The sequence below is a fragment of the Suncus etruscus genome, chromosome 1 (assembly GCF_024139225.1).
Source record: "Suncus etruscus isolate mSunEtr1 chromosome 1, mSunEtr1.pri.cur, whole genome shotgun sequence".
Classification (NCBI taxonomy): Eukaryota; Metazoa; Chordata; class Mammalia; order Eulipotyphla; family Soricidae; genus Suncus; species Suncus etruscus.
This window is the reverse complement of record NC_064848.1, coordinates 12,870,694-13,154,356: the sequence shown is the minus strand read 5'-3', so window position 1 is coordinate 13,154,356 and position 283,663 is coordinate 12,870,694. Positions and strand designations below refer to the sequence as shown.

Genomic DNA, 283,663 nt, shown 5'->3' with positions numbered 1-283,663 from the left:
GATGAGATGTCAACAGGATCAGAACTCTAGGTAACAATGTAGTCGCCACAAGAGTGCCACTCACTTTTTTTGGGAATGGCATTCTGGAATTTGGCAGTGCACAGACTGTGACAGACACAGGAGCTGTTTATTGCTATTGTTGTTTTGTTTTGAGGCCATATCTGATGGTCCTCAGAACTTAGTCCTGACTCTAAGCTTAGGAATCACTTCTGACCAAGCCCAGGGGACCATACTAAGGATTGAACCTGGGTCAGTTATATACAGGGTAGGTGCCAACGTCAGTTCAAATATTCAACACCCTGGGGCCGGAGAGATAGCATGGAGGTAAGGCACTTGCCTTGCATGCAGAAAGTTGGTGGTTTGAATCCGGCATCCCATATGGTCCCCCGAGCCTACCAGGAGCAATTTCTGAGCGTAGAGCCAGGAGGAACCCCTGAGCACTGCCGGGTGTGACTCAAAAACCAAAAGAACAAATAAACAAACAAAAAAACCCAAATATTCAACACCCTTTATTGTCCCCTAAATACTTCAGGAGTGATCCCTGAGGATAGAGCCAGGATTGAAGCCCTGAATACCACTGGGTTTGACCTCAAACCAAAACAAACCAGAAACCCAAAAAAATTGTCCTCCAGAGTTTACTTTCTACCTGCTTCCACACCTTTTTTTTTTTTTTTTTTTTTTTTTGGTTTTTGGGCCACACCCGGCGTTGCTCAGGGATGACTCCTGGCTGTCTGCTCAGAAATAGCTCCTGGCAGGCACAGAGGACCATATGGGACACCGGGATTCGAACCAACCACCTTTGGTCCTGGATCGGCTGCTTGCAAGGCAAACGCCACTGTGCTATCTCTCCGGGCCCCTGCTTCCACACCTTTTACCAAACTTTCTCACCTATGTATAGGGGCTGATATCTTAAATAGTAAATTAATCAAAATATAATTTAGACATGTAGAAATACATATTAATTATTGAGTCCTGGATGGTGATGGATGGATGGTGAGGCCTTTCTCTGCCAGCCCGGGCCACGTGCCTGCATCCCCTTCTAGTTGGCAGGTGTGCGTGTTGAGGATGGCTGTGTGGAAATGACCCACAGCAGTCAGATTTCAGGAGACATCAGCTTTATTCATAATTTTCATAGTTAAGCTAACCTTTTTTTATTTTTGGGGTCACACCTGGCAGTGTCAGGGGCTACTCCTGGCTCTACACTCAGAAATCGCCCCTGGCAGGCTCAGGGGACCATATAATATAGGATGCCAAGATTTGAATCACGTCCTTCTGCATTCTGCATTCAAGGCATACGCCCTATCGCTGTTCTATCTCTTCGGCCCCAATTAAACTAACCTTTTAAGCAGCCTATTTCAGTCACCCAGCATCTCAACCTCTTTCCTATTCCTCTCTGCTGCCTATTCCTCTTCTGCTGCTTCTCGGCCAATCCCCCTTGACACCCCTGAGGCAACTCTTTTGTTCCTTTCCATAGGCCCCTCCTAGATGTGGGCAGGTTTGACCAGGTAAAATTAGCATTTTGCCCTGTGAGGAGGTGATGAGAGACACAACTGCTAAACTTAAAAGTTGAAAGGATGTGAATCCTAGTATCCAGTAAAAATTGTGTGTTGGGCCCCAGTAAAACTCTTATTGTCAGGCTTATGATGGAAGTTTGTTAAGAACTCTAGAAATAGAATATTATATCTTTATTCTCTGGAGTTGGGGGGGGGGTTTGGGGCCATACCTGGTTGAGCTCAGGGCTTCTCCAGGCTCAGAAACCAGGGATCATTTGTGGTAGGGCTTGAGGAACCAAATATGACGTCAGGAAATGAACCCAGTTCATCTGCATGCAAGGCAAGTACCTTAACCTGCTGTACTAGTGCTCCATAATATTTTTGTTTGTTTGTTTTTGGGCCACACTTGCATGCTTTGGTGTTACTCCTGGCTCTGCACTCAGAAATTACTCCTGGTGAGCATGGGGGCGGGAGGGGGGGACTATGGGATACCAGAGATTGAACCTAGGTCAGCCATGTGCAAGGCAAACACACTATCCATTATACTATTTCTCTGACCTCTCTGTAATATTAAAAGATTTTTGTTTTTGATTTTGGCCACACCTGGCAGCACTTCAGAAGTTATCCCTGTCTCTGCATTCAGAAATTGCCCCGACAGGCTTGGGGGAACCAGATGGGATGCCAAGGATTGAACCTGGGTCCATCCTAGGTTGGCTGCATGCAAGGCAAAGACCCTACCACTATGCTATCACTCCAGCCCCAAATTTTAAAAATTAAAGAGGGCCCAGAGATAGCATGGAGGTAGGACATTTGCCTTGCATGCAGAAGGAGGGTGGTTCGAATCCAGGCATCCCATATGGTCCCCTGAGCCTGCCAGGAGCGATTTCTGAGTGTAGAGCCAGGAATAACCCCTGAGTGCTGCTGGGTGTGACCCAAAAACAAAAACAAAAATTTAAGTAAGAGATTGGAAAGAGATGTCAGAGAGAAAACAGTTACTCCTGGTTCTAATGTTTTGTTTTGTTTTTTTTTTGGTTTTTGGGTCACACCCGGCAGCACTCAGGGGTTACTCCTGGCTCTATGCTCAGAAATTGCCCCTGGCAGGCATGGGGGACCATATGGGATGCCAGGATTTGAAACAACATCCTTCTGCATGAAAGGCAAATGCCTTACCTCCATGCTATCTCTCCGGCCCCAGTTCTAATGTTCTATGCTCTTCTTCCCCTTGTCCTCTTCCTACCTTAGACCAAAATGCACATTGACACATTTTACAGTTTTACTAGCAAATACACATGCTATTCTGTATTCTAATTCCTTTTCTAAACATAATGTGTCAGCATAGCCTCATATTGTTCAGATGGCTTGCAGTAGATATTTTAAATTACTGTGTAAAAAATCTGTTAAGATGATTAAACCCTTTTTCTTTCTTGAACATTAGAAGTCTTAAGTCCCTGCAGAAGGAAATGAATGATAGGAGTCTCTTTTACATAGTCACATTTTCCGTCTGCTAGAACCTGAATTTGTGTGTCTACTGAAGATGCATAAAATAGAATTCAGTGTTTGGGTTGGAGAGCTATTTGAGCTGGCAGGGCACTTGCCTTGCACACAGTCAACGTGGATTCAATCCCTGGCACCACATAGAGTGCCCTGAGTTCCACCAGAGTGATCCCTGAGTTCAGAGTTAGTTGCAAATCTTGAGTACCACTGTATATGGCACTGCCTCTCTCCCCCCGCCCCCCCCCCCCCACCCAATAAAAAGGAGAGAGAAAGTACTGTTTTTGCATCTCTGGCACGAATGGGCATTTCTGAATAGTCCTCGAGTTTTTAATGAGCAGTGAAGGGAGAAGAGCAGCAGACCAGGCAATGCCCTGCCATGTGCTGTTACAATGGTCCATGTCTGTGGCAGAGTCAGGCCCTGCGCTGTGTGGTAACCAATTTTTCTTCTCTTCAGAGCCTGTGGACAAAGTGGCAGCCCTGAGGGAGTTCCGGGTGCTGCACACTGCCCTGCATAGCAGCTCTTCCTACCGGGAGGCGGTGAGTGTGCCTAGGCCCTGCCTGAGGCTTGTGCCAGGCCTGGCGGAGAGGGTGTGAACACTGGCTGGTGAGAGGTGTCGAGTGGGAGCTGGAACTCTGTTGCCATGACTACCTAGGAGTTCCTTGGGGAGTTTTTGCCATGTTTGTGGGTCTCTGTAGAGACTTGTTTCCCCCCCCCCCAAAGGGGCTTTCTCAGCAAGGTGTTGAAGGTTCCCTCCGATCCTAACCATCCGACCTCTCTGGATATTGACCTCATGGAAGGACTGTGGCCATAGTCCTGGTGTCCACACAACTGCTTCACAGGGTCCATCTGAAGTGTTGGTCCATCTGCCAACCCTGACACCCTTTATCTGGATTTCCTCATTAGGGAAATGTGCTGATGTCTTTCTACAGGAGAGTTGAGGGAACACTAAAAAGCTGCGACCTCCTCAATACATATGAATATGAAAGGATAATTGTTTGGAGGTTGAAAAGCACTTTTGGGACCTAGAGAATTTTTTATTCTTGACCTTGTAAAGAAAGTCTTTATTTTGGTGTATTAGAACTGTAGTTGGAGAATAGAATCACGAGAGTAAAGGGTTACTGTCATCTTGCTTCTTTTCCTATTCATTTTCCTTCCAATAAGCTATAATTTCAGTGAAAAAAAAAAAGTTCATCTGTTTCCTGGGGCTATTGTTCCATTTTGGTGGTGTCTTTGCAGGCCTGTAGCAGGAGGAAGTGCTTCAGCAGCCTCTGGGGATCTGCAGGATGTATTGAGCTGATTGGAATGCAGCCCCCTCCGCTTATTTCTCCCACAGGTCTTTAAGATGCTCAGTAATAAGGAATCTCTGGATCAGATCATTGTGGCCACCCCTGGCCTCAGCAGTGATCCCATTGCTCTGGGTGAGTGCAAGCCTGAATGAGAGTCATAGTTGGAGGGAAACCAGGGGAAGGTAGTGGCCCAAAGGAGACTTTGGCTGTGTTTTAAAAAATCACTGGTTTTGTGGGAGCAAGTGTTAATGAAGACATGCCCATTTACATAGTGCTGCTAGTGCCAAAAAGAAAGCAAGACCTCAGCAGCACCCTAAATAAGAGCCTGAGGATTCCCGGAGAGGATGCATTTGGGGCGAACTTCCTGAATATCCCTGATGCCTGCTGCAAGCCCTGAGAGATGGGGGATGAAGCTGATATATCGGCGCACAGTGTGCTGTGGGATGGAGAATGCCGTGCCCTCCCCTTCTCTCTCTAGGTGGCCTTGCTGCCCCAAGTCCCCTTTGAACTGTTTGCTTCAGAACCTCAAATTTCTTTTGGATCTCACTGGGTTTCTATACCCTGAGGTGAGCCCTATCTTCCTGCAGGGGTCCTCCAGGACAAGGATCTCTTCTCTGTTTTTGCTGACCCTAACATGCTGGATACGTACGTACTCCCTCCTTACTAAGGCATCTACATACCCTTCCTGTCCTCGAACCTGAAACCCATGTGTACCCTGATTCTGTGCCTGATCCCTACCTGTTAGAATGTGAGCAGAAGGTGCAGGGGCCTCTGGGGGAGAGGCAAGGCCAAAGGTATGACCTCGTGGAGATGTTGAGTTGGCAGCTCTGCCAAGGCAGTTTAGATCTCTTTAGTCAGAACTAGGGAGGCTTTGAAAGTTGTTTTTGTTTTTTGTTTGTTTGTTTGTTTGTTTTTTGGTTTTTGGGCCACACCCAGTAACGCTCAGGGGTTACTCCTGGCAATGCGCTCAGAAGTTGCTCCTGGCTTGGGGGACCATATGGGACACCGGGGGATCGAACCGCGGTCCGTCCAAGGCTAGTGCAGGCAAGGCAGGCACCTTACCTTTAGCGCCACCGCCCGGCCCCTGTTTTTGGTTTTTATTTAAGCCATACCTCATAGTTCTGGAAACTGCTCCCTGCTCATTGTTCAAAGTGCCATACAGTGCTAGGGATCATCCCTTGAAGGATTTTAAGCTGGTGGAAGGAGTAGCTGCATAGATCCCTAAAATGTGAGCGCTGGAAGGGCAAAAGAAGGCAGAAGGGCAAACTGCCGACCCAGGATTGACTGAGGTTCAAATCTCGGCATCCCATATGGTCGTCCGTCCCCCGTCTCCCCCCCCCCCCCCGCCAGCCTGCCAGGAGCGATTTCTGAGCACAGGGCTAGGAGTAAACCCTGAGTGCTGTCAGGTGTGACCCCCCCACCCCCACCCAGAAGAAAAATCAAGAAGGCAAGCTCATTTTGCTAGTGAGCACAGCAATGTCCTGTCAGATTGCCAGTCAACTGGACACTGACTGCTGTGTTCCCTGCCTGACCAGGAGCGTAAGGTATGAAAATCTAGGGGCAGATTGGTGGGAGTACAAAGCTGGGCGCAGAGAGGTGTGAAGACAGGGAGTTAAGGACACCACAACCCCTGGATTGCATAAGGAGCATCCTGCATTGCTGTGAACCAGAGATGTTCTTAATCATCTGGGATTTTCTTTCCTCCGCCTAGGTTAGTGCCTGCCCACCCGGCCCTGGTCAACGCCATTATCTTGGTTCTACACTCAGTGGCTGGCAGCACGCCGCTGCCTGGGGCTGACTCCTCTGCCCGGAGCATGCCCTCGAGCTCATACCGGGACATGCCAGGTGAGTGCCCAGGAGTGTGTGTTGGCCGCTTCAGGCCATGGCAGGCCCAAGCCCAGAGATTTGCTTTACTCAGCAGCTATGTATAGCTCTCGCAGGGGGTGTTCCTTGGTTTGAATCAGAGTGCATCTGTCCTATAATTTTCCAAGGAAGGAGAGGAAAGTAGGAATCGAATGTCTGGAGCTGCGCCTGTGCCTTTCTGTTCTTGCTGAAATCTGTTCTCCTCCTCCAGGTGGCTTCCTGTTTGACGGGCTCTCTGATGATGAGGACGACTTCCACCCTGTAAGTGGCCTGGCTGCTGGCCATGTGAGGGCACATGGCCTACCTGAGCTGGGAGCTGCTCATTGGCTTCTGGGTGGCCAAGTGGTATGGCACATGGCTCTCTGCTGGCCACTTGGGAACTCCCCTTCTCACTCCCCAGTTCTGGAGGAGGGGTGGGTTTCACTTGGGAATTTTCTAGTGCCACTTCCCTGATTCTGGCTGCCCACCTTTTCAGAGCGCCAGGTCCACACCTTCTAGCAGTGCACACAGCTCTCGCCCAGCCTCTCTCGGATACAGCGGAGCTGCAGGACCCCGGCCCATCACCCAGAGCGAGCTGGCCACAGCTCTGGCCCTGGCTAGTACCCCAGAAAGCAGCTCTCACACACCAACTCCTGGCACCCAGGTATGGAGAAGGGACTGGGAAGGGGGCGAGTTCATTTAGGCCAGCCTCCCTGGAGAGGGCTTGCCTGGGCTGACCTGGACCCTGAACAAGGGCTGCTGTGCTTTAATCTGAATTGAACCTGCAGTTCCAGTGGTCCCCCCTTGCAGTTCAGACAAGAGGCCCTTGCCTGCCTGTCAGGCTGAGAGCTCCACAGTCCAGTGCAGCACTATCATGGCCACTCAGTAAACCTCTAGGACCTAATGTTCCTTTACTCATCCCCACTAGAGTGGATGAACATCTGGAGATGGTTATTCCCACTGCCATGGTCACGCCTCCTGGCACTGGATGCTGGGCAGCACCAGGGGATTAGACCCTTTTTTTAGGAGTGAAAGAAAATGGCATCTTTCTGCCCTCCTAGAGCTCTCCAGTGTCTTAGTGTCTCTCTCATGCTCCCAGTTGTACCAGCAGGAACTTGCTGGGAGATTGAAATGACTCTGAGGGAGGCACTGACCACATGTCTGTCTGTAGGGTCATTCCTCAGGAACCTCACCGATGTCATCTAGTGTCCAGTCAGGGACACCTATTACCAATGATCTCTTCAGCCAAGCTCTTCAGCATGCCCTGCAAGCCTCTGGGCAGCCCAGTCTTCAGGTAGGCCTTCCCATTGTTGGGGTATTCTGAGCTCCCTGGGTACAGAGCTTTCTTCTGCTTTGTAGAGCACCTTTATTTTGGCATGGTTCCCTCTTGGGAAAACCTCTAAGAACACCAGGTTCCTTCATGAGAACACCAGGTCCTGGCAGTGTGATAGGAGCTTGTGCCCACAAAGGTCACTCTCAGGGCTTCTATTTCTATGCCTATGACCATGGCCTGACTCCACTGGCTGACTCCACTGGCATGGCGAATTTTTCTGGGATCATTCGTTGATTCATCTATGAGTGGTAACCGAGCATTGAGCAGGCACATTCCAGTCGTGGGTCAGCCTGCTGGCGTATATTGAGTTGATCCTCATCTGGTCTCCAGGCAGTGAAAGAAAATGTCATCTTCCACTCTCTGAGGCAAAAGCTTGGAGTGAGGATCTCAGTCAGATAAAGCTTTTAGAGGATGGAGTGGCTGAGCTGATTGTCAAAGAGTGAATTAGAAGTTAACCAGGTAGGGAGGAGGTGTTTGAAATTGCTTTGTCCAGACTGAGGCAACTACCTGTTTGCACAAATGTGGAGAATCCATGTGGTGTACTAAAGACTACAAGGCCATGGGCCAGAGTGATAGCACAGAGGATTTGGCCCTTGCCTTGTATGTGTCTGACTAGGGTTTGATTCCTGGTCCCTGTGAGCCCCACCAGCAGTGATCCCTGAGTACAGAGCCAAGAGTAACATCTGTGAGCACAGCTGGGTGTGGGCCTTCTATCTCTGCCCCAAATAGACTACCAAGCTAGAAAGCTGTGTTCTATAGTTGTTGCTGCTGCTACTGTTTTGGTTCACACCCAGCAATGCTCAAGGGTTACTCCTAGCTCTGCACTCAGGAATCACTCCTGGAAGTGCTTAGGGGACTAGGGGGACCATATGGAGTACTGGGGATAGAATCCAGGTCAACCACATGCAAGGCAAGAGTCCTACCTGCTGTACTATCTTTCCAGCCCCCAGAAGACAGTGTTATGTAGAAAACTCACAGATTAGGGCTGTAGAGAAAGTACAGTGGGTAGGGTGCTTGCCTGGCATACAGTTAACCCAGTTTGATCTCTGACATTGCATGTGGTCCCCTGAGCAGAGTCAGTAGTAAACCCTGATCATAACCATATGTGACCCCAAATTCCACCCCAAATAGGAAAATCCTGAGATTAAGTAGAGTTGAATCCTGAGATTAGTTAGAGAAATGGAGAATAAGGACTTGGGTGTGAGGCCTTAAGAATTGAGCAAAAAGATGATACTCCATCTTGCAGTCACCAGGGTGGGGAGGAACTGAAGAGACCTGGGGTTTGTGGGCAGGTCACTCAAGCACCAGTGCTGACTGCTGGCTCCATGCACTAACCTTCCCAATGTCCATTTTATTGCCCATGAGCCTGAGGCTGAGCCAGCTTATACCTAGAGGACATTAAGCTCTTAGTAGTGCAGATAGGGCTCAAACCTATGTGGTTTTCTTTGCCCTGAGTGGCCAGAGTTGGAAGGATGAGAGCAGTAGACAAGGTCTCTCTTCTTTCCATTCATTCATCTTCCCCATACTAGTCACATTACTCTCAGCTGGGATGCTGTCAGTGGCTCTACCCGGCCTGGAAAAGAAAAAGTTTAAAATGGTTTGTGTGGTTTAAAAAAAAAACCCTTCTTGTCCTTGCCCATGTCTTCCTCTCTGAATAATTTCTTCCTCGCCATGTTCTTTGAGCTCTTCCGTGAAAATATCATTTTCTCTAAGTTGTACTTTTCATGAGCGAGAGGTACTAGTGAGGCTGTGAAAGTAAAGAAAATGAGGGTAACTGTCTTTAATCAGTTACATCAGGAAGGCTGATATGTCTCAAAGACAAAGTTCCAGGAGCTAGAGGTTGGAGATTGGTGCTGAAGATAATGCACTTGTCTTCCATGTGACTGCATCAACTACAGCCTTAGTTCAAGTTCCTGGCACCACTCAGGGTCACTTGTGAGCAGAGAGTCAGGAGTAGCTTCCTGAGAATTGCTAGATTTTTTTTTTTTTTTTTTAGTTTTTGGGTCACACCCGGCGGTGCTCAGGGGTTACTCCTGGCTGTCTGCTCAGAAATAGCTCCTGGCAGGCACGGGGGACCATATGGGACACCGGGATTCGAACCAACCACCTTTGGTCCTGGATCGGCTGCTTGCAAGGCAAACGCCACTGTGCTATCTCTCCAGGCCCGAGAATTGCTAGATTTGGCCCAAAGATTTGGCACTATCCTCAAAGAAAAGAAAAATCAAAAAAACAATTTAATAAAGAGTAATGAATTTTTAGTTTCAGTTTTTAGTTTTAGTTTTCAGTTTGTGAAAGTGAAAATGTCTATTTAGCAAGTCAGACCTCTGAACAGGTTTGTCTAAAGGCAAACCAGGAAGAAAATCTGCTGTGCCAAAGGGCAGAATCTCTCCTTTCCTTAGTCTTCCAACTAGGAGCAATAGTTTCATCAAGAACTGAACAAAGGGTAGAAAGAATCTATTCATGGAAAAGCAAGTCCAGATGTCCCTTTGAGTCAGGTCATGCCTTCCAGTTCCATATCCAGAATGTATCCTGCAGATGCTACTCGAGTGTAGGGAGTGATGCCTGGTGGTTGGGAATATGGTGGGAGTGACAGAAGATTGGAAACAGCCTACTGATAGAATGTTTCAGTTTATACGGTTTGTCCCAAACCAAACTAGAGCAAAACAAAAAGGCCCAAAGCAATAGTATATCAGGCAGGGTGTTTACCTTGTATGCAGCCTATCTGGGTTGGATTCTGTCCTTCTGTATAGTCCCCCAAACCCCACCAGGAATAATGCCTTTGTACAGAGCTAGGAATAAGACCTGAGCACCTCTAGGTATAGTCCAAATTAAACAGCCCCCACACAAAATAACAGTGTGTATATATATATATACACACACACACACATATACACACACACACACACACACACACACACACACACACACACACAGATTGGTATTTTTACATAGTAATAAACCTTTATATATTGCTTTAGAGACCGGGATACATTGAATATGTTCAGAACCAAGAGGGGGCAGATGTTGGAGAGGTTTATAAGAAAAGGGTTGTGGGACTGGAGAGATAGTATAGCCATTGAGGCAATACCTTGCACACAGCTACCCAAGTGTAATCTTTATTTTTTTTTGGTTCTTGGGTCACACCCAGCGGCGCTCAGGGGTAACTCCTGGCTCTACGCTCAGAAATCGATCCTGGCAGGCTCCGGGGACCATATGGGATGCCGGGATTCAAACCACCGACTCTCTGTACGCAAGACAAACACCTTACCTTCGTGCTATCTCTCCGGTCCCCCGAGTTTAATCTTCAGTATCCCATATGGTCCCTTGAGCACCACCAGGAGTGATTCTGAGTACAGTAAGTACTAAGTATCACCAGGTGTGGCCCCAAGCCCCTCCCTCCCAAAAACAGTAAAGCTGGTAATCTATTCACCAAAACTATTCCCCTCAAGTCTAGTCCCCTCCCTCATCATTTACCTAGAAGCACAGCATTCTGTGGAAGTTTGCAACAGCAGCTTTGCCACAGGAATTCCCATCTTACTTCTGAGCATGGCTTTCGAGGACTCTGGCTAACAGCTCCTTCTTGTCTTTCCACAGAGCCAGTGGCAGCCCCAGCTACAGCAGCTGCGTGACATGGGTATCCATGATGACGAGCTGAGCTTGCGGGCCCTGCAGGCCACTGGGGGGGACATCCAGGCGGCACTGGAGCTCATCTTTGCTGGAGGTGCCCCATGAACCCTCTGTGCCTCCTGAGTCTCCTGCAAACTGCCAAGTGATTACTTCCTTGGAATCTGGGGTCCCTTCCTGCTCCCATCTCTCTTCTCCCCAATACACCTATGGTCCACCCTCTGCTTGTTCTGTCCTTGACTTTGCTGGTGGAGGCAGTGAGCAGGGCAGCATGTATGGAGCAGGCAAAACTGGCACCTGGGTTTTGGCTAGAGATTTTGAGATCTCTTGTAGGGTGCTGCATGATGCTCGCACTCATGGAGAGACGTGGCCAGTGAGAGGTGCCTGCTCCTCGGGTGCTTTGGTTGTAGCATCCTCTGAATGTGCTCAACAGCAGGTTCCCAGGGGCTGTTGGACTGTGGCTGGGAAAGGCTAATGCAGCCAAGACAGCCAGAGCCCCTGCAGTGGCCATCTCCCAACAGGGAGGGGCGGCTTGTCTGCTTCATCATTCCCACTCACTTCCGGGAAATTCCCTGGCCTCGTCCCACCAGACATTCTTGGATGCGCACTGTGTAAGCCATGCCAAGAATCAGGACCCTCTTCTGTGTCCTGGAGACATAAATACAAGTGGAGTTAAGTAACAATATGAAAAGAGGGGGCTCAGCTTTCAGACTGAGGAGAGGGCATCAACCCCCAAGCTGCTGCTCCATCTGCCTGAGTTCCCTCCCTCCAGCACAGTGGTTCCCACCATGGTGTAGACATGTCCTCATTAAGCAAGTGGTTTTCGTGTGTTTTGACTACTTTGTCAAAAGAAGGCTGCCCTCACCCTCATCACAGGAAAGGTGCTTTGAGGCCTTCCCTGCCCTGTTCCTTCGGCAGAAACTCAGGCCTTGACTTTTACCAGTTTGGTCATTCATGTGGCTTCTACTTGGCCTGTCCTGGCCCAGAATGTTCTACAGATCTTCAGGTAGTCCAGGACCAGAGACTGAGGACAAAGGGTAGGACACTTGTCTTGCACACACCCTACCAGGGTTTGATCACCGGAAATGAGCCCTGAGCACTGCATTTGACCCAGCACTGCATTTGACCCAAAGACAAAACAGCAAACTGCCTTTTCCCTGGGTCTCCAGGTCCTGAGGGATGACTTAGTGGGATAGAGCACAAGGCTTTGCATGCAGCCCTTGCTTTAATCCTCAGCAGTTTATGGTCCCCAGAACAGTGCCAGGAAGTGACCCCAAAGCCCTACTGGGTGAGGCCCTCAAAAAACAAATTTAACTGACTCCCTACGTGTGAGCCTCTTGACCTGAGGGCTACCCAGCACCTGCCTGTTCACATTTCTCAGTGGCAATGGCTCAAGGGAGTAGCTGTCATCCTTTTAATCTGGTTTTGGTTCCTGGCATAGCCTGATGGATTATCAGTGATACTCTGGTGAACATTGAACTCTCGGGGATCCACCATTCTGTCCAAAGTGAAGTTTTCACATACCCCTCTCGGGTAGTAGATTAAGAACTCGCCAAGCTGCTTGCTGCTTAGGCCTCCCATGCTTAGTGGTCTCTCGGTTTCCTCTGGTTTTGTGGGGAGGACAGGAAATACTGTCTTTGAACACCACCCATGTATCATTTGCGGTGGACCCAAGGCCAGGTCCTCCACCACTGACTGACCTTGGAATGGAATGGGGCTGATTCAGCCCTTCTAAAACTGGCTTCTGTTCCAATTGCACTAACACCCTGTCCCCTGTGTCTGCCTTCAAAGTCTCTGGAGGTCCTAACTCCCCCGGTCCCATTAAGCTGTGGAACATTTGTATAACCCAGCCTCATCTCTGGAACTGACCCCCAAATACCAATCACTTTGTTTCCCAGAGTCATGCCATCCCACGCTCTCCCTTTCCCATCTTTGTCAACTCTTCCTTTAGAGTCTTGGTAACTTGGCATGGCTTCCTTTGGTCATGACTTCAGGAATAATGAGTAAGTGGCATCCTGAACCTGGGGTTTTCCAGGGGTCAAGCTCATACCCCTTGTTCACCCTTTCACCCTCAGTAAATGACCTTTCGGTGTCTGCTGTGCCAGCCACTCACTGCCTCCTTACTCTCAGAGCCTTTGGTAAGAAACAACCCCACCAAAGCTTGCTGAGAGCCAGGCCAGGTAGGGCTCAAAGAGTGGGGAAGCTGGCTGTGGTTAGGGTAGAGGTGGGGAAGAAGTGCTGAGAGAAAGATCTAAGTTGAGGCATGGGGAGATATAGCTGAGTGGGCTGGTAGTAGGGAGACCTTGACTCACTTGGTATAGAGTAAAGCAATTTGGGGAAAGGAGAAGATGAAGAAGCTGCTTTATGGAACTGGCATGGGGAGAAGACCGAGAGAGGAGATAAGGGATCAGCATTTAAATTACTTCTTGCGAAGTGAACCCGAGGTTCAGAGAAGTGAGGTAGGGAAGGAGCCAGAGTGATAGCACAGTGGTAGGGTGTTTGCCTTGCATGCCACCGACCCGAGATGAACTGGGTTTGATTCCCAGCATCCCATTTGGTCCTCAGGAGCAATTACTTAAAGCAGAGCCAGGAATAATCCCTGAGCATCTCGGCCAGGTGTGGCCTAAAAACAAATAATAAAAAAAAACGAGGTAGTGAGGATGGAGAAGTGGTGCAGTGGTTAGGGCACTTTCCTTGCACACAGCTGATCCAGATTCAGTCCCTAACATCCCTGTGTATTTGCCCGAACCAGCAATATCAACAACCCCCAAAAATAAAAGTGAGGTCATTGGGTCAGATCTCATGGTGAGGCCAGGCACAGCTTGGTCTTAGAAATCCTCCCTCTCCCTGTGCATATCCCAGTGAAGAGGAGCAGGAATGGTGTGAGTTCCAGCAGACCATGGTGATGCTTCTTATGGGGGCAAACAGCGCCCAGCACCCGCAGGGAGCAGGAGAGTTGGTGAAGGCAGCAAGGGACCAGATTCCTGTGTGAGATCCATCATGACAGCTGCGTGGAGGCTGGATTTGTGGGAAGTGAGATTGGGAGGAGGGCACCGGCTTGGAGTTTTGCTGCCTGCACATGGGACCTGGGAGGGGCCCTCACTAGAACTGCACTAGAGGTTGGGTGAAGGAGGATATGAGACACGTGAAGGACAGTCCAGATCTGGGGGCTGCAGAGGAGGTCCAGACCCAGGAGCCCAGCAGGATGTGAGTGGGCAGTAGTGGGACAGCAAATGAAGGCACTGGGGTTGACATCTGGCATCCAACAACCGCCTTGGACGTTGAACTGGCCACATTGTCAGGGGACAGACTGAAGGAATGTCTGAGAGGGTTTTGGAAAACTAAGGGAGATTTTGGGTTTGCTCTTCCTAAGCTGGAGATAACCACCAAACAGGGACACCACTAAGGATTTGGGTACTTGGATAGGGCTAATGGCCAGGGTATGAGAATGGAAACTGCTGCCTAGGGAATTAAAGTTGGAGCAGGAGATTGAGAGAGAGTATGTGGAAAAATCCTGAAACCAGGAGGAATGACCTTTTGCAGCCCGGGCCGTGGTGACCTTCATGGATTTATAGTAGAAACAGCTCTGAAGGATCGAGACCTGGACAAATGTTTATGGGGTGGGAGGTTAGGGCACTCTGCAGAGCCCAGCTGGAGAGGGGAGGGGCTACTGGGGAGATAGATGGACAGAGATCCAGTATCTAGGCATGGTTCAGCAGAGGTGAAGTTGGAAATGATCACAAGAACTTTTCTAGGAAGCTAAGGGGTGGGAAAAAAAAGAGGAAGAGACCCCAAAATAGAACATGTAAATATGCAGAGATGGGTGAGTTTTCTGAACAGATCCCTTCTCCTGATATAACTCAGATTTGGCTGGGCTGGTATGGGCTGGGCTGGCACAGCTTGCTGGGCACATGGGCCCAGGTTCTGCTCTTCGCCTCAACCCCATCTGGCCTGGGCCCCACACCAAGCTCAGAGGCTTGCCCTGAGGTGGCCTTTTGTTACCTCTGCCACGGGCCTTGGCAGTAAATGTCTGAAAAGGTGTTCGGGGGCCAGTTACTGAGGCTTGCATCTTGCTTTCTCCATCCTCTCCAAGCCTTCTTTGGCCCTAGACTAGGGTGAGGTCAGCTTGGCACTGGTGGCCCCTAGTCCTCTCAGAGCTCTGCAGAGACTGGTAGAGAATTGAGCTTTCTCGGCTAGAAAGGGCTGCAGAGCCACTCTCCTGGGCTCTGGCAAAACTAGCCAACAGAAGCACAGTGCAGCCTTGCTCATTTATCAGCTCCTCTCCGTGCCAGCCATCAAGCTAGGCTCTTGCACACACCATCTTGGCTGTTCAGGTTATCCACCTTGAAAAATAGACACTAACCCCAGTCCTGGAGGAAGACTCTAGGACATGGCAGGGAAATAGGCTGTTCTCTATGCTGGTTTTAACCAGCATGATTCCTTTCATCAACAGCTCTGTGGGACTGGAAGCCACTTTTAGAGGGCATGGGAGACAGACTGCCACTTGTCCTTCCCTAGAAGTGCAGCTTGAGTTCTGGAGGGGAGTCAGACTTGTGAGTTATTCTGGCCAAAGATGAGCACTTTTTTCCCCCATATACCCCTACCTTTGAGGAGCCTCAGCAGTGCCCTGTTGGACATTTCCCTTTAATGACAGCCATAGATATGAACAATATATATCTGAGATTTTCCTCCTGGTCCACAATTGAAACTCTCCATCTTCCTCATTCCAGTGTCCTGAAAAAACCGCTTAAGAGGAGTGGGGATTGGCTTCAAGAGGGTCTTGGGCTGAACTGTGGGATTTAACCTCGTGTCTTAGCTCAATGGAGCTGTCTAGGAAGGAACTTGAGTGAGAGTGAGGGGGACATATTTTCAGCTCTTACTGCTCTGCCTGCCTTCAGCCAACTGCCAACCCCAGGAGGTTTCAGCAGAAGTTTCGGTAAGGGAATGACTGAGAATCTAATCCACCATCAGCCTGGATTTCTGACAGACCAAGCAAAGCCCCAAGAGTTGGAACTGGAGTTATTTACTCTGGCAAGAAAATCATATTTAGAAGGGTGTGACAAGTGACTCTGTGTTTTGGAGCACAGAGGTAAGATCCTTGTGTGAAAGTCTCCCCACTTGGGGAGGGGGGGGCTTTATAATTAGTATCTGTTTTAATTCATTTTATTTACTTAATTTTGGTTTGGGAGTCACACAGTAGTGTGATCAGGAATCCCGGTGTAACTTAAAGGGACCATATAGGGTGCCAAGGATTGAATTCAGTCAACTGCATGCAAGGCAAGCACCCTACTGGCTGCACCCACTGTACTATCCAGCCCTTCATTTGCACGTGTTTCAGAAGCTGTTGTGAGAGACTTCAGGATGGGGTGAATGATCTTAGAGTTACTTCTGATCCTTCAAATGGTACTTATTGGGGCACTGTATCCATATAGAGCATGAATTGTTTGTCTTCCCTCACTCGTGTACTGTCATCACAAATCCAACAAACTAGAGCTGAGAGGGTTCCATAATGGCTTTGCAGAAGCTTTTGTTTCTATTTATTTGTAATTGTAGGTGTACTTTATTGAGGTTTTCTTTTGGGGGGTGCCACATCTGGTGGTACTCAGATGTTATTCCTGGTTCTTCCCTCAAAGATCACTCCTGCTAGTGCTCAGGGGGCCATATGGGGTGCTGGGAATCGAACCCAGGTTGGCTGTGTGCAAGGCAAATGCCTTATTCAGCCACCATGCCTCCAGCTCCTTCATTGAGGAGTTTTGCCTTCCTGTCCAGAAACAATTGATCTGGAACTTCAAAGATCATTTTGGAAGCATTTTATTTCAGGGACTGGGGGAGAGCTCAAGTGGTAAAACATATGCTGAGCATATGTGAGCCCCCTTGCCTCCTTCTGATGGTGAACTGCTGGATGTGACTTGGTAACTGCAAGTATTCTGGGATACTGCTCCAAATCACCAGGCCCACACTACTCGACTGGGCATTGTTGAGTAGAGGGCAGGTAACCATGATCCCTGCACTCACATAACCCCCAATCTGGATGGCCCCTATAAAAATCCAAGCATTTTATTTCAATCTGAACCAAAGGGGAATGTGGACTATAGAATGGCAGGGTGGCTTTTACCTCTGGTCTCCAGAGGAGACTAGGAGGGCATTATTGTTTTAGGGCTAGGAAGACCATCTTTCGCTAAGACGCCGCTCATTTCTAAACGACCGCCAGATGGCGCTCTCGTTACAAACCCAGCGCGGAATCCAGGGGCTGTTTAGGACTGTGATGGTGTCTATATCTTTTCCATCACCAGCCCATCACTGGATCTCTCTCTCCCGTGTAGATTTTCACTTTTGGATGTGGCTTGCTTAACACATCTTTTTGTTTTGTTTTGGGGCCACACCAGGAAATGCTCAGGGGTTACTCTTGGCTCTGCGCCCAGAAATTGCTCCTGGCAGGCTCGGGGAACCATATAGGATGCCAGGAATCAAGCCCGGGTCCATCTCAGGTCTGCCGCATGCAAGACAAATGCCTTACTGCTGTGCTATCTCTCTGGTCCCATTGACTCAAATCTTTATTAAATTAAAGTGCAGATTTTATCTAGAAAGCAGATATGGGAGACATAGGAGGGGGTTGCCGGGAAGGACTGCCCCTGACTAAGAAGAGTGGTGGCATTTCTGAGAAATTCTCCATTCAGGGTGGGCTCAGTATAGCTGTTAAACTGCAGGGTGACTGAGTGGACCCCAAAGAAAGAGACAGGCATGGTGAAATGGGGAGCAGAGCCGAAATCCTCTGAGAGATCCTGCTGTTGAGGCACACATTTCTACTGGGCCTTCTCAGACACAGCCCTCCCAAAGCCAAGTCAGCCTTGGTGCCTGTGGTAGGGAGAGGAAAAGACCAGAAGCTAGAACTCCCAGCCATAACCTCTAATCCCTAGGCCTTTTTTCTTTTTTTGGTTTGTGGACCACACCTGGCAGTGTTCAGGAGTTACTCCTTCTTGGTAGCCTTTGGGGACCATATTGGATGCTGAGGATTGAACCCAGGTCATTCCAGGATCGGTTTCATGCAAGCAAATGTCCTTTCTATGTGCTGTCACTCTGGCCCCACCCTAAACCCTTTATCACTTGGTCTCAAACCTTTCCCTCTGAATCATTCACCAAAACTTGGGACAGGAGAGCTCTACATAGGGCCCATGGACCTACCTGCTGTACTCACTGTAGTTTCTCCAGCCCTATGAGTCATTCACCAAAACTTTTTTTTTTTTTTGGTTTTTGGGTCACACCTGGTAGCACTCGGGTTACTCCTAGCTCTGAGCTCAGAAATCGCTCCTGGCAGGCATGGGGGACCATCTGGGATGCCGGATTCAAACTCCAGCCCCATTCATCAAGATGTTTTGTGTGTTTGTTTTGGGTCACACCTGGTGATGCCCAGGGGCTAGTACTCAGGACTTGTGGGGTGCAGAGGATGGAACCCTAGTCAGCTGCATGAAGACAAGTGCCTTCCCCACTGTCTTACTGCTCCAGCTCCACACCACAACTTTTCAACTGAGACCTTTGACAAAAAGTCCAATGCTCAAATTTCACTTGAAACATGAAGTGAAAATCAGTCACTTTGGGTGTACTTTCCCAAGGCCTCCAGGGACTGAAGTCGAGTGGGGGCCTGCTTCTCTCCGCTGCCCTCCCACCTGTCCCACCCCCAGTCCATTCAGGCCCCTCTTCACTCTTCTCAGGACCTGCCTGGGCTCCGGGCCCTGCCTTGCGTGGTGGGGTCACGGCTACACAGTGGGAGCTGCTGTTGTCAGGAGCCAGAAGGCCTGGGTGATCGCCAAGGCCTGAGGCCTCAGAGCAGGTGTAGGGCCCAGCATGAAGGGGCTGTTGTCCCAGAGGGTCCTCCTCTAACCTCCCCAGGCCTCTTGTGAGGAGCAGGTCAAGCCTGTGAAGGCAGAGTGGGAGTGCAGGAATGTTCTCTGTTGCACAGTAGGGCTTGTTTAGAGTCATTTCTTTGATTTTGACACTGGGCCAAAGATCAATATTAAGCAAGGACATCTGCCCTGAGATAAGGACAGCTTAGCCTCAGTTTGCTTTCTAAGCCTAATCCTTAATCTTATAGCAGCAGTCTGTCCATTCTTCCCTGTCCTTTCCCTTAAATAAGTCCCTTCCTGGGGCAGAGCAGTTGAGGACAAGAACTGCCAGCTTCCAGCCTACCGGCGTGTTGCCAATCAACTTTTTCTCAACTTGTCCCTGCTGATCCTGGTTCAATTTGCACCAAATTTCATGGCTATGGTCCCACCTGGGACTTTTCTGAACTGGACTGTGCCCCACCCTCAGGAAATGACCCTTCATATATTCCTAGATATGAGTGAGACCCCTGCCTCATTTTTTTCTTCCAGCTTCCTTACTCCAATTTTCTTATATGTGGGGCCAGCGGGAGGGATGGACAGGACTATGCCTCCCTCTTAGACCTGCTGGCACTGGCATCCACAAGCTGTTGTTCTCCTGGTTGGCTATGCGTGGGGGACTGTGCCCTGCTCTTGGTCCAACTCAAGCAACGCTTAGAGTCTACTTGACTTGATTTTTCTGTGCTGCCCCCAAAGTGAGCCTCTGCTCCCCGCACCTTCGGTACTGCTCCCCTCTGTGCCTCATTTTCTCTGCTCTCCTGCTGGAGACCCCATATGTAACTCCCCAGCATCCGTTGCCCCATTTAAATCTCCTATCTCAGTGACCTGGGAGATGGGTCCAGCCCTGGTGATTGGACCCTGTGTTCTTCAGTTCTTCTTGTCAGGCCCTTTCCTTGCTCTGTCCTCAATTCCCCTTTATAAAATAGGAGACCTCTTGGGGGCTATAGAGATAGTATAGAAGTTAAGGCACTTGACTTACACATGGATGATCCCAGTTTGAGTCCTGGCACCACATGATCACCTGTACATTGCCAAGTGTGACCCTCCCCCTAAATTGAAAAAAAAAAAAAACTCAACAGAGGGTTGTGTGTGTTTTCTCTGCAGGAGAGGAAATGAATATAGAATTGGGAGGATGGAGGGCTGGTGACTATGGAGAACCCTGCAGGGGTTACTGGGGTGGCCTAAAATGAGAGTTCTCAGTTCTTAAAAGTGGGAAAGGTAACTCTTAATGGGCCTTCTGTATGGGGGTACACACAGGGTGGGGTCACAGCCAGCCCAAAAGATGAGACCCTGGGTTAGAGAATGTCCATCTTGGAAGCTGGCAGGACACAGGCTAAAGGGTGCCTGCTACGCTGCCCCAGGTCTGTTCTGAGAACTTTCAGATCTCATGAAGCCCTTGGGCTAAATTTGTCAGTTTGCTGTGCAAGGACTTTGCTCTGGAAGTACTTGGCTTGTGCTTGTTTTTATCCTATGGGTAAGGTTCATCGGGGTTCTGGACAAAGGAGCAGACAGCTGGAAACCTGAAATTGTAAAGCAAACTTCTCAGAAGCCATGTTCATTAGCTGTGCCGCAGGGCCAGCTTAATCCTGGCCTGACGGCGTCCATAGGCTGCACAAAGTACAGTTGGGAAGTGGTTGAAGGTTGTGTCCCAGAGCTTTACCTACATTCACATCCTGCCTCCTGTCTGTGCCTGGTGCAGGTACTTCCGAGCCCGGACTGGGACTGTGTGTTTCCTATCACTGTGCCCTCCAGTTAGCTCCCTAGCAGGAGTGGAACCCAGCTGGAGAGGTCAGAGGGAGGGCGATCGGGTCATGGGTGGCCGGCATGACCTCTCCCAGGCAGGCACCTTTATGGGCAGAGTGCCCCTAAAGTAGTGAGCCTTGAGCCAGCAGACAGATCCCTCTCCGGTGCTTGGGGAAGGGGCGTTCTGAATGACAAGCCCTCTACTCACATGGAAATGAGTTTGGATTTTTCTGAGCATACACCAGCTGGCTGGGAGGAGGCGGCCCAGAAGGCTGCTGGCTGGGGAAAGGATTGGAAAGGGAGAAGGGGAGGGAAGAAGGGAGCGAGGCCAAGATGAAAAATTCCCTGTATTCTTCTTACAGCATGAGCAAAATCATGGGGCGCCGCGTCTTCCCCCCTAGGCACCCTCGCCCCTGCATGGAACCCCTTCCCGGGAAAAGCGCAAGTGCCCTTGCTTGGAGACGTGGAGACTCCGGGAAGCCGGGGCGCATTCGGGATTGCTGGAACCCCTTGCAATCTCGGTGGGCACCACTTAGCAGAGCCATTAGCCCCGGAGCTTAGGCCTGTCCTGCCCCGGGAGAGGTGTTTCCAGGGGGGGCTGCAGCGGGAGGGAGAGAGGCTGAGTCCCGGAGAGGACGCTCGTCTGGTGCGTCTCTGGTGCGTCTCCCCGCGGAGTTGCGGCACAGGGGGGCGGTGGCGGGTCCCCCCAGCCCGGAGGCCCGCACTGCGCCCCTCGGGTGCCGGCGGGAGGCTGGAGAGGCTGCGGGGCGGGGGCGGGGCGGGGTGGGGTCAGGCTTCTGGCTCCTCCTTCTCGCGCGGGGAATCTCTCAGAGCCTGCCGTGGGGCGCTGGCTCTCAGTCTCGGCTGCTCGCCGCTGTCGCTCGCTCCCTGGCCCGCGGGATGACACCGCCTCCGCCCGGATGCGCCGCCCTCGGCGCCCGGCGCGCCCGCGCCTGCGACCCGCCGCCGGCTCGCTCGGAGCTCCCGCAGAGCCGCCGGTTGCAGCTGCGGCTGCAGCCGCTGCTCTTGCTCTGGCTCGGGGCGGCCGCCTCCGCGCAAGGCCACCCCAAGAGCGGACCCCGCATCTCCACCGTCTGGAGAGGTAGGCGGCGCGCGCGCGGCCGGCGGGGCGCGGGGATCCGCGGTGGCTGCTGCTGCTGCTGCTTCTGCTGCTGCGGAGTGTGTGCACAGGTCTGCGGGACCCCCCCCCCACGCGTGGGACCCCCCCACGCATGCCCATGGCACGCGGGAGCAAGCAGCCGGCTGGCTGGCTGGCTTTGGCGCTGCAGCGCGCGGGGCTTGGAGAGATGACATGGATCCCCAGCTAAGTCTCTCCAAGTCTGCCCGCAGCTTTGGGGGTGTCCCCGCTGTCTGTCGGCCCCGCAAGCTGCTTGCGGTGCTCCTAGCCCCCGCGCGCGCCGGGCCTCTGCGTCCCACCCCAGGACCCCGAGCCCGATCCCTCCTCCGAATTTGCGGGGGGCGCGCGCGGGGCCGGAGAAGGGGCGCGCGGAGCTGTCATCGCCGCCGCCGCCGCTGCCGCTGCTGCTGCTCTCGGGCTGCGGGAACAAAGACCCCGCCGCCTGCCCCCGCCCCGAACGCGGGCTAGGGAAGAAGAGGGGTGGGTCGAGCTGGGGACACGGTGGGCGCAGCTAGATGTCTTGGGGGGGGGACCCGGGTGCAGGCTGCCTCTGCAGTGCCGGGACCGGCCGCTGCCCCCTTGTCCGTCCGTCCACACGTGGCGGTTGTCACCAGGGACCGGCGCTCCCGTAGAGGGCAGGGGGTGTGGTGCGGCCCAACGTTGGGACCCCGAGTGGCGAGGCTAGGGTGGGCTTTCGGGTTGGGGCGCCTCACTTTAGACCCCCCCAAGCCCAGCGAGTAGAAGGTTGCTGGTTGCGTTGCGGGCGATCGTTCTGCTTCGAGGCGCTCCGCTCCCTTCTCCTCCCCAGCGCGCACGCCAGGGCCTCCCCGTCCCCCCACCCCAGGCCGACTTGGGCTCCGTCTCCAAATTGCTCTCTGCTGCGGGCTCCCCCTTGCTGTGGCCGGCTAGTGGACTGACTCCCAGCGCGGGTGGCAGGCCGGGGGCTGGTCCCTCCAGGAGTCCTTTGATGCCCGGGGCGGTTTGCAGGGACTGCAGAGCCCGAGCTTTATCTGGGGCAGGTATTCTTAGCCCAGAGAGGGGGAGAACCCACATAATCTATGGGCTGCTGGAACTGCGCTGCTGCAGGAATATGACTCGCCCAAGGTCACTCTAGATCCTACGAACTTGCAAAGCCTGGCTGGTGTGGCAGAGGGGCTGCCCGGTTCTGGGCATGGGGAAGGGAGAAAGATTTTTGTTTTTTGTTTTTTTGTTTTCAACCCCAAGGAAGATCTTTGAGATGCAGCTGTCCGCTTAGCCTGAGTTCTAGGAGGAAGTGGAGCGGCTGCAGGCCCTCTGGAGTTGGCTTGGTGGCACTGCCCGGCCTTGGGTCCTACTGGTTCAGGCCAGGCTCTCTCTCTCTCTCTCTCTGCCTTCCCAGCCCCCACTCTTGGGCAGCATGGCCTCCGTCATGTGCCATGTGCTCGGAAGGGATCAGTGGCCACTTCTGCATGGTTGCATCGGCCTACACCAGGACCCTTGCCTCTGGCCCATTTTGCCCCACTGCTAAAGACCTTTCTGCAGATCTGCTTAATGGACACCTACTTCTTAGCACTTAGTATACCTTCTAGAACACTTAGTCCCCACCCTGAGGCTGTTGAAAACTGCTTTCTGTTCTCTTATTCCACTTTGAAAGCTCCCAGTCCTACTCCACACGGTATGTAGCTTTGCCCACTGCTGGCCCATGGACATCAGTCCCAGCTGGAATCTTCCAGCCCAAGGGCAGGTGGGGGTGGGAGACTGTATTAGCCATGCCAGGTGTCCCCCTGGCCATCCACTGTCTCCCAGGACCACCAGCTGGTGATAGTGCTCCTGCCCACCAGCTGCCTCCTGTCTCCTATGAGGGGACACATGGCAGTCGGGCGCGCCAAGCCCAGGAATGGGACAAGACAGGAGCCTTTCAGGCCTGCTGTGGGCTGAGGGGACATGGGTGCTGACCTCTGGCAAGGGTAGATGGAGGCCTATATATATAGTAGACCCCCTCCTCACCTACCCCCCTCCCACTTTACTCCTGGAGATGAGTTTTTAAGTTTCAAGGCAGAACAAATTAGGGGACTTTCCTCCATTCAGCATTTTCTGTCACTGGCTGAATCCTGAAGCCTCTGGGAAAGCAGATCAGGGCTCTGGGCAGGTCTGCACAGGACAGGGAGAAAAAGCTTGGCAACCTTTGGGAAGGATCTGGCTTGGAGAAAGGGTCCCACCATGCCTGACCTCCTTTGCACCTCCAGATTTTGCCAGCATTATTGCTGACCAGGGGACCCAGGCTAGGTGACCCCCCCTTGCAAAAAAAAAAGGTGGCAGACATAATTGAGGATGAGAGTCTGGTGGGTCTGTGATTCTTCCTGTAGGAGATGAGCCAACAGAGTTGCTCCGATAGCCCTGGGTCAGTGGAGAACCTCCACCTGCCCAGGTCCACCTCAATAACAGGATGTTATTGTTGACATTGTTTATTGCTGGAGGAGCCAGGGAGGCTGCCACCACCTCTAGGGATGAGGTCACAGCTGGGGCTCCCGAAGCATCAGCATTTCCAGTGGAAATCCTTACCCCCCTGGGGGTTGATGTACTCATCACCCTCTAGGGGAGCGCTCCTTGTGAGGAGGGGGGTGGCTCCCCAGGGGGATGAGGGGCTTCCCTCAGCTGGGAGAGGTAGGAAGAGGCTCCATGATGTCACCTGGAGCAAGGTGGCCCCCTTTGGCCCTGGGGGTACAGACTCGGAGCCTTGAGAGAGGAGGACGTGTGGGAAGAGAGGGCAATGGGGAGCCTGCGTCTGCGCCCATCTTGGCCTATCCGTGGGGTGTGCATCGGCCTCTTTTTGAGCCTCACATTTCTCATGCATGCAGAGTGAATGGCAGAACAAGCTCAAATTCATAGGCTGACCCCGGGGAATTCCTGCTCTCTGGATGGGAAGGGGCAGGAAGGTGAATGGAAATTTGGGAAGTCAGGGGAAATCCTCCAGCCACCTGATCCGGCCTATTTTTCCCCTCTCGTGAGTCAAAGCCTCGAGATTGGCTGGAGGAAGTGGCTCAGGGGCTCCTGGTCTCAAAGGCAGATAGTAATGCAGCCTACATTCACCCGGGCTGCCCTTGTGTTGGTCTCAGATCTGAGCTTGGGGGATCTAGGGATAAGTAACTAGTATATGAGACTGTACCGTACAGAGCCTGCAGTGCAGATGGGGGAGACAGGAAGGTGATCCTACACAATACAGAACAAGGTACAGTAGAAACTTTTTACCCAGTTGGCCCACCTGGAAAGAGGTGACAGAGATTGTAGGGAATAGGATCCAGTTTGTGGGGGCTCCTGGTGGGATAAATTTTAGACGTCAAATCTTTCAACAAGGTCTAGGGCAAGGAGAGAGGAACCGTCTGGGAGAGATTCTCTCAGGAAGGAACCTGAGCTTGGGAGTTCAAGGCAGGTATCCTGCTGTTGGCATCTGAGCTAGCCCAGGAGGAGAGGAAAGAGCAGGAAGTCAGCAGGACAGGCCAAGACCAGGCCCTTCTGCTTCCTGATTGGGTTGGGGAGGGCAGGCCAGACTCTTTCTGCGGTGGGGTCATAGGGACTTCTGGAGAGGCATGGATAGGGCTCCCTGCTTTAAGGAGGGCTAAGCCAGTCACCTGTCAGGTCAGAAACAGGCATGTGTGGGGTGGAATGTGCTGTGGCAGGAATGTGTCCTTGATCGGGCAGCAGGGCCCCAGATCCTTCCTTTTGGCCTCAGTAAGGCTTTCTGCTGTCAAAGCACTGACCACACTCTCCCACCTAATGCCAGTCCTGCTTTCCACCCTCCCCAACCTGGCTTCATATTTTGTCTGTCCTAGAAGTTGCCTGTCTGTGAGGCAGGGCAGGACCAAGGCCTCGTCCCCTCCACAGAGGTCCAGGAGAGATGACTGCATCTTGTCCCCATGCTGCTCTGGTGGCACAGGCCAGTTCTCCCCATTCTTTATTCCTATCCAGAGGCCCACTGCCCTAGACCACTCTTCCTGCACCTCCCTCTCTTTCTGCCTTTTTTATGGCTTTCCTCAAGTCACCTTCTTTGTTCCTTCCAGCCCACACAGCCCTCTCTGTGGGCCAGAGTTCAGGACATTGGCAAATTCATGTCAGAGACCAGCTGGGCCATGCCAGTGGCCCACAGGTTTCAAAGGCCAGAGGTGGCAGGTGCCCACGTTGGCCCAGGAACAGGGCCTTCTGGTTTGGCACCTTTTCTGGCTGGCACTTGACTCTCTGCTCACAGTTGCCCTGCAGATCCCAGGCCCGGGGAACCCCGAGTCTCTCCTCCATGACCTCTGCTCCAGTGCTATCTGTTCCTGGGAGCTTCAACGACCATGATCCTCCTCCCATGCACCTGTGGGCTGGCTCCTGGCACAAGCTCCCCATACCTCCAGTCAGGCTGATTTGTGTCCTGATTTAGGGTAATTTGGTTTTAGCCAGTCTCTGCAGCCTGGGTTTAGGCCAACCCCCTTGTGCCTCCTGAATCCTACTGTTTCTATGAGATTGGGGCTCTGTGCCAGCACCCCTCAGATCTTTCAGGTACAGGCAGCTGGGCCTTTCTTCACCCTCCACCATGCCAAGGCTTGTAGTTAGCTCTTCTGGGGAGAAAGAAAAAAAAAACCTCGTTTGTTTTTGGGGAACCTGGAAGTGCCAGGAAGCCAGGGATAGGAAGGATGCTTCCTATGACATAGGGATCACATTTGAGAAGGTCAGAAAGGACTTCTAGGTTCTGTCAAGGGCAGCGACAACACATGAAAACAGGAAAGGACAGTGTAGTGGTGGTACAACCAGAGAAAGCTTCCCGGAGGAGGTGGAAGAATCTGATTACAGTGAAGGACAGGGTCCGCACAGAGTCTATCACATCAGTTTTGACTTCTGGGCCCAGGTGGCAGAGGCTGGTCAACACAGTGAGGGAGGAAGGTCACCGTCTATGCTCAGGGCTTGGCTCAGCATTCCTTATGGAGAGAGGCAGTCTGGCCCTCACTATCCTGACTGCTGCACTTTTCACAGCGCAGGTGAAATCCTACCAGACCAGCGGTGCCATCTGAAAATCGAGTCGGTTTGTGCCAGATGGCGTGCAGTGCAAGGTCAGAGGGAGGAGGGAGCAGTGAGAGCCAGAGCTGTCTGGAGGGTTTCCTGGAACAGGAGGACTGAGGCGGATTGAGCAGGACGGCCTAGCCCATGTGCACGGAGAGGAGAGTGGGAGCCAGGCACAGCGCGGGCAGAGATGAGGGCGGCTGGGTGATAAGCAGTGATAAGCAGAGCAGCCCTGGCCTTGCCTGTTGCAGGGAATGGGCAGCGGGGAGCCCAGGCAAGGGCCTTGAGCTGAGGGCTCCAGCGGAGGCCAGTGTTAGTGGCAGTGCTAGTGCATGGGGGCTGCTGGACAAATGGGCTCATCCGGACCTCAGTGTGGTCTTCACCAGATCGCTTGGCATTTTCTGTTCCTAGAGCCTTATCTTCCCATGTGCCACGCTGTTGGGCTCTCCCTGTCCTGTGGAGACCGGAGTAATGATACACTGGGCAAGGCATTTGCCTTGGATGCAGCTGACCTGGGTTCAATCTCCAGCACCCCATAGGTTTCCCCAAGCACTGCTAGGAGTGATTCCTGAGTAGGGAGTAAGCCCTGAACACTACCAGATATGGCCCTTAAGCAAAAACAAATAAGCATTGGACAGGGTCAGCAGCACAGATTCCAGAGTCTACTAAACTGCTGAGTGACCCCACCCCCACCCCGGGCCAGATACCCCACTTTTCTGGACCTTTCTGCCCTCATCCCTGAAGTGAAGGCAGTGGGAGCCCCTTTCTCATTCAGCTCCATGACTTCATACAGCTGAAACTCTAGAACAGTGCCCCTAGGAAATGCTGTGTGTGTGTGTGGTTATGTGTGAACAGTTAGCATCAGTGTCCATTTGCTACTCCTCTAGCAGCCTCTGATTTCTGCTGACAAACACCTGCTGCCTCCCCCTTTCTCACTGGCCATGAACCCACCAACGCTCTTCCTGCTTACCCAGACTAAGCCTGAACTCAGCCTCTCAGACCCTTCTGCTTCTCCACATTGTTCCATGCTGAGACTGTCTCACCACCCTCTGTGCCATCTCTCTTGCAGGCTTTGAGCCCCTGTTTCTCTCTGAAGTAGGGAGAGCCTCTCACGGGGGCTCCTGGAACTTGCTGGATGGGGAAATAAGCAGAAGGTGGACTGAGGTGCTGATCATCCTGGGCTTAACCTCATTAACCTAAACCTGGGTCCTAAACTATCTTCCGCAGTGTCCTGGAAGGCCTTGGTTTTCCTGTGTGAAAAATGCAGACCATGTCCTATGTGTGGCTTTGCAGGGTGGAGGCAGAGATGTCAGAGGCTGTATCTGCTTCTGCTGCCTCTAATTCTTCATCTCACAGCCTTTACCCAAAATGTAACCACAATGGGCTTGGCTAGTTGTGCTAAGAATCATTCACAGTGGGTCCTAAAACCATAGTTGCATACTTTCTCAACTTCCACAGAATAGGAAACTGGCCCTGGCTGTGGCCACAGCCAACTTTGAGGTTGCCGAAGGGAATGCCAGCTTCTAACTGGCACGGCTAACTTTGTTAGTAGGGCTGCCCTCCACCCCCATCCTGGCATCCCAGCCTGGCTCTGCCAGGCAGCCGTCTAGACTCAAATTTGGTGGTTCACCAGTAGCAAACAGCCCCACCTGAGCCCAGCCCATGTCACGGAATGAATGGCATTGTGCATCTAAGCTCCCCAGCTGTGTCAGAGAGAGGGATGGTGAAAGAGAGGAAGGGAGGGACATCAGGGAGACATAGTTCTTTTGCCCTGCCACAGCAGGAGGTTTCTCTCCACTGTTTGGCTCTGATGCAGTCTGAGGTTTGCCATTAGAGCTTTGATTGCTGGAGGTCCAACCCCCTCTGGAAGGCAGGAGGTAGGTGATGTGTTTCAGTTCCTGGGTTCTTACCACCACCTGGTGGGCTGGGAAGGAGGATGAGAGCAAGATTGCGCAGGAATGTGGAGAGACTCAGCTTCAGTGCCCTCCTCAGAAAGTGAAGGTGGGGCTATGCTTTTGACGGCTGGAGCTGGCTGAGAGGGTACTAGGAACCCCCCAGGGTGGCCAGGGCAGTACTTCCCTTGCTGTGTGCATTTTTGGACTAATGGCATAATTTCTCTGGTCTTTGTGCCCTCTTGGCTCAGATATCTGGGGAATGTGAGTCCCAAAGGGTGCAGAGGCTCATTCCTGGGCCCCCACAGGCCTTCCTTCCTCTTTGCCAGGTGTGTGTGTGTGTGGGCAGAGTGGGGTGCAATTAGCACTTAGGCAAAGAGGCCTGAGCAATAATATAGTGGCTAGGGCATTTGCCTTGCCTTTGGCTGACTTGGGTTTGATTTCAGTATCCCCTATGGTCCCCTCCACAGCCAGGTGTGGCCCAAAAACTAAAAAGAGAAACCAGACTAAACAAGCAAATAACAATAGGAGAGGCTCTGCAGATGGGGCTGGTCCTGGTAGTGGCGCCTGGGAGGCCTGACTCAGGCATTCCTTTTGGTGCTCACATTCCTGCCACATTCCCCTCTAAGGGAGCACTCAGAGGTCAAATTCCCAGGTCAGTGGGTCAAGGAAAAATGCTGTCCTGCCCAGACCAGACCCTGGTGGCTCCCCTTAGGAACAGCAACACTCCCCATTCTGTACTCTGCCTCTGTCATAGGTCCCGAGAATCTGGAGACCAGGCAGTGAAACCCCTATCGCATGATGTGGGGGTGATGGTCAGTTTGGAGCCCCACAGAAATCAACTTGATCCTGCCAGTGGCTGCTGGTTGTGCTATGGGGGCTCAAGAGGGACAGTCCCAAGAGGGACTGTCTAGCTGAAGGCACTCACCCACCCCCAACTATCCTCCCCACTGTTCTCTTCAGTGAGCCTGGGCTGATCTATGAGGATGGCATTATGAGGCAGAAAGGCCTCAGATCTGGGGTCCCAGGGTACCTGGCTGGGGTAAGAAGCAGCCTGATTGTTTTATTTGCTCTCTCTTCCAAAAGAAAAGGATAGGTTGAGGCTCTTTGAGGAGTGTGTGTGTGTGTGTGTGTGTGTGTGTGTGTGTGTGTGTGTGTGTTTATGAGGGGTACACCCAGGTCTCCTCTGGTGCTCGCCCTTGTTCGCCCCATGTGTCCCTAGCCCCCTCCCTTGCCTGAACCCCTGGTTATTCTGGGAGCTTTTAGCTACCACTTAGTCAGCCACTAATGCGTCAGGCCAGGAGTGAGGGGGGAGCCAGTGCCAGACACACTTCTTTTAGACATTCAGGATAGGAAGTGGAGGGGCTGGCCAGGTGGAGGGTGTGCAGGCGGTGGGGGAGCTCTCCATCCTGTCCTGACCCTGTGCTTAGCAGCTGAGGTAGACCTGACCTTGGACTTACCCCCAAACCCACTGTTTGTCCTAGCCCCATAGCACACGGGCCTCTCCCACCTTCCTCATTCTTGCACGGAGTCTCAGGGTTCCCGTTTCTGCTCCACGGTTTCCTCTGCTAGAAATTCTCTTCCTGCCTGTGCTGACCTCTGGGGCTTTGATCTGCCTCCTTGGACTTTGAATGCCTAAGGGAGCTGAAGGATGTATTGTGGGACGTGGGGCCTGGGGCAGGCAGGGCAGGAGAGGCACCTGCTTCTTGGCCTTTCTCATCCCCTGCACAGGGAGTGGGAGCTGCAGGCCCCCACCCCCCCACCTGTCCAGCTCCATGGGTGCCTGTCCAGCGGGGCCCAGTTCCTGGTCGGGAAGGGCTTATGATGCCTTCACTTCCAGGCAGTCCTCCTGCCCCGAGCCCCCAGGCCCCGCTCCTGGCCCTGAACAAAGCTTCCTTTCATGTATTCATTGGGCTGCTGTGCTCAGACACTTCCCAGGCACAATCAGGCCCTTTGAAGGCCTGAGGGGGTGCAGGAGCCAGGCTGGGGCAGGGGCAGAGAGTGGGCCAAGGCCTGGTCCTGGGGCCAAGCTGGTGCCATCCCTCCATGTGCATCCCCAAGCACAGAGCTGGAGGGGCAGGAGCCTGGGGGGTCATGGGAGGTGATGTCCGGACTCCTGTTTGTTCTGCAGAATGGGGCGAGGCAGTGGTGGAGGGAATGGGGTACATGGTGGCCCTGGCACCATGGCCTGCCACATTACCCCAGTACCTGCTGCCTGACCCTCTTTTGCATCCTCAGGGCTCTGCGAACTCCAGAGCCATATCTGGATGGTGGGACCATTGAGCCCAAGGAGGCTGCTTTTGGGAGGTTGTATGGTCCTCTGGCTGGACCGCCCCCACACTGGATCCCCTAATGGTTCTTGGGGGGTCCTTCCCTCTCGTGCTGGTGCTGGCAAGGTGGAGGCCCCCCTGAGATCTGGCCGGTAGTTCCTATGTCTCTGCTGGGCTAAGTAGCAACTGAGGTTTGCAGTTCCACCTGAGGGGCCACTTCTTTTAGCCTTTAGGGGTGGGCTGGTTGTGATCACTAGCACCCCTCTGGACCCCAGCCCCTGACCACAGACAGGAGAAGATTTCACCTTCTTGGAAACCATATGCCTTGCAGGATTCTTCTTTTTTTTTTTTTTTTTTGGTTTTGGGTCACACCCAGCAGTGCTCAGGGGTTACTCCCAGCTCTATGCTCAGAAATCGCTCCTGGCAGGCTCAGGAGACCATATGGGATGCCGGGATTCGAACCACCGACCCTCTGCATGCAAGGCAAATGCCTTACCTCCATGCTATCTCTCCGGCTGGAAGAATTCTTTTTTATCAGGGGTGGGGCCTTTCTAGCAGTACCCAGGGACCCGAGAGTCACTCCCACTGATGTGGTTCTGCTCGGGCCTGGTGGTGCTGGGTGAACAGTGCGTGATACTAGAGATGAACCCAATTGTCTTAAGGGCATGCAGCCCAGTTCCTGAGCTGACTCCCCAGATATAGGGGCATGTGTACTTAGGAGAGAGCACGAGGGAGAGCACGAGGCTGTGGGTGGCCTTGCCCTGCTGAATAGCCTTGCAGAGATGAGAGGCGTGACCCACAGGGCAGCCTGAGGGGCTGAGGCAGCTCCCAGGCCCTGGCCCATATCTTCTGCCTGCCTGAGCTGCTGATGCTGTGTGGTTAGGACTAAATCTACTGTGGCCAGAGATCCAGGGTGCGGCCCAGGCTGGTTGGAAGTGGGGTGATGGAAAGTGGGAGGTAGGTTGGTCCTAACCCTGTAATTTAGACCTGGACCAGGACAGCCTCAGCCATGTCACCGGAGATGAGACAGCTTCTTCCTGGAGATGTGGCTGCAGACTTTCCTTTTTGGGCAGAACTGTCAGGGTCAGCCCTTCTGCTTAAAGGGCCTTGCCAAATAGCAGGGTGCAGAACTGACTGCATTGCAGGGTGAGAGAGGGCTGGGTGGGAGGTCTGGTCCTGCCCTGAATGAGAGTCTCGGGGCTGCAGTCCAACAGGGTGGGTTCCGCTTCAGGACTTGCTCTCGGACCTCTATCTTCCCAGCTGTGAAATGGGAGGGAGGGGACACCAAAACTTGCCAGCTCTGATCTAAACTGATGTGCTCATATGGGAGAGGCTAGTGAAGGAGGGAATGAGGTTCTGAGCAGAAAGATTTTTGTTTTTGTTTTCTTTGGGGGTCACACCCAAGCCTCCAATGAATGGTCTTACTCCTGGCTCTCTGCTCACCCCAGGATCACTCCAGGCAGAGTTCAAGGGACCTTTTGTGATGCCAGAGATCAAAGTAGGGTTGGCTGTGTGCAAGGCAAGGAAGTACTTGACACCTTGGACTATCTCTCCAGCCCCAAATTTTTAACCACTCTTTAATTATTTGGTTTTTTTTTTTGTTTTTTGTTTTGTTTTTTTGGGACCACACCTGTTTGACGCTCAGGGATTAAGCGCTCAGAAATTGCTCCTGGCTTGGGGGGACCATATGGGACACAGGGATTGAACCGTGGTCCTTCCTTGGCTAGCGCTTGCAAGGCAGACACCTTACCTCACCACCTTGCCAGCCCCAAGCAAGTTAAGGCAATCGTTCTTTTTTGGGGGGGTCACACCCCACAGCACTCAGGGGTTACTCCTGGCTCTATGCTCAGAAATCGCCCCTGGCAGGCACGAGGGACCACATGGGATGCCGGGATTTGAACCACCATCCTTCTGCATGGAAGGCAAACATTTAACCACTCTTTAAATGAGGGTGCTCAGAAACATGCTATGTTCAGGGATGGAGGCAGCTGTGTGCTGGGGCGTGAGTGTGACCCTCAAATTGTACTTTATAGGAAAGGAGCCCCTTTCATTCTACTGCTTAAGTTCTTAAGTCCAGCCACCTCCCACCCTATAGGGGTCTGATCCTCGGAGATCCACTCCCCTTCTGCCCAGGACTCAGTGTCTCTTTAACTGCTTCTTCCTCAGGTCATGCCGGGCAGGACCAGGTGGACTTTGGCCAGGATGAACGCCACACGGTGCTTTTCCATGAACCAGGCAGCCCATCCGTGTGGGTGGGTGGCCGTGGTAAGGTCTACCACTTCAATTTTCCTGAGGGCCAGAATGCGTCCCTGCACACGGTGAGCCTGGTCCCCTCAGCTGTCATCTAGGACCCTCCCTGCCGCTTCTACTTCCGCCCCTTTGGCCTTGGGAATCCTGGGGAGGGAGCTGGCATTTCTTTCTTTCTTTTTTCGTTTTGGTTTTTGGGCCACATCCGTTGACATTCAGAGCTTATTCCTGGCTCTGTGCTCAGAAATCATTCCTGGCAGGCTTAGGGGACCATGTGGGATGTTGGGGATCGAATCTGGGTTGGCCATGTGCAAGGCAAACACCCTTCCTGCTGTGCTATCATTCTGGTCCCTGGCATCTCTTTCTTAAGCAGCTTCCCCCTCATTGGATCCATTCCCTCTGGGCAGCACAGATGGCATGAGGGAGGAGTGGAGCAGGGAGAGCCTGGAGCACATACCTGGCCTGTAGGTCAGGCCTTAAGGGGTAGCCCAGGTCCTTGTCTCTAGCCTATATGGCCTGATCCAGCAGTCTGTGTGGCTTGGCGTGAATCATTTGTTCCATCCTCAGAGCTGATGTCTCATCTGTGAGATCCACAGCTCTGAAAGGCCCATAGGAGGGTTCTCGCTCCTCACTGGCCAGTAATGGACTCACACTCGTTTCCCCCCTTCTCCTGGCAGATAAACATCAGCCCCACCAAAGGGTCCTGCCTAGACAAGCCGGTGAGTGGGTTTGTGATGTTGAGCCCCTGGAAAAGGGAGGAAGACCACCAGAGTCTGAGGAAGGCCTGGCCCTACTGAGGACCAATCTGGTGTGGGGTGGAGATTTGGTGGATAGAGGTGGCTGTGCCCATCTGGTCTCTCCTTGGGGGCTGCTCCCCGGGCCAAGACTTGATTGCCAAGGCCACCCCCCCACCCCGCTACTCCCTGCAGTATTGTGACAACTACATCACGCTCCTGGAGAGGCAGAGCGAGGGGCTACTGGTGTGTGGGACCAATGCCCGGCGCCCCAGTTGCTGGACACTGGTAAGAAGACAGGGGGGAGCCTCAGGCCTGGTGGGTGGGGTGTGGAGTTCCCTGCTGGGAGGCAGTGGCTGTGGAAATGTGGCTCCCTGATCCTCGATCTCCACCAGGTCAATGACTCTGTGAAGCTGCTTGGAGAGCGGCGAGGCTTTGCCCCCTTCAGCCCGGATGAGAACTCCCTGGTTTTGTTTGATGGTATGAGTAGGAGGACTGGGGCTGAGGGAGGGGGCGAAGGCCTGGCAGGTTGCAGGGGGACTTACTCCAGGCCCCTTCCACATGCCAGGGCAAGAGGTGTACTCCACCATCAGGAAGCAGGAGTACAATGGCAAAATCCCGCGCTTCCGACGCATCCAGGGCGAGATCGAGCTGTACACCAGTGACACGGTCATGCAGAGTGAGTGTCTGGAGCACTGCTAGGAATGACCCTTGAGTGACTTGAACACCACTGGGTGTTACTCAAAAATAAACAACCCCCCAAGGAGGATGGAGGGCAGAGAGTGGGGAGCAGCTGAGCCTATGTTCTAGGGGTGGGATGAGTGCTGCTCACATAAGAGGGAAACAGAGGAAGCCCCAGGCTGTCAGGGTGCCCCACGAGCCAGAGTGAGTCCCTAAGCTGAGCTCATGTGGGGGCCGCACCCCTCCCTTCTCATTAGGGTTCTGCCAATTAGGCTGCAGTGACATCAGAGATCCCCAGAGATCCCCAGTCCCTAGACACGATGAGGTCATTGCTCCTGGGCCGATGACATCTTTGTGGGAGAGATGGGCAAAACAGATGCAGTTTGTGAGAGCAGAGTCTGGGCCCCTGGAGTTTGGAGCTGGTTTTATTCGGGGGGCTGCTTTAGCTGATTTACTGTGTGGCGTCAGAGTGCAGGTTGGGGTGGCTCCCCCATGTGTGGGAGTCCCCTTAGCTTGACCCACCACACTTGCCTGTGTCTTGGGCAGACCCACAGTTCATCAAGGCCACCCTTGTGCACCAGGACGAAGCATACGATGACAAAATCTACTACTTCTTCCGGGAGGACAACCCCGACAAGAACCCTGAGGCCCCCCTCAACGTGTCCCGTGTGGCACAGCTGTGCAGGGTGAGGGGGATGGATTGTGTACACATGTGCAAGTGCAGGTGTGTGCTTGTAAAATAAAGATATAAATCCACATGCTCGCTTCCGCAGCACATATACTAAAAATTGGAAAGATACACAGAAGATTAGCATGGCCCCTGGGTAAGAATGACACGCAAATTCGTGTATTTTCATATTTTTTATTTAAAAAAAATATATATATATAAATCTACAAGTAGGGTGAGCTCGCCCCAGGCACCGTGATTTTAACCCATTAGGTGGATGCGAAGCAGAGTAGCGGTGGAGAAATAATACCAAACCAGTGAGTTAAAGTTTCATTGGAGTTAGTCTGCTTTTTCCTCTTGGTTTTTCTTCCTCATGGCCTCTTTGCCATTTTCTGCTCTCTCAAGCTCAAACCCAGATTCCTTTCTTTATTCAAACCCACTCCCAATCCCAGGTGGGGGAAGGTCTAGTCAGATACAAAAGCAACTATTCAGAGGGTTTTTAACATCTCAAAAGAAAAGGTTAGAAGAAAAAAAAAGTTGAGGGAATACCTTTGTGTAGGGCTGTTAATATCACTTTACATCCCCACCTTTTCTGTTTAAAAAGAAAACAAAAAAGAAAAAAAATGGGAAAAGTTACAAAACTTTTGTTCTACTTTTATCGGCCAGAGGCTGGAACCTCAGATCAGAACTCAAAGTATCAAAGTTTAAATTGTATACATCATTCTCAATACAATCAGCCTTTTCCATATCTTATACATATCTCAAAATTTTTTCCTAGACTTCGCTGAACTTAAACATTAGAACCTTTCTGCAGATACACTTAATTTGAAATTTCTTGAACACTCTTACACCAAACAGTATAATATGAGTTTAGAACATCTGAGTTCCTTTCCATAAACTTCTCTGAACAAAATCACAAGAACGTTTCTGCAGATAGATATACAGTTTGAAAATAATTTTGCGGGAGGTAGTTATAGCACAGCGATAGGGTGTTTGTTTTGGATTCAGCCGATCCAGGATGAATGGTAGTTCGAATTCCGGCGTCCCATATGGTCCCCCAGGCCAGGAGTAATTTCTGAGAGCATAGCCAGTAGTAACCCCTGAGCATCACCAGGACCAAAAACCCAAACCCACCCCCCCAAAAAAAACTTGGCTAAAACATTTTTATTATGAGCACTGTTAAGAGTCTATAGTATCAAAGTTCCTTTGCCATCTACTTCTGTGGACAAAGACATTATAACATTTTTGCAGACATAATTTGAGAATAAGTTGCTACATAATAATGTATAATACAACAGCCTAGTAGTTGGGAAACATTCACTAGGATAGCTGAGAACTTTTATTGTTTTTTTTTTTTTTATGGGTTTTTTTTTGGCCATGTCCAGATACACTCAGGGGATATTCCTGGTAGGCTTGGGGACTATATGGGATGCCGGAGATCAAACCTGGATCCGTCCTGGGTCAGCCATGAGCAAGCAATTACCTACCACTCTGCTATTGCTCCAGATCCCCAGCTGAGAACTTTTGAAACTCTTAACATTATGCATTTCCCTGGAATTGTGCAAACTAAGAACAAAACAATAAGATTCATACAGATAAAACACATTTTAACCAGCAATATCCAGGCAGTCTCACCCAACACATGGATACTTATATTTTTATTTTACATGTGTACATGCACAGTTTGTGTAAGTCTATGTGAGTGTGAAGGCCTCTGTACATGCTCAGACACGTATGTAAGTGTATACATTGAGCCACACACGGATGTAGGTATGTATATACACATGCTACACACGTGTGGGCGTGCACATGGGTGTACATGTGGAGGTTCCTCAGTTGTGTGAGTGAGTGTGGGGGCACGTGGGTGTGGTGCCGCCGAGGTTGCATTCATGAATGTGGAGTGAATGTTGTATAACTGTAGAGTCTGACAGGGTGCCTTCAGAGTGATCTACCTGTGAAGGTGGTAGAATGTGTGGACACCATATGAACTGTGTGCGTGTGTGTGTGTGCGTGTGTGCGTGTGTGCGCACGCATATACACACATGGGACCGCGGAGTGTCTCGCAGGGGTCCTCAAACTTTTTAAACAGGGGGCCAGTTCACTGTCCTTCAGACCATTGGAGGGTCTGACTATAGTAAAAACAAAACTTATGAACGAATTCTTATGCACACTGCATATATCTTAATTTGCAATGAAGAAACAAAACAGATACAAATACAATATGTGGCCCGAGGGCCATAGTTTGAGGACCACTGCAAGCCTATGTTTGCTCTGTGGAGTGGCCCTCCTCCCACTGTGGTAACCTTGGGCACACTGCCTCCTCCCCAGCCAAGCTGGCCCTTCCCAGTATGACCCTCCCCACCACCTTTCCGGGAAACTGAGTGCTGGTTCTCTTGGTATGGGCACATCTTGGCTAGTACTGAAGAGCCCTCTCTTTCTTTCTTTGCCCTTCCAGGGGGACCAGGGCGGCGAGAGCTCGCTGTCTGTTTCCAAGTGGAACACTTTCCTGAAGGCCATGCTGGTATGCAGCGATGCAGCCACCAACAAGAACTTCAACCGATTGCAGGACGTCTTCCTGCTTCCTGGCCCCAGCGGCCAGTGGAGGGACACTCTGGTCTACGGTGTCTTCTCTAACCCCTGGTGTGTGAGCCCCAGCCTCGGGCAGAGGTTCTAAAGGGGGTAATGATGTGCTGGATGCTCAGCCCAGCTTAACCACTGCCTCTCAGGGCTGCATGCAGATGCCCCACCTTCTGTGAGCTCAGCTGGGCCCTGGGAGAGGCTGTGGTGGCCCTAGGGTGCTATCACACCCGCCTCCCCAGGTGATTCACACCTCTTAATCACTCCCATTGATTGAAAACAAGGCAGGCAAAAGTGTCGGGTGTGTAGGGAGAGGAGGGGGACTGTGCTAGGACCCTGCTCTATGTTTCTTTCCAGGATAGGTCTTGGGAAGGGCTGAAGGGCAGGTTCGGGGCTCTGAGTTCTGCAGTGGGGACCCAGAGACACACCCAATGATTAGCTTCCTGGTGTGGGCTGGCAAACCCCTGAATGGAATGTTTTGGGATAAAGACAGATTGAGGTTTTATTTATTTAGTTTTTTGGACCACACCTAGTGGTCACATCAGGATTCACTGGCTCTGCACTCAGGAATCACTCCTGGTGGGCTCAGGAAACCAGATGGGATGCCATGGATTGGATCTGTGTGGGCTGTGTGCAAGGCAAACATTCCCTGATGTACTAAATGGCTTTACCTCCAATTAATTTTTTTAATTAAAAAGGGGTTGGGGGCCAGAGAGATAGCATGGAGGTAGGGCGCTTGTCTTGCATACAGAAGAACGGTGGTTCAAATTCTGTCATCCCATATGATCCCCCGAGCCTGCCAGGAGTGATTTCTGAGCATAGAGCCAGGAGTAACCCCTGAGCACTGATGGGTATGACCAAAAAAAAAAAAAAAAAAAAGGAGGGGGGTTGGTGGCCACACCTAGTGATGCTCAAGGAGTACTCCTGGTGGGGCAAAGTGGACTCTGTGTAATGTTGTGGATCAAAATGAGGGTCAAAGTGTACAAGGCAAGATTCTCAGCCCCTTCGCTCTGTTCCACAGATTGTGGTTTTTAGACAGCAGTGGAGGGGCCCAGGAGTGGCTCAGGACTCAGGAGAGGTGTATGTCTTAGATGCATGAGGACCCGAGTTTGGTCCTTTTGGCACTACAGGGTTTGGGCTTCTGATCAGAGTGATGGGGTCCCTGAGCATGGCTGGAAAAGAATAGATCCTTCAGATGGAAATCAGGGTGAACTCCCAAACAGGCAAGTGCAGCTGGTGGCTGTGTCTGGCTGATGCCTATCTGGGCTAATCTGGGGGTCCTGGGCCCTGTACTGAGGTGTTCTGTGTCCCTACAGGAACTATTCTGCTGTCTGTGTGTATTCACTGGAGGACATTGACCGCATCTTTCGCACCTCCTCTCTCAAGGGCTATCATGCCAGCCTTCCCAATCCTAGGCCTGGCAAGGTGAGCAGAGCCATCTGGGACACAGCAACTCCCCTATGCCTCGACCACCCCACCCCCAAGAACCCGGTCCCTTCAGCACCTTGCCCCTCAGTGCCCTCCCTACCCACAGTACCTCAGCTACCTCTACCCCCACTGAATGGGACCTGTTCTCCTTGTCCAGTGTCTCCCTCATCGGCAGCCGATACCCACCGAGACCTTTCAGGTGGCTGACAGTAACCCTGAGGTGGCCCAGAGAGTGGAGCCCATAGGGCCCCTGAAGACTCCTGTGTTCCACTCCAAGCACCATTACCAGAAAGTGGTAGTGCACCGAATGCAGGCCAGCCATGGGCAGACTTTCCATGTGCTCTACCTGACTACAGGTGAGGCTTGGTTTATCTTGTTAAAGTGCATGTAAGGTGCAGGACAAGTAGTACAACAGGTAGAGATTCTTGCCTTGCACATAGTTGACACAGGTTTGGTCCCTGGCATGTGACATGTGAACACCACCAGAGCACTGAGCCAGGAGTAAGGTTTGAGCACAGTCAGTTGTGCCCCAACACCCACCCCCACATAGATTTATGTGAGAGACTAGAGTGAGAGTTCAATGGACTAAGCATGTGCTTTGTATGTAAGAAGCTGGGTTTTAGTCCTAGTACTAGTGGTCTCCTAAGACTGTCAGAAACACATTTGGTCCACAAGCACAGAGCTGGGAATAGCCTCTAAGCATTGCTGGGTGTGCCTAACATCCCAAGAAGAAAAAGTATGTGTGAGAAGCAGAATTAACACAATAAGAAATCAGGTCAGGGCTGGAGAGATAGTACAGTGATTGGACACTTACCTTGTACACAGCAGCTGACCCAGGTTTAATCCCTGACATTGTACATGGTCCCCAGAGCACTGCCAGGAGTGATTCCTGAGTGCAGAGCCAGGAGTAACAGCTGAGCATTCCTGATGTGACTCAAAAAACAAAACAAACAAACAAACAAAAAGAAATCAGGCTGGATCTTTATACTTGGGAGGAGAACTGGGTGACAAATCATTGTCAGAGATTTGTCAGTGTGACTGTGAAGAGGCAGTTCTTAAAGGCTTACTGGAGGTGAAGAGGCTAAGGGAAGTGGAAAAAGGCATGCAACCTGGGCTGGGCAAAGACCCGGCACTGGGATGCAGAGGCAGAAATGGGGGTGAGTCTGGAAAAGCCAGGTGCAGCTTTGGTGCATTAGTCTTCTTCCATGAAGATGGTGGGAAGAGATGTGGAGAGTTGGAAGCAAAGACTGGCAGAATGCAGAATGCTTCTAGGTCTGGGATTGTTTGGGGTAAGGAAGTGTGGGTGCTTGGGTGTGGAGAGTTGAATGAGTGTCCAGGGCTAACAGACTCAGTACTAGCAGCGTCCTGGGGCACTTCATCCTCTGTAGGCTTCTTTACTGGAAGAACAAAAAGCTGAAGCTGGTAGATGGCCTGGGTGAGAGAACCCTGGCTGGTGTTGAGTTTATGGTGACTTCCTTTTTCCAGGCTATGGATCCTTAGATTCAGTCTGGAGAGGAAAGTTGTGGGCATCAGGCCTTCTCTGAGATGACTGATACTGCTGTCTGGAAGGGCAGTGTCTTTCTAGGTATAATAGAACCTCAGATCCCCATCAGAGGGGCACAAGAGCCTCATAGGACTGCCCTGGGGCTTTCTAGGCCCTGATGTCTTTGTTGGGTATCTGGAAGCCACTAGAGGTAGAAGTGGAATTTCCCTTCAGGCAGCTCATGACTTCTGGGACCTGAGATCCCACTTCTCTTTTCCATTCAATCTGGGCTTGCTCAGTTCTTATAGGGGCTGCTCTCACTGTCTTCTGTAGAAGGTGTTGGGAAGAGGTAGAGGAGTATATCCACCATTGGGGACCAGGGGGCAGGAACTCAGTTCTGGGAGTTTGGGACTCTCTAGGAACTGAGTAACCATAGAGTGCTGGTCCCAGGTGTCCCATAGCCGAATGGGTGGAGCAGAGGAGGCAAAATTATCAAAGCCCTGTGCCTATATATGAGATTGTGAATGTGAGAGTGTGTGTGAGAGTGGGTGACTGTGTGTGAATATGATTATGTGACTTTGTGTGGCAGTGTTTGTGTAAGTATGTATGTGTGAGAGTGTGTGTGCAAGAGAGAGAGGAAATGACCAGGTGGGATCCCGTCAGATCACAGGCATGCTGGGATGCTCTAAGCCTGCTGTGCAGGGAGCTGCCCCAGATAGATGGCCCTTCTGTCATCTTATAGATTTTGGGGGGCAAATGATGCCTAGGGAAATTGGGAGGGGTGGTGGGAGCTATTCTAAAAACTGGGACAGCAGTGAAGTGGTTTCAGGAGGACCCAGCAGTTGTGAGTGGAGATTGTGGGGTGACCTGGGGGATCTTTGGAATCGAATATTTTACAAGAATCTCAAAAAGTCCCCCTGACGAATGTGGAAGCCTGAATGGATTCTGGAACAAAAAAGGGTGTGTGTGGAAATCCCATGCTGTAGGGTGGGAACTAGAGGTCCGGGAAGGTGACCAGCAAGGCGGCCATTGTCTGGCCTGCTGGCTGGTGCTTACATAAGCAAGTCCGGAGCATCTGCAGAACTGGGTGAAGGGAACACGTGCTCTTAGTCCCATCGGGGCAACTTTTCTGTAAATCTAAAATTATTCCAGAAGAGAAAGTTTATTTAAAGAAAAGGTCCCCTGAGTGCTGGAGAGAGGGGGAATCACGGCAGAGGCTCAGAGGTGCATTCTGACGGCTTGTGGGCTCCACTTACTCACTGTGTGTCCTTGAGCTACTTGCTTAGTCTCTTTGGCCTGCTGTCCTTACCAGCACAACGTGGGGGCTGCCTCAGTGCTGTTGTTCCAGGTTTCCTACTCTATCTCCCCAGCTTTACACTCTAGGAACCCCAGGGCTTCCAATCTCCACCACTGACCATCTCCTCATCCTACTCACCATGTTGTCCTTTGTCTCCTGCCTTCTGAACCTCTGCTCTTTGTCCTCAGACAGGGGCACCATCCACAAGGTTGTGGAGTCCAGAGACGGTGAACGCAGCCTCGTCTTCAACATCATGGAGATCCAGCCTTTCCGCCGTGAGGCTGCCATCCAGGGTATTTCCCTGGATGCTGAGCGGGTGAGGTGCCCTTTACTCCCTGGGGGGCTGCTTGGGTCAGCTGACACCTGAGCCCCTGTCACATAAGCCCCCTTTTCTGGGGGCTGAGGACATGGGGCTGGGGTTGGACCGAGGACCTGACTGAGCCCTGCTCCCCTCCAGCTGAAGCTGTACGTGAGTTCTCAGTGGGAGGTGAGCCAGGTACCCCTGGACCTATGTGAGGGGTACGGCAATGGCTGCCATAGCTGTCTCATGGCCCGAGACCCCTACTGCGGCTGGGACCAGGATCACTGTGTCTCCATCTACAAAGCCCAAGGGTAGGTGGGCTGGGAGTGGGTGGGCTATCGGATACTCTGGGTTCTGAGTCAGTCTGGGTGGGCATGAGTTCAGGGCCAGGGCTAGACAGTGACCTTCTGCCTGCTGAGCCCTTTCCCTGCCTCCACTCAGGTCGGTGCTACAGTCCATCAGTCCAGATGAGCCACACAAGGAATGCCCCGACTCTAAGCCAGGTGCCTGTGAGGGTGGGATGGCCCTGTTTTGGGGGGACAGATGTCTGGGGGATACATAGGAGAATACATGGTCCTGGGGCCTCTGGGGAAAAAGGCCCAAAGGGTCTTGCAGAGCTGGGGAATGGGGAAGGTGAAGGGGCTGGGGAGAGCAGAAAAGGCCAGTCCCACTCAATCTCTTTCACATACCTGCCTGCCTTCCGAGTTCCTCCCTTCATCTCCCCACTCATCACCATCTCACTGTCCCTACGCAGAAGAGGCCCCGGTGCAGAAGGTCTCCCTGGCCCAGAACACCCGCTACTACTTGAGCTGCCCGATCGAGTCCCACCATGCCACCTACTCATGGCGCCACGAGGAGAATGTGGAGCAGAACTGTGAGCCCGGCCACCAGAGCCCCAACTGCATCCTGTTCATCGAGAACCTCACGGCGCGCCAATACGGCCACTATCGCTGCGAGGCCTTGGAGGGCTCGTACCTGCGTGAGACACAGCACTGGGAGCTGGTGCCCTATGACCGCAGTGGCACTGCCCAGCACCTGCAGGGCCATGCCTGCCTGCTGGCCACTTCTCTTTGGCTGGGGGTTCTGCCCACACTGGCTCTAAGCCTGCTCCTTCACTAGGGCTTTCCGCAGCTGGGGCCACTACAGGCTCCTGCGAGTCTCACACCCAGTGCCCAGAGCCCTTCTTGAATCACCTCGCATCTTCCAGGGATTGGGGATTGGGGCAGCTACCTGACCTGAGGGGGGAGCACCAGGCCAGGGGATGGCTAGCCGCGGGCGGCTGCACTCTGCCAGCTCGGAATGCTTGGGGACCGGAGAATGAAGTGAAGGGGGAGGGATGGGGTCAGGTCCTGAGCGTCAGAGACTTTCTCAAAAATTCCTCACACTTGACTATAGGCTATGATGCTCCCAGCCCAAGAGCCAGTGAGCCAGAGTGGGATTCGCAGAGGCCATCCTAAGGCTTCTCGCCTCTGGACTTTGGGGCTGAGACCTGAGTCCCTCTGGTCTCCTGGGGCTCTCGTATTCTCTCCCCATCACGGCTGGGGGTGCTTAGTGTTCCCACAGGCCCTGGGCAAGGAAGCACTTCACCAGCCCTGGGTTCTGCTAGGCAGCCACCTTGCATGTTTATTGAAGGATGTTTGCTTTCCGGACAGGACGGAAAAAGCTCTATTTTTATGTTAGGCTTATTTCATGTATAGCTACTTCCGACTGCATCTGTATGAAAATACCAAAACTACATGCGGGGGTAGGGTGGGGGGGCGGGGTAGGGGGGGTGGTTGGGGGAGGGTAATGGTCCCAGTCTGAGGCTCCCGGGGATGGGCTAAGACTCCAGAGACGGTCATGGGTTCGAGGAGAGTGGCATGAGCTGGCTCTGCCCTAGGAGCCCAGTCTCATAGGAGCACGGTCCTCAGCCCCCATAGTGTGGGGGCCATGGGGGAGGTTAGGGGTGGGAGAGACAGGGGAGAATGAAGGAGGAAACAGCCCCAGGTTCACTGTTCTTTTAGAAGGAGGAGCCGGGTCCTTAGGGAGAGGTTTCAGGACTCAGCCCCTGGCATTGGGGGTTGGAGGGCAGGGGGGGGGGGTCCCTCCCTCCCTGCCCCTCAGCCCCCTTCCCCAGGGGCTGTGCTTCCATGCTCCTAGCCTCCCCTCTTCAGCTCAGGACACGTTATAACTTAGGCGAAACTGTGAATTCCGGTGGGGACAGCCAGTGCAGCCCTGCCCGACCCTGTCCACGGATTTCAGCAGAGAGCCGGGCCCTTCTCCAGCCGTGATGGCCAGCCCAGGCTGGGGCTGGGGCCAGCGGCCTTCCAGCTTCGGCCCTGCATCTCTTCTCAATGCACTTTAATAATGTAACATATTACTAATAAACAGCTATTTATTTATCTGGGACTACTCCTTGCCTGAGGGGATCTCCTGGCTGACAGGGCGAGGTGGGGCTTCCACTTTCTCTGCTGTGACCCCCCCCCCCCATGTGCTCTTTGTCCTCTCCTTCCAGCTCAGAAAATGCTCACTGGACTTCATTTACTAGAGGTAGCAGTGGGCTCTGGATCCATAGTTCTGAGCTAGAGCCCCAGGTTCCTCCCCGCCTCACATGGAGCTGGCCTGTCCGCATTTCTTTCCCCTCCCCTGGGACACTGTCCCAGCCTTGCTAGAAACAGCCATCAACTCCTGCCTGCACCCCGACAAAGCTCATCCCCACTGGGAGAACCCTGTGACCACTGGGGTGTGTGGAAGAGACCGGGGGAAGTGCTGTCTGAGATTCAGAGCCTAGGCGTCCATCACCCATTGCAACCCTAGACTGACCTTCCGGATCTCGGCTTTCTTGTCCTCTCAGCTAAGAGGAAGGTTTTGGTTGACTTTGCCTGTAACAGGGCAGGGCAGACACAGAGCTTCCCCCTGAAGCTCTGTCAGTGAGGTGTTAGGCCACTTCTCTGGGCCTCAGCAAGTTCCTATTTCCTGTGGGGGGGGGTGCCTTTTGGAGGGCGTTTGAAGGACAGAGCCCACTCCTTTGTCTCTGTGAAGGCCCCTGGGGGAGGCCATAGAGTGGGAACTGGTATGCATTGAAGCATGAAATGAGCCCATGTAAATCCCATGTAAATGAGCTGCAAGGCTGGGTGCTTCCTGGCACAAGGCTCTCTTGTCCCCCCAGCTTTGGGTACATGAGACTTGGGAGGGTCTACCTGATATTAAGGGGCCAATATGGGCTTCTTGGGGGAGAGACTGCACAGAGGACTCTGGCCTCTGCCCTGTGCAGACCCCCACAACATGAGATGAGAAGTAGAAGAGGGACAAGACTGACAGACTAAAGCCTGGCTCTTGAGGTGGGCCGGCAGGAACCTTACACTGTTCTGTCTCCCTCTGCGCTCAGGCTCAGACGTCTAAAGGGCAAGTAGGGTCAGCTCTGAGGGTTCACAAACTGTGCTCCTTCCCCCAGCTCCTGGGGCTGGCAGCTGCCTTGTGATCTCAAACAGCGCCTCCACCTGCACCAGGGCCAGACTGATGCAGAACTCACTGCCTTTGAGAGAAATGCTGAGTCTTCCCTAGGATGTGGGGTTGTCCCAGACAAGGTTTCAGAATGACTTTGACTTGGGCCAGAAAGAGAGAATACTGCATGCAGTACAGGGGGCAGGGCAGCGAGAACAACAATGGCTAATACAGCAGGTGGGCCACTCACCTTGCAGAGAGACCCTGACTTCATAGGCCTCCTCCCCAGGCCTCTGAGCTGTGGAAGTGGGGCAGGACTAGACGTGTGGCTCAGCAGTAGGGCACTTGGCTTTGCCAATCTGAGGTTCTGGGTCTCATCCCAGAATCATCTGAAATAAAAAAGTTGTGTTTTTATTTTTTTTTTAGCCACACTCGGTGATGCATAGGACTTACTTCATGGTTCTGTGCTCAGGGATCACTCCTGAAGATTTCAGGGGACATAAGGACTTTGGAGATTGAATCTGGGTTTGCTGCATACAAGGCAAACACCTTATCTGCTGTCCTGTCTCTTGGGCCCAAAGCCAAGTTTTTAAAAGCTCAGGAGAGGCAGGGATGGAAGAGGTAAAGCTTTGAGGGGTGTGTGTGTGTGTGTGTGTGTGTGTGTGTGTGTGTGTGTGTGTGTGTGTGTGAGAGAGAGAGAGAGAGAGAGAGAGAGAGAGAGAGAGAGAGAGAGAGAGAGAGAGAGAGAGAGAGAGAGAGCATGGGATTGGATCATAACTCTGTATGATGAAGGTCCAGTGAGCCTTTGAGGTTGAGCAGCAGACCAGAGAAGTCACAAGTATACATGCAGGAACAGTGTGTGTGCTGATGAAGACCCGAGGACAGCAGAAGCACAGAGAAAACGGTCTGAGAAGTCACATTCACCACCTCTCATCTTGGTGAATGAATGAAGGTGGATGGGGTCTCTCCTGAAGTGAGACAGGAAGCACTTTTTCAGTGTTGGCTCTGAAGGCCCCATGCCTTGCCCAGGACTTCATCCTGCAGTTCTAGGGAGCTACCGATGACTTGAACAGGATGGGGAGTTGATGAAGATAATGATAAAGACATTTGGAGACTGAGATCCAGTTTTCCTCCTCTATTCCTGCCTGCCTCTCTGAATTCACTTTTCTCCCATCCATAGATGCCTTCATAGCACAATTACTTGTATATGTGTGTTTGTGTGTGTATGTTTCTGGACTTTACCTGGCAACGCTCAAGGCTTACTCCTTCCTATATACTCAGAGATTACTTCTGGTCAGGGCTCACATGGAGAGATCCCAGTAGGCTGCATGCAAGTCAGGTGCCTTTCCCACTGTCCTATTTATCCATCCATGGTTCAATGTTAACTTCTCATTGTCTGAAAGAGCTGGTGGTGAGCTGAGCTGACCAAGAGATCTGACGAACTAAACAGGCATAGAAAAACTTCTTTCTGTTAATATTAGTTAGCTTTGAGAGGAAGAGGCCTAGAGGGTTAAAAAAAATACCCACAATTCAAACCCCACAAAAACCATATCCTCAGGTTCATCAGAGGTCACAAAACACCAGAGGACCATACACAGGAGGCCCTGTTAGCCTGCCTGTGTGCAGACTGGAGCTATGCCAGCACTGCTGAATCCACCTGGAATATAGTCCCAGAAGTCAAGCTAGCAATATTTTCAGGTTGGGTAAAATGCTTGAATGAATGCTGGAAAGCCTTAGGTAGGTAGCCATAAAGTATGTGTTTGGGGGTAGGACCTTGAGTATGTAGCAGACACACTGGCCTGCAACTTACCCAGCTCAGGGACTTAGCTCTGCCCCCAGCAGCTGATCAATTCTCTGGAGATCACTTAAGAATTGTCCTCAAGGGCCCGGAGAGATAGCACAGCGGTTTGCAATGCAAGCAGCTGATCCAGGACCAAAGGTGGCTGGTTCAAATCCCCGTGTCCCATATGGTCCCCCGTGCCTGCCAGGAGCTATTTCTGAGCAGACAGCCAGGAGTAACCCCTGAGCAACGCTGGGTGTGGCCCAAAAACCAAAAAAAAAATTGTCCTCAAGAACTGCACTCACCTAGGACCACACAACCCTTGAAATGTGGCTAGTGAAAACTGAGATAATTTGTCAATTCTCAGCAATAACCGTTTAGATTTCAAAGATAAAGGAGCAACCGTTTATCTTCTTAACAATTGTTAAATTGTTATTGATGGTGTGCGAAGGAAAATGTTTCTGAGATAATGGGCTATGAAACAATTCTCACCTAGTTCTTTTAATTTTGAATGCAGCTACTAGGAAATTGAAAGTGGTCTTTGACTTATATTATATTCCTGCTGGACAGCTCTGTTCAGTGAGGGCAGGGAATAGTCAGTACTGTTCACAGCTAAATCTCCAGTGTCGATAACAGTACCTGAGGGCCAGAGCAATCGTACAGCAGGAATGGCACTTGCTATGAAAACAGCCACTCTAAATCTGATCCCCAGTATCACATATGGTCCCCTGAGTACTGCCAGGAGTAATTTCTGTGTGCAAAGTCAGGAGTAAACCCTGAACATTAACACATGTGACTCCAAAACATAACAAACAAACAAAAAAATGAAAGAAAAGAATGGTGGGCAGGGGCATGGCAGCTGAAAAGAATACTGGCTAGTAAGGCACATGCCTTGCATGCTGCTGATCTAGGTTCATTCTCCAGCACCCTAAATAGTGCCCTGAACCCTGCTAGGAGTGATCTTTGTGGCCCTGACCCCTCATGCAGATACTAGGAACTAGAAAGGGATCTAGGGGAGGGAGGTCTAGGGGGGATGTGCCACTCCACTAAAGGTCCCTCAAAAGCAGATTTTGAGTTCCTTGTGTTGAGGAAACAGGGCAAAAGATATGGAAATCACCTCCCTGGCAGGTCATTTGCCTGTATAGGTAGCCGGCCTATTTCCCGTAACATTTCCTGGCCCCAACCCTGTCTCTCCAAGGAACAAAGAAGTTCTAGAGAGACCTTGACTTCCAGGTTAACTGGAGCCACCGGTCTTTCCCCAGGGATCCAGGGCTGATGCCCTGAGCATCCCTGCTTCTCCATCCAGCAGAAGACTAAAAATAGTCTGAAGTTGCAATCTCCCCTACAGCTGCCTGAGCCAACCACACTCAGCCCAGGCCTGCCAGCTTCTCCACAGACTAGACTGTCTGGATGATACCGACCCCAGCCACAGACCCCATCTTGTTGGCCCTGGGGGACCTGCGCTCAGCGCTCTTGTTGTCAGTCTACTGCTCTGTCCTTCCAACAAAACTGGCCCAGACAGACTTCCTGGCTGATCAAATCCCATGAGCCCATTCTCTCAGAGCCTTTAGCTGAATGCTGCAGAATCTGAGGGGGGTCAGAACATGGAATGAGCATGATGATAGGAAAGGGAGAGGGTTGCGATTCAAGAGATGGGGTCAAGCACAGGTTGGGGTCTTCAAAGTTTCCATCTCTCCCATTTCACATGCATATATATATATATTCACATTCCTGTGAATGGCTGTGCTCTTCTGCCATGTAGGCTCAAGATCCCAGGGGGAGCTCTCAGTGCCTTGGGCAGTAGGGGGGGACAGATCTCTGGAAGCCCTAGTGACCCCCCCAGGACAGAGCTTCCAGGCTTCTTGCTGTTCTTTAAGGTTGTGGGGGACAGGCAGGACTCCCCACTGAAGCCCAGAGAGAGGGGCTCCTCCAAGCTTCATTTATGACACTCCTGGCAGAGCTGGTTGGAACCCTCTGGACCTCACTGCCCAGCAGGCACAATCCTAGGCCTGAGGTTGGTGGAACACTACAAGATGTACTTCCTTGCCTGTGTCTATGTGAACATTTGGGTCTTTCTGGGCAGTGAGAATGAGTATGCATTGCTCTGAACTGAGTGAGGTTGCTGTGCAGAAAGAGGGTTGCTACGGAAGTCATGGTCTCTTGCTTTTGTTTGAAGAAATGCTGAGTTCATGGGGTGTTCTTCCCTCACTAGTGTCAGAAAGATTATTACCAAAGTCCCATGTGTCATGTCCGGCAGAGCCTGGTCACAGTAGGGAGTGGGGGTGGGGGACAGAATGCAGTGTCCATATGGGAATAATTGTCCCCCAGAAGGAAAGTAGGGTGGTGAGTCAGGGATAAAGAGAAGAAACTTCCTGTCCATAACCACCTGGCCCCACAGAGTCTGGCATAGAAGCCAGGACTCATTGTCACTCCCTACTCATGGTTATAATCCCTCCCCCAGAAAGTAAACATGTGCATGATGAGATGCTTCTTGGTCAAAGTGAAGATGTTGGGAGAAGAGTTTTAAAAGTGCACATGGGAGCATTCCTCGAGGAGTCCATGATTTGTGCTGAAATGTCAGATGGTTTGGGAACATTTACTCTCCTTTTCTTGCCACAAGAGCCCACAAATCTCTGGATCACTTCTGCAGACTGAGGGAGATTGGATTGATTTCTCAGCTTGAGAAATGACAGCTCTCTGTGTGTGTGTGTGTGTGTGTGTGTGTGTGCGTGCACACACGTGTGTACTTATATTTACACACACGGTAGTTGAGGATGAGAGGGACTGTTTCTGTCCTCACCCTGATACATTCCTTTCTGAACTCCATGTCTCCTCTGGCAACCCTCTCCCATCAGGCAGAAGAGGCAGAGCAACATTATCATGAAGGCACAGCCCTTGCCTGGGTAGTTTGTGTTGAATTGTGGGGTTCTTTGCTCTGAGTCTTGTGATGTTTGGTCTCAGCCTTTCCCTGGTTCTCCTCTGCCTCTCCACCTCCTTCTGGATTCTCTCCTTGTCTGTTCTCTAGTGCTTAATTCCAAGGAGCAAGCCTGAGGCAGATCCATAGGCACCACTACCTCTAACAGAACTCACAGGCAGGCATGTTGTCTGTGCACATGGCCTCATGCAGGACCCTCCCTCCTCAGGTCTTATCTCATACTTAGAGATACTCTTTATTATGGGTGGGAATCTACACCTTGCAGTGCTGAAAGGCCATCTCCACAGTGTTCAGGGTCCATACAGTGCTGAAGCATGCACAGCATGTGGGGGGCCTTTAAGCCATCTCCCAGGCCCCAAAGCTTTTGTTATTTATTACGGAAGTTGTACTCAATGGAGACTGCACAGAACAACTCCTAGAGTGTTCAGGCACCATGTGGTGCTAAAGATTGAATTCAAGGCATGACACACATCAGGCATGTTCTCCACCCCTGGGTCCCCCTCCCTGGCCCTCAGAGAATGTGGTTTTGTGAAGTCACAGGCTCAGGACAAATGCACATGTACACTGAAAACTGAGAGGCTGAAAATCTGGGCTGGGTCCTCACTGGTATCTGGGAAATGTTTTGGGGGTTATTGGGCCAACTGGAGCTGCAGAGAGTGGGGTGAGTGTGGAGGTGAGTGAGGAAGGTGAAGAAAGAAGCAGCCAGGGAGCAGTCAGGAGGCACTGATCTTGCTCAGGTCCCTCCAGCTCCCAATTCCTGCTTGTGTCCCCTCCCTGAATTTCTGCTGAGAGGCCCTATGACCCACCTGGGAAGTGGAACAGAGGACAATTGAGCCACAGGAAGCTACAGGGTGAGGTGGCTGTGGGAGGAAACCCTGAGAGGGTTGGTGACCGCATGTCCCTGGGTGGAACTGAGGGTCCTGGTGACGAAGGTCTTTATTCCTGTCCCTGCAGAACAATAGGCTTTACAGGGCCTGCCAGGTACTTGCGCTTCCTGGGCGGACCAAGGTTTTCCTGGAATGTCCAATCTTCCTGGTCTCCCAGGCTCAGGGTGAGTTAATGGAAGTGGAGGGAAGAGAATATGTGTTTGTGTGTGTGTGTGTGTGTGTGTGTGTGTGTGTGTGTGTGTGTGTATGTGTTTGTGTATGTGCAGTGGGTGCGCAGGCAGGAAGTCTCTGGAGACATGCCCTGCCCTGGCATCTGGTTCAGGCTGTCCCCTGCCTTTGTCTCTGTCTCTCTCTCTGTCTCTCTCTGTCTCTCTTTCTGTCTCTCTCTGTCTCTCTGTCTCTCTCTGTCTCTCTCTGTCTCTCTGTCTCTCTGTCTCTCTCTCTCTTTCTCTCTCTCTCTCTCTCTCTCTCTCTCTCTCTCTCTCTCTCTCTCACACACACGCACACACACACACACACACACAGGAGTGTGAGGTCTGCTGTCTGCTTAGAAACTCATTCACGGGGCCGGGTGGTGGCGCTGGAGGTAAGGTGCCTGCCTTGCCTGCGCTAGCCTAGGATGGACCGCGGTTCGATCCCCCGGCGTCCCATATGGTCCCCCAAGAAGCCAGGAGCAACTTCTGAGCGCATAGCCAGGAGTAACCCCTGAGCGTCACAGGGTGTGGCCCCCCAAAAAAACCAAAAAAAAAAAAAAAAAAAAGAAACTCATTCACTAAACCTCTAATAGATGCAGGCTCAAGGGCTGGGACAAACCCAGCTAGAGTTTGGAGGAATTCTTTTTGCATGGTTTCACTCTCTAAGCCACCCTCTAAGCCAGAGATGAGGCACTGGCAGGCATCACCTGGCTGGCCTGCAGTGGGCCTGTGTGTGATAGTGATGTTAGAATCAGAGATGATGACAATGAAACACAAGCCCAGGACTGACCTAGAAGATTTACATGAGTTTTCCTAGATCATGTTTTTTTTTTACCAACCCTATCAAGATGACTTCGTCATTATTTGCATTTTACAGTTTAAGGAAATGAGTTTCTGAGAAGAGAAACTATTGTCCAACATTTCAGAGAAAAAAAAAAAAATATATATATATAAAAAGCATTGTATTCTCTGAGAAAGAGTTGGAGGGATAAGTCTGAGGGTTACAGCACATGCTTTGCATGAGGGACCCCCAAGTCTGACCCTTAGCACTGCATAACATCCTAAGGACTGATCTGGGAGTAGCCGTGTGTGACCCAATGCCTGAAAGTAAGGAGGGTTTTGGGGAGGCCTGGTTCAGTTGTTAAGGCATTTGCCTTGGTCTTGAATTTTTTTTTTTTTTCATTTTAGGCCATCCCGACTGTATACAAGTTTCATTCTTGGTAGGGTTTGGCAGTGGGAACTATACTTTAACCCCTGTACTATATCTCTCTGGCCCTAAGACCTTAAGTTTAATTCCTGAGTGCCGCCCATATGCACCAAGTAACTCCTGGCATGTGTGTTGTTTGTGATCCCCATGGCACAACAGGGCTTTCTGGCCACAAAGCCAGACGGTGTGAGCGCCACCTCTGAAGTGTGTGGCCTCCAGTAAGTGCTGGACCTCGATAGATGTGGAAGCACTGTGGCCGGGAACACAGTCCCAGCAAGCATGGGGGTGAGCACTAATGTGACCCCCCACACCCAGAACATATTCTTAGGCATCATAGCTGATGGAGTGCAAGTTCTGGTGAGTTCCACAGCCTGATGTGTGAGCCCCAAATGCAATAACAATAGCAGCAGAGGGAAAGGAAGGACGGAAACGAATGTTGGGGGCTGGCTCATCCGCGCTCTCTCGTTCATTCCTCTTGTAGTTATTTATTTACCACCTCTTCACCAGGCTTTAGGGACTAGAGAAACAGAGCCAAGCAGGCAGATGGGGGTTTACTCCAGCAAAGGGAGAAAAGCTCTTCTCATATCCTCAACTAGGACCTGAAACTTAGACTTTAGGGGAGGATGGTGACTTCTTCTCAGGGCGGGCCCTGCCATCCCTCCCTGAGACACTAAAGCCGGCCGGCCAGGATAATATGGAGGAGGAAGGGTTCTGGCTGGAAGTGGACCACCAGCAAGTGTGGGAGCCAGTTCCCATCAGCACCATGTCAGGATGCAGCTGTTGTGGGGGTGGGGTAGCCCACATCCTGCCCCATAACCATGAGCAAGCACTCAGTTGTGAACATCATGGAGGCCTGAGTCAGTGAGATGGGACCAAGTATGGAATCCCATGTGCCTTGGATTCCCAAGGCACAGACAACTCAACTCTGGAGCTTCCCCATCATTCCCAGTCTACTTCAAGAAGAGTAAGGGCCAAGCCTGCCTCCTCATCATTGGGAGTCCAGATGTTGGGTCCAGGAGAGGCTTCTTCCAGCCATAGCTGTGAGCCTGCCGGGCTGCTTGCCTGGGGGTGGAACTTACTCAGGGCTGAGACTGGAGCTGTTTCCTAGACACAAACACACAAGCTGACCATCTTGCCTAACAGGTTTCACCTTCTAGCTCAGCTCCTGGGAGGCCATTTGTCTTTTTTATTGGGGTAAAATTTACCCCTTTTTATTGGGGTAAAATTTACCCCTTTTTATTGGGGTAAAATTGCCATTCAATAGGATAAAAATCCAGGGTGTGTTTGGAGAGTATGGGGGGAATACAGATATAGCACAGGTGTTAGTACACCTGACACAGCTCCATCCTTGGTCCCTAACTTTGGCTCAGATGTCCCCGCAGACACTTGGGGTGATCCTGGTGACTGTTAGCACTGCAGTATTCCATCCTTGCTTTTGTTTGAGCCATACCCAGCAATGCTTAGGGCTTATTCCTGTTTCTGCATCCAGGGATCACTTCTGGTGGGACTCAGGGGACCAAGTGGGGTACCAGGGATTGAACCCCGGGTTGGCTGTGTTCAAGGCAAGTGTCTTATGTGCAATATATATACTATCGCTTTGGCCCCAATATCTATCCTTGTGTCCTCATATTCAGTCATGTAGGCTGGTTGGCTGAGTAATGCTGGGAGTGACCCTTGACCCCCTAAGCACTGCTGGGTAGTGCCCCTAAAAATAGTGTGAAATCGAGTATAACGAGCACCACTGTCTGCTTTGAGCATCCATGGGGGCATTGTAGGCTCTGTTTCTATCCACAACCGCACTCTCCTCAGGAGACTGGCCTGCCTTCCAGCCATCCCCAAGGCGTCTAAACACTCTTTTTTGTTTTTTGTTTTTTGTTTTTGGGCCACACCCGGCGTTGCTCAGGGGTTAATCCTGGCTGTCTGCTCAAAAATAGCTCCTGGCAGGCATGGGGGACCATATGGGACACCGGGATTCGAACCAACCACCTTTGGTCCTGGATCAACTGCTTGCAAGGCAAACGCCGCTGTGCTATCTCTCCAGGCCCCTAAACACACTTAGCACTGGCTTTCTCTCCTAAGATGTCTGCAGCATCTGCACTGTGTTTCTCTGAGAATCACTAGCACTCTTGACTTTCACTGTTTCTGACCCTCTCTCACTCCATGCCTTGTCTCTCACTTCTCCCTTCAACCATGAGCAGTGCCACAGACATGAGCAGACGTCAGAGTGGACAGACGACTTCTGGATTTTTGTTCTGGTGAGTCTATTTAGCTAAACAGGGTCAGGCTTCTGTTTCCCACAGAGGTTTCCCACAGAGGGGGGTGTCATCCCAAATCTACCACATGGCTAGCAGACGTCAGAGTGGACAGACGATTTTGGTTCTACCTGGGAGCAGAAGAGCAGAAGCCTGTGATGAGTCCGTTTAGCTACACCACAGAGGTGGTGTCATCCCAAATTGACCACATGGCTAGTTCCGCACCCCCCACATCCTCAGCCCACATCAGGCCCAGTCCCCTGCTCTCACATTCCTCCCACTGAAGCTACTAGCATCTAGGGATTTCCAAGCCTGCATCTGGACCAGAAGCTGAGGAACAGTATTTAGGGGACAGAGCCATGGGACTGAGAGCTGGACCTGTGAAGGAAGAGAGTTGGGGTAGCTGAGAGGGATAGTAAGAGGGATCCAGAGCACAGAGGGCCCTACCTGCATCTGGAAACTGCTCCCCCCCCCACCCCTGACTGGAGCGACTTGCTAAGAGCACACTTTAAGGGTGTAGGTGTGAGACTAGAATCTCCCTCTCAGAGCCTAACTGGGAGGAGGGGGTCATTAACTCTCTGAACCGAGAAGGCTGGAGGCAGCCACAGGGGGCAGTGAAAGAGACACCCAGGTCTGAACAGGCCAAGCTTCAGAGTTTCCCAGGTTGAGAGCTCCCCCCAGGCAGTGTGTAGGGTGAGAGGTGAGCAGCCAAGCTCCCTGGGGCCTGCTCTGACTGGTTTCTCCTCTGTGCAGTTTCACTTCTGCCTAGCTGTCCCCTGAGACTCAGGAGTTGAGGTGATCTAGCCCATCTAGATCCCTCCTCCCCCTGGTCTGAAGTCTCCCCTCAACCTTCTCCCTTTGAGTCTTCCTCTGCAGCTTGTAGCAGGTACAAGACACCCAAAGCCTGTCTCAGATGGGAAATGTGTGCTCAATGAAGTAATTTTTAATGAGGTGAAGTGAGGCCCACCCCCTCACTCACACACTCTGTGACTCACAGGCCCTGGAGGTTCCCCAGGAAATTCAGGTGCTGTGGCACAGTCAGGATGGAGACTCCCTAACCTTCTACTAACCTTCCACCAGTCAACCTGCTCCGGGTCCTGACAGAGGCTGTGGTGATCACTGAGGTTGGGTTAACCAACGTTGATCCAAAATCCCAAATTGGAGGTTGGAAGTCTCCCCAGGTGGGCCCCTTCCTACAACCTCTTTTCCTCCTTCTGGGCATTAGCCTGTAAGACAGTGGCTTTTCCTAGAACCTGAGTGGGGAAGTACACACAACACACACACACACACACACACACACACACACACACACACACACACACACACACACACGCAATGCAAAACCTCACTTCCCCATCTGGGGCAATTTTTGATCTTAAGCAAATGATCTCAGAGGGCCTCAGGTGTTCTGAGGGGGCCTGGCTTTTCCTTGGGGCTGTTCAGGGGCTGCTTGGACCCGCTATGATGCTGGGGGAAACCAGGGAGATTTTAGATGGACAGACACAGGTGGTAGAAGAATGATCTAGAAGAGAAACTGCAAGCGTTTGCGGTATAGGTTGCAGTGGGATGGATATGTGAAGTTTCAGAAAGGAGTTTCAGAAAGGACCCCCAGGATTCAGCTGAGGAGGGAGAGTATCTGTGAAGACAGTAGTGGGCAGAGGCGGGGATCACCCACATCACCCATGTCTATACTGGGGGGGGGGGGCTCCTGGATAAGCTGGCAAGACCCTCACCCACTTCAGGGTGTCTGGCTCAGCTGCCTCTGTGAGGGGAGTTGGGGGGCTGATTCCCTCATGGTCTAAACTTATCTTCTTGGGCTGCTCTTGCTCTGATGTCTCAAGGTCCCACCACCCCTTATCGTGCACTCTGAACATCAGAACCTGGTTGGGATCTGCTCATCAGTTCCCACTCCAGCTTTATCACCAAGGGTAGCAGGGTGTGGTGCTGGTGACTGAGGATGAGAGGTCAGTGACAGGAGAGGAGACCCATGTGGGGGAAACTGAGAAGGGCATTACACCCAACCTCAGTGACAGAGCCAAGATTTCAAGGGAATCTGGGGTTGGCCTCTAGGACCCTGCCCAGCTGGAGCTCCACTGACCACAGAGTCTGGACTCAAAGAGGCCCAATTCTTTTTTTTTTTTTTTTTTGGTTTTTGGGTCACACCTGGCAGCGCTCAGGGGTTCCTCCTGGCTCTAGGCTCAAAAATAGACCCTGGCAGGCTAGGGGACCATATGGGATGCTGGGATTCGAACCACAGACATGTGGCATGCAAGGCAAACGCCTTACCTTTATGCTATCTCTCCGGCCCCAAAGAGGTCCAATGCTTAGGGAGATTAAAGTGAGTATAGAGCACCCAGACCTGGGTCCCGATCCTGTTTCTGTCTGGGAGAATGTGAAACACAGTATGAAAAAGAAAATATCTACGAGTGGATGAATGTCAAAGTGAAATTCAATGAAGCGCAGGTAAATGGCAGGAGTAACTATGACTTAAAGCATCACAAAGGCCCAATGCGGTTGTTGACATGATGTGATTTCTGCCCAGTGCTCTGAATGTCAAAGTGAAATTGATGAAGCAGGGTTAGCGGTGGAGAAATAATACCAAGCCAGTCAAAAGATTCATTGGCGTTAGCCTGCTTTTACTTCACGGCCTCTCTCTGCCATGAACTGCCTATCTGCCATTTGCTCTCACTCTGCCATGTGCTCATTCTGCCATTCTGCTCTCTCTCCAAAACCCAAAGCCACACTCCTTTATTCAACCAGCTCCCAATCTCAGTTGGGGGAAGGTCAAGTCAAACACAAAAGCAATTATCCAGTGGGCTTTTCACATCTCAAAGGAAGAGGCTAAGGAAAAAGGAAGTTGGGGGAAACTTTTGTTTTTAGGCTTCAAAGCCACCCTTGGACACAGCCTTTCTTCAACAATGCTTGTGTTTTAAGAGCCTATAAAACTGCACCAGACTGGGGCCCAGTGGTGGTGCAGTGATAGGGTGTTTATCTGCCTTGCACGTGGCTGACCTAGGATGGACCACTGTTCAATCTCCTGGAGTCCCATATGGTCCCTCAAGCCAGGAGCGATTTCTGAGTGCATAGCCAGGAGTAATCCCTGAGCATCACAGGGTGTGACCCCCCCCCCCAAAAAAAAAAAAAACTGCACCAGAGAGGCACAGAAATGTGATTTGGTGGAGCACATGACTCCATGCATGAAACTTGGCATGGATCCCTGAATACTACAGTAGCTAAATACTACAGAAACCTGTACTTCTGTTCCCATCCCAAAGCTACTTCCTTCTCCCAGACTCTCTCTCGTTTCTGTTTTGTTTTGCTTTGGGGGAGCTACATCCAGAAACACTCAGAGTTTACTCCTGGCTCTGCTCAGGGTCACTCAGGGATATGTAATGCTGGGAATTAAACCTGGGTCCTCCACATGCAAAGAAAATAAATACTTTAACAACACCCATGTGATCTCTCAGCCACTTCATTGCTTCTTGTTGGGGTGGTTCTTGACACTAGCCTCCCCCTGCCCCTCGCCACATTTTAACCACCATTCTGAGAGGTCGTAATTCAGCTCTGAACTCAGGAGTTAAGCTGGCCAGGTTTCTTTGGCTTCATCAAGACCCACGGTGTGACTTTGATCTGCTTCTTTAACCTCTCTGTGTTCCATCCCATATGTGTAAAATGGGAAGGAAGGTGATAGAGCATCCTTCCTGGGGGCTGGCACACGGGGAGAATTTGCACTGTGACAACAGACATTAAGCATGTATAAATGAGGTCATTGCTTTGCAGGCTCTGCTCACCAGACAAAGCAGATCAGCTTCTGCTGAAAACTAAACGGGACTCCTGGAATTTCCTTTTCTTCTTGCAGCCCAGGGGCTCTCCTGCGCAGGGCTCCTTTTTATTGGCCAGACACTATCCTTTTGTTTCAGACTCACTAACCCACCCGCAGCAGTCATGCTGTTTCCACTCTCCACTGACTTGTACTTGCTTTTTTGAGTCAATAAAAACCCCATAGCTTTTTGGTACATTCATACTCAGATTCCCGTGTTCCTGTGCCCAGCTGCGTAGGACTCCACCGTAGACTTTCCTCCTGCCTGCCAGCCCCACACTGATTTGTATTTGCAGCATGTATGTGGGAGGAGACCACACCTGGCAGTGTTTGGGGGACCAGGGATGAAGCCTGGCATTCCCATGTGCAAAGCCATGGAGCTTCTCACAGCTCCACAGCCTAAGACAGAGGCTGTCTTAACCCTCCGTGTCCCACTGCCATGCTCAGGGTTGACACCTGCTCTCTGCGAGCAGATACCCTGTAGGCTTTGGTATCTTCGTTTCCTTTTAACTACAAATAAACCAATTCAAATAATAGTGAATTGGGGGATCCTGGAGGGGCTCCGGTGTTGGTAAGGCATGGAGGGAAGTGAAGAAGCAGCAGACCTAGGTGGGGCATGATGGGTACACATAAGCAATCCAAGTGTCTGCTGCATGGATGGCCTTTGAGACGCACACACTTAATGTGCTCGGGAGAGAGGAAGGAACGGCTGCTGATGAATGAGATAGGGCAAGTTTGAGGGAAGTGACAAGCAATGAGGGCCTCAGGGAGGACAGCCTGCCGGTGGTATACCCTGCAGGAGCTGGAATGACCCACTCACTGAGCATTGTCTTTTGAAAACATGTGCAGGTGCAGTGGCTTCTGGCCTTACCCGACTCTCCTCGAGAACCCCTGAGAGAAAGGCCCTTGAAGGGCTAATTCTATTGGAGGGGGCGTGGTGAAGGAAGCCACATCCTGACCTAGGGCCATGAGGTTATAGATTCAGGTACAAGCTGTGAGGCCTCCGCCATGCTCACCCCCAGTCAACCACAGGATCTACAAAGTGCTAACCTGCTCCAGGATCCTAATCAGGCAGGATGGGGTGTCAAAAGCAGGGTTCAAGCAAGCTTAGGACAGACCTCACCCCATTTCATCACCTTAGGGACACACCTGGACTCACCTTTGAGTCTAGTCACCAGAACCAGAGACTGATCTGGGCAAATTCTCTGAGGAAACACTTCTCAAGAAACCACTTCTTCTTTTCTGAAATTCAGAACTAACTTTGTCAACTTGAGGGAAAGGAACTGAGCTCAGTTGCTAAAGCTCTCCTTTTTATCTCCATCTTTTTATCTACCCCACTCACACACGTTTGCACACAGACACACACACACCAGGCCTGGAGCAGGTTCCAATCACCTGATGGGATCCTTGTAAGAGGAGCTGATGTTGCCTCACAGGGATTTCCTCAAGCTTCACAGTGCAGTGAGATTTAGAGGTCACCAAAACCAGGCAGAAACCATGTGGGTACTGGGCAGGAACCTGCCTCCACCGCACACGGAAGTCCCTAGACTTTCCCCATCCACCCTGACCTCACGGTGTCTCCAGCCCCCTGAGACGCTAGTGCTTGAGCATGGGGGTTCATGCATAGTGGCTGGATTTCCTGTCATAATTTACAGGAGTTTCCCCCCCACTAACACCGCAATACTAACTGCCATGCGCTTTTCTCTCTGCTCCAGTGCAAATCATTTAGGCTCAGAGATGACTCTGGTAAGGCCTTGGAATCATTGTTTCTTTTTACCTGCGAATCAAATCAAATCAAATAACATTGCACGGGGCCGGAGAGATAGCATGGAGGTAAGGCGTTTACCTTTCATGCAGAAGGTCATCGGTTCGAATCCCGGTGTCTTATATGGTCCCCCGTGCCTGCCAGGAGCAATTTCTGAATACGGAGCCAGGAAAAACTCTGAGCACTGCCGGGTGTGACCCAAAAAAACCACACACACACACACACACACACACACACACACACACACACACACACACACACACACACACACACACAAATAATATTGCACCCAAAGGGCCCTGCTGACCGGGGGAGATGTTTCTCTAGCCTGGCTCATTGAAAGGGCTCTATAAGTTCTCCTTTCTCCCAGGACCCCCTGACTCTGCTGGCTTCCCCTGGGCAAGGTCAGCACAGAAGCTGCTTTAGGACACTGTTCTGCTTCAGATAACTGATGGTATCAGCCTGAGAGTTTGGGGATCAGCCCCTTCCCACTCATAAGTGTGGGGAGGAGATTGAGATTTGGAGGGAGACAGAGAAACAGCTGAGGTACTCAGGGCCCTGCGGAGCATTCTGAGAAGGTTCATCAGCATTGCTAGGACCGCTATAGGCTCAGAAAGAGCCACACACAGAGAGGCCTACATCCCACATGGCTGCATATTGGAAAGTTTTTCATCAAGTGAACAAACAGCTCAATAGAATATGTTCCTGCCTCTTGCCCTGACAAATATATTGAGAATACCCTGGAGACTGGACCATACTTGTTGGTTGCCTGGCACCAGAGTTCTGAGCATCAGAGCTGACCCACAGTCAGCATCATATGAAGGCACTCTCCTTGCCCAGGTACTCTACTTGCCCCATCCACCCGTTGATCAGCAGCCGCTCTGGCTTGTCTGACCCTGAAGTATACATCTTGTGCAGCCTTTCTCTGGCAGACAGATGGGGGTATGTGTGAATGCCCCATCCATGCCCATGCAGCAAACCTGGGACCTAGGCCTGTGTGCAGTTTGTTCTGGGTCCTGCTCAGGAGAGTCTGTAATGGTGGGTTTCTCTTGGGTTGGAGGTCCAGGGTGCTCCTTGCTTGTTGGAGCTACTTTTTTAATTTTTGGCTAATTTTTTCTTCTTTTCCTTTTTCTGGAGGTGGGTTGGGGTATCACACTTGCCTGACTCAGTATTTACTCTTCCGCTCTGCACTCAGGAATCACTCCATGTGTAACTGGCAATAGTATGTGGTGTCAGGGATCAAATCCTGATGGACTGTGCGCAAGGTAAGCACTCTACCCCTGTACTGTCTTCCAGATCTGCAGTCTTTTTTTTCTTTGTGGTCCTGGGAGCCCTTTTTGCCTGTATCTGAGTTTGAGGCTTTACTTGGGCCACTCTGAGGACCTGGCTACAAAAACTGTCTCACAGGCTTGTACCTGCTTCCCTGCTGCACTGAGGCATTCGGGGGGCAGGAGACATTGGCTACCTTGGGGTGCTGAGAACACCACCTGGAGGTTCCTGCCTACTTTTGGGGTTAGGGGACTGCCTGTTGCCCCCTGCCTCCACGTCTATGAGGTTTATGTCTGGCTCTGCAATGGCTCTGTGCCCTGTCCTTGTCCTGTATAGCTTGTGCCAGAAAAGTGGGCCAGACTCTGCTTTGGCCACCGTTCTTGCTCACTCAGCTGAACACCCACAGCTCCCCCGAGGCACCTGCTCTTCCCAGCTCCATAGCTCCTTTGCTTTATAGAGTCAGGCTGGGCCTTACTGCCCACCTCCATCTTCAGGTCTCCTGCTGCTTGCTTGGGCTCTGGGCAGCATTGTAAATGCCTTCCCATGGTGATACCTCCAGGCCAGCAGGGTCTTTCATGGGTGCTGGTCATTCTGACCACATGCTTGTATCCTCTTCCCAGTCTGAAGTGGGGTGATGGTCTGGCCCCCAGAGCCCCTCCCTGTCTGGAGCAGAAGCTTGAGGACCCTGGAAAGGCTGTCTCTGCTCCTACAGACCCTGAGAGTTGCTGGAGGGAGGCAGCCCTGGCCTCTCAGCTGAGCCTCAGACAGGGCAGCATCTCCCACTAGGCCTCCCTGACTCTGCTCAGCCACTGCCTGTAGATGCTGCATCAGCATCTGGGAGCCCCAGCCGCTGTCCAGCAGCTGACCTGCTCCCCAGTAAGAGGGTCTCCCTGCTGCCAGCTGGCCCAGCAGCCAGTGAGAATGAGCAGGGGGTGACCCTGGCTGTCCCTACATATGGGGTTCATCCCTGCCGCACTCAGGGGTCTGTGGCACCTGCCCAGTTGAAGTGCCTCTCACCACAGGGCTTCAATCTGAGAGGGGCTTCATAGAGTCCTTCCCCTCCTGCATGCCTTGGTATACTTGGGGGCCCGCCCTTCTCCTTCCTTCTCTTCTTTCCTTCCTTCCTTGCCCCTCCCTCCCTTCCTTGCCCCTCCCTTCCTTCCTTCTTCCCTCCCTCTCTCTCTCTTTCTTTCTTTCTTTCTTTCTTTCTTTCTTTCTTTCTTTCTTTCTTTCTTTCTTTCTTTCTTTCTTTCTTTCTTTCTTTCTTTCTTTCTTTCTTTCTTTCTTTCTTTCTTTCTTTCTTTCTTTCTTTCTTTCTTTCTTTCTCTCTCTCTCTCTCTCTCTCTCTCTCTCTCTTTCTTTCTTTCTTTCTTTGTTTTTTTTTTTTGTTTTTTTTGTGCCACACCCATTTGACGCTCAGGGGTTACTCCTGGCTATGTGCTCAGAAATCGCCCCTGGCTTGGGGGGACCATATGGGACGCCGGGGGATCGAACCGCGGTCCTTCCTTGGCTAGCGCTTGCAAGGCAGACACCTTACCTCCAGCGCCACCTACCCGGCCCCTCTTTTTCTTTCTTTCTTTCTTTCTTTCTTTCTTTCTTTCTTTCTTTCTTTCTTTCTTTCTTTCTTTCTTTCTTTCTTTCTTTCTTTCTTTCTTTCTTTCTTTCTTTCTTTCTTTCTTTCTTTCTTTCTTTCTTTCTTTCTTCTCTTTCTTTCTTTCTTTCTTTCTTTCTTTCTTTCTTTCTCTCTTTCTCTCTCTCTTTCTTTCTTTCTTTCTTTCTTTTGTTTTTTTTGTGCCACACCCGTTTGACGCTCAGGGGTTACTCCTGGCTATGTGCTCAGAAATCGCCCCTGGCTTGGGGGGACCATATGGGACGCCGGGGGATCGAACCGCGGTCCTTTCTTGGCTAGCGCTTGCAAGGCAGACACCTTACCTCCAGCGCCACCTACCCGGCCCCTCTTTTTCTTTCTTTCTTTCTTTCTTTCTTTCTTTCTTTCTTTCTTTCTTTCTTTCTTTCTTTCTTTCTTTCTTTCTTTCTTTCTTTCTTTCTTTCTTTCTTTCTTCTTTCTTTCTTTCTTTCTTTCTTCTTTCTTTCTTTCTTTCTTTCTTTCTTTCTTTCTTTCTTTCTTCCTTCCTTCCTTCCTTCCTTCCTTCCTTCCTTCCTTCCTTCCTTCCTTCCTTCCTTCCTTCCTTCCTTCCTTCCTTCCTTCCTTCCTTCCTTCCTTCCTTCCTTCCTTCCTTCCTTCCTTCCTTCCTTCCTTCCTTCCTTTTCCTTCTTTCTTAAATTTTGGGCCACACCCTGCTGTGCTCAAAACTTACTCCTGGCCTTGTGCTCAGGCATCCCTCCTGGTGGTTTTGGAGTAGGGGTAATTTATGCGGCACCTGGAATGGAACTTGGAGTTGACTGCATGGAAGGCAAGCACCCTTCCAGCTGTATAAGGAGCCCTCTCTGAGCCATCCTAGTGGAGGGTAACCTGGGCGACATGGCCTCCCATCTGGAGTGTTCCTGCACCCACTGGCTGTCAGCTGGGTCTTGAGTAGGGTTTCCTCTGCACTCACTTCCTCCCCTCCACCACACCTTTCTAACCAGCTCCCCACCTGCTCCGCTGTCCTGCCCACTTGGCTGCCACAGGAGCAAATGAGGTGAAGAGAAACTCTGCAAGAATAAAGGTGGTATTATTATTAGCAGGAGTCATATTTGACTTGCTAATTAATTCCTAAAAATAGTCTCTTTATTATAGCTCGGGGAGAACCCTAAGTGGAAGCTGCGTTCTGGATTCTTGGTAAGACTTTTGACAAGCCTGCTGTGTGTCCTGGGACTGGGCCTGGACCCTCTCTGGGTGGCTGATTCTAGCTTGAGCCAGACAGTCTCAGGACCTGGGCTCTGAGTCAGAAACAGTTGCAAGGTGCCAGCTCAGAAGTTGATCTCATCACCTGAATCTGGTTTCCTCTGAATCATTTGGTCAGAGCCTGGGTGGCCAGAGCATAGTCTTGGCACCTGTTTGCAAGGAATTTTTCAGAGCTCTTAAGTCTCTCTTAGAATCTAGGATTCCTAAAATCCTCCCACACCCCAACCATGAGGAGGGTCTGAGAATGATATATGAGAAGAATCACTGAGAGGAACAGGGTCTGTGGGCTAGGGTGATGGGGCTATAAATTCACCAGGGGACATCCCTGGAAAATGGACTCAATGCTCCTGGTTGGTGGGGGCCTACTTATGTGCTCAGGGATGTGCCACCACCATGTGCAGAAGGCAAACTAGATCGAGTTCCCATGAATGGAAGGAGGCATACATGCATCTCTAATCCTGTAATTGAACCTTACAAAAATCTGGGGCCGGAGAGATAGCATGGAGGTAAGGCATTTGCCTTGAATGCAGAAGGCCCGGTTGTCTGAATCCCAGCATCCCATATGGTCCCCTGAGCTTGCTAGGAGCTATTTCTGAGCGTAGAGCCAGGAGGATCCCCTGAGCACTGTTGGGTGTGACCCAAAACCAATACGTGTGTGTGTGTGTGTGTGTGTGTGTGTGTGTGTGTGTGTAGGGATCTCTAATGAGCCTTGCTGAGAAAGGTGCACAGGGCCCATGTCATGAGGAATCGACTGACTTGGAAAATTGGGGAAGACTTTGGAAGTTTGACTGACTTGGAAAATTGGGGAAGAGGTGACATGAGTTGCCACTTGAGGGATAAGCAGGCACTAGAAGTGTCGGGGAAAGAAGAGAATTGCAGGCAGAGAGGACAGAGGTGCAAAAGCAGGTAAACTGGTGAGTAGAAAGGGTGACTGGGCAGACATGAGAGCCCAGGAGGCCTGCCCTTAATGTCCAAGTGTGGAAAGTTGGTATTTGGAGACTCACAAAGGGGAATCTTCCTGTCCCGCCAGAGCAGGTGGTGGCTGAACCAGAAGATGCGGGTGGAGTCTTTATTCTGAAACACTAGAGTGCAGGAAGGGCCAGGCTCTGACTGCAGGCTGAGACAGCAGAAGGGGGGTGGGGTAGCTGACAGGTCCCTGATTCATAAACATCTCCATGGAACAGCACAGGTGGATGGATAGTTCTCCCTCCCATACTTCCTTGACTGGCTTCTGGGTTGACAGGAAGTGCCCTTTGCCTTCCATGAGTCAAGACTCTTTAGTCTGAACCCCAGGAAGGTCTTCTCACCTCTCTGGCTCCAGGGGGCTCCTGCCTGATGAGGAGAAGTGACCTCATGGGGGCTATCCTGGAGCCGGCTTGGACATGACTGATTCTGGAATTGCTTGAGAGTAAGAGGTGCTGGTCCTACTCAAAAATTCCTTATTTGGGGCCAGATTGATTGATAGTACAGCATGTACATAGGGCTCTTGCCTTGCTCATAGTCAATAACTTGGGCTCAATCTCCTGAGCACTGCCAGGTGTGGCCCTCCAGACAAAAATAACTTGCTATGGGCTCAGAAAGAAAGCTCAATGGGTTGAGCATGTGCTTTGCACATTTGAGGCTCGGATTCATTTCCTGGCATGGCACAGTCCTCTGAGCACTGAGCTGGGAGTAGCTTCTTATTTATTGAGCATTAAAGCACATACTTTATTTCAGTTTTTTAAGAAAACCTGAGTACAGTCATTCTTCAAGGATGAGCGAGCTGTGTTGTTTATGCGTGTGGCGGTGGAGGGGACAAATGTGCTTAGCCTAGCAGTAAGCAAGAAACACAGGAAAGGGCTCTCTTAGAGGCATTCACAGCCTTTCTCCAGGGGCTCTTTGCAGCACCTCCTTCAGGACTAGACCTCCTTACGTCAAAAAATGATTCCAAGGCCCTTCAGGTTTTCGTCATGTATCTCAGCATGGTTGCTCTGTACTCCAGACTCATGATTGTGTCTCTGTGTGCAGAAATGTCTCAGATCTGGGAGCAGGGACAGTTCTGAAATACCACCAGTTCCCTTATGTGGAGGTGGAGATGGGGGAGGTAGACCATTCAGCCTGAAGTTCTCACAGCCCAAAGCTGCCATCTTGATGCTGATGCTGATTGGGGTGGGGGGTTCTGGATTACTTATGAGAAATGGGGAGAAGAGGCAGCCCCCAGAGAGAATCTGCAACTTTCTTTCCATCTACTTCCCCCACCTGCTACCTGGGAAGTGGCTGGGAAGACCTTGGAATGTGGGCTTTGCTCTGGCAACGAAAGTCAAGTCTGTCCTAGACCTTGCCCAGGTCTTTCGGTCCATCACCTTCTATCACAGAAAAGAATATCAGGAGGAGATAAATGAGCAGCGAAGTAGAAACAGGTTTTATTCCAAGGGACTGAGGAAGGGAAGGGAGAGGATGAAAAAGAGTAACTCACTCAAGGGAGACTAAGGGCTTCTCCAAAAGCAAGAGAACCCCGGTACACAACCCAGAATGAAAGGAGGAAAGTCCACATCTCAAGATGCAGGTAACATGTGCATGCAGTTTCCATGTAATATGGGCCCAAGGAGCACATGTTCTGGGCATAGCTTTTTATCATAGCCAGGAGTAGACCAACTTCATCCCTACAAAAAGAAGAATCATTGATTGCTTATTCTTAGTATCTCAGTGCTCTCCGTAGCAGTATTCTCTGTACCAACCAACACCTCTGGTGGGTACATGACATCTGGGAAGAAGGGGACGCTGGAGGGAACCCTTGGATAGAAATCCTTAGAGGTTAGGAGAAGAGGGCTGTGGTCTTTCTGGCCTGGGCTCCTTCACCCAAATCCTCAAATCCTGACCTTCAGTCCCTAAGGCTGGGTCCCAGGGCTTCTGCATGAGGGCATGGCGGGGTGAGCATAGGTAGGTAGGGTCCCCAATAGACTGGAAATCTCCCTGTCTTGTGCTCCCTGTCCTGGGCAAGCTCTCCTTCCATCACCAAGCAGGAATGAGGCCGTAGTAGGACCTCCAGCTGCCTGCCCATAGCCGGCTGATCGGCCCCCATACCTGAAGTAGGATTTGAGGATAGAGCCATGTTGCCTTCCCAGTGCACACAAATACGCAGTCCATAGGAAGTGGTCAGCTTTCTCAATAGGACACAGGTGGGAGGCAGACTCCTGTTCCAGGAAGAGTCCAGCTGACTTGTTCCCAGATAGCCTCTGAGGATGGAGGCGTTCAGTGTGAACCCTGGGGAGGAATGACACCCGTACAGTTCTCTGAGTCCAGAGGTCCAGTCTGCGTGTCACCTGTTCATTCCCCTCTGCCCTCCTGCCTCCCCTGCTCCAGCTTGCTCAGACCCAAGTATGGCCCCCAATAGATGCCCCTGCCGCCCTGGCCCTGTCACTCTCGGGGTAGCACCTCCCCCTGCTGGTCGTCAGGGAGAAGGGCAGCTTGGCTCAGAGCACCCTGAAACGAGGATCAGCCCTGCAACAGGTTGATGACCTTAAGGAAGTTTTTCTACCTGTGTGGGCCTCAGTTTACCCATATGTATATTGCACACAGAGACTTGGGGAACGAGGATCAGCCCTGCAACAGGTTGATGACTGTTGTGTATGTAAATATTTTGGGGGATTACTATGTTACTCACCCTAAACTGATTGGTGATTGTGCCCTACCCTAGGGTGTGACCTGGCATTCTGCCCCCACCCTAGGGTAGGACCTGATTCTGCTTCCACCATTGGTTGGTATCTGATCCCACCATTGGGTGGTACCTGACTCTGGGGGAAAGGCCGAGGCTTTTTTGCTGGAACTGAAGCTGAGTCTTTGGACTTCAGTCTTGTCCACCGAATAAAGCGAATATTTCCACGAGCCTGACTGCGAGCTGTTTACCCGCTGTTTCACCTCAGAACCGTCGGCTAGACAGGGTGGCAGACGCGTGCTCCGAGCTGGAAGAGAAAGGCCTCATCCTCCATCCCACCATCAGTCAACCTCTTCAGGGGCTGACTTGCAACAGATGACCTTAAGGAAGTTTTTCTACCTGTGTGGGCCTCAGTTTACCCATATGTATATTGCACACAGAGACTCGAGGAGGCCTCCCCAGACATCAGCTTGAGAGTCTCAATTCAGCCTCCCTTCCCTCTCTGCTCTGAAGTGTCTGCTCTAGAGGCAAATACATCCCCAAGTGACTCCTCCTCCCAAATCCTCCTCACTGGCACCCCCACCACTCTTAGGACTGGTGTTCAGGTTTGGCAGGGAACTCCACAGAATGCCGGCATCAAACCCAGGTTGACTGTGTGCAATGCAAGCACCCTCTTCTCTATGGCTTTAGCCCAGTCTCTCTGAGGAAAAGCTTTCTCTTAAAAGGTGCCAGCCCCCTGGGCCGGAGAGACAGCATGGAGGTAGGGAGTTTGCCTTGCGTGCAGAAGGATGGTGGTTCGAATCCCGGCACTCCATATGGTCCCCCGTGCTTGTCAGGAGCAATTTCTGAGTGTAGAGCCAGGAGGAACCCCTGAGTACTGCCGGGTGTGACCCCCCCCCCCAAAAAAAAGGTGCCAGTCCCCAAGTCTTCTTTCTTTTTTTTTTCTTTTTTTGGTTTTTGGGCCACACCCGGCGGTGCTCAGGGGTTACTCCTGGCTGTCTGCTCAGACATAGCTCCTGGCAGGCACAGGGGACCATATGGGACACCGGGATTCGAACCAACCACCTTTGGTCCTGGTTTGGCTGCTTGCAAGGCAAATGCCGCTGTGCTATCTCTCTGGGCCCTCAAGTCTTCTTTCTATCTGGAGTCCTTCTGGGGCATGTGTGTGAGGCAGGGTAGGATGGGTGGGATTGAGACAGAGCAGCTACAGGTCCAGGGAGCAGACTGAGGTGCTAGTAGGGGATTGGGTACTGGGGCCACTCTGCTTCCTGAGCCCCTTCAGCCTTCTCTCACCTGGGCTCTGAATGGAGAGTTCGTCCTCCAGGTTTTAAGATGCTCTTGTTGGGATGTTTCCACGCACTCATACCCACTCCAAAGCTGAACTCTGAACCAGGATTTCCTGTTGGCCCAGCACCCCTGGGGGTTACCCCACAACATCCCTATAGTTGACAAGCTGGCTCTGGGGAAGGGGCTCCTGAGAGGCTTCCTGAGGCAGCTTGACTGGGTAATTAGGTGAAGCTGCAGGCTGTTCTGAAATGACTGTAATTAGAGTTACTTGCTGCCACAAAGCCAGGACTTTCTGGATCACCTTGGGGAAGAAGAGGAGGGGTTAGGGGAAGGGATGGAAGAACTGGACTGGGGGTCAGGTGTTTGCTCCCTCCACAGGCTGTGGGGCTCTGGACCCCCATAGGCAGAGAGATGTTTGTTGGACAAAGTTGCCAGCATGGATCCACCACAGAAGAATCTGCTGGTGCCCCATTTCCTCTCAGGTAGGCACACCTACCTCCATCTGTGGGGACTCTCATCCCCTTCAGTCACTGGAAGCCTTCCCAGAATTCCTGGGTAGGGCCTTGCCTCCTGAGATATTCCATGCCCCCTCCTCTCCATGATCCATCCTGCAGGTTCCTGGAGGGTAGGAACCCCATTTTGGTCCTACTGGGAGGCTGACTGGCAGGTTCTAGCATTCTGGAGCTTGTGGTTCTATTTTCAGGTTCTATTTTCTTACCCTGACTGACAAAAATGTATATATTTTTTTGTTTTGGGGCCACACTCGGCAGTACTCAGTGGTTACTCCTGGTTCTGCACTCAACAGTTACTCCTGGAGGACTTGGACCATATGGGATGCCAAGGATCAAACCTAGGTCAGCCACATTTAAGGCAAATGCCCTACCTGCTGTACTATTGTTCTGGCCCCAGACTCCAAAAAGGTATTATTAATGAAGAAATGGCATCCATTGACAATAAAGTACTTACTGTTAGGGGCCAGAGCAATAAATAGTACAGCAGCTTAGGGGCTTGAGTGATAGCACAGTGGTAGGGTGTTTGCCTTGCACGTGACCGATCTAGGATGGACCTTGGTTCAATCCCCCAGCATCCCAAATGGTCCCCCGAGCCAGGAGTGTTTTCTGAGTGCATATCCAGGAGTAACTCCTGAACATCACAGGGTATGGCCCAAAAAGAAAAAAAAAAGTACAGCAGTTTAAGATTCTTGCTTTGCATGTAGCTGCCCTGGGTTCAATCCATGGTACCTGTCAGGTTTTCTGAGCACTGCTAGGAGAGATTCCTGAGAGCAGGGATAGGAGTAACCCCTGAGCACCGCCAGGTGTGGCATCCAGTAAAAGAACTTGTTAAGTGGGGCTGGAGTGATAGTAGAGCAGGTAGGATATTTTTTCTTATAGGCAGCCCACCCAGGTTTGATCTCAGTATCACATGTAATCTCTGGATCCCCCACTAGGAGAGACCCTTGCGTGCAGGAGTAAGCTCTGACCAACACTGGGCTGGGCAGGGTATGGCTCTCTCTATCCCCAAAAGGTGGGTCATGTTACAAAGGCCTCAGTTTCCCCTATAGGATTGTGGCTCAACTCCCCCCCCCCCACACACATCTTGTTTCATTCCTGGCACCATTCAAGAAACAAGAGCCGCAAACTTAATAAAACTCTGCCTTGCTCCTGACAATTTTCCTGTTTCCAGGGACTCTTGAGGTTATCTACATGGTGTATTTAGTGGTTGGAGAGACCATGGGGGTGCTGACCTGCTTCATGTTTAGGAACATTGCTTTGATGGTTTGGAACCTGCCCTGTTGGAAAGGGAAAAGGGGCCAGAAACATAGTTGAAAGGGCAATGTACACTTTGCATGCTAGAGCCCCGGATCCAGTCCCCACCACCACATGGCTCCCTGCACACTGAGCTGGGAATAGCTCCCAAGCATCCCCAGGTGTGGTCTCAAACCAAAAAACCAAACTGGAAATGGGCAGACACCACATTTCCAGTCCTGCACTCTCAGGAGCCAGCACTTAAATACTTTCAGCTCTCCCCTGAACTCATATCCGACCCTCTGGCCCTCACAGCAGGCCTTGGCACACAGCAGTGCCCAGAAGAAGGAGCCAAAGAGGAGTAAGAGAATGCAGGACCTGGGGTAGGCAGGTGTGGGCGGGCTTGGCAGGGCACATGGGGAAGCTGGGCCCTGAGGAAGTCCTGGCCTTCCGCTCCCAAACGGTCTTTGGCAGTTCGCCCCCTTCCTGCACACCTCCCAGCTTGACCACACAGTGGGTATAATGGTGCCAGAAGGGCCAGGGGACTGTGCTGGCTTATAAGAGGATACCAGAAGTCCCTCCAGCCTAAGAACTTTGGATAAGAATTAGCCTTTCCAGATTTTTTCTAAAAGGTCTCATTGGGTAGTTGACCCTTTGGAGTTCCAGAGGGGAAGGGGTGAGGAAAGAAGAGGGCAAGGGTAAAGAGGAAGAAAAGGCATATGTATGTGCATGCTCTTTCTCATTCTCTCTCTCTCTCTGCTCCTTCTGCAGACCACAGACTAAGTACCCAGTAACTCCAAGCTCACCTGGCCCAGAGCTTCCTGGAGCTCTTTTACAAGAGGTCTCAGCAGGGGGCAATTTTACCTCTGCCCCCATCCTGGAGCACTTCTGGCAAGGTCTAGACTCTAGAGACATTATTTTCTCACCCCCAGCAATGTTGAGACCACTCCTGTTGTTGCTATGGCGAATCAGCCTTGGGGGTCGACTGTGTGAAGCGCCTTAACCTTTGTACTCTCTCTCCAACCTTGGGGATGTTTTCTTTAGACCAGGGATGTAGTTAAACAACTTAAAAGACACAACAGGTCCCCACAGGAAAGAATGATCCAGGCCCAAACAGCCCAAGTGCCGAGCTTGAGAAAATCTTGTCTGTGCTTAGGCACACACACACACACACACACACACACACACACACACACACACACGCGCGCGCGCGCACACACACACACACACACACACACACACACACATGTGCAGTTTTAAGCAGTGCTTTTGTGCCACCCAATGCTGAGCCTCTCCGTTCTACACTGATTGACACATGAGGAAGGGACAAAGCCAGGGTGGGTGAAACCTGTTCAAGGTCACCTAGCAGGATCCCTTGGCCAGTGCCAAGGGCTAGGGCCCACACACAGCATCTTGATAAATGGCTGTTAACTTGGGAAGGAAACCAAGAAAGGATAGCTCTGGCCGGAAACACTTTCTGGGTTTTGTCTTGACCAGGATGTTCAGACCCCAGTCTGCTGGCAGTTGTCCCCACTACTGAGTCTCTTCTGACTATAAAGAAGTGAATTGAGACTGGTTGGTGGTGGGCTGGAGAGACTGCTGGAGGCCAGGGAAAGGCATGTGGAAGGAATGACAGAGATTTTGGGCCTGGTAACTGCTGTTGGAACTGACCATGGAGAGCTCATGGGGTTAAGTCTGTGGGGATCTCAGTTCCCTCATCCACTCTCCATCCTCCCACCCTATTCACAGGAAGCAGAAAATGCAGTGGGAAATGGGCAGGCTTCACAGTTTATACCTTGAGTTTACTCCTCACTGGTTGTGTGATCATAGGTATGTTACTCTACCTATCTGTTTGGAATGAGCTTAATAAAACCGTGCTGACCTTGTTGAGTTAGTGGGAGGACTCAATGAGGTCACTTTTTAATTTGCCCTGGAAGGATGCCTAGTCTGGAGTAAACACTCAGTAAATCAGAACTATAATTGGTATTATTTTTGGTTTTGTTTGTTTGGGGTTACACCTGGCAATGCTCAGGGCAGATTCCTGCCTCTGCACTCAGGGATCATTCCTGGTTGGCTCAGAGGGTCATCTGGGGAGTCTAAGATGGAACCTAGGTCCTCTGAGTGCAAGGCAAGTGCCCTACCTCACTGCATTGTAGGATTGCTCCTGCACTACGAAATTGTTTTTATTGGGCTCTACAAGCCTTTGGTTGGTGACTAGACATGTCTGCTTTCTCTCTCTCTGCTGCCCTCCAGTGGACTTTAGCTTCACTGTTCTGTCCTGTTCTGAGAACAAGTAAACTTGGTGTCATTTCTTTAGATCTCAAAGGAAGTTAGTTAGCCCTTTAAAGAATTGTGTGACTCAGTCCTTCTGGGTTTACAGTTAAGATTTGGGTGGGTGTATAATCATAAAAATTAAGAATGAAAGCTATTTTAAGGGTGAGTGTTAAATTTAAGGTAATTGATATCCTAATTTTTATTCTCAATTTCTTTCATGATTTTTATTATTTTCTTTAATTTTATCATTTTATTTATAGACTTCCTGTAATAGCCCTTTTGTCCTGACTTTAGAAAAATATTTTTCTCCATCATATCTTTATATACAGAGAAGGGGACAGAAACTCCCAATAAAGTGGTGAGTGCAGTTAGAGAGATAACTACATTGAAAACTATCATGACAATGTTAATGAGTGAGAGAAGTAGAATGCTTATCTAGAATTCAGGCAGTGAGTGGGGGAGGAGAAAGATGGAGGGCATTAGTCTTGGGAATGTTGCACTGGTGAAGCGAGTTGTTCTTTCCTATAACTGAAACCTAACTACAAATATGTTTGTAATCATGGTGCTTAAATAAGATATTATTATGAAACAAAATAAAGTAATTGAGGGCATAAAATAAATGATTAGAAAACTATGTAATTCAGCATTGAGACTAAAATTGGCTAAATAAGCACTTAATAACTGTAGTCATTAATTATCAGATATAAAATTGTATCAGACAAGATACAATAAAAATTATGCAGCCAAAGGCCTAACAATTTAGAAATTGTATTTTTTTTTTGTTTGTTTTTGGGCCACACCTGACGGTGCTCAGGGGTTACTACTGGCTGTCTGCTCAGAAACAGCTCCTGGCAGGCACGGGTGACCATATGGGACACCGGGATTCGAACCAACCACCTTTGGTCCTGGATCGGCTGCTTGCAAGGCAAACGCCACTGTGCTATCTCTCCGGGCCCTAGAAATTGTATTTTTAAAAAATTTATTGACCTATATGTGTTCAATATTCTTGGTCCATATAAAAATTTATATCTAAATATTTAGGATTTCTTCCAGAGAAACTACAAATAAGTAAATTTAGACATTATTTGGTGTTTGTTTCCCCTGAGTCTAAAATATATATCTTTATTCTTATATTTTATGCCAAATGGTATGTAAACTGATAAACTTTATATTATATAATTAAATAATAGACATACGGCTTAATAATGCTTCTCAAGTAATCTCAAGTAAATATATTATTTTTATCTAAATTATATTTTAAATTAAAGTCTGAACAATAAGTGTCTGCATAAGATGACTAGTTATATTTTGTTCTTTAATTGGTAATACTTTGATATAGGGAGATAAGAATAAAAAGCATTAATATATTGTTGTAATTACTCTTTTGTTTTGGGTTTTTGAACACACCTAGTGGTGTTAAGTGCTTTGCTTCTGACTCTTCATTCAGGGTTCACTCCTAGCAGAGCTCAGAAAACTGTATGTGGTGCCAGGGACTGAACCCAGGTTGGCTGTGTACAACGGAAGCCATCTACCCACAGTAGTGTCCTAATTAATCTTTTTTTTTTTTTTTTTTTTTTTTTTTTTTGGTTTTTGGGCCACACCCGGTAACGCTCAGGGGTTACTCCTGGCTATGCGCTCAGAAGTCGCTCCTGGCTTGGGGGACCATATGGGACGCCGGGGGATCGAACCGCGGTCCGTCTCCTAGGCTAGCGCAGGTAAGGCAGGCACCTTACCTCCAGCGCCACCGCCCGGCCCTCCTAATTAATCTTAATTGACTGGTTTACTACTTCTCTCTGACTTGGATATTACTATATTTACATCATCTTTTTCAAAATTTCTTTTTTTTGGGGGGTTGGGTCACACCCTATGACACTCAAGGTTTACTCCTGGCTATGCGCTCAGAAATCGCTTTTGGCTTGGGGGACCATAAGGGACGCTAGGGGATCGAACCACAGTCAGTCCTAGGTTAGCGAGTGCAAGGCAGATGTCCTAACACTTGTGCCACTGCACTGGCCCTTTCATAGATTTCTTGTCTTCAAACTTTTATCTTGTTCATATAAAAACTATAAAAAATATTTTTCTGAAGCTAGAGAGACTAGAAACAAATCCAATATGGGGGAATTAAATATATATATATAAATTATATATATATAAATATATATATAAATATATATAATTAAATATATAAATATATGACTGGATAAACTTCTTTGTTTTGAAATTCAGATGCCTTTATATATATATCAATATATGATTTTCTGTAATATTGAGATAAGAGATAGAATGTGTTTAGTATTTACTCAGTTTGGACATGTGAAATAGGCAATGAATATGATTTTTACTACTGTTTATTATAGAAGAATAAACTCATATGCCACTTATTTTAAGTGTTCTAGAGAGCCCTAAAGCTGGAAATATCATTTTCTTCTATTATTATCCAGAGTACACTTTATTTGTTCCTGTTCATTTATATGGGGAATGTAGTTTGTTTATTATGAATTCAAATTTTATTCTTATATGAAATAAAATTTCAAGAGATAAAAAAAAAAAAAAGAATTGTGTGACTAAAAAAAAAAAAAAAAAAAAAAAAAAGGGGCCGGAGAGATAGCATGGAGGTAAGGCATTTGCCTTTCATGCAGGAGGTCATCGGTTCGAATCCCGGCGTCCCATATGGTCCCCCGTGCCTGCCAGGAGCAATTTCTGAGCGTGGAGCCAGGAATAACCCCTGAGCACTGCCGGGTGTGACCCAAAAACCACAAAAAAAAAAGAAAAAAAAAAAAAGAATTGTGTGACTGAATCTGGCATAGAGTCAAAGAGCTCACTTCTTTCTCCCCTGCAAATAGAACTCGTCAGTGGGTTGGTATTTGCATACTGGTAGGCTTGAAGTGGGTCCTTTCTGTAAAGCAGTGCTTCTCAATTATTTTCTGTCATACCCCCCTAGGAAGAAGAAAACATTTTTTCGCACTACTGTAGATAGTATCTTTATTAAAAAATCTTTAACCTGAAAAACAAAAATATATAAAGTAATTTGAGCTGATTTTTTAATCAGAGATGATGTCTCAATTAATGGCTACAATGAGCATGTTTTACAATGCATAGCTTTTCGAAGAGGGGCTTGAAGCAAGACACAGCAACTCTCAGCTCCAGAAACATAAACACGGGGCTTAGCTTGTTATAACAGTGTTTGCCGAGGTCAAACGCGCCCCCCTTTATGGAGCCTCGCGCCCCCCCAGGGGTGCGCCCCATTATTTGAGAAGCACTGCTGTAAAGCAAAGCCAGGGAGGGCTCTGGCTGGAGCTATATAGCACAGTGGGTAGGGCGTTTGCCTTACATGTGGCCTAATTGGGTTGATCCCCTGCATCTCATATGGTCCCCTGAGCCTGCCAGGAGTGATTTCTGAGAGCAGAGCTAGGAATAACCTCTGAGCACCGCCAAGTATGGCTCAAAAGCAAGCAAGCAAACAAGGCAGGGAGACATTAATACTGGACATGAATACTAACTGACCATTCTCAGTGTGCAGAGGTGGGATGACTTCTAACCTCAGCTCACTTCTGTGCATAATACCCCACTTACCCACCTAACACCCCACCCAGGGGATGGTCTGTTAGTTTCTTCAAATGCACTTTCCCTTTATGTACTACAGTGGGATGGAAGGAACAGAGAAATAGCACAGGCGCCTGTGCTATTTTGCTCAGAGCTCCATCTCTGGTGCCCACCACAGGCTTTGGCACACAGCAGCCAGGAACATTTTCCACCTCAGTTCTCCCAGCAATCACAATCTGTGGGGGAAGGACAGCCTAGAAAGGGGTGGTGAGTGAGGGGAGGGGGGGTCCTGTTCTAAAAGCGCTGACAGCGCAAAACTAAGCATGATGTCATCGAGGACTCTGGGAAGAAGATTTTTCTTTTTTTTTTATTTTTAAAGAGAAAGATAGGAAGGTAGACGGATGGGGCCTTGTTGTTGCTGGAAGGGAGTGCTTTGCAGGGACTTGCGGGAAGGCTAACGGGTCCAGAAACCGGCTGTTTTGGAGTCCTCGAGTGGGGAAACTGAGTTCTAGACGAGTCAAGGCTCAGAGCCTAAATTTTGGTTTTTTTCTTAGCATCCCAGAGCCTGGGATGGCATGGCTGGTGCCTGCCTGGTGGGCCCAGACTCCAGTCCAGGTTTCTTTTCTGCTTTGTTTGTTTTAGGGCCGAGGGCTTGGTTACTCCTGGCTCTGCGCTCAAAAAGTCGCTCCTGGCAAGCTCAAGGGGACCTTATGGGATGCCGGGATTCGAACTGGGTGTTGTCCTGGATTGGCCGCTTGGCAAGGCAATCGCTTTATCGCAGTGCTGTCAGGAGGATCAGGTTTGAGTTGCAGAACCTGCCTGGGTCCCGACGACTTCCAGCCTCGCCCCTTCGCTTGCAACCAATCAGAAAGCCTCAGTAACCAGCAGGTCCAATGTCGGGGAGCCTCTGGGCCCGATCCCCGCCCCTACGCGAGGCCGGGGACGCGCTCAGGGCCTCGGCCCCGCGCCGCTGGTCTGGAGCTGGGGTTTGCAGCTGCATGCCTGTGTTTAGCTGGAGGTTCCGGGCCAAGCACGTATAGCTGGGCGGTGCCCGCTTCTGGGGTCCCTCTGTTTGCAAGGTGGCACCCTCTTCTCGTGGTGCAGGGGGGCGCTGGGTCTGGGGTCAGCTGGATTCTGCATCGCCTTCTCCTTCGGGCTCTTTCTTCATCTGAAAAAAAATGTTTTTTTGGGGGGGGTTTGGATTTGGGTTGCCAGCTTCTGTCCGCTTTCCAGACCTCTTGGACAGACTAGCAAAATCACGCAGACAGGACAGATTCATTTAAAGCTGGAATGAATGCCTGTCCTGTCCTGCCCTGGTCCCCGGTGATTGCCAGCGCCCCTTGCAAGGTCTCGAACCGGCGTCTGAGAGTCCCAGCCCGAAGCTGGATTTGTGGGCTCTGCCGCCACCTAGTGTCTCCAGGTCTAAATTCGCAGGTGATGACGGGCGCCGGCTGGCCTGGGCTCCTACTTACCCTATGCCAGGGCTGGGCGGGCTGCTGATGCTGCGACGAGAAGCGGATGGGCCATGGAGCTCGTCGCCTCTGGTCATCTGGACCCACCCACCGTGGAGGGGAAAATCCCCCTGTTTTGGCATGCATACTGCAGGCTCTGTGTCCTTAGCAGCGTGTATGATGCTAGGAAGCTCTTTCTGGTCTGATAGGATATTGCTTTTAACTGGCCTCTCATTGTCTTTTATAGTCCAGCCCAGCCCAGATGGTCTTTGGCTGGAGTGTGTGTGTGTGTGTGTGTGTGTGTGTGTGTGTGTGTGTATGGTGTGTGTGTGTGTGTGAGTGTGTGTGTGTGTGTGTGCGCGCCGTTTTAGGGGAGCAGAAGGGAGATGAGAGAGAGAGAGAGAGAGAGAGAGAGAGAGAGAGAGAGAGAGAGAGGAGAGAGGGATGAGGGAGAGACAGACAGAGAGACAGAGAGAAGAAGAAGAAGAAGAAGAAGAAGAAGAAGAAGAAGAAGAAGAAGAAGAAGAAGAAGAAGAAGAAGAAGAAGAAGAAAAGAAGAAAGAAGAAGAAAGAAGAAGGAAGAAGAAAGAAGAAGAAGAAGAAGAAAGAAGAAGAAGAAGAAGAAGAAGAAGAAGAAGAAGAAGAAGAAGAGACCTGAGTCTTCTTTTGAATATTTGAAAGTCAATCAGAACAAACAAAGAAGGGCCAGGGCGCTGGCCTTGCACATGGGAGACCTAGGTTCCACTTCTGGCACCCCATGTGCGGTGCCCCAAGCATAGCCAGGAGAAAGTGCAAAGCCTGGAATAAGCCCTGAGCACTGCCTGTGTGGTTCTCCCACCCCCACCCCACCCCACCCCCTAGAAAAAAAGAAAAGAGAAGAAAGAAAAAAGAAATGATTGACTCTAAAATAAGAACACTGCGACATTATTGAAATCAATAAATTCTTAATCAAGTATCTGCTGCAATGTTATATTAACCTCATTAATTGTTAAATGAATTAATAAAATTTTTATTACCTTTGAGAGAATTATGGGCTTAGGTTTTTTTTTTTCCATTTTACAAGGATTCCCAATTTTCATTTAAGTCAGTTACTCCTAGCCAAATTATTTCAAGAGAAAAAACTATAAATATCCTTTTGAGAATGTTACAGTAGATTTTAAAGAGTTGAATAAAATCTGCAGTAACATTTCTGAAAGTTTGCACTGATGTGGGATGAAGTTGTCAAAAGTAAAAATACTCTGAGGAGGGGCTGCAGAGATAGCATGGAGGTAAAGCATTTGCCTTGCATGCACAGGGATGGTGGTTTGAATCCTGGCATCCCATATGGTCCATATGGAGTGATTTCTGAGCATAGAGCCAGGAGTAACCCCTGAGCACTGCCGGGTGTGACCCAAAAACCAAAAACCAAAAACAACAACAACAACAACAAAAAAACAAGTCTGAGGACTCTGAGGTGGGTGGGGGAAAGTCCCAATGGCAAAAGCACCTACTTCGTGATTGTGATGCCTCCCATTGGAGGAAGTGTCACTTCCAGCAACACCACAACTAAAAGATGTGCAAATACTGTGGTCAGGAATGTGAGCCCCAGTGACCTGGAAGCACCAGAATCAAATATGGGAGCACTTGAACCAGGCCTGTATGCAACCTCCATTCTTCACATTCATCACCATTCATCGCCACAGCAAAGGGAAATGAGTGGGAAAAGCTCCACATCTTCTGAGGCCTAGAATATGAGACAGGAGGCAGGAATGGAGGTGACGACCCTTGTAGCAGATGCAAGGCAGGATGGGACAGTGGTGATCAGTAGAGGGAGTAGAAGGATTCTTCTGAACTCATAGTGGCTACTGGGGATCATGAGAGTGAGAGAAACCCACTCAGGGTAACTGAGCCAAGATTAGGATGCAAACTCCCCGTCATGGGACCACTGTGGATTCTGGCCACATGGAGTAATTCTCAAAGGAGGGTCTCAGGACTGCTCCAGGAACCCCCCAAATGGGATGCACTCTTTTTCTTTTGGGGTTACACACAGCAGTGCTCAAGGCTGACTCCTGGCTTTGTGCTCAAGAGATCATTTCTGTTAGCTTGGGGAACTATATAGGGTGCTGGGGTTCAAACTCAGGTTGGCTACAAATGCTCTCCCCCACTATACCAACCCAGGGATCACTTCTTTTCTGAGCCAGGCTCTGGGGTCTTGAGTTTCAAGTCCTATCTGACCCCTCTGCTGCTCTGCTTTACTTCTGATCCCAAAGTTCTCTCCTCTCGGGCCGGTTCTTATCTACCTTTAACTCTCTACAAGCAATCAACCAGGATTCCAAAGGGAAAAGTTGGGGCCAGAGAGATAGTACAGAGGGTAGTGCATTTGCCTTACATGCAACCAACCTGGCTATCTCATTTGGTCCCCTGAACCTGCCAGGAATAGTTCCTGAATGCAGAGCCAGGAGTAACCCTGGAATATCACCAGGTGTGTGGCAACCTCCCTCCCCCCAAAAAAAGACACAGAACAGGAGAGTTCCAAGTTGAAGCCTCTTTCCTCCCTGCAAGTGCAGTAAATAATAGCATCTGTTACTTTCCTAGTAATCAGAAAGGTTTGAACAGTCACAATCCTGTTTCTAAAATGGCCAAATCCACATCCTTGAGTCCAAGTTGGTCTTCAGGAGTTGCCAAACAATAGTACAGGACCGATTTCTCCTCTATCCGAGTCCACCCAGGATTCCAAATTGATGGGGGTAGTGGGTAGAGGTGAGTCCTATTGGTCTTAGTAATGAGTTGGATTAGTGACCATACCCAGAACACAAACCAGGAACACACCCTTTACTGCTATTCTATCCATACCCTGATGGGAACTGTAAGGGGTAAAAGGAAAAAACACAGGGAAGTTAGGTGGCTTGCTTTGAGAAATAAAATTTATCCTCCTCCCCTTTGAGGAGGGCATTTGTTGGGCCACACCCAGAGGTGGTGGTCTGTTAATGGAACCTGGGCATTGACCCTACATGTAAATCATCTAGTACAGTCATTTGAATGATAAGATTGAATTTAAGTCCACACCTATAGAATGCCTCTGCTTTGCCACTGAACTAGACCTCCAGCCTAGAACATGTCTCTCTCTCTCTACTTTTTTTTTTTTTTTTTTTTTGGTTTTTGGGTCACACCTGGTGGCACTCGGGTTACTGGTGGCACTCGGGTTTCTCCTGGCTGTGTGCTCAGAAATTGCTCCTGGCAGGCTCGGGGATGTCAGGATTCAAATCACCATCTGTCCTGGGTTGGCTGTGCGCAAGGCAAATGCCCTACTGCTGTGCTATCTTTCCGGTCCTGGAGATGTCTCTTTTTGAGGGGCTTAATTTTCTTTCCTTTTCTTTTTTTGTTTTTGTTTTTTGTTTTTTTTGGGTCACACCCAGCAGTGCTCAGGGGTTACTCCTAGCTCTATGCTCAGAAATAGCTCCTGGCAGGCTCGGGGGACCATATGGGATGCCAGGATTCGAACCACTGTCCTTCTGCATGCAAGGCAAATGCCCTACCTCCATGCTACCTCTCTGATCCATCTTAATTTTATTTTTTTCCATCTTAATTTTCTTAATTTATTTCTGCCACAGTCCTGAAAAGGAGGCATGAGTAACCATATTTTGAAAGATGCTCAAGGTCATAGCAATCGCTGAGATCGACCTAGACTCTGAACCCATGGTCACTGATCAAGGCCTTTTACTGCTTTCATAATTTGGCCCCCAAATAAAAACAAAACAAAACCTCAGTGAGAAAGTCTGTGGTCTTCCCAGCACCTCTGGATATGGGGACTGTCCCTCCCCCTTTGTGGGGGATTTGTGGAGCTCCAGTGGCCTCAGAATCTGTGGTCTCGTGGTGCAGGGCTGGGCAGTCACTCAGATATGCTCTCATTTTCTGATTGGACTAAGGAGTGGGCCAGTGACCCTGGCTGGTCAATCAGAATACCTTTGAGAGCTGGGTGGCCTTCTTCCTCAGGGAGGAAGAACTGGGGAGGCCCAGCTTACAGATATATGGGAGCAGCAGCCAATATGAAAGAAAGGAGCTGGAACTGCGAGAGTTCTAGAGAGAACTGGACAGCCCTGATCATGCGCTCCCACTGGCTCTTCAAATAGTTGCCAGTGGACTTTTGTTTATTTATGCCTTTATTTTTGTTTAAACCAATTTGAGTTGGATTTCTGCCACCTGTGACTGAAATCCGTCTAATACAGTTCCAGAAATAAATGTGTTATAAACATAGACTCGAGCGAGACAAAGGTACCTGGGGCAGTCACAGTTCTCAGTGGCAGGTGACACAAATCCAGCAGGAATGGGGGGGACACAACACAGGCTGAGGAGAATCAGGGACTGCAGCCGGAGACCACAGTTTCTGAGATACCGGACAGAAAGGGCTACTGAAAGTGGAATGAGAGTTGCCCGTAGCCATGGTGCCTTGGAAACGCATGATGCCGAGGCTTTGGCCTCCACCTCCTCCTCCTCTCACTAGCTTTCTTGCCTCCTGCTGGACCACCTCCATTGAAGGCTGATGCATGTTCTCACATGGAACATTTTAGAACTGACAATGAGCCCAGACTAGGCCAGCAAGTAGAACTCATACTAGCCAGATGGAATTTTTTTGGGAGACCCTCTTCCGTATTTGGGAGGGGAGGAGTCTTTCCTAGAGAAAATGGGACTCAAGGCACCTGGCTCAGTAGGGAGGGTTTCTGTTTTGTCTTTTTTTTGGGGGGGGGCCCACATCCATCAGTACTCAAGGGTTACTTCTGGCTCTATACTCAGGAATTATTCCATCCATCCATATGGGATGCTGGGGACTCAAACCTAGGTCAACTGTGTACAAGGCAGGATTTTTTTTTTTTTTTTTTTTTTTTGGTTTTTGGGCCTCACCCGGCAGTGCTCAGGGGTTACTCCTGGCTGTCTGCTCAGAAATAGCTCCTGGCAGGCACGGGGGACCATATGGGACACCAGGATTCGAACCAACCACCTTTGGTCCTGGATTGGCTGCTTGCAAGGCAAACGCCCTGTGCTATCTCTCCGGGCCCACAAGGCAGGATCTTTACCGGCTGTACTATTGCTCTGGCCCCATTTTTTTTTTTTTTAAATAAAATGATAAAACTTTAACTTTTTTCCCTAGGAATAGAATAAAATCCTGTTAGTCCTCAGGACTTACTTCTTTTTTTTTTTTTTTTTTTTTAGCCACAACCGGTAATGCTCTGGGGTTACTCCTGGCTCTGTGCTCAGAAATCGCTCCTGGCTTGGGGGACCATATGGGACATTGGGGATCAAATTAAGTTCCGTCCTGGATCAGCCTCATTCAAGGCAAACACCTTACTGCTGCATCATCGCTCTAGCCCCAGGACTTACTTTTATCTCTGTACTTAGGGATCATCCTTGTGGGGCTTGGGGGATCATATGCCAGGTTGCACAAGGCCATATTTATTTACATATTTTGTTCAAATCTCTTCCCTTTCCTTTGTGGGTTTTGCAACGACTGGGTGTGTGTGTGTGTGTGTGCCAAATGCTGAGTTGTAGTGGTTGTACAAATTTGACTGCTCACTGGGGTCACACACTCACTTATAGTGTAAATTCCCAGTTCCCAGCTGTGATGTCAGAGATCTTGTACTGCTGTGTGACCAGGCACCCCCACATAAAAACCACCAGGAAACCTTGCTTGTTGCTGCATATGAGAAGCATCAGGGGACAAAACCATAGTCTCATGCTTGCAAGACAGGTGCTGTTACCTCTGGTCCACTCACAACCTTCTGCCACCAACCCTCATTATATTTTGTTTGTTTGTTTTTGGGTCACACGCGGCAGCACTCAGGGTTTACTCCTGGCTCTATGTTCAGAAATCGCTCCTGGCAGGCTCAGGGGACCATATAGGATGCCGGGATTCAAACCACCGTTCTTCTGCATGCAAGGCAAACACCCTACCTCCATGCTATCTCTCCGGCTCCCATATTTTTTTTAAGCTTGATTTCCTCCTCCTTCCTTCAAACCTTTCTCCTCCCCTTCAGCACAAAATGAAAATTTTGAATTATGGAGACCCAAGGGATTTGAACCAAATGTCAGTGTGCCTGGAACAGGAAGATGAGCAGGGTGTCAAGCAGCTTATCCATTATACAATCTCTCTGGCCTTGAAATTTCATTTTATTAACTAATGTTTGTTTTGAGGGCACACCTCATGGTGCTTAGGTGCTATCCCATACATGGTGTTTGGGGGACCATGCAGTGCCAAGGATCAAGACTGGACCTCTCACATGAAAAGCACTGACTCATCAGTCCTAGGTGCTCTTCCCTTGTTCTGGATCATCTCAATTTGTTCTATTTAGTTTTAATGCTTACTTCCAGACAGTAAATTTAAATATTTAAAAATATTTTTATTATTAAGATGTTATTAACAAAACATTTTTTGGTGGTGCTTATACACCCCAAGCTGGGATGCAGCCAAAAGCCAGTACATGTTGGCCACTAGGGGTTTGAACTTGTGATCACATTCTCAGAAAGCAAGTGGTCTACTGCCTATGTTCTCTCTCCAGATGCCATGTGCCTCATTTGGTTGTACTGTGCCTCCATCAGCAGGAAAATAAATACTCATGGAAAGTTCTGATGGTGGGTGACCAATTTTAGCAATAAAGTCAAAAAATGATTTCTGGGGGACCATGCCTGGCAGTGTTCAGGGGTTACTCAGTGCTCAATACACTCAGAAATTACTCCTGGAGGCTTCAGGAAACCATATGGGATGCCAGGGATTGAACCTGAGTCAGCCATATGCAAGGCAAATGCTCTCCTCACTCTACTATCTTTGCCTCAATAAAGTTTTTTTTTTTTTTTTTTTTTTTTTTTTTTTGTTTTTTTGTGGGGATCACACCCAGCAGCACTCAGGGGCTATTACTGGCTCTATGCTCAAAAATTGCCCCTGGCAGGCACAGGGGACCATATGGAATGCCAGGATACAAACTACTGACATTCTGCAAGCAAGGCAAACACCTTACCTCAATGCTATCTCTTCGGCCCTCACCCAGTAAATTTTTTTTTTTTTTTTTGGGTTTTTGGGCCACACCAGGCGGTGCTCAAGGATTACTCTGGCTGTATGCTCAGAAATAGCTCCTGGCAGGCACAGGGGACCATATGGGACACCGGGATTAGAACCAATCACCTTTGGTCCTGGATTGGCTGCTTGCAAGGCAAACGCTGCTGTGCTATCTAATCCGGGCCTCACCAATAAATATTTTTAAGAAGTTTTTTTTTCTTCACATATTACTATGGCACGGCACCATTAAGAGACTTCAGCAGAGCATATACACAACTTGTAATGGGTTGGGAGCCCTACATTTGACTCCAAATTTGTGACTTGTTTTCATGATAAATTTGCTTTATTAGGGACCAGAGAGATAGCATGGAGGTAAGGCATTTGCCTTCCATGCAGAAGGATGGTGGTTCGAATCCTGGCATCCCATATGGTTCCCCCGAGCCTGCCAGGAGTGATTTCTGAGTGTAGAGCCAGGAGTAACCCCTGAGCGCTGCCGGGTGTGACCCAAAAACAAACAAAGACAAACAAAAAATTTGCTTTATTAAGCTTATCTGGAACTGATACTGCAACTGTTCTCTCTTTCTTTTCTATCTCTCGCCCCCCTCTCATTTCCCCCACCCATGTTTTGGGACTATAGGGCTAAGTCTTGTCTCTCTGCTCAGGGATCACCCCTAACTGGGCTCAGGAGATCAATTGGGGTGCTTGGGATTGAACTCGGGTTAGCCTCATGCATAGCAAGTACCCTGTCTACTGGCCTCAGAACCTGCCATCTCTAATGCATGCTGCATAGATACTATACACATATATGTCCATACATGTTCTCATTCCTCCTTATGGTAGTCCAATGGGGGATATTTTTTCCATGAGCACATGAGGAAACAAATCCTTTACTTACCCCTCATCCCAACTGGTAGGGTTGAAGAAGAATGTCCCAGAGGAGGCCCAGTTTGGGGAGTTTCTAAAACTACACTCCAACAGTAGCAAGTAGCGGCTGTTTTCCTTTTTTTTTTTTTTTTTTGGTCCACACCCGACGGTGCTCAGGGGTTACTCCTGGCTGTCTGCTCAGAAATAGCTCCTGGCAGGCACGGGGGACCATATGGGATACCAGGATTCAAACCAACCACCTTTGGTCCTGGATCGGCTTGCAAGGCAAACGCCGCCGCTGTGCTCTCTCTCCCGGCCCGGCTGTTTTCCTTATAATCATTTAAATACTGATTCCCAGTTAATTGAGGTCCTGGTGGCTGATGGGGGGCAGCTTGAAAAACAGGTCTTAGGGGCCGGGTAGGTGGCGCTGAAGGTAAGGTGTCTGCCTTGCAAGTGCTAGCCAAGGAAGGACCGCGGTTCGATCCCCCGGCGTCCCATATGGTCCCCCCAAGCCAGGGGCGATTTCTGAGCACATAGCCAGGAGTAACCCCTGAGTGTCAAAACGGGTGTGGCCCAAAAACCAAAAAAAAAAAAAAAAGAAAGAAAAACAGGTCTTAGCAGGGCTTAGAATAATGGAGTGATGGTGTAGAGACATACCTGCATGTTTGAGACCCTCAATCAGAGCTCCTAAACCCCTCATATATAAGGTGAAGTTCTTCTATTCCTTTCTCTAGACTAGGGGTCTCAAAACTCGTGGCCGGAGGGCCTTTTGCAGCCCTCCGTACAACATTTTGTGGCCCTGCCCTAGGGGAATCTTTTTTTGTTTTGTTTTGTTTTAGTTGTTTGGGTCACACCTCCCAATGTTCAAGGCTTCCTACTGACTTTGCACTCAAGGATCACCCCGACTTTGCCTCCTGCGGCCCCCAGGTAAATTGAGTTTGAGACCCCTGCTCTAGACTCTGGCTTTCTTCTGCAGAATACAAATAAGTCTCAGTGAGGCGGATTCACATCCATCAGGGAACAGGACACACACAGCTGCCTTGTTGTGTGGGGAGACCCAGGAGGTATCTGTTCTGCCATATCCCTCCACCCACAGTGGTGAGGTGGGGCCAGTGATCTCTGAGCTGACTTGCCCATCTTTGGAGTAACAGTCCTTCAGGAGAAACCCTTAGCTCCAGCTATGGCTGACTTCTGGCTTTGCATTCAGATATCACTCCTGGCTGGGCTTGGGGACCATACAGGTGATACATGGGGAGGGAACATACATTCCTTATCCTAAACCTTTAGGTTGGGGGACTAAATTGTTAGGCTACGAGAGGCAGTGCTCCCATCCAGCCTTTTAGGGGAGAAGGAGGTGCTGGTTCTGGAAGATCTTCCAGAAAGAATGAGATTCTCCTGCCAGAAGCCTCAATATACCCTTCCTCATAACTCATTCCTAGTTCCCTGTAGGATGACCAGTAGGTCTCATGGGCTGGGTCCCCTCCAGCAACTTTCTGGGGCAGCTGGCTCATGCACAGAGACTGAGAACGCCCCGAATTTTCATGCAATCCTCACTGGGCTCCTTTAAGGCAGGAAGTGGAACCCTTTATTAAATAGACTGATGAGCAGAGAGAAAATACAGGGGTAAGGCACTTAGCTTGCAAGAGGCTGAAGCCTGGTTCATATCCAGCACTAAAGTTGACCCCTGACCTTCACCAGGGGTGCCTGTTTTCAAAAGCAAAGCAAACTAAGCAAAAAAGCATAGCATTGGTTTAGTTTATTTTTGGGCCACATCATGGGGTGCTTGAAATCTAATCCATGACAGGCCTGTGAGCCAATCTTTTGAGCTGGGCTCAGAAATTGAATTTAAATCAGCAATTTTGCTTTACTTCTAAACATCTAAGGATTGATTGAATGCCAAGGATTAAACCCAGATCAGTCACATGCAAAACAGGACTCTGCCTGCTGTCCTATTCTCCAGCCCCTCCTTCTCTTTCTTCGGTGCTGGGGATCAAACCCAGGACCTCACACATGAAGGCCTTGAGATTTGGCCTTTCTGGTTGATGTCATTCCAGACTCAAGGCCCACAATGAAGCAAACAGGCTGCCACCAGTCTCCTTATCAGAAAGTTCCTGAGTCAGCTATAGTCACACCCCTAGAGAGATCAACCGCATATGATGCCTGTGATTTTATTTTTCTAAAAAGCTAATGCTCTGCATTGATTTTGGGGAGGTCACACCCGGTGGCAGGGGTTACTTCTGGCTCTGCACTCAAAAATCACCCCTAGCAGGCTCGAGGGACAATATGGGGTGCCGGGAATCAAATCGGAGTCTGTCCTGTGTTGGCCATGTGCAAGGCAAATGTCTAACCACTATGCTAATGCTCTGGCCCCATGCTCTACATTTTGGGGAAGTTATTTAGTACTCTTAAAATCCTGGGTCAAGTGGCCATATGGGGAAGACTGGTCAGGCTGGCTAATAGGCTGGACAGTTCAGCAGAACGCAAGGCACTGTAGTGTGTATATGGTAGGCAATAGTTTTGTGGAGGAATGATTTTCATAGTTCTGTGCTCCTCCCACTTTAAGCAGACAGAAGTCTTTTTTGTTTGTTTGTTATTTTTTTTACTACACCCAGTGACACTCAGGGGTTACTCCTGGCTATGCACTCAGAAATCGCTTCTGGCTTGGGGGAACCATATGGGACGCCGCAGATAGAACATGGTCAGTCCTGAGTCAGATGCATGCAAGGCAAATGCCCTACTGTTGTGCTATCACTCTGGCCTGACAGAAGTAATTTTTGGTGGACTGGAGCAATAGCACAGCAGTAAAGCATTTGCCTTGCAGAAATGAACAACACAGGACGAACCCTGGTTCAAATTCTGGTATCTCAGGTTTTCGAAGCCTACCAGGAACAACTTCTGAGTGCAGAGCCAGGAGTAACCCCTGAGCAATGCTGGGTATGCCCCCCCCAAAAAAATAAAAAGTCATTTTGGAGACAGTCATCCCAGTGTGGTACAACCATCACCATGATCTAGTTTAATTTTGACACCCAAAGACTACAGATCTTTTCAATATTATTTTCTACTCTTTGTCTCAGATATGTATGTTTTAAATACACCTATTAGGGACTAGAGCAATAAATAGTCAGCATATAGGGTGCTTGAGTATGACTGATGTGTATGAATGTGTGCATAAGCGTGTCAGTGTGTGCCTATTTGTAAATGTGTCTGAATATGTGTGTGTCAGTGTGAACATATTTGAATGCGTGTGTGTCAGTGTGTGAACTTATGTCAGTTTGTACGTGGGAGTAGATGTATGTGTCAATATATTTGGCTGTATGTCTGTATGTGTGTTTGTGTGGGAGTGACCTGGCTCGACACAGGACTGGGGTGGGGTGTAGGTAGGGCACAATCGAGGGAAAGGCTAGAGACAGCTGGGAGACAGAGAGGAGGTGACTCTTGGGAAAAGCTTGGTGGCGTGGGGTGACCCCCACATTCTGGGAGTGAGCTATAGTGGTCTGCCTACAGGCCTCTGGTGGAAGGCCCAGGGTTCCTCCTGAGTGAGCTGAGCTATTCCTGGCCCCAGATCAGGGCCGGCTGTGAGTTATGATGAGGCTTGGTTTCAAGGCAAAATTCCACAATCTTAAACTTCCTTCAAGGCCTGGGGACTAAAGACCTTCTCTGCCTCTTTCTCATCTGCCTTCCCTCTGGACTAACCAGGAATCCTTGACAACTAACTGGGGGAGGGTATGCTCTGAAAAATTCCTCCAGTTGGACATTTGGGTTTCTATGTATCTCATGTGTGTGTGTGTGTGTGTGTGTGTGTGTGTGTGTGTGTATGTGTGTGTGTGTGTGTGTATTTGTGTGTGTTATATGTGCACATGTGGCTCAAGGCCAGGTTTCAGGGCTGCTTCTGCTTCTGCTCCTGTTTTGGTCTAGTGACCTGAGGTAGGTCTCTGCCCTTCTCTGAACTTCTGTCTTCTCATACATCTAATGAAAAAAGGAAAATGATCATCCGGGCCTTTTGAGGCTCTCGGTATGAGACCAAGTTTAATTAGATGGTGACAGAGCTCTAAGCTGTAGCTCTCCAGTAAGATTCACTCAAGATGTAAACATTAGCTCTCACAACTATGCTCCCTAGGACTTTGTCCCCCCTTGTGCCTGTCCCTGCCACTCTGGTGGAGCACTGCTGGCATAAATCAGACCCCCACCTCCAGACATCAGTTGTTATCTTGCACAGACTAGTCCCACCTAACTCTTCAAACCAAACCCTGTACCGCAGAGTCATGAACTTAAAGAATGAGGCACAGGTAGCCTTAGCTGTAGGTTTCTCAAGAGCTTGCTTGGTCCAGAATGTTTACTTGTAAATGGATGAAAATAATGGCAGTTTTTCAGCTTGGAATTCACCAGACTCTGTGTTGTATTATCACTTGAAGAGCCAGGAATCCCTGGCCCCAAGACACTGGTGACAGTGTCTTACAGAAGATGTGGAGCAGCATTCCTGAGGGAAGCCACCATGGAAAGTCACTCAGCCATGGGCCCTGTGGATCTGCATGTATCCTCTCCAGTAACCACATCACCAGACCACAGCCATCCAAGACACACTAATATCCTCCAAATAGACCAATATCTGAGGATTTGGTTTCTTTTTTAGTTGGGTTTTGTGCAACATCTCTTGGTACTTAGGGACTATTCCTGGCTCTGTGGTCAGGAGTGACCCCTGGCAGTGTGTGGGGGAACTATATACTGTGCCAGGGGTTGAAACAGCTTATCCGCATGCAAGGTAAATAAGTGTCTCCTATGCTATCTCTTCAGCTGCCTCCTGATTTTTCTGTTTGGGGACATTAGTGGGATTAAGGATCACTTCAGGGGATCATGTTCTGCTGGTGATCAACCCAGGCCTCCCTAAGGCAAATGATATGCATAGTCCTTTGAGCTATCTCCCCAGCTCTAGAAACCTGGTTTATAAATTGAGAGGCCAAGCAGGGTTCCAGATGGATTGCTCTACACCTGTTGATTGGAGTAGACTCTGAAAGATAAGGACCAATCAGAAAGCAGAACCTGACAGAAAAGGCATACAAAGAGCACAGAAAAGTGAAAGCAAATCCTATGATTATTATCATCTAGAGAGTTATGGAAAGCAGTCATGTTACAGCCAGATATAAGAAAGGAGAGCAGGAAACATGAAGGAAGAATATAAAAATTACAACAGAGGGCCTAGTTGGGTGAAGACCAAATATACACGAATAACTTACTTCTATAATGGTTTTTTTTTTGTTTTTTTGTTTTTTTTTTTTGTGATTTGAGTCATACCAGGCAGTGCTTAGGGGTCACTCCTGGCTCTATGCTCAGAAATCACTCCTAGCAGGCTCGGGAGACCATATGGGATGCCGACATTCCAACCACCGCTTTGGTTCCCTTTATCTAAAGCTCAGTTAAAAGTAGGAGGGTGAAGAAATGATGCCTGGATAAATTAAGTACAGACAGTATCTGTGAAGGGGGAGTGTAATGAAAACTTAGGAGGAATAGGGGTTTCACATTTTATCGCTCCCGGTTCTTCATGGTTCAGAACAGAGTTCACCGAACTTACCAAAAGGGTGTGATGAAGCTCATCAAACCTCCAGGATGGGAGACATCAGGTTTGGTGTCTAGGTCAGAGCAGAGCCTGGACCCCTTCCTCCCTCTGCCTCAGCACTAATACATGTAAGCTGGCCCCGGCTGTAGTCTCTTCCCCCACATGCCAAAATGGGGATCCTTTGGTGCTGCCCTTATGGTACCTCATGGTTTGGCTCCCACTGGGGAGCAATTGATGGGTAGAGCCACTTCCCAAGCATGTCTTTGAGTTGCAAGGCATGCTAGAAGTGTTGCTCTGACCTGTGACTCTGGAGTTGAGAGATCTCAAAATGAAAACTTGCAGATCCAAGCAGAATGCCCGGAATGCTGTGATAAAGACTGATTATATCCTGGGCCCCATCAACATGCTGAGTCTAGTGGGCCAACAGGACAGTTAATCTGTGTGGCCTGGCTGGGACCCCTGAATGACAGTGCCCCACAGAGCTTCTCAAGCAGCCACCCCTCCAGCCTTTCCATTTTCTGTGACCAAAACTAGGACATCCTTCTTCTCTGTCAAATCTAAAGAGCTCCAGCTGGCTATTAATTTTTAAGTTTTTTAAAAAATTTTTTCCTTCTATTCCTCTGCCCCTTAAAATTATTTTAATTTATTTATTTGGATTTTGGGCCATACCTTGAGGTCTTGAGATTTGCTCCTGGCTTTACACTCAGGGTGTACTCCTGGATGGGCTTCAGGGACCTTTTGGGGTGCTGGGGATTAAACTTAGGTTGGCTTTTTGCAAAGTAAGGGCTCTACCAGCTGTACTAACTCACCAGCACATTTTTAAAAAAGAACATTTATTTTTATCTGGTTTGTCAGTTGTTTATTTCCCCTTGGATTTATTGTTTTGGTGGTGGTGGCACAGCAATGATACTTAGCAGTTGCTCCTGATTCTGTGCACAAGGGCAGTTCCTGAAGTATCTAGACTATCATGTGATATTAGGGATCCAACCTAAGCCTCCTATATGCAAAGCACACACTGGTCTCCTTGAGCTATTGCTCTGGCCCTTATTTGATTAGGCCATGTGGTTTATAGAACTTTTAATTATAGAGTTTCAAGCATTCATTATTACAACACAAAACCCACTCCCAGTATCAGCTTCTCTCCACCACTATCCTAGTTCTCTCCTTCTCCACATCTCACCTTAGCAAACTCATTTTAAAAACAAAATCAAAATAACGCAAATCAAAACAATGATGAGATACCACCTCACACCACAGAGAATGGCACACATCACAAAGAATGAGAACAAACAGTGTTGGCGAGGATGTGGAGAGAAAGGAACTCTTATCCACTGCTGGTGGGAATGCCATCTAGTTCAACCTTTATGGAAAGCGATATGGAGATTCCTCCCAAAACTGGAAATCGAGCTCCTATACGATCCAGCTATACCACTCCTAGGAATATACCCTAGGAACACAAAAATACAATACAAAAACCCCTTCCTTACACCTCTATTCATTGCAGCACCTCTATTCATTACCATAGCAACACTCTGGAAACAACCAAGATGCCCTTCAACAGACGAATGGCTAAAGAAACTGTGGTACATATACACAATGGAATATTATGCAGCTGTCAGGAGAGATGAAGTCATGAAATTTTCCTATACATGGATGTACACGGAATCTATTATGCTGAGTGAAATAAGTCAGAGAGAGAGAGAGAAAAACACAGAATGGTCTCACTCATCTATGGGTTTTAAGAAAAATGAAAGACATTCTTGCAATAACAATTTTCAGACACAAAAGAGAAAAGAGCTAGAAGTTCCAGCTCACCTTAGGAAGCTCACCACAAAGAGTGATGAGTTTAGTTAGAGAAATAACTACATTTTGAACTGTCCTAATAATGAGAATGTATGAGGGAAATGGAGAGCCTGTTTAGAGTACAGGCGGGGGTCAGGTGGGGAGGAGGGAGACTTGGGACATTGGTGATGGTAATGTTTTACTGGTGATGGGTGGTGTTCTTTACATGACTAAAACCCAAACACAATCATGTATGTAATCAAGGTGTTTAAATCAAAAAAATTATTTTGGGGGGCCAGAGAGATAGCATGAAATTAAGGCGTTTGCCTTGAGTGCAAACGGTTGGTGGTTCGAATCCCGGCATCCCATATGGTCTCCCGAGCCTGCCAGGAGCGATTTCTGAGCCTGGAGCCAGGAGTGACCCCTGAGCGCTGCCGGGTGTGACCCAACAACAACAAAAGATTATTTTTTTTTTTTTTTTGGTTTTTGGGTCACACCTGGCAGTGCTCAGGGGTTATTCCTGGCTCCAGGCTCAGAAATTGCTCCTGGCAGGCACAGGGGACCATATGGGGCGCCGGGATTCGAACCAATGACCTCCTGCATGAAAGGCAAACGCCTTACCGCCATGCTATCTCTCCGGCCCCCCAAAAGATTATTTTTGATGTAGTTTTTAGGTCATACACAATGGTGTTCAGGGCTTTCTTCTGGTTCTGTGCTCAGGGATCACTCCTGGTGGTACGTGGAGGACCTTAGGAGGGATCAAATCTGGGTTAGCCATGCACAAAGCAAGTGCCATACACACAAAGCTAGTTCCCTACCCACACCATATATTATCTTTCTGGTCCCCTAAAACATAATAGTTTGGATGCCATACCTGTTCATCTCCTCATTACTCATTCCTGCTCCCCATCTTCCATTTATTCATCCTTGGTATTCCCATTTATATTATTCAGGGCCAAGGGTTTACCATCATTTGTTGCCTTCTGTTCCTGTCTTGTGATTCTATATATACCACAGATATCAATGAGATCACATGATATTTATCTTTCTCCCTCTAAGTGTCTTTACTTAATATGACACCCTCCAGTTTCATCTAAGTTGCAACTAACTTCATGATTCTCTTTTATTGTGGCTGCCTAGTAGTCTGTTGTGTATAAACCTCACATCTTTTTTTTTTTTTTTTTTTTTTTTGGAGTATAGGGTCACACCTGGAGGTGCTTAGTGCTTACTCCTGGCTCTAGATTCAAAATTCACTCCTGGAGGGTTTGGGGAAAACATATAGGGTACCATATATTGAAACTGGGTTTGCTGCCTGCAAGGCAAATGTACTACCCAATGTACTATTTCTCCAGCCCACTGTTGCTGAGTCTCAAAGCTTGGCAAAGTGGAAACCAGGATGTTATGCTCCTGCTTCTTGCTGCATTCACTCAATATTATAGACAAAGAGAATTTAATTCTCTTCTCATCTTTCATGTCTACAACGAACAACTAACACTGCCACTTAGCTCACTTTTCACAGAGAGTAGAGTTTTAAAAACATTAGGGGCCGGGCGGTGGCGCTGGAGGTAAGGTGCCTGCCTTGCCTGCGCTAGCCTAGGACGGACCGCGGTTCGATCCCCCGGCGTCCCATATGGTCCCCCAAGAAGCCAGGAGCAACTTCTGAGTGCATAGCCAGGAGTAACCCCTGAGCGTCACAGGGTGTGGCCCAAAAACCAAAAAAAAAAAAAAAAAAAAAAACATTAATAGTACCACCTGTCAGTTATGTTATTAGAAAATACAGGATATCATGATTGCTTGCAAGGAGAAACAGTAGGACTTTTAAACTAGGAAACCCTTAAAAACATTTATGGTTGTCTGTATACAGTGGTGCTATGACTGTTAGGCCTTCAGATCCATAGTTAGCAGGAATCTCTTCCCAGTCCCCAGCCTCACACCAGGCAAGGTTCATCCCATTTCTCCACAGCCCCCCATCCTGGCCCTTTCTCCCTGCCCTCACTCCTGCCCCTTTAGGGATTCTGACACCAATACTGGAGACATATGGGGGGTAGAGAAGTGTCCCTAAGCTTTGGGGAAATAGCTGCCTTTACACTGCTCTACACCTTGAACCCTGAATTTTGTTCCAGAGTCTGGGTGGAGCTGTGAGGGGGCCGGGCCCCAGAGGAGGCAGGAAAGCTGTTTCGTCAGCTTCTTAGCCTTGAGCTGGAGCTTATAAGCGGCTCCTGGGCCAGAGCCACCAGCCTGTGGCAGTAGGGACAGCATGCTGGTCAGGGGACTCCCCCTGCGCTCAGTCCTGTTAAAGAGCTGCCAGCCCCTCCTGAACACTCCTCAGGAGGGCCCAGGGCGTCCCCAGGCACCTCCTGGAGAGGGAGCAAACATGTCTACCCACAGCCCTCGACCCTATTCCGAGGTCCCCTCCCCTGGAGATAATGGCTGGCTCAATCTATTCCATTTCTGGCGAGAAAGTGGCTCCCTGAAGATGCACTATCACCAGGAAAGAAGCTTCCAGAAGTATGGGCCTATTTACAGGTAAGGCCCGCAAGGGGAAAGGAGTTCACAAGAGACATCAAATATTCCCCCTTTCCTGTCCTCTGTCCAACTCTTGTCCACATTATGTTTTAATTCTTTCTGCCTGGATGGTAGAGGGGAAGGCTTTACAAATCAATCGCTCAATTCTTTAACCCACCTGGGTTCTGGATCCTTTAGGACTTTACAGAGGGCAGGGACACAGCTAGGTCTTGTAGTGACATTTCTCTGGCAACATACAACCTTTTAGGGAGAGAGTTGCAGGATTTTAACTAGATCCTTGGACCCAGCCTAAGAGGCTCCAGTTGAGAGTCCCTCACACTGGGCTGAATTCACATCAGCCTAGATTGATCTTTGGTCCAGACCCTTTGCTCAGATTATCTGGTGGGATTCCTGAGGTTGGAAATGTGACCTGTTTTGGATTCCAGGATTTCACTTTTCCTTCCCTACTTCCTCTCTCCCTTTTCTTTCCTTCCCTTCCCTTCCCTTCCTTTCTCTTTCCTTCTCTTCCTTCCTTCCTTCCTTCCTTCCTTCCTTCCTTCCTTCCTTCCTTCCTTCCTTCCTTCCTTCCTTCCTTCCTTCCTTCCTTCCTTCCTTCCTTCCTTCCTTCCTTCCTTCCTTCCTTCCTTCCTTCCATCCTTCCTTCCTTCCTTCCTTTCCTCTTTCCTTCTCTCCCTCCTTCCTTAGGAGTTACTCCTGGCTCAGTGATCGGGGTCATTCCTGATGGGGCTCAGTTTGCAGTGCTGGGAATTGAACCAAGATTACCTTCTGCAAGACTATCTCTCCTGCCCCTGGTTTAGAGTTCCTAAATTGGGATGGGAGTATGCCTTCAAACCATTCCTGGATTTTTTCCTGAGTGCAAGGATGTGGGAGGGAGAGCCATCCTGAGTGAGTGAGGTGGGGAAAGGTCCCGAGAATGTGCAGACTTGGAGGCTATAGTAGGCAGAAGAGGTTCATCTGATAGTTTATTTATCCATTCTTTTTTTTTTTTTTTGCTTGTTTGTTTTTGGGTCACACCCGGCAGTGCTCAGGGGCTACTCCTGGCTCTCTGCTCAGAAATTGCCCCTGGCAGGCTCGGGGGACCATATGGGATGCCGGGATTTGAACCACCGTCCTTCAGCATGCAAGGCAAACGCCTTAACCTCCATGCTATCTCTCCGACCCCTGATAGTTTATTTATTAATTAATTTATGTTTTGCTTTTGGGCCACACCCGGCAATGCTCGGGGGTTACTTCTGGCTCTGCTCTCAGAAATCACCCTGGCAGGCTCGGGGGATCATATGGGATGTTGGGATTCAAATCATTGTCCGGAATTGGCTGCGTGCAAGGCAAACATCCTACTGCTGTGCTCTTTCTTGGGACTTTCATCTGATAGAGTTTAGTACTTACCTCTCAGGGTCATCCTCTCCCCCTTCCATGAGTCCTACAATGTGGGAAGCAGGAGAGGCAGCTGTGCTCAAGAGCTGGCGCCCTTTCCTGGAGATACCTGACCTGGCAATGCTTGGCAAAATAGGCACTTTTATCCCCAACCCCAGGAGCTACTTTACTCCTTCCTCAAATGCCTTTGAAATCTCCAGCTGGCATTGGCTGGAGCAGGGCCCAAGATGATGGGGTTTTCAGAAGGTCAAATCTGGATTTTTCTCCTTTTTTTTTTTCTTTTTTTCTTTTTATTTTTGGATTTTCTCCTTTTCTCTCAGGCCTGTGGGTACCTCTATCCCAACCTCTTTGCATGGGGACTTTTCCTTCCTTTCTTCTGCTTCTTTTCTTCTCTCTCCCTTCTGAGCAAGGACTTCAGCTATCTCAAGCTTCCTTCCGGTCTCAGTCACTTTCATCTGTAGCCTGTCTTTCAGTTAGGTGTTATCACCATTTCCCAGACAGGAGACCACAGCTCACTAGGCCCACATGGCTTCTCATCACTGAGCCAGTCAGCAATGAGCTGATGAACTGGTAGTTTAAGCCTGGAAATTCCATCTGCACCCTAACTTAGAATCTGGAGATGCTACACTTGGAGGATTTAGAGTAGAGTTCTATTTTTTCCTGCTGTTGTCTTCCCTTCCCTGCCATCCAGTGTTTGTCCATGGTCCTGCCCATTAAAGAAATAAAGGAGAGCATGAAGGAAGCTGCAAGTCAGCTCCAGGCTCTGTTTGGTGGGTGTCTGTGTTTGGCCTCCTGTATCCCTGGCTAACTCTATCCCTATTTTTCTAGCAGGGCTTGAAAAGGTAGATTGTGGTGGAATGAATCTAATCCTCTGGCTCAGAACTGAATAGACTTAGCCTACTTGGGGCTGTTTACTAGGGACTGTGGGGTGCGGCAGCGGACACCTTATCTACCAGCTAATGCAGATTGGCTCTTGGCTCTGGTCTGGGCTCCTTAGAATGACAATCAGGTGAAGTCTTGATTGAGCTTTGGTGGGGCCGCAGCTTGCAGGGTTTTTTTTGCAAAAAACTGCAAAGCCAAGAGGGAGTTGGACAAAAACTCAAGGCCGTTCTGGGGGTGACAGATGGCCAAGGAACCTTGGGAAAGGAGGAGCTGGCTCTATGGGGTTTAGGCAGGCACTATATCCCCTCTCTCTCTCTCTCTCTCTCTCTCTCTCTCTCTCTCTCTCTCTCTCTCTCTCTCTCTCTCTCCCCTCCCCTTCTCCCTGTTCCTCCATCTTTTGGAGTGCAGGATGGAGGAAACTGGATTGAACAGAAAGCTTTTATGGTATTTTTGATCTTGGAATCTTATAGGTGTTGTGTGATGTCCTTAATTTGATTGATTTGACAGGTGTGGTCCTTCCAGCTGTGCCCAGGGTCCAAGGGTCACTCCCTAGGACATAGGCTTGGCAATGCAAGTCTGATGGCTCAGTGTTAGGGTTTCCAAATGCCGTGCTGCTTGGGCCCCATTCTGGGAATAACAGGGGCTGTGTGGTGTTGAGGTGCTGCAGATATGGCAAAGGGGAAGGGCATGAGGCCCAACACTATCCTGTCCTGTGACTACCCCTGTCTCTAAATTAACTTTCTGATGCCATTGACAGTAACAAGGGAGAGACATTCATCAGAGTAATGTACTTTGTGAGGGAGAGCAAGATGGGGGACCGAATTTAGGAAGAGATTTTATTGAAATGCAATTTATTTATTTGAATAGAAAGCACTCTCAGTCAGGCTCCCAACTCAAGCTACTCCTGGAGCTAGAAGGAAGGGCCATGTAGTGCCTGGGCTACCAGGCCAGCTATCTGGAATGCTCCATGGTGACTTGAGCTTTGTGGTGAGTAACAAGGGTCTGTGAAAGCACCGGATTCAGGGGCATGAGACATGGAATGCCCTTGAGGTGGGCCAGGAGATCCAGGTCCTGGAGACATGTGTGTTTGTCAGTAGCCACTGGGATAACTGGATGTGCATTGCACTGTCACTTTGAAAGGCCAGCCAGCCATGCCCACACAGGGGATAGTCTCTCAACTGTCATTCTTTGTTCCTTACCCCTGAGCCCTACCTCCTCACCCCTACCCTACTCTTCTCACTCTGTCCCTCTCTCCTCATCTCTCATTCCTTCCTCTTACCTCCTGTCATTTTCCTGCTTGCCTCTATACTTCCAGAACTTCAAAGTGTCAACCACTCAAAGAGATAAGGCATTACTTTTTTTTTTTTTTTGGTTTTTGGGCCACACCCGTTTGACGCTCAGGGGTTACTCCTGGGTATGTGCTCAGAAATCGCCCCTGGCTTGGGGGGACCATATGGGACGCCAGGGGATCAAACCGAGGTCCTTCCTTGGCTAGCGCTTGCAAGGCAGACACCTTACCTCTAGCGCCACCTTCCCGGCCCCAAGGCATTACTTTTTTTTTTTTTTTTTTTGGTTTTTGGGCCACACCCAGCGGTGCTCAGGGGTTACTCCTGGCTGTCTGCTCAGAAATAGCTCCTGGCAGGCACAGGGGACCATATGGGACACTGGGATTCGAGCCAACCACCTTTGGTCCTGGATCAGCTGCTTGCAAGGCAAACGCCGCTGTGCTATCTCTCCAGGCCCTACTTTTTTTTTTCTTGATGTTGTTAATTATGGGGCCACATCAGCAATAAATGCTCAAGAATTACTCCTGGCTCTGTACTCAGGAATTACTTCTGGCAAACGCCGCTGTGCTATCTCCAGGCCCGGGGGTTCACTTTTGAGAAGAAATCTTTCTGTTGTTATTTTGTTGTTCTTGGGTCATACCTGAGTTGCTCAGGTGTTATTCCTGGTTCTGTGCTCAGGAATCATTCCTGGTCATCCCCGGGGAACCATATGGAATGCCTGAGTTCACTTAGTGCAAGGCAAACATCCTATGTATACTTTATGTACTATCCTATATAAACTATCCTATATGTACTATCACTCCAGTCGCTTTTAAGAAGGAATCTAGAAAGGCCAATTCTTATCCACAATGTGCTTATCTCTATGTGTAGAAAGCATGCTCAGAGAGAGTGTGAACCTTGTCTGCGCTCACACAGTGATATGGTGGTGAAGTAGTAAGATGCTCTCAGCTGTCTGCTTGGAGAGCTCATGGATCTTTGTGTTTTCCAGAATTCCAGCCTCTCAATCCCTTCCTCTACCCTTGCAGGGAGAAGTTGGGCACGGTGGAATCAGTTTACATCATCAACCCTGAAGACACGGCCAAGGTCTTCCAGTTTGAGGGGCCCTACCCAGAGCGCTTTATAGTCCCACCCTGGATGGCCTATCGCCAGTTCTATAAGAAACCCATGGGAGTCCTGTTTAAGTGAGTCTCTTTCTGGGGGTCCTCCTGGGAGACACCTTCCTGCCTCTATCAAAAGACAGGCCATGGGCTAAGTACATGTAGAAGGTTTGAGTTTTGTTCCTCCGGACCCCCACCACCACAAGGTATGACCCAAAACAAAACATAATAATGCAAAGTAAAGCAAAATAAGCTGACAGTTCTGGGGTGATGCCAACTGGCCCACAAGCCTCAGGGAAATAGCTGGGTTTCAAGACTTGCAAACTTCAGGTTGTCTTATTGCTCCTAACAGTCAGTCCCCTATCCAGTGCAGGGCTTGGACCAGGCTCTGAGGGACAGAATAGGTAGGTCAGGTCCCTCCTGGTCCAATGGGAAACTGAATTCATGAATATTCTCTAGGGTTGCGACAGCCTTTCCACAAAATGGCTCATCAAGGGGCAAATAATGGGTGCCTTTTCCTTTATGGCAAGGATGTGGAGACCCAGAGATTCTTTCCTTACTTGTAGGGGCACAAGTGGGTGGCACCACTATGGAAAATGTTCCTCCTATGTTGGAACATTTAGGAAGATAGGATAAAGCCATCTGCCCTCAACTTCAAGACACCCCCATGTGCCCCATTCAGGGGATATGTGCTAAATATTTACACAAATGCAGGTTCTAATGGCCACACCAGGAGAGGAAGACTGGTGTGAGCATCTATTTCTGAGACAGGGCCATAAACTGCAATTTATCATGAAACCAACTATAGGAACCGAGACACCCAGCAAAGAGTAGTGGAACAGGCTGTGGCCTATTTTGGGTCAAAAATGGGCTGGTCTATTTTGGGTCAGGGGCAGGGAAGATGGCACAGAACAGACTTGATGGCAGCAGAGGATTTTGGGCCTGGAGAAAAGAAATGGGTGGAAAAATGCTCCAATTGGAGTGGCAAAGGCCAGAGGCAGCAAAGTTACTTAAAACTTTGACACCAGGGGCTGGAGAGATAGCATGGAGGTAAGGCATTTGCCCTTCATGCAGGAGGTCATCGGTTCGAATCCCGGCGCCCCATATGGTCTCCCGTGCCTGCCAGGAGCGATTTCTGAGCCTGGAGCCAGGAATAACCCCTGAGCACTGCCGGGTGTGACCCAAAAACCACAAAAAAAAAAAACAACAAAAACAAAAACAAAAAAAACTTTGACACCAGGCTTTGCTAGGTTGCAGTGTGTATATGTGAGTGCTTGTATATATGTTGGGATTTATATATATATGGTGAGGTGTGTGTGTGGTTTGTGTGTGATGATGTTTGTTTTGTGTGTCTGTGTGTGTAGTATGTGATGTTGGGGAGGGGTTTCTTCTCAATCTCTCTGGCTCGTCTCCCACAAGTGGCACATGGACAGGGAGGAGGTGGGAGCTGGGTTCTATGAGGTAGAAGGGTGAGGGAGGGTACAGCCTCTGGGAAGAGCTGAGGTAGTGTCCTATTCCCCACCCCTTGCCTTTGCTGGCTATGGCTCTGTGCCCCTGAATGCCCAAGGGGCTGTGTTTTCTCAGGAGTTCAGAAGCCTGGAAGAAAGACCGGATGGCATTGAACGAGGTGGTGATAACTCCAGATGTCATAAAGAGCTTCGTTCCCTTGCTGGAGCCAGTAGCGAAGGATTTTGTGAATGTCGTGCACAAGCGCATTGAGCAGCAGAAATCAGGGACATTCTCTGGAGACATCTCTGAAGACCTGTTTCGCTTTGCCTTTGAGTGTAAGGGGATTGCACGCTGCTGGATGGGAGAATCACACACTCCACCCTGAAGCCATCACAGACCCTGAGCAGCTTTGAGAATAAGTTTCTGGACATAGCCTCCTTGCTCAGGATAGTTGCACACCCCAGCTAGCATTTGTTCTTGAGAGACAGGGTTCCCCCCCAAACACCTTCCCATTGCCACTCTTGCCAGTGTTTGGCGCAGCCCTGCCTTCTGACTCTGCCAGGGACAGGGGGGCCTGCGGGGCTAAATGTGGCTGATCTGAGTGGATATGAGAAGGAGTTGCCATTCAGCCTGATGAGTCAGAGGGCTGTAAACAGAGGCAGCCACACATGCAAAGTACCAGGTAGCCAATGATCTTTGCACGAGGTTTAGGATGAGAATTTAGTATAAGATCTACATTCTAGGTTGGAGAGATAGTATAAAGGGTAAGGTACTAGCTTTGTAAGCAGTTGACCCAATTTTGTTCCCCAGAATCCCAGAAACACCCCCCGAATCCTGAGAGCAGAATCAGGAGTAAGCTCTGAGAACCACTAGATGTGAGCCCCTTACCCTCTGCAAAAAATTTTTACATATTTATTCCTGACCCAGTAGACAGGAAAAATTTCTAGATTGTTCTGATGTCTTGGGGCCAACTGGAGTGGAGCCTGAATGGCCAGTTATTCTGAAATTCATGTTCCCCAGTTTCCCATCTGACCTGTTCCTGGTGACAGAACTTTCTGTCAGTGTTCCATGCCTGCAACAGGTGGTACTCTGTGGTTATGGTGGTACAGTGGGTGATGGCCATCTACTGCACACTCCCACTAGGTGTATCAAGATTCTCCAGGAAAGATCAAGTGAGGGTGACAAAGGACAGCCACTGCTTCTCTGAGTCTGTCCTGTCACTTGGGGATGAGAGTTGTGTCAAAGTCATTGGGTTAAATCCACAGGAAAAACACACAGAGACTGCTTGAGGGTGCTGTGAGAGGAGGCCGGTCTTACACCCATGACCTCTCTCCAGGGTCTGCCCCAGTCCACTCAGACTGAGCTGGGACCCAAGGGTGACTTTGAGCAAAGCAACAATACAACAGTCCCCCCTTCTTGGATGCATGTTCTTTCCTGCAGGAGACTGAAGCTGGGTTCTGGGGCTCTTGTCCTGGTGAGGGTGGGGTGTCTTGGCTGTTGAGGGTCCCAGAGATTGGTCTAGAAGTTTCTCTCTAGCTCTGCCTCCCTCTGCAGCAATCAGCCATGCCATTTTTGGGGAGCGCATGGGGATGCTACAAGAGGTGGTGGACCCTGAGTCCCAGCGCTTCATCGATGCCGTCTACCAGATGTTCCAGACCAGCGTCCCCTTACTCAACATCCCCCCACGCCTCTTCCACCTGCTCCAGCTCAAGCCCTGGAAGCAACATGTAGCTGCCTGGGATGTGATGTTCAACAAAGGTGAGCAGTTCCCCTGGCTGTGTCCTATCTCCTGGGCTTGACACTCAGGTTTGGAGGCAGAGGGAAAAGAGAAAGAGGGCCAGAGGAGGGGAGAGAGCTGAGCCAGTTTCTTTGTCCCTAACTGTGGCAGTGGGCACTGGATACCTTTATGGGAGGGGAGTTCATCAGCAAGGCCCTGGGACCCCTGGAAACAGTGGGCTGAAGACTAGCTGTTGATGAGGGATTTGTTTGAAGAAAGGAGGATGGAGAAGTCTGGCATAGTTTTTATAGGTTCCCAACATCCCCAGAGGGTGCAGAGTTTCAGAGAGCCTAGCTAGGTGTCAGCCATTGAGTGGGACAGAAGAGGCAGTTGGGGTTTGGTGACATCTCCAGACCTGGGGATGAACCTTACCATCTGTGGACTTTTCTAGTTTTCTCCCTCTGCTATGTCTGTAGCTCAGGAATGGATGACTAAAGGCACAGGCCATAATACAGTGGGTACTTCCATGTGGTCACCTTGGGTTTAATCCTCAGCATTCCACGTGGTCCCCTGGGCTATGTCAAGAGTTACTCCTGAGCACAGAGCCAGGAGTAAGACCCAAGAAAAGCCAAGCATGATTCCAAAACAAAACCAAAATAATAAGGACAAAACAGATGTGGCCTTAGCAGAAAGTCCCATGGCATCCTGGACTCCAGCACTACCTTCTTCTAGAGGCCGTACCTCACTGCTCTCTGGCCCAGACCCTCCCCTTTTCTCTCTCTCCCTTCTGCCCCTCAGCGGAGATGTACACCAACATCTTTTCCTGGGAGTTGAGACAGAAAAAGCAGCCGAGCACTCACTTGGGCATCCTCTACTCCCTGCTGAGAACCAACAAGATATCCTACCAGGACATCAAAGCCAACATCACAGAGTTGCTGTCTGGTGGTGTGGACACGGTGAGATGGTCCGACCTTCCAGTCCCCACCAGCCATGGGGACTGAGTTCTCCCTGTCTGATGTCTTCTTGCCCATTCCAACATAGGGGGTGGTCCCCATGGGCCAGGGGCAGGTAGGACCAGAAGGAGAAACAAAAAGGAGCCAAGCCTATTGGGAGTGGAAGGGCAGCCACTATTTCAGGAGATAGGAGACAGGTGAGACCAGGGGTACTGGGGCTGAGGCCTCATTTCTCATCTGATTTACAAGGGTGACTATCTTGTGATTAGCTGCAGATAGAGCCATCAAGCAGATTTTAATTTTGGTGTTTGGGACCACACCCATTGAGCTCAGGGTTTACTCCCGGCTCTGTGCTCAGGAATCACTCCTGGTTGGGCTCATGGAACCATATGTATGGTGCTGAAAATTGGACCTATGGTGATCATGTGCAAGGCAAGCACCTTACCAGCTGTATTTACTCTCTGGTCCTGAGCAGATTTTAAACAGAGATCATTGTCACTAATGCAGAAGTGATCAGCAAGTGCTTGCCTCCACCAGAGCAGACATTAATATTAGGTGATATGGTGATATGAATTTAACTATTTTGATGGTTTTGATTTTGTCTGGTGGTGCTGAGGGGTTACACTGATTTTGCACTCAGGAATCACTGCTGGTGAACTTGAAAGACCATATTAGAATATGTTGGGGATCAAACTCAGATCTGTTGCATGCAAAGCAAATATGATAGTACCTACACTCCTATTGCTCCAGTGCAATTGATTCAAGTTGTGAGGTTTTTATTTTTTGTTTGTTTGTTTCTTTGAGCCACACTTGGTGACTCAAAGGTTCAAGGGTTACTCAAGGGTTACTCCTGGCTACATGCTCAGAAATCACTTCTGGCTCAGGGAACTATATGAGATGCCAGGGATTGAACCCAGGTCTTTCTTGGGCAGCTATGTGCAAGGCAAAAGCCCTATCACTGTGCTATCACTCCGGCCCTCATGTGGGAATTTTGTTTGTTTGTTGTTGTTATTGTTTGGTTGGTTTGGTACTCAAGAATCACTCTTGGTTCTGCACTTAGAAATTATTCCTGGTAGGTTCAGGGGACCATATGGGATGCTGGGGATTGAATCTGGGTCAGACTCGTGAAGGTAAATGCTGTACCACTGCACTATCTCTCCAGCTCTAATTAAACATTTTATGGAAGGTGGGACCCTACATGTTCCACTTGGTAACTCATTTAGTGCTGACAGGCAAGAAAGCCTACTCATTCTCTGTCACCTTCTTGATCCCCCTTTCCATCTCCCATACTCTTTTGTAGTTGTGATGACCAGCAACACACATGTACTTGGTAGTGGAGCATGCTGACTTGGTTGTGATACTTGCTGGGATTAGGTGGCACACCTGGCCATGGTGTTTGCACACTTCCTGTTGTGGTACTCACGATAGTCACATGATTGGGACATAAAGGGTGGTGCTAGGGATCAAACTTTGAGCATCATGTTTGCAAGGCAGGCACTTTAAAAATGAGTTTTTATTTAATGAAGTTTAGATAGATGTGTTCAAGAAAAAACACTAAGACTGGAGAGATAGCATGGAGGTAGGGCATTTGCTTGCATGCAGAAGGATGGTGGTTCGAATATCGGCATCCCATATGGCCCCCCGAGCCTGCCAGGAGCAATTTCTGAGTGTGGAGCCAGGAGAAACCCTTGAGCGATGCTGGGTGTTACCCAAAAACCAAAAAAAAAAAAAAAAAAAAAAAAAAAAGATAGATAGAAAGAACACAAGAACACTGGCTTCTCCAGAAGAGGAAAAGCCTGTATCAGTATTTCTATTTTAAATTTTAAAAAAGATTTTTTTTGGGGGCAGAGCAATAGCACAAGTGCCTTGCACTTGGATGACATGAGTTTGACTCCTGGCATCCCATATGGACCCCCGAGCCTGAACTTAGAGCCAGGAGCAACTCTTGAGCATTTTTGGATGTGGCCCAAAAACCAACCAACCAACCAAACAAGAAACTAAACATAATTCGGGCTGGGACTGGAGCAATAGCACAGTGATAAGGCATTTGCTTTGTATGTGGCCAACACAGATGGACCCTGGTTCGATTCCTGGCATCCCATATGGGATCCTTGAGCCTGCCAGGATCGACTTCTGAGTGCAGAGCCAGGAGTAACCCCTGAGCATTGCCACTGGGTGTGACCCAAAAAAACCTCAAAAAAATTTTTTTTGGGTGCTACGCCCAGCAGTGTTCAGAGCTAACTCCTGACTCTGAGCTCAGAAATTATTCCTGGTAGGCACAGGGAACCATGTGGGAGCTGGAGATTATACTAGGACAGCTGCATGTAAGGCAAATATGCTGTACTACTCACTGTAGAAGGCCAGAATTTATTTATTTTTTTGGTTTTTGGGTCACACCCGGCAATGCTCAGGGATTATTCCTGGCTCTACAGCCCGGCAGGCTCCGGGGACCATATGGGATGCCGGGATTTGAACCAGAGACCTTCTGATGTAAGGCAAATGCCTTACCACTGTGCTATCTCTCCAGCCCCAGAAGGCCAGAACTTTTTTTTTTTTTTTTGTGGTTTTTGGGTCACACCCGGCAGTGCTCAGGGGTTATTCCTGGCTCCAGGCTCAGAAATTGCTCCTGGCAGGCACGGGGTACCATATGGGATGCCGGGATTCAAACCGATGACCTTCAGCATGAAAGGCAAACACCTTACCTCCATGCTATCTCTCCAAGAAGGCCAGAACTTTTAAGCTATGGAGCCATCTATCCCTGGACCATGATTATTTCCTTTTTCTTTTCTTTTTTCTTTTTTTTTTTTTTTTTAGATAAGGAGACTGAAGCTCAGAGAGGTTAAGTAATACTGTCAATGTCACATAGCCAGTAACTCAGTCAATGACCATATGAAACAGTCTTCCCCATGTGCCCATTCTGTGTCATGTTTCATGGCAAAAACACAGTATCTTAAAGGAGGACAGGCATGCAAGGATGGGAGGGAAAGTTGAGAAGAGAAGTGAGGAAGCTTTCTGGGGTAGGGTGACTGTGGAGAAGTAGCTCAGGGTGCATGTTGGGGATAGATTAGAGTGGGGTTGGGGTTTAGGGCACTGGTGGTTCTGAGCTTTACTGGGTGTTGGGGAGTTATGGGGAAACAGATGATGATTGCAAGCTGGGGAGCAGCATTCACTGCAGAGAGGAAGCAGTGCTCAGAGCCTTTTGACCCAGTCTGCAGAGACATCATGTGTCTACATCCTATGTCCGTGCCCTGAGCACTGTCCGACACCTAGGTGCTGAAGAGGGTCATGCAGGACCCCAGTGAAACTCTGGCTCTCTGGCTGCGTCAAGGTTAACTGGTAAATTGGGGTAAAGGTGTACCTTGAGGATTGCTTGGATAGGGTTACCCACACCCCTACTTGTGGGAAATCTTTGTCTGATGTTTCCTGTGCTGCAGATGTTACTAATTTGTCTCCTGGTGTCAGGTTACTCTTAGATGTCAAATCCATGTTATGTTGTGGCCCTCCAGCTCTGTGTTTCTATGGGTTCTGCATGCCTCGGTTCGAGCAGTCAACATCCATACTCAGGTGGACTCAGACCACTCAAGCCTATGTTGTTCAATGTTTCTTATTTGCATTGGAAGTTAGAAGTCAGGCATGCTTTTCCACCTTTCTGGACCTGTAGATACAGGGGTCCTCAAACTTTTTAAACAGGGGGCCAGTTCACTGTCCCTCAGACCATTGGAGGGTCTGACTATAGTAAAAACAAAACTTATGAATGAATTCTTATGCACACTGCATATATCTTATTTTGCAATGAAGAAACAAAACAGATACAAATACAATATGTGGCCCGCGGGCCATAGTTTGAGGACCACTGCAGAGCATCACCCATCCATGAACCCATGTGAAGATATCTAGTCTCTGCTACCCATTCATTGCACCTCTGATGGAAAGGAGAGGAAATGGTTTCCATTCCGGAATCTCTGAGCCTTCCTTGAGACTGTGCCGCTGTTCTAGGAGCTTTTCTGGAGAAGGGAGAGGGATGTTTCCTCAAAGGCATGGTGGAAGGAGTGAGAACTATGCAGTTCAGCCTGTTCTCCAGAGGTTTGAGCAATCCTCTCCTGGCTGGAGACATGTCAGGTTCTGGTGATATGAAGGGCAAAGAGAAGGACGATGCCTCCCTGCCCCACCAATGCTCCCTGGGTGGTGAGAAAGACTGTCTGAATATTGCCTAGGGAACTTGGTACACTTTTGTGGCTGGTAGGACCCTGAGAGGAAGTTCTTGAGAATAAAATCTCAGCAGGGAACTGGCAAGACAGTAAATAGCTTGTCCGACCTGGGTTCCATCCCCAGCATTCCATACAGTCCTCTGAGCATCCCCAGGAGTGATCCCTGAGCACAGAGCCAGGAATAAGCCCTACAGTCTCATGTGGCCTCAAAACATAAATAAATAGGGCCGGAGAGATAGCATGGAGGTAAGGCGTTTGCCTTTCATGCAGAAGGTCATCCTGGTTCGAATCCTGGCATCCCATATGGTCCCCCGTGCCTGCCAGGAGCAATTTCTGAGCATGGAGCCAGGAGTAACCCCTGAGCACTGCCAGGTGTGACCCAAAAACCACAAAAAAACCCCCATAAATAAATAACTAAACAAATAAATGAAATCTCAGTGGAGCAATCAGGTAGCTCAGGAGTGACAGCCTTTTCGGGTCCCTGACTCTTCTCCCCTGCAGACCTCCATGACCCTGCAGTGGCACCTGTACGAGATGGGGCGCAACCTGCAGGTACAGCAGATGCTGCGTGAGGAGGTCCTGGCTGCCCGGAAAGAGGCAGCAGGGGACATAACCAAGATGGTGCAACTGGTCCCACTCCTCAAAGCCAGCATCAAGGAGACTTTAAGGCAAGCTCACACCTGTGTCTGTGTCCTTCCTTTCCTCCATCCCCAAATCCCAGGGTGGTGCCAGGGGCCAGGATTAGCTACATGGTCAGGTGGAGGAGATGGAGGCAAGATATGAGACTGTAGGACACAGCTGGGAATAGTAAGTAAGGGCAGAGGTCCTACCTAAACAACTTCTGGGGCTCTGAGGCCATGCTGGGGTGGGGTACAGGGTGGGCAAGAGGCTGGAGTGGATGGGGGAATCTCCAAGTCCTGGGGACACTCGGCTTCTGGATGCTTTTGTCTTGCAGACTCCACCCCATTGCCGTCACCCTGCAGAGATATTTAGCAAATGACATGGTGCTTCAAGATTACCAGATTCCTGCTAAGGTGGGTGGTGCCAGACCAGTGGGCAGAAGGGGCAGGGCAATTCTCCTGTCATTGGTACTGGCCAAGGGAGGTCTTCCTCCACTTTTTTCCTAGTGGAAATGGAAGACAGAAGGGTGGATACTCAGGAGTTCTGCCAGAGCCCAGGGACAGGAGGAAACTCCCACAAACAGCCTGGGTATTGGGCCCCCACTGGGGAGGAGGAATGGACAGGATGAATCCTGGGCCTTGTAGTGTGGAGAGGGAGGGAGAGTCAGCCCATATGAGGTCTCACAGGGTGTCCTTTGCAGGGCACCACTGTCGGGCTGGCAGGGAAGGGGTGGTCAGGGATGTGTGCAGCGTTGTGCTTCAGGCCTCTGATTGTCTTTGTCCCAGACCTTGATTCAGGTGTCTCTGTATGCCATGGGCCGGAACCCTGACATCTTCCACAAACCCAACCTTTTTGATCCAACACGCTGGTTCGATAAGAACAAGTCCAATATCAACTTCCGGCACCTGGCCTTTGGCTGGGGTGTAAGGCAGTGTCTGGGCCGTCGCATTGCAGAGATGGAAATGACCCTCTTACTCATCTATGTGAGAACTGGGGTTGCCCTAGCCCTGATGTGGCCCTCCCTCTCCCTCCCCCCCCACCAACCTCATCCTCTCTTCTGTTCAGAGTCTGAAGACTGGAACTCACTAATTTCCCATCCCCTGCCCATCCCCTTACCCCTCCCTGGGGTTCCCTCCTTTGGTGGGTTCACCGAGCTGTTGGTCCCCCAGTCAAGCCTGGTGCCATGGGGTAGGGTTGGCAGGTTGGCAAGAATAAGTTCAATAGAGAGATGAGAGAGTCCAGCTCAGGCAAGGCTCCAGGCAACATGTTCTGGGGAACTGGTCAGGGTGATATGGGGAGCTGGCAGCAGCAGATCCCTTGTAGCTCTACAAGTCGCTTTCAGCAACAGGTCTGGGGAGACAGAACCTCGTGGCTCTCCTCAGCTCAGCAACCCCCACTTTCCTCTCTCAGTTCCTGGAGAACTTCAGAGTGGAGATCAAGAATCTTGAGGACGTGGGCACCTCATTCAGCCTCATCCTGACTCCTGACAGGCCCATCTTCTTTAAGTTCGAGCCCTTCAGCCAGGACAGCCCTGCAGAGTGACTGGACGGTGCCCCTCTATTCCCAAGCCCAGTTGGCCACAGCTGCTTTGGGGTACCCAAGTCCTCAGTCCCCGAGCCCTAGGCCCCAAGCCTTGCTTCTTTCTGGTCACCTCTGACACAGTGGAGTTGGCCCAGGGGTAGCTAGACATTCCTCTTTGTCTTCACCTCTTCCCCACCATGGGGTCGGGCAACAATAAACTGCTGAACCAGGCAGGTGTGTCCATTTCATCTCATCAAGGTGTCCATCACTCTGATCATGGTGTTCCTGATCTGGACCAATGGTGGGACTGATGCATGAAGGAGGAAGGTAGGAGCCACTTGAAGCCATTTCTGAGGTCCCCATCCATCTTCACTGCTCAGAACTGCTGAAAGCAGCCTCATTGCCCCATGCCTTTTCTTTTGGGGGTGCAGAGATTGAACTCAGGGCTCACAGCTCCCTGTGCTCACAGCTCCTTCAGCAGCTGCAGGGGACCAAGAACCAAGAGGGTCTAGGGAGAGAAAAGGCAGCCTGAGTGTGAGGGTGAATGTTTGCTTCCTAAGTGGGGTCCCCTGGGGGTCCTTCTTGTCAATGCCGGGGCAAGCCAGAGGTGACTAACCTGGTAGGTTCCTCAGACCCACCGAAACTTTCTCTGGGCTTCTCCAGACCTCCACTTTTTGCCCTGGGGGACCTCCCTTCTGCCTAAGCTTCAGAGAGTGGCAGGAAGACTGAGGCAGTCTTTGATGAGGATTTGAAATGCCTGACATTAGCTCCAGTTTCAGCTGTCAAAACACAGTTCAGTCATTGTGCATCTGGCCCTCAACACCCTAAGTCTAAGTCTGCTCAGATGGGGGACTGTTGGAACAACCATGCTGCCAGTGTGACTGAGTCTGCCCTGAGCTATGGAATCTGAGTTTAATTCTTTAGTTTTATATTTATTTTTGGTATTTGGTGGTACCTAGGGATTATTTGTGGCTTGGTGCTCTGGAATTATTTCTGGCTGTATGTGGGGGACCATGTAGGAAGGGGATATATGGGGGTCCCTCATGCAATGCTTTTAGGAGATTGTCTGCTTTGCCCAGCACCGTAAGTCACTTCTTGTCTTTCTCCTTTCAACTTCCTCACTTTTTCCAAGACAGGAATTGTCTTAGACTCAGAGTTTTAGTTCTGGAAAGAGCCTTAAGACAGTAAGAATGTTAAGTTCTTTCTGGGCTCATGGAAAAAGCTGAGTCCAGAGAGGGTATTCAAGGCACATAGACACACAAACAGCAGGCTTGTAGCCCGAGTCCAGGCGTGCAGCTTCCTTACTTTCCACTGGGGGGCTCCTTCCCTTTGTTCCATCTTTTTTTCTTGTCTGTGGACCCAACACCAGCCAGCTCAGCCTAGCGCTGATAACAGGAATGTTTCATTCTGTATTATTTCCTGATTGCCACAGGTAGCCTCTTGAGAAACTGACTCCAAACTTGAGGGAAGGGATTTCCAGTCTTCTAGGTTCCTGGGGACAGATGGAAGTTTCCAGCTCTTCACACCTGCAGAGATGGTCTTGGAGCCTCTTTTCTCTACTCTCCTGTGTCCACTAGGTCTACTGACCCTCCAAAGCTGGTAGATGTTGAAGATATGGGTGGGGTGTGGGCTCTCGAGGAGAACCCAGGTCCACAGCAGGGTCTGGGAAGAGGCAGCAGAGGCCCACAGGACACTCTGTCTCCAAAGAGGAAGATGAATCACAGCATTGAATAAAATTACTTTTTGGGGTTTAGGGGGTGAGAATCCAGCCCACAGAGAGGAAGCCCGGCTGCAGGACTCAGATCTAGGCATTTGAAGGCTTGAATTGTTTAGGCTCTTCTAGGGCTAGACATCAAGGAGTCCAGCTTCAGGGTGGCATCTTTTCTTTGGGATGGCTCAGGGGATTCTGCAAAGTATAAAGAAAGGAGAGGTGAGTTTGCCCTGGCCCCTAAGGGTGGCCCATTCAGATGAGTCCTTTTTTCCTTTTTTTTTTTTTCCTGGCTCCGCACTCTAGAATTACTCTTGGTAGTGCTTAGGGGACCATATGATGTCGGGCATTGAATCTTGGTAGGTCATGGGCAACGCAAATGCCCTACCTGCTGTACTTTAAACTCCTGCCCCCTCAAATGCTGGCAAACTGTACCATGACCAGCAGGCCCAGAGCTAGGCAGCTTCGGAAGTGATCGTCTGACCCCGCCCTCACTTTCTCTGGCCATTCCTGGAGCTCAAGTGGAGTTTCAAATAGACAACACCTGACTCAGGAACAGGAGCAATCCGAGGTTGTGTAGAGGGAGAAAAGGGCTCTGAGGGACCTTGGGGTCAAGTGGGGTGCAGTGGCCAATCAGTCCTGGGAAGCACTGTGTTTCTCTTGGCAACTTGCCCTTCTCCCTGTGGGTCTACAGCATCTCATGTGGGACACACTATGTGCGAGAATGTGGGAAACAGCACATGTGGGGAGATAATGTGGGTTGCAGTGTGTAGGAGAATGTGGGTGTGGTGTGAGAAAATGGGGCACAATGTTCTGGGGAGAACAGGGGTACAGTTTTATAATGTGAGGTACAGTATGTACTGGGGAGAAAATGGGGACAGTGTAAGAATGTGAGGTGAATCTTCTGTGAGGAAAATGCGAGGTGCAGTGTGTATTGGGAGAATGTGTGGTATAGTGTAAGAATATGTGGTGTATATTCTATGGGGGATAACAAGGGGTGTGGTATGAGAATGTAAGATCCAGTGTAAAATTGTGAGTAGCATTTTTTTTTTGGTTTTTGGCCATACCCGTTTGACGCTCAGGGGTTATTCCTGGCTACGCGCTCAGAAATCGCCCCTGGCTTGGGGGGACCATATGGGATGCCGGGGGATTAAACCGCTGTCCGTCCTACGCCAGCGCTTGCAAGGCAGACACCTTACCTCTAGCGCCACCTTCCCGGCCCCTTGAGTAGCATTTTTTTTTTTTTTTGGTTTTTGGGGCATCCTGGCTGTGCTCAGAGGTTGCTCCTGGCTATCTGCTCAGAAATAGCTCCTGGCAGGCACGGGGGACCATATGGGACACCGGGATTCGAACCAACCACCTTAGGTCCTGCATCAGCTGCTTGCAGGGCAAACACTACTGTGTTTGTGCTATATCTCCGGCCCCGTGAGTAGCATTTTTATGAGAAAAAATATGGAGTGCATCTTCTGTAGGAGAGAATATGTGGTACACTATGAGAATGTGGGTGTGGTGTAAGAATGTTGGGTGCAGTGTGAGAGTTTGGGGTGCATTTTCTGTGGGGAGAACATGGGGTTCAGTACGAGAATGTAGGGTGCATTTTCGATGAGGGAGAACGTGGGTGCATCTTCTGTGGGGCATATTGTGGGGTGCAGCATGTTTGGTGCCTCGGGTTGGGTGGAATGCATGGCAAGTGGCCAGGCACAAATCCAGTCATAAAGCAAAGCCCAGGCTGGAGCCGTGGAGAAACGTTCCATGCAGTCGCAGTGCCTGCCTTCCACGACCTCCAGCCTAGACCCTCTCATGATGGCTGCATGGACAGGGCCTTCTTTATCCCCAGGGCAGCAGGGATTGGAGGAGGACCAAGAGCTGTTGGAGCCTGATGCTGCTGACATGTTGTGGGAGAGAAATCAGGGAGATCAGAGAAATCAGAAATTGGGAGTGCACTGCGCTGCCCTCTGAACCCTGAGGAGCTCTCTGGAGGGGACTCACGGCAAGTCTGTGTGGATGTGCTTTGTGGAGTGCTTCAAGCCATACTCTTGCTCCTGCATCCTTGTGGTCAAGTTCTGCTTCTCTCGTGCCCAGTGGCGTGCAGAGTCCTTTAGCTACGAACAGGAACTGTGAGCTGCAGGACCTGGCCTAAGAATCAAGATCACCAGGGCCTACCTGCCCACCCTCTGAGAGGAAGAGAAGGCCCAGAAGGATTGCTGGTCCAGACCTGTGGGTCTGCTGACCCAGAGAGCTCGGGAAACAGGGGTGTATGGAGGAGGTACAGGGAGCTAGATGTAAGGGAGCAGGGATACAGAGTGTAGGGGTGAGGGGAACAGAGGTGCATATGGACAGGGATCAAGTATATGTACATATATACAGACTGAGAAGACATGTGTCTACTCAGTTGCAACAACATACAAATCTGTGTCTTCACTGAGCCCTGACCTGCTCCCCACAGAACCAAGATCCTGTTAAAGTGAACCCACACAGGAACCCTGAGCCTGGTTAATGTATCTGGGCCATACCCACCTGGTTCTCCAGGGACATTATCCGACTCTGAGCTTGTTCCAACTTGGCCATGAGGTTCAGCTTGTCTGAAGATGCGCTGAGGAGATCCTTCGGGGACAGCAGACATTCACCCTGGCCCTCAAGGACCCTCAAGAATTGGCCTTGTTTGCTTTCACATTCAATGCCTCCGTCCCTCACCTCTATGTACTGCTCAGACCAGGTCAAATCCTTGTGCCTGAATTGGACCTGGCATGGCATGTACTTTTATCATGGCACTGCTCTCCCCAACCTAGGGGTATAAGGAACTTTCACAAATGTGCTTGTTTGATGAAAGGCAACATGGGCACCCTTTGTCATCCTGAAAGGAACTGGGCATCATGGCAAAGTCAAGTTGTGTTGGGAGGCCCCCAAATGGTGGTCTGGGGGTGCTCACTTACCTCCTGGGGTCCCAGAATCCATGGTGTCTGGTTTAGTGTTTGCAAAAATCAGGGGTACCTGTGACTGTGTGAGGAGGGAAGTAGGGCCTGGGCACGCACCTGTGGGGGCAGGGTCTCAGTGCCCTGGGGTTGGCCTCTGACATCATCCGTGTCTTGTGGCTTCTGTGTCTGATCGCCTCCAGCTCCCAACTCCACCTGGCATGGAATGCTAAGGGTTTTCCAAGGTTTCATGGACCCTGAGGAATATTTGAGGCAGGGTGCAAAGGGCCTATAAGGAGTCCTAGCATGGTCAGCCAGCTGGTCATAGAGATCAGGGTTTGAGGGACTGGGACAGGGGCTTTCTCTTCGGACTGCAGCTGACACTAAAGGTGAGATTCTCTGGAGGAGAGTAAATGCCAGGAAGGGTGGAGAGGGCCCAGGGAAACCAAGCTCCATCTTGGTCTTTAGCTGCTTCTTACCGGCAGGGCCTGCTGTTGCAGAATGGTGGGGGCTGAGTGAATGCCCTTGTTCAACTCTGCCCGCAGCCATAAGTTTTCTGCCATCAACATCGAGTAAACACTCACAGGCTGGTTGTCTGCTGGGGGGAGGGCTGAGGAAGCAAAGCGAGGCAGACTATGATGAAGCCACACATGTCCACGGCCCTGCCATTTCCACTCTGCTCCCACATTGAGCCCCATCTGTTCCCCAATCTTCAATGACTCCCTGCTGCCCATGAGGTCAGCCCCTCATGCCAACTGAATTGAACCCCAGACTCTCCATAATCACTGCCCCACTGGTCTCAGATCTATTCCAACTCTTCACCCCTCTGCTCCTAAGACCGTTGGAGCTGCTACACTTGGTGGGATTCAAGACTCAGGGCTCACTCCTAACTCTGTCCTTGGGGTTTCACTCCTGACCCTATGCTCAGGTTCATTTCTGATGGGCTTAGGGAGCCCTGTGGGGGGTGCCAGAAATCAAAGTGGGGCCAGTCTCTTGCAAGTTTAGCACTTTATCCCTGCCCTATCTCTCCAGCCCCTGAAAGATTCTCTTGCTCTTGCCAAGCTCTACAGGGGAGAGGACAGACCTGGGGGGGGGTGTAACTCACCCACAGTGGCCTTGGGCTGTAGCCTGTTCTGCTGAGCCTCCTTGCCCTCTAGCACCTGCTCCATCCTTTGGATCACCTGAGGGGCCACACACAGAGGCAAGGCTGGCAGGGGTCAGGGACCTCCACACCTCTTCCTGAAATGAGCTCTGATCCAAGACCCGGCACCTGCCTTCTCCTGGTGCCTCACAGTCTCCTCCAGTGCCTTCATCTTCTGCAGCTTGCCCTGGTACTGCTTCCTCAGCTCAGCTGGGGTCTGGCCTGCCTGGCTCTGGAGGAGCAATTCCTTCTCCCGGTCATTCTTCTGCATTGACGAGACAAGATATTTGCCTATCATCTTAGTCCTGATATCCAGGCCCCTCTGTAGAATCCACCTTTCTCCAGGTCCTCTCCTTTCTGCTCCTGTGCTTCTGTGGCCCCGTGCCCCCATGCCTCCTCACATGCTCTGCATCTGCCCCCAATTCCCAGCTCACTCGAATCAGCTCATTCTGCAGATGTTGTACTTTGTCCCTGAGTCTCCGTGTGTCCAGCTCTCTCAGATGCAGCTTCTGTCGCAGGGAATCTGACAGTGGGGAGGTGGGGGTGCAGGGCAGGTGGCTCAGGAGAATCTGAGTTGAATCATCACAGGGTGGGTAGGAGAATCCCTATTCCCAGCACTCACTGGCACTGGCTTTTTAGCCACCCCCTCCCAGGTGCCTGCAGGCCCATAGCAGTAGTGGGCAGCAGTGTGGTCCCCAGGAAGGGCTCCAGTCATCCTGTGGCCCACAGGACCCTGTGCCCCTGTCAGTCCTCACCCAGGTCGTCATCGTCGCTGTCGTCCTCATCTGCCTCCGTCTTGGCTTGGTATTTGCGCAGCTGTTGGTTCTCGGTCTCCAGCAAGTTCACGTGTCTCCGCAGATACAGAATGTCCTCAGCCATCTTCTGCAGTGCCAGCTTGCAGCTTTGCAGATCCTGCGAAACCCCGAGCCAGAGATGAGTGCAAACCACATCTGTACTCACTAGGATCACCCTGAAGGTCCAAGACTATGACTGAAGATTTAGCACCAAAATCTTTGCCACTCCAGGCCCTGTGAGAGTATTGTTGGGCTCATGAACCCTCCCAGGCCTCAGCTGTCTTCTCTCTTCTGACTGCAGGGGAATGCAGGGCTCAGACACCAGGGGAGGAATGAACCAACCCCACAAGGGACAGGGGGAAGCAACATGCATGGGTGCCAAGGCCAGATTCATCTGCCTCCATCCTGCCCCCCCGTGTACACAGTCAACATGTGTGCCAAGACCGATGGGATCTGGAGACTCGAAAGAACTATCAGTATGACCCCAGCTGGGGTGAGAGCTCATCAACCATAGGTACACAGGGAATTCCATATTTGTAGTATCATGGGACACCGGCACTAATGTGTAGAAAGATTTGTAAAGTCTAAGCCATGCAGAAGAACCAAAGGAACTCAAAGGAGAAACCAGGAGGCTTCATGGCATGGGAGCAGGAGGTGAGGTCAAGTGGGGCTGTGTTTTTGAGGCCTGTTGACTGCAGGTCTTGCATCTGGGGAGCCCCCCAAAGCCTCAGGAAGCAGATCTCCATGTGAGTTCTGGGCTGAGCAAAGCTGTGCCAGGCCAACTCCTCCAACCTGCTGTGTGGCTGGCCACCGGTGGCGTTTCATGGAGGGACGAGGACAGCAGGGACTTATCAGTTACCACTTGTCACCTGTTTTGCTCCAGTCTTCTGGCTGGGGCCCTTGGAAGCAGTGCCAGAGCTGCACCATATAGCAGTATCCCCAGCCTCTGCAGAGATGGCAGCCCTGGTCTTTGCAGCTCTGCCCATCTGGCATCACCCTTGCACCCCACGAAGTTTATCCTAGCGACTGCACAGAATCTGTGGTACGGGTGATGTACCAAGTAAGCCAGGACAAGCCATCTCTTTTCACTGAGCCTCGGACCCTCCTGGGGAGAAGAAGGGGCTTTAGTGGAGCTCGAGTCAATGTGTGTGAAGGGGGCCAGGGCAGGAGTAATCTGGGACAGCTGTTTTGTTCTCATCCCATCTCATCTCTTAGGGGCCATATTCATCAACCACTCAAACCCTGTCCTCTCCCTGCCCTGCTGACTCCCCATGACCCCCTTACCTCTATTTTTATGCTGTACTCAAAATATTTTTGAAAGAGTACCTTTTTTTCAATTCTACAGGGACTTGGGAGATGCAATAGAGAATCAAGGAACAGATGATACTTGGGAAAAAAAGTCGTCCTTTCTCCCCTTTCCACATGTGCTCTAAGCAATGGCAATGGTGTCTAAACGGGCTCTTTGCTTCACTCGTGATTTACACACACACACACACACACACACACACACACACACACACACACACAAAAACAAGTCAAGGAAATTCACTACAGCTCAGTTTGCACCTTATACTGAGTCCCTAGATTGAGATAATATTTATGAGTGACATAAATGATACAGGGAGTTGCATAGCATTGCTAAATAAAAAAAGTGACATGCCAAATTACCTCATCTGCAGCACATGAGTGTCCGTGTACGCACACACACATGTATGCATGTGCATAGATTTTAAATAAACAATGACCACTACTGAATTGGGAAAGGAAAGGGTTTTTTGTTTTAATTTTTGGGTCACACCGGGTGGTGCTCAGGGGTTACTCCTGGCTCTACACTCAGAAACCACTCCCGGCAGACATAGCGGACCAGATGGGATGCCGGGATTCGAACCGCCATCCATCCTGAATCAGCTGTGTGCAAGGCAAACACCCTACTGCTCTGCTATCTCTGGCCCTGGGGAAAGAAAAGGGACACTTGTCTCATCTCTATTTTTTTACTTTTGGTGGGGTGTGCTGATTTTGACATACCTGTTAGTGCTCAGGGGCTAATTCTGGTTTTGTGCTCATAAGCAAGGTAAATACTTAGCTTCCAGTATGGTCATTGGCCCTAATGTTTATACTTATAATAAAAATGCTTTTTTATACTAGTCATCTAAGGATAATACAAACCTCTGAGATAGTAGAGCAAGTAAGGAGTTTGCCTTGTACACAGCTAATCCAGGATTGATCCTGCCACCTCATATGGTCTCCTGAGCCCCACCAGGAGTTTATTCTTGAGCACAGAACCAGGACTAAACCTAAAGAACTGCTGAGTGTGGTCAAAACAAAGGATACTAAAAATAACTAAAAATAACAGAATGAGAAGGGCTGAAAAATCAGTCAATTTAGAACTTTCTTGGAAAAGATAGCAGTAAAGACTAAATGGGCAAGCTAAGTGGGGTGAAATACTTGCAACTCAGCATAACCAGATAGAAAAATAACACTTCCAAAATCAATAAGAGGAATAGCAGTAGAATAAAGAATAAGAGATGCAGGGGCCTGAGCAATATTACAGTGGGAAGGGGGCTTGCATTGCATTCAGTAGATGACCCAGGTTTGATCCCTGACAATCCAAGTGGTCTACTGAGCAAAGACACAAGAGTAACATCTGAACCTTACCTGATATGGCCCCCCAAAAGAATAGTACAGTAGGTAGGGTGCTTGCTTTACAAGGAATTTGGGTGGCCAATTCGGGTTCAATTCCCAGTACCACACATGGTCCCTGGAACTTACCAGGAATAGATCCCTGAGTGCAGAACAATGAATAAGCCTTGAGCATCATTGAGTGTGACCCAAAAAATAATCAAACAAAAAGAATAGTACAAGCAAGTGAGGCACTTGCCTTGCACAAGGCTGATGTGGGTTCAATCCAGCATCTCATAAAGTTCCCCAGAATATCACCAGTGGTGATATTTTTTTTCTTCATCAGAAGTAAGCCCTGAGCATCACCAAGTGTGGTCCCAAAACTAAAAACAAACAAGTGAGCAGAGGTTGGAGTGAGGGAAAGGGACCATGGCCAAGAGGAAGGAATGGCAGGGTGTCAGCACACTCACCAGTGGGCAATGTCACTTCTTGGAGGGAAGCTCTCACCTCCTTCTGGGGGGTGTTCTCCTGGGTCCCCCCTACTGGGCTGTTTTATTGGGGGGGCCTGTTTGCCTGTCTGCTCAGTCTCTACCCAGTCTTGCTCTCTGTCCATGTGACTGGCTCCTCAATGTTTACCCCTACACTGAACCTTGGAGGCCTGGGCTCAGCCCTGACCTGTGTTCCCATCATGACCTAGGCCTGGCTCTCATCATGGCCACGTGCTGCATCATGGCCCAGCCTTGAAACAGCAGAGTCCTCGGCCACACCTGCCTTCCATGGGCCCCCAGATCCCTTTGTAGATAGCATTCCACCAGAACCTGGGCTCTGCTTCCACAAAGAGAGGAAATGGGAGATAGGCATCAGCTGGCTCCTGCTGCCATCCACCCATCCACCCACACACCCACACCCACCCACACCCACACACACCCTGGCAATCTCTGCTGTACCCACATCTCTTCCTGAGCTACTCTGGTGCTCTGTGAGATGGGGCGTACCCCCATGGCCACCACAGGTGGTTGTAAAGTGAGAGGTGAAGGGAGCACTGACTTCCATCCCGGCCCTCCTAGTGAGCATGTGGCCGCCCAATGCTTCCAGTGTGGTCCCAGCACCGCCAGTACCCTAATAACAAAAGATTATTTTGGGAGGCCACACAGCTTACACCTGACTGTGTTTAGGGATCACTTTTGGTGGGGGCTGGGGGACCATATGGGTGCCAAGGATTGAACCAGGTCTGTTTCATGCAAGGTAAGTGCCTTACCTCTAAGACTATCTCTCCAATGCAGAATTATTTTTTGTTTTGGAGCTGCAAGAGGCAGTGTTCAGAGTTTACTCCTGGCTCTGCATTCAGAAACTACTCTTGGTGATACTTGGGGAATCCTATGGGATGCCTAGGATTGATGCAAGGCAAGTGTCCCACCCACTGTGCTAACATGCTGGCCCCAATTTTATTCTTTTAACCACTTTGGAAAGTGGGCACTGAGATCCGCTGTCCTCCTTTCACCTGTAGAATCTCCTCACCTCCCCTTCCTTCTCATGGAAGGAGGCAGAGATGATCCTGATCCTTCATTTCCCTCTCCCTCCTCCCATGATAAGTCTTTTTTTTTTTTTTTTTGGTTTTTGGGTCACACCCGGAGGTGCTCAGGGGTCACTCCTGGCTATCTGCTCAGAAATAGCTCCTGGCAGGCACGGGGGACCATATGGGACACCGGGATTCGAACCAACCACCTTAGGTTCTGGATCGGCTGCTTGCAAGGCAAACACCGCTGTGCTATCTCTCCGGGCCCCCATGATAAGTCTTAATGTGACCTGACACTGTGTCCAGTAGGGTCACTCCAATATTCCAGCGACTGCTGTCACAGCTGTGCTGAAGAACCTTGTGCTCTGTTGTATAGATGGGAGTAAAGCTGGGGAGGCCTCAATGTACCCACAGTCACCGAGTCAGCTCTAAAGTCCAGGCAGAAAGCAGCTGAGCAAAACACCCAGTCAGTCAACAGTTGTTGAGCACCACTGCTCTGTGCCTGCTCTCTGCCCTGCCTGCTAGGGTCTTTTGTCCATACTGAGGAGATGGCAAAAAGTGCCTATGATAGAGGGGAACATGGAGGAGGCTGTTAACCCAACCTGGAGTTGAGAAAGGCTTCTTGTAGGAGGAGAGTAATCTGACCTTTGAGGATGACTAGGCACTGTGTGTGGTAGAGGGCTTTCTAGGCAGGGGGTATCTATAGCAAAGGCAGGGAGGGGAGCTTATGAGGAAGAGCTAAGTAGGTATCTGGAGGGTAGGTGAGGTGAATGGGCCCAAGAGTGGGCAGAATGGATGAAAGAGGCCTTTGTCAGTCTTAGGAGCTGAGACTCTGTCCTGAGACCATAGGGTACTGGAGCTGAGTTTGAGGAGGTGGGGGTCTGAGCAACAGGAGTCACTGGCTGCTCAGTGCTGGAGAGGGTGGCTAGAGTGATGACCCAGGCAGGGCATATGAGCCCATGTCGGGGAAGAGAGAGCAGGAGAGGTTCAAGGGAGGAGTGGGAGAGAGGCATGTGGAGAAGGAAAGAGACAAGATGGAAGTGGAGGAAGAGGCTGGGGTCTTGATGATGAGGTGATATAAGGGGGGACAGGAGGACTGGTCAGAGGTGGTGTGAGATGGTAGGGTGGTCAGAGACAATTTGGGGTGTTGTTCGACGAGGAGGGCAACCTCTGTGCTGCGATCAAAGAATGGAAGAAAGGAGAGTTCCCAGGGTCCGGGACCACAGGGAAGGGGTCTGGGTGGGAGTAGAACCTCAAGTTTAGGGCAATACCATTCTAGAGAAGTGGGTTAAGTGGGTAGAAGGGGCTGTCTCCAAAAAGGAGGAAAGCTGAGCTCTGCAGAAGCACCAGGGTAGAGAGCTCTCCCTGCCTTCAGGGGCCAGGAACTTGGAGACAAGGTCAAAGGACTGGAAGAAGTGTGGGGATAGGGGCATGCCCAGTATGTGGGGAGCTGTCCCTGGCATCAGGGTTCCCTGAGCACTGCAGGCTGGACCCTGGCCTTGGTTCTTGGCTGGTGGTCCCCAGCACCATGGAGCCTGAACAGCACTATACACACGAGCCCTAGCACTGAGCTGTGGGCTGAGAAGTTTGGGAAAGGCTCTATGACCACTCAGCACTGCCTGGGATTCTCCTCTACAAAGGAGAGAATGAAGGGAGGAACTGACAGCAATGACTTTGTCATTCAGTGGTGGAGTGTGAGGCTCTCCAACCTTCTGTAAGGCCCTGGGTACAAACCCTGACATGAGAGAGAGACAGAGAGAGACAGAGGCAAAGAGAGACAGAGAGAGACAGAGACAGAGAGACAAAGAACATCAGGGAGAGTGATAGCTTTACATGCTGTTGACTCAGGTTTGATCCCTGAGTACTATCTATCACTCACTGCAGAGTGAGGCGTTAAGTCCTGAGCACTGCTGGAGCACTGCTCCAAAATCAGAAAAAAACAGCAACCAACAAACAACAGAAGCTGATGGAAAGTGAGAAAGTTTTGTGCAGAAACTGGGCTCAGGTGGGCCTGCAGAAGAATAATAAGCAGAAGTGGAAAAGGTCCACAGCACCAAACAACCATGCGGCTGAGTCACACACAGAGCTGAGTAAGGAAAAAACAATGCTAGGAATGGTGCCCTTTTGAAAGTGTTTCCCTGAGGCCAACAGCCTGTGGCGTGGGAGATGAGGTGCAGAAAGCTGTGTGGTATTCAGGCATGTCTCTCCTCTTGGGGAGAGGCTTCGAGGCTGGCTCTTTCTTATTCCTGACTGGGGTGGGAGATACAGGGCAGAGGTGTCTCATGGACATTTGCTTCAGCAAAGTTTTGGGCTGGGTTCAGAGTGTGCAGCCACTGCCTAGACCCAGCCTGATTTTCTTTGATTTCCTAACACTCTTCTTCATCCTCTCACCACAGGTAGCTCATACTCCTCTGCCCTTTTCTCTGCATTTGCAGAGGGGACGCAGGCCGTGGGGAATTTCTTAGTGTCTACCCCTCTGGGTCATTTTGAGGCTTGTAACCAGACTTACAATCTTTTTTTTTTTTTTTTTTTTTTTTGTGGTTTTTGGGTCACACCCGGCAGTGCTCAGGGGTTACTCCTGGCTCCATGCTCAGAAATTGCTCCTGGCAGGCACAGGGGACCATATGGGACGCTGGGATTCGAACCGATGACCTCTTGCATGAAAGGCAAACGCTTTACCTCCATGCTATCTCTCCAGCCCCCAGACTTACAATCTTAATCTATTTCACATTGTTTAGATTGCTGCTGCCTTTTTTTGTTTTGTTTTGTCTTATTTTGTTTTTGGATTGTGCTAATATGGCTCTGGGGTTCATACAAATAAAGAATTCCAGCTTGGGGAAAAATAAAGTGGATTTCACTTTCAAAGCCCTTTGTGAGTTCTCACTCACAGGGTTTTTGAGAAAAGAAGACCTTAGCCAGACTTTGAAGCTGGGGGTGCAAGCAGAGCAGGGGGTGGACTGAAGGAGGACAAAGGGGTTGAGAAGGGACTGAGATCGTTGAGAGCACAGGTGATGGAGAAAGGACTTTCTTGGGAGTTAGGGCACAGATAGAAAAGGAGACATGGCAATCTGGGGACTTGAGGGACAAAGTAATTGTACATGGATTCTGTTTTATTTATCTTAACGTTTTTTTGGGGGGGGGCCACACCCAGCAGTGCTCAGGGGTTACTCCTGGCTGTCTGCTCAGAAATAGCTCCTGGCAGGCACGGGGGACCATATGGGACACCGGAATTCGAACCAACCACCTTTGGTCCTGGATTGGCTGCTTGCAAGGCAAACACCACTGTGCTATCTCTCCGGGCCCATATCTTAACGTTTTTTGACTGAAAGTTCAAAGTTAAGATATCAGCAAGGGGATTTCTTCTGAGAATTATGTTATGGGTGATTGTCCTTCCACTGTAACTTTACCGTGTCCTCTTTCTTTGCATCTTTGTTCTCATAATTCAAAATAAAAAAAATTTAAAAAAAATAAAGAAAGGGAGACATGGGTTGGAACAGGGAGAAGGCGGGAAGGACTAGGCAAGTGAGGTGCTGTGTGGGTAGGACTCTGCAGGGGGGAGACAAAAGGCTGAACCTGAGCTATGGACTTCCATACACTTGTCACTGCCCCACCTCTGCACCCACTGCCGTATGTTTGTTCTGGCAGCCACCAGAGGGCAGTAGGGCCCCACAGACATTCCAGCTGGCAGGAAAGATGCAGGCTGCTAGCATGAAGAGGGGGTGGGGAGTGGGGGATCAGTGGGGGACCTCTCTCTCTCTCTCTCTCTCTCTCTCTCTCTCTCTCTCTCTCTCTCACACACACACACACACACACACACACAGAGCCCTTTCCTTTCCCACAGTGGAAGTCCAGCTCACTGCCCAACACTCTTGTCCCCCCTGATCCCACTCTGGACCCTGATGAACGCTCTCTAAGAACTGCCTGTAGAGGCCAGAGAGGTTCAAGGACTTGCCAGGAGCCAGCTACACAGCAAAACCCAAAGCTCAGGCCCAGGCAGTGCTGCTGTGAACCAGACCTAGGGCAAATGGAGACTGAGCGGGGAGGGAAGGGCTGAGTTGTGCTGAAAGGAGCCAGAAGCAGCCTGCTGAGGGGCTCACTCTCCCAAGGGGCCATCTTGGCTAATCTATTTCAGTAGCATTTACCTATTTCCCCAGGATACAGTGTGGCCACTCAGCTTGTGCAAATTGGTGTCCACCTCCCCCAGAATGCCCCAGTTTCTGAGCATGGGGGCGCTCTGAGCCCACTTCAGGGGCGTGTCTTGGGGAGGGGAGAGAGAAGACCAGCACTTCTGATCTAGTACAGTGGGCACAGCTCTGGCTTCAGGCCTCTACTGGTCCCAAATCAGAGCCCCAGGGCCAGGAAACTGGCACTGTGACATGCTCTCGCCCCTCCTCACCGCCAGAGGGCTCAACCCTACTGTCTGAGGGGGGTTATTAAAAACACTAGTCAGGCCCTCCATGGGGGGTCTTCTGGTCTAGGGGCAGATGCCTATCTCACTATGGTCATCTTCTCACTGCCCACACTCTTTGGTTTTTGTTTTTGGGTCACACCCAGCGGCACTCAGGGGTTACACCTGTCCACACTCAGAAGTTGTTCCTGGCAGGTGCAGGGGACCATATGGGATGTGGGGTTTGAACCTGGGTCTGTCCTGTGTTAGCCGAGTGCAAGGCAAATGCCTTACCGCTGTGCTATCGCTCCAGCCGCGCTGCCCACACTCTTAAAGACCTCCAAGCCCTCAAGAATTCTGCTTCTGCTTCAGGGGAGGGGGGGGGTAGGTACGTAGTCTGCAGCCACCCCTGTTCTAGACCTGGGGCCAGGCTCATCTTTATACCCCAGCCTGACTCCCCAACCACCAGCCAATCTGAGCCAACTGCCTTTTAAACCAGGTTCTCTGAAGTGGAGGTGGAAGCTTCTTTGTTCCATCCAAGGTTACAGCAAAGGAACAAAAGGAGAAATACCCTCCTTTTTTTCTCTTCCCTTTCTGCTAAGCAGCACAGGGGCCCTGAAAGCTTTTATTCTTAGCCTAGAAAAGCTAGAGGGTGGGAGACCTTGACCAGGGCTGACCCCAGCTCCTGCTTAACAGCTCGGGCTCTGCAGCCTGCAGCTGGGCCAGGGAGCTGGGGGAGGGCAGTCTACACCCTAGGCCACCCAGCTTCCTGGCTACCTTCTGGGTTCTTTTTGCAGCCCCCCTTCCTCCAGGAAGCCCCTGGGGCCCAGCAATCTGTCACATCTCCTTGGAGCTGTGGCTGTCTCCAGGATGGACTAGGGACACCCCGGGCAGATCCTGGGGGAAGATGCAGACCTCCCTGCTCCACCTCCCATAAAGAAACCCTTGGCTGGCTTCCTCTTCCTTCACCCCAGTATGAGCTGCTTCTCACTGGGATGAGGGCGTGTTCCCCAATAGAGCCTGGCATCTAGCGGTTCAGCAAGCTTCTTTCCTGCTCTGTGGCTCCTCTGCAAACTAGGGGTGCTTGAGTTCTTGTCATAGAAGAAAGAAGTACAAATGCTTTGGCAGATGGGCTCTGGATGAGGCGGGGTCACTAACCCAGCTTCTAGAAGCCCCTGGCCTGAGGCTGATGGGGGTTGTCTTAGGGGTCTGCAGCTTGACCCAGTTTCTTGGCTAGTGTCTCCATCAGACTCCCTCTCCAGAGTGGAGGGCTGGGCCTTTAAGAGGCCAGTCAGGGCTGGACATGTGGTCATAGGGGCTTATCCTTAGAAGCCTTCTCTACTCTTCTGTGTGTTCCTGGGTGGGGTGAGACTGGGATCCCCCCAGAAAGCAGGAGCCATGCCCACAGTTTTGCTTCGTCCCCACCTGCCTCCAACTTACCAGGTCCTGCGAGCACCTTTGAGTGTTGCCAGGCAACCCGCCCCAACTTCCCAGTCTGCCAAGTACTAGGTGAGCCCAGCGCCACTCCAAGTCCTCTGCCCCAAATTAGGGGCTGTGAATTGAAACTCACAGATTGGGGGTGCAGGAGCCTAGGGGCAGTCTGGGGGTCTTCCTGCAGCAGAGGGGGTGCTGGCTCCCCCATCCTTCCTGTTAGCAGTCCTGGTTCCCAGCAAGGCCTCTGGGGCCTGTTGCTACAACAAGAGTGAGCCTGGTTGCTGAACCCAGCCCTAGCTGGAAGCAGCAGACACAGGGCCATTCCCCTGGGCCGCTGAGAGGCTGCTGGGTGGGGTGGCTGAAGTCAGGCTTGGCAAGAAGTTCAAGGAGATGCTGGAGGCTGTGGGGTTTGATGCCTACGCATGGTTCCCTCACCATGGCCTGTACTTCTTCTTTCTTGCCCTCTCTCCCACACCCTTCCCCATCCTCTGCCCCAGCCCCTTTCTCTAACAGGGGTCTAGACCCTATGGGCAGTTGTTCTCCTCCCCCCACCATTCCCATTTCCCTGAAGGTCTGGACAAATTCCTTTCCTTTTAGTTCAACAGAGACTTGGGTAGATGTTTTCAAAAGGAAGCAAAATGAAAACAAACCCAAACATGGAACCCATCTCCTGGAAACAGGGTTTGGGGCACAGAGGCAAGAATCCAACCACCTCAGCAGCCCTGCTGAAGCCACAGCTGGGTTTGACCAACTTTTCCCAATAGAGTTGAGGTTCAGCTTGTCTGTCTCAGGCAAGATGGGCCCCCAATTTCTTCTGTTTGTCCCCCACACCCTTTTAAATCTGGCCCTAACCAAGATGTCTGTACAGGGCAGTGGGTCCGTCAGTATTTTTTCATCTGTTTCATGAGCGGATGGAGGCCCAGCAGGCGTCAGTGGCCCGCAAATGACCTCTGGTGGACATCCCTGGATGAATGGCCCTACTTGCTTCAAAGGCCCCCAACTGGGGCCGTGGGATAATCCAAGTTTAAGGCATTTTGCCTGGAGTGTGGGCTTAGCCAAACATGGTGCCCAGAGCACCATCAAGTTGTTTGTTAGGTTACACTTTATTTTACCTAAAACAAAGATCATCCCTGGTTCCTTCATATATTTGTTTACAACTTGGATTTACCTCAAAACAGAGATTGTCTTGTAAACCTGGGTGGGATTGGCTCAGGATAGCCTTACTGTCCCACCCAGGGGTAGTCTCTATACTCAATAAAAACAGCAGTTCTGGCAAGCAGCTGGCTCTCCATATGAGATAGAAGACTGCTAGACTACATGTATTTCACCCTTAGCCTGGTTTAGATGATTTCATGTGTGACCCAGACTATTCACCTGGGGTTGGAGATACGGTGTGGAATGATTTTATATATAGCCGGGAATGGTCCCTGGGCACCACATGGTATGGCCTCAAAGCAAAAACAACAATAAACCTTCCTAGATGGTGTAGATCGCCTCCATCCCCTCCCAGGTCGTGATAGGGGTGCTCCCCACTCCTGCTGGCCTTACCTTTTGTTTGCTCCATTTATAGACCCTGACTTAGTAGGGTCCCCTTTTATAAGGCGGGTTTCAGGCTTTCCCAGTGTGACTGAGTTTGGGGGCTTCTGAGATGACCCAGGTAGGAGACAGAAGCCTCAGTGCAATTAGGGGGCTTGTTCCTGTTTGTTCACATAAAGAAGTAGATTCTCAGGTACCCACATTTGGCTATGCGTTTGCTTCTGGCTCTGCTTTCAGAGGTTATCCATTTTTTGTGAAGCTTAGGGACTATTCAGTGCTGGAATTCAAGTCAATGTCTTCTGTGTGAAAGGTCTTATGCTGGATTATCTCTTTGTGAGTGGTTTCTTTTTTTTTTTTTTGAAAGGGAGGTATCAGGCCAAATCAGTCTGGATGTGAGGTGAGCAGCTGGAATGATGCTGAATCTCCTCAAAGCTGTTCCAATGCCTCTGCCTCTAACATCCTGCATGCCTGTGGACATTTCGGGGGCATTTTTCCCACTGGAACTCACTGGTCCTCTCTGGGTCTCACCTTCCTACCTCCAGGGATGCAGGTGTTTCCTAAGTTCTAAGTAGAGCCCTGATATCTGGCTGTGAAATGGCCTCCATCCCTGTGTCTAAGAAACCTCTGCAGCGGAAACTCCCCAGGAACCAAGCTGAGGCCATGAGATGAGGTACGTTCCCTGCTCAGCAGCAGCCATGCAGAGGGTGTCCTGGAGGGTAGGAGGGTGTGTAAGAGTTTGGGGGCTATGGAAATGTGAGGGTGTGGAGATATAGGAGGATATGTGAGGGTAATGGGGTGTGGTTATAGGAAATGTGGGATATGTGGGGATGTGGGGAATGAGGGTGTGTGTGGATATGAGGGTATATGAGTATGCAAGTATGGGGGTTATGGGGAATGTGGGGTGTGTGGGGACTTGAGTATGAGGTGTGGGGAACATGAGATGTGGGGTATGTTGGTGTGGGGGGGTGTAAGTTTGTGGGGGTGTGGGTGTAGGGGTGTGTGGGGGTGTGTGATTATGAGTGTAAGGGTGTGTGTGTGGAGACATGGAGAATGGGTGTATGATCCCCACTATCCTGAACAGCCCCTCATCCTCCCCCCAGCAGATCCCTGCTGTCCTATGGGCCCTGCCTGGGATGAGGGGAGGCCCGGTGAACCCCTGCAGCTGGCCAGCTCTCTCCCTCCCAGGGAAGCCAGAGCTCCCGCGCCTGCCAGCCCATCGATTGAGTCTGCTCTATCCACGGGCGCGCCATGAATTTTTCATCAAAGGCCTGTAGACTTTGGGAAACGCACAATTAGAAACCCCATCAATAATGCACCATGCAGAGGACAGGGCTGCGGGCCCAGACCTGGCGGCCTTCCAGCACTGCCAGGGGCTGGGGTGAGGGGAGGCAGAAAGCACCCTATACGCCCATCTGCACACAGAGGCATGTGGGGTGTGTGTGTGTGGGGTAACTGTCCCTAAAGGGTTGTGTGCCAGTGAGACCAGCCCAGCTCAGGCACTTCTTTCTGCCTTGTGCAAGTCTGCAGCAGTGGTTTCCAACAGCCTGCACAGGCAGGCAGACATGTTAGGGCCTGCAGTGAGAAAAGGGCCAGAATTCACAGTTTTAAAGCAAGCTGCAGAGAGAGGCCCATGAGGACCAGTGTGAGAGCCATGCTTTATCTGTGGGGCCAGGGAGCAGAACAGGTGTCAGATTGGGCAGGAAGGGGAGGAGGGAAGAGACAGGCCTAATGGTTTGGGGGGCTTGTCACACAGGTGGTAGTGACCAGCTGACTGCACCTGCCTCATAAGCAGCCCCCCATGGTGCTCCCCACTCCTCATTTCCTGCAACTTCAGGGCCTTTGGGGGAGGAGAGAGAGAAGCTGGTCTAGGGCCAGCTCTGGCCTCATCAGAACCTCTGCTGGCTCCACCCTTGGGAAGAAGGGAAGGCGGCAGTGTTTACTCAGTCCTGGGGTCCAAAGCAAAGAGTGAAAGCCCCAGATTTGCCCCCCTCCCCACCAACCACTGTGGTCCAGTTCCCCATACAGGCTGCTGACCTCAACCCATTCCACAGAGGCAGGAAGCACTCAGGAAGTCCCTACTCTCGGAACCATCAAGCTCCACTGCTGGATTTCTCTAGGCACTGTTGTGTGGAGGTGGGTGGGGTCCCTGTCCTGGCCCAGGTGGTGGGAGAGAGGGCACCCAGACTTCTGTGTCCCTACACATGGGCTTTCTGGGACAGAGATGCTAGCAGTACATTCTAAGGGAGCTGGTGCCCATTTCTGGAATCCTCTAGGCGAAAATGCCACCGTGGGCCCAGACACATGGGCACCCTGAGTCACACTGCTTCCCCTCCCACCTCCCTGCCTGAATGCACGCAGGCGGGGCCCAGTTGGGAGCTGGTACAAGAGCCCTGGCTAAGCTGCAGCAGGCAGGCTGGCTCCAAGGGCCTCTCCACTGATGCTACATTTGCCCTGATGAGCCCTGAACTTCATGATTCAATTTGTGGGCTGCCAGGGTTGCCTTCAGTGAGTTGGTCACCTCCCCCTGCTCTCAAAGTCCATCTAATCCAACACTTACTCCTCAGCAGATCCATGGTGGCAAGGCCCTGCGCTGTGTGTTGGGGACACAATGTGACCCTAAGCCACATGACTCCAGTAAAAGGGCTCCAGGATCAGGGGGTAAACAGGACCTATGAGGGAGTGGATGCACAGGAGGGGAGCGTAGGCCATTCTCCTAATTGCTACATGGACCTCACACCTCTCAGAGTCCCAGTGCTTTGTTTGAAGGTTGGATAGGAAGGAGATTGTTGGGTGATAAGGCAGTGGAGAAGGAGCCTTTGCAGCAGCTGGAGCAAGAGGAGGAAGAAGTAATCGAAGTGGCCTTCTGACAGTTTAACTCTCTGCTCTACTGAGGTGGGCTTGTAGAGAGGTGGGGCCAGACCGGGGGGAACAGGGATTGGATCAGGGTCTATAAGGCAAATGCCTTAACCCTGGTGCTATCTCCCACCCAGACTGAGTCCTTCCTCCAGAATGAGGCTGGGTGGTTTCCATAAATAAAACTGAGGTGCTATGCAGGGACCCAGAAATCCCGCTGGCCCCAAGAGAATAGGACAGGCTGGGGTCTGTGCTTACGCCTGCTGTGCAGCTGTCTGGGCTGGAAGGAGGCAGGCCTATGGAGAAAGAGGCTGCCTCTGGGGGTACAAGGGTGGTGCCACAGGCAAACGCCTTGGGGGCTGCCCTTTCCCCTCTCTACCTGGTCACCCTGAGCCAACACCCACTATCTCAGAGCTGAGAATCTAGTAGACCCTTGACCCACGCTGCTCAGGGCAACATTCCCAGGCAATGGCTCAGAGGGTCTGCAAAAGCCTCAGGCCTTAGCGCAGCTCAGAGGGTGGGAAGGAAAGGAAACTTGATGGGGCTTTTCAGAACTCCTAGACGAAGGGCAGAGACAGTTTCCCCAGCTCCATGCCCAGTCTGATGGGGGAGACACATCTCTGCTCTGGAGCACGACTGAGTAGGCGGAACTCGGCACACTCCGGTCAGGATGTGTGAAAAGAACAGATGGTGCCAACAAGTGCAGATTAATTGAGCGCAGTCTGTGTACATGGGTGCCGTGAGCAGGAGGCTGACAGGCGGGGAGGGGCGGTGGACAGGGCTGGCGCATGTGGGAGAAGCGGTAATGAGCACTTATTGATGGCTGGGGGGAGCCGCAGCTTATCGACAAAGCCTGTCCATACATCTCTGCCCGTGTCTCCAGAAACCTTAATTATGGGGCCTCATTACCCCTCACACCTCCAGGCTCAGGGGACCTTCCTGGGCTGGTGTCGCAGCAGCCGGGCTCAGCTCTATGCTCCCTTTCCCTTTGTGACAGGCCAGGGCAGGAGTGGAGTAAGGGAGTGGGTGAGACTCTAGAGTTATAGTACTATGAGTACTATGAGGTCTGGGATGGGCAGACAAGGGGAGTGGAACCAGGGGCCCAGGTTCTACATGTGCCTCCCTGAATCTCCAATTCAGTATCTGTACAACAGGGTAAAGATGAGAGAAGATGTGTGGGCACAATCTCCCAGATCTTGTCTGGGCAGAGGCATCTGTATCACAGGCCCCTTATTTTTGGTTATACCCGGATGTGCTCAGGGGTTACTCCTGGCTCTGAGCTCAGAAATTATCTCTTGGGGGACCCTATGGGATGCTAAGGATCGAACCTGAGTCATCAGCCTGCAAGGCAAACTACCTACCACCCAATGTCCTATAGCTCCAGTCCCTTCTTTCCTCCATCATTGCCTGAAGCAATGTCTGGGGTGGAGGCAGGCCCAGACATGCTGCCTGAATTCTCCCTTGGAACATCATATCACAGTGTCTTCAATACTCATCCAGACCAAAGCAAGGCCTCTCTGTGATCCTGTCTGACAAATAACACAAGCAGGTGGCAGGCACTAGGCAGCCATTCCTGTGGTATGTGCCACAGCTTACGACTAATTGTTCCTGTTCCTCTGGACCCTCCAACTGAGCTGTCTATTTCCTCTTGGGCCTGATCTGAGCTTTGGGTCTCATTTCTCCCTCTTCAGCCCATCCTGCTGAGACAGAAGGCCCCATTTGATTGCCCAGAGCAGGATCAGGTGGGGAGAAAGTCTGTGAAGGTCCTGCCAGTGCTCTCTGGTGGTGGTGGTGGTGGTGGTGGTGGGGACCCAGGAAAACTTTAATGGGAGTAGGGGATAAGGAAGCTCAGCTGGAGAGGCACTGGAGGGGACCTGGTTTTCTTCCCCAGCCTACCTTAGGCCCTGGTAAACAAGCACATGGTAGAGTGGGCAGTGGTAGGAGTGGAGAGCAAACCATTCCACATGCCCAGCCTGTGAGCTGGGAGCAGAATTTCAGGCATTTTCTCAGGAAAGTGAATATAGTGCGCAGGTGCCTTCAGGTGGGACAGGCAGTGTTAGGAGCTCACCTACCTATTTGCCTCCTCCACCCCATCTGCATTCCTTCTTGAGGACCTTACGTCCCCATTGGCTTTAAGCTGCTCCTGGTGGTTCACCCCTCTTGTTCCCCAGCCAGGTTCCTCCAGAGTCCAGGCTCACCCTCAATTCCACCAAATAGTTTTGTTTTATGATGCCCACAAAGTGCTCCAGAGCTCAGGTCAAATTTTGCCATTCCTCCACCTGTCCTGTATGACATGTCCTGCAGGCTTGTCATGCAACCTCTTCTGGACACTTATACCCAAAACCCTTCCCCACGGGGCTCCTGAGGCTACTCCCGATCCCTCCAGATGCCCTGATCACCTCAGGCCAGTATTCTGCTCTACATCAGGACTCTAGACCAGCCTCTGGTACCAAGTCCACACCTAGTCCTGCTGCTGTACCAGCTTCTGGGAAAGTCACAGGCTGCCTTCTCAGTGGCATGAGCAGGACAGAGTGGAGGGAATGGGCTCATAACTGGTGACTAATACGTTTTGGATATAAGGGTTTGCAAGACACGAAGAGAAGGACTCTGTCTCTTTTCAGTTTTTCCCAACTGGTCTTCTATCTCCTACTGTGAGCATTCAGGCCCCAGAAGTCCTTCCCAGTCACCATCACAGAACCCTCTGGGGTTCTTCAGATTTTAACTGCCAATCTGATTAAGGGTTGTCCTAGATCCAATTGCTCAGCTGGAAAGATTGAGGTTCCTGTCAGTGCTTCTAGAGCTGAAAGGGATGTGGCCTTCCCCCATCAGGTTCCAGTAGTGTCCTGGGACAGGGAGGTAGGGACTGTGGGTCTCACTGGGTAGCACCTACTGTGTGCACGCTGAGTGGCTACTCTGTCGGTACTGAATATCTACTTCTTGAGCACTTATTGTATGCAGGCACAGAAGTCACTATGTGCAGGCAAGAACATCTATGATGTGCAGGCTAAGTATCTATGGTGTGCAGACTCTGAGTGGCTACTATGTGCAGGGACTGAGCCCTTAAAAGCACCTACTGTGTGCAGGCATGGACACCTACTGTATGCAGGCTAAGCATCTACTGTGTGTAGACACCTGCAGATATAGAGTGGTGTTGTGTATGTAAATATTTTAGGGGATTACTATGTTATTCACCCTAACCTGATTGGTGATTGTGCCCTACCCTAGGATGTGACCTGGCATTCTGCCCCCACCCTAGGGTAGGACCTGATTCTGCTTCCACCATTGGTTGGTATCTGATCCCACCATTGGGTGGTACCTGATTCTGGGGGATTAAAAAAAAGGGTCTGTGGAAGGCCGGGGCTTTTTTGCTGGAACTGAGGCTGAGTCTTTGGACTTCAGTCTTGTCCACCGAATAAAGCTAATATTTCCACAAGCCTGATTGTCTGCTAATATTTCCACAAGCCTGATTGTCTGCGAGCTGTTTACCCACCGTTTCACCTCAGAACTGTCGGCAAGACAGGGTGGCAGACTTGTGCTCCGAGGCCTCATCCTCCATCCCTCTATCAGTCAACCTCTTCAGGGACTGACTTGCAACAGAGTGGCTACTGTGTAGAGGCACTGAGAACCTACTTGCTGACCACCTACTATGTACAGGCATAGAATACTTAGAATACATACTTAGAATACATAGAATACACATAGAATATGTGGAGACATGAACTCTGTGTGTAGGCAGTGGAGGGAGAGATGACACAGGAGGAGCAAGGGTGTCAAGGTCAGAAGTGAGAGTGAGTCTTTCGAGGGGTAGGTGCTAGCAGAGGTTCCAGGTGGACCCCAGGGACTGCAGGCTGAGGAGTCCTGCATTGAGAATGGGTGGAAGCCCAGGGCCACCAGCAGGTTTGTGTTTTGGGCCACATGGCAGGAGTCTGCTTTCCAAGTGAACCTTCTGCCAGGAGAGGCTTTCATTCAGATGAAGCTTGGCTCCCTCCCATAGGGCTCCTCCAACAAAGGGAGAAAGATGCCTCCAGCCTCCCACTGGGTTCCAGAACCAGGTCTGGGCCAAACCAGGAATCCCTGAGCCCCTTCAGCTCCCCCAGCGCCCACCCCAGCAGTTCTATTTGCATATCTGAGTGACAAAAATCCCGAAGTCTCCTTTTAGCCTTTAGTGCTGAAGCTCTTTTGTGTTTGAGTTAGAGCTGGAAAAAGGCTGAGGGATAATTAGTCCCCTGTGGGCTGCACTGCCCCCCTTCTTAAAGCTGCAGATTTAAAGGCACAGCCCACCCACTCATCCCCTCTTCTCTAGGTCTTGGTCCTTCTCAAAGCCACTGGGCCCAATCCAGGAGGCGGGAGGAGGGGCTGTGGGAAGGGAGGGGCTGTCATACAATGGCCTAGGAATGGGGCATTTTATCTGATTAAACTGGGGGTGAACTGGCCTTAGCCTATTATCTCTGGGCCTGATTGGATATTTAACACCTACTGCAGAGTGTGGGTGTGTGTGTGTGTGTGTGTGTGTGTGTGTGTGTGTGTGTGTGTTCGCGCCCGCTAGGACACAGCTTTTCTATTGGCGTTAGGAGGAAATTGGATTGTACTGAATAGCATTTAATCTGAACCCTCTAACAGAGTCACCAGGAGTGGGGGGCAGGGGCTGGTTCAGCCAGGTCTCAGTGTCATGGAGTCTGCTTCTATCTCTCCTAAGGACTGTTTTCCCCCTTCCTCAAGGGTAGAGGGGATGGCCTAATCTGAACTCTAGTGTCCATCTAGACTGGACACCAGAATATTGGTACCTTGGACATACCTCCTCTATCCTATGGCAGAGGAAAGAGGGCTTGGGGCACAGCCACTAGGCTGTAGGGTGGGACTGATGCTGAGCCTGGTGAGAAGAAAAGGGGACAGATGGGGAGAAGGAGCAGTGGCCAGAGTCCCTCTCTCCCAGGCCAGGGTCCAGGGTGGAACCTGGGACTTCCCTGTGTCTGTTAATAAGGCACAACTGCTGAAAGGAAGAACACTTTAGGGTGTTAAAGGGCCATATCCAGTGGTGCAAAAGGGTTAATTCTGGCTGAGTTTAGAAATCATGCCTTGCATGGGGACCAGAGAGATAGCCTGGAGGTAGGGCATTTGCCTTGCATGCAGAAGGATGGTGGTTGGAATCCTGGCATCCCATATGGTCTTCTGAGCCTGCCAGGAGCAATTTCTGAGTCTAGAGCCAGGAGTAACCCCTGAGCGCTGCCAGGTCTGACCCAAAAACCAAGAAGAAAAAAAAAAAAAGGAAATCACTCCTTGCAGTCTCTGGAAAACAAATGGGATGCAGGGGATCGAACCCAGGTCAGCTGCATGCAAGGTAAACACTCTCCCGGCTGTGCTATCACTCTGGCCCAAGAAAAGCAAATTTAGGGGCCGGAGAGATAGCATGGAGGTAAGGCGTTTGCCTTTCATGCAGGAGGTCATCAGTTCGAATCCCGGCGTCCCATATGGTCCCCCGTGGCTGCCAGGAGCAATTTCTGAGCCTGGAGCCAGGAATAACCCCTGAGCACTGCCGGGTGTGACCCAAAAACCACACACACAAAAAAAGCAAATTTAATCGAACTTGAGACTTTAAGGATAGAAGGACTGGGAAGGGCTGTGTAGACAGTTTTTAGGAAAGGTAGCCCTGTCACCCAGAGGGGCTAAAACAGACTTCAACAGCTATTGGATGAGCCCGAGAACTAAAGCACAACTTTCAGTAGTGTTCCCAGCTGTTATGTGTAGAATGAGGTGCAATTCACATAGGAGAGTCCAGGACTGAAAGTTTGTTTTTGTTTTTGGGCCACACCTGGTGGTGCTCAGAGTTTACTCCTGGGCTCCGTATTCAGGAATCACTGCTGGAGGGGATCAGGGGACCCTATGTGATGCTGGGGATGCAAAGCAAGCACTTTGGGCCCAGTGACTAAAGTTTAGAAACTGAGTTCAAGAGCTCAGTCCAAGGGAGGTTGGGAGTGTTGTGAAAAGGAGGGCTAACAAATCTCACCTAGGCACCCTGGTTCTGTGGTTCCAGCCCAACCTCCCAAATCAATGGGCAATTCTGGCACTCAGTAATTTATGGCCTCATGTCTGCATGAGGTCCTGTTTGCTGAGGAGAGCTGGACAATATTTCAGGCAGGCACCAACCGGCTCATCTCCACAGGGGCTGTAGAGGTCAGTCTGGTTTGCCCTGCTGGTCCCCAAAGAGGAAGCCAACAGGATATGGGAGACAACACTGCAATGCTTAAATGACTCGCCTCCCCTATTGGCCAAAATAGCAACAAAGAATGAAGGGGAGGAAACAGACCCACAGAGGAAGGCTAGACTCAGAAAGCTGAAAGTCAGCTGCACTTAGGGAGCTACTGTGGCCCTCTGACTTTCCAGGGACCCCTCAAGTATCATCTTCCTGCTCCAGTGGCCTGCTCACCCACATCTCCTCTGAGCCCAAACTTCAGGTCTAAATTGTCTAACCCATTGCCTGTCTCCCTCATGCCCCTAGCCCGGCTCATACCACTATTCACACCTAAAGAAACTGAGGTGCAGAGAGGAATATCATTAGCCTGAGGATCCAAATTCCGTAGCGGCTCCCCCGATGGCCATCACCTGCACCATGACTGTCCTCCCATTTCAGGGGAGCCCTCCTGAGGACATGGTCACCCAGGCCTTTGAGGGGAAGAGACAGGAAGGTCTGTGTGAGTCCCATGCTCCCTCTCCGTCCCAGTAAAATCAGGGACAGACAGACCTTTCCAGTCGGTTCCATGTAGGGTCAAGGTGGGGGTACTGGGAGAGTTGGGGTACCTGGCTTCAGGACATTGGCACTCACAGTAGATGCCAAGCTCACTTGTAGGACTGTGGGAGAAGGGGCCAGCTGGGCCCAGCCACACAGCTCTGGTTCCTCCCTAGGGCGACTGGGGGAATAGTGTCCTCCCCACTCACCCCTCTTCTGTTGTCTTTCCTTCCATCTCCCTGTCAATTTCTCCCAAGATAAGGCTGGGGGGCTGTCTCCATCCTCTGATGTTTGAGGAGTCCAGGATGGTGCCAATGGAGCTTGTACCCCACCTCCCTCCCCAAACAGCCATTCCGACATTTGGTCTGACTTCAGGTCCAGCTCTTAAGAGCAAGCAGGGGATTTGAGGTGCGGGTGGGGTGCCCAGGCAGGGACCTGGTGCTACTGAATCCTGGATATGTGGGGAGGCATGAGGCTGGCAGGACACTGACATAATCTAAGATCAGCACCCTTTAGTTCCTCCTCCAGGTCCATGCATGGCCATGGGGACAGGACTTCACCCTGCTCAAGTCAGTCAGGAGAACCTTTTCTTCCCAGCTCCCCTTCCCCACAGCTTTCCTAGGGCCCCAGCCAGTTCTGGGGAGGAGGGGTCCAGGGGAAGCATGTGCAGTGGGGGAGGGTCCTGGTCTGCAGGGGGCCTTGCTCAGCGCTTACACACACCGAGACAATAAATCGACAAACACTTAATCTCTCTGCAAATTGAAACGAAGCCGTAAATATCTGCCGCCTCCCAGCAGCTGAGTTATGAGTCTCGTTTATTAATCTCTTTAGTCGCAGGTGATGGATGGAACAGGAGAATGGCCCACCAGGGGGCTGGGGGTGGGGGTCTGAGAACAGCCCTCCTGGAGAAGGGGTCAGTGGGGAGGCCTGCAGGCCAGAACGGGTGCTTTTATTTGAATTCTGTCTCCAAGGGCCCAAAGGACTCAGGGACAATTAATAAGCTTCTTGCCAAGTGGGCAGCACTTTACAGTATTCAGGGGTTGCCATCCAGGCTTCTGTTTTTTTACCCCCACAGCTTGGAGGTGAGTAGTGGGAAAGAGTTCTAGCTACTGACCAGGCCAAAGAGATGGAGTGATTTGCTTAAGGTCACACAGTAGCTGTGTGATGCAGTGAATTGAAGCCGCAGTTTTTAGCTGTACAGGAGGAGAGAGAGGAGAGGAGAGACATAGGAGTGGGGGGCAGAGATAGGTAAGACATACAGAGAGACATAGAGAGAGGAGAGGGAGGGATTCTGCCTTCCATTGAACTAATAGGTCAGGCACAGGAGCTAATCCATCCTTTCTTTCTTTCTTTCTTTCTTTCTTTCTTTCTTTCTTTCTTTCTTTCTTTCTTTCTTTCTTTCTTTCTTTCTTTCTTTCTTTCTTTCTTTCTTTCTTTCTTTCTTTCTTTCTTTCTTTCTTTCTTTCTTTCTTTCTTTCTTTCTTTCTTTCTTTCTTTCTTTCTTTCTTTCTTTCTTTCTTTCTTTCTTTCTTTCTTTCCTTTCTTTCTTTTCTTTCTCTCTTTCTTTCTCTCTTTCTTTCTCTCTTTCTTTCTCTCTTTCTTTCTCTCTTTCTTTCTCTCTTTCTTTCTCTCTTTCTTTCTCTCTTTCTCTCTCTCTTTCTCTCTCTCTTTCTCTCTCTCTTTCTCTCTCTCTCTCTTTCTTTCTTTCTTTCTTTCTTTCTTTCTTTCTTTCTTTCTTTCTTTCTTTCTTTCTTTCTTTCTTTCTTTCTTTCTTTCTTTCTTTCTTTCTTTCTTTCTTTCTCTCTCTCTCTCTTTCTTTCTCTCTTTCTTTCTTTCTTTCTTTCTCTCTTTCTTTCTTTTTTTTTGTGGTTTTTTTTTTTTTTTTGGGTCACACCCAGCAGTGCTCAGGGGTTTTTCCTGGCTCCGCGCTCAGAAATTGCTCCTGGCATGCATGGGGGACCATATGGGATGCCGGGATTCGAACCGATGACCTTCTGCATGAAAGGTAAATGCCTTACCTCCATGCTATCTCTCCGGCCCCCTCTTTCTCTCTTTCTCTCTCTTTCTTTCTCTCTCTCTTTCTCTTTCTTTCTCTTTCTCTCTCTCTTTCTCTTTCTTTCTTTCTTTCTTTCTTTCTTTCTTTCTTTCTTTCTTTCTTTCTTTCTTTCTTTCTTTCTTTCTTTCTTTCTTTCTTTCTTTCTTTCTTTCTTTCTTTCTTCTTTTTTTTTTTTTTTTGGTTTTTGGGCCACACCCTGTGAGGCTCAGGGGTTACTCCTGGCTATGCGCTCAGAAGTTGCTCCTGGCTTCTTGGGGGACCATATGGGACGGCCGGGGGATTGAACCGAGGTCCGTCCTAGGTTAGCGCAGGCAAGGCAGGCACCTTACCTCCAGCGCCACCGCCCGGCCCCTTTCTTTCTTCTTTTGTTTTTTTTTTTCTTTTTTCTTTTTGGTTTTTGGTTTTTGGGCCACATCCGTCAGTGCTCAGGGGTTACTCCTGGCTGTCTGCTCAGAAATAGCTCCTGGCAGGCACGGGGGACCATATGGGACACCGGGATTCGAACCAACCACCTTTGGTCCTGGATCGGCTGCTTGCAAGGCAAACGCCACTGTGCTATCTCTCCGGGCCCTCTACTTTTCTTTTCTTTCTTCCCTCTCTCTTTCTTTTTTTCTGGTGCCCACACAGAGCTGTGTCAGAAATGCACCTCGTGGGCCCGGAGAGATAGCACAGCGGTGTTTGCCTTGCAAGCAGCCGATCAGGGACCAAAGGTGGTTGGTTCGAATCCTGGTGTCCCATATGGTCCCCTGTGCCTGCCAGGAGCTATTTCTGAGCAGACAGCCAGGAGTAACCCCAGAACACCGCCGGGTGTGACCCAAAAACAAATAAACAAACAAAAAAGAAATGTACCTTGTGGTGTTTGAGAACCCTATGGGAAAAGAACCTGAGTGGCCTATAGTATTATACAGTATAGTACCAGATAATATAATTCTAACCTCAAAACATGTTTTAAATTTCCTTTTTTATTTTTGAGCCACAGTCAGTGATGCTCAGGGGTTACTTATTTGTGGCTCTGCTCTTAGGAATCACTCCTAGCTGCTAGGGGAACCATATGGGACAATGGGGATTGAACATGGGTCAGCTGAGTGCAAATGCCCTGCCCACTGTATTGTTGCTCTGGCCCCACTCCCAGTTCTTCTTTCTTCCTCTTCTCCCTCAAGTATGTGGCAGCTCCACATACTTCCCTATGGATCCAGAGTGGAAGAGGAGGAGCTGGAAGGTCTCAGTGTGGCCAGGGCTGATTCCTAGAAATCCCAGTACAAGTTTGTGAGGCTGAAATCTCTGGGCAAGAGGGAAGGAGATGCCGAGTCCACAAGAGTCTTTGCCACAGGGTCTGCTTTGTGTGTGACCTCCCTCTGCCGGGGCCTCAGGACAGTGGAGCCTGGGCAGGGGGCTGGAGAATGCAGATGCTGGGGTACTGGAGGGGACAGCAGGTAACAGCAGGTATTTCAGGAAGGAAATGGGCCTTCGAAGCTGGAATAGGGCCTAAAGTTATTTTAGATTGGAGATGGGCACGGATGTGTGCTCTTTCTTTCTTTCTTTGCCCCCCCCCCTTTTTTTTTCTTGTACCTTCTCTTTCTCTTGTGGCTCCAAAGGATCTGTTTTTGTTTTTTTTTTCATGGGACTTGGCCCTCGAATTCAGGGTTGTTGTTCCCCATGTGGGGCTGGGAGGGGGACAAGCCCAGCTTCTCATTTGACAGCCTAATACTCACCGTATCTGTGTGGGTAGTGTCTACATCTGGGGCCTTGCTCAGGACTAATACAGCCACAGGGTACCCTCCTCCCCATTGCGCTCTGGGGCAGGGCTGGTGACCACTATGGTCAAGCTTCCAGTCACTAGGTCTCACCTGTCCTCTGTGGAAGATCTGGGACCAGAGAAGGGGAGGGGTTTATGAGCACAGTAGTGAGAGAGAGCACTGTGGTCCCAGGGCTGGGGCCAGGTCAGGCAGGGTTGGGGGGACTTGGCTTCATACATGATCTGAATTTCCCAGACTGTTTGGAATTTAATGTGGTGAGTCTCAAGAATCCCTCAATCCTGGGTAAGCCGACCAGTCTCCCTAGTGCAGTGCCAGATGGGCAGATGCCATGAGACCTGCTCTCTCAAACTCCTCTTCCCAACAGGTTTAGCACTCTGGAATATCAAGGTTCAGGGACTGGGCTGCAGGGTCCTCTTTGGTTTGTGGGGGTCATGGTTGTTAGCCTCCCACCTAGATGGAGCAGGCTAGATGGGGAGGGGCTGAGGCTAGTGAGGGGTCAGAGTTTTTCTGGTTCCAGAGACTCTAAAAAGGCAGAGAAACCCTGATGTCTTGCTCAGAGGGGGCTGGGCCTTCAAGTCTGAGGAGAGACAGGGGGAGGGTGGCAGGAGGAAAAGAGAGAATGAAAGAAATGAGTTATTTCAGGGCGTGAGGTTGGAAAAACTCTACTGAATCTTTAAACAACCCTGGTCAATTATTCATCTCCTGGTGGAGGGCTCTCTGGTCTGTCACAAATCTCCTCTGAGAGGGAAAGGAAGGAAGGCAGGAGAAAAAGGGGGATATCAGAGAAATGCAGAAGTGGGAAAAGAAAAGGAGAGGGAGAGGGACCAGAGTGATAGCACAGCAGTAGGGCATTTGCCTTGCATGCAGCTGACCCAGGACAGACCTGGGTTCAATCCTGGGTGTCCCATATAGTCCCCAGAAACCAGGAGCAATTTCTGAGCAAATAGCCAGGAGTAACCCCTGAGTGCCACCTGGTGTGGCCCAAGAACACGAGAGAGAGAGAGAGAGAGAGAGAGAGAGAGAGAGAGAGAGAGAGAGGGGGGGGGGTAGAGGGGGGGAGGGAGAGGGAGAGAGAGAGAGAGGACGAGAGAGACAGGGCCAGAGAGAAAGGAATGGATCTGTATGATGGAAACAGCCCAGCACAGGCTTCTTGAATAGCAACTAGACATCTCGACTGCTTCTGCTTCTCCAAAGCAGAGCCCACTTCCTCCAGTAACCCTTCCTTGCTCTTTTTTATTTCCCTCATATCCTTTTTGTTTAATTTGTTTTGGCCACACCTGGCAATGCTCAGGACTTACTCCTAACTCTGCATTCAGGAATTACTTTGGCTGTGCTCAGGAGACCATCTATCTGGGTGCCATATGCAAGGCAAAGGCCCTAACCCCTATGCTAGGACACTGGCCCCTTGCTCATTGCCCTGAGCAATGCTGAGTGACCCCCTGCTCTGTGACTACATGGAAATGGCACGGAGCTGTTTTCTGTTGCCAGCCCCCTGTAGTCCATGATGTATGACCGGCTGCACTGCTTACATGTCTGTCCAGATCCTGCCAGGAGCCTTCTGGGCTTGGATTGTTAGCAGGAGCTGAGCCCTGGATTTCCTGAACTTCACTAGGTAAATTGTCAGTGGTGGGAGAGCTGGCTCGGGCAGTGGGAAGGAGGCTGAGAGGGTGTGGGTGCAAGTAGGGGCAGGAAGGTACAACAAGCTGAGAGGCATATGGGGAAGGGCACAGAGGTTGACCAAAGCATTTGAGCTTGCAGGCCTCTATGGCCATCTGAAATTTTCTTGGTTTTGTGCAAGCAATCAAGAGCGTAGGGTCAGTAAACACTGAGCAAAGGTTGCAGCTCTTAACTTGCTCTGGGCTCACCCTAGACATTCTCTAACCTCCCCTTAACACTCTGGCTGATGGGCTAGGGGCCTCACACACAGTCAGACAAGACTCACCTACATTTTTGCTGGGCAAAAATGTGTAGGCTCTGAGCTTGCACATGAGGGAGCTGGGTTCTCATGTGCCACAAGTAGACCTCAAGGACCACATGAGAGTGGCCAAGTGGACATAATTGCAAGAGCTAAAGAGGAGAGTAGTTCTATGGCCTTGCCAGGGGCCCAGCTAGGAGTCCCAGCAAGGGACCAGCCTAGCAGTTGGGGTACTGGGAGGGTACCCACAGGATGCAATTGATTAATGCTTTGAACAGAGCCACTTTGACTATAAGTGTAGTAGAAAGACCTGAGCCCCTCTGAGTCCCCTCAGAGCCCCCAACTACTGTCTTTAGTCTCTTGTGAGCCACTTCCCTGCTCTGTCATCTCTTCTTGGCCACCTACCATGAACACTGAGCAGTCTAGAAACAGTTCTCTCTGCTGGCTCATCTGTCTCTCAGGCTTCATCCATCCTTAAGAGATCAGAATAAGCTGCCCTGCTCTCCAGGGGCTGCTGACCTTCCAGAGACCAGTAATATTGTTGGAACTACCTAACTATTGATCGACCCTAAACTTAAAGACCCTTTCCCCCTCAGCTCTTTATTTTCCTGTCATTGTCATCATCATCATCATCACCATCACAATCATCATTGTCATTGGGATTAATCACTATCCTCTCACCAGATCACAGATCTGTTTTTATTTTGGAGGGGGAGGTAAGGGCAGTGATCACACCTGGCAGTGCTCAGATTGCTCTCAGCTCAGAGCTCAGGGATTGTACCTGGCTGTGCTCAGGAAAGTGTGTGGTGCTGGGTGATGTATTTGGTTTCCCCACATGCAAGCCTTCACTCAGTCTGTTGAGCCAATGGAATGAAGATACCAAGTCCAGACCCCCCAGTCTAATCCCCTCAAACCTCCTGAGTTGAGAGGCTCCCTCCACATTCACAGGTCTACCTCGGGGGTCCTTGGGTGACTGAGGAGGCCAAGGCTATTCTGCCCCATCTCTAAGCAGGTGAGCAGGGGTGAGTGTGAGGTACAGGTCTCTCTGAAACCCCTGCAGGGTGGTGACCTGGAGGGAAGATCTTCACCTTCCTCCTTCCTCTGTTCTTTTCCCTCTGGCCTTTCCCCCACTCCTGCTCTCTCTGTTGAAGGCTCAGGAGCAACAGTACATTTATTTGTGTCCCTAAAGTCTCCAGACAGATGGGATTTTTCTTCTGGATCCTACTCAGGGCCACTGAGTAAAGGAGGGGCCATGGGTGCTCTGAGCCCCCCTGCAGCCAGCCTAACTTGCTATCTGGAGGGAACCACTCCAGAAAGGTGCAGAAATGTCCGGGGAAGATGAGGAGGCAGTCAAGGAAGGGGGCCGGGCCCTGTGTCCAGTCTGCCCTACAGCCCACTCTCCTGAACCTTTTCTCTGGAATCTGTAGAGCAGCACCGCCCCCCCCCCCCCCAGGGCTCTGCTATGGAGGAAGGGGAGAAGCTACATGTGAACACAACCTGCAGAACTGGTGCATTTCTTTTTTTTGGGGGGGGGTGTCACACCTGGCTCTATGCTCAGAAATTTTTCCTGGAAGGCTCAGGGGACCATATGGGATGCCGGGATTCGAACCACCATCCTTCAGCATGCAAGGCAAATGCCTTACCTCCATGCTATCTCTCTGGCCCCAGACCTGGTGCATTTCAGATACTACCACCATGAGCAAACTCTGTCCTTCTTCCCTCCAGGAGCCAAGACCTCTCACAGATCCTCCCCACATGTGCCTCCCTCCATCAGACTGAGACTGTCACCTACCAGGCCTTCTAGCTCTCAAGGTCAAGGGACCTTCTTCTGGCCAGTCCCCACTTCCTATTTATTTGTTTCTTTATTTGGGGCTACATCCAAGGGTGTTCAGACTTACACCTGGATCTGTGCTCAAAGATCATTCCTGGTGAGGCTCAGGGAATGGCACAGAAGGAGTGACTGAGGGTCCACATATGTGGTGCTGGGGATTGAGCCTAGATCAGTTACATGCAAAGCAAGCACCTGTGCTATCTCTCTAGCCCACATCACCATTTCTCAAAATTAACATCAATGTAAACTCAAGAACAGGTGATATATTTTCCCCCCAATTAAAACTCATCTCTGGAAGCAACTTCCCATTGGTTAGTGGCTAAGCTCTGGAAGTAGATCTGGGACAGATAAGAGTTGCAGGAACTTGGGTCCTGAGAGACAGCACATTAGTAGGATGTTTGCCTTGCACACGGCCAACCTAGGTTCGATTCCCAGAATCCCATATGGTCTCCTGAGCCAGCCGGGGTGATTTCTGAGCACAGAGCCAGTAGTAACCCCTGAGCGTCGCTGGGTATGACTTCCCCCCAAATAACAGAGTTGAAGGAGCTTGTTCGAAAGAAAAACCCACAACTTAATGGGGGAGGGGAGAGTGGAGAATTCACTTTTCACAAGGTAAAGAAATTCCTTAGATCCATAGCTTCTATCAGTGTTGTTTTTGGGTGATCCTTAGAAAGCCTCCAGATTGAGGTTCTCCTGCCCCCTGGATAGTGAAACCAGTGACTGTCCAGCTCTTCCAACCCTCCCAGTCCTCGTCCCAGGGACACTAACTGTTTCCTGGCCCATGTTGGGAACCCGTGGCTCTTCCTCCACTACAGAACTCATTGTGGCCTTGGATCTCAACTCCTCCGTGGAATCTGGGCTCTTGGCTAAGTTGTTGGGGTCCACAACTGGCAGACACTGGGTTTTATTGGGTGTCAAGAAGGTTTCTGTCTTCTGGGAAGAGAAAGTTCTCAGAACTGTTCTGATGTATCTGAACCTGTGTGTATCTGCTGTACCCCCAGTTATTTCCCTTTCTTCTCTTTTCCAAGGATACCTCACAGTAATCTCACAGAGATCTGGCCCTTTATGAAGAATCTCATCACCCTTTTCTACCTATAGATTGTCCCCACAAATTCCACTTCACTGCATTCAGAGTATTTATGCAACTAGGATTGCATTTAAGCAGAACATTTAGCACCTTAAATATGTCTTTTGAGCAAGAGGCAGTATGAGTTCAATCCTAAAAGCTGCAAAAGCACAGAATATAATCCTGGTAGCTCTGGGCTCTAATGAGCCCCAGTGCCTCAAGAATTTTATGAGAGAATCAGGAGGGTGACCTCTGAGGAACACATGTGGGATTACCATGGCATGTCCCCCGGCCCCCTTGAGCTTTATAGCCAGACTATGCTGAACATCACAACAATTTGTTTTTACTTTTGGAGCTTGGAGCCCACATCTGTCAGCACTCAGGGCCTATTTCTGGCTTTGTGCTCAAGGATCACTCCTGGCTATGGTGTCGAGGGTTGAAGTGAGGAGGTCAGGCACATGCTAGGCAAGTGATTTATCCACTGTGCTCTCTCTCGCCAGCCTGTATCTCACCACTAAAGGCGCTAGAGAGATAGTATAGCTGGTAGGCCTCTTGCCTTGCCTGCGTCAATCTGGGTTTGATCCCCAACACTGTATATGGTTCTTCCAAACCTTCCAGTATTGTTTGAGTGCAGAGATAGGAGTAAGTCCTGAGCACCATTAAGTGTGTCCCCCAAAGTAAAGAAAAAAACTAAGGGCCCGGAGAGATAGCACAGCGGCGTTTGCCTTGCAAGCAGCCGATCCAGGACCAAAGGTGGTTGGTTCGAATCCCGGTGTCCCATATGGTCCCCCGTGCCTGCCAGGAGCTATTTCTGAGCAGACAGCCAGGAGTAACCCCTGAGCACTGCCGGGTGTGGGAAAAAAAACTAAAAGCAAAACAAACAAAAAGGTTCCTCTCAAACTGCACAAAACAATAAAAGAAACATAAGACCAGAATGTGACCTTCAATATTTTGTAACTAAAGAGATGTTAGAGTACCATTGTTGAGAGAGACCATGAACCCCTAGTATCTCCAGCCCAATCTCTCCCTTGCTAGCACATGAGTACCCCCACTAAAGCACTGCCACTCCCAGTGAGCCTTGAGGTCCAGGATGTGTACCCAACACCTGAAGTGCACCCCCCCTACACACAAACAGCACAATTCCATGTGATCTTTACAACCAAGCTTGTATGTGACCTCCAGCCCTCCCAGGAAAAGCGCTGGGACATGTGTTTACTCTCTGCTCACTCTTCTAGCAGCCCCTTTAGAGTGTAAGTTAATGTAATTAGGAACATCTTTATCCCAGCCTTTGCCTTATTGTAGGTGCTCGAAAATATTTGCTGAGAGAACAGGCCATGTCATCCATGTCTCACCACTCAGTGCAACTTTATGATCTTCATGGTCTATGGATCTACTTTGCTGGGTAGACACACTTTCTGTTTCTTTCACCAGTGAACCAGTCCTCTTGTCTGCTCTGAGGGACTCCACCCCCTTAGTCTCCTTCTTCTTGCCTGGCATGTGTAGGGTTTTCCTCTCTGCGCACCTAGAGTTCTACCCCACTCAAATGCCAGTGCGACCATGAAGTCCTCCATCCAGATGGGTGTCAGCTTCTCTCCCTTCTTCCAGCCAGGCAGGTCCCCACTCTGTTCTCACGCTGTTCTCTAATGCCAGGCATCCTTGCTATTTCAATTTTCTGGCAAAACTTTAAGTTCCAAACATGTCTTTGGTTCCTTCATGAAAATTTTCTCTAAGGCTCTGTTGGGGAATCTTAGTCCTAAAATGAGCTCAGTGAATAACATGGAAATTTTTCAAACTGTGCCAACTTCAGGGTTTGTTGTTTTGGGGGGGTCACAACTGCCAGTCAGTGCTCATGGGCTTACTTCTAACTCTGAGCTCAGGGATCACTCCTGGTGGTGCTTGGGAGACCATATGGGATGCCAGGGCTCAAAGCCAAGTTGGTCACATGCAAGGCAAGTAACCTATCCACTGTACTATTTCTCCAGCCCATTTCAGGCTTTGAGGGACATCTAAAGTATCCCACTTCTACCCTAAATCAGTTATTGAGATTTTTGTCTTGGTCACACAGTAGAAAAATAGCTCATCAGCCAGAGAGCTATGCTGGGAGACCAAAGTCATAGTACCAGCCAGGATAGGGATGACTGGCTCAAAGGCTTGAATGTTGAAATCAGGAAGAAAAGGTGGGTGGTTGGGCCCGGAGATATAGCACAGTGGGGTTTGCCTTGCAAGCAGCTGATTCAGGACCAAAGGTGGTTGGTTCGAATCCCGGTGTCCCATATGGTCCCCCGTGCCTGCCAGGAGCTATTTCTGAGCAGACAGCCAGAAGTAATCCCTGAGCACCGCCCCCCCCAAAAAAAAAACAAAAACAAAAAAAAAAAGAAAAGGTGGGTGGGATGCATCTTCAGCTACACATATGAATCAGGCAAATGGGGACATGGAACCTTCTCTACCCCCATCTGCCACTGCAATCCTTTAAAAAAATGATTCCTTTATGCTTAAAATACAACTTGAGGGCTAGAGATACAGTATAGCAGTTAGGGCATTTGCCTTGCATTCAGCAGATCCAGGTTCCATCCCCAGCACCAGACCTGAGCATTGCTTTGGATGACTAAAAGACAAAAAGTCAAAGATTATACAAGTTTCTCTGAAGAAGAGAATAAATGAATAAACACAAAATCTCTTTAGGTTTATGCCAATAGAATTAAGGGGCAAAACAGAGATGTCATACAAGTATTGGGGTATACTGTCCAGTCTAAGGGCCTCATTCCCATTCCCAAGCCTCAGACCATTCCAAGAAGAGAGTAGCAATGTGAACCCTCTTGGGATGGGAAGAAATGCTCTGGGGAGTGGGGGGTAGAGTTGGGGCTTGAGGCCTCCTGGTCAGTTCATACTCAAACCCAGTCTGCACTTCCATATGGAAACTATTGGCTCCCTCAGCTGCTTCTCTTATCACCTATGATTTTTGTAATAGGGAGGCCAGATGCATGTGAAGGCTCCCCTGGATACACCAGGACCTCTGTGCAAGCCTCTGAACCAGGGGCACTTTCTGGCCATGGTGTAGTTCAGAGAAAACCTACATCCTGTTAATACCACCACCTCCATGGCTCAGGTGCTCAGGGAGGGTGGGGACCAGGAGAGAAAAAAGGAAAGCACAAGTCAGAGATGGACTCTCTGCTGACCAGGCACACCCTAATGCTGATTCAGGACCTATAATGCCATTTGCCCTCATTTCCAGGCAGAAAACCAATCTCCATGGCCTAGATTTCATAGACCGACATCTAATCCAGTTAGGGGAGGAAGTCAATGTAATGAAATCAAGGGCGAAGTCTCCAGAGGGGACTCATTCCTTCTCAAAGGAGGGCCATGTGGATAAAAGAGTCCTCCCCCACTGCCTGCCTCAAGTATGCCCATGCTGAGTGGCCTGTCTGCCTCCACCCCCAGTGCTCTCAGTGAGGGCTTGCTGGACATCTGGTTGGTACTGGCTAAAGGCATAATTTTTTCTTTTCTATTATTTTTGTATTGAATTATATCTTTAGAAACATTGAGAATGAGGGATATGAATACATTTGAAATTAGCAAATGTGTCCTATAACTTTAGAAACAAAGGAAATAAAAATAAACACAAGCCAAAGATTTTACTGTAGGGCCCGGAGAGATAGCACAGTGGCGTTTGCCTTGCAAGCAGCCGATCCAGGACCAAAGGTGGTTGGTTCGAATCCCGGTGTCCCATATGGTCCCCGTGCCTGCCAGGAGCTATTTCTGAGCAGACAGCCAGGAGTAACCCCTGAGCACCACCGGGTGTGGCAAAAAAAAAAAAAAAAAGATTTTACTGTAGGAGACTTTTAAAATTTCCAAATGTAGGGGTAATGGTCAAAGGAGACTCCCAATGTTTTTTTAATTTTACTTCATTTGATATTGCTTAAGAATTTTGAAGTCATAATTTTATGTAGATTCTAAGAGTGATCCTATCTGATCCATAAAGTTTTGTTAACAAGATTAAAATTAAGTTGATGCTGGTCTCTATTTTCAGACAAGTGCCTTTCACACTAGTCCCAGGGGGCAGAAAAGACTGCACATCTGTGAACTGGGGTCTGTTCAGTCCAGCCCACCCACCTCTGGCTCTACTCAGCATCCTTCATGCCCTGCCAGACTCCATGGCTCTGTCCTGCTCTCCCATCTGTCTGATTCCAAAACCACTTCATGCCAGCCCTTCTCCCTGTTTCTGCCTGCATTTCCAACACCTGCTCCTGTAAAGCACTATGATCCAGTTTTGCTTAAGCAAGAAGGGGACACTGTGGGTGGCTGACATTTCCCCCTTTTTGGGAGGGCCACACCAGTATTGCTCAGGGGCTCTTCCTGGCTGTCCTCAGGAATGGCCCCTGATTGTGTTCAGGGTTTCAGGGGGTTTTTGGACACATTTGCAAGGCAAATGCCTCACCTCCTGTACTAGCTCTCCAGCTCGAGCGGCTGACTTTATTGTATTATTTTGAGTTTTGAACTACATCTGGCAGTGCTCAGGGATTACTCTTGGCTCTGTGCTCAGGGATCTCTCCTGGTGGTGTTCAAGGGGCCATATAGGATACCAGAGATTGAGCCCAGGTCTGCCATGTGCAAAGAAAGTGCCCTGCCTGCTGTACTATCATCTCTCTGGCTCCCTTGGTGGCTGACTTTTATAGGAAATACTTTAGATCTCCATGTAGCACAGAGCCCCAGGAAGGCCCAGGCAGCAGAGTTTTTGTCACAGGAGATACCAGATACCCACACAGCCTGGTGCCCACACAGCCTAAATTCTGCTTCATCGTTCCCTCTTCAGAGGCTCAGCTCTGCCTCTGTAGACCTCTGGTTTTCCTCTGCTCCTGTTTGGGAGGGGATTCCCCCCTCCCCTCTTTACTCCTCATGGGAAGGAAGCTTGTCTAAGATGACAGGGAGGAGCCAAGCTGCTGAACCTGGGGGACGGGATGGGGGAATTGGGGGAGAACATTAGGCTAAAACTGGAATATGGTTAGAGAATGGGGCCTTAGGAGCTCAGTCCTATCCAGTCCAGTCTTACATTGTTTTCTCCCCTCACCACCCCCAGTAAGGGTAATTGCTGCTGACCCAGCCTACAAGCCTGTTTATTTGCAAGTTTTCTTCAGCACACCCTGCCTTGCCTGCAGAAACAGCTCAGGGCTGACAAGTGGCCCTTGCTCTGGGGCTTCGTGGCTGTGGCACATGCCGCTTCGCTGTAATTGGAGCCCCAACTAGAAGAGCTCAGAGAGATGCACAGCCACGCGCGGGTTCAGACGCAGAGCCTGGCCCCGCTCTTCCTCCTCCACCACTGCAGCTGCCTCACCGCACTTAAGAGCCTGCAGAAAGTCTATTGATGCGGAGCAGGCCAATGGTAACACAGGCTTGAGGCCTCTGGGGTCACCTGTTTCTCCCCCACTCCCTGAGCATCTTCCACCTTCTTGCTATCCACGCAGTCCCCGAGATCCCTCAGCATGCAAAATGCAACAGTTCCAGCCTGCACAGACAATTACAGAGCAGCCAGGATGCAGCTGCTGTCTGTGGTCCTGAAGCCGTCCGCCTTCCTGCCTGTCCCACTTGCCCAGCCAGGCCTGCTCACAGGCGTCCGCATGCTCTTAATTCAATTAGCTGGCCCTGAACCCTCCCTAGGGAGCCTGGAGCGGAAGCTGACAAATTCTGTTTAACAAAGACATTTGTCCCCCCGCCCTGCTGGCTTTGGACTCTGCCCGCCTGTATCCCGCTCATTAAGTATCTAACAAAGTGCGTCCCAAGAAATCTGCTTCCAATCGCTAGTAATTCAGGAGGCCTGATGCAATTTTCTCCCTGATAAGGGTGTCTCGCCCGCTGGCAAGCTCTATAATGAGCCCCATGCTCTGTGCAGCGGCTCCCCAATCAGTCACCAGCTTTGTCATTTCCTGTGGCCACCGCTGCAGGTTCTTATCTCTCCAGCTGAAGGCGAGGTTCAGACAGCCACTCCTCTAAGTGGGCTCCCTGTCCTCACCCGCTGCATATTCGCAAACCTCATTGATGGCTTGAACTGGCAGCTGCAATGGGGTTGGAAGCTCTGAATCTCCACCAGCCACGAAGGGCCCGAGTGTTAAGCCTCACTGGGACCATGCTTCGTTTTCCAGAAAAATGTCAGAGGGTTAATCTACGAGCAAGTTGTAGGGTCAGGGGAGGGGAGTTGGTAATAAGGATTTAAAAAAAATTCCGGCAGGGATTTTAGTATTAAATAGAGCCGCCTTAAGGCTCACAGGAGAGGCTGTGAACTCACTTCTTCTTAGCCTGCTGCATTTTGATTTTTTTTTCTCCCCCTTGACTTTTTCCCATTCACAATTTCTCCTATTCATAGACCTTTCCAGCATACTCAGATCATGCCCTACTTCACTCAAAAATCTTCAGCTTCCCGTCACTTTATGTCAATGCCTAAGACCCAATCTCCAGTCTCACTGACTACCAGTCTCCATATGTCTCAGAAGATCCGGACATCACCATCATTCCTTGTAGCTGAGTTCTCCATCTCACAGCTGTTTCCATGTCAGCAATGGTCAGCTTCACAGCTTCATGACTAATTGGAAAAGATGCCACACCAAGTCCCTAAGACTCATGGGGTACACAGGTCACCTGACTGAAAACTCTGGGATGTCCTGGGATAAAGGGGGTGGACTGATATCCCTGCTCTGCTGAAGCCCTGCAACTGTACCCGCAACCTACAGATGCTGCCATGCAAAGTATGAAATCAACATGCCTTTTCTGCTTTATGCATGACTAATCTGTAGAGACTCTATGTCAATAAAGCTTCCAGGTGTATTGGTTTTGGGCTGAAACTATGGGGTCTTCTTGGAGTGGAGGGTGGGCAGTCTCCCCCCACTGTTCCCTAGACTATCAGAAGCCTCAGCAACCACACATATATCTGACAGCTACCTCTTATGTAAAAATGACCCAGCATCACTGTTTCATGACCAGTCTTGAAGAGATGCAAGCCAAACCACCAGAACTCATGGGTACATCAGTTTTTAGACTAAAAACTCTGGGGCCTCCTCTGAAGAGGAGCAAGCAGAAAATTAATTGTCCCAGTTCTACAAATTCTGGAGCTATTAGAATACAAGCTTGCATACTCAGCCACAAGTCACCTCCAGGTTCCACAATACTGATACCCCAGTGGGAGCACACCAAACTAGATGGAAAAGTAGCATGGATGCCAATTAAGCTCAAAAAAAACAATAACAGGTGGGAATGCCCTTAATTTACCGTCACTATGTTACTGAAATACAACTGTGAAAAACTTGTAAAAAAATGAAAAAAAAAATACAATAACACAGAATAGACAATTAGCAACAGACAGCTTAGTGAATATTCAATGACTTTAATGACCCTATTGAGAGATACAATCTATTTTCACAAATTTTCTTTTACTTATTTCTCTATAATTTCCTTAACCATTTAGTTGTAACAAGCAATGTAAGATAAATTATTTTGTTCCCTAAGGGCAAGCTTGGGGTTGCATAGAGGACTGAGGAGAATGGTTGAGGGAATGTTAGGCTGGTGGTAGGATTGGTGTTGGAGCATTGACTGCCCAAAACAACTGTATTATGAACAACTTTGCAGACCACAGTTTTTAAATAAAGTTAAAGATAAATTTTAAAAAATGATTGCTGGGCCCGGAGAGATAGCACAGCGGTGTTTGCCTTGCAAGCAGCCGATACAGGACCAAAGGTGGTTGGTTCGAATCCTGGTGTCCCATATGGTCCCCTGTGCCTGCCGGGAGCTATTTCTGAGCAGACAGCCAGGAGTAACCCCTGATTGCTGAGGTCTCTTTCAGATGTTGTTCTGTGGCTTTGTACTGTGGATCCCTTTGCAGGAAGCACCAAGGACTTGTGTGCAGAACTCAAACTATTCTTTTCTTCCTTCCCCTGACTTGTGCATCTCACTGTTCTTACTTCACCCCAACTAGAAGCTTTAGCAAGATGGGGTGATGATCTGTTTTAGGTGTTTCTGAGGTTTAGGCCAGAGCTGCTGCTGCTTCTTTTTTTGCTTTTGGGACACACCCAGCAATGCTCAGGGTTTACATTTGGCTTTATGCTCAGAAATCACTCCTGGAAGGAGGAGACTTAGGAGACCATAAGAAAGGCTGGGAATTAAACTTGGGTCAACCACAATCAAGACAAGTACCCGCCTACTCTCTATTATCTTTCTAATCCAAGGCCAGAGCTTCTTAATTAAAGGCCAAATAGCTCACCATGGCCCTCCAGGATACTCCAAGGGGACCACAGAGAAAATCAAAGAGACTAGGGGCCCAAATGGTAGGATGGAAAGTACATGAAGGGAAGGATGCCACAGAAAGCAAAGAATGCTAGCAGGGGCCCACAGGGTTGGAAAAGGCTGAGAAACATGACCATAGGCTTTGCTAGTCTGGTTTTGAGATAGGAGAACCAAAGAACAGCCCCACTTTTTTTATTTTTGTTTTTGGGCCACACCTGGTGATGCTCAGGGGTTACTTCTGGCTATGTGCTTAGAAATCTTTCCTGGCTTGGGGGCCATGTGGGAAGCCGGGAGATCGAACCACACTCTGTCCTAGGTCATCGATTGCAAGGCAAATGCCAGGCCGCTATGCCACTGCTCCGGCCCCTTCTTGTTAAGATCTGTCAGTTCCTTGTATCTCTGCTTCCTAGGACCCTTCTTCTAAGATGGCAAAGCAGGCCAGGGCAAGTTTATGGCCATCCTCAGCATGCTCTTCTCCTGACTCAGTGCACATCATCTCTGCCTGCCTTTGCATGCTCATATTCTCAAGGCCACCTGGGCCCTGTATTAGTACCATGCTTGGGGTGAGTCTTCAGGGCAGCATCTGACTGGACAGTGTGAATGGTGCTTCTCTGGCCTGGGAACCATAGGCCTGCTTGTGAGGCTGCCTTTTCTGCATTATCTCCACAGCCCTGTCAGGCACATCAGGCTTGGCCTTGGGGGGAGGACTGTCCTTTCCTTCTCCATTTCTTCACTCCTTGAAAAATTACTGTGAGTCCACACCTGTGGTGCTGGTATCATTCATCTTCAGCACTTGACAAGGCTCCTGGCATCCTCATGGATGTGACTGGAGGTGGGGGTATGCTGTTGTGAGGCACCAAGTGATGGATGAGCTGGGCTTTTTCTTCCCTCCCCCCAAGGGCCTTGCCCAGCCCTGATAGGTCATATGCTGTCAGCAGCTGGGCTGAGCTAGCCCAAACAGCTCCTTGCTCCATGTCTGCCAGACACCCCACCTTGGCACTTTCACAAGAGCCCACATTGGATTTCCCCTAGTTTCTGGCTGGGAGGGAATGCCACCCACTTCTTCCAATGAAGAATGAGAAACTCACAATGACTAAGATTGAAAGATTCAGGATTCAACTCTGATAGGAGGATGTTCACTTTTGTTTGTTGTTTGTTTGTTTGTTTGTTTGTTTAGGCCTTATTCATGGCTCTGTGCTCAAGGATCACTCCTGGCAGTGTTCGGGGGATCAAATAGGGTGACAGAGATAGAACTGGGATTGGCCAAGTGCAAGGCAAGAGCTTTCCCTACTGTACTGTCTATCTCTCTGTCTCTGTCCCTCTGACTCATCTAGAGAGGGTTGCAGACAGTTTTTCTGGAGGACAGAAGCAGCAGAGAAGGTGGGCCCTAATTCTGCAGAACCTGAATCTTTTGTGTTAGAGGGGGAGGAGGGGCAGGCTTGCTCAGAAGTTGCTTTGAAGACTAGGCCAGGGCTGTCCTGTGTGGCTTCCTCCCACCAATGCATAAAAATGTATGAAAAACCAATGTGAGTCTGCTTGTTCCAGACCTTCCCCCTTCACACTCACAAAGCAGTCACCTGTCTCCACTCTATAGGCTGGTCTCTGGCGGAGGATTTTAGAGTTGTCTGCAATAAAATGCTAGGGCTCCTCAACACATGTCCAGGGCCCTGCTCCACCCTCACAGTGACAGAACAGAGAGGGGTCAGGAGGGTCCAGGGTGGGTGGTAGATGCCACCTACTTTAATCAAATGCACCATCCCTGTGAAAAATCCAAGGGAAACTGGGATCAAGTTCTTCCAGCCTCTCTTTGAGCTGAAGGCCAATGAGGAGGAGGTGGAAAAGAAGGAAGAGGAGGAAGAAGAGGAGGAGGTAGCTGTGAGCACCTACCTACTGTGTGCCTACCAGACTCCAGTCCTCATGGTTCAGCCTGCACCATTATCAGCCTCAGTTCAAAGAGACTGGGAGCTGGAGGGCACTAGGGTGGCACGGGCTGGTGGAAGGTTGATTAAAGAGGCCAGCTGCCAGCCTGGAGAAGCACAGACACCCAGGGGAACCCGATCACACTCTTCAAAGAGAAGAGGCTGAGCTCAGAAAGGGGGGTGGAGAAAACCAAGGGTATATTCTTGTGTGTGTGTGTGTGTGTGTGTGTGTGTGTGTGTGTGTGTGTGTGTGTGTGTGTGTGTTGGGGTTGTTGGGCTTCATACCTGATGGTGCTCAGGGACTACTCTTGTTCAGAAATCACTTCTAGTGAGTGCAAGAATTGAACCTGATTGACTACTTATAAGGCAAAGTGCCTTAACTCCTATGTTATCAACTGGGCCCATCTGCATGTAATTCTACACATATCTTCCTGATGCCCAGGGAAAAGTTCTACCCAAGGTCAGAGAAACTTCATGCATATTATTCCAAATCAGAAGACTGCCCCTCTCACCAAAGAAGTTTAGTCTTTCTGCACCATGCTGCCTGTTAGTCTATCAGATAACCACATACTCGGGTTCCAGGGAGGCAGGACAAAGATCCTGGCACATCTCCTCCCTGCCAACACCACCCCTCGCCCTGAACAGATGAGCTCAAGATTGGGTGAGAGTTCCTGGAGGTTGTATTTCCCCTAGCACAGGAAGCTTCTTGGGAAGCCCCCAACAGATCAGAACAAGAGGAGAGGCCAGGATGCCTACACTTGATGGATGGTACAGTCTGGGGAGCTGCTGAGAAGAACCACTTGTCTGGTGCTGCCTGTTTGCTGCCTGTTCACATGGGAATGTGGACTAGAGAGTGCACAGGGGCTAAGGCTCTTACCTGGTTCATGGCCAACTCTGGTTTGATCTCCCAGGACCCCATATGGTCCCTCTTGAACCCTGCCAGAGCCAGAGTAAGCCCGGAGCACTGAGAGTATGACCCCAAAAGAATTTCAGATCCATGAGTTAGGGGTGATGTGCAGGTAAAGTGGAGTGAGAACAGTGTTCATAGCTGTGTCAAGGGAATAGAATGGCATGGGCCAGACTGTGTGGACATGGGGATGCATGTGTCTTTTTTTTTTGTTTGTTTTTTTTGGGTCACACCCGGCAGTGCTCAGGGATTACTCCTGGCTCCACGTTTAGAAATCACTCCTGGCAGGCTCAGGGGATTATATGGGATGCCAGGATTCGAACCAATGACCTTCTGCATGAAAGGCAAACGCTTTACCTCCATGCTATCTCTCTGGCCCGATGCATGTATCTTAACTCCTGTCTATCTGTTTGGCCCCTCAAATTTTTATTCACTTTTTTTTTGTGGGGGGGGGGGACAAACCTAGAGTTGCTCAGGGTTTACTCCTGGCTCTGTGCTCAGGAAGCACTCTTAAACCATATGGGATGCTGGGAATTAAATCTGGGTTGGCCTGGGGGACATCAAGATTCCAGAATCCATAAAGTCCATCACTAGCTGACTCACAGCTTCACCACAAGAATTTCTCAGTTTCTCTACAGGTGTGGGTGTGTCTGTGATACGCATGCATGAGTATGTATGTGTGCTTGGTAGGTATGAGTGTCCTTGCTAAGGCATGAATGTGTCTGTAAATCTGTGAAGATCCCAGGGTACACTCCCCGCCCCCAGGGTATACTTTTGAGTGCATTTGTAGGTGTCCAAGTGTGTATCTGAATTTCCTCTAATATTATTTTCCTGTAGTACACGCCCCATCTGGATCTCCTTTCTTTTCCTTCTTCTCAGAAATCCATTATCGAGAGGGTTTTAGAAAAAAAAAAATTCGCCTTCGGGGAGAGGGGGCTGGGGGAAGGAGAAGCTAAATTCACCAGGCCCAGATCAAAACACTCAGAGCTAAATGAATTCGGCAGTGTTTTCCCGCATGACTTGGAGGGATAATTTAGTGAGGCTGCCAGCTGGAAGGAAAGGGATTAATTCTGCACTTAGCACAGCTCGGGTGAATAATTCATCATGGAGACCTTTTTGCCCAGCCTGGGCAGCCCTGCCCACCTGCCTGTTGCCTGCCTGCGTCCTCCAGGGTCCTGACCAAGCTCTGCTTTCACGGGCCCGGAGGACTGAACTTAATCTGGGAAATTGGTGAGCTTTTGCTAGAAGGACCTGCTGATCCCTTTCTTAAGGACTTTTGCTGCTTCTGCGTAGTCCTGTCCTGAGATCTAGGGCATGGGACTGTCACATGTGACAGAGGTTCTCTCTCACCAGGAGATTCAAGAGGCAGACAGAAGGCCAGAACGACAGCACAGCAGTAGGGTGTTCGCCTTGCACTCGGCCTACCCGGGATGGAACCAGGTTTGATCACAGGCATTCCATATGGTCCCCCAAGCCTGCTAGGAGCTATTTCTTTTTTTATTTTATTTATTTATTTGGAGTAATTCTGAGCACAGAGCCAGGAGTAACCTTGAGTGCTTGCTGTTGGGTGTGACCCCCCCTAAAAAAAAGAGGCAGAACATTGTACCATGGAGGGAATGCTGAGGGGACGGCCCATATACTTCCCAAGGGCCTGTGGGTACTTTCCTAGCCCAGTCTCTCATGCCCCACACCAGAATCTCCCTGTTTGTCAAGAATTAGCCCAGGAGTACTGGCTATTTTTTGTTTTTGTTTTTGGGCCATACCCGGTTGTGCTCAGGGTTACTCTGGGCTCTGCTCTCAGAAATTACTCCTGGCAGACTTAAGGAACCATATGGGATCCAGGGGATTGAACCTGGGTCAGCTGCATGCCCTACTCTGGCCCCATGATGTCAACCTAATTTTTTAATCTTAATCTAAATTTTTAATTTTTATTTTATTTTTTGGGGGAGGTCATACCTGGCAGCGCTCAGGGGTTCCTCCTGGTCCTATGCTCAGAAATTGCTCCTGGCAGGCTCTGGGGACCATATGGGATGCCGGGATTTGAACCTTCTGCATGCAAGGCAAATGCCTTACCTCCATGCTATTTCTCCAGACTCTTAACCTAATTTTTTTAATCACAATCTATTTTTTTCTGGTACACAAAGTCTGCAGGAATGGACTGGCTTAATGTCAGTATCTGTAGAAATTTCTTGGGTTTGTGGTCTTAAACTGCCCACAACCTTATTTTGTGCCTTTTCTAGCACCAGAGAGAAGAAAAAATTTCAGCAACTGACCTCAGAGTTCAGGTGAGGCTGGTTAAAGAAGGGAGCCATGGAGCACAGGACTTAGTCTCTGGGACCTTTTTATACGGATCTATCCAATGGTAGGAGACATGATTGAATTTAAAAAATGGGGGGGGGGGGTTTGAGGTGGCGCTAGAGATAAGGTGTCTGCTTTGCAAGCGCTAGCCAAGGAAGGACCACAGTTCGATCCCCCGGCGTCCCATATGGTCCACCCAAGCCAGGGGCAATTTCTGAGCGCTTAGCCAGGAGTAACCCCTGAGCACCAACGAGTGTGACAAAAACAAAACAAAACAAAACAAAATGGGGGGGAGAGATCAAAAAGATAGCATGGAGGGGCCGGAGAGATAGCATGGAGGTAAGGCGTTTGCCCTTCATGCAGGAGGTCATCGGTTCAAATCCCGGCGCCCCATATGGTCCCCCGTGCCTGCCAGGAGCAATTTCTGAGCCTGGAGCCAGGAATAACCCCTGAGCACGGCCGGGTGTGACCCAAAAACCACAAAAACCAAAACCAAAACAAAAAGATAGCATGGAGGTAAGACATTTGCCTTGCATGCAGAAGGACAGTGGTTTGAATCCTGGCATCCCATATGGTCTCCCAAGCCTGCCAGAAGCGATTTCTGAGCATAGAGCCAAGAGTAACCACTGAGCACTGCCAGGTGTGTGACCCAAACACCAAAACAAAAAGGAACTCCCTTCCCCTGTCCAATATTCTACATCCTAATGCCTGTGACCCCTAACAATTCAGTTCAGCAATGAGCTGAACTCTTGAAATTATATGGCACAGGTATACGAGCTTGACCTAATCAGAGTTTGGAGGGCTAGAGAGATGTACAGATAATATGAATCACTTGTCTTACATATGTTTATGTCTGTAGTGTCATCCAGTTCTTTTTTGGGGGTGTGTGTGTGGCACTCCCAGCAGTGTTCAAGGGTTACTTCTGGCTCTGTATTCAGGGATCACCCCTGGTGGGGCTCAGAGGACCATATAGAATGCCAAACCTGGGTTGGTTGTTTTAGACTCCAAACCCTGAAGCCACAACTCACCTTTAATGAGCAACAAGCCTGTAGCAGCTTAAAAGTTTACTCACGGGCCCGGAGAGATAGCACAGCGGTGTTTGCCTTGCAAGCAGCCGATCCAGGACCAAAGGTGGTTGGTTCGAATCCCGGTGTCCCATATGGTCCCCCGTGCTTGCCAGGAGCTATTTCTGAGCAGACAGCCAGGAGTAACCCCTGACCCCCCCCCCAAAAAACAACAACAACAACAACAAAAAAGTTTACTCACCCCTTCCCCTTCTTTCCAGAAACTGCTCCCCCTCGCATTCCCAGGCCAAATTCTGAGAAAATGAGATGTCAGCTTGTACCAGAGTGGTCAAAGCCTCCTAGTTATGAAGGCCATTCTGTTTTTTTTTTGTTTTTTTGTTTTTTTTTTTGTGGTTTTTGGGTCACACCCGGCCGTGCTCAGGGGTTATTCCTGGCTCCAGGCTCAGATAATTGCTCCTGGCAGGCACAGGGGACCATATGGGACGCTGGGATTCGAACTGATGACCTCCTGCATGAAAGGCAAACACCTTACCTCCATGCTATCTCTCCGGCCCCCCATTCTGTTTTTCAGCCCAAACAGAATCAGAACAGATTAGGCGGAGGCAGGAGTTAGGACATCTATGAGACATGAGACATCTGTGTAAGGGATTGACACAGAGAGTGAAAATGAAAATTGAACCAATCATGTATACTGTGGAAGTTAAACTGTTTGTATTGACCAATGAAATGCTTAGCTTGCTAAAGCCTGTTAACCCTGTATAAACTGCCTGTTAGTTTCACTCAGGGTCCTTGTCTTTTCAGGGGCCCAGCTAGGTATATAAACTCCCTTTTGCATTTTACATTATCAGAGGTGGTCTTTGACTCTCAGCGCCAGTTGGGTGGTCTCCTCGTACCCTAACAGCTGCACACAAAGCAAATACACTTCCTACTTACAATCACTATGGCCCTATGGGATCCATGATTTGAATCCCTGGCACCATATGTGTTCCTCTGAGAACTGAACACTGCCAGGTGTGACCCCAATGAAACCAATCAAGAAACAATATGAAAATATAAACACACAAGTGACCTTTGAGTTAGTTCCAGGGCTAGGCAGGGCCCATGTCCACTCTGGATAACTTCAATTCTCAACTCTTCTCAACTCAGCATTCTCTCTGCTCTTCTGAAGCCACACCTCAACATGCCCAACCAAGGCAGCAGCCCAACTCTTCCAGAGGCCCAGCTGCCCGCCTTGCTCCAGTGTTGAGCCTGCTCAGAGGGCATGCAACTCAGTCTTACCTCCAAGGAATGCAGCTGCAAAGAAAGATCCACTGTGGGCGCTTCCCCATCCATGGTTTTTAAGTTGGTGTCCTGGGGAGGGGAGGAGGAGACAGTCACACCACAAAGACAGTGCTTTGTGTTCACAGTTTGTGTTCACAATTTCTAGTCTCCAACCCTGGTTGTTGAGTTCTTTGCCCTAAGAGTGGGAGGCAGATGAGAGCAATCTCCTCCCTCACTCATCGCACTGTGATGCATGACCCCTTCCAATTTCCACATAGACCCAGCTGGCACCCACAGTCTTTTTTCCTGTTGGGGTGATTGAAGGAGAAACATTGGTAGTGGATTTTCATGCTCAGCTGGCCAGATGCACTTTAGCAGTGACAGTAGTGGTGTAGAATTAACTGTTTAAACAGGGGGCCAGTTCACTGTCCCTCAGACCATTGGAGGGTCTGACTATAGTAAAAACAAAACTTATGACATATTCTTATGCACACTGCATATATCTTATTTTGCAATGAAGAAACAAAACAGATACAAATACAATATGTGGCCCGAGGCCCATAGTTCGAGGACCACTGAATTAGATAATGATCTGAGACTATTCACTCAGAATCTATTCTGAGTGTTTAGTAGATATTTGCTGATGAATTTTTCTAGTAAGCCGACAGGGAGAGCCAGATAGTTACCCTATACCCAGTCTACAGGTAAGAAAACTGGGGTATGGAGATTTTTGTTTTTCCCTGGCCAGGGAAGCTAGTCAGAGACTCTTAGGTATCTTTCTTGGGGATATCCTGGGCTTCTTCCCAAGTTGTTTGGTCAATTTTCTTTTGTGGTGAGCAACACCTGGTTGTGTTCAGAGCTTACTCCTATGCTCATGGATCATTCCTGGTGGTGCTTGGGAGACTCTATATGGTACTGGGAATTCTAACTGAGTTCTCTGAGTGCAAGACAAGTGCCTTAACCATGCACTATCTCTCTGGTACCTGTTTGGCAGTCTTATCACAAGATTGGAGACAAGATGGTACTTGGGGGAGCCCAGGGAACCCTTCATGCCAAATAAGATCTCAGCTTCCCTGATCAAGGCCTGGGAGGAGACAGTTGGGGAAGCCAGACTATCCTGGGACTAGAGATTGGGTGGAGCAGAAGACAGAGGTGGTGAATGCTGTGGGGCTTACCATGATGGGGAGTCGCTTCACACGCAATCCATGCAGGTTTTTCTCTGTCTGCACCTTGTGGTACACTGTTCAGTGGCAATACAGAGAGGCCCAGATGCTTCTTACTAAAGACACTGGGCTTGGAGCCTCTCATTGCCAGGGAAGGGCCCAGTGAGGGCCTCACACCACAACATCTCACTTCTCCCATGCATCACCCCTACCTCTCTTATATCCTGGCATTTCCCTGTGTAAACTCTCCTTTCCTCCCTACTCTTCAGTGCTTCCCTAATTCCCACAACTCCCTCTATGTCCTGTCTCTGGGCTTTTAAATGGATCTGTGTCTAACAGTGGCTTCTTTAGTTATTTATTTTTTCTTTCAGGGCCAGGGCATATTCACTGATATTCAGGGGTTACTCCTGGCTCTGAACTCAGAAATTATTCCTGGAAGGCTCTGATCTTATAGTGGAATTAAGACTGTGGATCCCTAGAGCTGGCATCTAAACTCTGCCTCCCCCCACTTCCTTGCTCTTTGACAGGGGAGCTGCAATGCGAATGTGAGGTTCAAGGCTAGGAATGAGCCTTGGCCCTGCCCCTAGCTTCAATGTGGATGGGGCTGGGGCTCCCTCTTGCAAACCGGTACAGTGGGGTGATCTGGCTTCCCTGACCTGCCTTGCACATCTTACTTTCACCTTACTGGAAGGGGAAGGGAAGTACTCCAGCTCCAGGGCTGCGTCCTTAGAGAAACTGGTGGCTCCTTCTCTGCTCTGGAAGAGGAAGGACTGATTCCATGAAGGCAGCTCTAAGGGCATCCTGGATTTTGACCTCTGGAAGGAGAAGTCAGCAGCTAATGGTGGCACCATAGCATCTTACCCAAAAGAGATGCCCTGAAACTTGGTGTGTGAGTGTCTAATCAAGTTACAAATACTCTCCCCAAGATCAAAGTTATAGATATTGGGACTGAAAAAGTAGGGCATTTGATGACCAGGGTTTGTTTCTCAGCTTCCCATATGATCTCCCAAGCATGGCCAGGAATAATTCCATAATTCCTGGGCATTGCTAGGTGTGACCCAACCCAAACACTAAAAAAAAAAAAAAGTTAAATATCAACGGATATATACTACTCAGTATAATACAGACAAGGAGAAAGATTTTTTTGTGTATATGTTTGTTTTTGGGCCACACTCTGCAGCGCTCAGGGCTTACTTCTGGTTCTGCACTATAAATCACCCCTGGCATGCTCAGGGGACCATATGGGATGCCGAGAATTGAGCCCAGGATGGCTGCATACAAGACAAACACCCTACCGCTGTGCTATCAATCAGGCCCAAGGAGAAAGACTTTTAAAAGACACCCACATTTCTACATAAAGTTTCAAAGAATGGCATGAATCATTATAATTTCCTTTTTATATATGCAGCTATCATCCCAACATCTTGCCTTTCTCATTTGCCATAAAAACCTCAGTATATTCTGAGTCACAAGCAACACTTACCACTCTTAAATTGAGGGGGATAGTGTCAAGTTCACACTTCATAGTTACTTCCAGTCCACTTTCCCTGACATAACACTGATAATATTACCCAAAGACTTCCCTATATTCCCTCAGCACAAGTATAAGAATGCATATTAGGGGCCGGAGAGATAGCATGGAGGTAAGGCGTTTGCCTTTCATGCAGGAGGTCATTGGTTCGAATCCCGGCGCCCCATATGGTCCCCTGTGCCTGCCAGGAGCAATTTCTGAGCTTGGAGCCAGAAATAACCCCTGAGCACTGCCGGGTGTGACCCAAAAACCACCAAAAAAAAAAAAAAAAAAAAAAGAATGCATATTAAGGTCCTGGGTTGAATGTGGGTGAGGCCAATGTTTACACCTTGGTGAGTGCACCATAGAGCCGGGTCAGAAGGGACTTCCAACTGTATTCTAGTCCCTCTCTGACCCATACAAGATCTCCTGAGACTAAGTGTCTGTAGTGTGAACCTTCAGGCATTTACGGGACAGAAGCTGGGCACAACCACAGTCATATGGGATGGGTAGGACCTTGCATGTGGCTGACCTAGGTTTGATCTCCGGTACCCCATACAGTTCCTTGAGCACTGCCAGGAGTAATTCATGACTGCATAGTCAGAAATAAGCCCTGAGCATTTCTGGGTGCAGCTTCAAAACCAAAACAACAACAACAACAACAACAACAAATAAATGGGTAAAACTAAAACAACAAAACAAGACAGTGCTCCCAATAAAGAATTATAGGTGACATTTTCATGGGTGCTCAGAAAAGGCATCGTATGGTACAGGTATTACAGTGCTTGCCTTAAACATGGCTGACCTGGGTTCAACTATTTGGCACCACATATGTTACCTCAGCACTGCTAGGGATTGATAACTCCTGAGCACAGACTGAGGAAAAATCCTTGAGTATCACACAGTGTGCCACTCCCACAAAAGGAAAAACAAAAACATAACAGAGAAAGCATCTTGTATGCAAGAGGCCCATGTTGATCCTAAAGGGCTCCCAAGATCCCAAAACAACCCTGAGTACAGAACCCTGAATATGATTTCCTTAAAAAGACCCAGAAAAATAGGGCCGGAGAGATAACATGGAGGTAAGGCATTAGCCTTGCATGCAGAAGGACGGTGGTTCAAATCCTGGCATCCCATATGGTTCCCCGAGTCTGCCAGGAGTGAGAGAGCCAGGAGTAATCCCTGAGTGCTGCTGGGTGTGACCCCAAAAAACAAAACAAAACAAAAGACCCAGAAAAGACAGAGAGAAAGGAACAGAGGGAGACCTTGAAGGAAGATTGGGCAAGGTGGGAGGGAAGAAGGAGGGAGGGAGAAAGAAAGATGTTGGGGAAGAAAATCAATCCAAACTAAGAGGAGGGATGGAAGGGCAGAGGATGGACCAGTGGCTTTCAGAATGGGAAACCAGATGGGATGAAAAGGGGGCGCTCAGCCTACAACACCTCCATATGACACTCTGGGGCCCCCACACAGGGAAGGGCTGGGGGTTCTGGATACATTCTGAGGGGCTGCCTGCCAGTCAGGGGCTGTCAATGCTTCCTGTCCCCCAACCCCTGCGGGAATCAGTGACAGCTGAAAAGGTCAACACAAAAACAGGGTGGCAGCTTCAGCAGTTACTGATGCAGGAACTGGAGTAGAAGCAGGGCTGGCCCACACCAGTCATCAGAGGGAGCCTGGGCTCTCAGTGCCTGATGTTCCCTCCTTTGTCTGCTCCTGACCCAGCTCCAGAGGAGATGGGACAGTCCTTTAGAGATGGGGACCATGAATATAGGACAGTGAGGGATGCTTGAAGCACAGGCTCTTGAAAGGCTCAGGGACACTTGGTCACACAGCTTGGGAAGCAATTCCTAAATGCTGTGGGGTTCTAGGACTGTTCCCCAATCCTGCTCATCCCAAAGCCACTCTACCTTCCTCAGGGACCAGAGGGGACTTCAATGGCCTGGGCCTTCCAGGCATTGGGGCAGTCCAGGAGGTCTGAGTCATGGTTCCCCAATATCTAGACATGCTGTTCACTGGGAGTGGACACTTAAGGGGCTTCAAGTGTCTCCTTCAGGGCTTATACTGTGTCTATCAGAGTCTAAGATGCAAAGAACGCACTGGAAGGGCAATTTTCCTAGTTGCTTTCCCAGCATAAGGACCACAGACAAGATTGGGGAGGGTGTCAGCCTCTCATATGATGGAAGAAAGAGTCCAAATCCAGGCTGAAGGAGTGCATGCCAAACGTAGGTGTTGATGATGCCCATGTCTGAGAAGAAAGCAGGGTGCAGGGAGGATATCCACATGCTAAAATGCCATGTGGGGGCCCGGAGAGATAGCACAGCGGCGTTTGCCTTGCAAGCGGCCGATCCAGGACCAAAGGTGGTTGGTTCGAATCCCGGTGTCCCATATGGTCCCCCGTGCCTGCCAGGAGCTATTTCTGAGCAGACAGCCAGGAGTAACCCCTGAGCACCACCGGGTGTGACCCAAAAAAAAAAACAAAAAAAAAAACCTAAAATGCCATGTGGATGAAGAGATGTATTTAACACTGACCAGACCTTCTACAAAGTCATTACATTAAATTGCCTGTCACTGTGGCAGGCCAGCCTTCATCACACAGGCCTGGCTGACCCTTCTGTTTCCTCAGCCTCCTCCCTCTAGTACTGCCTGTTGCACCAAGCACATATGGGGAAGGGTGACTTGTATCACCCTTGGGAGTCTTAAGGTCCTTTGAGCTCTGGGCTCATGGCCCAGGTTTGTATAAACTGCTCTGTGTGACTTTCCTTCTTGATGCCTGTCTTGTCATTGTCCCAGGAGAAATCTCCTAAGTGCCTGCTCTAAGGGTTGTACTGAGATTGGAGGATGCAATTGACAGCAGAGAATGCTGGGAAGGGACAAGCTTAGTTCAAATGAACTCAATAGATGTGTATGCAGCTACTCCATGTTAAATGTCTGTGGGTGTTGCATGGGTTATGGGAGCTAGGGTCATGGTACCTGGAAGTTCTGCAGGGGGTTAGTAAACACACACACATAGTCTCATGCATTTATACACACACTTAGTCACATGCAAGTCTCATAAACTCACATATACAGTCTTATACACTCACACAAAATATACTCAAATAAACTCACATTTAAGTTTGCAAACATAGACCTACACACATAAATCTCACACATTCTCTCTCTTTTTTTTTGGTTTTTGGGCCACACCTGGCATTGCCAAGGGTTACTCCTGGCCATCTGCTCAGAAATAGCTCCTGGCAGGCACAGGGGACCATATGGGACACTGGGATTCGAACCAACCACCTTTGGTCCTGGATCGGCTGCTTGCAAGGCAAATGCCGCTGTGCTATCTCTCCGGGCCCTCACACATTCTCCAATACGCTCACACACACTCAAATACCATCTCACTCTCTCATATACATACATTCAAATACACTCACACTTACACACATACACATATTCCTTACATACATAAATACATATAAATACACTCAAACTATGTAAACACTTACATAGTTTCACACAGATCTCACATATCCACTTGAATATATTCACATAAGTTGCACACACATACAAACACTCAAATAACTCAATCATAGTCTTATATACATAGACATACACTAATCTCACATTGGAAAAGGCCTCTGGGAATCAAAGCCAGGAAGCTGGAGTGGGCAAAGACATGTGAAGGTTTTGTCTTACCTATTACAGAGACAAGGGGACCCCAGGAAGAGAGTTGCTAGAGTTAGGGGCTCATCTCACAGCTTTCCAGAGGATGGCTGAGAGGCTGTGGGAATTGATATGAGGTCAGGGCAATGTGATGGAACTATCTCTGTCAGAGCATGGACACAGATGGGTTGTAGGGCAGAGGTGACGTGGAGTTTTTTTGTTTTGTTTTGCTTTGTTTTGGTTTTGGGGTCACACTCGGCAGCGCTCAGGGGTTACTCCTGGCTCTACACTCAGAAATCACTCCTGGCAGTCTCAGGGGGACCATATGGGATGCCGGGATTCGAACCACCGTCCTTCTGATTGCAAGGCAAATGCCTTACCTCCATGCTATCTCTCCTGCCCCGAGGTGGAGTTTTGGCCATATATGTCTGTTTTTACTCCTGCTTGAGTTTCACCATAAGGAGCTGGTTTAGGATTACAGGTAGACAGACATACACAGTGGGGCCACAGATTCCCTGCACTAAGGCCCCCACAATGTGGAGACAAGCAGTTTATGCTAATTGCAGTCCTGAATGCCTCAGAGCTCATCACTGACCTGGAGGGCCGCTCCACCATGCCTTTTCTCTCCCCATAAACTACAGAAACTTCCGGGGTTCAAGTGCTTTTGATCTGCCCCAGCACTTAAACTCCTTTTCTGTAACTGGCTGTGGCAAGTGCACATGATGCAATTCTTTTTTTTTTTTGTTTTGTTTTGTTTTTGTTTTTGTTTTTGGGCCACACCCTGCGGTGCTCAGGGGTTACTCCTGACTGTCTGCTCAGAAATAGCTCCTGGCAGGCACAGGGGACCATATGGGACACCGGGATTCGAACCAACCACCTTTGGTCCTGGATCTCTTGGATCGGCTGTTTGCAAGGCAAACACCCCTGTGCTATCTCTCAGGGCCCCACATGACGCAATTCTTTTTTTTTTTTTTTGGTTTTTGGGCCACACCCGGTAATGCTCAGGGGTTACTCCTGGCTATGTGCTCAGAAGTTGCTCCTGGCATGGGGGACCATATGGGACACCGGGGGATCGAACCGAGGTCCGTCCAAGGCTAGCGCAGGCAAGGCAGGCACCTTACCTTTAGCGCCACCGCCCGGCCCATCACATGACGCAATTCTAACCAAGGGACTTCATGAATGTTCCCGATTCCTCCTAAAAACCACAAGTAAAACTATACCTTCTATACCTTCTTCCCATATTGCTCCTGTGAGCAGTTGGTCATCTGCAGATGACACTTCCAGGGATATTGGAAAGTATTTTGGGAAGCACCAACCAACTCCTGGCTGTATTCTACTGTGAGAATTTGGCCTCGAGTTCCAAAGCTAGGACACACACACTAAAGAGGGTGAGATGGGTTCAGGAGCTCCAACACGTAAGCCTTTAGCTACTAAGAAGCAGGAAGCTCAGTGGGAAGTCCGGAAAGGCAAGAGAGTGTCTTCCTGAAAACTGAAGTACTTATTAGGAAGGAACCGATCACACCCAGAGGTGGGATTAGGTGGTTTAAACATCAATCCAAAGTACTACAATCAAAGATGTTTCCAACCAATGCGTAACAAGGTACATACTGAGTGGGGTGGGATCTGATTAATCCCACATCCTACTTGGGTCCTTTTGACATATATACTTCATTGTCATCAAACTAAGCTAAGTAGCATATTGTGAATTGGATTTCTGTTACCTAGAGCCCAATACAGCAAGGGTAGTGGTGAGTCCTGCACCCAGGGAACATTTAGAAGAAGGGGAGGGATGGTCTGAAAGGTCCTGTCATTTAGCTTAGGCCAGGTTCTGCCTTTAAATTCTCCTAGAAACACCATCAAATAGAAATTCCAGTTGGAGAAATGGAGCAGATTGCCCAGGACTCCCAGTGCTGGTGTGTCCCAGTGTAGAGGTCAAATCTGAGCTTTTCACACACTCAAATCCTCTCCATAGGGAAACTGGTAGGTGATCACAGTTGCCCAGAGCATCAGAAAGGGAGCCCTGGAAGTCACCTCATTCAACTGCACCCCCTCAAGAGTTGAAGTTTGAGGGGTCACAGGATTTGGTTGTGAGCAAGGGCTGCTGATGACTTCCCTCCTGAATGAGGCTTGGTGTCCTAGTGTCCTCGCATCTTGCCCCACTTTCACTCTGCTGACAGTCTCTGGCTGCCTGCCCACAAGTCCCAATCTGGGCCCCCTGCCCTGTGTCCAGTGACCTTCAAAACATGCCCTGTATCTTCTGGTTCTGGCATCCAGTGCTTCCCTTTGATGTGGTGGGCATAGGGCTGGTCTGGGGAGCTCTGGTAGATGAGACAGGCTGCCAGAGAGGGCCCAGGCTGGGGAGGGGTTCACTCATTAAAACAGGCAGAACCTCCTGCCCCTTGAGATGCCTGCTGATTGGTTTATAATTTTCTGGGCAAATGCAGGGCTGCGTGTGGGGTGCCCCTGGGGAAATCAGGCCGAGGATTGGTTTGGATTTGAAGTCCCAATCCCAGGCTCCCCTTCCGCCCCCACACCTCCCTACGACCATCCCCCTGGCCCTTGTCTGCGCCTTCTTCAAATGTCCTTGCCTGGAAATGAAGGCTGGGGCTCTGAAAGGCTGCCTCATTCTGTTTTTGCCATGTAGACTTGACTGTGAATAGGAAGAGGCAGGTAGACTCTTGAACACCCATGGCAAGTTCAAGGCCCCTAAAATGTTGGATGTCATGCTGTGGATATGTTCTCAGTGCAGGCAGACTATGGGGAGAAATCAGTCTGTACCTGCTACCATCTCCAACAGCCTCCAGTCTTTCTGGGCACCCTCTCCTGTGCACCCCTTCCTTCCCTGTTGTCTGCAAATTGCCCACTAACAACTCTGTTAAAAACTTAAAAATTCTGGGGCCTGGAGAGATAGCACAGCGGCGTTTGCCTTGCAAGCAGCCGATCCAGGACCAAAAGTGGTTGGTTTGAATCCCGGTGTCCCATATGGTCCCCCGTGCCTGCCAGGAGCTATTTCTGAGCAGACAGCCAGGAGCACCTCAGGGTGTGGCCCCAAAACCAAAAATACAAAACAAAACAAAACAAAACAAAAAACCTTAAAAACCCTGAGCCACAGTTGGAGCCTATGTGGTACAGAATGTACCTAGCAGGTCGGGATCCTGAATTCTATCCCCTGTTGCGGCCTGTTGCTGCCTAGCACAGGTATGGCCCCTACTTCAAAGCAATGGGCCAAAGCAATAGTACAACAATAGGGCATTTGCCTTGCAGGCTGCTAGCCTGTGTTCAACCCCTGGCATCCCATATGGTTTCCTGAGCACTACCAGACATAATTCCTCAGTACAGGGGTGATCAAATCAGGGATGATCCCTGAACACTGCCAGAAGTGGCCCCCAAACCAAACCAAATCAACAAACAAACAAACAAACAAAACCTTCAACTCCAGTCCTACGTCCAGGTGCCTCGTCAGTCAGGCTCTTGCCTCTGATTAAAAATAATTTTTTGTATGCTGGCTAAATATATATCATAAAAATGTTACTATTGTCACTGTTTTACATGCTCAATTCAACAACATTAAGGACACTCACCATGTGTAAACATTACTTCTATTTCTAGAACTTCTCATCATAAACACAGTGACTCTTCTTGTTTGGTAAAATTACTCCTACATTAAAAATTCTCCACTTCCCCAGGAACCACCTTTGCACATCTAGTCCCTCTGCCCCGCCTTGTCTGGGTCCATGAGCCAGTGTAAACCTGCAGTATAATTGCGCTGTATGCTCTCTACTGTGCCCTGGGACCCCCACAAGGTACTCTGTGGTGGACATTAAATTCTAAGTTGTTTTGTGTTGATGTGACCTTTGCATGTGGGGACTCTTCTGCTCCTAGGACTCAGAGGACAGCTTCCCTGAAGTACATATGGCATGGCCCTGGAGATATGGGGATCTGATTGGATAAGAGAGTGAGAGAGGAAGGGCAGAGGGAACACGTGATAGGTTCTGAGGGGTGGCACCAGAGAAGGTGCAGGGAAAGCCATATCTGAGAAAACCCTCTCTGGCTGTCTAGAGGAACGTTGAAGCTCATCATTGACTGGATGGTAAAGGAGATGGATATGAGGGGCAACCCCAGGGTGTTCTGGTCCTGCCTTGCCTGACTGGCCCTGGGGTGACAGAGGGATGAGTCAATATGCAGTGCTGGTCGGTGGTGACTCTATGGCCAAGCCTGGCAGTCCAGGGCACCAGTGAACTCTGGATTAATGACAGAGAAGAGGGCAGGACCCACTAAGCTAGGGGTTAGATGCCTGCACAGACGGCTGCTCCATGACTAGGAAAAGTTCATTTTGGTCAAGTGGTCCCTGGGGCTGCTGTGGACTTGGCCACACTGCAGCACCTCAAGAGATTCACCTCTCAAAATGGATCTGACATCCCACCTCCCTTTCAGGACCCTTTGTCAGAATGTCCTGCCTGCTCCTCGGGGAATCCAGGTTTGTGAGGCAGCAAGGTGAATGCATGCATGTGCTTGTATTTACGTATGAACATATGTGTACCCAAATGCTTGTACCGTGCATACAGGATATATGTGCATACACCATGCATATTGTGTATCTGGATGTGCAGAGCCCACAGGAGATTTTAAAATGTGTGCACCAGCCCCTTCATTCCTCGTACAGCATGGAGAGACACAGGTGATCAGAACTCATGACAGTGATGTGAAGGAGTTGGAGACTTCTGGGCCCTCAGAGCCCAGGAAGCAACAGACCACAGTTCATCCTTTCTAGGGAGTGGCTGTCATAGAGGCCCTGGGCAGCAGCTAGCTGCTAGATGGCTAGCCCAACCAAGGAGCCTTCTGGGGAGCTGATCTGGGTGGGATCTGGGAGACTCCTTTAAAGGTCTGGTATTCTCAGTGACCTTAGGCTGGACCAATCAGGGACAATCTCTGGGTCTGATGCTGAGCAGGAGGACAGGAAGAGGTGATGGGGCCTGAGAGAGCCTGAGATCTGCCCTCAGGATCTCTCTGACTAACTCTATCAAGGGCTTCAGACAAATGAAGCTTCCCAGAGCCCCTGGAAGGTGATTTCTAGCACATCAGAATCACAGTTTGGGTTGGCCACGAGTACCCCTAGCCTGTCCAGCAGAGCTGCACATACTGAAAATCCTTGTAGCTGGGAACCACCCAGACCACCACTACCAGTGCTGTGTAGTTGTTGATGAGGAACTCATTGACGCCATGAACAAAGGTCTGGGTTGGCGAAGTGGGTGGGCCCCAGGACAGAGCAGCCTGCCCACACCCTGTGTCCCCATGATGGTCACCTGCCTTGCCAACTACCCTGTCATTCTCTCTTGATCTCAGCTGCAGGTCAGCAGTGGGGCTGGTGGGGTTTGTATCAGGGAGAAGAACAGTTCTGTGAGGGGCAGAACTCAGTTCCTCTTGGGGATTTATGAGTTTTAGACCAGAATCTTTTAAGTTTCCATCAGTCAGAAAGGGCAGAATCTTTTTGCCCTGGCTCTTGCTATGAACTTTGGGGTACAGAGTCTGACAAGAAGAGCTGTGGGTACATTCTTTTTTATTTTTATTTTTTTTTGTTTTTTTTGGGGGCTCAGGGGTTACTCCTGGCTATCCGCTCAGACTCCTGGCTTGGGGGGACCATATGGGACGCCGGGGGATCGAACCACAGTTCGTCCTACGCTAGCGCTTGCAAGGCAGACACCTTACCTCTAGCGCCACCTTCCTGGCCCCTGTGGGTACATTCTAAACTCAGGACACCAAGTCCTCCCTGGCTCTTCCCAAATCTTGAGATGTGTGTGGTTTCCTTTATTAGGGAGATTGTCCAAGAACAGATAAAACAGGCTCTTAGTACTGTTTCTTCTTCCGTGTGTGTGTGTGTGTGTGTGAGCATGAGTGTGAGTTTTCACATGCGTGTGCATTAGCATTGTGTAAATTTACACCCAAAGCCAGCCAAAACCCATGAAACGTGCCTTGAGAAATGGAAAAACACTGTATATTATGCCAGCAGACATGGCAGAGCTATACTCCAAAAGAACTGGATTCTGAAAAAAAAAAAAAAAAAAAAAAAAGAAGTAAAAGCTTCATTTTATAGAATGGGGGTTGGGGTATTTACAGGCAGCTGGCAGGAGAATAGAGAAGCAGAAATTCTCAAGCTGTTATTTTGCAAAGCAGGGTTTGGATCACCTCAAGGCCATAAGCACATTTGGAGGACATTGCCAGGTTCCCAAGGTTACAAATCGAGACTCTGCCCATCTCAAGGACACCCCAATGAACTTTAGGGTTATGCTCTATGGCCCAGACTCAGCTGCCCCTTGGCAGTTCCTGTTCTCTGTGTGAGCCTGTTAAATGTTAAGATTGCTCATCAGTATGAATATGCATGTGGGTGTGTTCTAGTAGTGTAAGTGAGTATATGTGAAGGCATATGTGTACATGTGCATGTGTGCTTGTGTGGGAGCTGTTGCCTACCCTCGATAAGGACGTGAGAAAATAGAATGGTCAGAGGACACCACAGGTCTGTCGTCCATAGGGTGGCTGTGTAGAAACAGGAGCTGGGGTTTCCCACAGAAGTTCTCCAGGGGCCTCAGTGCCCTTGACAAGTGCCCTTGACAAGCCTTCTTGCCTCTCTGGGTTCCCAGAGCCAACGCGGTGTCAGAACTTCAGGTCAGTGAAGCCAACTGCACCTTGATCATATACAGGCTGAGTGGAATCTGTGCTCCCCCAAAATCATAGTCTAGCAGAAGTTTGAAGGCTGGAGAGGGGCAGTTGGGCTCTGTCTAGGACCACCTTATAACCTCATATGTCCTAATGTTGCAGAAAATCTGGGGCAGGGGGTGAGGAGGAAGCAAAGCTAAGAGAAGCTCAGAACAGAGCTGCTGAGAGACTGAGCCAATGATTGGTGGATAGGTGACAGTGTGGTGACGGGATGGCAGAACAGCTCATTAAAAGCCTAGCAAGCCTCCAAAAAAGAGTGAGGAGGCCTTGAGATATCTGTTATTGTAGGGTGTAAGAGGGGCAGGATAGGGGAGGGAGAGAGAAATGGATAGACAGACAGACAGACAGACAGATAGACAGAGAAAGAGACACAGAGAAACACAGAGAGAACCAGACAGGGGGTTCTTTTTTCCTCACTTTCACATTCAGGAAAATATTTAAAGCCACTGTGCTCTCTGAGGCATAGAGATGACTGTGAGGTAAAGAAAAGGACAGTGAAAGGACAGGGTCATTCTCAGCTTTGTCCCCATCAATGCAACTGACCAGTGATGGCTTTTTACGCAAACCCTCCTAGAGATTTCTCAAAGGGCAGGTTTAACTTTTCCTTCTTGATTTCTTCCTCTGGACCCCTTACCCAACACCCTTAGCTTAGCCAAAGGCTAAGACAGGACCTGGGGCCTTCTCAAGCTTGCCTGTCCCAGACCCCACAAGTCCATAATCTGTGCCCTAGGCCTCGCACCTCCAGAGCTGTGTGGTCCAGGCTGGTGTAGCTGGGGAGGAAGCTGCCCTTGTGAGTGACCATCGCATACAGTTTGGTTACAGCTGATTCTTCATCGCCTTTCTCGAACTTGGGCTGGGCAAGAAAAGATACAGCGAGGAAGGGGCCTGCTGGCCAGCCATCAATCTAGTCCTCTGCAGACCATTGCATGGCATTGCTCCACCGGGGCTCCAGGCTGATAATTAAAGCTCATGGTCCCTGCGAGCCCTTTCAAGGAGATCGATATTATAAATCTTCCCTTTTCTATTTGAATATTTCATCATCTGCCCTTGCAAGAGCTGCTGTCTGCCTGTTCTCTTTGTGAGGACGTGATAATGAGGCCTGGCTGAGACCATCAGAGTGCTGGGGCTCCTGGGAGAAGCTTGGGTCACAGCTCAAGTGCAGAGACTGGACAATGTGCCCTCCCCTTCTGGCTAGCCCCTGCAGCCTGGGGTCCAGGTTCTAGACTTGGGGCTCTCCTGGAGACAAGAAAGATCAAGACACCTGAGGGTACCTGGTCCTTTGAGACTGCTTCATGCTTATCATTTTATTTGATCCTTCAAGCTGTGGGACTGAGCGTCTCAGTTTTACTGATGAGGAGTTGAGGTTTGTGGGGTTAATTTTCACTGTACACTTAGGTCATGTAGAAGTGTGAAGCTGGGCTAGGAACCCCCTGATTTTCAGTTCGTTTTATTTGTTTTTGGACCACACTGATGCCCATGGCTTCCTTCTGGCTTTATATTCCAGGGGTTACACCTGGAAGGGCTTGGGCACCATATGGAATCAGGGGTTGAACCCAAGTTGGTCTCATACAAGGCAAGTGCCCTATTTACTGTACTATTATACCAGACCCATAAGTTTTCTTTGTTCTCTACCCTCACTCTGGGGATCTGAAATATATGTGAAAGGGTAGGAAAGGGGTGCTTCTTATTTCTCTCTGTCTCACAGCCTGCATGCTAGGTACCTAATAAGTGCATAAACCACAGGAGAGTAAATTCTTTTATTCTATTAGCATGAGAGAGAGAGAGAGAGAGAGAGAGAGTGGGTAGAGGGGCTGGTCTGGGAGTGTCAAATCACACACTGAGGGGCTCAGTGTCACTCCACTGTAGACTTTAAAATCAGTTGCCAACTATAGTGGCTTATCCAGGGAACTCTTTATTTTTGACTTAGCCCAGCTTTCTCTCCAGGGACTTCTTCCTGCCAAAGGCAGCTTACAGTGCAGAAAGAACTGGCTTGACAAGAAAAAGCAAGGCCCAGGTTCCTTACTGCTCCCTCATCCTGTGACCATCATGAGCAGATTCTCCTAGCTGAGTTCTGGGCTATAAAGGTGAAATACTCTCTCCTGATATGGCTGAGGCCCTGAGAGGGCCTATGTCCTGTCCAGCACAGCCCTGGAACCTACAGTGTTCTGTAAATGCTGTGTGGCTTGGTTTTTAGCCCTGCCCTTTGAAACTGCCTGACATCAGAATGTACTTCTCATTGGTGTGACAGTTACTTGTATTCTGTGATAATTGGGCTGTCCCACAGGGCTGTATTTAGAGAACTTCCACATTTTCGGGGGGAGGGTGGTACATCTAGCAATGCTCAGGGCTTTCTCTTTGCTCTATACCCAGGGATTACTCCTGATGGGACTCGGGAAGCCTATGAGGTTCCAGGAATCAAACCCAGCTTCATGCAAAACAATGATTCAACCTACTGTACCACCACTCCAGCCCAAATTCTTAAATTCTTACTCCTATACGCCTGCCAGGCACTGTTTTCAGAGCCCAGAGGTCTGAGGTTTGCCATGTTGCAAAGTGAGGATGAAGTACTTGGAAGTGCTCTAAAAAATAGCTTGGAGGTGGTGGGGAGAAAACTAATAGGTTGGAGGATATTCTTAGGTAGTTCCCACTAATTCTATTTCCCTTCCTTCCCTCTTTCCAGACCACTGTTCTAGCCCATATAGGCCCAACACCCAGGGCTCAACCTCACCTTCACCAGTTCAAAGTGATAGGGGTGGGATGTTTGCAGATATCTGATGGGGATTTTATAGGACACCAGGTCTTCTTTGCTTTTGTGGTCCACCACCTTGATGATCAATTCTGCAGAGTGAAATGAAGACAGAGTCAGGTTAGGGTTTAGTTTACTCCTATTCCTCCCAATAAGACCATGCAAGGTAAGAGTTAGGAGTAGGGGCTCCCCAGACGGGTCCATAAGCACATACCCCCACATCCACACACCACCTGAACCCTGCACCATGTAAGGGACCATTTGAGGTGCTGTTAGGATGCACAAATACTATGCCCCTCTGTGACCCAAAGCCCTAGTGCTGAGATGGATACAGAACTAATCCCAATCCCCTGTGGTAACACATACACACATATACACACATGCCAGGATAAATTCCCCTCTCAGGTCACACATGCACTTCCCAGCCCCTGAGGTAAGGGTAAGAGAGGTAGAATTGGTGATGCCAGAGAAAACATCCCATTCCAGAAATTTGTGATTTAAGGAGGAGGAGAAAGGAAAGAGAAGGAAGGAGCAGGGAAAGAAGTATGGGAGATGGAGCAGGGAGTAAGATACAAGGGACCCAGAGAAGAATGGGGGAACTACTCCAAATACTGGAGGGGGGTTCTTGAACAATCCCCAACCCTCTCGTACAGAAATGTTTCAGCACCACGGACAGATCAGGTGTAGCATGCTATGAGACCCAAAGATGCTGGTCCTTGGGACAGTGGGTCAGTTCAACGAGGGCATCGAGGAGGAGAAAGTAGATTGTTCTACCTTTCTCTCTCCAAGGACAGAGAGAGAGAGAGAGAGAGAGAGAGAGAGAGAGAGAGAGAGAGAGAGAGAGAGAGAGAGAGAGAGAGAGGCCCATGGTAGCTGGACATAAAGGACTATTGTTCAAAGCAAAGAGCAAGAGTGGAGCACCAAGAAATTAGATGGCTGCCTTCAAGTCAACAAAGGCTTTTTTTTTGGTTTTATTTGTTGTTATTTCTTTTGGTTTCTTGGGGCCACACCCAGTAGCGTTCATATGGGACGCAGAAGATTAAACCCACGTCGGTTGCCTGCAAGTCAAATGCCCTCCTACTGTGCTATTGCTCTGCTCCCCCCTCCCAAAAAAAAAAAAAAAAACAGGAAGGCATCCTGGGGTCCAATGCCCACTAACCTACATGCTCTGTGACTTTTTACCAGTCTCTTAATCTCTCTGAGTTTCAGGTTCTTGCTAATTCTTTAAAAAGAAAATCCCTGGGGCTGGAGAGATAGCACAGCAGTAGGGCATTTGTTTGCCTTGCACAGGGCTAACCTAGGACGGACCTGGGCTCGATACCCGGCATCCTATATTGTTCCCCGTGCCTGCCAGGAGCAATTTCTGAGCGCAGAGCCAGGAATAAAACCTGAACACTTCTGGGTATAGCCCAAAAATCAAAAAAAAGAGAAAAGAAAAAAGGAGGAATTCCTATTCCTCTCCTCAAAGGATTGATTGTAAGGAGGGGAGTATGTTTTTCCAGGAAAATTCTGTGCAAATGGTCCTTGTGGCTGTCACTGTTTTCCTCCTCATTAGCCATCTGCAACTGTTACATACACTCACCCAACCCTGAAGAAAAATCAACACGACTCAGCTGGGGCATTCCAGGGCTTCCAGCCCAAACAGTAACAGAAGCTGTGCAGAATGCAGCCCCCAGGGGCCACTCTAAGTGAATCCCGAATCCCAAAATCTGGGTGAAACTTGCCCCGTCTAAATAAAGAATGCCCGGCAATCTGCCCTCTCCTCTGAGTGCCCTCCACTCCTCCACGGGCTCCTGAGCTCTGCGGGCAGCCCACCCATGAGTTGTAATTGGGGGGATGGACAAGCTTTCCCTTCCTGGACCTGTCTCCATGCCACAAACACGCTTCATCAGCTTCTGCTGCAGGCATTGTGCCCCTCAGCCTCCCACCACTTCTTTGTGTGATCAACAAGCTGTTTTAGCTGCCTGTCTGCTTTGCCCTAATGCAGGCCCCAAACTCCCCTTTGCTTTTCATTAACAGGTTCTTGAATTACCTCCAGCCCTTCCTCCACCTCCTGGCCTAGCCCCCATCTCTCCCAACCCCCACTGCTTACATCACCACAGCAACCAGTTCCAACCAGGTTCCAGCCAGCGTCCAGCTCCACTAAGGAGCTGTAAGGAGGTGCCTGCCCGCCCATGTGGTCTCCCCACTCGTCTCCTCCCTTAGTCCTGCTCCCTCTCCTGCTGCACAAAGGCCCCAAGGCCACAGGCTGCCTCTGTCTTCTTGTCACGCAAGATATGTAGGGCCAGGACAGAAATCTAGCCCGCCGAGCTCTGCTAGCCATGACCTCTCAGAGATGCGCACACACCTACACACACAGAAACATACAGCCACCCACATAAGGATGCACACCTTCCACTCTTTCACATACAAGTAAGACACACATACAGGCATGCCCATGGCAAGAGCTGCCTTCACCTGCTCATAAACACACTCACAGTGTCCACACCCAAGTCAGCACGGAGCAACTCTCAAACACACACTAAGAAGCATGTGGGCACCAGCTTGAAACCCCGGCTGCCTCCTTCTCCTCATTCATATTTTCCCTGCCCTCCCCCCTTTCAGGCAGAAAACAAATCCTCTGGCTTGATACAGAACAAGCATCTTCTCCCCTTGGCATCTTCCCCCCTCCTGGTCCCTCTGCCTTCTGCTTCAGCAGCTGGCTCTGCTCTTTGCAAGAAAGGCAAGGTTAGACTAAGTATGTGGGTTGGAGCAGAAGTACAACAGGTAAGACATTTGCCCTGGGGCCGGAGAGATGGCATGGAGGTAAGGCGTTTGCCTTGCATGCAGAAGGTCGGCGGTTCAAATCCCGGCATCCCATATGGTCCCCTGAGCCTGCCAGGAGCAATTTCTGAGCATAGAGTCAGGAGGAACCCCTGAGTGCTGCCGGGTGTGACTCAGAACAAACAAACAAACAAACAAAAACATTTGCCCTGCACATGCCTGACCAGGGCTCAATTCCCTGCACCACACATGGTCCCCTGAGTTTTGCTAGAAGTGATCCTTGAGCACAGAGCCAAGAGTAAGCCTTAAGCACCACTTGGTGTGGCCCCAGAACCAAAAGATTTCAAGGAGAGAAGCCGAGAGTCTCTGTGAGAAGGGCCACCTGTAAGATTATAGGAGACCAGAGGCCGGAGAGATAGCATGGAGGTAAGGCGTTTGCCTTTCATACAGAAGGTCATTGGTTCGAATCCTGGCATCCCATATGTTCCCCAAGACTGCCAAGAGCGATTTCTGAGCATGGAGCCAGTAGTAACCCCTGAGTACTGCCGGTTGTGACCCAAAAACCAAAAAAAAATATTATAGGAGACCAGAGGCACCGTGGGTCCCTGTGGGTCTGGGCTCACAAAGCACAGTGCAATCCCAACAACCAGAGCAGCCTGGCATATGCCTGAGCTTCAGACAGGCCCCAGTTTGTCTGTGTAGACACAGGAGTCTTAAGTTACTTGCCTGCCGAGCTGGAATGTGCCTGCATCCAGGAATGGGAAGATTTTTAGGGGGAAGAAAAGGGTTGAGCAGGCAGCAGTCTTGCCCCTCAGGAAGGGCAGGACAATGCTGTGTGATAATGGTAGTGTCTAGGGAGGATCAGGCAAGGATGAGGAGACACTGAGAATCCAGGCAGCAGGGAAAAGGTGCCAGCTGCAGCTTCTTACGCTGTCCCAACCTCAATGTCTCCTCTCAGCAAGGGGAGTGCATAGATCCTCCTCAGGGGCTAAGCCCACCATGAACAACGCACAGGGACATGATAGAAAGCTGCAAGGTGCCGTTTTAGTGGGGGATGGCAGTAATAACCACCGTGAAAATAATGACAACAGGCATAAAAAAGATCAGCTCTCATTATCTGGGAAATTCATTTATGTGGAACAACTTATTTTCCGAGTGGGCTGGAGAGATGAGGCATGACAGTGTTATGAGATTTTTTTTCCTTTAAAGCACATTGGGAGGGGTTCAGGTGGTATCCAGCTGAGCTCTGAGGACCCTACCCCACCTCACCCCCCTGCCTGCTTGTCTCACCTTCTTTCATTGCGTCCTGAGCATGGATGTCCATGTTCAGAGTCTGCCCCCAGATGGGACTGGTGGTGGGCTCTGGGGTCACTGCAGTGATGACCTTGGCCTTTAGCTTCTTGACTTTTTCAGATGAGGTCTTTCTGGGAAAATAGGGGCTTAGCTGAGTATGAGGGAAATGGCTGACATGGAGGGATCCCTCCCCGGCTGGGTTACTGTGGTAACTGTGGCCTCTGTCCTGCCTGCCAGGGTCAGCAAGAGGAGGTGAACAATTCTAATGAGGCTTTTGTGTGGCCCCAAAGGTTCCCAGAGGGGATGGGGCAAAGCAGGGGGCAGATATGGGGGCAAATGCTTGCTATGCCATCATTTGTGGGGTCCCCCAGCAGGCACCTGCTTGCCTAGATATCCCAGCCTGGTTCTCTTCTCGACACCAGTTTCTAGGGCAAAACCTTGGGGTAGGGCTTTGTGGGGTAACCACTCTCTTCATTTTTTCCAATTTTCTTTTTTTTTTTTTGGTTTTTGGGCCACACCTGGCGGTGCTCAGGGGTTACTCCTGGCTGTCTGCTCAGAAATAGCTCCTGGCAGACACGGGGGACCATATGGGACACCGGGATTCGAACCAACCACCTTTGGTCCTGGATCGGCTGTTTGCAAGGCAAACGCTGCTGTGCTATCTCTCCGGGCCCACATTTTTTTCAATTTTCTGAACCAGATTTGCCAGGCTCAGCTCCCCAGCTCAGCACCCCTCAGCAGAGAACTTTCTTCTGTAGCAGCCATCTTGAGGATGCCCTGGGTTGAACACCCCCATAGATGGTGGGAGGCCACGCTGCTCCAGCACAAGTGGGAGTCTGAGCCTTCTGTATGCTGGGGCAGTCCATAGGGGTCTGGATAAATGTCCCTGAGATTCTTAGCTATCAGCTGAGCAAAACTTCCAACTTCTGTTGGAGGGGAAGATGTCTGGCTGTGATGTCTGGCTACTGCTGAGTGGATGCAGCAACCAGAAGAGCCTGAAGCAGGCAGGGTTGGGGATATATGCACAGGGCATGAAGAGTCATATTCCTCTACCCATCCCATCTCTACTGCCGAGGCAACTGTCCTCTTGGCTCATTTATTTCTGAATTAAACTCAGTTGTGCTCATGGGAACGCCCAGCCCTGTATCAGAGGTTGTTTCCATCACTGGAGCTTGGGGAAACCATGTAATACAAGGCCAAATCAGGTCTCCTGCTTGCGAAGCTTGCTCTCAGCCTTGAACCAATCTCTGCCTCAAGAATAACCCCTTGTGGGCCTCAAACTCCAGGGAACAATAGACAGTCTCTGCTTTGACTGAGGGGTGGGGTCGAGGGTAGCAGGTGGCCTAGTGTCCACACAACTTTTGATGGTAAGTCACCTGGCTGTGCCTTTCTTCCTTCCTCCCTTCCTTCTTTTCTCCCTCCCTCCTACCATCCCTCCCTGCCTCCCTTTCTTTCTTCCTTCAATCCTTCTCTCCTTTCTTCCTTCCTTCTCTCCTTTCTTCCCTCCTTTTCTTCTCTTCCTCCTTCCTTCCCATCTTCTTTTATCCTTCCTTTCTTTTCCTTTTTCTTCCTTCACTGTCCCTTCTTTTGTGCCTTTTATCTTTTTCCTTCCTTTCTCATCTTTCTTCCTTCCCCCTTTCCTCCCTTCTCTTTCTTTCTTCCTTCCCTCTGCTCCTCCTTCCCTTTAGCATTGCCCCTTTTCTCTTTTGTTCTCCTTCCCTTCTTCCCTAGCTCTGTGAAACAAGGAAAGACTGCAGGGCTGCTGTGGGCATGAAAGGAATGAATATGTGTAATGAAACCACCAAGGAAATGTTCATGATCATAGTTTAATTGCCTCTGGCTTGGGGTCTCCCAGTTGTGACCCCAACTCTGGATCTACAGTTGGAAGTCCTAGAAAGTATGGAGGACTCAGAGGCATTGAATGCCAAGGATTCCAAGCTGGGAAGCCTGGGGCCTTGAGTTTGACCCTGCCACCACCCACATGTCTGTACAGGGCAGCTGGCAGTCAAGTGACACACCTCTTGTCATTGGAAGAACTACAATTAAAGTGAAAAGATGGGTCAGAGAGACAATACACCATATGGCCTTGCATGTAGCTAACCCTGGCTCAATTTTCTAGTGCTGCCAAGAGTGATTCCAGAGCACTGAACAGGGAGAGTAAATCCTGAGCACTACTAGGTTTAATCTCCAAATAAAAAAATAAATGCAAATATGAAGAAAAGGGTAAAAGAAGAAAGGGAAAAGGGAAATGATGTAAGTTTCAGGGCCCCAGAACACAGAGGCCTCCTGACCAGGTCACCCCTCAGGGATGATGGTAAGTCATTCCCAAGAAGCAGCTTCTCATACACATTCAGAGATAGTAGAATGGTGGGAGCTGGAGGGGAGTGCAGGGAGGGGTGAAGGGAGAGGGGTGCTTCTGTGTCCACACACCACCTAGGGCACCCAGAGTCTCATATCTTGAAGAGCCTGAGCCTGAGAAATAGGTAATCTAGCATTATAATTTGGGGTCTTCAGTCCTTCCTGAGCTTGACTAGGAGAAGAACACCCCAACCTTCCACTTCTTGACTTCCCTCCTCCTCTTCCTAAGCATCTCTGGGAGGAATTCCCAGTGGTGGTGGTGGTGGGGTGGTGGGATGGTAGGGTGGTGATTCCTAGGGCCAGGGCTCCTGGCCATTTGGCTTGGCTAGGAAAGAGCAAGGGTTAAGTCTGCCTCTGCCTTTCTCCAGCAAGAGGTGGGTCAGGGCTAGGTGAGCTGGAGAGGAAATAATGCAGGGGGGAAGCCCCAGGGGAGGGGGATGCTTTTAGCAGGAGGGAGCTGTCAGAGTAATGGCTTTTCTAAGCACCCTCCAGGCTGGGAGGCTATTATAGAAGCTGGGCAGGGGACTCAGGCCTCCCCAGGACAGGACACAGACCAGCTTTCTCCCTGCTCCTACTCCCATTCTGTGCCCTTAACCCAAATTGGGCAAGTGGAGGCTGAGTGCTAGGACCTTCCCACCTCCAGACCCCATGGAGTACTGGGAATGATTCGATGGGGGCCTCAAGGCAGGCTGCAAGATGGGCACCTCTTCCTACCCATAGAGGGAGGGAGAGAGAAGCAGGCTGCTTGCTGTCCAGGGACTCAGACTTAATCCGGCATGGGGGGAGGGCAGCCCCAGCAGGGTGGGACTGAGTTTCTTTTCAGATGCCCTGCAGCTGTCCTGGCCCCTCTTTTGTGCACATGGAGAGGGGTCAGTGTGTGTTTCCCCTGCACTGCCTTCAGGCAGCCTCCTGGGTGGGATGTCTCCAACTGGGAGAAGAAACCAGTCCAGCACAGATGGGGAAAGGAAGGAGGAGAAAGATAGAGGAGGAAGGAGACAGATGGAGAAGGTGGGAGGAGGAGGAGGGAGGAGGACAAAGGAGATGGAAGGAGGCAGCTTTGCTTTCCTCTTGGAGCAGGAACTCTGTCCACATCCCAGGCTGGATGTGAGATGAAAGGATAGAGGTGGTAGCAGCACAAGGCACAGGTTTCTACCTCTTCACTTCTCAGATGTAGATTATGAACCTTGTAGGGTCACAGTGTTAATGTGGCAACTGTATGTATAGCAAGTTCCCTTTTCTTTCCATAAGTCTGTGCTATGCAGATGTACTTGTATGTTACCCCTCCTTTCAACTTTCTCCTATCTCACCTGGAGAGGGAGACCATCCCATAGCTGGGAGGAGTCTATGGAAGGTAACAAAGGGGTTGCCTCAGGGGCAGAGAGGGAGATTCAGAGGGAGATTCAGCAAGAGAAGCAGCAAGAGAAGCCTGGGGAGAAGGAAGCAGGAAGTTGAGAGCAGAGACAGGATTAGATGCAGAGCAGTGGAAGGAGACTGCTTAGAAGGTTAGCTTAGAAGCCACACATGGGGGGCCGGGCGGTGGCGCTGGAGGTAAGGTGCCTGCCTTACCTGCGCTAGCCTAGGAGACGGACCGCGGTTCGATCCCCCGGCGTCCCATATGGTCCCCCAAGCCAGGAGCGACTTCTGAGCGCATAGCCAGGAGTAACCCCTGAGCGTTACCGGGTGTGGCCCAAAAACCAAAAAAAAAAAAAAAAAAAAGAAGCCACACATGGTGGCTAGGGCCTTTAATAAAGCTGCATGTCTCCTAACTTCTACTGACTGCTGAAGTGTCATGTTCTCTAGGAGATTGGTTGAGGTTTGATTCCCACCGAGCTCCCAGACTGGAAAGGCAGTTCCCATTCCCTTGTCCTATTAGGACAGGGGGAACAGTTCCAGTTGTAGAGACCTGTAGGAAATAATTCACACAGTGAAGAGGTACAAAAATGGGTTCAGGAAATCCAGTGCTCAAGCAAGGAATACAAATCACAGAAGCTTTTTGTTCCTAAGATGGAGTGCAGCTCAGTGGAAGAAGACAGAAGAAATGAGCTCCTGCCTTCAGCAGACCCTGCCTTTGTTTGTTTGTTTGTTTTGTTTTGTTTTTGGGTCACACCTGTCAGCACTCAGGGGTTACTCCTGGCTCTACGCTCAGAAATCGCCCCTGGCAGGCTCAGGGGACCATATGGGATGCCGGGATTCGAACCACCGACCTTCTGCATGAAAGGCAAATTCCTTACCTCCGTGCAATCTCTCTGGCCCAGACCCCTGCTTTTATTGACATGAATCAGATCCCAAGCAGAATACCAAGTAAGAAATAATCCAATATACTATCACCAGGTCACATCCTAGGGTGGAGTACAATTATTGATTAGGATAGGATCAGTAACCCAACAACTGCTTGTGGATCATTTCCTCGCTGCTATCCTGAACCCTCAGACTGGCCAGATGGAAGGGGGTGCAGGCAACCAGGCTGGATGAGAACAGCCTTACCATCCATCCACCATCATCCACCACCATCAAGGACACTATAATTAATATGTTTTATTTGTTTTTTGGGTCACACCCGGCAGCACTCAGGGGTTACTCCTGGCTCTATGCTCAGAAATTGCTCCTGGCAGGCTCAGGGGACCATATGGGATGCCGGGATTCAAACTACCGTCCCTCCACATGCAAGGCAAATGCCCTCCCTCCATGCTATCTCTCCGGCCCCTATATTTAATATTTAATTCGACACCTGCACACACATACACACACATGAACCTGGACAGTCTGCAACCCTTAAGATGCTTCTGAGGCCAGGCAAGTTGGAAATAAGGCCTGGGCCCACTGTGGACTTGGCAAAGTTCTCCTTTCCCCCCTTCATGGTGGAGCAAGAAGATGCGGCTGGGGTCAGAGAGACAGTACAGGTTAAGACGCTTGATGACAGTTTGATCCTTGGCACTACATATAGTCTTCCCAATCCTGAGAGGAGGGATCCCTCAGAATAGAATCAGAAGTAACCCCTGAGCACCACTGGGTGCAGCACAAAATCTAAATGAAAAGGCTTTGGTGGGCTTGTACCCTCTCTACATCTACCATTCATGGCCATACCAGTCCCCAACGCAGTGGAGCCTGTGGATTCGTTATTCTTACAGAAGATGTGCTCTCGGCCTGGTCTCATTCATTAATCAGACTCTAATGAACCAGCACTAATCGCTAATAGTGATCCAGCAGCACTCCAGGCGGGCCGGGTGTGGAAGGAGTAACCAAGGCTGGGCTGTGGAGGTAGTGAGAGTGGAAGCCAGACAGCTCCCATGGGGTGTAGAAGCTCCATGCGAAGAGAAAACCCTGGGAGGAGGTGACCTCTCAGGCCAAGAGCCACTGCCATGGACTTCTCCTGCAGGGTCTGGTTCCCCCATGACCCAGAATCCAGTGACATGAGCCAAGTCAGACTCGAGGTCTGGCCAACTGAAAACGGAATCATCTTGGGAAGGGAATTTCTGCTTTCTTCAGGAAATGGGAACGAGACTTTTGGCTCTGTAGCCTTTCTGCTGAGGGTCGCTGGCCTAGGGCTCATCTTGGTGGGAACTTCAGGCCTCAGCTCTGCCAGATTTGTGCTCTCCCTGAATACTCTGGGATCTGATCATCTCTTGCAAAAAGCTCCACAACCTGAGGCCATTACAGTTCCTTGGCATGGGACAGATAGACCTGGAGCTGACCCTGTAGGTATCCCCTGAATTCTCCTACTTGTATGACTGTGAGAGGCTCTGAATGCTTGTGTGTGGCCCCACATGAGGCTGTGTGACTTGTGTGTCTGTGACTCTGAATATGTGTGTATGCTTAGGGAGATGGGATGATGGTCTATAGGAGCACAAAAGGCAGAAGGAACTGAAGTGAAGCCTGAGCTGAGCTTCCCAACTGAGCTCCCTGTAGCATATGGTCCTCCTTATGTAGCCACTGTGATGAAGCCAGACCAAGTCAGAGGAAGCAGACAGGCTGGAGTGAGGGCCAGGTTTGGCTCAGGCTTTGGGGAATGAGGACCATGCCTGGTTCAGGCTTTGGGTCCCTGCCAGCTATCTGTATCGACTCCGATGGAACCACAGGAGGCTGCTGGCTGCCACCTGCCTCTGTGTCCTGTGACCCCACTTCCTTACTCAGCCTGCCCTCTCAGGCAGCTCCTCAGGGTTCTGTGCCCTGAGCAGAACTTGTATTTTGAGCATCTGAGTAAGAGTTTCAGGCATAAGAGGCCTCAGGGGCCCTGGGCAGGGTGTTGGAGAAACATCTGGAAAGAATCCTTGTGTCCCCACCCTACCTTGGGGTCCTCGTCTCAGGCCAGTCCCATTTCAAACCATGGACACCAGCTGTGTTTACAACTCTGGGAAACAGGACGTTCTCACTCCACAAGAATTTGGAGGCTCCGAGGGAACTTGGCTCAGAGCAGGTGTGGAGACAGTCCTGAGGATGTAGAACACAGCATCTGTGGGGAGGCATGACTGATTTCCTTCCACACAGTCCCCCTCCCATAAGCTTTTCCTGGGGTACCCTGTGGGAAAAAGGAGCCTTGGCCTCTGTCAGAGGCCAGATGTAGAGTCACCCCCCCAGTCATGTGACCTTGACAAATCTTGGCTCTCAGTATCTTCTGAGTCCCCATGCAGCCTGTCCTCAGGGCACAACTGCAGCCAGCACACAGGGAGGAGCGAGTTAGCACATGCTCAGGAGGGACCTTAGCATCCTGTTCAGTACCATGTTACTTCTCTCTCTCTCTCTCTCTCTCACACACACACACACACACACACACACACACACACACACACACACACACACACTCAATCAGCAATGCTCAGGGTTTACTCTTGTCTATGCACTCAAGAGGCTCAGAGGACCAAAATGGATGTCCAGGATTGAACCCAGGTTGGCTGCATGCAAGGCAAGAGCCTTCTCTATTGTGGTTTCTCTCTGGCCCTCAGGGTTCTGCGGCCCGGTCACTATTATTTTGTGTTGATTCCAACCTTCCTGCTTCTGGAATCAGCCCAGAGGTCACTCACATTTGAATCCTGTGGCTCAGACTCATGGCCAGCTGGGTCTCTGGAGTTGGTCTTAGACCCTGATGCCACCAGTCCCTTTCCAAGGAGCCAATATTTGTGAGGATTATGGCAGCGAGGGAGATGGAAATAACCTTATTTTTTAAATAACTTTTGGATTAGGAAATCCTGGATCCAGCTGGGGTATTCAGTAATGCAGTGGCTTTGGGAAAGATACAGAAATGTTCTGAGCCTGGGTAATGTGATCTGTTAAGTGGGATGTTTTCCTTATTCACAGAATGGGCTGATGAAATTCGACAAAACAAACACACACCTTTGCAACTATGTGATAAGCATGTGAGGAGATTATCTCAAAACTTCTCTTGCCAAGAACTGAGACCATTACCTATTTTCAGAACCTTGGCCCAGCTCAGTGTGTACTTAGGCTGTGTGTGTGGTAGGTCATAATCAGTGTGTGATCAAGGCTAGTCTCAAGCTGGGCCTGGCTTCTTGAGCTCACCCAAGAGACATCAATGCTTCTAGGGCTATAGCGATAGGGTAGTAGCGAAAGCCCTTGTATTGCACACAGCCAACTTGGGTTCCATTTCTAGCATCTCATATGAGTCCCTGATGCCCAGACATCACTCCTGGGCAACAGAGTCAGAATAGTTCTTGAACACCACAGTACTATGGGAGAGAGAGAGAGAGAGAGACAGACAGACAGACAGAGACAGAGACACAGAGACAGACAGAGACAGAGAGACACAGAGAGACAGAGACAGATACAGAGAGAGACAGAGAGAGACAGAGACAGAGAAAGACAGACAGACAGATAGAGAGACAAAGAGAAGCTACAACTCCTCTGAATATGAGCACCCCCCCCCCCAGTCTGATCTGTAACTTCCTAGCCTAAGTCAGGTGCACCACAGGAGCTCTGAGGGAACATCTTAACCTTTCTCACAGCCAGCTCAGTCCTTGCTCATGAACTTTGGGCAACAGGAGACCAGGGTAGCAGCCACCAGCCAGCAGCAGTCTATCAGCCTTTGGCCAATAGTCAGGTATTACTAGTGGTCCTTCCTCTGCCCTCTTCCCCATCTCCTGTCTGCTGGGGAGACCCCACCTGTCCGGGACCCCAGGTATCTTGCTCCCTGCTGGGCTCTGGCTGACAGGTCTGACTGGAGGCAGGTACTCAGGCCCCAGAGCCCTGGTCGAGACCTAGTTCACTACAGAAAACTCCTGGGTCTGGTATGGGGCTGGCAGAGGGGGGGGCATGGGTATGTCTTGGGTAGAGAGGAAATAAAGAGCCCATTTGGGCTCTAGTTACCTTAACAGAGAGACATTTACCCAGATTGGAGCCCTGAGCAACCCAGCATACCTGGCCCAGCACTGAGACCTGCCCTCCCTCCTGCTCAGAGGCCTGGCCTGTGGGTCCAGGAGTCACCGACATGGGGGTCCAGACTGGTCTTCATCCTATTCTGGCACCTATCCATTGCCTCTGGAAGTACTAGTTCAGAGGAAGGTCTGTTCTAGCTTCTGGGCTGGGTCCTAAGGCCAAAAGACCTGGAAGTAGTCCTAGAAGGCAGTTGTTTAAGGCACTTTCTGGAGGGATTGGCCAACACCCACTCCATGCTGGAATTCCCTGGAAGACCCCAGAAACCACCCCAGAACTCAGCCAGTCCCTGCTGCATCATGCTGAAGGTTTCTGACTTTCATCTGTTTTTGAAAAAGATGCCTAAGAACCAACTAGGGTGCCTAAGAGCCAGCTGGAGTATTCCAGAGCAGAAGAAAAGCACCAGAGCAAAGGTGATGGCACTGGTAGAAAGTGGTATTTATATGGAGAGAGGGGAAGAGAGTAAGGGATGTAAGTTGGGCAGAAATTGAATGGGTGTGACAGAATGTGACAGCTGGGGGCTGGAGAGATAGCATGGAGGTAAGGCGTTTGCCTTTCATGCAGGAGGTCATCGGTTCGAATCCCGGCGCCCCATATGGTCCCCTGTGCCTGCCAGGAGCAATTTCTGAGCCTGGAGCCAGGAATAACCCCTGAGCACTGCCAGGTGTGACCCAAAAACCAAAAAAAAAAAAAAAAAAAAAAGAATGTGACAGCTGTCATCAGACAGGGGTGAGATCATATGGAGAGGAGAGAGATACACATATAGAGATGTAGAGGGAAGGGACAAGTGAAAGAGAATGAGAGAAAGCACTTTGATTAGAATAGACTAGTGGGCAGAGTCCCCCTGAGAGATGATACAGGATGAGATGCCTATGGAGATAGGACAGTTGTGATGGTGGGGAGAGAAAGAGAGAGAGAGAGAGAGAGAGAGAGAGAGAGAGAGAGAGAGAGAGAGAGAGAGAGAGAGAGAAGAGGGAGAGAGAGGGGGAGGAAGGGAGAAAGAGAAAGAGAAGAAGAGGGAGATTTCAAGTCAGAGCAAGTTGATGGCATAGGGCAGAGACGCCCAAATTAGTTGAACTCTCCCTTTACAGATATAAAACAAAACACTCCATACCCTTCTGGAATTCTACTTGTTTAAAGTGAGCAAACAAATGTGCTCCTGACCCTAATTGCACCCTAATTACTACCATCTCCGGGATGGTAGCACACCCAAGTCTGAAGGAAAAGATATCATGGTGGGCTAGCAAAGAGCAGAACCAGCTAGGAGACCATGCTGAGGGCAAAAGGAAAAAAAGATGCAGCACCTTTCTATTTTTGTTTTTTGGGACAAATCTGACAGTGATTAGAAGTGATTAGAACTCATTAGTTCTGCACTTAGGGATCACTCCAGGTGGGTTCAGGGGGCTAGTACTGAAGTTTAAACCTGGATCTGCCATGAGCAAGGCCAGTGCTCTATCTGTTGTACTATCACTTCTGCCCTGTGAGATGGTTTTCCTTTAAGCTTGGTGAGGGGGAACCTACCAAGAAATGCTCAGGAGAGCCAGAGGGCCACTTCTAGCTGATACTTAGCCAATAGGACTGGACATGCTGTGAGAGTTCCTTTGACTAAACCCAAATGTTTTGGTTAGTTTGTTTTTGGTTTGGAGGCTACACCTAGTGTGCTCAGGGCTTGCTCCTGACTCTGTACTCAGGGATCACTCCTGGCAGGGCTCTGGGAACCATATGGAGCGCTGGGGTTTGGATCTAGATTTGCCTGTGTAAGGCTAACACCCTATCTGCTGTACCGTCACTCTGGCCTTTACAGTCAGTTGTGTTGGTGGTAGGGGTGGCACATGATGCCAGGGACAGAACTTGAGACTTTGTGCATACAAGACATGCACTCTTGGCCCTTTGCACTACCTCCTCTGGCTAAGAGAACATTTTGGAATGCACGCGAACTGATTGAGCAGATCTCTCCTTTTTCTGGTGCCAGAGATGGGACCCAGTCTCATGCTTCTACTTTCCTGCTGAGTCACATCTAGGTACCAATATAGTTCTTTGGTGCTGGGACTAGAAGTCAGTGCTAAGCTCTGGCAAGGCATGTGCTCTCCTGCTGAGCCACATCCTGGTCCCAATTTAACCTAATTTTAAACACTGTAATATTCTCTGTGAGGAAAAGGTAAGAGAGAGTAAAGTGCGTGTGCTGTGTGTTGAGAATCAGACATGCTCTGGACATCAGATTTTTTTTTTTGGTAGGCTTCTGGGATCTGCACTGAAAGCCCCTTTCAGGCCCTGCCAGCTGGGCCCTCATTCCCAGAAGCCATCCCCCCTGCTTTCATTTGCATCTCGTTAGCACTCCTGAGCTGGTGGCAGCTTGCTCGCCCAAGCACCCTCCCAGGGCTGGAGATGGGTGCAGCCCAGGCTCCCCCTTCCCTCAGCTTGGCTCCCCACCCCAGGCATGTTCCTATAGCAACGGGGTGAGGGTGCAAGTCTCCTGCAGGCAGAGGATCCTGCAGCCCCCCTGGTTCCCATGCAGCCATCCAGGGAAGGGATTGGTGATAGGCAGCACCTCCCTCTCCGGAGATGATCAGTGATAATTGGTTTATGGAAATAGCTGAGGGGAGATGGCAGCAGCCTCCTGCTAAGCCTGCTCTCTGCCACCTGTCTGTCCTGGCTGGGAAATGGAGCTGGGGGAGGGGGCTGTGGAAACCGGGGTCTTTTTCACCAGTGAACATTTCACCTGTTGGCCTTCATTGTGTTGAATATCTCCTTTTCTCCACTCTGTGGGCTGTAGGGGTTGTTATAGTAACAGGGTTGACCTCAGTGCTATCCTGGATTCTCTGACTCTGTGCTCAGGCATCTCTATATCAGAGATGATCTGGAATTCATCAAGCCAGATAAATTGAACCCTAATAATTTATATAAAGCACAACAGTACAGTGGGGCCCTGGATTAGGAGCTCACCCCTGGTGGCTGCTTGCAGGCAACTGCTGAGACAAGGTTTTGCAGGTGTTGGGGAGAAGACTATGTCCTCCCCAGAAGGAAAGGTGGGAAAACCTGGTGTGCAGGCCCAGGAAGATTTTAATGAAGGCTCAAAGGGATTCGGTAGAAGGGAACTGGGGCTTTCCTGGAGCCTGAGCCAAGAGGTCTCTTCCATCTCCCAGGAAGCCCAGATGGAGATTGTAACCTAGGAGGTCCTTCCAGAAATGAGGCCGATGAGCATGGCACTGGTCTGGCCTGGGATCCACATAGGATCCAGCTGTGTCCCTTTTACAGCTGGCTACATGTGTAGGTCTAAGGCATGTCACATGTAAAGAGCCCCTCCCCTGCTGAGTCACCTCCCCTATCCCTCCACAGTCCCAGCTCTAGCACCCCACCCCATCCCAGGCCTGCCACTACTCACAGTGCCACGAAGGGGCTGGGTACGGAGTCATCCTTGCAGTGGGGGAGATCCATGGCCTCATGCAGCATGACTGTGATGTCCTCTCCACTGGAGGGGGACAGGTGGTCATGAGGGTCTCTGTTCCAGGATGTGCTCAAGGTCTCAGAGACCTGGGAGAGAACCAGGACTAAATGTTCTCTTGACAGAAACACCTTTTTTTTTTTTTTTTTTTTTTTGGTTTTTGGGCCACACCCGGTGACGCTCGGGGATTACTCCTGGCAAAGCACTCAGAAATTGCTCCTGGCTTGGGGGACCATATGGGACACTGGGGGAATTGAACCGAGGTCCGTCCTAGGCTAGCATGCACAAGGCATGTAACCACTCCGGCCCCTGAGGAACACTCACCTTTGACCACATTTCTCCTTCCACCTCCTAGTTCCTGCCCAGGATCCCTAAGTACCCATGCCTGGAGCCATTCTTTCTCAAAGACAGGCTTTGAACCTTTCAAGCCATCTTGCCTCCTAGTCCACAGCCTGGGAGCCCTCAGTTCCACCTGCTTTTGAGATGCTGCAATTGGCCTTCTCATCTCCCCTGGGCCCTGTCCACTTCATGCTCACAACACTTCACAGTTTACAGATTGTTTCCTATCCATGTCTTACCTGCTCCAGGTATTCATTGAAGTGGATGGGTGCCTAGTCTTTGTCTGTAGGCCCTGGGTCTGGGAAGGAAGGACTCCTTGGCTGGGATCCTCCAGCACACTACAGTGTGCAGTCCCTGTCCAGAGCACTGTGAGAGCTACTAGAGGCAGCTGTTGCAGGAGCCAGCCTAGGTCTTTCAGTAGTAAGAGGCAACCTGAGGGTTGGGAGAATAAGCCTGGGTAGAACCAGAACACAAGTCAGAAAGCTTCACGAAGGTGCTGACAGTGGACAGAAGAGGTCTAGGACAGGCTGATTGACAAAGGAGGCAGCAAGGAGTCAGGGAGGTTGGAGAGAGGCTTGAAGGTGGGGCAATCAGACTCCATTCTAGGACAGGCTCTTTCAGAGCATGTGAGTGTGAGTTTGTGTGTATTCATACATGTGCATGAATGTGAATGCATATGAGAATATGAGTCTGTGAGTATGTGTGTAAAAGTGAATGTTTCTGTGTATACTGGAGAAATCCTCAAGTGGGAAGACCACACAGATGTGATCTGAGGCCCAGAGAAAGAGTAAATTCCTCCTTGCAGGGAAGTGTCTTTCTCTTTTACTTTTTTTTTTTATATTGTTGTTAATTTGGTTTTTTTGGCCACAACCAGCAGTGTTCAGATATGAATCCAACTAGTCTCAGAGGATTAACCAGTGGTGATTACAGGAATCAAATAAAGGTCAACTGTGTGCAAGTACTCCCTGTACTATTTCTCCAGACCTCTCTCCTATTTCTCAGTGAATGTTTCTATCTTTCTAATTCTATGTTTGATCATTTTTATTACTCGGTATTTTCATTCATTCCTCTAGCCAACACCAAGACACATCCAGTACCATTCCTCTGTCACAAACTAACAGACTAAAAATGAGAACATGACCCCCCATCCAGAAGTACCAGTCCAGGACAATCTCCTTTCAACATCTCTTAGGGTCCCCCATCCCACACCCAGGAAGGCTTGTCACTATCTGCAGAGGTATTGAGTATCCCTCCCCATGGCTTTGACAGGCTCAGAAGAAAGATGTGAGGTGGAAGGGGGGATAGCTCAGCCTTCCCTTCACAGGCTTCAGAGACTTTTTACCATTTTATCATCACATATATGCATCCTCGGGGCCTAGAGTCTGCCTCAGCCTCACCCATCTTCAACCCTGGACTGTCCTCGGCACTGCTCCATTCTCAGCTCTTCTCTTTCCTAGGCCCTGCTTCCTTCTCAGTCTGCTTCTTCCTGAGCTCTCTGGCTTTGGGGAATCTCTGGACTCAGTCCTCTCAGGAATCAACCCAAGGTTTCTGCCATGAAAGAAGCCAGGAGAGTGACTAATATCAAATACCAGGCCCTGGAAGGTGGTACCAGCCCCTTACAACTGACAGGATCTGTTATAGTCCCTGGCATCCCAGAAGGGAGGTTCTCAGGGCCCGAGGTTCCCTCCAAAACCTTCCATCTGGGACAGACTTCTTGGAAATAACGCTTGGGGGTTGGTGATGTTGGCAAGAACTGTTCCTGCTGCCTTTCTAGGCATGAAGCCAGCTGCCAGCCAGGCGCCTCCTGGTAAAGCTGCTAGCATGTGCCCACTGGCTGGGGGGGCTGGGGCCAAGTGAGAGAGGCCTGGAAGTGGGAGAGGCCCCTGGTCTGCCTGCCCAGCCCCTTATACCCAGTGGAGGGGACACTGCAGGGTCCTTGGAGACAAGCCTGCTACAGGATTCTCTTCCCCCCAAACACACACAGCAGAAATTGTATCAGGTAATAAATAGAAAAGGCACATGCTGGGCTACATATGGGAGCAAACTGTGGGTGCTGGCAACCCCTTCTTTGTCCTGTCCTCAATCCTGAGCTATCCTCATGGTCTATGTGTTTGATGTTGAACCCGTCCAGTCACAGAAGGGGATGGGGAACAGACAGTCAATGACTCCCTGAACGGACTTATCAGGGTTATCACCACATATATTCTTGAGAAGAAGAATGATTGTGACCAGGCATATGGAGCAGACCATCCTCCTCCTCAGAGCCATTAACCTTGGCCTCAAGACAGATTTTTCTGCTCTGCCATGGCCTTGACTTCTGTCTTGCTCTCTCACTTCCAAGCCTCAGCCTGAGAAACAAGGTGGAGGGGGGTGGGAGGAGAGACAAGAGTTCATGGGGCCTGGAGAGATAGCACAGCGGTGTTTGCCTTGCAAGCAGCTGATCCAGGACCTAAGGTGGTTGGTTCGAATCCTGGTGTCCCATATGGTCCCCGTGCCTGCCAGGAGCTATTTCTGAACAGACAGCCAGGAGTAACCCCTGAGCACCGCTGGGTGTGGCCCCAAAACAAAACAAAACAAAAAAAAAGAGTTCACTCTCAGGTTAATCAACTCTTTTCCTTCCTTCCTTCCTTCCTTCCTTCCTTCCTTCCTTCCTTCCTTCCTTCCTTCCTTCCTTCCTTCCTTCCTTCCTTCCTTCCTTCCTTCCTTCCTTCCTTCCTACCTTTTTATTTTTGGGGCCACACCCAGCAATGCTCAGGGGTTACTCCTGGCTCTACACTCAGAAATTGCTCCTGGCAGGCTAGGGGTGGGACCATATGGGTTGCTGGGAATTGAACCCAGGTCTGTCCTGGACTGGCCGCATGCAAGGCAAACGCCCTACCTCTGTGCTATCTCTCCGGCCCTCAACTCATATTTCTGTCATCAACTCTTGTCCCTTGAATACTGGCCTTTAGGAGGCGAGTGCTCAAACTTGAGTGTGGTCAGAAAGACAGAAGTCATAAAAGAATACAAGTAGCTGATAGTAAGCTAATAAACAGACCCAATCAGTCCCCACCGTGAAGTCTACCCTGCTGTAAACCATTTTCCTGGGAGATGGCTCAAAGGGCATGTGCTTGACATGTGGGAGGCCTAGATTCTATTCCCAGACCACATGGCTCCCTGAGCACCTCCAAGAACAGCCCCCTGGCATTGAGTCTAGGGTGGCCCACCTAAATAAATTAATAAAATGACTTCCAAAGCTATGGATCAAATGAATAAAATATGGATCCTTGTCAGGTTTCCCAGCAGCCCTTCTTCCTCTAGGACCCCCAAATCCAGCTTGAATGGGTTAATAGGAACAAATCTAGGGAGCTGGCTGGTATCTTTGTGGTACTGGTTAGGACAGACTGACAATCCAAGAGATAGGTTTTTGGAGGGGTTGAGGGGTGAGGAATCAAGATGGTGAGGGGTGGGGTGGGCACCAGGATCGAGATATCAAAGCACACAGCTCAGAATGGGGCACAGGCATTCCACCTTAAGGGATTGCCCAAAGTGTTCCCTTCAGACACTGTCAGGGACTGGGAGAATTTGATGCCAACTTCACGCACAGCACTCAGGTTTTTGCTGCCTTGACAAAGGGAGATTCCTGTCCCCTCCTGTCCCCAAGGGTATGACGTCTGTAAGGGATCTCTTATGTGCTAGAATATGAGTTCTAATCATGACCCTTCTCTGTACATGTGGGCCTGGCTGGGGGAGAAACACATGGTACCAATCTACTACTGGGACTGTCCTGAAGGTCTGGGGTAGGGAGAGGGGTAGGACTGAGGATTAGTACAGGGGTCAGGGCACATGCTTTGTGATGCACCTGGACCTGGTTTGATCCTCAGCATCAAGTGGTTCTTTGAGCAACACTGGGAGTGGTTCTGATGGGCCCCTAAGCAGCATGCAGGTGGCCCAGGTATTCAGCAGTATCGTAGCCTTTTCCCCTCATGTTTACTGACAGACTTGACCAGGAGCTGCTGAATACTACTTGGGACTCCTGAGTCTTCACAAAAAGATCTTGGAAGAGGCAATCTGAGCCCTGGGGCCCAAAAAGAAAGTCATTCCCAGACAAGGGAGAGGGTGCTGGCCCCCATTCCTGCAATATTTCTCTCAGGGTGGCAGGAAGATACAGAGACCCCAGATAAGGTATGTTGTCACTAATACCCATGAATACACATTTCAGGTCCCAACAGGCTAAGTCAATGCCCTGCAATGCACCTAGAACCTTTTTCAGACTCAGACCATACCTGCAGTCTTAAAGGGTTATTTTATTTTATTTTTTATCAAAACCTGGGTTTTAAACTTGCAAAGCAAATGTTATGGCTTGGCATCACCTCCCCAACCCTTGGACAGGGGCTTTGAAGGAGAGATGAGCTCAGGTAGGGCACAGGCTGGGTCCATGTCTCACTTGGCTCTTTTACGTCCTTTCCTTTTCATGGCAGGAGCACTTAAAAATCTTGGGGACAGGGGCCGGAGAGATAGCATGGAGGTAAGACATTTGCCTTTCATGCAGAAGGACGGTGGTTCGAATCCCGGCATCCCATATGGTCCCCTGTGCCTGCCAGGGGTGATTTCTGAGCATAGAGCCAGGAGTAACCCTTGAGTGCTGCCGGGTGTGAACCCCCCCTAAAAAAAATCTTGGGGACCAGATCTGCTATTGGTAGGTGATCAGCATCCATTCTGCCTGGCCAGCTGACTGGAGTGCCTTGGAGTGGCACACATAGACAGAGAGTGAGGTTTTGGAAGATATACACAGATCCTGGATGGGCAGAAGGGCGGCAGCTAGGGTCAGAGGGTTTGCCAACAATGAGATATCATATGGAATGCAGTGATACAGACTGTGGGCCATGGTCAGCTGGGTCTGGACCAGCTCAACACTCAACACTCAGGGGTCCTCCAACTTTTTAAACAGGGGGCCAGTTCACTGTCCCTCAGACCATTGGAGGGTCTGACTATAGTAAAAACAAAACTTATGAACGAATTCTTATGCACACTGCATATATCTTATTTTGCAATGAAGAGACAAAACAGATACAAATACAATATGTGGCCCGCGGGCCATAGTTTGAGGACCACTGCCAGGGATCAGGAACGAGTCAGACTCTTTTATAAAGAAAGCAAGTTGGTAGGTCAGAGCTTTTTCTGCTAGAGAAGCAGCAGCCAGCTAGTCTCTGTGGGGGCTATCATTTGCATTCACTTGATAACAATCACCTTGACACTGGAGAGGAAAAGGCCCTTAACAAGGGTTAAGGCACTTGCCTAGCAGGTGATGAATCCTGGTTCAAATTCCCAGCAGGACCAGGAGTGGTTTCAGAGTATAGAACCTGGAAGAAACCCTGAATACTGTTGGGTGTGTCCCAAATCCATGCTTTCCCTATCCCCAAAAAATCAAGAGGAAAAGTTTCCTCTTGGAAGGTAAGTGTAATGATGTTAGACTACCAGACCCTCTCCCTGATGCTCCTCTCCAGGCTAACTTTCCTCTTTTAGAGTCCCAGATCTCAGCGTCTCTGCCCTATACTTTAGGGTCATGAACCCCCTCTGGGATAGTCCAGAGGAAAAGTGCCTGCTTTTTACATGGAGGCTGTGAGTTGGATCCCTGGCACTGCCCCACGTATGCTGAGCCTATTCCTGGTGGTACTGCCACTTAGGATGTGTTCTCCAGAGTCCTATGACTTAAGAGCATAGCAAGCAGCTAAAGGAGGGTGCCGCCCCCAACGTTTCTAAAAAACATGTGAGCAAAACACCCCCATGTGTCCAGACTCCAGTCATCACGAACACTACTATCAAAAAAGAAATGAAGAGGAATGAAAACAATTAAGCCAACAGCTCTGTGGCTGGCAGTCTTCTCTGTGACTCCCAGATGCTAAGTCTAGCCCCCACCCCCCACCCCCCACCCCTACACATTAAGTGGACACTCAGATGGGGCCAAGTCAGGGATAATGGAAGGAAGAGTGTGTGCATATGTTATAGAATCAAGGTGGGGTTGTGTTTTTGTTGTTTTGTTGTTGTTGTTGTTTTTTGCTTTGTGCTTTTGAGTCATACCTGGTGGTACTCAGGGTTTACTCCTGGTTTTGCATTCTGGGATCACTCCTGAAAGTAGGGTTCCAGAGTAGATCATACAACTGGAATAAAGTTTAACACTTTAATCCATCTGCCAACAAGATTCCCCCAGCCTGGCCAGCCAGGGGCCATCCCCTGAAGGAGATGAGCCCCGCCCAAGATCATGATGAGAATTATATAGGGAAGGGATATAGAGAGGTTCCAGCTTTCTGATGATCCTTAAAATGATTGGCTCTTGTCTAGGGGTATCTTCCTACTACTCCCTTGTTCTTCCCTGATATGCTACCTGGTATGGCAAGGTAGACTGAAGCAAGGTCTATGAAAATAGGCTTGTGAAGTCCTAGCATGTGGTTCACACCATGTGGTCCTTACAAAATGCTATTAGAACTTAAGAAGAAGCCTGCCGTGTGGCTTTTACAAAATGGTGTCCCTCTTTATTCAGAATTCAGGTCCCAATATCCTGGTAGTGCATCAGTATTCGCATGTTCAGAGGACCATATAAGATGTTAGGGATTGAAATTGGATTGGCATACAAGGCAAGCACCCTACCTGCTGTACTATCTTCAGTCTCCTCAAAAAATCAAGATTTAGACCCAAGCTTTTCAGCTGCAGAACCTGCATCTGTCTATCTCCATAATCCTCTGTCTCCTCATAGAGAGTTTGGGGCTAGGGGAGATGGCTGGGACCATACCCTTAGTGCCTCAGGCTCTGTCCCTGCCCTAGCACCCGAGTTGATTCCAGAGACTCCTATTACCGGAAACCACTTCTTCCTGCCTGGTGAGCCTGGGACTCTTCTATTCCCTCCCTCTCCTTTGAGATTCCTTGCTCAGCTCTGCTGCTCTTGCCTGCCTGCCTGCTTGCCTGCCTTTCTACCACAGAGCAGAGCCTCTGGCCCTAATCTCATTTGATGCCATGAAATCACATTTGCAGCGTATTAATGCAGTGCGGCACTGGCCGGCCTGTCTCGTGCAGGAAATCTCGGACTGGGGGGCGCCTCCAGAGACCCGCCAACGAAAAGCAATTATGCTTTAAGAGGAAGATTAAAATAATATCCACTACTGCCTGCACCCCCTTTCCCATCAAACCCTCCTCAGTGCCATTGCCATCCCCCTCAAAGGCAACTTCCTGCCTGCTGGGCATAAGCACTTCTGTCCTCATGTGACCCCAACACCAACAGCCCTTTAACTCTAGAACTTCCGAGTACTCTGAAGAAATTCAGCTTCTTCAAGCTTCTGGGTCTTCCTCTGAGCTGTTCTTGTCCCCTAAACACCAGCTCCCCAATCCTTGTCACTGGCTGGGACAACACCCCCACCCCACCCCATGAATATAGCAAATGTGTTTAGTAAGCATGTAATATTCTCTCAGTCTACCCCAATCAATGCAACTATCTTGCTGGGTGTATGAGTCCTGGTCCTCCATTTTTTTTTTTTAATAGAAAGAAGACATCTATAGGTAAGTCCCACCTATATCCTTAAAGTCTCAGGAAGCCCTTCTTTTTTAGGAAGCCCTCCAGTAATTATTTTCTAACTAGTTGCCAGGTAGAAGAGAGAAAACAGATGGTCAGAGAAGTGAGTGTCTGGGTTCAGAATTTCTAGGAGATGTGAAGGAATTGGAAATCAAGCCTCAATCAGAATTCAAGTGTCTCTGCTGCACTTTGTTGACTCTAACTTACCCTCACTTGAAAGGTGGGGTGTGCAGGGGCCTCTTTCTGGGCTGGGCTATTTCTGCAATGCTTGCTTCTAAGTGGCATCAGCCAATTACAGTGGGTCAGGATAGGTGTATTGGCTGGGGTCTCTGAACCAGCAACCACCTATCATATTTCAGTACTTCTCCCAAAGGATCCAGAGATTTTTTTTTTGGTGGTGGGGGGCAGGTGGTCAATCTAACACTGCCAAACCAGGAATGGGAAGACATGAGACCTCTGAGTAGAGATCTGTTTCCTTAAGCCACTTCCCCACCATCCTGTCTCCTTGCCCAGAAAGCCGTGTCCATGATTCCCTGGAGAGAAAGCTGCTGGTCTTTGCAACTGTACTGCCCTACTACCACCACCACCAATTAGGGTGCCTGCTAGGGGAGGCCTGGGTCCCAATCTTGTTTTATTATGGACTCAGGAAGGCTTGGACAACACCTTCTCCTCTTCTGGGGTCTCAGTTTCCTGCTCCAGAAAATTCTCCTCTGCCCATGGCCTCAGATGTAAATGTTGGATACTCCCACTTGCTCTGCTTCAGGGCAAACTGGTTTAGGGAGGGGAGAACAAAGTGTTAGGCCAGCGGAGCCCCTATTCCCTCCATCTTCTCTGCTGCTCCCCAGTCCCACAAATGTGCCTCCAATCCATTCTTCTTTCCTGTTTCCTGTTCCCACACATACTGTTTTCCATACCTGTGTGCTTCCATACCTTTGCTTGCCCTGATCTTAACCCTACAGACTTCTTTCACCCTCTCTTGGAATGCACCCATCTTTAAAGTGGGAGCACTTATTCCCCCTGATACTTGAGATATGAATCAGATCATTCCCACCACCCACCTCCCTTTCTTGCTGAGCCTCACATCTTCTGGGCACTGTCTGCCCATTGTACTGATGAGGAACTATGACTGGCTCCAAGTAATGTAACTCATTTGCAGCTGGGAAATGCAGAGTAATGTAATGTTTTTACACACCAACCTCCAATCTCTTTGTCGTCACCACCACCACCACCACCACCACCACCACCACCACCACCACCACCACCACCACCACCACCACCACCACCACCACCACCAGAACTGCCTTTATTTTTATATATAGCAAGCCTGGCCTAGATGCCCTCCTTGCCATGCCAGTTACTTCTTCCTCAATCCCTACTAGCCTTCATAAACCTCTAGTCCTTTAGTAATTATTTCCTCTGTCTACCCAGGACTGGGGACATGTTGTGTATGTAAATATTTTTGGGATTATTATGTTACTGACCCTACCCTGATCGGTGATTGTGCCCTACCCTAGGGTGTGACCTGGCATTCTGCCCCCACCCTAGGGTGGTACCTGATTTTGCTTCCACCATTGGGTGATATCTGATCCCACCATTGGGTGGTACCTAATTCTGGGGGATAAAAACAAGTGTCTGTGGAAGGTGAGAGGCTTTTGGCTGCAACTTATGCTGAGTCTTTGGACTTCAGTCTTGTCCACCGAATAAAGCTAATATTTCCACAAGCCTGACTGTCTTCGAGCTGTTTACCCGCCGTTTCACCTCAGAACCATCGGCTGGACAGGGTGGCAGATGCGTGCTCTGAGCTGGAGGGGAAGAACCTCATCCTCCATCCCTCAATCAGTCTGACATGGAGCAGATGGATGGACAGGCGAGATGGATAAAGGGTAGAGGGATGGATAGATGGATGGAAAGATGGGTGGATGGGAGAATGAATAGATGGATAGGTGGGTAGATTGGAGATGGGTGTGAATGGATGACCTGTACTGAAAGTGAAGGGATTATTGAACTCCAGGGTAGGAAGATCTTCTGACATACTCATCCTCCATCTCCTTCAGAAATGGGAGGGAGAGGGTCTACATTGATGGTTTCATTTGTTCCTGATATCCTGATAGTTTGCATAACATCTTGGGATTCAGGCTGGGGTGTGTCAGTGACCCTCATAGCAAGCTCCTAACCAGGGCTAGATTGAAGACAATAAACCTGCTTTCTCAGTTCCTCCCCACCACCTGCTGTTCAAAATTCATTTTGTTGTTGCTATTTGAGGAGCCACACTCAGGGGTGCTCAGGGGATATTCCCTGCAGTCCCTGGGTGACCATATGATGTTAAGGGTCAAACCCAGGTCCTTGCACATATCAACCTTTCGCTCTCTCTTAGACCTTCCATTACAATGGTTTCTTCAGAGGTGTGTCCCACCTCAAGACACACATTCATCAGTACCTTGAGTCTTCTGGTGAGGACTGTTCATGGGGTTCTGTACTGAGGTAAAGCCTGGAGAGTCCAGTGGAAGTGTAGGCCAGCACGGCGGTTCCATGTGTGTTTGCTGGTGGTTCAGTCTGATCTCTTTGTGGAGTACAGGTGTGTCTGTGTGTCTTATGAGCACAAGAATCTGTGCTGTGCTGAAGACACATAACGTTTTCAAGGCTGTTCACAAGACCCTTCCTGGCTCTCTTTCACCATGAAGGTGAGCTGGGAGCTAAGAAGGCACCCAGGTACCTTCCTGTATAGCATCAGCTGTTCACTAGGGCTGGATCCAGGAGCTGGGAAGCCCCTGCCTCTATCTCATCCCTCAGTGTGACATGGGATACATGCTCATGTAACACACATTCACCTCCTACTCACAGGAGGTGTGCGTCAGTGACAGCTCTGGCTGGGGAAAGGGGTGGTGGGAAGGGACGGGGGATGATGGCAGACCCATCTGTGTGCTCAGTTGCAATCTGCTCTTGCAGCCTTTTTCCATGTTATGGCCCTGGCTGGGTCAGTTTCCCTGCCAGGACACCTAGTCCCTCACCCCAGATTTCCCAATAGCCCTCTTCTGGGTAAATTTTATTTCATTTCTTTTCTTTGGTTCATACCTGGTGGTGCTCAGGGCTTTACAGGCCTTGCACTCAGGACTCCCTCTGTGATGCCAGGAATTGAACCCAGGTCAGCTGCATGCAAGGCAAACACTACTTCCAGTACTATCTCTCTAATACCCTAAGGTTATTTTTCCAGATGCAGAGGCCCAGAACCCATGTGCCTTACTAGCAGACATTCAGACTCCCAAGTAGCCCCTGTGCTGTGGGTTGGGAGAGGCTACACCAACTGGGTTCCCCTTCTCAGCTCTGGGGGCCACAGGCAAGGCCCAGACCCATTTGACTGCTGCAGGGCTGGAGGCCCAGGGAAGCTGCAGAACCTGCCGGCTGTACAGCTACTGGCAAGAGACTGATTTAACGTTCCTCAGGTTGCCTGACTCTCACTTTCATCTGGAAAAACCCAGAACTTCTCAGTACCCCCACTGAGCTCTAGGTACTGATCCAGACAGGACTCCAAAGGCAATAACAAAATACAGACTACTCGGAAATCAGGCAGGCAGAAAAAGGAATAGACTTGTGTAAGGAAACAAATATGGGTCCTTCCTATGCACGTATATTTGGAGGTATCTCTCATTCACAATGCTTTGTGGCTACTTCAGCACCCCATCAACCTGTGCTCCCAGTGCCACTCAGGAGAAGAGGGAGGGGCCAGCAGGATCCTGCAGGTCATTGTGGTCACATTTAGGCCATAGGCCCCTCTCTAGGCCAGGGGAGCTAGCTATGTCCCTCATTTCCCCTTCCTTGGGGCTAGCCCCGCCTCTCCTCAGAGCCCAAGCGGTGACGGCGCCCTCTGGAAACGTCTTGACAGCGCCTTTGTTCCCCTGAAATAAAAGAAAAACGAGCTACAAAGGGAAACCTCAGGTAGCTTTTAAGGGGCTCAGCTGCCTGCGGCACAGCGTGTTTAAGCTGCAGGCAGTTGTCACCGAGCAGAAGGCTCAGAGCTGCGGCCTGCGTCCCTCTCCTCTCCCGCCCCACCCCACCTCATGATCACATTGACTTGGGGAACAGCCTGGTCTAAATAGCAGCAGAGGAGAAAATCAATGCACATTGATAGAGAAATGCACGGTGGCTGTCAGCCAACTGCCATGCGCACATGTGTGTATGCGTGAATGCGTGTGCATATGCAAGCGTGTGCTTGTGTGCGCAGGTGTGTGTGAGTTTGTGCATGCGTGAGTGCTTATATGTGTGCATGCATGTATGTTCGCATGCATACATGTGGGGGAAGGCACTACAGTACATGCTACTGGGATCCAGGTTGACCTACTGCGCTCCAGGGGCCGGGGCAGGTAGGGATGGGATGGCTGTTCCTGGCACGTGCCAGTGCTAGAAGCTGGGGGAAGGGAGGGCAGCAGCAAATCTCACTCCAGTTAAGAGAGAGATTAATATATTCAATCTGCTCTGGGTAATTGAAGGAACAATTGGAGTGTTTTTCTAAAGCCTATAAAACTGCCTCATTTGCCAGGAGGAGCTGAATGGCCAAGCTCCAGTCTTTTTGTATTGGATGGAGCTGGAGGAAGGAGTGGGGGTGCGGGATGGACGCAGCGCAGAGCAGGGATGTAGGCTGCTGGGGATCAGCAGTCCTGATTTAACCTTGTCTCATCCCCTCCCACTTAGTCTGCCTCCATGCTGCACGAATGGGCTCCTGGAACGAGCCTCAGGTGCCCCACCTGTGAAATGGGCCCGTGGCCACATCTTGGGCATGAAAATGAGAGGAGTAGTAGAAGGGGAGAGTGACATCACAAACACTGCAGCCTGCTTTGTTGGGGGGGGTGTGTGTGCAGGGGCAGAGAGGTGCCCAGTCCCCTCAGAAAGCCCACTCCCCAACCCCAGCGGGAGATGAAATGGGCAGTAAAGTTAATGAAATCCACATTGTGAGTCTTTCCCGCTTGAACCACTCCAGTCTCCAGGGCAATAGAAATAGTGTATGCAATCGCGAGCAATAAAAGACGTAATGAATTTAAAAGCAGAGCAGAAAGGGAGGAGAGAGGGAGAACTGAGTGTTCTGGCCCAGAGGCAGAAAGGCGCCTGGGGCTGGGGGCAGGGGTTGGCTCGGCCCTGGAGCTCCAGCCTGAGACTGGAGGTGGAATCTGAGAACTGAGGGATGGGGAAAGGAGAAAGGGAGATGGGGCAGAGGAAGAACAAAGGGAGAGCGATTAAGTGACCCAGGCTAGGGCCCAGTGGTTCCCATCCCTTTCCCCAGCCTGACTGACGGTCAGGCCAGAGCTGCAATCAGACCACAGGCTTAGAGCCAAGTGCTCGGCATTTGGAAATTGCTTTATTAGCTTTTTCTTTCCCTTTCTCCCTCCAGGGCAAAAAAAAAAAAAAAAAAAAGGTGTTTTAAATGGAAAGAAAAAAAAAAGACCTTTAAAAGGTTCCTGGGGAACAAAATCATTGCTGGCAACAAAACTGCAATTGTCTGGGAGAGGTAAGAACCTGGAGGGTTGGGGAGCTCTCCTCCCCCTCCTGCTCCACTCATCAGGAGGAAACATGGAGGGCTGCAGAGTGAAGAAGGCCTGAAAAGAAGTTAAGGTCATGCTCTCCTCAAATGTCATCACAGGGCGTGCCTGTGGAGGAGGAACAGTGCACCCGCTCTCAGAGGTTTCCCTCAGCTTTAGACAGCCGCCAGTGGATGTACCCAGAGGAGCTGTCTGTTTCCTTCTCATTCAGGGAGCCTTGGCCACCCTCTTGCTATCCAACAGCCATCAAACTCCCCCTGACCTGGGCTAGGTAACAAACAAGGCAGGATGCCAGGCAGAAGGAGGCCAGCCACAAGCATTCAGTGCAGCAGGTGGATTGGTCCTTTCTCTCACACAGGGTCCCTGTTCGCACTGCCTTACCCTACTTTCCCATTAGCAAGGCTGGGAATGAGCTAGGTCCCCAGCCTAAAATGGCTGGGGCAGTGGGTGTGGCCTAGAGCCAGTGACCCCCTAGAATCTTACACCCTGTGTACCAGTGAAGAATTTAGCCCTCCCTCTATCCCTCCCTGCCCCATGTTGAGGAGCAAACACACAGAGCAAGAGTGGGCCAAGGTCTGGGGTATGCTCTCTTCAGATCAGGCTTGATTGTTGGGGACTAAGAATTTCAGGAATTTCAGCTTCAGTCTAGCTCAGCTCACAGGTGACCTGTGATTACACCCTTGAAACCTATCACCCCCTCCCCTTTCCCCCATCCCTCATCCTATGACCATCACCCATTACAGTTTGGGGAAATAATGTACAAGGTGGAAAACAGCTTATGAGTCTACAATATCTTCAGAAGGAAATGAGTTGAACAGTTGAAATGTCAGGTGTAGGAAGTACAAACAAGGCAGGCAAGGCTTCCTGGGGGAGGCTGCTGATGTCTCTCTTTGCATCCCAAGCCCAAAGTTCACTCCTGGCATACATAAAATATTGGTAAAGTCAGGCTGCACCCCAAAATATATCTTCCAAATCCATTGCCTTTAATTCTCTCCACTCTCCACGGAGTCCCTCTTTCAGTTTGGCATTTGTTAAGTACAACCCTTTAGGACAGGGGTTTCAAACTCAATTTACCTGGGGGCCACAGGAGGCAATGTCGGGGTGATCCTTGAGTGCAAAGTCAGTAGGAAGCCTTGAACATTGGGGGGTGTGACCCAAACAACTAAAACAAAACAAAACAAAAAAGATTCCTCTAGGGCAGGGCCACAAAATGTTGTACGAAGGGCCGGAAACAGCCCGCGGGCCACGAGTTTGAGACCCCTGCTTTAGGACAAAAAGCTGGGTTCAGGGACTGGAGAGATAGCATGGAGGTAGGGTGTTTGCCTTGCATGCAGAAGGACGTTGGTTCGAATCCTAGCATCCCATATGGTCACCCAAGCCTGCCAGGAGCAATTTCTGAGCATAGAGTCAGGAGTAACCCCTGAGCGCTGCCAGGTGTGACCCAAAAACCAACCCCCCCAAAATAAAACTGGGTTTAGCCCTGCTCTCCTGGACTGCATTTACAAGAAGGGAAGGAACCTGGTTCCTGGAGTCCCTGTGTTCACTTTCCCAGGGAGTTAGCTATAGACCCAGAGGACTGGGTGTGGCTCCAGCAATCATCACCAATAGTGGCCTCTCTGCCTCTCATCCTGAGCAGCAGAGGGAGCCCTCTTCCCCAATGGGCCCCTCACCAAAGCTGTGGGTTCCCCCACCCCCACCCCATCCTGCTGTCAGGCTTGTGATTGCTCACCCCCCACGAGGTAAGCGATTTTCCTCTCCCCTGAAAGCCATTTTCTTGTCTTGCTCGAAGCAGACATCTGACACTTTAAGAGGGGGGATGGCAGGGGATGATGGCATTAAATAACTGAAATTAGAGCTGCTGAGGACAGCAAGCCTTCTCCAGGCTGTCCCTGCAGCTGGCTTGCCCTCCCTCACAGCTTCCCAGAGTCATGACCTGCAAAGTACAGACGTTGGGGCCCTGCAAGTAGGCTCAGGGAGCTAGGGATGGTTTTACTCTGAGTCTCTGGCCAGATTAGTTCTGTGCCAAACAGCGTGCTATGGGACCAGATCCCGGGCTTGTAGTCTATGTGGAGAGTGTCACCAGGCACCCATCCAATTCACAAGCTCACCAAGGTTCATTGAGAGGGCACACCAAAGGGGTAGAGGTAGATATGTTCATTCATGGGCCCAAAGTGGGGCTGAGACCTGAGTAAGACAATGGAATCCTGGGGCCAGGGCCTGTCCTCCCACTTTGAAACTTGCTCTGGATCATATTCATCTACATTCAAGTTTCTAGAAAACACCCCTCCAGTGGCCCCCATCCCTTTCTGAGTTAGATGCCTGCCTCTGCTGTTTGCTACAGCCTCCCAGTTCTTCCTACATTCCCCTACTCATTGGCCCTCTGACTGCCCATCTCTCCATCTTAATTCTCCTGCAGCCCCGGTCAGCCCACACAGAGCACAACGTCCCGACTATATGCAGTTCCTTTGTACCCTAGCTTCTCCTCCTTTTGCTGGCCAACCCCTTGGCTTCTAGAAGCCCCTGGAACACCTTCCCCAAAGCTCAAATATATCATTCCGCAGTCTTAAGTGCTTGATCTGGGGGGCTGGCAGGGCCAGTGTGTCAATAAGAAGGTGGTGAGTAAGTGAGTGAGTGAATCAGGAGCTGCATATGAGTGAGTGAATCAATGAATCTGATCATCTCCAGGGGCTTTCCAACAGGCCTTCCAAGAGGCTCCCGAATCTGATCTGCACTCCCTTCCCAGGGGCTTCTGGGAGCCTGCATGGTGCTTGACTAGGTGGGGCCAGGTAGCATCTCTGCCCAGACTGACCTGCCTTTTGGATTCCAATAAGGTCCCAGGAAACAGACATTCCATGGAATCAAACATCTTTGGGGGTCCCACAGTGCAACTGAGAATTAGACTTCTCACCTGGGCCTGTGGCTGCCAGGATTCCCCTTCAGGGCTGAGCCTCTCCTTGCCTTGATGGTAGCTGGCTGGACCAGAAGGTGGACACAGGGAATCTTCTGGACAGTCACCTCGCCAGCCTTCTTTCAGAACCTGACAAGGATAAAAGAGAATTAATTTGGGGACTCATGGGAACCAGGATGTCCCTACTCTATGTGGCCATCGCTCTATTTTCTGTTTTCTCTGGGCCTCTCTGCCCCCTTTTGCGTTCCTATTCTCCAGAATAAAATGTGAGACCTAGAACCAGTGGACTTCTTGTGATGTCCAGTGAGAAACAGAAAGGAGTCATGCACACAGAGATGTCCGGTTCTGCTAACTGGAGGAGCAGTGATGGGGCACCCTGCTCTCCCTCCTCCAGGGTCTACCCACCTGTAGTGCGGGTGATGGGGCCTCCTGGCCAGGTAAGCTCAGTTCTGGCCCTCCAGTCCTGGGAGAGCTGTGGGGTGGCAGAGGAGCCCGGTGCTCATGGAAGGCCACGCTGTAGGTCAGGCTACCACAGTGGCGAGCCGTGGGGTCCTCGCTGGCCCGCAGTAAGGCCAGACTGCCTTGGTAGTTGTACAGGTCCTCGTGCCAGCTTGCATGTGGGTTGAGGGGAGGCTGGTCCGGGCGTGGGTAGATGGGAAAAATGGCCTCACCCACACGCCGTGCCTCAGGTCTTGTTGAGTCAAGCCTCAGCGCTTCTACCCGCAGCTGAGCGTCATGCTGCCCATCATTCTTGCAGAAACCTGGAGATGAGGTGTTGAGAGAAACCACCCAAAGAGTGGGTTTGGGGTTTCCCTACTGGCACATCACACCCCAGGAACGATAAGCAGGAGCCTCAAGAAAAGCAGCCAGTTTTTGAAGACTGGCTTTGAAATCAATCTTGACTGATGTTTCCCAAGATCTCTTCCCAGGACCTGCCACTGTCCGCTAACCCCCTTTACTGATAAGTGGAGGGTTCTTAACAGCAAATGAGTTTTGATCTTCGCCCCCTTAAGGGCAGGTGGCCACCTGATGGCCTGGGACTTGGTTTCCCCAATCTGTCACATTCCCCCCACTCCTTCAAGAAGCCTCTCTAGGGGCTGGAGAGATAGTATGGAGGCAGAGCATTCGCCTTGCATGCAGAAGGATGGTGGTTTGAATCCCGGCATCCCATATGGTCCCCAAGCCTGCCAGGAGCGATTTCTTTCTTTCTTTCTTTCTTTCTTTCTTTCTTTCTTTCTTTCTTTCTTTCTTTCTTTCTTTCTTTCTTTCTTTCTTTCTTTCTTTCTTTCTTTCTTTCTTTCTTTCTTTCTTTCTTTCTTTCTTTCTTCCTTCCTTCCTTCCTTCCTTCCTTCCTTCCTTCCTTCCTTCCTTCCTTCCTTCCTTCCTTCCTTCCTTCCTTCCTTCCTTCCTTCCTTCCTTCCTTCCTTCCTTCCTTCCTTCCTTCCTTCCTTCCTTCCTTCCTTCCTTCCTTCCTTCTTTCTTTCTTTATTGGTTTTTGGGCCACATCCGGTGATGCTCAGGGGTTACTCCTGGTTTTGTGCTCAGAAGTCGCTCCTGGCTTGGGGGAGCATATGGGATGCCGGGGGATCAAACTGAGGTTCGTCCTAGGTTAGCGCTGGCAAGGCAGACACCTTACCTTTAGTGCCATTTGCGCTGGCCTTGCAAGGAGCGAATTCTGAGCATATAGCCAGGAGTAATCCCAAGGCGCTGCCTGGTGTGACCCCAAAACAAACAAAAACAAAACAAAACAAAAAAACCAAACAAAAAAGTTTCTCTAAAACCCTCACAATCTCTCCTAGATTTGCTGCAAGATGACACCCAGCTATTAATCCAAAACAAAAGCATTCCCCCACCTTCTTCTTTGATATGTAAAAACCCACCTGGATAAGTACTTTGTCTCTCTCAACCTCCCCTCTCCTGATGAACTCGGAATGAATTAATAATGAATTAAGAGGGTTTTTGGGTCCTTTGCCTCTGTTCGGTTATGGATGGGCACTAGACCCTGGCCGGCCAGAATAAAGAACCCACTTGAGCTTTTGCCTGAATGACTGTCTCTTCATTTCTCTGTGTCAGAACAGCATCTGGACTACTGAGCCTTACATTTTTGGCGAGCCAGCCAGGAGTCCTTGATCTGTCCGGAGCTCGGTGGATTCTAAGCAGTGTGTTTTGTGTTGTTGGTCGTGATTTGATGTGGGTTGGAAATAGCAATGTATCTTGTGTTGTTGGTTGTGATTTGATGTGTGTTGGAAATGGAAATAGGGGAATGGTAGTTTGACTGAGGGCTTGAGAGTCCCCACTCGACATGGATTCCAGGTGGTAGTGAACTGACGGGTTCAAAAACTATAGGTCACGACCCTGGAGGCGCCCCAGGAATTCGATTTTGCCACAGCGGGAAGAGGTTCCTGGGCTGCCATGGGACACCGGGATTCGAACCAACCACCTTTGGTCCTGGATCAACTGCTTGCAAGGCAAACGCCGCTGTGCTATCTCTCCGGGCCCAACCCTATTTCTTTTAATTGGAAATCTTTGTTTTGAGATTTTTGTTTTTCATTTTGTGTAAGTGTGTAAGTGTGTGTTGGCTTTATTTCCTTGAACTCTTCTTTCTTCACTTCCTTTGTTTCCTTCCATCTTTCCCTCATCTATTCCTTTAATTTTTTATTTCTCCCATTATGGGTCAGCAGCAAACCACCCCTTTGTTTTTTTACTTTGGACCACTGGTCAGAAGTAAGGACTCAAGCATGTTGTCTGTGGTTCTGTATTCCGTGTTTTCTTTGTCTGATTTAAACATGGAGGGAAACTCTAAGAAAAAAATGCTACCTCTCCTTAGGCCAAAAAATCGTGTGTTACACCAGCTTTGTTATTCTAGGGACATGGCAGAGGGTGATGGAGGTCGTAACTCCAGATTTCTCAATGGCCATCGGGGATAAATTTTCCCTGGAGAATTTCTGGACTTTGCAATCTCCCAGGCTTCCTGCCATGTATTAAGGCCAGAAAGAAACGAAGCTAACTGGCCGCTTTTTGGCTGGAAGAAAAAAAAAGTGCTTTTTTTTTTTTTTTAACTCCCAGCCTGGAGTTTATCTGAAAAAAGGAATTCATCCAGCCCCCAGGGCAACAGCTATTATCCTCCCAGATTCACCTGGCTGGGAAATGTGGGTGTAGACAAAGTAATTCCAGTGGGTCTTTTACATATCAAAGAAGAATTTAGTTAATGGTTTGGAAGTCAGAAAGAAAGAAAAAAATTTTGAGGATTTAAATTTCTGATTTAGAAGTTTCTTAAAATGAACAATTGGGTGAAAAATGTTGCAAATTATTGTGGTTGGCCTTTTTAAACAATATTGTTAATTCTGTGAATGCATGTTATTGTTGCAGTATCTCAATTCCATGTTGAATTTATCTCACCAAACTTGATGGTGGGTTTTAAGGTAGCTTTAATGTGAAAATTTTGATGGTACTAGGTTGTAAATATCTAAAAGAAAGAAATCAACATAACTGTGTTAAATATCTTTAATAATTTAATAATAATAAAAATAATTTGGTCCCACTAGGTGCAAGAAAGTTCAGCAAAGTGGTTCCAAATTGGCAGTATACAATTTAAAGCTTCTGTTCCTAGGGCCCAAGTGCTGGGTTCTAGGCTGTTAACATGAGCTAATCCTTAAAAAAGGCTTGCTCTAAGTTTGGTACATGTGGTGGTCGTTGGCAGCAAGACTGCCCCAGAGGATGAGTAAAAAAGTTAGAAAGAGAAGGGGCCGAAAAAATAGCATGAAGGTAGGGTGTTTGCCTCACATGCAGAAAGGAAAGTGGCTGAATGTAAAAAGTTTAAGGATGTGCAAAAGGAATTAAAAATGTGTACTAGGAAAAATCTGTATAATCAAACTAAATGATTATTATTGATATGCCTTTAGGTTAACATAAAAGAAGTGTAAATGTTTTTAAGCATGTTATAGTATTTTCATGCTATTGAGTGAAAAATGGGGTAATAAAAAATCTTATGAACATCTAAAAAATTGAAGCTATTTTTAAGGAAAATAGTCAAGAATTTAAAAGAATCATTAAGGTTCAGTTTAAAAATTTTTGAAAATTGGTGATTGTTAATTATAAATTCTTTAAACGTCTATATCTGCCAGAAGTAGTGAGCATTCTTCCTGGTATTCATAATTAATTTGTGTAACGTAAATTGCTGGTGCCTTCTGCTTATAAACCGAGGCCAGAAGACTAAGTAAACTTCTATTTTCTATATGGTTAAGTAATGTTTGCTTTTTCTCTTTTTCTAGAACCTTTCAGTACCATTTTATGACATGGCATCATGTTGCTTTGCACAAGATACAAGCAGATGGCTTTCCTCTTTGCATGAGGAGTGATCCCCATGCAGACAGGAAATCCTAAAATTAGTGAGGGGACCCCAAAAGCCTCTTTCAAAGGAATAATTGGAGTTGAGGTGCTGTGACAAGCATGCACCCTTAAGCATTTGGCTGTAAAGACCGGAAAGATACCGAGATGAATGACCTGAGTAAGGAAATTGGAGATTTCCTAGAAGATTCTGAAGCAGCACTAACTGGCCACAGCCTGTGGACCCTGCTCTCACCCTCCACCCTCAGTCTCAAGAGAAGAGGATTCAAGGTCAGTCTCTTCCAAATCTGAAGAGAAGTGGAACAGACAGGCCACCTCTGGAAGTTCCTGCAAGAGGGTGAGATGCCCACAGCCATTCAAGATCATCACGCTGAACTGACCAACTCATCAGCCAAACCTGAGTAACTGTGACATGATAAACCTGCTGTGTCTACAACCTATCCTCAGAAAAGCTCTGTAAGTAGTGGGGGTGCCCTAGATGGAGATTTTTTCCAACAATGCTGTATACTGTGCAAAAGGAAAAAGCCAAAAGTTATTCAAATATCTGGCAAGGTACAAGGTGAAGGTAAGGGGCCGGGCGGTGGCGCTAGAGGTAAGGTGCCTGCCTTGCCTGCGCTAGCCTTGGACGGACCGTGGTTCGATCCCCCGGCGTCCCACATGTCCCCCAAGCCAGGAGCAACTTCTGAGCGCATAGCCAGGAGTAACCCCTGAGCATTACCGGGTGTGGCCCAAAAAACAAAAAAAAAAAAAAAAAAAAACCAAAAAAAAAAAAAACCAAGGTGAAGGTAAAGAGAAAAACTATTTTTGTAGCTAATTAAAATTCTTTTTTTTTTTTTTAATTTTTGGGCCACACCCGGCGGTGCTCAGGGGTTACTCCTGGCTATCTGCTCAGAAACAGCTCCTGGCAAGCACGGGGGACCATATGGGACACCGGGATTCGAACCAACCACCTTTGGTCCTGGATCAGCTGCTTGCAAGGCAAACGCCGCTGTGCTATCTCTCTGGGCCCAGCTAATTAAAATTCTAGTGGGCCTAACTTAAAACCCACTTCTTTGAAGTAACTTATGTGAAAATGTTCTTACTAGTTGTACTAGACCAGATCATAAATTGCAAATGCAAGCATTAGTCTGACTAAAGTAACTCAAAGCTGTGTTTATTAATAATACTATGATGCTTTAATTACTGGTGTTTAATTTGTGCTATCATTACAGACAGTAAGGACAGCTGTGCCATTCAAGTTGTTCCATTTACTGCTCCAGGGCCTATTGGGTTAAGTAATATTCCCCTACCTATTTAATCTGATCCTTTTCAGGTGTTAAGACTGCAGAAGTAAACCAGTTAACTGCTCATTTAGGAAAATACGAGATTTCACCCTATCTAGAGATTGAAACTACAGTCCCTTGCCAGCCTGAAGTAGCTACAGAAATTTGATCTTCGACTACGTTCCCTTTAATGACTTCTAGGGTGATGAAATCTCTAGGAAAAATATGAAGCAGAATAGTCATCAGAAAAAGCTACCAGGGAAATATGGGGAAAAGAAAGGCCACAGAAATTCATAAGCCAAGTTGACAATTAAAAATAACATTATGCCTATCGATCCCAGAGGTTGGAGCAGGTAGCAAAAATAAACCAACCCTAACATTTCACAAAGATGGGTAGTATAAGGAAAGGAGCAAAAATTATGCTTCCCTTGGTAATATTAAGAGTAAAAAAGTTGGGCCCGGAGAGATAGCACAGCGGCGTTTGCCTTGCAAGCAGCCTATCCAGGACCAAAGGTGATTGGTTCGAATCCCAGTGTCCAATATGGTCCCCATGCCTGCCAGGAGCTATTTCTGAGCAGACAGCCAAGAGTAACCCCTGAGCACCACCAGGTGTGGCCCCAAGAAACCCAAAAACAAACAAAAAATTTCTTCATCTCTGTCTGACCCAGTGCAGGAAAAGCAACTGAAGTTTAGGGCTCTATTGTTCTCTCTACCCCAACAGCCCTTTAAGTTTCAGGATTGAAAAAAAAAGAAAGCAGAAACCTCCTTATCTTCGTGGTGAAATTCACAGCCTGAATAAGAAGAAAGCCCTGAAGATCCAGCTAAGTCAGCTCATAGGACCAGAACAGAAGGCAGATAGTCCTGGTCTTCCTACAGCAGTGACCATAACTGCACAGCAACTAGCAAGAATGACACCCTCTTACCCAGACTATAGATAAGGGGGGCTGTGGGCCTGACCACTGGGGGAGCAAGGCTAGCAATATCAATAGACAGGTATAACAGGCTCTCGCAACAGTTAATTTTAAATGTGAAGATGGAGGCCCCCTATCACAATGACTTCTAGGATTAGAAGCCTTACTACAAGAAGGGGGCATTGAAAAGGGAAGTCAACACTAGTTACACCAGTCCCCACTGCTGTAGCTCATGGAACTTAAAGGCCAGGTTGTATCTAACCCTTTTTGCCCTTATAAGGAACTCGTATTACCTCAGCGGATGTCATGCCCTTATAAGGAACTCATATTACCTTAAAATGTCTCAGTGAATGTTATGACCTTATAAGGAAGTCATCCCTACCCCCTCTCCCCCTCCCCTTCTTATGGTATATAAGGATGCACAAAGAAAGCCACATGGTCCTTTTCTTCTGTTCGCTTATGGAAGGGCACTGGACCCTGGCCGGCCAGAATAAAGAACCCACTTGAGCTTTAAAAAAGAAAGAAAGAAAGAAAGAGAAGAAGAAAGAAAGAAAGAAAGAAAGAAGAAAGAAAGAAAGAAAGAAAGAAAGAAAGAAAGAAAGAAAGAAAGAAAGAAAGAAGAAGAAAGAAAGAAGAAAGAAAGATAAGAGAAAGAAAAGAAAGAAAGAAAGAAAGAAAAGAAAGAAAAGAAAAGAAAGAAGAGAAGAAAGAAAGAAAGAAAGAAAGAAAGAAAGAAAGAAAGAAAGAAAGAAGAAAGAAAGAAAGAAAGAAAGAAAGAAAGAAAGAAAGAAAGAAAGAAAGAAGAAAGAAAGAAAGAAAGAAAGAAGAAAGAAAGAAAGAAAGAAAGAAAGAAAGAAAGAAAGAAAGAAAGAAGAAAGAAAGAAAGAAAAAGAAAGAAAGAAGAAAGAAAGAAAGAAAAAGAAAGAGAAAGAAAGAAAAAAAAGAAAGAAAGAGAGAGAGAGAGAGAAAGAAAGAAAGAAAGAAAGAAAGAAAGAAAGAAGAAAAGAAGAAAGAAAGAAAGAAAGGAAAGAAAGAAAGAAAGAAAGAAAGAAAGAAAGAAAGAAAGAAAGAAAGAAAGAAAGAAAGAAAGAAAGAAAGAAAGAAAGAAAGAAAGAAAGAAAGAGGGTTTTTGGCTTGGCATGCTCAGAGATACCATGTGAAGCCACTGATTCCTTGACTCTTTTGACTGGCTTGGTTTATTGATCTTTCACTGCTACCCTGCTTCTTCAGACCAGTCTGGGTGCCTGGGGTGATCTCACAACCCATGGGGAATTATTTTACAATCTGCTATTTGCAAGTCACTTAACTATTCTCTCTTTGGATTGTTTTGTTTTGTTTTGTTTTGTTTTGGGGTCACACCTGGTTACGCTCAAGGGTTACTCCTGGCTATGCACTCAGAAATCGTTCCTGCCTGGGGAACTCATGAGAAGCTGGGGATCAAACCAAGGTCCATCTTGGGTCAGCCATGTGCAAGGCAAATGCCCTACTACTGGACTATCACTTTGGCCATTTCTTTGGATTCTTTTTTTATTTTTATTTTTATTTTATTTATTTATTTATTTTTTGGTTTTTGGGCCACACCCGGTGGTGCTCAGGGGTTACTCCTGACTGTCTGCTCAGAAATAGCTCCTGGCAGGCACGGGGGACCATATGGGACACCGGGATTCAAACCAACCACCTTTGGTCCTGGATCGGCTGCTTGCAAGGCAAACGCCGCTGTGCTATCTCTCCGGGCCCCATTTCTTTGGATTCTTATCTCTCCAACACCTGATCTGGAAACTTCCAGTGTCCATACAATAGTCCAATAGTGTGCAAGGATGCAGTCATATATTACTCTATGTGGCCCCCAACTACCAAGACTGGCCCCAGAGCTGCTCTGTGAGTGCTCATTTATTCTCACATGTCCTTTCACTTTCTCCTGGCCAGACACTGATCAACATCCTACGTCATGTGGAAAGGGACAAGCTCATGGAGGACCCAAGTTGTCCAAGATCATTATTTGGGCTTGCCTTTCCTTCTGGGGTTCCCAGAGCTTTCTGAAGACTCTGACCAGGTCCTAGCACCCCAACCTCCTTCATCCCCTCCCACCCTTCCTTCCTACCTTTGGGCAAAGTAAAGACAAACTTGTTCCTGGTGAGAGGAAGACTCTGGCCAGGATCCTGCTGCTTGATAACTTCTGTGACAGCAGAGTAGGCAAGACAGGGATCCCCATCATTCACCCGCAGCAGCACCCCAGCTCCAGAGCCATCCTGCAGGGGGTTCTCAGCTGACAGATGCAAGGCATAGCTACCTTCCTCATTGAACCCCACGCTTAAAATCTTGAACTCCAAATCAAGAATCTTCTCTTCAGCCCTCAGGCTCTGATTCAGCAGGGAGGCAGGGACCCAGGACCCAGGACGTCCAGAGTTCACAGCCATAGCAGATAAATTCCCCAACTAAGCACTACCCCTACCTGCCCACAGTCTCCATCTGGGGATCCTCTGAGGTCTACATTCTGGGTGCTCAGGACTGCACCCCACCCCTCTCTGTTTGTTTGAACAGAAACCAGGTAACAAGCTAGGGCACCAATCCTGTTACCAGAACAAAGGAATCTATGGTTCCTCTTATTGGGCCTGAGTTCGCTCTGTAAATAGACTGTGAGAGAGCATCTGAGGGGTGCTAAGTGTTGTCTTGGGCATTTGGCATTTGGCAGGTGTCAGTGGTCCCAATCTTCTGAAATGCTGGAGAGGGCATGGAAGCAGGTAAAGTCAAATACCAACTAGAGAGAAATCAGTTATAATGTGTGCTAACAAATGAACCCTCTGGGAGAAGTTAGGCTTGAGTTCTTTAGGGATATGGAGCTCTGATGTGGAGGAAAAGATGTGGTTAATCAGGACTGCAAGATCCTGTCTCTACATATTTATTTCTGGGGTTCTTGTGGGAAGCACCGTAGCTATTCCCGAGAGCAAGCCCTTAGTTCCTACCTGTGGAACCAGTTAGCCCTCCTATTAAAAAACCTCTCAATACAGACACATCTACATGTGCTATCAAATTGGGACACTCTTCCATGATGCTGGTACTCAGTGAGAGAGGGGGAAATTCTTGACTTTGCTTAATAACAATCCTTTTTTTTTTGGGGGGGGGGGGAGGTACATCCAAGCTTACTGCTGGCTCTGTGTTCAAGAATCACTCCTGGCAGGGGTTGGGGGGCAGGGATTGGACTTGAGTTGGCTGTGTGCAAGGTAAGTGCCACACCTACTGTACTGTAACTCAGGCCCTCTTAATAAGAATCTTGACCAATAATTTGATCATTACCACCTCTCCTATCTCTCTCTCTCTCTCTTCTTTTTGCTTTTGGGTCACACCTGAGGGCACTCAGGGGTTACTCCTGGCTCTTCACTCAGAAATCGCTCCTGGAGGGGCCGGTGTGGTGGCGCTAGAGGTAAGGTGCTTGCCTTGCCTGAGCTAGCCTAGGATGGACAACGGTTCGATCCCCTGGTGTCCCATATGGTCCCCCAAGCCAGGAGCGATTTCTGAGCGTATAGCCAGGAGTAACCCCTGAGTGTTACTGGGTGTGGCCCAAAAAACAAAAAACAAACAAACAAAAAAAAACAAAAGAAAAGAAAAGAAAGAAAAGAAAAGAAATCGCTTCTGGTAGGCACGGGAGACCATAGGATGCCAGGATTCGAACCACCATCTATCCTGGATCAGCTGCATGCAAGGCATATGCCCTACCGCTGTTCTATCTCTCCAGCCCCCTCCTATCTCTTTTACCATTGCCAATATTTCCACCATTGTCATCCACCATATCTACATTGTAATCATCATCATCATCTCTGTCACTACCATCACCACCACCACCACCACCTCTACTGCCTTTTATCATCACCATCTAACCACAGCAGTAGCTAATTCTTCCAACCCATCCCCTCATTACTGCCATCACCAGCCAATGCCATCAATATCAAAATTACTCTTCCTTGAGCTGCTACTGGCCCCAGACATCACAGTTGATGGATGAAGGCTACAAGGCTAGAGAACCTCAGATCACATAATCTGTAAGAAGATGCACTGAGATTGGAACCCAGGGATTCTAATCTGTCTTCACTTTTACTCTAACTGTCCTGGGCCCAACTCAGAGATTTAAGTTCAGTCTCATAGGGACTTTTGTCTCCTAAAACTGTACAAGTTCAGTTCTGAGTCTAGAGCACCTATATTTTAGGCATAATGGTTCACTTTAGAAGAGTTTGTTTGAGGCTCACTGGGACTGGGATGCTTCATTTTCATGAAGGAAATGATCCATCTGGAGATGGAACTGGCCAGTTCAGAATCCTAATGCCTGTGGTAAGTGTGTTTGTTGACCACACCTGGAGATGCCTATCAATCTCTCCCAGCAGTGCTGGGGGGACCATATGATGTTAGTGATGGAACAAAAATGAAAAACACATGTGCCAGCCCTTTGGGCCTCTTCCTGGCTCTGTGGAACAAGCTTTTTAGACAAGGAATGAAATTTAGCCTCATTCCTTGTCTAAGAGCTAATTTTATTCCTTTTCTAAGAAGCCCTAATTTAGTTTCCTGGGGAGAAATGTAAACACAGGAAGTGTAGGAGACTTGAGTTCAAGTCACGTGATGCGCAGGTGAATGTGTGAAGGCTCCTTACATGGGTGTCAGTAGTCTCATCTTACAGTGAGTCTTTGCCTATCCCTGGCAGCCTGCAACTCCATCAGACACTCAGAGAACCACAGTCCGGTCATGGCAGGGAAAGATGGTGGAGGCTTCCTAGAGCTTTGTCCTCACAGCTGGGCCTGGAAGCCATAGTGAACCTTTGCCAAGTTTCAGGTCTAGAAGGCCAGTGATTCAGTCCAAGTGGCTCTCTTCCCTCTCAAGTTGAAAGTGACCCCTAAAAATGTTACAAGAGGGAATTGTATCCCTTCTGTATGCCCAGCCCCTTGATAGCAGTTTACAACATCACCTCTAATGGTTTGCCCTGAGCCCTTTAAAACATCCCTCCCTCTCCCCCTTTCTTCCTTGCTATTTTTCCCTCCAACTTCCTTCCAAGTGTCTGACATGACTGTGGTGGCCTTAACATGGTTTGAGGGTCTTCTATCTCTGACTTCCTAGCCCCTGTCCCCCACTTATTTTCTGGAGGATGGCCCTCATCTGTACTAGGTCTGTGTTGTGCCACTGATTCACATGGCTATTTTTAGGCATGTGTGTATGTTTTCCTTACTAGTCCTAGAATGGGTATAACAAAATATTTCTTTTTGGCTGTCTTTCTGGGAGGATGGGGGTACACTTGAAATGTGATTCTTCGGGGCCGGGCGGTGGCGCTAAAGGTAAGGTGCCTGCCTTGCCTGCGCTAGCCTTGGACGGACTGCGGTTCGATCCCCCGGTGTCCCATATGGTCCCCCAAGCCAGGAGCAACTTCTGAGCGCATAGCCAGGAGTAACCCCTGAGCGTTACCGGATGTGGCTCCCCCCCCCCAAAAAAAAAAAAAAGAAATGTGATTCTTCATATTTAGGCATCTCTGGGTCAGACTTCAGTTCCATGGGGAAATTCTTAGGCAGGACTCTATGCTCAGGGATCAATCCTGGCAGTGTTTGGGCGGCCCGTATATGGTGCTGGGAATGGAACCCAGGTCTGCCATGTGCAAGGCAAGCAAGCCTTGTATCCTGTACTATCTCTCTGGCCCTGTCTTAGGCATTTCTAGTGCAGTTTAGTGTTAAGTATATTTACATAGTTGTGCAACCCATCTCTGACTCTTCATCTGATGAAAGTGAAACTCTAGAATATCTCCCCACTCTCCTCCCTGAAGGCCCTGGCAACCACTTTTTTATTTCTGTCTCCAAGAGTGTAAATCCTCTAAGTAGCACTGACAAGTGAAATCACATAGGTTGGCCTTTTGATGAATGGTTTATTTCCCTAAGTCTGATGTTCCAGGAAAGGCTTGCTTTGGCCCTAGGCCCAGTTTCTCCTGATGCCTTTGTTTATTCTGTCCACCTGATTGTCACCTAACACATTTGCATACTCACCCAAAGCCTCCTCACCTGCAACCTAGGATGTGATCTCCTCCTAATATATCCCAACTGATGATTTGCTCATATCCAATAGCACATGATCAGGGATGATATTTGCATCTCAGGACAGGATTGGCAAGAGATAGGTGCCTAGGGATGGCTGATAGCTAAAAATTATGAATGAATAGATGGAAGGCAGACAGATGGGTAAGGAATATATAGATGATAGATAATGGATGAATGAATGGATGGAGGAAAAGATGGAGTGGTGAATGGGTAGATGAATGGATGGAAAATAGATGGAAAGGTTGATGACGTAATGGATGGATAAATGCTTTGGTGAATAAATGATTTAATGGAAAATCTGATCTAGATTCTGCTTATGTTAAAAATGAAGAAGTGATTCTTTAGATCTATAAGAAATCTAGATCCTACCTGTGAGGAGGGATATCTTTTCTGGACATTTGCTTATTTTTTTTACCCTGGGGGCAGGGGCACATCTGACAGTACTCAGTGCTTACTCCTAACTCAGGGATAACTTGTGGAAGGGCTCAGGTGACCATATGTGGTGCTGGGGATAAAATGCAAATTGGCTGCATGCAAGACAAGTGACTTAACCACTGTACTATCTTTCCACACTTTAAAAAAATTTTTTTTAAGTTTTTGGGCCACACTCAATGACACTCAGGGGTTACTCCTGGCTTTGCATTCGGAAATAACTCCTGGCAGGCTTGAGGGACCATACGGGATGCCAGGAATCGAACTTGGGTCTATTCTGGGTCAGCAGTATGCAAGGCAAATGCCCTACCGCTGTGCTATCACTCCGACCCCCCCATTTTTTTAAGTTTTTGTACTCTCTCTCTCTCTCTGTCTCTCTCTCTCTCTCTATATATATATATATATGTATATATATGTATATATATGTTTGTTTGTTTGTTTTTGTTTTTTTTGTTTTTGGGTCATACCCGGCAGCGCTCAGGGTTTAATCCTGGCTCTATGCTCAGAAATCACTCCTGGACTATATGGGATGCTGGGATGTGAACCACCGTCCTTCTGCATGGAAGGCAAATACCTTACCTCCATGCTATCTCTCTGGCCCCTTACACCCTATTTTTTGATCTTTCTGTTTGGTTGGCATTTTGCCATACCTGGCACTGCTCAGGATTTACTCTTGACTCTGTTCTATCAATGTTGGGAGACCATATGGGGTGCTGGAGGATGGAAATCGGGTCGGTCATGCACTAAGAAAATACCCTACCTAAAGTACTGTCTCTGGTGTTCCCCATTCTGCATTCTTTTTTCTTTTCTTTTTTTCTGTTCTGCATTCTTGACCTTCATTTGGACACAGACAAATCTTGGTGCCTTAGCAGAACACCAGGATGGTACAGGGTGAATGGCAGGCAGTAGGCAGTGAATCTATCTCTGGGTCTGATCTTAATCCTGCAACCTCCATAGATCTGATTTATACTAGTAGGACACAGTCCCATTTTGCAGATGAAGTGACCTCAGAGAACCAGAATGGAGCCAGATTTCTATTCTGGCCCGGAGGTCCCCCATACCCAGCTGTCACCCTGCTTTCCTCCTTTGGTTTCAAAAGTTTGTGGCTGCCCCTGCCTGGCAGAGATGTCAGGTGCAGGTAGAAATAAATATGGACTGGGATGTGGGTGGGCAGATGTCAGTGCTGAGGTCTCAGCTGCCTTTGCTGTCTCCCAATAAATGGCCTTAAAGGGAACCTAGTGCCTTTTCTTTTCTGGAGAGGCCTTTCTTTGTTTAGAAGAATCTGGGCCTTTAATGAATTTGAGGGCTTTCTTCCTGCTTCTTATAATAGCTGCTTTCAGCAGCCCCCTACCCCAGCAGCTCCTGGGGCCCTGGAATCCCATCTCTACGAACCTACTTCTAGCTTCTGCTCAGCTCCACTGCCTCTGGTCTCTGCTCTGTGTGGCTGTCCTGCACTATGGCTGGGCCATCTGTGAGCTGACGCCCTTGCATCCCCCCAGGGCCTGGAGTTGGGGACTGTTTTTCCTCTTGCACAGATTAAGAAACAGGCTGAACAGATGGGTGAGAAAGGATGAGATGGCCTCTTAATTCCCAAGCCATGTGACCATGAGGTCATCATGCCACTCCCCACAGGACCTCAGCTTCCATGCCTCTCTCCCACAGTGAAACCTCCTCCCGCCACCAGATTCTCAGTTCTGGAGGCTCGTGTGAATGCCAGTCCCAGTGTCTCCCCATTGCCCCTGTGGGAACTCTGAGGCCTACGCTAGAAATGGATTTGTGCCCCAGATGGTCAGTGATAAAGACTAAATTAGAAGAATTGAAGAGGAGTCGGAGTGGTGGCACAGCGGTAGGGCATTTGCCTTGCATGTGGCTGACCAAGGATGGACTGTGGTTTGATCCCCCAGCGTCCCATATGGTCCCCTGAGCCAGGAGCAATTTTAGAGTGCAGAGCCAGGAGTAACCCCTGAGTGTTACAGGGTGTAAACCAAAAACCAAAAAGAAAAAAAAAAAAAAGAAGGTTTGGAGAATATAGTACAAGACACTTATCTTGCACATGACCAACTCATGTTCCATTCTGGCACCACATTGGCACACTAGGAGTGATTCCTGAGCACTACTGGATGTGCTGCCCTACACCCCAAAAAGAGAACAAAGAAAGAAAAGCCTGGTCTCTTCTCTCTGGACTGTGAGGTCTGTTCACCTTGGTACTGTCCCTCAAAGAGGTGACTCTGCATCTGTGGCTACGCCTCTAACCAGTCTACGTGCAGACTCTTCCTGTTCAGTGCTCCTTCCAGGTTCCAGAGGAGACCACTGTTGGAGAGTCTTGGTAGCTCTGGAGCCTCCTAGTTCTGGCCTCCTGTGGGCAGTGGGCTGATGGAGTGGATCCTGGGCTGGGTCCATGACTGCCCACCACAATAGACACCATATTCTAGGAAAAATAAACTTCCTGGGTGACAGGAGGGAGAAGCGACTGGCTTCCAACTGATGCCACAGCACTTCTGTAACTGATTTTAGCCCACAAACCCCTGAATTGGAGATGTCCAGTTTGCTAGTATGTGACTGAATCAGCATAGAACTGGGACTCTGGATAGGTACTGCCTGTCACCTAAAGGAAGTGACTTTCAATAAAGGGAGAAACAGAGAGAGACACCGATTTACAGAAGAAACTGAAAGAGAAAGCCTTAGTTTCGCCTTGCCAGCAGTTCCATCTGTCCCCATTCACCTAACATACACACCTCATCCTCAAGTGTTTGACTTATTCTTTAAACATTCCTAACTGGACCATAGAATTCTTCCCAACCAAGGAGGATAAGATAATGGACAATAGGGCTGGAGCAATAGCATAGTGGCTGACCCAGGATGAACCTGAGTTCAATCTTTGGTGTCCTATATGGTCCCCTGAGCCAGAAGCAATTTCTGAGCACATAGCTAGGAGTAACCCCTGAGTATCACAGGGTGTGACCCTACCCCCCAAAAAAGATAATGGACAATACCTAAAGCACAGGACCAAATATGACCGAAGCCAGCCAAGACTACTTTGGAACCTTGCATTCTCTATAATGAACCACAGAGGGTCTTTAAAAGGGCCCACCCTTGGGGCCAGAGCTGTGGTGCAAGGGGTAAGGTGTCTGCCTTGCCGGTGCTAGCTTAGGACCGACCTTGGTTTGATCCCCTGGTGTCCCATATGGTCCCCCAAACCAGGAGTGATTTCTGAGCACATAGCCAGGAGTAATCCCTGAGTGTCACCAGTGTGGCCCAAAACAAACAAACAAAACAAAACAACAACAACAAAAAGGGCCCACACAAAGCCCTTTAATTTTATACTTTCTCCTCATACCAGAATTCTTTTTCTTCTCCTTTCTTTACATTCCGATAAAAGTACATTCTAACTGAATCTGAAAATCATTACTACTCAATATTTTTATTCTTGAAATGTCACTGCTACTGCATCAAAACTGAAGAACAGGACAGGACCAGTGTCAGCCAGACCAACAGCAGGACAGAAACAGGACCTAGAGACTGCACATAGGAAAGACAGACAAGACAGAGAGGCCTACCTGAGAACACTTGTGGGCAGAGGGTCTGCGGTTTCTTACCAGACAGAATGCTGGAAGGTGGGATCCAAGCCCATCACTTCACCCATCCTGGGAGCCAGGACTGGGCCACAGAAGGGGTCCCCCACCAAAAACTTTGAACAGAGTCCAAAGTTTGGGGAGGGATCTTTTGGGGGAGAGTGTGTGAGAGAGCATGTCCCACAAACTCAGTCACTCCACACCACAGTATCTGACCTCACTGAGTCTATTTTCTCAGGACGTGTGAACAGTAATAGGGATAGAGCAATAGGTTTTATTCTCTGGCTCTGGGGTGTGGCCCAGCTATCTGCAGCTGACTTACTGTGGTAGCTACCTAACTCATAGTCTGATGTGGCTACTTGGGATCCAACAGTCACAAATGCCTTTCAGTTAACTGGGAGAAAGAAGAAAGGAGTCCAGATATACAGCAATGGACAGAGAAAAGAATGAAAGCTAAGAGAAAGCTGAGTCAGAGAGATCAAGGGTGGGACTGAGACAATCAGATACAAAGAGAGGTTGCTGGGATGGAACAAACAGAAAGGACAGAGATGCAGTGTGAAAATGTAGATAGGAGGTACTCTCCAACACCTTTTTCTCTGGGGATGAAGAAAGTACAGGAAGCAGCCTGTCTCATTTCAATGACTACTACTGCTGTATTCCCTGAACTCAGAGCTAGGAACAACCCTTGAGCACAGCTGGGTGGAATGGAAACCTCTCCCTTTCAAAAAAAGAAATGGGGTAGGTCGTGTGCCTTGCAAGCTACTGACCTGGGTTCTATTCCTGGCATCCCATATGGTCCCGAGCACTGCCAGAAGTAACTACTGAGGGCAGTAGTTTTTTTTTTTTTTTTTTTGGTGTTTGGGCCACACCCGGTGATGCTCAGGGGTTACTCCTGGCTATGCGTTCAGAAGTCGCTCCTGGCTTGGGGGACCATATGGGACGCCGGGGGATCGAACCACAGTCCGTCCTAGGCTAGCACAGGCAAGGCAGGCACCTTACCTCTAGCGCCACCGCCCGGCCCCAACACCACTCTTTTTAAGGCAGAGAGATAGCATGGAGGTAGGGCGTTTGCCTTTCATGCAGAAGGTCATTGGTTCGAATCCTGGCATCCCATATGGTCCCCTGAGCCTGCCATGAATTATTTCTGAGCATACAGCCAGGAGTAACCCCTGAGCGCTGCCGGGTGTGACCCAAAAACCCAAAAACAAAACAAAACAAAACAAAAGGCATATCTCTTTGCAATTATGTTCTATCCTGCTTTTCTGATCTAGATTGTTGCTGCATCTAGCTTTCCTTCAAGAGAGTCAGAGTAGTGCTCCAGGGGTGGGCATAGATGCAAGAATCCTGTGTTTGACTTCAGCACGTGTGATCCCTAAGTTGCACTGAGAGAAACTCCTGAGCACTGAGCTGGGAATAGCCCCTGAGCAGTTCAGGTTATGGCCCCCAAAATAAAACTACAACTGTGCTTAAAGATAGCCTGGGAGGCAGGGATGTAAGCCAATCCATGACATGGGCTGCCTTTAAAAGGGCCTCATTCCCAGTAGGTTTCTCTGCAACCTTCTATCATTTTTCTTTGCTAACTAAAACATCTTTGTCTGTGTAAAATGGATTTTCCGATGAGGCCTGTTTGACAGATGAAATAATGGTTTCGGCTGTGCCACACGAAAATGTAACATTTGCAGCTATTGCAGAGCAAACACCCACAGTCCAGTTAACATCCATCAAGATTTTCAAGATGTACTTCAAATTAGTGGAAAATCCTTCAGTCTTCAAACACAGCCTCCCCACCCAAGTGTGACCATTGAGGACCAGGAGTTGTACTTCTGCCAGGTTCATTATTTATATGCTTACACACACTCAGACTTAGTTGCATGGAACATCTATGAACAAGATCCATGTGTTGTTCAGCAACTTGGTTCTTAGTTCTTGTTCCTTGGCAATATGCCTTGGAGGTTCTACCATGCCAGTCTCTCAGATGTGCCTCCTTTGCGATGACTTAGCAGCACCTTACCCCAAGATTCTTTAGAGCTTACTGATGGGGATTGGGCCTGAGGCCAAATTTCTGCCATTGCAAGCACTTTGGGGGCTGGAGAGATAGTACAGGACTGACTCCGGCTCAATCCACAGAACCATATATGGTTACCTGAGCACCTCCAGAAGTGATCCCTGAGTACAGAGCCAGGAGTAAGCCCTGAGTTTTGTCAGGTGTGACCCCTCCAAGCCCCATCCCCCCCCCAAATATAAAAGCAAACGCTCTTGGGCATCTTCTCTGCATTCCTATGCAGATATTTCTTGAGGATGGAATCCCAAATCGTGCCAAAGAGGGACACACTCCTCTAAGTGCATGACCCTTTCTCCATGAAACCCCTTCTGTCCAAAGGAAAGCTAGTGGTCAGATTAGAGCTGAGTGACATCCTCCTGGCTCTTTCTCCCCCTAAGCTATACAGCTCTAACACCAACGTCATGACAGAAACATATTTAGCATTTTAAAATCTGTCTTCCAACCTTTAGTGACTGCATCCCTTTGCCCATCAAGGAGGAAGAAGATGCCTCGACAGCTCCCTTCTCTACAAATCAAAGGCCATTTTTTCCTCGATCACATACCCTTGGTTGTGGTATGCTGGAGTTTGCACACTCTCTGACTGCAGAGAGCTGATACAGTATGTGGTGGTGTGAAGGATCAAACTCACAGACTTGATCCTGTGAGTCAGATGCTTTACTACAGACCTACTGCTAACCCCAGTCCCCAAACCTTTTTTCTGCATTGCATCCGCATCCTTTATTCATCCTGTCCCCTTCCTGCCAGCCACAGCTTCCTGTACAGCTCCGTTTTGTTCTCCTGTGGCCTTTGTGCCCCCTGTAGAAAGGGGTGGGGTGACCCTGAGCCAATTCTGGGATCAGAGGTGATGTTTCCAGAAGCCTGGGGGAGGTGTTTGTGATGTTGAAACCCTTCCCCCTACTCCTCTACCAGATTTCTGTTGGAGAGAGGTGTGGCTTGGAGGGCTTGAACTTTTCCGTTTAAACCCTCCTTTTGGTTCTCTGTGGAATGGTCCGTACCTGAAATTTGAGTCCCAAAGACCCATGCAAGAATGACAACCCCCCTTCTCACAATGGTGGGGCCCCAGCCCAGCTGGGCAGCAGCGGGTGCTGATGGGGTTACTGAAAGCTTAGCTGGTGGTTCCTCTGGGTCTGGTGCAATTCATCAGGCAGCCGCCCCTGTGAATGATGAATGTGACAGACGAGGGGTGTAGGGGGCTTCTGAGCCCTTGCAAGGCCACAGCTGGAATAACTCACCATCAAAGCTCTCTGCAACCTGGCAAAGGGACCAAGGGGCAAAGAGATCAAGTGTCTGGCAAATGGTATGGGGGTGAAAACATTGCTGGGGGATGGGCTGCCAATGTAGTGAGGGGCCCCAGACCCTGAGTGTGGGCTTGAGATGGAGGATGGGCTGGCTGGATGATGAGGGTGAGAAAGCAGGGGGAGCGGGAGGAGGGGTGGTAGGGCTGAACTGATGGAGGGAGGAGGGGGATGCTGCCCAGGACATCAAACAACCTTTTATAGCAGGTGCAGGAAAGTGGCCACTCAGATCTGGCCACGGCTCTGGACCCTGTCGTGGTGCTGACGCTCAAGAGGAAAGGTCCCTTGGTTGGGACCACCCTCTCTGCTTGGATTTTTCAGGGATCACTAAGAAGAGGGAGCAACCCATCAGGAAAAAGACCTAGAGGTGGCTGTGCTGGCTTGCAAGGTAGGACAGAACAAGTCGGGGAGCTGGAGAGAGCACAGAGATGGGGGAGGAGACCAGAGTACACACAAAGGTGTGGGGAAGGAGGGACCAGTCTTGCTGTCTGGGAATTAAGACCTAGATATGGTCGTCCACAGGAAGGCAAGGAAACTGATGTGTGACCTGCATGCCAGGTCCTAGCAGATGAGGAACTTGTGGGTCAAGATGCCTGCTTGTGGGTCAGAGCCAGTCCAGTACCAGCTCTGCATCAGCAGGAGCCAGGAGAGAGGACTTAGGGTGCTGGGGCGGGCACTCCGGAGGACACCTCCCCGCATGCTGGGGCTCACTCTCCCATCTCCCAGAAGACATGCTGAAAGGAGGAGCCCAGGTTTTTTTTTTTTTTTTGGGGGGGGGGGGAGGGAATTGGACTGACTGGAATGTTCTGGGAGGCAAGCAACATCTGTAACATCTTGTGGGTTCAGTCTCTTCTTGACTGCCTTCCCTGGCAGGACATTCACTAACCTGAGGAAGAAAGCTGAGTTCTGTCTCCCTGCAGGCCTTTTCCAAGTCAGAGCTGGCTTCAGCCTTAGGAGGGGAAGAACATGCTGCTCCTTGGAACAGCTGCCTCCCTCCCTCCTCCTCCTCTTCAGGGTGCCCACTGAAGCCAAGCAATCCTGCTTCAGTTCCTCTTGCTCTAAGAGTGCTATTGGGGGGAGGGGACAGGGTGCACATGGCCAAAGAAAGTAGGAGGGAGCTAGTCACGCACATTCTTTCCTTGGAAGCCTGAGCCACACCTCAGTGCCTCCAACCCACGGTCTGTGGCCTGGCGGGCCACCTGTGTATGTGGGAGTTGGGGTGTCCGTGCATGCACCTTAAAGATGGGGTTAGACCTAAACACTCAGGACTGTGTGGGGCAAACTGTGCCCTTGGCTTCTGTGTTCTGGGCTTCTGGAGGGGCTGTGCTACATGAGTAGACACAGTGCTTATGAATAGACACAGTGCATCCCTTGGGCATTATCTGCTTGCTGGGGATGATTGAGGAGAGTTCTGAGGTTTGGGCGATGTGTTTGGGCATTTCTCAATGTCTGGAGGGTGTTACTGAGAGTCTGAAGGTGCTCTGGAAAACCTGGGGTCCCTGGGAAGGTTCTGGGGATATACTCCCTTTTCCTCTGTGCTTTGATGGTTTTGATAACTACAAGTCACATGCATGCGGTCTCAGCTCCCTGGACACAGAATTCCTCAGATTTAATCAAGTTGAACAAAAACATGGCAGGAAGCCTGTCCAGGCCCAAGGCCTCATAGGCTACCTTCTGCCTGAAGGCAGGGCCCAGACAGTTCTATGCCAGGCCCAGAGGGCAGGCAGCTTTCTCTGCTCAGAGTCAGATGCTTCACTTGACCCCTCTCAGTGCATTCCCCTTGTCCCCCCCCACCCCCCATCCTGAGTCATGTTTGGCCTGGGTTGCTCTCAGGTATCAGCCTCAGCCTCATCTGAATGTACCTATAGCACATCTCCTACCCTAGACTTCATTGCTAATGTTCTTGGTCCAAAGACCACCTTCTCCAGGAAGCCTTTAGAGGTTGCCCCTACTCACTCCTGCAGTCTGTCTCCCTCAGCCTCTCATATCCTGTCCCTCCTCCCAAATCCACTGGCTGGTCTTTGAAGCCTCAGGTGCGAATCTGCTTGTCTGTTCCCTCTGGAAAGCAGGCTGCACTCGGTCTCCAGGCTTTGGGAGATCCATGGAGCCCTGGATCCTGAGGATCCATGGAGCCCTGCCCTCTCTCATGGCAGAGGGAATCTCAGGCATCTTCCTAATGACTGAGGACTAAGCTCCATGCTGCATATCCAAGCAACAAGCGCTTCTTGCTTGCAGCTGAGGAGGTGCTTTGGGATCACAAACTGGGATTCTTGTCCCAGGCTGAGCCGTGTGGCCACCTAGTAATCCTGGAGCTTCTGCCTCTCTAGTTTTCTACTTGTGAGAGCAGATGGGTGCTAGAGACCTGGAGGGTGAGAGGCAAGCAGAGCTAAGCCCTTGACCACTAGGCTTTGCCTCAGGAACAGGCTACATAGAAAGAGGGGTGGGGGAAGAGAGGCCATAGGTCACAGGTTAGAGGGTCCTCCACATGCCATTATCACAAGAATGGGTTTTGTCCATCTGGCCCTGTTCTTCCCCTTCTGGGCTTCCCTGACCAAGTGAGGTTCCAGACTGCCTCTTGCTCAGCAGTGGTACAGAGGCTTATCACCTGCTTATCGCCGTGTCCTCATCCTTGGCATCTTGCCTGGCACCTAATCAGCAAGCAACCAATATGTGTGGGGTGAGTCAATGAACAAGCCAAGCCAGGGGGCAGACTCGGGCATCTCTGCCATGTAGAAGGAATGAGGTTCTTGACCCAGGCCTGACTCTGATTGCTGAAAGTGTCCTTTAAATCAGGTAGGACAAGTGGCTGGAGAGATAGCACAGCTAGAAGGGCCTTTGTCTTGCATGTGGGCTTGATGCCTGACACCATGAGCCACTAGGAATGGTTCCTGAGTAAAAAGTAAAAAGTAAAAAAAAAGCACTGCCAGGTGTGGCCTCTGAATATAAATAAAAATAATTTAATTGTAATCAGGCAAGACAAGCTAAAGAGATAGTCAGTAGGTAGGGGCACTTGCTTTGCATGTTGTTTATTTCCCAGTTCCATCCCTGACATTCCACACGGGCCCCTTGAGCCCCATCAGGAGTGATTCCTGAACACAGAGCCAGGAGTAAGTCCTGAGCACTTTTGGGTGAGGCCCCCAAATCAAATTAAACTCAGTTAAGAGTGATTTGCTCCCTAAGCTGGGGTCTGCGACTCCCTATTAGCCACAGGGAATTCTGGGTCTGGTGGTGAAGCAGAGAATTCTTAGGATGTCTGGGCAGAGACACCAGGTTACAGCACAGAACAAAGCATGGTGGAGTGATGGCTGCCAGGACAGTGGTTTAGACAAACCACCTTTGAAGCTCCAGGTCAGGTTCTGCTCAGCTGAGAAAGGAAAGATGAGAGGAGAGAAAGAGAGGAAAGGAAGGTAAAAGGAAAGGGAGTGGAATTCTGCCCTTAGTATATTGACAGACAGGCTTGGGAGGGGGAATTACCCCAAATCCCTGGAATCAGACTGGCAGTGTGAGTGCCTGCACTGCCTCAAATAAAGTACATTAAAGCCCCTTCAGCACTGAGTCAGGCAGCAGGGCAGCCTGCATGGAGGAGGGGAGAACCTAGGAAAGGGGTTCTGGGAGAAGGATGAGCCAGCCCCCACCCTACCCCATGTTTTGGGGTGCTCTGGCTCCTGGGAGGCTGCTGAGCTGGTCTGTGGCACTGGGTTGAAGAGCTCGTAGGCCTTTCAAAGCCTCCCCTGAGCCTTTCAATCTGCTGGGAAGAGGCAGAGAATCTCCCCACTCCCACCTAAGTCCCCCTCCCTCTGCTGACTTCTCCCTGACCCCAAACTGCGGAAAGGAGCTTCCTCAGGAAAGAAGCTTATACACACACATACACACAGAGTCACACACACACACACACACACACACACACACACACACACACGTGCTACTGCCACGAGTTGATTACCATGGTGCTTATGGGAGTGCAAAAGCTTCCATGGGACCTTTCACCTCCCAGGATCTAGCCAGTGTGCTCTACGCAGGTGTTCCATTTATCTCCAGCAAGATTAAACATATGAGCTTTAAAGTCTTGGGCCACCATGTGACAAAGGGGTAAAGTACTTATGTTGTGTGCTCAAAGCCCTGGGTTTGATTTACAGCATTACCTGACACAAGGAAAATAAAAATTAAATCCTGTTTTGGGGCTGGGAGATACTATAGTGGGCAGGTTGGCTTTCCTTGCTGCTTCTGATCTGACCCAAGCATGTCCTATGGTCCTCCAAGCTCTCCAGGAGTGACCCCTGAGTGCAGAGCCAGTAGTAAGCCCTGAACACTACTGTATATGCCCCCCAAACCAGAAGAAAATATTTGAATTTTGGTGCCAAAGCAATAGCACAGTGGTAGGACATTTGCTTTGCAGGCAGATGATCTGGGTTCAATCCCTGGCATCTCATATGGTCCCCTGAGCCTGCCAGGAGTAATTTCTAAGCACAGAATCAGGAGTAACTCCTGAGCGCTGCTGGGTGTCCCCCCCCCAAAAAAAAATCCCCAAAATTCGAATTTTGTTGAGGACTGGAAGGGGTTGTGGCAGAGCACATATCTGGCAGGTACAATGCTCTGGTTCCATCCCCAGCACTACATTCCCTGCCCCATTGAGCTTTACTGGGTATGACTCTGAGCATCCCCCCCCTCCCACCCCAGTGTCACCCACTGGGCCTGAGCAGTGACTGCCCCGCCCCCTCACTCTGCTATGGAAATGATCCCCACAATAATTTAAAACCCTGTTGACTGTAAAACCTTGTTAGCTGGGAAAGACCCAGCCTCGTTCCCCTGTAAAGTTATGCAGCCTTCGTCCGCCTCTATTCCCCTCCAGGTTAGGTCCTGGATAGGTGAGGATGGGGGTGGAGTGGGGTAGGCTGGGGAGCTGGGGGGCATAAGAAGGGTGGGAGTAGGGGGGTGTCCAGAGAGTGCTGAGAGGAAGGATGGAGAGGATCCATTCTCCTTGGCTTTCACCATGCCTTCCTCACCCATTCCATAGTCCTGGAGCAGCAGGAGGCAGGAGTGCTAGCGAGTCTGGTTTGTGTTTAAGGGACTAATTTCCGCCTTGTGGGGGTGAGTTATCTCCTTGTGAAATCAAGTTGGAGAAACACAAAGGTTCTCACCACTGAGACACGCACTGTGTCACCTCCTTCATGGAAACCCCAGAGAAGAAACGAAGGGTGCTCAGCTCCTGCTCCACACCCCAGGAGATCTTGGCGCGTGGGCACTGCAGATGTGGTGGGCATAATAGGTGAGGGACCTTGGGAACAGGCGCCAAAGACAGGTATGTGAGAACCTGCAGGTGTGGGGAGCTGAGACCTTGTATTACCAAGGAAGGAAGGAGACTTGGTGTGCTCCACCACAGAGGTAGCCACCCCCCCCCCAGGGATCCATCAAAGCAGGCTGAGGTGGGAGGGTCTCCAGGGAGCTGAGCCCCCAACGGTGAAGCAGGAGGGGCAAGGGAGAGGGCTGGAGGGAGCTGGAGGGCTGAACCCGCCCACCCTTTCATCTCTGAGGCTCCTTCCTCTGCTCTTTCCTTGACTGTTTGTCTGTGGGTCTGTCTGGGTGGGTTTGGGGAGGGGAATAAAAGTTGGGGGGGGGTTCTCTGCGGGAAGCTCTGATTGGACAAGCCTTCTTTGAAAATAGGAGTGAAGGCTTGTGGGGCACTGTTGGGGACAGACAGGTGCTTCTGGCAGGAGTTGCAGATTCTGAGGGACACACACCACCTCCTCACCACCCTCCCATTACCCTCTTACAGGACCAGGCAGGCGGGAGGGGACCCGGGAGCCTATCCCTCCTCCTGTGCCAGCACCCAGGCTCTTCTCCCAGACGGGCCTTTCCCAGGGAGCTAAAGGCAAGAAAGTAACCTTTAGGATTAAAGAGAAACAGCTCCTTTGTTTGGGTTTTCTTTCTTTTTTTTATTCCTTCCCCCTAAGCCTCTTTTTCACATCTGTACCAGCTTTTTGCTTGTTGGGGCTCACAGGAGAAGTTCGGCTGGAGAATGGCTTTGCAGACCGTGGGGAACCAGACATCACTGGACACCATACAGGACTATTCCTATGACAACTGGTACATCGATGAGCCCCAGGATGGCCCGGAGCTCCCGCCAGAATAGTAAGTGCCTCTTTGTCCCCACTTAATGGTGGGGGGCATAGGACAAAGATCCTTAACAAGGCCACTGATGGGCACTGCAGCTCCTCTGCTGTGAGGCCCTGACAAGCCTGGTCCCTGCCCTGAATTTGAGTCCTGGTGCCCCTTCTAAGACCCTAGTGATGGACTTACCAGGTGGGTGCCCTGAGCCTATCTGGGTGCGTGGTACGATGACCTGTCAGCCCTGTCTCAATGGGGACCCTCTGGGTTGTTTTGTTAACCAGGGTCAGCCCGGGGACAGGGGAAGAAGTGAGGGGGGTGGAAACAGCCGTTGTTGTCCTTGGCCGCCTGAGAGCCCTGAGTTCCCGAGGGGAAGGCTGGCGGCAAGGCAATTCGGCAGGGCGGACAGCCTGGCCCACTGGGCTCAGACCCTTTCTTTGTTTAGTCTGAGCACCCTGCAGGGGAGCTGCCCTGAGGGCCCCTGCTGGCTGCTGGGGCGGGTTCGGGGGTGGGAGTGGGGCACCGCATTCCTCTCTTGCTCCTGGCCTGTCCCTCCCCCCAATTCCTTGGTCTATCTCAGGGCTTGGGGAAAGGTGAGGCTGGGGGTGGCTGCGCCAGATGTGTTCACATCTGTTCTCCATCAGCCCCTGAAACTAGAGGAGGAATGCTCTCGTGCCTCCCACCTCCCAGGGGGCTAGGCACAGGTCACCGGCGGGGGGTGGAGTGTGGGAGGGTGGGGGTTCAGTTCTAACCACCTGCAAGGCAGCTGGATAGCCCTGAGGGAGTCCTCTCCCACTCCTGGAGACCCCTGAGAATGTGTGGATGGGGGGGGGGGGGGGAAGCCCAGGAATCTGGAAGACCCAGCTACCCTGTGTCCTTGGGTGCCTGCGGGACCCAGCACTGGCTTGGCCAGGCACCAACAGCCAGCTCTATGCTAAAGTATGTAGACTGGGCCTCAGAGGGAAGTTGGGTCCCTGACCCGTCTGGGTGATGGGAATTCTGGCTCAAATGTGGGCCGAGCCCCACTGCCCCCACGCAGGGAAGAATGAAGAGGATTGTTTAAATCCATTTAGCCAAACCCAGTCTAGAGTCTGCTGGCAAAGGCAGGAACTGGAAGTTGACTGCTGGGGGAATCCCGAGGAGATGAACTCAGGTTCAACTCTTTCCTCAGAGGGAGACACCCCAGGAGGATTTGAGACCCTTTTACCCCTACCCTGTTTGTGCCTGCCTAGTTGGAGAACAGGCTGGGACATCCTTTGAACTAGAACTAAGCTGGTCCCAGCTTCCTGATCACACAATGCTCCTGTGTGCTGGACCCAAATGAGGGAAGAGGCAGGAGAAGTGAATTGGATGGGAATGCAGGTATAGATGTGATCTGAAGTTGAGAAGGTCTGTGTTGTCCCTGTGGTGTCTCTGGTCAGGCCACATGCTTTGGCTGGCTTGTGTCCATGCCATCCATAGCCACACTTGCTGTTCATCAGAGCGGCGACATAGAGGGACTGACAACAGTGACCTGGCAACAATCACCTCCCTCTGCATGTGGAATTGGTTCTTCAGAGACAGCAAGTGTCAGGCAATGGGGACCCCAAACTTCAGTCATTTACCAGTCCAGAGACCTGTTCTGGTGATGTTCTGCTCAGAAGAACACACAAAGAGGCTGGTCTTACTCTGTCTCCATTTGGGGTCTCACCACACTGCACTAGTAGCCTCTGTATCCCAGTGCCCATAGTTTCCTGTACTTGTTGCTGGCCCTGAGCCTCCTGTTGGAAGAAGGCCCAGAGCCCACAGTCATTGGAAACTCCCTCTCACATCCAGACACATCCCTGTGTCGTCCTAAATCCTCTAAGACACCACCTACGTTGCCACTGCTATATGAGGTAGCGTCTGGAAATGCCCAGAGCTGAGGAACCATCTGGGCAGATCCAATCATAATCCTCACAGCTTCTTCCCTGCCCTCTCTGGGGTAAAGCTCAGCTCGAACCCTGGTTCTTCCGCTTTCCCAGTCCACTGGGCAAGACATGGCTGTACTGGGCTTTTGTCTTCTGATCTGCAAAGAGGGATATTGCCCAGACCTCTGAAGGGAACTCTGAGTTCATGCAGGAACCAGCAGTGCTGAGCGTTTTGGAGCCATGTTGGAATCTGGTCCCATAGAAGGAATTTCTGCCATGGGTATTCAATTACTTTTTAATGTAGTTAAAGAACCATGATTTACAACTCTCTCCACCAGTGCTCCCATACCCACTTGCCTGCCACCCCAACAGGCACATGTCACAGCTGGGGGTCGTAGCTTAGATCTCATGCTTTCATTGTTGTTGAATTTGTACTTGGATATAGCTATGCTACTCTCGCACATCACCAGTATAACTGAAGACCTGGCCCCTGTTTCCTTATTATTTTCCTTCTTCTTGCCTTGATTTCTTTTCTTCTCTAACAGTCTCCTTCCTAAACTCTGGGGTCAAGGATGATCTAGACACCCTCCTTTACTACATTACGTTTACTCATCCAGTTATTCTATTTATCACAGAGAAGAGAGAGAAATCCATGTTTGATTTTCTTCCTCCTACTTCACTCAACACAAGATCTTTCAGTTCCAATCAGGTAGCAGCAAATTTCATGATTTCTTTGTTTTTTGGAGCTGCATAGTATTGTGTTGTATATATGTACCACATCCTTATAATACAGGGGTCTCAAACTCAATTTACCTGGGGGCCGCAGGAGGCAAAGTCAAGGTGAGGCAGAGCTGCATAAGGATTTCACACACACACAAAAAAAGTCCTCAAATGTCCTTATTAACAGTTTTAATTATTTCTTCTGAACATGAATAGAACATTGAGTGAAGATCATGAACAGTTCTTCTGAACATGGCATCTTTTGCCTATTCTTGCTGCCAGAGATTTGACAGCGCTTCTTCTCACAAATCTAAACCACATTTGGCTTTAGAGAGGAAGCAGTTGAGACCCTCAGTATGGCTTGAAGATGATCATCATTAAGTCTAGACCTGTACTTTGACTTATTGAAGTTCAATGTGGAGAATAACTTTTCACACAAATATGTGCTCCCAAAAAGGCACATGGTGCTCTTGAACATTGGGGAAAGCTCAGGGAAGCTGGGGGGCAATTCTCTCAAAAATTGCCCATGCATGTCTGTTTTTCCACTAATCTCCCTGAACTTGGCTTTGAGATCAGAGTAGCATTGCAGGTCAATGAGCTCCATTTGAAGCACAGGAGGGGCATCTTGCACATCAAAGGAAAAGGGGTCCACAAAAATTTGGAAAGTGGCTCTGTGCTTTTTGAAGTCTGCAAATCTGTGATCAAATTCCTTCTCTAGCTTAAAAATAGCATCAGCACTCACCACTGAATGGTATGCCTGCATCCACAAGTTCCTTGCAAACTGGGAAATAGCAAAGGTTTGTCTGAGAGAGCTGCGATTTCCATAACACAAGTTTTGTGGAGAATGCTCTTACATTGTCATAGGTAGCACTGATAAGCTGCCCTGGGCCTTGTAACATCTTGTTTAGTACATTCAGCTTATGTGTGATGTCAACAAGAGAGCTAAGTCCATGACCCATTTGTGATCACTCAACTCAGAAACAGCATTCCCATCCTTTTCCATGAAGGCTTTCACTTCTTCTCTCAACTCAAAAAATCTTTTTAGGACATTTCCCTTCTGAGCCAACGTACCTCGGTGAAATAGAGCACATCTCCATATTCTGACTCCATTTCCTCTAAAAAAGCACGGAACCTCCTGTGCTTTAAGCACCTGGATCTGATTTGGTTGATGCACTTCACAACAACAGACATCACATTGTCACATGGCAGGCATTTACTGCAAAGGGCATACTGATGGATAATGCAGTGAAGAGCAATGACCTTCTCTACACCCTCCTCTTCACTTTTTTTTTTTTTTTGTTTTTTCAGGCCACACCCGTTTGATGCTTAAGGGTTACTCCTGGCTAAGCACTCAGAAATTGCCCCTGGCTTGGGGGGACCATAATGGGACGCCGGGGAATCGAACCAGGGATCAAACCGCGGTCCTGTCCTTGACTAGCGCTTGCAAGGCAAACACCTTACCTCTAGCGCAGGGGTCTCAAACTCACCCTCCGTACAACATTTTGTGGCCCTGCCCTTGAGGAATCTTTTTTCGTTTTGTTTTGTTTTAGTTGTTTGGGTCACACCCCCCAATGTTCAAGGCTTACTACTGACTTTGCACTCAAGGATCACCCCGACTTTGCCTCCTGCGGCCCCCAGGTAAATTGAGTTTGACACCCCTGCTCTAGTGCCACCTCGCTGGCCCCTTCAAGTTTTTTTTTTGAACAAGTGCCACCAGTCCATTTTTCCTCCCTGTCATCGATGGCGCTCCATCGGTTATTATTCCAACAAACCTCTTCCATGGCAAACCTGCATTCTCAATGGCATCATATAGATGCCGAAATATCTCATTAGCGGTGGTCTGGCCATGCATTGGAATTATTGTGAGCAGCTCCTCTGTCAATTCAAAATTGCAATCAACACCACCACGGATATAAATGTGAGCTGCGCAGTGTCTGTTGTATCTGTGCCCTCGTCAAGAGCAACTGAGTATGCATCAAAACATTTGGCTTTCGGGGCCGGCCCCTAGAGGCAAGGTGTCTGCCTTGCAAGTGCTAGCCAAGGAAAGATTGCGACTGTGATTCGATCCCCCGGCGTCCCATATGGTCCCCCCAAGCCAGGGGCAATTTCTGAGCGCTTAGCCAGGAGTAACCCCTGAGCATCAAACGGTTGTGGCACGAAAAAACCAAACAAAAAACAAAAAACAAAAAAAACATTTGGCTTTCTCACACAGTTGATGATAAATGTCACTTGACATGTCAGAAATGCGCTCTGCCACAGTGTTGGCAGAAAGGCTGATTTTGCTAAACTGACCTTTCTTTTCTGGACAGATAATACTTGCAGCCTGTAACATGCATTTTTTAACAAACTCTCCTTCTGTGAATGGTTTCCCTGCCTTAGCAATCATCTCACTAACCATGTAACTAGCTTCGACTGATGCAACATTCTCTTTGGTTGCTTTCTTGAAGAACTCTTGTTTCCTCATTAGACATGCTTTAAGACTGGCAACCCGCTTGGCTCTCTCATTTCCTTAATATTTTGCACATTCCTCAGCATGTTTAGTTGAATAATGGCATTTCAAGTTGTATGCCTTGTGCACTGTAACTTTCTCTGAGCAAATAAGACATGTGGGGATGCCCCTGTGCTCAACAAAGAAATACTGTGTCTCCCACTTTTCCTGAAATTGTCTGTGCTCGTCCTCAATCTTTCTCTTCACTGCAGGCTTTGATGAAGTCATGATGAAGGTATGAAAAAATCTAATTCTGTAATAAACTTCTCTCCCTTAGGCCTCCGATAATGCAAGGGACAGGGGACAGGAGCAGCAGAAATGACGTCTGTACTAGGTGCAAAGTATTCGTGATTATTTGCTTACCGAATATTCGCAATAAAAAATTGCATCAGTAAGAAAAAAAATCACAAAAAATCGCATTAAACATTTGCATACCCTGAACGGAACTGCTCGGCATATGTGAATGTTTAATGTGATATTTTATTTTTTACTAATGCGATTTTTATTGCGATTATTCGGTAAGTGAATAATCACGAATACTGCAATATTTGAAGGCCAGCCGCGGGCCACAAAATGTTGTATGGAGGGCCGCAAACGGCCTGCTGGCCGTGAGTTTGAGACCCCTGTTATAATACATTCATCTGTGGTTGAACACCTGGATCGATTACTTATCTTAGCTATTGTACTTATTGTAGCAATGAAAGTGGTGGCCATATATCTTCTTGAATGAACTTTTTTTTTTTTTTTTTTTGAGGGGGTCACAACCCACCGGTTCTGGCTCTGCACTCAGAAGCTGCTCCTGGCAGCCTCGGGGAACCATATGGGATGCTGGGATTCAAACTACCATCCCTCTTGGTTTGCTGCATATAAGTCAAAAGCCCTACCGCTGTGCTATCACTCAAGCCTTTGAATGAACATTTTTAAAGGCCTGGAGTAGAGAACCAAAAGTAGAATTGCTGGGTCATATGGCAGCTCAATTCTAAGTTTACTGAGGACTCTTCATAAGATTTCCTACTTTGGGTATTTTTATGTAAATTGATCTTCAGACATCCAGCTCTGAGCTCTATCTTGCTCAAACTTTGGTGCTTCTCTACAACCTGTTCTAGGCCAAACCCTGGGTAGAGAGACAAGCTGAGAGTCTCAAGGGGTTTTCTGCCACACTCTCTCCCTCAACTTATCCCCTGTGTGTGGTACTCTTCTCTCTTTAACTAAGAAGATGCCAATTATCTTTCAGATTCAAATTACAACTCATCACTTGGACATCACTTGCCCTCTCTTTTCTGTTTTCTTGTTTAGGAAGATAAATGTGTATTGAGGAGACAGTGAACAACAATAGTTGCTAAGTTTCAGGGGTGTGTGAAAGCATACAGATGTGCTTTCATCTGTACACACATCATGAACACCGCCACAGAGTCTAGTCTACATCCATCACCATGCAATTGACACTTTTATCAATTTTATTCACACACCCCAAAATCCTTCTCCTCTAGTAAACACCCATCTGTTCTCTTCATCTGTTTGGTTTCTGTATCTTCCTTGTGCGTGGAATCAAGTATTATTTATTCATCTGACCCACTCCTCTAAGCATAAGGCCCTCCCGGATTCATTCATGTTATTGCAAATGGTAGAATTTCTTCTTATTTATTTATTTTTGGGTCACACCCAGCGGTGCTCAGGGGTTACTCCTGGCTCTATGCTCAGAAATCACTCCTGGCAGGCTTGGAGGACCATATGAGATGCCGGGATTCGAACCACCGTCCTTCTGCATGCAAGGCAAATGCCCTACCTCCATGCCATCTCTCCAGCCTCTTATCCTTTATTTTTTTTTTTTTTTTTTTTTTTGGTTTTTGGGTCACACCCAGCAGCGCTCAGGGGTTACTCCTGGCTTCATGCTCAGAAATCGCTCCTGGCAGGCTCGGGGGACCATATGGGACGCCGGGATTCGAACCGATGACCTTCTGCATGAAAGGCAAACGCCTTACCTCCATGCTATCTCTCCGGCCCCTTATCCTTTATTTTTAAGCTTTTTTGGGTCACACTTCTTGGTGATCATGGCTTACTCCTGGTTCTGCATTCAGAAATCACTCCTGGCAGTGCTTAGGGGACCATATGGGATGCTGGGGATCAAAACCAGGTTGGATGAGTGCAAGGTAAATGCCATCCCTGCTGTGCTATTACTTCAGTTCCTTGCTTACTTGTCTTGACTATTGTGAATGATACTGCTGACATGGCTTTATGATCTAACACCTCCATAGTTTTCAGATCAGAAATCAGAAGTGGATAGTTGGAGCAGACAGCATTTGTCTTATTAACTTTCCCCCAGGAATCGACAGATTGTTTCTCACAGTTTACATTCCCAGCAGTGTCGGGGGTTTTCTTTACTCCAACTCTTCCTCTCCAACACTTGTTGCTATGTCTGAGCTAACTAGGAATTCATATAACCCAGCAATGACCTGAATGAGGAAGGTTCATCAAGGAAGAAGCAGCGCGGCATTCTTGTGCGAGCACATTAAAGAACATTCATCAGTTATTGTCTTTAAGGAAATGCAGATATACACAGCCCTGAGAGCACAGGACATATCTGTGCAGTGCTGGTGATCCCTTATCCTTGTGCCTCTCCTGCATCCTTTTGTGGATCAGATTCCCATCCCTGACCTGTTCCCATCAGCCATCAGCCTCCCATGGCCCATTTCTGTTGCTCAGGTCTCAGACTAAGGTTTGAGGAAGTTTCAGACATGCTGAGTTAGAGGCAGGTGTGGGGATAGGGGTGGGGTTGGGGACCAGAAAAATAATACAGTAGACAGGGCACTTTCCTTGCATGCTGCCTACACAGGTTTAATCCACAGCACCCAGAGGGTCTTCCAAGCCCTGCCAGGAGAGAACAGGAACAGAGCCAGGAGTAAGCACTGAACACTGCAAGGGGTAGCCCTCAAACAAAGAGATAAGGGACCAAAGAACCAGCGGCTTCCTCTAGACAGTCCCTGAGAGGCAGGCCAGGGGCCAGGGGACTCTATTTAGGGTGAGTGGGAGCATGGTCAGTTTGTGGCAGGAACAGGTAAGAACTTTGTCAATGAGGAAACACAGAACAAGAGAACCAAGAGAAAGACTCTGGCCGGGCTGCACCCACCCCACCTGCTGGAGTGGTAGCATGAGCCCATTCCTCACCCACCAGGCACCTGAGGCCTTATTCCGCTTAGAGAAGCGACCATTGTGCGCTACCCAGAAGTAACCTAGAGCAGAATTACTCCATGCATGCCCCCAGCACACCCAGTGGAGGGCTTCCCCATGCTTCCAACACTCTGGAATGGGTATTTGGGGGGTGGGGGAAAAGTGAGCTCAGGGAATTCTGGCCAGTGCCCAAATTCTGGCCAGAAGCTCCAAAGAGGCTCAACCCAAGTCTGTTATTGTTGAATATGCCTAGTAGGCCTTCTGGAGAAGGTGTCCCCAACTCAGTATGAATTTTCTGGGTGTCTTACCTGCTCTGTTTTCCCTTCCAGAAACCTCGTCCCATGTGCTCTCCTAGGGTTCCTCCTCCATCGTTCCTTGTTCCTTGTTTGTACAACCTAACCAGGATTGTCTTTATCCTCTAAATTATTTCTTTCGTGGGCCTTTCCTGGACCCAGCTATAAGGGGAACAGGAAGCTGGTGCTCTGCTAGGGCACAGGATCTTCTGGGGTAACTAGAGAAAGGGACTCATTTGAGCTCTCTGCAGCCTAATAGGAGTAAGGCTTGATGAGCTGTGCGGCCTGGGTTTTTACCCACACTTGGGCCATCCTTGTGCAATGCATAATCTACTTAAACTGTACCTGGAAACCCTTCCTAGGAAGGGAATTAAGAGAAGGCAAAGGAAACTCCTTCTAGTGACATATTCAGTCCCAGGGATGGGACCAAACATCGGAAGACTTGCCTTGGTCAATAGGCTGTATACTATGTTTTAGGGAGATCTGAGAGGCACAGGACAGTCAGGAAGGATCTTGGGGGGAAGAAGAGGATAAAAGCAAGACAGGAGGGATCGGGCAAGAAACTAGGGGATTGGCTTATGTGAGCTTCTCTGTGTCTCTGGGCTGCCTCCAGGACCCTATTTCCTTCAGCTCTGGGGCCTGAGAGCCTGAGGATCAGGTGCCTGGAACCCCAAGCCCTCATGAACTTTGGGGAGGGGCCCATCTGGGCCTGATGCAGTCTTTGCTTGTTCCACAGTTTGGTGCCCCACTGCCTGCCCAGCACACCTCCTGGCCTCCTCCATGCCTGCCTGGCCCTGCTGTCTGTAAGTCCCCCTGACCTCCTGGGAGGGGTTACTGGGAGTTCCCAATGTGGGAGAAGCCTGGGGATGATCTGGCCTGTGCCCACCCCCTGGGGACCCCCTCACCCCAACACTCGCCTTTGCTCCTTCAAGGCCCTTGGGCTGTTGCTGCTGGCCATGCTGGTGAGGCGTCGCCGGCTCTGGCCCCGCTGTGGCCATGCCAGACCTGGACTGCCCAGGTGGGTACTTTCCTGGGTCTTTAAATACCAGCTCTGGCTTCAGGGATTCTTCTTCTCAGTCTGACAGCTTGCCCATTTGATCAGGCCCTCCAGGATTAGTGGAACCCCTCAGTGGCTCTGATCCAGACCTGGGGGACACAGAAGCCCATCTGTGTCTGGCCCCAGGTTGTGCCCCTCAGGCCATGGTCACCCCCTGTACCTTAATCTCCCCCCTAGGTTCTCCCAAGCCCTTAGGCTGAGTTCTGAGGGTCTGAGCTCAACTCTCACATTGGAAACTTTTCCCCTGTCTTCCAGGCCTGGTTCCTGAAGAAGGCTTGCCCTGGAGGGGGTCATGGGAGGGGGGGTTGAAGTGGGAAGCACTCAGGGCAGGAGGGTGGTTGAGAGGGTGGGGGGCCCGCCCAGAGTCCAGAAGGGCGATGCCGGGCTGCAGTGCCCTCAATCTGCTCTCTTCCCCGGGGCCCTCACCCAAGCCACAGCCACTGCCCGAGGATGTTGTGACTTGCGAGCGCTCTCTGAAGTCCTGCCAACATGGACGGCCATTAGTGTGGGGGTGGCCGCTTCCTGGTGCGTCCAGGGGCGGAGGGAGCGGTGCTCAGGCTTGTTCCCAATGCTCAATGTTGGGGGCATGTTCTCAGCCCCGGCACATTTATCGCCCCCACAAATACTTGTGGAAAGGATGGAGGCCGCACCCAGTTGTCCTGGCCACAGTGTGGACCTCATCTGTTTCCTGGGCATTGGGTCTGAGGCGATGGAAGGTTGGCAGGGCCTGACCTCCTTCCTGCCTCATCCCTGTCCCAGCCCTGCAGACTTCTCAGCTGGGAACAAGCCCCACTTGGTGCCCGCTGCTGTCTTTATGGTCCTCTTCAGCTCCCTTTGCTTGCTGCTCTCTGAAGAGGCCCCACTGCCCTTCCTGAGCCTCAGTGTGTCATCAGACCCAGGTACTGGGTCCTAAGCCCCTGGGACCCGCCGACTGCCTCTGGATGGGATGACGAGAGTGAGAGAGTAACTTAGTAGACTCCCAGTAAAACACTAACATCACCACAGTCTCCTGTGGCCCTCCGCACTGTTCTTCCAAATTGCCTTTTCTCTATCTGCGGGTCCTACCAAGGACAGCCCTGCCTCTCTGTTACTGATCTCCCTTCCTGAGGCCGAGACCAGCCTGTCTGTGGGCACATGCTGAGTCCCACAGAGAGACCCTCATGAGGAAAGAGAAGGACACACAATGGGAGTGGGGGGCTGTGGCCTGCAGGACTGTGCTGGCCTTAGTGACTAGAATTGCTGTCACCAAGAGGAGCTGCCCCCTCGGTACTCCATGATTCCCAGTGAGTCCCTTTTCAGTGAGAGAATCTGAGGATCAGAAGGGGACAGTGGGTCAGTAGCATGGTTCACAGACCTTTCCATTTCATCCTTGCTAACAAATTGACTTTATGTCCATTTTACAGATGAGATAACCAAGACTTCTAGAGGTAACTTGTCCACGAGCACAGAGCCAACAGCAGCCAGAGCCTGCATGTGAACCCAGGGCTTGCAGGACGGCAAGAGGAAGGAGATGGAGGGGCTGGGCAGGGACCCATGGTCTGCGTTTCTCATGCATCTCTCTGCCCCTCTTGCTTCCCAGGTCACTGGAAGATACTGGCCCTGCTCTACTATCCTCTTCTCTACTACCCCCTGGCCGCCTGTGCCACTGTCCCACACAGAGCTGCACAGTTGCTCGGCACTATGCTGTCCTGGGCTCACCTTGGGGTGCAGGTGTGGCAGAGAGTAGAGTGCCCCCAGGCACCCCAGGTACGCCAGGGCCCTCTGGGGCAGAGGAGTGTGGAGGAGCCTGTATGGTCAGTGGGGCTCTTTCCATTTCTGTGTGTGTGTGTGTGTGTGTGTGTGTGTGCGCATGTTCTCGCTGCCTGTGTACTCTAGCAGGGGGTCTCTTTGTCTCTTCTGCTCAGAACTGGAGCCCGGGTCAGGCAGAGGCCAGGAGCTTTTTAGCCTGGGAAACGAGAGGGCAAAGGAAGGACACAGAGGAGGAAGAGGAAGCTGAACCCTTCTTCCCATGACTGATCTCCCTTCCTCAGGAATAGAAATGTTACTGAGAAAAACTAGGGGTGGGGGTGAGCAGATGAGAATAGGAGGTGGGGGATGACTTCAGAGGGCAGCTAGTGACTCCTCGAGCCTCAGAACCCATCCATGGGTTGCAGGCCAGGCGGGAAGAAATCTAGATCCTGGCTTGGAATTCTGCTCATGACTTCATTCATTCATTCATTCACTCATTCATTCATTCAACGAACATAGTTGAATTGCATTAATCAGTGCCAATCATTGCTAGGCACTAGAATCTGACTATGAACAAAAATTCTAGCAACCCACAAGCTGTCCATTCAAAAGAGAGCAGAATCAAACCAAAGGTTTGCAAACAGTACTGCTGTCCAGAGTGTGCTGAGGAAGCCACACCAAAGCCCCTCAGGCTCCCCTGAAAAAATGACCTAACTCACACCAAGCTGTGAGGTAGGAAAGATAAACAGCAGATGTTTGCTGAGTGCAGGGACTTGATCTTTATTCCTTGTGTGTTTTGGGGTGGGCCACACCAGCCTGTGCTCAGAGTTTACTCCTGGCTCCCTCCTCAGGGATCACTCTCGGGAGGGCTTTGGGGGGACAATATGAGGTGCCAGGGATCGAACCCTGCTGAATGGGTACAAGACAAGTACCTCCCCTGCTGTACTAACTCTTTGGCTCTGGTCGTTTTTTCTTTCCTTTTCTTTTTTTTGTTTTGTGTATGTTGCTGGGGGACCAAATTCAAGGCCTGTGTCACATCTGAGTCCTTCCTCCACTGGTCCTCACAGCACCAACATCTTACTTTACACTAAGCTCATTGCAGTGGGTCACAGTAACCACTGAATAAATGCAGAGGCCAGTGCCCAGCCCCAGGAGCCATGGACTACCCATGTTATACCAGGGGTCCTCAAACTTTTTAAACAGGGGGCCAGTTCACTGTCTCTCAGACCATTGAGGGTCTGACTATAGTAAAAACAAAACTTATGAACGAATTCTTATGCACACTGCATATATCTTATTTTGCAATGAAGAAACAAAACAGATACAAATACAATATGTGGCCCGCGGGCCATACTTTGAGGACCACTGTGTAACTGTCAAAGCAGAATTAGGTCTCAGTCTAATTTTCAGGGGCCTGTCTCCAATGCAGCAGTGATGTAGGGGCATAGACAATAGGTGTCCTTCATTCTGGTCCCCCAGGCAAAATTATTTACCTCCTTTGGCCCCTCTAAGGACTGGAAGCCTTAGGGAGGGAGAGTAGGATAAATAGGGCATTTATCCTGGGTGCTAGGCATGTAAAGGAGGGTCTGGTCGTCCCAGCATCGGCCACCTCATCTCTCCCTGAGACCCAGGACCACCCGCAGACAGAATCTGAGTGAGGGGCAGTGCTGAGGTGGGTCTGGATATGGGGTTGTGAGAGAGAAGCAGAAGTGAATATATCTGTGTGTCTGCCTGTCCAGATCTATAGGTATTATTCTCTGCTTGCCTCCTTGCCGATCCTGCTGGGACTTGGGCTGCTGAGCTTCTGGTACCCGGTGCAGCTGGTGAGAAGCTTCGGACACAAGCCCAGAGCAGGCTGGAAGGTAAAGGGGCATGGCTGGGAGCTCCACCCTGCTCTCCCTGTGTCTGCTGATCCTGTCTGATGTGCAGCTGAGCACAGATAAGAGCCAATGTTGGCTCCTTCCCATTCTGACTCTCCTCCCCAAGCAAAGGCCCAACCAGACCTGCAGCTGGCATCCAGGATGTCAGGGCCCCAAACAAGCCCAAGGAATACTCAGTAGAGAAGAAGTAGGCCAGGGGAGCCATGATCTGTTTCTGAAATGGAGGAAACATGAGCCTTGGGTGTTCTGAAAACTTTGCAGATGCTGATCTAAATCCTGTGCTTCCAGAGCAGAACTACCTTAGGAAAGTACTCTAGATTGGATAATGTCTGCTAAAGGCATGTGCTAGGAGCTTAGGAGGGTTTCCTGGAGGAGGTAGGCTTTGGCAGTTATATGAGGTATAGGGAGACTCTGGAGGTGGCAGGAGATAAAGAGGAGGCATGGTTGGCATTGGAGAAGAGCCAAGGAAAGGTCAAAGATGGGTGAGCCTGTCCATATCTGGCTGCGGGCTGGGCAGGTCTTATCACATAATAGATGCTCAGCAAATATATTTGACGTTTTCAATGGATGGGAGGGTGGATGAGCTCGTCATGGCAGGAAAGGATTTCTGTACAATGTGATAAGCTTGTTGAGATGCCTCAGCACCCACATGTGCTGGGGCTAGCAGCCCCAGACTAGAGTCTGCTGACCCGTGTCTGACCTCCTGGAGATGGAGGCTGTAACAGGAGCTGTGGGCAGAGGGAAGTGCCCAGGTCAGGGTGTGTGGCTGGGGTGATGGCTGAGCTGTACTGTTCCTCTGAGGCTCTAAGGAAGGAGCTGATTGGGGTGGAGGACCCAGAGGCAAAAGACCAGGTTATTCTGATAATCAAAGGGGGAAGGAACCTTGGGGGGCTTCCATGACAGGTACAGGCCTGTGATTGTGGTGTGGCTGGCATCTGGGTTCACTGAACACCAGGGTGCTGTGGTCCTGAGGGTATGCAGCCAGAGAAGGCTTGGACATCCCCAGGGTTGGGGTAAGAGGGGCCGAGACCAGGGTGGGTTTCAGTGTCTGGCTTCTCTCCCACACAAACTTGCTTAGTGTAGATCCTTCTCCTTGTCACCGTTGCTCTCCTTGCTCTCTTCTGGAGAGCTCTGTCACCCTGTATAGTGCAGTTGATTCAGAAGCAGGGCAAGTGTCCCAGAGCCCTGCACCTCCAAGTCCTTCCCTCCCTGCTGGGTTTTCTTACCACCCTACACACACACACACACACACACACACACACACCATGCACACACCACACATGCATTACATCCATACCCCTTGCATGCACAACTGCCCCATACACATATGAACTCACATGCATGTGCACACTTCCCAGCATGCTTCTCTTCTGGAGTCATGAGAGAAGTAAGCAGCCCATCCTGCTGCCTCAAGTCAAAGGGGCGGAAGTCCCAAAGAACACCGACTAGCTTAGGCATGACCACCTCTTGTCCTGGGTCCCAGCAATGGGGCCATGCCTGGAACATTCTCGTCCTCCGGCAGGTTGGAGGCCTAGATGTGGCTTGGGGAGGTGGAAGGCTCTGGGGGATCTGTCCTAGCATGGCCCTGTCCTGTGTCTGTCAATGCCTAGGTTGTGTGCAAGGGACAGAGACTGGAGCACCTGGGAGTTGGGCGTGGGGGGTGGAGAGACTCATAAGCAAATTATTTGGATGCGGGCACTGTGATAGGGTCTGTGCAGGAGGAAGGAACTGCTTTGGGGTACGAGCCCCATCCCACAGGCCTACAGGTGAGCAGCTTTTTATCCTGAGGGAGCCCTGAGTAGGGTATTCCCCATCTGTCCCTACAGGGTGACCCCTCTGAGGTTTATCTGAAGACCCTCCTGTGCCGGAAGAAGCAGGAGAACAGGTGAGGGCTAAAGGACCTTCAGGGCCAGTAGAAAGTCTGGGGGTGATTGCTTTGAAGGGCTGCCATGGAAAACAAGGTTAGCAGAATGAAGAGATGAACTATACTTGGGCCTGCTCACAGCAGGGCTTCCCTTGCTCTCTCGGTAGCTCACATAGCACCAAGCAGGGACTCCTCTCCCAGGCCTGGAACTGCCTCCGACAGTTTGTCTACACTCCTCAGCCAGGTACTAGGGGCCCTGGAGGGAGAGATCACGTGGCGGGAGGATGATGTCCTGGGCCTCTGCTGGATGAATAGCTACCTTGACCTGATCATTGGCAAGAGTGGCCCCAGTTCTGGATCAGAGTGAGGGTCCCCTGGCTTGGGCTGTGCAGCATCAGGGATCTTTCCCCAGCTGGGGATTTGGGGCCTCATGCTGGAACTCACCATACTCCCCTCCTTTTGGGACCTGCAGGATTCCAACTGCCCCTGAAGCTGGTGCTCTCTGCCACCCTGGCAGAGACGGCCATCTATCAGGTAGGTCTTGTCCCTGAGAGGCTATTTGCCTCTACTCTTACAGCTGCTCCTCAAAACCTGGTAGGTGGGGCTCAGACCCAGCCCTGCTCTCCAAAGTCCCATGTGCTCACCCTATGGGCCTCATGGAAACTTAGTCCACAGGCCTGACCCCATTACATTCAGCTCTCTGAACCCATCACAACATGAGGCAGAGGAGACAGATCACTGCCTTTACAGTATTTCTTCTTCTCCTCCTTTTCCTCTTCCTTCTCTTCCTCCTCTTTCTTTCTCCTCCTCCTCTTCCTCTTTTTCCTCCTCCTTATCCTTCTCCTCCTTCTTTTCTTTCTTCCTTTTTCTTCTTCTGATTTTGAGCCATACCCAGCTGTACTCAGGGTTTATTCCTGGCAGCTATGTATCTTCATTTTATAGACAGGAAATGAGCTGAGAATGGGAAATGACTTGAAGACAGGTTCTTTTAGCTGATGTCTCAGATATGGCCATAATTAGAATCTGGGCCCAACTTCAGAGCCGGTGCACAGTGGTAGCTTTGCTTTCTTCCATGTGGGGACATTGGATATTTTCTGTTCAGTGGCACAGACAGCTACTAGACAGAGGGGCAGACACATTGCTGGAAGCCTCCTCATGGTCTGTTTGGTTAATATCAGATCTCCATGAGCATAGAGCCTATTGGTTGAGAGTTGGAGGGACCTGTCCCATTTGGTCCTTGGAGGCGAGGATGCTGCTGAGGGGACAGCAGAGGCCCTGGGAGGGGCACTGATCACCTGTCAGCTCATAAAACTCTTCTTGAGCTTGGCATGACTGCTGCCAACACACTCACTCCTGGGCTCTTTCAGGTGGCCCTGCTGCTGCTGGTGGGTGTGGTGCCCACTGTCCGCAAGGTACGGGCAGGCATCACTACTGATGTGGCTTTCATGCTGGCTGGCTTTGGCATCTCAGTGTCGGATGACAAGCAGGAGGTGGTGAAACTGGTGATACACCATCTGTGGGCACTAGAAGGTGAGATGAATGGACAGACAGGCAGCAAACCAGAAGTTAGGGTACCCCTAATGGAGAATTCATTCCCTACCTCCCTTCCCTCTTGAACACTTCATCTTCAAGTTGGGAAGGCTGGAATCTCTAGTCCCTTCTCCAACTATGGCATCCTCTTAGCATCCTGTGTCACTTGTGAGGTGTCTCTCACCCCCAGTCCTGCATCTCTGCCCGTATTTCAAGTTTGTGGGCATGGGGCAAAGGTAACAGAACTGGGGACTGGGATAAGGCCTCCCTCTAACCCCCATGGAGGAAGGTGGAATGGGGAGGGAAGGGCAAGTTCTTTTTCTCATCCTGTCATCTGGGCCATCTCCATTCTCCATCCTTCCAGGATAAACCCAGACCCGAACCCAGAGTGCCCTGTTCTGTGCTGTCAATCAGCCGTCCCTGGCACTAACCCCTCCTGCGCCCCCCCAGCCCCATGGAAGGAGACTCATATATAGCACAAGTGGGGGTGGGACTGCAAGTGGGTCCCACAGGAGACCCAGTGTCCTGTCCATCACCTGAAATCACCTGAATCAATGCTGGGTGGTCAGGAGTTGGCTCTTACCCCTGGCTGCACTCTGGGATTTTCTGAGGTGCTTTCTCAAAAGCTGGGGGCGTTAGTTCCTGTGACCAAAATTCTAACTTCCTTGATCTGAAATAGAGACTGACTGGATCATGGTGTGTAGTTAACAGCCCCAGTTGACCTAATGGGCTGCCTCCAAGGAATTTCCCCTTCTTCTCCAGCCCTCATTGCTCTGTGGAACTAGTGCTGGCATTTCCCCTGTGTGCACGCTCTGCTTCCAAGTCCCCTGGAGGAATCAGGGGCTAAGGCACAGTCCAGTTTTGCTGAGAAAATGCTACCCATCTCCGTCCATCATGTCTTAGCAGCATGGCCTAAACTTCTCAAAGCCTCAGCTTCCTCAGTTTCTCCTGGTGCTGAGCTTGATACCTGCTGATGGGCCCCTGCACCTGCTTTGCCTAAATGTTTGTGAGACCTGCTCACAGCACCTCCCTCATGTATCATTCTCTGGGACCCACAGCAAACTCAACCATAGGCGGACATGGCTCAAATGGGCAAGGAGCTGGGGGGAGAGGGCACCCCAGAGAAGAGTCTGGAGAGGAAAGTGAGGGTATACGGGTGACCCTCTCCAGGACTCCTTCACCTGGTTGCCCATCTTGTTCCCTCCCCTTCCCTCCAGTTTGCTACGTCTTCGCCTTGGTTCTGTCTTGCTCACTCAGCTTCCTGGTGCTGATTCGCTCACTGGTGGCGCACAGGTTAGTGGTGGTTCTGATACCCAGAGCACTCTGGGAAGTTCTGGGAACCTGGGAATCTGTGGAATCCTGAGTTAAGACCCTGGGGGAAGCCCTGGGACAGCGGGGCATCAGAGACTCAGGCCTAGGAATCCATGCACTCACCTGCCAATTTTCCCTTCAGTGAGGCCAGGGCCTGACCGGGTCAGGGAAATGGGTTGATCACGAGTGGCTGGCACAGAGTGTGGTCTCTGGAGTGGCTGCATCTTATAGGGAAAGCCTGTGTCATGGGAACAGGGTGGGGGTGGCCCAGGAAGGAACTGTGGATGGGTGGGGAGGACAGGGCCTGGACAGGCCTGGAAAGATGGTGAAATGACACAGATCTCCCAGCCACCTTGCTTACCCAGTATAAGAAACATTAAGGGGCTGTGAACAGGGCCAGAGAGATAGCCAGAGAGATAGCACTGCATTAGGGCATTTGCTTTGCATGCAGCTGACCTGGGAGGGACCTGGCTCAATTCCCGGCATCACATATGGTCCCCCAGCCTGCCAGGGGTGATTTCTGAGATTAGAGCCAGGAGAGACCCCTGAGCACGCCGCTGGGTGTGGCCCAGAAACGAATCATTCAATCACTCACTCACTCAATCAATAAAGTTAAAAAAAAAAAAAAAAGAAAGAAGCCATGAACAAAGGGAGAGAAGGTTCTAGATGGGCTTAGGCTGAGCAGGAAAGTGGGTGTTCGGGAGCTTAGTGAGACAGAGATCTGTCTGCATGCTTGAGCCTTTGCCAGGTCTCAGGGGTCCAGCCCGGAAACTTTTGGTTCAGCTTAGGACACCAACATGGAGGACGAGTCTTGGCCTAGTGGCCAACCTATAGATCCCCTCCACTCCTGCTATTGGTTCTCGCTTTTCTGCTGGGCTCAGGTTGCTCCTTCTGCCTGACTTTGCCTCCTCCCACCCCCCACCCCCCATCTCACCAACTTCCTCACCCATTCTGACTCTGTCTGGATAGTACTTTCTCCAGGAAGCCCTCCTACCATCCCAGAGCCAGTCTGGGGTCCCCAGCCCCGGCTCTCACAGCCCTAGCTATGAGCTAATCAATCAGTGTGGAGTTGAGCCAGAAAGGAGAGAGTGTGCTGAGGGCTGAGGTTCTTTCCTGTCCCTCTCCCACCCAGAGACAACTTTCGAGCCCTTTACCGAGGGGCTGCCCTGGACATGGGCCCCCTGGCCCAGAGCCCCCACCCCTCCCGCCAGGCCATATTCTGCTGGATGAGCTTCAGCGCCTACCAGACTGCTTTTACCTGCCTTGGTAAGTCTCCCTCCCTCCCACCTGCATTCAGCCACGCACAGAGGGGTCGGGAGAGGGGAGAACTAAATGCTGGGCAGGTCATTGGTGTTTGCCTGTGCTGGAGCAGGTGAGAGTCAGAGGGTCAACCCAATAGGACTCCCCAGAGCTCAGGAAGCTCACTGAGGTGGGGTGGAGGAAGATGATGGACCCTGAGTGCTACAGTGTTCTGTGCATTGATCCATAGCTGAAAGATTCTTACTCAGCTGCCTGGAAAAGGTAGTGAGATCTCCATCACTGGGGCATGCAAGTAAGCTAAAGGACCCTCACTGGGGCAGGGAAATTTCAGAGGATATCCTTGAGCCTAAGTTAGTACAGAGGTTAAGACACTTGCTTCATATGCAGTCGACCTGGATTCAGTTCTGTGAGAACCATCTGTTCAGTGAGCACCTGAGCACAAAGGCAGGAATAAGCTTGAAGCACTGCTAGGTATGTCCCACCCCAAACAGACAAGCAAACAAAGGGCTTCTGCACCAGAGAGTTGGACTAAATGAATTTCTAGGATCTTCCCAGCTCCTGATCCCCACTTTGGGTGCAGCAGTGACTTTGGGTGTAGCAAAAAATGAGAGCTGATTTCCCTTCCTACTAGTTATTCCAGCTCTTACCTCACAGGGGAGAAGCAGAGGAGAAACTAGGGGCTAAAAGTCACAAAAGTATCACCTGATACTTAACCATTATCTTACACAAGCAATTGAGGGGGAGTTCCAGTGGACCTGTTCAAGCATTTGCCTTGCAGCACTCTGGGCTTTAAGAAGACAAGCAATCATGAAAAAAGGCCACCTCCTTTACTAGGACTCAGGGGCAGTGGGGGTCTTTGAACAGCCCTTTGTGCTTTTTTCTCCATATTGTCACAAAGACTGTGCTCGTTGGATCCTCGCAACAGCCTCTGCCATAGGGACCCAACTTCGTTTACAGAACAAACTCAGGCTCAGAGAGGTCAAACCACTTGCTCAAGGGGCAGAGTCAGGCAGCAGTATCACAGGGACCTGGCGCCAGATCTTGCTGAATCCCAAGTCCTTGGCTCCCTGAGCCTAGGATCCCATGGCCCACAGTGCCTGATACCTGTTTGGGTCCTCCCATCTGCAGGACTCCTGTTGCAACAAATCATCTTCTTCCTGGGGACCTCGGCCTTTGCCTTCCTGGTCTTTATGCCCGTGCTTCATGGCAGAAACCTACTGCTCCTCCGTTCCTTGGAGTACTCATGGTGAGATAGACCAGGAACCACAGCCCTGAATACCCTTGCCAGGGTTGCTCCCTGCATTACTGACTCCTGTTGCTCTTGCAGGCCTTTTTGGCTGACCTTGGCCTTGGCTGTGATGGTACAGAACCTGGTTGCTCACTGGGGCTTTCTGGACACTCACCACAGATGTCCAGAGCTGACCAACCGGTGAGGCGGCATTTGAGGTCCTCTGTCTCTTCTCAGGTGTATTCCTCTCTTCTGCCTCTACACTGATGTTCCCCTTTCCCCTGTCTGGGAATCAGTGGACTGCAGAGAGATCCTGCCTGATGCACAGAGAGAGCCGGCCCAACTATCTGTGTACCAGTTAGGGGGACAGATACACACTTAGGAGTTCCCTGCTTGGGTGTCAGTGGCTCTGTCCTCTGACCCTCTGTTCCTTCAGGATTGTGGTCCTCCCTCCTTGGCAGGAAGGAGATTAATGGGAACAGTCAGTCCAGGGGAGAACCTCTGTCCCTAGAAAGACAGAATCAATTGATGAACTAGGGACCTGGGAGGGAGAAGAGGGGTGGCCATTTCAAAGTAAGATTCTGGCTTAGTCCAGTCTCTTCTAATAAAGAGGCCTAGGTTTCCTGCTACAGAGAGGTATGTACTGCTGTCATTGAGGCCATAGGGAAGTGGGTGCACAAGTGTGCTCATAAAAAGAAAAAGAGGCTGGAGGGATAGTACAGGGTAGAGCACTTGCCTTGCACATGCCTGACCTGGGTTTGATCCCCATCACCCCATATGGCCCCTTAAGCACTGCCAGGAGAGATCCCTGAACACAGAGCCAGGAGTAATCTCTGAGCATTACTGGGTATATATATATATATATATATATATATATATATATATATATATATATATATATATATATATACACTCTCCCACCCCCCCCAAAAAAAATAGAAAGGAGAAAGAAAAAAGAGTGGGTCTGTGGGGGGTGCACATCTGGGTCTATTTGGGCTGGCTTAGGGGATCAACCTCTTGTCTTCTCTTCCAGGCGTGCACTCTCTGTTCTCACCTTCCTTTTCTTCCCCATCAATGTATTGGTGGGTGCCACAGTGGCTGTCTGGCGGGTACTCCTGTCTGCTCTCTACAATGCTGTCCACCTCGGCCAGATGGACCTCAGTCTGCTGCCCTCCAGAGCTGCCACTCTTGACCCTGGTGACGTCAGGGGCTAGTGTGAATCCCATGCACTGCTGTGGGGTATTGGGGAGATATGCCCCCAAGTGTCTGGGTGGTATCTGTGATGGCTGTGGAAGAATATGTGGGCTGGTAGGGGTTCAAGGCCCTGTACCCCACACAGCACTGCTAACCTCACCTGCCCTCCAGGCTACCACACCTACTGCAACTTCTTGAAGATAGAAGTCAGCCAGTCACATCCGGCCATGATGGCTTTCTGCACCCTGCTCCTTCAAAGAAGGGACCACCAGCCCTCCGCGGGGCCCCAGGACAGCCTCAGACCAGGGCAGGAAGAGGAAGGTTAGTCCTTTCCCTGGGAGAGGGCACTGGTCCCAGGAAGGAGGCATCCCACCTGTCTATCATATACAGACATTTGAGCAGGATCAGGCCGTGTCCCACTGGCTATCCACTGTCTCTGTCCATTTGCTCAGATTCCCTATCTCTTCTTGGTGTTCACATTTTAGCCCTAACGCACAAAATGAAAAGCTTGTCTGGCTGAGAGACCCTCATCACCCCAGACCCTCTGACCTCTGGTCTCAGGATCCTGTACCCTCTCCCCCTGCTGCCCAAAGTGTGGTGATGAGGGACAGCCCAGACTCAATCCCCTTTGCCACTGTGCCAGCCTCCTCCCCATTCTGCTGAGGTTCTGGGGGTTGAGTGACTCATTGACGTCTTCCCAGGGATGCAGTTGCTGCAGACCAAGGACCCTGTGGCCCAGGGTGCAGCCCGCAGAGCCCAGCGTGGCCGGATCCTCTGGGGCCTGGCCTACACTCTGCTGAACAACCCAGCACTGCAGGCCTGGAGGAAGCCCCGGATATCAGGCACCAAGACCCATGGGGGTGCCCGGCCCTGAGAAGGGTCAGGGCAGAGCTATGCCTGTTGGAAGCAGCCTGCTGCTCCCACTTGCTGCTCCTACAGCCCTTTGAGCTCCTACAGCCCCCAGTCAACACCAGTTCACCAGAAGCTGCGCAAAGCCATGGCTGGTGAAGGACTAGCCCACTAAGGACCTGGGAGGGGTCTCTGGTGTGCCTGCATGACCTGGGCAGGAGAGAAATCTGGACATGCCACCAGCTGAGCTCTTTTCCCAATGGATTGGTGCTTCTATGGAGCAGCCTGGCTAGCCCAGTGTGGCCTTAGCCCATGGAAGCAGACACACATCACCTCTTCTTTCCCACCTTCCAGCCTCCCCAGAAGGGGCAGGGGCTCCCTCCTGCCTACCTACTACAGCCAAGACCCAGCTGTGGTGGAGTGTCACCCCCAGTTAACCCACTCTCTGCCCATCTATTTGTAGTTGGTTTGCTCTGAGAGTATGAAAGAGCCAGTGTATTCCCTATAATGAACGTGTCCGTCCTCAAAAACTTCTTTGTCCGAGAGCAGGATCTCAGGGAAGCTGCCCAGTATGGAAGGTCCATACTGCAGTGCTAATGGGGCCTGAGTGGCACTGGTTCCCTGCAGAGGGGAGCCTGTGACTGCATTCATTGGGCAAGGTGGGGTAAAAGCTGGGTTTGGAAGCACCTGGAATCTTACAGGGCAGTAAGCAATTAGGGCAGAGGAGAACTTTTGGGAAGATGGGGGAGATTTAGAGAGGGGAAGGAAGGGAGATGTGGAGCAACACTTCTTAGAGTAGGATCAGATCCCATTCAGCCCTCTGGGAAGGTACTCCTAGCTCACTATGGGATTGAGGGAGCACAGGAATGAGAGAAGGCAACTGGTTTCTCTGCTGGACAAAGGGATAATCCCTGGAGAATGGTCAGGCTGGGTCACTGGGCCACCAGGGGGAGCCAGCAGAGGGGTCTGACCCACACAGGGTCAGGAGTATCCAGGAAGGCTTTCTGTATGAGGTGGTGTCTGAGCCAATACAGCAAAGTGAGCCGTAGACAATGGAACAAATGTGCAAAGGGGACATCTCCTCAGCATTAGGGGATAGTTCAGCAACCACTGGAGAGAGTGGAGCGTGGGCAGACCTCAAGAACACTTTGCGGGCTAGCTACAGAACTCTAGATGTATCCCAAAAGCAGGGGGGACCACCAAAAAAACAGAAAAGCAGTAGGTAGGGGGTGGAACTGCTTAACTGAGGCATAGGTGTTCTCCAGCAGCAGCTGACTACACTTCATGAGAGTCAGGTCCTCATCCTAGGAACTAACCCCCATGGGCCAGAGAGATAGGACAGTGGTTAGGACATTTGCCTTACATGTGGCTAACTTGGTTTTGATCTCTAGTATCTCATGTGGTTTTCTGAATTATTACCAGGAGTGATTCCCAAGTGTAGAATCTGGTATGCCCCCCAAAAAAAGAAAAAACTAACTCTACTGGATTGGGACCAGAGGTACCAGGTTCCCTTTGGACTGGGATTTACCAGCCTGAGGAACCCAGAGTGTACTCAGCAGGACCATATGCCACATGCACCTCTCATGTTTCCTGAGGACCCAGACCTGCACCACAGAGACTCAGCACTGCGGCATGTCCAGGAACCCAGCTTTGGTCCCTGCTAACAGCTCTGGTACCATCAGCTCAGTGGGACCTGCAAGATAATGGGCAGGGTCTGATAATGGATTGGCCATCTCTGGAACCTCCTGGCCTTCCAGGTCAGGCTAGCAGTTCTGAGGGCTATGGGTGAGGCGACAGAAACATCTACCCCAACCCAGAACGTCTTGTCCCTTGGGAGTACCTGGATCTGGAAAGGGGAAGGACAGAGCCAGAGGGAGAGACATAGCTTGGACCTCTCAGAAAGAGGCAGTCCTGGGGGCCAGAGAGATAGCATGGAGGTAAGGCGTTGCACGCAGAAGGATGATGGTTCGAATCCCGGCATCCCATATGGTCCCCTGAGTCTGCCAGGAGCGATTTCTGAGCATAGAGCCAGAAGTAACCCCTGAGCACTGCCGGGTGTGTCCCAAAAACCAAAAAAAGAAAAGAAAAAAAGAGGCAGTCTTGGGTCTCACCCCATCTGGATACCTCCCCATCATTTATCAATTCAGCTGCTCTGCAGGCCAGAGAATTTCTGCTTCCTTTCCAGAGAACTCCAAGCTACTTTTTGTCCCTCCCCCTTCTCCATCCCTTGTCCCAGCTTCTTTCTCTGGCTAGCCTGTCTCCCCTTCCCTGTCTGGAATGGGATGAGGGAAATACAACCAAGTTTCCCTTTAAAAGCTCAGGGTGCCTTTAAAGAAGCCTAGCAATGATGCTCAGACCCACATGTTTGTCTTTTCTGCTCACACTCACACCTCTGTCTTTTCTGTCCTGTTGTCTGTGGGAGGAAACATCTGCAGCTTGTTCTATTGAACTCTGCTCCAACCCTGCACTATACTCACCCCTGGCACCAGGGCCTGCCTGCCATGGCGCTGCCTCACGCACGCCGGATGGCCCCTTCTGGTTGTTATCCTGGAGTGGGATGTTTTGAGGCCCCCATACAACACTCCAGATAGACATGAAGAAAGATCAGCAATGATGTTTATTTTCCTGCTTGTTCATCCCATTGCCTGATGGCGTACTATAGAAGCAGTCTAAGGAGGGAGGAATGATGGATGGTAGGATGCAGGCTGGTGAGAGGGAGAGCAGAGAGGATGCCCTCCAGTGGGCCTCCAGTCCCATAGAGATACCAGCCAAGTTGCTGCAAGGTCAGAGCTAAAGCAAGTTCCCTGTGGGCCCTCCACAAGCTTTCTCTCCCCTCCAGGCCCCATCCTACTCTGACTCTTTGTGGCAGTAGACTGGAAACTACCATGGTTAGCGGCTGTCCCCTGTGCAGGGAAGGCAGGTACTGGGGTCTGTGGTTAGCAGCAATGAGCTTCATAGCAGCCAGTGGAGAGGCAACTTTCCTGGTTAGTTTTGGACTAAAAATGGGCAAGTGAGGGATCCAGAAGAGCTGAGATGGGGAGGTAGGAAGATGTGCAGCCCCCGTAGGGACCTCAGGAATCGAAACCCCCAGAGTCCCTTGTACCAGGGGCGGAGTCAGCTACTCCAGCTGGCCTCGGTCAGGTGGGCTAGAAAGAAGTGAGGAAGAGGGAGCATGAGGCTCTGGCCCAGAAGGAGAAGCCCAGGGGGCTGCTGTCCCAGTCCCCCTTCTCCCGCTGCCCCCCCAGCAGCTTCAGGGGGTTCCCGTTGCGACTGAAGGTAGATGATGACCACGTTGTCTCTGGGCCTGAGGGCTGCACCTCGTTGTCCACTGTGGGTGCAAACCCTTGGCCTCGGTGCCTTTGCCGCGGAACCTGTGGCCCAGTGCATCCTCACCCCCTTCACCTGGGGTGGCCAGAGCCACATTCACTGAGCTCTCGGCACTGCCCAGCTCGTTGGTAGCTAGGCAGCTGTAGGTGCCCTCTTCTTGCTTGCCAAAGTCGGGGATGAACAGGCTGCCATTGGCAAAAGCCTGAAGCGTGGCTGGCTGCCAGCGGGCAGGATCCGGGCAGGGCTCGCCCATCCGCACCCACATTGGGGCTGGCAATCTCCACGGTGCTGCTGGGCGTCCTGGAATGTGCCAGTGCAGGCCGGGGAATGGGCTGGCCCCTCCACATCACAGTGCAGGGCCAGCACAAAGCCCGGCCGCAGCTCAGCACCGTCCTGGCTGGGCTGGTAGGTGAGCTGGACCGAGGGTGCAGAACAGGGCAGTGGAAGCAGGCGGTTCAGCGGGTGCCTTTTGAGCAGGCGAGGAGAGACACAAGTGATGTTGTCTTGTTCTGGGATGGACACGGTGGTGGTCAGGGCCCACGTCTTGAACCACATGATGCCGCAGGTGTCAGTCGAAGGGTTTGTCATTGATCTGCAGGTTGAGAGAGGGCCGGGTGAGCGGATGCCAAGGTGCCCTCGACTAGAGTGTGAAGGCGATTATGGTTGAGCTGCAGAGAGCGCAGGACACGCAGGCTGCGGAAGGCATCGCGGGGCACTGAGGTCAGCTCATTGCTGTCCAGCTCAACAGCTGCAGGGCGTCTGAGGTTGTGCAGGTCGCTCCAGGCGAAGTCGGTAGATGAGGATGTGGCTGAGATCCAGGCTCTTGAGGTTGCTCAGTGGGGCCAGGGCACCCGCCGCCACCGTACGGATCTCATTGTGGGGCCAGCCACAGGGACTGCAGCCTGGGCAACCTCCCGGAAGGCGCCTTCGGGCAAGGCTGGCAGCCGGTTGGCAGACAGACTCAGCGTGGTCACGTTGGCAGGGGAAACCGTGAGGCAAGGCCTCCAGGTCCCGTAGGCACAGTCGGCGATTTTGGAAGCCATACTTCTGGCTGTCAGTCACAGGGCTCGGGACAAGTCTCCACCAGGCCCAAGAGGACAGCCCCGCACTGCAGATATAGCTCCAGCATCTTGGCTCCTGTAGAGAAGGAGCACACTGCCAGTGACCCCTTCAGTCTCCCCAAAAGCACAGGCCTCTCCATGGGCCAAGCACAGAGGACCTTCAATCTCCCTCTCCATCCAACTAAGAACCCACCATCCCTGGCTTGCCCTCCCCCTGGGCCAGAAGAGGAAACTGAGTCCCTCCCTCCTCTCCTCCCAAGGTCTAGACTTGCCTAACGGAGGTCATGCAACTGCAGACTGGCTTGGTGGGGATCACAGTTCCAGCTCCTCCTCCTCTCAACTGCTCTGGGCCAGCTTCTGGCTGACTTTAAGACTTTAAATCTGTTCTGCAGTCTCCCCCATCCCCCTGCACTTCACAGATCTTCCTTGTGCCTCCCAGGTCCAGCCCACAATTCCTCCCACTTGAGCCCCCCCATAGGGCTTCAGCGGGTGGGGGGGGGACCTAGGCTGGCCTTGTGCAGTGCACACCCACCCACCCTAAGGTCCCCCTCGGCTCCTGCAGCAGCCAGCCTCTTCCATGGAAGTACTCTGGAGGCCTACTGGATTTAAAGGTTCCAAACAAAGCCCCAACAGGCTTGGGTGAGGTTAAGTCTGGGTTCAAGCCCAAATTTCTCTGGGATTTCAAGGGTTGCAGTTGTCAGAGAGAAGGACGCCCCCTGGATGATGTAAGCAAGGGAGAGTCCCCCAAGGGCCTCAAACCAACAGGGCCTCCCCCAACTCCTCTGCTGACTTACCTTCAAACTCTTCTTTCTTAGTCCAGCTGGGGCTTCTAAGATGGAACCAAAAAACAGCAAAAGAGGCAGTCAGTAGTCCCGGAGAATCTGCCCCTGAGCCCCAGAAAGTAGAAGGGAGGGGCAGCGAGTGTCCTGTCTCCCCTGGTGCCTGGAATTACAGAGGGGAGGCTGCAGGCGGCCCCACTCCCTTCTCCCAGCAAAAACGACTGTGACTGCTCTGCAACCAGGACCCGCTGTGTTTCATAAGTGACACCAGAAACTTGAGGAGAAGAGATGCCAAATTTTTTGGTGGTTCTCCCCCCCCCCCTCACTTTTAGCAGCTTCAACTTCCTTAAAGACACAGCACTATCTGGACAGGACCCAAGGAAAAGGGGCCAGGAGGGCTTTTACAGGGAAAGGGTGAGAAATGGAATCTTGCAGCTGGCCACTAACTCTAGCCCCCCCTTCAGAAAAGAATAAAATATAATGTGTGTGGGAGAGACTGGCTTTCTCCAAACTGAAACTATGTGAGTGATTGTATGTGTGCTTGTGTGTGTGTGTGTGCAAGTGAGACTGCTCTATGCGTACATGCATCGGCGTATACATTTGCGGGGTTTTGTTTTGTTTTGTTTTGTTTCGGTTTTTTAGGTGACAGCCATGATGCTCAGGGGTTACTTCCTGGCTCTACACTCAGGGATCACTCTCCCGACAGTACTCTGGGGACCATATGCAATGCCGAGGACTGAATCCATGATGGCTGAGTATGAGGCCAGTCGGAACCCTTCACTCTGTACTATCATTTCAGCCCCTGCATGTGTGCCTGTGTGACTGTGTGTGAGAGTGTCTGTGTCTGTGTGTAGGGGGCATGAGTGCGGGCATATATGCGAGACTGCATTTGTATGTGTGAGCTTGTGTAAGAGTGAAGTTGTGTGCATTTCAGCTTGACTGTGTGTGTTTATGTTTAGAAGAATGCGGGTATAAGTGTGTGAAGCACGTGTTTCAGTGAAATGCAGGAAACACTCAGGAGGCTTCAAGACCTTTGAAAAGTCAGTGTGTCAGAATCCCCATAAACTCTGAGGCTGGGGCTACTTTCAGCTCACACAGAAGTGTGGAGTCAATTCGAGGTGCCCCAGCCACCACTGTGCTAGGTAGGGGAAAAGCCGAGGAAGAGGCTCAGGACTGCTGAGCAGAGAGGCTCAGGATTGAAACCACTCAGCTGCAGATCCTCTGTCATCTAGACTGCCCATCTGCTAAGGCAGAGGGGTGGTGGAGAAGTGTCAATCTTTCTGGCAAATTCTCTATTCACTATATTCACTAATATTCACTAAACCCCTACACAAGACTGGCTGCATTGCCCTATGACCCCCCTATGTATGGGGGGCTGAAGAGAGAGAACAGGGGTTAAGGGGCTTGTCTTGCATGTGGACAACCTTGAGTCATTCTCTTGCAATGGGGATGATACCTCTAGCCCCACCAAGAGTGATCCCTGAGCACAAAGTCAGGAATAAATCCCAAATGGCCTCAAACTCCATCAGCTACAATAAAAGAAAGAAAGAAAGAAAGAAAGAAAGAAAGAAAGAAAGAAAGAAAGAAAGAAAGAAAGAAAGAAAGAAAGAAAGAAAGAAAGAAAGAAAGAAAGAAAGAAAGAAAGAAAGAAAGAGGGGGCCGGAGAGATAGCACAGGGGTAAGGCGTTTGCCTTAGACACAGAAGGACAGTGGTTCAAATCCCGGCATCCCATATGGTCCCCCGAGCCTGCCAGGAGCGATATCTGAGCATAGAGCCAGGAGTAATCCCTGAGCACTGCCGGGTGTGACCCAGAAAAAAAATAACAAAAAAAAAAAAAAGAAAAGAAAGAAAGAAAAGAAAGAAAAGAAAGAAAGAAAGAAAGAAAGAAAGAAAGGAAGGAAGGAAGGAAGGAAGGAAGGAAGAAGGAAGGAAGGAAGGAAGGAAGGAAGAAAGAAAGAAAGAAAGAAAGAAAGAAGGAAGGAAGAAGGAAGGAAGGAAGGAAGGAAGGAAGGAAGGAAGGAAGAAGAGAAGAAAGAAAGAAAGAAAGAAAGAAAGGAAAGAAAGAAAGAAGAGAAGAACAGAAAGAAAGGAAAGAAAGAAAGAAAGAAAGAATAGAAAGAAAGAAAGAAAGAAAGAAAGTAAGAAAAGAAAGAAAGGAAAGAAAGAAGAAGAAAGAAAGAAAGAAGAAAGAAAGAAAGAAGAAAGAAAGAAAGAAAGAAAGAAAAGAAAGAAAGAGAAAAGAAAGAAAGGAGACTAGCTAGTCGCTTTCCCCAGAGAGAAGGTGAGAAGGTCCAGGAGAGTGGGGCTGAGGAGAGGAGCTGGAAGGAAATGGAAAGATGAAGGGTCCCCTGACCTGAACTTTGTGACTGGTGTAATCTTGCTCCCCTCAGACTCACCTTCTACATCCAAGCTACAAGCTGCCTGACCCTTATCTGTATACCTGATGGGATTCTGCTCGTGACCCAACTTACCCCCTTGACAGGAAAAAGGCAAACAGCTACAATCTTTGACTGAGAGCAGTCCTGTAGGGTCCTGACCCAGATTCTCTCATTCATATTCTTCTGCCCCTTGGGAAGGCTGGGAAGTCCTGGGAAGCTCAGGATATCCATGCTCAGGATATTCTCCTGATGTGAGCTCAATTTGCCTACAAGTGAAGCTCTGTCTTTCATCATCCTTATGCATGAGAATTTTTTATTTTGTTTTGGGACTATACCCAATGGGTCACTCCTGGCTCTGTACTCAGGTATTACTTTTAATAGTGCTCAGGGAAGCAGATGGAATCCTGGGAATTAAACACAACCTACAAGGGAAACACCCTTCCTGTTGTACCATTGCTTTATCCCCAAGATATTCTAAACATGGTAGGTCAACCAACATATATTTAGGGCCCATAAACCAGAAGGGAAGATCAACCATTTCAGTGCCAATTAAGGTGGCTTCCTGATGAGGAAGACTGACTGTCTTCTGCTTAGCATACCATCTTCTCCATACATGGTCCATCTCTTCTGTGAGCCTTTGAGGAGCTCAACAGACACCACCTAGTCACCCTCTCCAAACTAAAGCTATGACAAACTAAAGTATGACTGGCAGCTTGGACTGGTTCCCTCTTCCCTCCCTCCACCTGAGCATTTCAGGCATCTGTGGAATAGAAGTCTTCAGGGACCACCACAGCTGGAGCTATAAGAGCTCTCTTGGACATCCAGTTTTCATTTCAGGAATAATCTGTCTTCTGCTATTCATTCACTGCTGTTCTATCAGAAAAGAGGCAGAGGAAGAAGGGTCCCAGCCATAGGCACATTGGCACACACAGGATCTCAATAAACACCCCTTAAAGACTCAAAGAACTGATGAGTTGGATAAAAACACCAGGCACAGAAACTTCTGGAAGTCACTGTGCCCCTCCCCCTTTCTATATCTGTGCCCAGCATCCTGGGGCCAGCATCCTGGAGTCCCCATCACAGCACATTCTAATCTAGAGGGTTTCACAGCAAGTAGAAAATCTACATTCTCTTAGGTTGTGAGTAGGGGAGTGAGTTTTGGCTATACTGGGAAGGGGCCCCTTAACCCCCACCCTGCAAGATGAGTGACTGCCAAACCATGAATAGCTGGGGGTTGAGAGCAGGAGCAGAGGGGCCACCCTCAGAAGAACAGAAGTCACTCACAGCTCTTCCTCACCCATCAGCTCTCACAGCTGCCTAAGGGGTGCTACCGTGTTCTACCTTCAAAGGAAAGACAACTGGTAAGAGCTTCAGCTACACAGCCATCCCTTCTTTTAACCCTTTGAGACTCCAATTCCATCCTCTGGGACTCCACCCACTCCTCTGCGGCTCCACCCATATTCTGAGGCTCCACCCATCATCTGTAGCACCACCCATTCCTAGAGACTCCACCCATCCTCTGGGGCTCCACCCATCCTCTGGGCTCCACCCATTCCTTGAGACTCCACCCATCCTCTGGGGCTCCAACCATCTTCCATCCACCCCTTCCTCCCAGGCTCATATATTTGTCAGAGGCCCAGCCTTCTAAAGCCTAAGGATGTGGCTTCTTTTTCTCTCACTGCCCTTTCACTCTCCAAAGACTGTCACAGACTGAAAATTGCCCTTGAAAACCTGTCCCACGAGAGTTAATGTGAGCAGTCCAGGCCAGCAAAGGTAACAGCTGCCTGAGCCCCAGCTGGCAGCTTTCCTCTTCCAAGCAGGGCTGGAGGGGGTGTGGTTTAGGGCCCCGGGGAGACTGCGGACTGAGCCTCTCCCTCCCACCAGTCTAAGACTGGGAGGCTCTTCCCAGCCAGTCCTCCCCTTCACACTGTATAAAGTGTGGGGAAAAGGGGACCGCTGTTGGCTGTCCTGGTCCTAGTGGGCAGGCCAAAGGGATGGGAAGGTTTGCCAGGGCAGGGCGCTTCTAGGGTTAAAATGCAGGCAAACCTCCCAACCACTGGTCACCCCATAGGGGATACGTGCTCACATCTTCCATAGTTTTCTTCCTGTTTCCCCCTCCCCTAGCCCACCAGCTCTGCTGAGAGACCCAACCCTTTCTCCTCCCACCAATCCACAACTGCTGGCACCAACAGCTCCCTTACCCCCGAAGAGTGCCCCTCTCCCTGTTGACCAGGCAGGCGGCTGCTGCCAACGTCAGCTTTTTCTGAAGGCGGGGAAAAAAAGTGAGAGAAGAGGAAGAGAGAGAGAAGAGAGAGAGAGAGAGAGAGAGAAGAAGAGAGAGGAGAGAGAGAGAGAGAGGAGAGAGAGATAGGAGAGAGAGAGAGAGAGAGAGAGAGAGAGAGAGAGAGAGAGAGAGAGAGAAGAGAGAGAGAGAGAGAGAAGAGAGAGAGAGAGAAGAGAGAGAGAGAGAGAGAGAGAAAGAGAGAGAGATATCCTGGAGAGGAGGGGAGCAAGTGAACAAGCTATTGAGAGAGACAGACAGAGACAGAAAGGAAAGACAGAGAGGAGAGAGAGAGAGAGAGAGAGAGAGACAGAGAGAGACAGAGAGAGAGAGGAGAGACAGAGGAGTAGAGAGAGAGGAGAATGAGAGAGGAGGAGGAAAAAGAAGAGGGAGAGAGAGAGAGGAGAGAAAGAGAGGGAGGGAGGGAGGGAAGGAGAGACAGACAGGAAGGGGAAGGGAAGGGAAATAGATGTGTGAGGGACAGAATTCAGCAGGGAAGGAACTGAGAACTGACTGAGAAGTGGAAAGAGAGGAGGAGAAAGGGGACAGAAAACCTCCAGGGAGAGCTACCCTAGGATAAAGGGAAGGAGTTGGAGACAGACTTGAGGGAAGAGGGAGACAGGGCATCAGATGTGGCCAGCTGAGCTTTAGGGTTATTGCCATTTAACCCAAAAATTAATTTTTCTGTTAGTTCTTGGACCGTTCCTGGTAAGTGGTTAGGGCTCTGTGCTACGGGTATCACTCAGGCGGGGACGTAGAGGATCCTATTGGTGGTGGGGATCAAACCTGGGAGAGCCACATGCAAGACAGATGTTTTACCCCTGTCCTGTCTGTAGTCCCAGACTGGCCTTGATCCCACCCTCTCATATTCCCCATGCAGTTTGCTAATATCGTTATTGGAGAAAGTTTGGCTGCCCTTGGGAGAGAGGGTGTCTTGTTGTAAACCTGCATTGTCCTGGGGAGAAAGAGGGTGGCCTGAGCTCAGAAAATGGGATTCTGATAGGCCGAGAGATAGCATGGAGATAGGGCATTTGGCCTTGCATGCAGGAGAATGGTGGTTACAAATCGCGGGTATCCTAATATGGTCCACTGTGCCTGCCAGGGGCAATTTCTGGAGCTCAGAGCCAGAGTAACCCTGAGCACTGACTGTGTAACCAAAAACAAAACAAACAAAAAAAGGAATTCTGGAAGGCACTCTGTCTATGCCCAGACTACATACATGTGCATGTATGTGTGGCATACCTACCAACTAGGAGGACTTTAGGAAAATCTTCCCTTTCTAGGCCTTTGTTTCTCTGTACCATGTGAGCTGGATAAAAGGGTCCTAAAGGGCTCAAGGCAGGAAGGTGAGAGAAATAGTACTGCAAATAGGGCACTTGCCTTGAACATGGACAACCCTGGTTTGGCACTGGATATAGTTTTCCAAGCCCTACCAGGAAGAAGGAATTCCTGAACACAGAGTGAGAAGTAGACCCTGAGCATCGCTGGGGGTGGCCACCCAAACAGCAATCAAAGGCACAAGGAGGGGCTCTGGGATGGCTTGGTGGCGAAAATGTGTGTCCTTCATACTTGAGATCCCAGTAAGATCTCTGGAGCCACAACCAAGTGCTCAGTCTTGGCACTGTGACTGAGTATGTGCAGATTCCACCCGAAACATCATTAATGCAGGGAAGGAGATGCTAGTGATAAAATGAAACAAATCTAATCCTTCTTTCTTCGGCCCGTCAAAATCGTTCCTGTCACAGGAAGTCTCTGCCATGTGTGTGTGTGTGTCTATGTGTGTGTGTCCTGCCACAGTCTTCAGTGTGTTTGCATACACAGCTGCTGGTGGGAGCCAGAGTGATAGGACAATGGTGCGGCCACTGCCTTGCACATGGCCAATCCAGGTTTGATACTCAACTCTCCATATTGTCCTATGAGCCCCACCTAAAGTGATCCCAGAATATAGAGTCAGGAGTGAGCTCTGAGCACTGATGTGGCCCCCAAACCAAAACAACAACAAAAGAGTTGTGAGGGTACACAGAGCTCTGTGGGCCCTGAGGTGTGTGTGGGTTGGGCCCTGGGGCAGATTCAATTTTCCCAGGTATCAGCTAGCCCAGAGGCTAACCTAGATACTGCTGGCCTAGATTTTGGCCTCTGCCCAGCTGGGTCTTCTTCTGGACGGTGCTAGGCATGGAAAAGGGTCCTCATGAACACAAAAGCTGCACTGGGCTTTTTGAGCTGGCTCCCTGAATCCCTACTTTTCCTTCCTCTGGTTCTTCTATTTGGGGGGGGGGTGGGGAGGTGTCTGTTTTTTTTTTTGTTTTTGTTTTTTTTTTATTTTTTATTTAAAGGGATTTGAGCCATACCCCACAGGGTTCAGGGCCTATTTCTCTCTGTGTTCGGGAACACTTCTCAGGATTTTCAGAGGATAGGTAGCTTATGAACTAGGCTCAGCCATGCCTAACTCAGCAAGCCTGATCCCTCTATTCTCTCCAACCCTTGACTCTTTCCTTAATTGTTCTCTAACCTCTGCTTGCAGACTTTGCCTTCTCTTAGCAAGAGAAAGACCCTTTGAGCCCCCTTAGGTCAGCTTCTCCTGTCTTCTCCCCTCCCTCTGTTTTATTACTCTTCCTAATATTTACAATCCCACCCCTTGAGTATCCACCTCCCCAGACTGAACAGAGGACCAGTGGGCAAGCACTTGCTCCATGTACTTCATTGCATTATCTCTAGAGCTGCCAAAGAACAGGAGCTCAGCAGGTGACCCATCAGTTACTTGGATTTATTATTATCATCATCATCATCATCATTATTTTTCATTTGGGGGCCATACCCATTGGCATTCAGGGGTTTACTCCTGATTCTGCACTCAAAAATTGCCCTGGCAGGAGACCATATGGGATGCCAGGGATTGAACCTAGGTTGGTTGCGTGCATGGCAAATGCCCTACTGCTGTGCTATTGCTCCGGCCCACTTATTCTTGAGGTGAATAGACATAAGGTCCTGAGTTTGATGTCTGTTTCATCTGGCAATCTAAGCGTGGCTTGGGGGTGGTCCTGCTGGCCCCAGCACTGCTGGGACCCAAGGAGTACACATCATACGGCCTGAGCATTGAATACATAGGATGCTTGCCTTGCACATGACCAACCTAATTAAACACTACATATAGTTCCCTGAACATGTATGATCCCCGAGTACATCTGGATGTGGCCCCAATTCTCTGTCTGTCTGTCTGTCTGTCTGTCTGTCTGTCTGTCTCTTTCTCTCTCTCTCTCTCTCTCTCTCTCTCTCACACACACACACACACACACACACACACACACAGAAAAGAATAAACTAACAAACAAAAGGCACATCTTATGACGACGCACACAAAATATTCTTTTTGGATCGACTCTACTATATTCTAGGCTTTAATGAAACCTGGTTTACTGACCTCTTGAAAAATGATCTTCAAGCAAAGAGCACCCTAATGTTAATCTCTGATGGCTTCTCTCCATTAAAGTAAGAAACTAACCATTCCTGAGGTTATGGTACCTGCCCAGCACGTTGCTGTAACCATGACAAATGCTTCAAATCCCAGCCTCCCATATAGTCCCAGGTATGACCCCTGACTAAAGAGCCAGAAGTAACCCCTGAGCACTTCAAGGTATGGGACACCCTCTGAAGTCATTAGACACTTTTTTTATGTTTTCTGATATTCCCACTAAGCTTGTAATCTTCTTTTGGTTATGAAGTTATGATTGGACAGTAGCATTTTGTCCATAGATTTTTTTTTTTTTTTGGCCTTTGTACCATACCTGATGGTATTCAGGGATCACTCCTGGTGGTGCTCAGGAGATCATATGGGGTGCTGAGATTGAACCCAGGTAGGCACACATGCAAGGCAAGTGCCTTACCCATTGCATTATAGCTCTGTCTATCAAGAATCTTTAAAAGTTAAAAAGAAGTCAGCAGGCTGGAATGATAATACAGTGGGTAGGACACTTATATAAGTCAAATTGGGCTCAATCCCAAGTACTTGTGGTCCCCAGAGCACAGAGACATCCCTTAATAATGCTGGGTATCTCCCCCAAAATAAAATTAGTTAAAAAATAAAATAAAATATTTAAAGAAAAAGAAAAAAAAATGGTCAACAAGAACCCAGTTAACATACCATTCCTTTGTCCATGTAAGTGTAGCTGAAGTAGCCAGGCTTCACCTTTCTTCCCTTCAGTCCATGATCATGGCATCTGAGCTGTCTGCAAAAGAGGCAAGGCAGCCATGGGGTAGAATAAATACATTCCATTTTCTTATGCTCCATCAATTGTCAATGACATGCCATGTTACTTTTCCTTTATATTTGGGTAATGGCTTTTCTGTACAGCTTTTGAATGAATGTCCTGCAATTTCTAATTGCTTTCTTTATTCTGATTGTCAAAAGAATAATGTGCCTTCACCAAATACTCAAAATGACCCAGCTTTATATATATATCTCAATGTGCTGACATACTTTCCCTTAATTATGTTCCTTATTGGCACATGAGCTACTGAACTTCTGTGTGTGTGTGTGTGTGTGTGTGTGTGTTGTGTATTTATTCTCATGCCATTGGAAACCCTTGAAACCCTTGCATGCAGAAGGACGGTGATTCCGCCTGCAAGTAGCAATTTCTGAGCGTAGAGCCAGGAGTAACCCCTGAGCACTGCCAGGTGTTATCCAAAAGCCAAAAAAAAAAAAAAAAAAAAAAAGAAAGAAAGAAACAAAAAAAAAGAAAAGAAAACCCGTGACCTTCTCAGCTGTGGGTCCCAGAAAGCAGTGGGTTGAGAGAGAACCTGACAGAAAAAACTACTTGAAGCCTCAATTTTCTCCCTGATTTACTATCATACGGCTCCTTCTTAAAAAACCTCCATGCTGGGGCCAGAGAGATGGCATGGAGGTAGGGCGTTGCCTTGCATACAGAAGAATGGTGGTTCAAATCAGGCATCCCAAGTGGTTCCCCGAGCCTGCCACGAGTGAGCATAGAGCCAGGAGTAACCCCTGAGCACTGCCGGGTGTGACCCTCCAAAACAAAACAAAACAAAACAAAACAAAACAAAACAAAACAAACCCTCAATGCTGGGTAGTGGTCCATCCATTAGGGTCCGTCACTTGGGAATTTTGAGATTTCCTTTGTTGGAAGTACTTTCAACTGTCATTTCTCTTTCCTCCTCCTTCCCTGGGCCTCTGGGCCCAACCCCACTCTGTGACCCTGTTAGATCTCAAGTGCCATATAACCCAGATCATTCCTGAGACTTCTCCACAGGTCAATCTCAGTCTTTCATTTTATTTATTTATGTATTTATTTATGTATTTATTTTTGGTCTTTGGGCTACACCTGGCGGCGCTCAGGGGCTACTCCTGGCTCTGTGCTCAGAAATCGCTCCTGGCAGGCACGGGGTACCATAGGAGATGCCAGGATTTGAACCAGCGCAGGTCCTGAGTCGGCTGCTAGCAAGGCAAATGCCCCACGGCTGTGCTATCTCTCCAGCCCTCAGTCTTTCATTTTAGTGTATGACTTTTTTCCAGCAGTGCAGGGGCTCAGGAAGACCACAGCAATACTTGGCTTCACTGTGTAATCTTATAGTTTAGAGCTCAGATGAGGATGAGGTGGAGACCCTGAGTAGGGGAGCTGCTGAGAAAGCCTTGCAAGACTGGATCAGTGGTCCTCAAACTATGGCCCGCGGGCCACATATTGTATTTGTATCTGTTTTGTTTCTTCATTGCAAAATAAGATATATGCAGTGTGCATAAGAATTCGTTCATTAGTTTTGTTTTTACTATAGTCAGACCCTCCAATGGTCTGAGGGACAGTGAACTGGCCCCCTGTTTAAAAAGTTTGAGGACCCCTGCTGGAGATAAAACATGGATCTTCCAGTCCGGAGAGATAGCATGGAGGTGGAGCGTTTGCCTTGCATGCAGAAGGATGGTGGTTCGAATCCCAGCATCTTATATGGTCCCTCGAGCCTGCCAGGAGTGATTTCTGAATGCTGAGTGCTGCTGGGTGTGACCCAAAAACCAGAAAAACAAAACAAAAAAACAATAAACCTGGGTCTTCACCCATGTAAGTCCTGTGCCTGTTAGTTTGGTTTCCTGACAGTGTGCTCCATATTTTAATCCATGACCCCCTCTCTCCCAGGAGAAAGGTAGTCATGAACATAGAAAGTAGGAAGAAAAAAACTGGGGGTAGGGTTACTCTTGGCTGTCTGCTCAGAAATAGCTCCTGGCAGGCACGGGGGACCATATGGGACACCTGGATTCGAACCAACCACCTTTGGTCCTGGATCGGCTGCTTACAAGGCAAACGCTGCTGTGCTATCTCTCTGGGCCAGTATTTATTTGTTTGTTTTGGGCCACACCCAGTGGTACTGAGGGCTTACTCCTGGCTCTGTACTTAGGAAACACTTTTTTGTATTGTTTTGTTTTGAGGGGTGGGGGCAATGCTTTGGAGTTTCTCCTGGGTCTGCACACAGAAATCAATCCTGGCAGTGCTCAGGGACCAAATGAGATGTTGGAGATCAAACCCAGTTTAATCATGTGCACAGCAAATGCCTCACCTGCTGTACTATCTCTCAGCCTCATCTGGGATCACTTCTGATCAGAGTACCCTATGCAGGGCCAGAGATTGCACCAAGTCAACCACTATACTCTCCAGCTCCCAATGATTATTTTTAAATATAACTTTTAATTGAATCACTATGAGATATACAGTTACAAAATTGTCCATGATTGAGTTTTAGTCATATAATGTTTTAACATCTATCTCTTCACGGGTACACTTTTCACATCACCAATGTCCCCACTTTCCCTCTGGCCCCCACTCCAGCTTGCCTTTTTGGTAGACATTTTTCTTCTAAGAGTCTGTTTGTCTTTCTCTATTCCTTTTACTGTGGTACTGTGATTTGCAATAGTATTACTGAAAGGGTATCATGCATATTGTTTTACTTTCTTTCACCACCCCGTTCTTATACAGAGCAATAATTTCCAGCCATCATTGTCAGAGGGGTCCCTTGCTTACCCTAAGTGAACTCTCTTCTAGTAATAATCTTTTAAATTCAGAAGCCACCTTATTTCTGGGGGCCAGAGCGATAGCATAGCAGGTAGGGCCATTGCCTTGCATGCGGCTGACCCGGGTTTGATCCCCAGCATCCCTCCCATCTAGTCCCCTGAGCCTGCCAGGAGTAACTTCTGAGTGTCAACAGATGAGGCCCAAAGACAAACAAACAAAAACAAAAAAAGAAGCAACCTTATTTCTAAGAAAGAAGTCAAAAACATAAACAAACAAAAAAAAAAAACAACCTTATTTCTAAGAAAGAAGTGTTTTGTTTTTGTTTTTTAACGAAACAATTCCAAGTCATGCCTATATCACCTGGGACTTGTTGGGTTCAATTTGTCACCTTTTGCTATGGTCTCTTCAAAGATCATCAAGCAGTTTTGAATAAGCAGCAAATAAATTACTTTTTCACAGTAACCCTTTCTTCTCTCGGTAGATTTTCAAATTAAAGATGACTCAACAGTTTGAAATTTTTACTTTAAATAAGGCCAACTTTTTTTTGGGGGGGGGAGGGGCTGTCACACCAGGCAGCACTCAGGGGTTACTCCTGGCTCTGTGATCAGAAATTGCTCCTGACAGGCAAGAGGGACCACATGGGTTGCCGGGATTTAAACCACCATCCATCCTGGATGGGCTGCTTGCAAGGCAAATGCTTTACTCCTGTACTATCTCTCTGGCTCCCAAATTAGGTCAACATTTTAACATCTTTTGCAAAAACTCTTGTAGGCATATGTATAAGGAAGTCATCTCCTTCCATTTCTATAAATAAGAAAAGCTCAGTGAGTGCTTTTGTAAACCTTGAGGAAATGGAAAAGTAAACCCAAAGATAATAAGACTGTCACAGGTCTACTGATAGACCCTCTCTTTTTAGTAGTAGTATGTAAAATTGTCCCCCCCAAAATAACAGCAACAACAACAAAACAGATAGCACAGTAGTCCACAGGAAGATTTTAAATTCTGAGAGAGATAGATAGTACAGGGATTAAAGCACTTGTTTAGCACAAAGCTGGTCCCAGTTCAAATTTTGACCCCATGTATGGTTCCCTGAGTACCACTGGGAGTGTCCCCCCCTGCCAAAAACAAAAACACAAAGTCCCAAAGAAACAAGATGTTTAATTCTGTCTCTGCTAAGAAATTTATAGGCTAAACATTGTTCTCCAAAACTTACATTTGCATATGTAAAGGGACCCCAGAAACACCCAATTTCAGAGTTTCTGAAGATATCCTCATACCCACAAGCAATTCTCAGTCCCCAAAGTATTCAAGAATTCAGTTCAGGACTGGAGAGATAGTACAGGGGGCTCTTTCAGGTTTGATCCCCAGCCCCCCATAAGGTCCCCTGAGCACCACCATGAATGATCTCTAAGTGTAGAGCCAGGTGTAAGCTCTGAACACTGACAACTGTAGCTCCAAAACAATGACAAAAATAATTCAGTTCAATTTCTCCAATGTCCACTCAGTGAGCATAAAGGGATGTAGAGGGAGGTCTGTCCTTAGACTCTCTCTAGATACCCGGCCTAGGGCCAAGCAGGCCCCTGTGCTTTTCACCACAGACCTATAAACATCCTCCACAAATTTCTGCTGCCAAATGGCACGTTCTAGTTTTTAATTTGTGTTTTCCGGTCAACTGGTTACAAACAAGAGGCTCTCAGGTCTCTATACTTAGATTTGGTTACTGTGCTAGAGTGGTGTTTCTGTTTTTGTTTTTGTTTTTGGGCCACACCCGGTGATGCTCAGGGGTTACTCCTGGCTATGCGCTCAGAAGTTGCTCCTGGCTTCTTGGGGGACCATATGGGACGCCGGGGGATCGAACCTCGGTCCGTCCTAGGCTAGCGCAGGCAAGGCAGGCACCTTACCTCCAGCGCCACCGCCCGGCCCCCAGGAGCTATTTCTGAGCAGACAGCCAGGAGTGACCCCTGAGCATTGCCGGGTGTGGCCCAAAAACCAAAAAAAAAAAAAAGAAACAGCACTCAGGGGCCAGAGAGATAGCATGGAGGCAGGGCATTTGCCTTGCATGCAGGAGGACGTGGTTCAAATCCTGGCATCCCATATGGTCCTCCAAGCCTGCCAGGAGCGATTTCCTAGCATAGAGCCAGGAGTGACCACTGAGCACTGCCGAGTGTGATCCAAAAACCAAAAAAAAAAAAAAGAAAGAATGAGAGAGAGAGAGAGAGAGAAAGAAAGAGAGAGAGAGAAAGAAAGAAAGAAAGAAAGAAAGAAAGAAAGAAAGAAAGAAAGAAAGAAAGAAAGAAAGAAAGAAAGAAAGAAAGAAAGAAAGAAAGAAAGAAAGAAAGAAAGAAAGAAAGAAAGAAAGAAAGAAAGAAAAAAGAAAGAAGAAAGAAACAGCATTCAGTGTAGGAACCATAGCACAGTGAATAAGGTACTTGCCTTGCATGCGGCTGACCTGGGCTTGATTCTCTGAGTCCCATATGGTCCACCCCAGCTTCCAGAAGTGATTCCTGAGAGCAGAGCCAGAGTAAATATTGAGCACTGCTGTGCCTCCCTAAAACAAAACAAACAAACAAACAAAAAACAAAAGAAACACTGTTTCAGACAGTTCACAGAATGCTGGAATCCTGCCTATTCATAGAGCGTGTTTATTAAGGACACTACTGTGGGATGCAGGAAACCCCAGGATGAGATTCCTATGGAACTTGGGACCCTGGAGGAAGTGTTTGGGTCCTCCAGAAGCTACCAAAGCCCCTATCTTGGGGATTTATGGAGGCTTCATTTCTTTTTTTTTTTTTTGGCTGTCTGCTCAGAAGTAGCTCCTGGCAGGCATGGGGGACCATATGGGACACTGGGATTTGAACCAACCACCTTTGGTCCTGGATCGGCTGCTTGCAAGGCAAACGCCACTGTGCTATCTCTCCGGGCCCCGGAGGCTTCATTTCTAAAGCCTGCATGGCAGGTGATCTCTTGGCTCCTAGCTGTTGGACTCAACCTTTCGCCATTCTCCCTCTTTCAAGGTCTGGGGGTGACTGTAAGCTTCAACACCGGCTAATCACATGGTAGGTTCTCCTGGCAACCAGCCTCCCAGCTGAGGTGCTTTCCACAATCATATCATTTACATGACAAAAGATACCTTCTCAGATACTGAGAAAATTTCTGGGGGTGGTGAGGGTGGGGGGTGGGGGGTGTTGTGAATTGTTAAGCAGGAACTGTGAATGAAGATCAAGTCTGTATAACAAATGTATTCTATGTCTTCTATTCACATCTGAAGGACCAAACATATTTCTTAGCCAACACAATGTGACATAGCAGTTACCTAATATGTAGATAGTTTCCATTTGAAACAGATAGCAACCATTTTTGGTATGTTTTTGGGCCATACTCAGCAATGCTCAGGAGTATCCTGGCTCTGCAATCTGGAATTATTCCTGACTGGCTGAGGGACATACATGGGGTGATGAGAATTGAACCTGGGTCAGGCATTGTGCAAGGCAAATGCCCTCTCTCCAACATCACAACTATCTTTTTTGTTTTACATGCTCTGTGATTTCATAAAGATCTTAGAAATCAGAAATGCAATAGAAAACTCCATACTAAAAAAAAAAAAAAAAAAAGAAAACTCCATATTCAAATAAAGATGCCTAAGGAGAGCATGATTTTGTTTGGTTTGTTTATTTTTGGTTTGGGGGGAGTCATATTTGGCAGTGCTTAGGGTTTACTCCTGGCACTGTGCTCAAGAATCACTAATAATGGTACTGGGGGAACATAAATGGCGCTAGAGACGTGAACCAGAGTCAGCCCTATGGCAGGGGCAGGGCTTCTCCTTTGAGTGGATCTCGTGGTGTTGGATTACTGGGTTCTACCCTACTCAGTATTCATTCTCCACCCTACGGTGCGGTTTGGTTCTTGTTAATAAAAAGCCCAGGCCCCAGGAAAACTATGGCACTCTCTGCTCTCCTAAGCTACCTTCCTTCTTAGGAGTGGAAGACTTGTGTGTTGAAATTTCTGGCTTGTATATTGGAATTTCTGAACCTGTTTTTACCCCCCTTTCACTGTGTGGATTATTTCCTGTGTTGGCATTTGTTTCCAGACCTACATCTCTCCAGATTCTGGTTTTGGAGCCTGAGGTTTCTTTCTCACTCTGGAGACAGAGACTAGGCCAGACCAGCAGGCTCAGACACTAGGAGAGTTGCTGGTGGCCAAAGAGGTTGGACTACAGATTTGCTGCAGACAAATTTGCTGCAAGGAGAGTTTGTTTTTGGCTGGTTCTATCACACAGTGTGCTGTTCACATCTCTGGCTTCTAGACACCCAGAAGCTGTCAGAGATGTGTCAGAGGACAGAGAAGGATCTAGAAACAGTTCCTCAGTCTGCCGAGAGTGATGCCAGGAGGCGAGGCTGCAAAGGCCACAGGGGTAGAGACCTGCCATCCAGGAGCTTCAGAGAAAGGCTCAGATTTGTCTTGGCAACTGGGCTCTGTCAAGAACTGCTGAGATGAATAAAGCTACTTCCTTCTTTCCAGCTGCAAGAAGCTGGAGAAGAAGGGAAACACAGGGAAAGTAAGACAGTGGGTGGAAACTCAAGTGACTGAAGTTCACCATTTCCAGACAATTATTTCAGCTGTGCAGGACAGTGACATAGTTAACAGTGGACAATCCATTATAGTCATCCTGTCCTAGATCCCTGCAAGCCCTGGAAGCCTCCTTTTATTTCGTTAGGGGTAAGTAAAATTCACTGGTGCTTGGCTGCTACTCCCAGCATGGTTCTTGGAAGTCATGTTCCAGGGTTCTCTGGGGACCATAGGTGTCCAGGGCTTCTGTTCTTTTTGTTTATTTATTCTTGTTTGTTTGTTTGGTTCACACCCAGTGATGCTCAGAAGTTACTCCTGGCTTTGCACTCAGGAATTACTTCTGTTGGTACTGGGGAACCATATGAGATGCCGTGGATCAAACCCCAGTTGGCTATACTATCTCTCTAGACAGGTCTTTAGTCCTTTTTATCAGAGATCTGCTTTAAAGTAGTATGGTTGTCTCAAGATTTTCTCTCTCAAAAAAAAAAAAAAAAAAAAAAAAGAATTTTCTCTCTCCTTGATTCACTTAATTGCAGGCAGAAGGATGGCTTTGCACCCTTGGTGGCAACCAATGTGAAGGAGGAGACCCTAACTTTTAGGGCAAAGACAGGCCAGGTTTTGGGTTTCCTAATCTCCTGATCTATCTTCTGAGAGCACCCCTGAGATCCCTGGACACCTGTTTAGTCATTTGTTCATTCATTCCTTCATTCAAAATACACATGCCCCACACCTGTGATGCTTCTAGGGTTGGTTTTAGGAAGAAGGCAAGCAAGGCACCAGACTTTCTGCAGCTCTCAGGATGCACATTGACTGAATGTTTTTGTTTGTTTGTTTGTTTTTTACTTTGTGTGGCAGCTTAGAAACCGTCATGAGGTGGCCCCAAAACAAAACAAAACAACAACAATAATAAAAGCTATGTTGTGGTTTACCCTTACTCTGCTTTCTTTCTTTCTTTCTTTCTCTTTCTTTCTTTCTTTCTTTCTTTCTTTCTTTCTTTCTTTCTTTCTTTCTTTCTTTCTTTCTTTCTTTCTTTCTTTCTTTCTTTCTTTCTTTCTTTCTTTCTTTCTTTCTTTCTTTCTTTCTTTCTTTCTTTCTTTCTTTCTCTCTCTCTCTCTCTCTCTCTCTCTCTCTCTCTTTCTTTCTTTCATTCTTTCTTTCTTTCTTTCTTTCTTTCTTTCTTTCTTTCTTTCTTTCTTTCTTTCTTTCTTTCTTTCTTTCTTTCTTTCTTTCGCATGCCTGGAGACTCTCTGGGGTTACTCCTGGCTATGCACTCAGAAATTGCTCCAGCCTTAGGGAACCATAAGAAATGCCCGGGATAGAACCCAAGTTCAGGTTCGTCCTGGGTCAGCCGTGTACAAGACAAACAAGATAGCCTTACAGCTGTGCTATCACTCCAGCCCCAACATTAACTTTTATTATGAGCATACAGTGACCAATGGGTCTTTCAGTGCTCATGTGCTGTAGTCATAGACTGGGACAGGCTAAGGGCAAGTCTCCAGTCTGAAGAGAAAAGAAGCCGGGTTGACACTCTGCTTTTCTAGCTATGTAGATGCCCAAATGAGTACAAGGGCTTTATGAGTTTCTTCAAGGTTCCCCTCCCCCCACCCTCTGCAGGCATTACATTCTAGGTAGGAGTGTAGGTTAATCTAAGGCAGATTAAAGCAGTCACTGTATGAGCCAGCTATCTAAACTCCATAGTGCAGGGGACTTTTTATCTTCATGATGGCCTGAGCAAAATACCAACCTCCTCTGTTGCTAGCTACCTCCTGTGTCAAAAGCTCAGTTGCAGATGTTTGAGTAGTTTCACTCACTTGCTCTTGATTGTTATTGGATTGTAAGCATTCATGCCTGCTGCCAACAGGGCCAATTTATCCCACATTCTGACAGGACCAAATGTATTATAATAT

General features: G+C 49.7%; 6 protein-coding genes and 1 non-coding gene across 10 annotated transcripts in view; 5 read left to right on the top strand and 2 right to left on the bottom strand.

The window, feature by feature from the left end:
• UBL7 (ubiquitin like 7) overlaps window positions 1-11,293 on the top strand; it is a 21,258-nt gene extending 9,965 nt beyond the window's left edge. For 2 of the 4 annotated variants that reach the window (XM_049778094.1, XM_049778112.1), the window contains exons 4-11: window positions 3,442-3,524; window positions 4,322-4,406; window positions 4,862-4,919; window positions 5,986-6,119; window positions 6,349-6,398; window positions 6,613-6,780; window positions 7,288-7,410; window positions 11,044-11,293. In XM_049778094.1, coding sequence (XP_049634051.1) covers window positions 3,442-3,524; window positions 4,322-4,406; window positions 4,862-4,919; window positions 5,986-6,119; window positions 6,349-6,398; window positions 6,613-6,780; window positions 7,288-7,410; window positions 11,044-11,181 — 839 coding nt within the window. In that variant the 3' untranslated portion in view covers window positions 11,182-11,293. Of the gene's footprint in view, window positions 1-3,441; window positions 3,525-4,321; window positions 4,407-4,861; window positions 4,920-5,985; window positions 6,120-6,348; window positions 6,483-6,612; window positions 6,781-7,287; window positions 7,411-11,043 lie in introns of all 4 variants that reach the window. The other 2 variants (XM_049778086.1, XM_049778103.1) reach the window with 1 other exon arrangement.
• A 10,285-nt stretch (window positions 11,294-21,578) lies between these two features.
• Window positions 21,579-44,161, top strand: SEMA7A (semaphorin 7A (John Milton Hagen blood group)). The gene is made up of 14 exons (XM_049777846.1): window positions 21,579-21,795; window positions 33,176-33,327; window positions 33,934-33,975; window positions 34,186-34,278; window positions 34,386-34,470; window positions 34,559-34,669; window positions 35,218-35,357; window positions 37,794-37,978; window positions 39,232-39,340; window positions 39,501-39,699; window positions 42,312-42,439; window positions 42,581-42,735; window positions 42,866-42,927; window positions 43,179-44,161. Exons 1-14 carry the CDS (start codon window positions 21,594-21,596, stop codon window positions 43,541-43,543), a joined length of 2,028 nt encoding a protein of 675 aa, XP_049633803.1. The 5' UTR covers window positions 21,579-21,593; the 3' UTR covers window positions 43,544-44,161.
• Window positions 35,429-35,536, top strand: LOC126028471 (U6 spliceosomal RNA). Its single transcript, XR_007502436.1, has one exon. It is a non-coding gene; the product is annotated as a U6 spliceosomal RNA (small nuclear RNA).
• A 52,034-nt stretch (window positions 44,162-96,195) lies between the features above and the next one.
• Window positions 96,196-111,824, top strand: LOC126015060 (cholesterol side-chain cleavage enzyme, mitochondrial). Its single transcript, XM_049777887.1, has 9 exons — window positions 96,196-96,485; window positions 101,053-101,208; window positions 102,709-102,908; window positions 104,128-104,331; window positions 105,089-105,246; window positions 109,953-110,119; window positions 110,407-110,485; window positions 110,858-111,055; window positions 111,483-111,824. The coding sequence occupies exons 1-9, from the start codon at window positions 96,217-96,219 to the stop codon at window positions 111,612-111,614; spliced, it is 1,563 nt and encodes a 520-aa protein (XP_049633844.1). The 5' UTR covers window positions 96,196-96,216; the 3' UTR covers window positions 111,615-111,824.
• Window positions 111,825-113,333: 1,509 nt separating this feature from the next.
• Window positions 113,334-220,786, bottom strand: CCDC33 (coiled-coil domain containing 33). The gene is given in 21 exon segments (XM_049768781.1): window positions 113,334-113,499; window positions 115,291-115,403; window positions 115,819-115,905; window positions 116,693-116,823; window positions 117,319-117,394; window positions 117,488-117,619; window positions 117,789-117,877; window positions 118,110-118,266; window positions 163,535-163,606; window positions 164,692-164,755; window positions 164,757-164,826; window positions 165,368-165,494; window positions 166,163-166,166; window positions 174,975-175,066; window positions 177,285-177,398; window positions 179,274-179,383; window positions 183,345-183,478; window positions 195,472-195,620; window positions 211,850-211,978; window positions 212,255-212,610; window positions 220,471-220,786. Coding segments are annotated over 21 exon segments (2,532 nt in total). The 3' UTR covers window positions 113,334-113,489.
• Window positions 220,787-237,793: 17,007 nt separating this feature from the next.
• Window positions 237,794-260,522, top strand: STRA6 (signaling receptor and transporter of retinol STRA6). The gene is made up of 18 exons (XM_049778169.1): window positions 237,794-237,921; window positions 247,192-247,258; window positions 247,388-247,473; window positions 248,272-248,411; window positions 248,916-248,939; window positions 249,092-249,258; window positions 250,980-251,102; window positions 252,923-253,005; window positions 253,152-253,228; window positions 253,457-253,518; window positions 254,352-254,514; window positions 255,732-255,807; window positions 256,958-257,091; window positions 258,214-258,331; window positions 258,413-258,514; window positions 259,347-259,510; window positions 259,679-259,828; window positions 260,209-260,522. The coding sequence occupies exons 1-18, from the start codon at window positions 237,809-237,811 to the stop codon at window positions 260,379-260,381; spliced, it is 2,022 nt and encodes a 673-aa protein (XP_049634126.1). The 5' UTR covers window positions 237,794-237,808; the 3' UTR covers window positions 260,382-260,522.
• A 2,763-nt stretch (window positions 260,523-263,285) lies between these two features.
• ISLR (immunoglobulin superfamily containing leucine rich repeat) lies at window positions 263,286-264,812 on the bottom strand. Its single transcript, XM_049777995.1, is given in 13 exon segments — window positions 263,286-263,655; window positions 263,658-263,688; window positions 263,691-263,892; window positions 263,894-263,985; window positions 263,988-264,017; window positions 264,020-264,253; window positions 264,255-264,305; window positions 264,307-264,477; window positions 264,479-264,562; window positions 264,564-264,590; window positions 264,592-264,666; window positions 264,668-264,739; window positions 264,741-264,812. Coding segments are annotated over 13 exon segments (1,326 nt in total). The 3' UTR covers window positions 263,286-263,470.
• Between the last annotated feature and the right edge of the window lie 18,851 nt (window positions 264,813-283,663).

Excerpts from the sequence above, each read along its gene's own strand:
- SEMA7A (XM_049777846.1), top strand. The coding sequence starts at position 21,594 with ATGACACCGCCTCCGCCCGGATGCGCCGCCCTCGGCGCCCGGCGCGCC. Across the intron at positions 33,328-33,933 it reads AGAATGCGTCCCTGCACACG|ATAAACATCAGCCCCACCAA; the intron begins GTGAGCCTGGTC and ends TTCTCCTGGCAG. Across the intron at positions 34,279-34,385 it reads GCCCCAGTTGCTGGACACTG|GTCAATGACTCTGTGAAGCT; the intron begins GTAAGAAGACAG and ends GATCTCCACCAG.
- LOC126015060 (XM_049777887.1), top strand. The coding sequence starts at position 96,217 with ATGCTGGTCAGGGGACTCCCCCTGCGCTCAGTCCTGTTAAAGAGCTGC. Across the intron at positions 96,486-101,052 it reads AAGTATGGGCCTATTTACAG|GGAGAAGTTGGGCACGGTGG; the intron begins GTAAGGCCCGCA and ends CTACCCTTGCAG. Across the intron at positions 110,486-110,857 it reads ATTACCAGATTCCTGCTAAG|ACCTTGATTCAGGTGTCTCT; the intron begins GTGGGTGGTGCC and ends TCTTTGTCCCAG.
- STRA6 (XM_049778169.1), top strand. The coding sequence starts at position 237,809 with ATGGCTTTGCAGACCGTGGGGAACCAGACATCACTGGACACCATACAG. Across the intron at positions 247,259-247,387 it reads CCTGCCTGGCCCTGCTGTCT|GCCCTTGGGCTGTTGCTGCT; the intron begins GTAAGTCCCCCT and ends TGCTCCTTCAAG. Across the intron at positions 259,829-260,208 it reads ACCAGGGCAGGAAGAGGAAG|GGATGCAGTTGCTGCAGACC; the intron begins GTTAGTCCTTTC and ends ACGTCTTCCCAG.